The following is a 239559-nucleotide window of genomic DNA, read 5'->3' as shown; positions in this document are numbered from 1 at the left end:
ATGAAGATCCCTATTTGGATGTATGAGATTTTAAGATGTATCATAACCAGAAAGTATTATAGAATGACCATTTACTGCATGCTTACAAAGAAATGCACAATTAAAAATGCACAATTAAACAGCGCTATCTTAAAGTTCACATATGAATAAACTTATGGGAGCAAAAACTGTCTGTACATTGAATTATAGCCGTATGAAAACAGCAGTTTTCATTTAAATTATGTAATTTTAAGGTATTTCTGCAATATTTCTTAGTTTTGATAAAGATTTATACAGTTGTTTAACATTCTAGAAATGTTTTATAACAAGAATTTGTTTTAATTCTGCAATAGACTGTAAAAATACAGAAAATATTTACAGGAAATTTCTGTATTTAAAAAAAGAATTTTTCTGTAAAATAATGTAAGGTTTTTTACTGTAATTTGACGGTAAGTGTTTGGCAACTTTGCTGCCAGACTTTTTACCGTTTTTTTACGATTTTTTTTTTTACAGTGTACACCACTGGATATTGATAAGCTAAACGTTGTGATTTACGCATAACAGCGTCGGCTTTTTTGCCAGCTTTCCTTCCTGCGTTTTGCCTGTAAAACCGTGTCTGTGTTCTTCATATTTATGTAGAATTATAGTTTGCTCTTCTTATGTAAAATATGCAGCTCTGGTAGATGTTTGCGATTGGTCGTGGTGCGCAAACACCGCCTCTTTTATGTGAACGCGCGCACCGCTGGATTGGAAAAACCTGGGTTGATTGAACTAGTTGATAACCAGCGTCGTGATACAGGTTATGCGGGACCACGGTTGTTAGGTTAGGTGAAGCCGGATAACTGAAAGAAATCCAGGACATGTTGATCTTGATTCGTAGTACAGGCCTCTGCTTGTCATTCCACCATCACCTCTCCCGCCGTCCACACCTGCCAGCCATCTACAATCAAGCCCAGTATTTGAACCCCGGATCCACTCATCATCTTCCCTTGATCGTTGCTTCAGTCATCCTGGTGACACGCAATACAAGCGCTCTGAAAAGTCTTGTACTTACCTGTTGCTGACCCTCTTTGTGTTTCTCCCCTGCAGCCATTCTCTCCATACCTCTGCGTTACCTCCAGTCAGCTGGCTTCACCATTCGGTCCCCTCCTCACGGCTCCCTGCTCCACCCTGCCTCTGCTTCTGCTCCGTCCTACCTCCGCTCCTGCTTCCAGCCATCCCCTCTTCGACTCCCCTGTTCCCCGGACTCCAGTGCCTCCTCCTCGGTTCCCTCAGCCCCGGTTTCCCCGCGCGTCATCCTATCCCAGTGAGTCCCTCACCATCCTTTCCCAGTAAGCTCCCTCACCATCCTATCCCAGCCCCAGGGCCCTCACTCCTGCCCTTGGTGTCCGCCTCCCCACTCCTCCTTCCCTCTTGTCATTCTAATTCTAATAAACCTGTTTTTGCTGAGCCTGGCGTTTGGGTCCGTTCTGTCTCCCACACAACAGATTGAAGCCTTATAATATGTCAGTGCAGTGAGGGCATGAGATCGGACACGATTGCACGCTAAATCTAGGCTAGACAGGAGGGGGGTGGGGGGCGCGGTCACTTGCCAGTATACAATCAAATCAGTTATACAAATCAGCACCAGAAAAATAGAGCTTATTTATTCTTCCCTTTTCCCCATTTGCCAGTGTTGCTGCGTTTGATATCGCAAAGACTGCTGTGATCCCCCAGTTTGGCCTTGTGTCACATGAGCTGCGTGGCCTGTAGCAGGGACTTGTGAGTTGCCGCCTGGCTGGTCTGAAAATTTGTCTCATTTCACTTTCTGCCGTGCTGTGAACATTAGGTGCAGATGAGCATGTCCTTTGCCGCTCAATGGCAGAAATAGTATCAGAAGATGTTAAAATAGTTCTTAAAACTCCAATGTCTTGTTGCAAAGCGTTCGTCTCCTCTCCGTCCATGCTGATCGCGACCTGAACATGACCCTGCTCGAGTTTCTCAGCCAATCACAGCATGAGGTTGACAGCCAATCACAGTGCGAGAAATTAGCTGCCATCTGTTTCTACTATACTAATTCCATTTCTACTACTTTCTCTCACACACACACATTCTTCTCTCACATTTTCTTCACACATGCACACATTTTCTTCTTATATACATATATGATTTAAAATTTTGACTGCATGAGATCAAAAATATATGAATATGTATGTCAAATATAGAAATATGAGAGAAACATATTACTGTGTGTGAGTTAAAATATAAAAATGAGAATAAAATGTATGAATGTGTGAGTTAAAAATATATTCTTATGAGAGAAAAAATGTGAAAGCAGAATGTATGTATGTGAGAGTACCAGAATGAATAATGTCTTATACGGCCCCTCATAGATTCATAGATCCATTATCTTTATTGTGACTATTATTGCCACTGTTCATCACCCCCCCCCCACCAAGAGCCTGGATCTGTTCCAGGTTTCTTCCTAAAAGGAAGTTTTCGTCACCACTGTTACACTAAATGTTCTTGGGGGGGATTATTGGAATTGTTGGGTATTGTATTCAGGGGGTTTCCTGTTTAAAGTTTCCTTTCAATTTCACACAGGCTGTGTCACAGTTATTTTCCTCCGTTTGTTGCAGGATTTAGGTTTAGAGAATGTAAATGTATGTAAAACGATAAAACGTATGTATATAAATGCATATAAAACTAAAAATGTAATATAAAACTGTATTTATATAGCGCTTTTCTAACAACTACTCAAAGCTTTTACACAGTACAGGAACCATTCACACACATTCAGACACTGTGGCCGAGGCTGTCATACAAGGTGCCACCCGCTCATCAGATAAACATTCACACACACTTAGACTCCGATGGAGCAGCATCAGGGGCAACTCGGGGTTCAGTGTGTTGCCTAAGGACACTTTGACATGGGACTGCAGGGACAGGGATCGAACCACAAACCTTCTGATTGGCAGGAAACCACTCTACCACTGAGCCACAGCCGACCATGTTCGCATGATGATATCTATTTGAAATTCAAAAGCCATCACTAGAAAGTGGCTGAAACCAGCAGATTGACATTATTTATGATATTTTTTAGGATGGAAAGAATGACTTTTTCTATTAGAAAGGACACATTTTTGAAAAGATGGGAAAGGTGGACTGAGTACATCCCACCTGTACGACCATCATTTGTTTGAGTTGTGGTCTTTATTAATTTATTTGATTTGATTCTGTTGTGTCAGTAATTTGAGTATCTTGAAGGCACACCCCAATATTCTGGTTCCTCTAAATCTAAGTTTGATTTAATAGTTCATTTTCCATATTTAAACTTGTTTTTTATTGAAGATACTTTATTGGTCATTATATGTTTCTGTAATATTTATTATATTTGGGTTTTACTGTATTTTACAGAATGCTTGATAGAAGAGGATTACATTGTTCTGATCTTGCTTTAACTCAATAAAAAGAGAATTTCAAAAAATAAAAGATTATTTCAAATGGATTGTACAAATTCTGTCGTCGTGTAGCACAAACATAAATAAGTACAGTGTGAATATAAGTAGCAGATGATAAATACCACCTTGGTACATGTAGCTGATAAATTATTGTTGATATTATATTTGATGTGATGTATAGATACGTGCTGTGAGTCCAGGTTTGAGACTACGTGTGTAACACTCAGAGGGAGGAGTTCTATATTAAACTATATAACTGAGGCATATCACACATTTCAGCTGGCTCTGGGACTGATATGTTGATAAATGGTGATATGGTGATAAATGTGCTGTGTGTGTGTGTGTGTGTGTGTGTGTGTGTGTGTGTGTGTGTGTTTTTCCTCAGTAGGTTTTACTCACCACAGTTGCACTAAATGCTCTTGGGGAAATTGTTGGATCTTGTGTTCAGGTTGTCTCATGTTTAAAGTTTCCTTTGAATTTCACAGGTTGTGTCGCAGATTTTCCTCTGTTTGTTGGAGGATTCAGGATATGCTGCTGCTGTGTGATAGGTTTCTCTTATTATGTGATTCCAGAGAAACTACTCAGAGTTGGTACTTAAAGCTGATTGGACAGACAGACAGAGAACAGACAGAGAGAGGACAGAGGAGACTGAGAGCTCAGAGCTGCTTCACCTGCATCTCCTCTCCAACAGGTAAGAACCACTAAACCTCTTCATCACACAGAGAACATCTAATACTGCTAAATACTGTCTAATCTACAGCAGTTTACAGTGTAGTACAAGGTAGTTAAGGTAGTTGAGGTTGAAATGTTGTTTATTGATATTTTAAAGTCATATAAATCAGAATCTGATTACTTTATTAATCTCCTCAGAGAAGTTATTTAGTTACAGTTACTCACAGTCAGACTCCAGGTAACAATAAGAGACAATACGTGTATAAAATATAAAGTAACATAATTACAATAAGACATAAATAATACATGTATAAAGTATAAAGTAACAGTTACAATAAGACATAAATAATACATGTATAAAGTATAAAGTAACATAGTTACAATAAGACATAAATACAATGTGTATAAAGTATAAAGTAACATAGTTAAAATAAGACATAAATAAACGTGTATAAAGTATAAAGTAACAGTTACAATAAGACATAAATAATACATGTATAAAGCATAAAGTAACAGTTACAATAAGACATAAATAAACGTGTATAAAGTATAAAGTAACAGTTACAATAAGACATAAATAATACATGTATAAAGTATAAAGTAGCATAGTTACAATAAGACATAAATAAACGTGTATAAAGTATAAAGTAACATAGTTACAATAAGACAAATAAACGTGTATAAAGTATAAAGTAACATAGTTAAAATAAGACAAATAAAAAGTGTATAAAGTATAAAGTAACATAGTTACAATAAGACAAATAAACGTGTATAAAGTATAAAGTAACATAGTTAAAATAAGACAAATAAAAAGTGTATAAAGTATAAAGTAACATAGTTACAATAATACATAAATAATACATGTATAAAGTATAAAGTAACAGTTACAATAAGACATAAATAAAAAGTGTATAAAGTATAAAGTAACATAGTTAAAATAAGACATAAATAAATGTGTATAAAGTATAACGTAACAGTTATAATAAGACGTAAATATTACATGTATAAAGTATAAAGTAACATAGTTACAATAAGACATAAATAAAAAGTGTATCAAGTAACAGTTACAATAAGACATAAATAATACATGTATAAAGTATAAAGTATAAAGTAACATAGTTACAATAAGACATAAACGTGTATAAAGTATAAAGTAACATAGTTACAATAAGACATAAACGTGTATAAAGTATAAAGTAACATAGTTACAATAAGACATAAACGTGTATAAAGTATAAAGTAACATAGTTACAATAAGACATAAATAAACGTGTATTAAGTATAACGTAACAGTTACAATAAGACATAAATAATACATGTATAAAGTATAAAGTAACATAGTTACAATAAGACATAAATAAACGTGTATAAAGTATAAAGTAACATAGTTACAATAAGACAAATAAACGTGTATAAAGTATAAAGTAACATAGTTAAAATAAGACAAATAAAAAGTGTATAAAGTATAAAGTAACATAGTTACAATAAGACAAATAAACGTGTATAAAGTATAAAGTAACATAGTTAAAATAAGACAAATAAAAAGTGTATAAAGTATAAAGTAACATAGTTACAATAATACATAAATAATACATGTATAAAGTATAAAGTAACAGTTACAATAAGACATAAATAAAAAGTGTATAAAGTATAAAGTAACATAGTTAAAATAAGACATAAATAAATGTGTATAAAGTATAACGTAACAGTTATAATAAGACGTAAATATTACATGTATAAAGTATAAAGTAACATAGTTACAATAAGACATAAATAAAAAGTGTATCAAGTAACAGTTACAATAAGACATAAATAATACATGTATAAAGTATAAAGTATAAAGTAACATAGTTACAATAAGACATAAACGTGTATAAAGTATAAAGTAACATAGTTACAATAAGACATAAACGTGTATAAAGTATAAAGTAACATAGTTACAATAAGACATAAACGTGTATAAAGTATAAAGTAACATAGTTACAATAAGACATAAATAAACGTGTATTAAGTATAACGTAACAGTTACAATAAGACATAAATAAAACATGAAGTAGAAAGTAAGGTTAGGTTAAAAATATATCTTCATGTGTTGGACCTGACAAGCCAGATCACTGGCGAGGAGGTGCCCCTTAGCCTTAAATTATGCTTATTAAATATCTACCCAGATGGCTTTATAACCTCTAACAAAGTTAGATCTCTACTGAATATTAGTTTTTTAGAAGCCAAACGATGCATTGCTTGCTCATGGAAATCAGACACACCTTGTGGCACATCGCAATGGTTGAGTGGAATGACTTTTTACTTAGCTTTAGAAAAGATAAGTTACACAACAAACAATAGGCTTGATAAGTTCTGGAAAATTTGGAACGTTTTCTTAAATTTCCTTGGGAATAACAATATGGATGTGGATGGTTGGAGTGATAACTAGCTGGACTGAGCATTTCTTTTTTGTCCAAATAAGATAACATACTCCTAATACACTCTGAACTGACTTTGTTTCACAGTGAAAAACGTTATCTCACATCCCGTTTCCTGTTCAGGTCAATACTTCAGGCTGCGGCCAAAGTACACATAGTGGATAATTGTTCCTGAAAATCGTTATATTGTTTTTGGGAGTTGCTGTGTAAGTGTCACGCAGTATTGTGAGGTGCTTTGTTACCAGCAAAACAAGGCGTTTCCACTGTTTAAAAAAAAACGTAAGCTCCACAGGATGGTTTCTTCAATAATTTATTTAAAATCCAACCGGTTCCTTCTGCACAGCTATAAAAAAGACAATGACTAAAAAGACTAAAAAACACAGCTCTGCTCCAGCAGGTCACAGCCCCAACTTCTCTTTCTTTGTCCTCCTGTTTGTTTCACCTCCACACCTGTTTCGCGTCCACCTTTAACAACCACATCATTAGATCCTGTGGCCAATCATGAGCTGTGGGAGGGGTGTGGTCCAGGCAATCACAGCTGCTTCACATAATCCCAGTCTAACAAACAATTAGAAAAACACACAGCAAATCCACAAACTCATGCAACTAATAACTATTAAAACATGCAACACATCTACCAATAAAACCAAATGAAAAATACACACACTGCTAAAACTCAAACTGGGTAATTACAAAAACAGGTAACGTTGGGAACAAAATTAAAAAACTGCCCAAAGTCACATTCTGACATTAGCAGAGAGAAACATAAAAGAAGTATCTGATCAGAGATCAGCATAATTTAAAGACAACAGTTTGACCAACACCTTCATCACTTTCCAGTGGCTAAAATATGGAGATGGTTTGCCATGAAGAGGATCATCGATATGGAAACGTCCCTGACCCCTCAGCCAAGAGGGTTGAATCAAAGATCTGCTCTGATGAAGACAGGAACGTGGCTGCTGCAGAGCCCGGTGAGGAAGAAATTCTTATGGTTTCACCATTATAAGGTTCAGTTTTAAAATGCAACAATGTTAACAGTAATCTCAAGGATCAAAGGATCACAGATCAAAAAAAATATTATTGCGTGGCCATGCGTTATTAATGCCTGGGAGCGAGATAAATAAGTTGTGGCCACGTGTTATTAATGTTATATTAATGTTAGACTATTAAAGACGCACACAACTCATTTAATAACAACGTTAGAGCTAAAGATAGGAGCCAGCTGTTATCAGCGAAACAAGCTACAAAGTTATAGGGCAATTGTACCTTCTTTACATTCACAAAAGTGCTCGTTTTGCCATTGGGGCTCAGATTATTATTCTAAGTGTCTGACAACGTTATGGAAAGGATTTCTAAGGAGGTTGACCTTTCTGTTAAAGAGTAAGATCCTTTTATTAACATAAAAACATCCGCGGAATTGCGTCCGCTAAACCTCACAGACTCCATGTAAATAAAGAGCTGTTTCTGGTCTCTTAATGAGGTTTTACAAGTGTGGCCGGGTTAGCTCAGTTGGTAGAGCAGGCGCACATATAGGTTTACTCCTCGACGCAGAAGGTCTAGGGTTTGAGTGTGACCTGTGACAATTTCCTGCATGTCTTCCCCCTCTCTCTCACCTTTCATATCTAGCTGTCCTATCCATTAAAGGTCCCATGACATGATGCTTTTATATAGGCCTTAGTGGTCCTCTAATACTGTATCTGAAGTCTCTTTTATATAGACCTTAGTGGTCCTCTAATACTGTATCTGAAGTCTCTTTTATATAGACCTTAGTGGTCCCCTAATACTGTATCTGAAGTCTCTTTTATATAGACCTTAGAGGTCCCCTAATACTGTATCTGAAGTCTCTTTTATATAGACCTTAGTGGTCCTCTAATACTGTATCTGAAGTCTCTTTTATATAGACCTTAGAGGTCCTCTAATACTGTATCTGAAGTCTCTTTTATATAGACCTTAGAGGTCCTCTAATACTGTATCTGAAGTCTCTTTTATATAGACCTTAGAGGTCCTCTAATACTGTATCTGAAGTCTCTTTTATATAGACCTTAGTGGTCCCCTAATACTGTATCTGAAGTCTCTTTTATATAGACCTTAGTGGTCCCCTAATACTGTATCTGAAGTCTCTTTTATATAGACCTTAGTGGTCCCCTAATACTGTATCTGAAGTCTCTTTTATATAGACCTTAGTGGTCCCCTAATACTGTATCTGAAGTCTCTTTTATAAAGACCTTAGTGGTCCCCTAATACTGTATCTGAAGTCTCTTTTATATAGACCTTAGTGGTCCCCTAATACTGTATCTGAAGTCTCTTTCCCGAAATTCAGCCTTGGTGCAGAATGACAGCCACTAGAGCCAATCCCACAATGAGCTTTCCTTAGGATGTGCCAATTCTGTCTGTAGCTATTGAGGAGAGGGGGGGGGGGGGCAAGGTGGAGGGTGGGGGTGTGGCCTTGACCAACTGCCACTTTGCTCGTTTGCAAGCCCTGATGTCTCTCTCTTTCTCATGGGCGGGCTAAATTCTCTGGGTGGGCAAAGCAGAGAAAGAGGAGGTAACCTTCCTCCTTATGACGTCATAAGGAGCAAGATTCCAGATCGGCCCATCTGAGCTTTCATTTTCTCAAAGGCAGAGCAGGATACCCAGGGCTCGGTTTACACCTATCACCATTTCTAGTCACTGGGGGACCATAGGCAGGCTGGGGGAACTCATATTAATGTTAAAAAAAAAACTCATAAAGTGAAATTTTCATGCCATGGGACCTTTAAAGGCAGAAATGCCCAAAAAAATAATCTTAAAAAAAAAAGAGTTTTTGACGATGCACATTTGCCCCATAGGGTTACATTGCAGCCCGGTCTGCGGCTGCTGGTCACTGCTTTCTCGCTTCTCACTGGAACAATTTATAAGATTGTTGTTCCCATCAGTCACTTACACACAAAAACATTGGAAAAAAGGGCCAAGTAAAAAAAAAAGAAAAGGAAATTACCCTTCTAAAATATTTAGTGACCATCGTCTATGGGTTTACTCGGTTATATATATTGAATTGGCTGGAGCAAAAGTCTGTTGTGCTTTTTATATACACTTTTCTCGTTCCCACGCCTAATAACATTTGGCCACGAAATAATGAATCGAGGCCACGCAATAATATTTTTTCTATCTGTGATCCTTCCAAGGCTACCTAGTAATCTTATCTTCTACATTCAATGGTAGCAAAGCAATCTCAGGTTAAGTGCAAATGTGAAAATAGCTTTTGTCATTTTTTTTTTCAAATCTTTGCTTTTGATTAACCATTTATGCATTTTAACATCTTTTATTACCTTTTACGACCCAAATACTACCTATTTGTTTTACTTCATTTTCATAGGAGTGCGATGTTTCTATTTTAAGGTCCAGGTAAAGAAAAAATCAGTTACATTTTTCTGAACACATTCTACATTTAAGAAAATACTTGTTAAAAACGTGTGAAAAGACACAGTAAACTGCAGTACTGAACTGTATTGTGGAGTCCAGTTCAGACCAAAGATTCACGAGGAGACGAGTGAACACTTGCAGCTACTTGCAATGAGCCGTCTTCAGCGTTCTGTAGTGTACACCAATGAGACGTCTTCAGCGTTCTTAGTGTACACCAATGAGCCGTCTTCAGCGTTCTGTAGTGTACACCAATGAGACGTCTTCAGCGTTCTTAGTGTACACCAATGAGACGTCTTCAGCGTTCTGTAGTGTACACCAATGAGCCGTCTTCAGCGTTCTTAGTGTACACCAATGAGACGTCTTCAGCGTTCTGTAGTGTACACCAATAAGACGTCTTCAGCGTTCTGTAGTGTACACCAATGAGACGTCTTCAGCGTTCTGTAGTGTACACCAATGAGCCGTCTTCAGCGTTCTGTAGTGTACACCAATGAGACGTCTTCAGCATTCTGTAGTGTACACCAATGAGACGAGACGTATCATCGCCATAGTAGGGATGGGCCATACCAAACTTTTTCAATTTGATACGATACTGATCCTTTTTATTACAATCTCATCGGTATCAATACAGAGACTGATCATTTCTTAAATGGGTATGTGATGTTTTTTCATAATGGCCTTTTTAGAAAAAAAAGATTATTACAATTAATGGCAAATCAGATTACACATACTTGCTATTAAAAATAATTTAAAAAAAACAAATATGAGTACAGTTAAATAAAAATGTTTGTGCTCATAAGTGTAAACAATAGTACAGTATTTTAAAGAAATACTATGATGAAATAATAAAAAACAATAATTATAACATAGACCACAAGTTTTTCCAGAGCAACTTCTACACACAAATGACCTCATAAATACAGTACAATCTTACATTCTTCAGAAATCGAAAACAGAAAGATCTTTACATTTTTATTTGCCTAATTTTGATTGATCGTGAAGATTTTCTAATCTTCTAAGCCTACACGGTAAAAAACAAGTAAACTTTTAACATTCTCCTCATGACTTTCAAAGTGTCAAAAATAGTGCATCTTCCTGTTTTTTTTTATCTTCAGGTGAAAATTAGCACCACACTACATTATGTTTCCTTCCTGTCATTCTCCACCATTCTTTTCTCCACACTTCTTTTCTCCTCTGTTGTTTCTTTGGCATGTCTCTCTAATGTTTGATGAGGAAGTGGGTGGGTGCGCCACGGCTGATTGTCTTCCATTTGGCTGAGGCATGTGGTCAGAGGGCACATTCGAGAGGACGTGACTTTGCTGGAGCTGACTGATTGGCCCCAGGACCTACCCCCATCACCACATCTCATGTTACACAGAACAGTATATATTCACATGTTTGAACAGAAAATCCTCAGAGCGATCCTCATGTGCATGTCTAGATGTATCAAAAACCCTATGATTCAACGAGGAATGGTAGAGTTACCCTGCCTGGAGGAAGCCCGGGGCCCCCGTCTGGACGTGGGCAATGATGGAGACACATGGAGAGGCATGATTTGGAGGAACGGCCTCCCTGATATAAGCCCGAGTGGTTATTCATTGTTCACTTCTGTGCTAGTCATGGATTGTCTATAACGAACACCATGTTCGAACATAGGGATGCTCATAAGTGTACTTGGTACCAGAGTACCCTAGGCCGAAGGTCAATGATTGATTTTATAATTGTATCATCTGATCTAAAGCCATATGTTTTGGACACTCGAGTGAAGAGAGGGGCGACGCTGTCAACCGTAAGTTGGGTCAGGGGGTGGGGGCAGACTTTCAAACCTCCGGCAGAGCTTTCACGACAGAGTTTATAGTGTTAAATAACTCTAGGTTGATGGCAACTGCTAGCTATGACAGAAGAGAGATGGTGCATCTTCGCCACCTTCACAGCCTTCTGGTATTCTGCTTGACTGTCCCTTAAAGGACAATTCCGGTGCAAAATGAACCTAGGGGTTAATAACATATGTGTACCGAGTCGAACGTTCTCTGGGACAAGTTTTCATGCTAATCGATTGTGTCTCTAGCTTTAAACAAGCTACCGCAAAACCGGTGGTTAGCTGCTAACGCTAGCTTTCGGGGCACTTGGTAAATCACTATTTTATATGATGGCACCCGAAAGTAAACAAGAAAGCTACTTTCTTTATAATCTATCTTTTTAATAAACTGTCTGTACACTTACAAAGTTCTCAATGCTTTGGTTTGCATGTAGGGACCCTTATTATGCTACCATTTAAGTGTGGTGCTATTTTGAGCCTTGTTAGTGATATAAAATAGTGATTTACCAAGTGCCCCGAAAGCTAGCGTTAGCAGCTAACCACCGGTTTTGCGGTAGCTTGTTTAAAGCTAGAGACACAATCGATTAGCATGAAAACATGTCCCAGAGAACGATCGACTCGGTACACATGTTATTAACCCCTAGGTCATTTTGCGCCGAATTGTCCTTTAATAAACCCAGAAATACTTATAAATTGTCCTTCTTCCTCCTTCGTTGGATGAAACCATGTTGGTAAAAACGTTTTATTTCTCTGAATCACAGAGCGAACAACGCCGCTCCCTCTCATGCACTAGCTCACTCGACCACTCTCATGCGTTCTCTCCAACTCCATTTCGACCAGTTGACAGCTTGTAACTTGACCAGCTGAGTTGCTATGAGCTGATTGGCTGTTGAAACAGATGATGTCCCTGACGTTCTAAAACCAGCCTCTGGCAACATTACAAACTGAGTCCCAGCGACACCACCAGCTGTTTGAGTGGAGCTGAGACGGGCCGGTTCAGACTGCTGAAACTTTTCCCTGCAACAGTTTTGTCTCAAATGTGAATCTGTGGTATCAACAGTTTTTTTTCTTCCAATTTTACCATGTGCGTATGTTTCCTTATAAATACTCACACTTCATATCTTTATATATATCAGTTATACATGCTATATTAATCAGATGTTTAGAGACTTTAAGTCATATGATTATAGCAGAACCATTAGTAAAGTGGCTTGATGGGTTAGGTTATATTAGGTCTCCACAAAATGAATGTAAGGGTTAGGGTTAGGGTTAGTTATGTAACTGAAAAAGTTTTATCTGATTGTGTGTGTGTGTGTGTGTGTATGCGTGTGTGTTCTACATACAGGTATAAAACGGTACAGGCTGGCTGCTGTGATCCTTGGACTCCTGTGTGTGCTACAAGCTGCTCTCATCATTTTCCTTCTTCTTTCTCTCTGTGAGTATTCTGAATTTGTTACTAATTTAGCATCTCACTTCTGTAACAGGAAAGTTAAAACGGAAACCACCTCAGTTCCAGTAAAGTCATTCTCTTACAAATTATGGCAATCACTTGCTCTAAGAGCATTTAGAAACATATTATTATCACTGTGCAGTAGGGTTGGACAATATGACCTGAAATTGATAATCATATAATGTCATAATCATAATTTAATTTTTTATTTTAAAATAATATCCTTTACAACACTCACCGTATTCTTACAGTAAACATTGTAATCATTTTTAGTCTTGAAAGATAATTTACTATTTTTTTTCAAGAAACTCCATATTGGAAATGTTGTTTTACATTTATTGATCTCTTTAATCACATAATCCAACTGAAGAGAGACTGAGAGTCCAATATTGGGCAAATGTACCTGTAAAGTTCCTAGTTAAATACCATTGTCTTAAAGTTTCTTTCCAAGTCAGCATCATTAAGTAACAAAAGATTAAAGTTGTTTGTGACGCTGTAGAAGAAGATCAGACATTATTATTTGGAGTTCCTGATTTGTGTTCTTGGTTATTAAAATAAAATTAAACCCTTAAACACTAAAGTCTGTGGTCCCTCATATGATACAGCCAACATCCAGATGTGTCATTGACACCACCTTGGCTCTTTGTTTCTTAGAGAATACAAGAAGTTTGTCTTCCCAAAGTTAAACTAAACAAACTACTATTCTGTTGAAAGTAATGATAACCTCTCCTCTCATAATGACAGTTTCAGAGAGAGACGAGTTTAAGAGAACCAACGTTGGTAAGTACGATGATGAAACTACTCCAATAATCAGGGTTTAGATCTTAAGGGGTATACAGTAAGTCCAAGCAAGGTAAATATAGGTGTTACGTGTGTTAAATATAACGTGAAATATCCCAGTTAAATCCTGTCAGTGAGGACTGATGAGATGATTTCTCAGGCAGAACACTGAAGTGGCAAACAGGAGCAGAAAAAAGCTACAAGAAGAGTGGATAACAGGGACTTTGATTCATCATGTGGACAGATACATTACTCTACATCAATGTTAATGAAGCTCTGTGTCTGTTGCATATCTATAAAGGAAATTGTTTTGCTAACACATCAGCCAATAACAACTTCACAAAGTCATGGTTGTGTGTGTTATCATGTTCCAGAAGTCTTCCGTCCCCAAGTGGCCAGAAAATGAATAAAGAGAAATTAAAGAATTAACCAGTCACATTTGTCAGCCAGTAAACTTTGAGTCCAGCACGAAATAGGTCACAGGATGCTAGATGACAAAGGGGCATATTTGAACCAGTAAAAGGTAACTGTTAACAAGTATTAAAGCAACACTAGAGAACTTTTCCCGCTTCAGTCCCCCTACAGGTTGTCTCATTGGAACTACAGCTCTCGCTACCCAATCTGGCAAACTTGCATGATATAATGTAATGGACAATTCTGCTTCCAACCTGTAGGGGGACCGAAGCGGGAAAAGTTCTCTAGTGTTACTTTAAACTAACTACCTATAATTGATAGATGAATGGATTATGTAAATGATGTGTTAAAGTGAACTGTCTCTTTAGTCATGGACTGGGCATTTACTCTCTAACTGAGACGTTTTGGGAGTGATTATCGGGGATTTGCCACTGCTTCATGTCAACAGTTACCTTAATATATAAATGTTTCACCAAAACAAGTTCCTTCCCGAGATGATTTTGCAGAGCCACATCGCTGCCTCCAGAGTTTAGCGCCGCCCAAGGCGATTGTGATTGGTTTAAAGAAATGCAAACAACCCCTGACCGTGTTTTTTCCTATGTGTAGTGTATGTGTGGAGGGGCCAGACCTTCCTCCACAGAGCTGTAGAGATAGGTCTGGCAATGTGACACTAGGATTGATATGATCCTCCACTGTTGGTGCTTTGAATTAATCAGATCATTTTAGACTATGAAGTGCAACTGGCTACTGTGCAGATTAAAGAAGTGTATTAAGTGTAGATCAGAATCAGAATCAGAATCAGAATCAGAAAGGGCTTTATTGCCAAGTACGTTGCACATACGAGGAATTTGTCATGGTGTTGTTGGAGCATGTCACACATACAAATATAAGAAGGATAAAAAGATATAAACAATATAAGTATAAACATATACACACAGTACGTATTAATAACGATAAAATAAATTTAAATAAATAGTAAAATAAGTTAAACAGTAGTGAAAAGGGACGCTACAGCAGAGTAGGTACAGTGGCATGAGGAGCCAGAGGTGGGGTGTGGAGAGAGTCAGGATGGATTCCGAGCCTTGTTTAGAAGGCTAGTGGCGGAGGGGAAAAAACTGTTTATGTGGCGTGAGGTTTTGGTCCTGATGGACCTCATCCTCCTACCAGAGGGGAGTGGCTCAAAGAGCTTGTGTCCGGGGTGGGAGGGGTCAGCCACAATCTTACCAGCACGCTTCAGAGTCCTGGTGGTCTTGGATCTCTTAATGAATGGTAACAGAGTGCCACATCATAATCAACATTTCTTTTTTACTATGCAGTAACATTCAATGACACAGCAGTTTCAGTTCTGTGTTCTTACATCGTGGAGAGGATGAGATCCAAAAACAAATCATCTCAGGATCACTAGTGATCACTGGTGCAGTTACAAGAAAGCTAATGATACGGTATTAGATGAAGAAGAGGAAAGAAACCCCCTGTCATCTCTAGATTAATGCAACAGACATGGGAATTCTGTTTCAGATGTTGAGGCTGGTTTCAAAAACCTGACTGAGGAGAGAGATGACCTGAAGAGGAAGCTGAATAACTCAGGTAAGTATGATGATGAATTCAATAATCAGAGTTTGGAACCAAAAGGGCGGTAGTCTAATAATGGGCAAATGCAAGTTATCATTTTACATGGAAAGTGCCCGGTAAATATTATGATTGTCCTAAAGTTTCTTTTAAGTCAGCATCATTAAATCCCTAAAACATCCAGATGTGTCATTGACACCGCCTTGGCTCTTTGTTTCTTATAAAATACAAGAAGTTTGTCTTCAAAAAATGAAACTAAACAAATTACCACTACTCTGATTCTGTTGAGAAAAATGATAACCTCTCCTCTCATAATGACAGTTTCAGAGAGAGACGCCTTGAAGAGAACCAACTTGGGTAAGTACGATGATGAAACTACTTTTACCATTTACTCTCTAACTACGGACAAAGTACACACAGCGATACACTGCTAAGAGCTAATGAGGTTTAACCATGTATCCAGCTCATTTAAATAGCTCACGTTACTGCTTTGTGTGAACAGTTAACTTCATTCATGTCATAGTTGAATAACGACAGTTTAGTGGGTAACTAGGACATACATAGAACCTCAAAATCCCATTGACACCCCTTTCCTCTGCAAATCTCACAAGTTGAAACTGCGTCTCAAAAAACGGACAAATCTCAACGAACCACCGAGTTGATGTCAGCTCCTCCTTTTTTGGCTCTAGTCTCTATCTTTGTCACGCCCCAACATTTACATTGGCTACACTACTGACCTGAGATCAGGTAGTCTTCTGAATCTGGGTCGCACAAATCTCAGAAATTGTATACATTGTTCATCTGCTGCATCTGAAAATTGATGTCTAATTGCAAATTTTGTCCGACTGTGTGTCGGAGTTCAGCAGCTGGTGCTGCCTGTGTTGCTGCCTCGCCGCCCGGCCTCTCTTCCTTAACAGACCCCGGCCTGCTGTGAGGTAGATGGAGCTCAGTCACGGCTAGCAGCCCACAGCACTCCATACCCGCGCAAAGTCACCGTTTTTTGAGTTAATGGACTACCAAACGCCGCTGCCCTGACAGAGCTCCAGGGCCTGCAGCTGCTCTCTTCCTGCTAAATGGTCGGTGTGTGTGAGTGAGAGCGCGGTCAGCGAGCTTGTTACGCCAGCAATCTCTTACCGCAGGTTCCAGTTAATCTTATAATGGATATGTGTGTTGAGTTATTTAAACAAACAATCGGGGAAATAAACGCCTCTTGTCCGCGAGTCTCATTGATAAAGCCTGCGGCTGGATGGAGCTCTATCAATGAGAGCTAGCTAGCCTCCTCTTAGACCTCTGAAATTCACAAAAAATCATTAAATTGAAATCGGACACCATTGTTAGCTTTATAAGACCTTGGGGTAGATGTTATACAAGTGGCGTGACGAAATTCAAACTGTAAATATAGCTACTCTAGTTATACCGAAATTGAAGCTAACTAGCCGCGATCTGTAGCTACACATAGGATTGAAGGGACAATAGTAGCTAACGAAAGCCCTAATGTTCACAAAAATGCATTAAAATGAAATCGGGCACCATTGTTAGCTTTATAAGACCTTGGAGTAGATGTTGTATAAGTGGCGTGACGAAATTCAAACTGTAAATATACTCTAGTTATGCCGAAAGTGAAGCTAACTAGCTGCGATCTGTACCCATACGATTGAGACGGGACAGTAGCAGCTAACGAAACCACTAATGTTCACAAAAATGCATTACATTGAAATCGAACAACATTGTTAGCTTTATAAGACCTTGGGGTAGATGTTATATAAGTGGCGTGACAAAATTCAAACTGTAAATATACTCTAGTTATGCTGGCAGCTGGCAGCCGGCTAGCTCCGAGCCCCGAGCCCCCGGTAGTCCAGTAACCGATAAACGGTGACTTTCACTGGGTATGGAGGTTGCTGCTTTCTCGTCAGACTTCGTGGAGCTCCTAAAGTCTGACACGTCTTACCAAATTTGCAATTAGCCATCAATTTTCGTAAAACAGCCCATATTTGAGCTTTATATAGTTGATTTCTCGCATAAAAAAGTCTCAGAAGTGAATTTAATAACGAAATAGCAGTCAAACAATGTATAACTTTGCAGTGTCTGAAATATGAGACCTGCTGTCTAGTCTCCAATGGATGTGTATGTGATTCGCTCAAACCAATCAGCGCGCAGCTCATCTAAATATTCATGTGCATACCATATTTGGAAGAAAAGCTCTTGTTCCAAATAGGCCCATATTCACAGGGTAGTTAAGGACCCATAAAATAGCATTTGAGCAATTTTCAGCCCAACCAATGTTACATACCCTATTAGGAGACCTTAAGGAACAGTGTGAAATACCCTATATAATCATTCTATCACCCCTTTAATATTGTATGTTGCATTTTCTTTTGCTGGGTGCAAATGTTTCACCAAAACAAGTTCCTTCCCGAGATGATTTTGCAGAGCCACTTTCGCTGCCTCCAGAGCTTAGCGTCGCCCAAGACGATTGTGATTGGTTTAAAGAGGATCACTAGTGATCACTGATGAAAGTTGTAAGAAAGCTAATGATACGTATAAGATAGGGCTGGGCAATATATCAATATTTTATTGATATCATTATATGAGACTAGATATCGTCTTAGATTTTAAAATGGTAAAATGGTATAAGTGTAGTCTTTTCCTGGTTTTAAAGGCTGCATTACAGTAAAGTGATGTCCTTTTCTGAACTTACCAGACTGTTCCAGCTGTTCTGTTATTCGCCTTTATCCACTTTCTCTTTAAATCCATCTTACTGATGATTATTTATCAAAACTCTTATTGTGTAAATATTTTGTGAAAGTACCAAAATATTGCTGCAATATCGATATCGAGGTATTTGGTCAAAAATATTGTGATATTTGATTTTCTCCATATCCCCCAGCCCTAGTTTTAGATGAAGAAGAGGAAACAACAGATCATTTTAGACCATAAAGTGCAATGCAGATTAAATAATAAACTCTTTTTATAAGTGTAGATTCCTTAATGAATAGTAACAAAGTGCTACATCGTAATTCACACTTGTAGTTTCTTTACAGCAGTCACATTCAGCAGTTTCTGATACTCTGTTACCTAAAGAGAACTTGTGCTATGCTAACATTCATAGAGAATTTTGTTTCAGATGTTGAGGCTGGTTTCAAAAACCTGACTGAGGAGAGAGATGACCTGAAGAGGAAGCTGAATAACTCAGGTAAGTATGATGATGAATTCAATAATCAGAGTTTGGAACCAAAAGGGCGGTAGTCTAATAATGGGCAAATGCAAGTTATCATTTTACATGGAAAGTGCCCAGTAAATATTATGATTGTCCTAAAGTTTCTTTTAAGTCAGCATCATTAAATCCCTAAAACATCCAGATGTGTCATTGACACCGCCTTGGCTCTTTGTTTCTTATAAAATACAAGAAGTTTGTCTTCAAAAAATGAAACTAAACAAATTACCACTACTCTGATTCTGTTGAGAAAAATGATAACCTCTCCTCTCATAATGACAGTTTCAGAGAGAGACGCCTTGAAGAGAACCAACTTGGGTAAGTACGATGATGAAACTACTTTTACCATTTACTCTCTAACTACGGACAAAGTACACACAGCGATACACTGCTAAGAGCTAATGAGGTTTAACCATGTATCCAGCTCATTTAAATAGCTCACGTTACTGCTTTGTGTGAACAGTTAACTTCATTCATGTCATAGTTGAATAACGACAGTTTAGTGGGTAACTAGGACATACATAGAACCTCAAAATCCCATTGACACCCCTTTCCTCTGCAAATCTCACAAGTTGAAACTGCGTCTCAAAAAACGGACAAATCTCAACGAACCACCGAGTTGATGTCAGCTCCTCCTTTTTTGGCTCTAGTCTCTATCTTTGTCACGCCCCAACATTTACATTGGCTACACTACTGACCTGAGATCAGGTAGTCTTCTGAATCTGGGTCGCACAAATCTCAGAAATTGTATACATTGTTCATCTGCTGCATCTGAAAATTGATGTCTAATTGCAAATTTTGTCCGACTGTGTGTCGGAGTTCAGCAGCTGGTGCTGCCTGTGTTGCTGCCTCGCCGCCCGGCCTCTCTTCCTTAACAGACCCCGGCCTGCTGTGAGGTAGATGGAGCTCAGTCACGGCTAGCAGCCCACAGCACTCCATACCCGCGCAAAGTCACCGTTTTTTGAGTTAATGGACTACCAAACGCCGCTGCCCTGACAGAGCTCCAGGGCCTGCAGCTCCCCTCTTCCTGCTAAATGGTCGGTGTGTGTGAGTGAGAGCACGGTCAGCGAGCTTGTTACGCCAGCAATCTCTTACCGCAGGTTCCAGTTAATCTTATAATGGATATGTGTGTTGAGTTATTTAAACAAACAATCGGGGAAATAAACGCCTCTTGTCCGCGAGTCTCATTGATAAAGCCTGCGGCTGGATGGAGCTCTATCAATGAGAGCTAGCTAGCCTCCTCTTAGACCTCTGAAATTCACAAAAAATCATTAAATTGAAATCGGACACCATTGTTAGCTTTATAAGACCTTGGGGTAGATGTTATACAAGTGGCGTGACGAAATTCAAACTGTAAATATAGCTACTCTAGTTATACCGAAATTGAAGCTAACTAGCCGCGATCTGTAGCTACACATAGGATTGAAGGGACAATAGTAGCTAACGAAAGCCCTAATGTTCACAAAAATGCATTAAAATGAAATCGGGCACCATTGTTAGCTTTATAAGACCTTGGAGTAGATGTTGTATAAGTGGCGTGACGAAATTCAAACTGTAAATATACTCTAGTTATGCCGAAAGTGAAGCTAACTAGCTGCGATCTGTACCCATACGATTGAGACGGGACAGTAGCAGCTAACGAAACCACTAATGTTCACAAAAATGCATTACATTGAAATCGAACAACATTGTTAGCTTTATAAGACCTTGGGGTAGATGTTATATAAGTGGCGTGACAAAATTCAAACTGTAAATATACTCTAGTTATGCCAGCAGCTGGCAGCCGGCTAGCTCCGAGCCTCGAGCCCCCGGTAGTCCAGTAACCGATAAACGGTGACTTTCACTGGGTATGGAGGTTGCTGCTTTCTCGTCAGACTTCGTGGAGCTCCTAAAGTCTGACACGTCTTACCAAATTTGCAATTAGCCATCAATTTTCGTAAAACGGCCCATATTTGAGCTTTATATAGTTGATTTCTCGCATAAAAAAGTCTCAGAAGTGAATTTAATAACGAAATAGCAGTCAAACAATGTATAACTTTGCAGTGTCTGAAATATGAGACCTGCTGTCTAGTCTCCAATGGATGTGTATGTGGTTCGCTCAAACCAATCAGCGCGCAGCTCATCTAAATATTCATGTGCATACCATATTTGGAAGAAAAGCTCTTGTTCCAAATAGGCCCATATTCACAGGGTAGTTAAGGACCCATAAAATAGCATTTGAGCAATGTTCAGCCCAACCAATGTTACATACCCTATTAGGAGACCTTAAGGAACAGTGTGAAATACCCTATATAATCATTCTATCACCCTTTTAATATTGTATGTTGCATTTTCTTTTGCTGGGTGCAAATGTTTCACCAAAACAAGTTCCTTCCCGAGATGATTTTGCAGAGCCACTTTCGCTGCCTCCAGAGCTTAGCGTCGCCCAAGACGATTGTGATTGGTTTAAAGAGGATCACTAGTGATCACTGATGCAGTTGTAAGAGAGCTAATGATACGTATAAGATAGGGCTGGGCAATATATCAATATTTTATTGATATCATTATATGAGACTAGATATCGTCTTAGATTTTAAAATGGTAAAATGGTATAAGTGTAGTCTTTTCCTGGTTTTAAAGGCTGCATTACAGTAAAGTGATGTCCTTTTCTGAACTTACCAGACTGTTCCAGCTGTTCTGTTTTTCGCCTTTATCCACTTACTCTTTAAATCCATCTTACTGATGATTATTTATCAAAACTCTCATTGTGTAAATATTTTGTGAAATTACCAAAATATTGCTGCAATATTGATATCGAGGTATTTGGTCATTTTCTCCATATCCACCAAGCCTAGTTTTAGATGAAGAAGAGGAAACAACAGATCATTTTAGACCATAAAGTGCAACGCAGATTAAATAATAAACTCTTTTTATAAGTGTAGATTCCTTAATGAATAGTAACAAAGTGCTACATCGTAATCCACACTTGTAGTTTCTTTACAGCAGTCACATTCAGCAGTTTCTGATACTCTGTTACCTAAAGAGAACTTGTGCTATGCTAACATTCATAGAGAATTTTGTTTCAGATGTTGAGGCTGGTTTCAAAACCCTGACTGAGGAGAGAGATGATCTGAAGAGGAAGCTGAATAACTCAGGTAAGTGTGATGAATAATTCAATAATCAGAGTTTGGATCCAGAAGCGTGCAAGTCCAATAATGGGCAAATGTAAAGTTCCCTGTAAATATTATGATTGTCCCAAAGTTCCTTTCCAAGTTGGGAAATAAATGAGAGAGACAGATATAGGAGTGTTAATAAAGCGTTTTGGATGATTTTCTTATGAAAGCTAGCTAGGCCAACCTATGAACAGTGGATTTTTTTTTTTTTTTTTAGATATTTCCTGCTATGGACCTACTTGTGAGTCTGAAATAAATATATTATAAAAATACATTGGGAAAAAAATGGGAAAAAACGGAATACGGACTTCATCTACCTGGGCGGGTCTGAATATGTATGGGAAACACTGATATATGAAAAGATTGTTTTTTGATCACTTCTGTGGAACTCTGATGTTTTACTGGGAAGAAGACGGATATACAACATGCAAATAGAGTTCCTGTTTCGAGTGAATGAGGAACAAAATCATCATCATGCCCCTGTCTGTTCCAAATTACGATAACTCAACAGCACATTACAGAGAGTGCTTCTCAGTATCATCATGCAGTAAATGTCAAGAGATGTAGTCCGTCACAAACAATGTGCTGCATTTCAAATATGTCAACAATTTTCCTTCCTTTTTTATTCTTCCATTAGTAAGTTATTTCATAAGTCCAAAAGTAAGAAGACTATGAGCTACAAAATGAATGGTGCAATAGATTTGTCACATTTACATTTGTTGACTTTACAATCATTTTAATTTTTCCCAAAAATAATATATTGCCCTTTTGTTTTCCCAATGAAAGTCCAATGAAAAAGATTTGTTAATTTTGTTGTTCATTTGGGTTCTTTCTGTTTTCACTAAGCTCAAGGAGGATGGGAGTATTTCAACGGTAGTTTCTACTACATTTCTTCTATCGAGAAAACCTGGCAACAGAGTAGAGATGACTGTCGTCAAAAGGGTGCAGACCTTGTGATTATCAACAGCAAAGAAGAACAGGTACTTGTGTGTGTGTGTGTGTGTGTGTGTGTGTGTGTGTGTGTGTGTGTGTGTGTCAGAGATGTTCACAAGTCATTTTTTGCAAGTCCAAGTCAAGTCTCAAGTCTTTGAGCTCGAGTCCAAGTCAAGTCTCAAGTCTTTTGCCATGAGTCCAAGTCAAGTCCAAGTCAAGTCTCAAGTCCCTGGCCATCTGATCTGTCCCTAACACTGTATTGTTAAATCTTATGAATTCAAAGCATGTCCTGTAGCTGTCACATCATATGGATACAACTATAAAGATACAATGTGCCTGTTCCCAGCATTAGCACAACACTTTGCAATGGTTAGCTTGTTACCTGTGACGATATATGCTAAATGTAACGTCTCTTTCACATTAGTGTGTGAGTGACTGACCTATTTGGGTGCGTTTTGAGATGCCTGATGAAGTTCGACGTTGTTGATCCGGTGCCACACACCTTGCATTTAGCTGTTGGCTTACTGCCACTGTTTACCAAGTTATTGAAAGCAAAACTAATGACAAAAGGCATAACTCCAGGAGGACTTGGTGTTGCCATCTGCAATGCATTTTTTGATATGTGCACGCACATAGGCGCATGCGTTACGTTGCACATTATGGCAAAGGGCAGGGGACATGCAGCTCGTCATACGTTTCCCCGTATATGTGCCAATAAAAGAAAATAGAAATACATGAATACATTTAGATTTAAAAAGCAATGATTGTATGAAAACAGGTTGTTGACGAGTCTCGAAGCTCGAGTCTGAGTCAAGTCTGAAGTCTTTTGGGTCGAGTCCGAGGCAAGTCTGAAGTCAGCTGTTAGTGCGACTTAAGTGCGACTCGAGTCCGAGTCTCAGACTCGAGTCCCCATCTCTGGTGTGTGTGTGTGTGTGTGTGTGTGTGTGTGTGTGTGTGTGTGTGTGTGTGTGTGTGTGTGTGTGTGTGTGTGTCAGACGTAGTTTAGAATAAAGAATACAAATGTTGAATGAATGTAAAGATCAATGCGGCGGCTGATACATTGAAATTAGTTCAGTAGGTGTGAATGTTGTAAAGATTCTGTTATATTGTTTAAAGTTTGTGACTCTCTTTTTTAAACAAGGATTTCACAAGAAAATTTAAGAAGAGTCTGTGGATTGGCCTGACTGACTCAGAGACAGAGGGGACGTGGAAATGGGTGGATGGGACTCCACTGACCACAAGGTTCACACATTTTTATCATTCGGTCCATTCAAACTAAATCACTATCTTGTGCTTCTTGGGTTGTGTTCTCTGATAAAAGCTCTTTTTTTCAGCTACTGGATTTCCGGGGAGCCTAACGATGTGAACGATGAAGACTGTGTGGAAATACAGAATTTTTATTCAGAAAAAAGCTGGAATGATCGAAGATGTTCCCTTCCACTTAACTGGATCTGTGAAATGAAAGTCCGTCAATAACTCTGCAACCAAACCCACCAGACAGAAAACTAAGGATGATAAATATAGTGCATATAGTACAATTTAAATCTTCACATAAGCAACCTGAATATGCTCATGTGAACACATAATTTCCAAATAAAAACAGCATTTTAGGATTTGCCAGCTCAGTGTGGGATAATCTGAAGCCTGGTTATTTGCGCTGCAGTAAAGTGACCTGTTAACATATAGAAACAAATGTCAAACAAGGTTCACTGCTACAATATGTAAGACATGCTTTGATTTATTCTGCTGTGCAAAGCGAAAAGACCGTAACTCAATTTTGGTCGAAAATGAGTTATTGTCATTTTTGGAAGATTAAGGATCTACTTTATCATGTGGACAAATATCTTGAGTCAATGTTATTGTTTTGTGGAGAAAATTGTGTGTTGTCTTTGCCGTAACTCCAAAAGCCGTAGAGAAGCCAAGGCAGAATACCGTATCATCAGTTACGGTTCTTTGTCTTTGTTTCATGGCGCTTCGGAATGCTCAAATTGCCTTTGTTTTGCTGCCCATCAAAACAAAGTTACTCTTTGCCGCGCTGGAGTTACGGTGCCATATTATAGGCTGTCAGCATTAATGCGTTAATCGCGATAAGGTCCGGGCATAACGCGTTAATTTTTTTTTAATCACGTTAAATCGCATGCCGGCATTTATTCATTTATTTTACACTTCACTCGGCTTTGCGTCGTGCCTAACAGGCTACTATTTTGACCCTTTGCAGCACCGTTACTTATCGTCAAGCTGCCACTTCCTCGTAACACATCCTGCTGCTGCAGGCTGCAGGCACTATTTTGGAGAGTGCTACTTGCCGACCTGTGGATGAAACCAAATCCCAAAAAATTACTACATCTCTTGCGAAATGGGTGGCAACTAACTGCAGAGCTGTCAGCATCGTAGAGGACTCGGGTCTTAAAGACGTACTATGGTTGGCATGTTCTGACCCGTCTCATTGCCGTCGAGGGGGACAGCAGCCCCACGCACAGCCTGTATGACACGGAGAAAGCAGCCAAACTGGAACAGCTGCAAGGTGCTGCAAACGCTGTCTCATTAACCGGTGATCACTGGACGTCAGTGAGTAATCAACATTATTTAGGAGTTACTAAACACTATATTGACTCCGGTAAGGATAGAGATTTTTTGGTTTTTAGTTAGGTACTTGGAGGAATTGTGCAATAATGACAGATTCACACATTTTTCTTTTGTTTACAGTAAATAAATACTGAACAAATACAAATCTTAAAATCAAGTTCATAAAGTAACTTTCTTTGCATTCATTTGATTCCCAATCAAGATACACTGGTAAGAATTGCTTTCCATTGTTAATATGTACTTAAAAACTGTTCTGAAAATGCAAAATAATAGAATTTTAATCATGTGATAAAATATGCGATTAAAAAAAATGAATCGTTTGACAGCCCTAGTTTATATTATACCAAGCATAAATGTGCCATGATGACAAGGTTTTATGTAGATGTCTTCATTAACATTATTCTGTCCTAGCAGTTGTGTCCTAACAATGCTTAGGCAGATAGCGAACAAGGCAATGAATGAAGCTGGTTTGACGTCTTCTTAAGATGGAAATTTATTGAAGAGTTCACTCCAAGCATTGTTTTCTTTTTTTGTAAAACTAAGGAATACAAACAAAAATATAATTACTAAATAGCCAAATATTCTTTTCACATTTTCTTACACACACACGTTAGTCTGTGCATATGCACACGCGGCTAGCGCCAGCATAACTTACACGAGGAAAAAGAATGAGCTACGCTAACAGGAAATTACATCTTAATAACTATTATATTATTGCATACATATTCACATAAGTGTTAATTATGATATCTGCATACAACAACCAAAAGAACACTTACGGACGTATTGCTCCAAGGATCCGACATGTATAGAACATCCGTACAGCAGTATTTCACCATTTGACACGTGTGGGAACTAAACTCATCCACTAGTTAACAACAATGTCACAAAATACACTACCCATTTTCACCACTAGGCGGCGCACTCGCACCAACAATGATGCACAGCAGCCTAGCAAAGCAGACTCAGAACAATTAAATTCACATTTACATTTCTCAACCAGAACAAACATCATGACCTGATTTGATTTAGTGATCAGCAACCAAGTGAGTGATAAAATGGAAGTTAATGCCTTTTGCCTTTACATGACCCCTTATAATCTTGTAGATAATGCAAAGGCAGAGTACAGTAACTTCAGAATAAAGGTCAAAGGTCAAGTTTGAGTTTAAGATTTTTATGTAGATAAATAACTTAATAGAAAAACAAAGTATTGCCAAATTTCCAATATCCTGCCTACATCTCATTTGGCTGGACAACAAAATAAGTTTAAAGTCATTTTTCTCAGTTCTACACTCTGGCGAGTTAAGGTCTTTTGGCTTTGTAGGGCAGTATTGCTTGCTGAATGATTGTATAGATGTTTATGGGTGGGGGGGGGGAATGTGTGCGTCTGGCCACATCACAGGGGACACATTCACATTGACTTATGATCATTTGTTATTATTACATGTCTGATGATTTATTTTTATCCATCAAGATGTTATTTTAGTATCTTGTCACATTTCATTATCTTGTCATTAAGTGTGTCAGCAGATACTTCCATTATATTCAAAGTGCCTTCATGTGTTTGTTAGGATGTACATTTTGGTCATTGTGAAATGAAATGTTTTTGTATGTTATGTGGAGAATACAATAAATATATTTGTCCTAGTTAACATCACACACAGACTGAATTTTAATCTTTAAATGTTTAACTTGAATATTGTTTTTTCCTTCATAATTACACAATGTTTCCAAAGTCTCATAAGCTGACTTTACCTTCTTTAACTCTGTGTCAACTTGATAAGTCTTAGTTTGTAGTCTCACATTTTCCAGGATAAGAAGAAACATTTACTGAAAAATGAGGAAGAAGAGGGAGAGAGAGATTCTATGAAGCTGCAAAAAAGTAGCTCCTGAATACATCTCAAAGTTGGAGCCTGAACCTTAAAAATAATCTTAAGAAAGGACTCTCCAGGAGAGGTAACAACATTAAAGTTCATTTGTCAGGTTTTGACAGACTAGGAGGGGAGGTGCCATCCCACCACCTTCAGGAAGAGTCAGAGAGTAGTAAAGGTGTCTTTTGGTCTGAACGGGAACTTTGGATGCATGATTCAGAACGGGCCACTGCTCGGCCTGGTGTTGCTGCTCGCAGCTTTCTCCAGAACCCCTGTACCCCGAGATTACTCCCAGAAGATCCCAGAGCAACCTACCCTACCAGAGACGGAGACTCGAGTTACAGACTCTGACTGGAGTCACACTTTAACACACACACACACACACACACACACACACACAGTGACTCCAGACTTGTTACATTGATTAGTTAAACTTAAAGAAAACTGTAGGGCATATTGTTAGTTTAGTGTCTTTCTATTCTCTCTGCTGATTTCTCACGTCTGTATCAACTTCCACTTTTGTCTTTATAAAAGCTCAGTTTTTCGGGTCGGCAGCTTAAAGAAACTTAAGATAATTGTTCTCTTGTGTTTACACCTGTTATTTATGTATCTATTTATTACTTAGGCTGCTAACTTATTATGAATGTGCAATACCTTATCTGTTATCTGTTTTGTGCATTGTAATGCGCAAATCATTTTTTATTAGTTGTACATTTTTAGTGTTTGTTGGGATTGTTGCTGTGTTTTTTTAATACTCGGGGAGTACCAATGTACCTTCATTATAATACTGCCAGATAGTGGTGCAATGACAATAAAGCCTCTTACAGTATGTCTTATTTGGGGCGGCTGTGGGTCAGGTGGTGGAGCGGTCGCCTGCCAATCAGAAGGCTGGTGGTTTGATCCCTGGCCCTGCAGTCCCATGTCAAAGTGTCCTTGGGCAAGACACTGAACCCTGAATGTCTCCCGATGCTGCACCATCAGTGTGTGAATGTGTGTGAATGTTTATCAGATGAGCAGGTGGCAGCTTGTACGGCAGCCTCGGCCACCAGTGTCTGAATGTGTGTGAATGGTGAATGGTTCCTGTACTATGTACAAGTGCTTTGAGTAGTCGTTAACACTAGAAAAGCGCTATATAAATACAATCCATTTACATTTATGTATTTTACATTGTTGTTAATGAATATCACCATACAGCAGCATGTAGGCATATATATATATATATATATATATATATATATATATATATATATAGATATTAGGGCAGTCATTCGATTAAAAAATTTAATCTAATTACATACTCTGTGATTAATTAATCAAAATTAATCGCATACATAATTAACGGTGCCTGAACCAATACTTTTTAAGAAAGTAAAAAAGAAAAGAAAAAAAAAGGGTACTAAACAACAGTTGGTGACATTAAAGAACGGCTTGTTTATTGCTAAGGCCATATGGTCAAAATTAAATGATTTAATAATAATGTATAACAATAATAATAACTTATTTCACTAGTAAATTGCTGTTGAACGACAAAAACAACCACCAGATGGGAAAAGGACATTTATAATAACTTTGAATGCACCACAAGGCTGTAGTTTACCAGTTTCATTGAACGCACCGTCTGTGTTGTTCCTCCGACGGCAGCTGCAGATTGTTACATCCCGCTGTTGAATCCTCTACAGTAAAACACAGTCACACTTTACACCGTTTAGCGTTAGCTGTCAGCATTTTAACCGTGTTTAATCCAGCTACTAGCTAGCGGTAGGCTGACGTTAGCGGCTGTTGAGTATAGTGTTAACTAGCTAGCGGTTGGCTAACGTTAGCTGCTGTCAAGTATAGTGTTAACTAGCTAGCGGTAGGCTAACGTTAGCTGCTGTCAAGTATAGTGTTAACTAGCTAGCGGTTGGCTAACGTTAGCTGCTGTCAAGTATAGTGTTAACTAGCTAGCGGTTGGCTAACGTTAGCTGCTGTCAAGTATAGTGTTAACTAGCTAGCGGTTGGCTAACGTTAGCTGCTGTCAAGTATAGTGTTAACTAGCTAGCGGTAGGCTAACGTTAGCTGCTGTCAAGTATAGTGTTAACTAGCTAGCGGTAGGCTAACGTTAGCTGCTGTCAAGTATAGTGTTAACTAGCTAGCGGTAGGCTAACGTTAGCTGCTGTCGAGTATAGTGTTAACTAGCTAGCGGTAGGCTAACGTTAGCTGCTGTCGAGTATAGTGTTAACTAGCTAGCGGTTGGCTAACGTTAGCTGCTGTCGAGTATAGTGTTAACTAGCTAGCAGTAGGCTAACGTTAGCTGCTGTCGAGTATAGTGTTAACTAGCTAGCGGTAGGCTAACGTTAGCTGCTGTCGAGTATAGTGTTAACTAGCTAGCTGTAGGCTAACGTTAGCTGCTGTCAAGTATAGTGTTAACTAGCTAGTGGTAGGCTAACGTTAGCTGCTGTTGAGTATAGTGTTAACTAGCTAGCGGTAGGCTAACGTTAGCTGCTGTCGAGTATAATGTTAACTAGCTAGCGGTAGGCTAACGTTAGCTGCTGTTGAGTATAGTGTTAACTAGCTAGCGGTAGGCTAACATTAGCTGCTGTTGAGTATAGTGTTAACTAGCTAGCGGTAGGCTAACTTTAGCTGCTGTTGAGTATAGTGTTAACTAGCGTCACATGCAGCGGTGTTTGTGTTGTCTGTATCGTCTGTTTCAGAGCATCAGAGAGAAGAGCAGACATATCAGTGGCACCAGATTTCGGTAGCCAGGGTTGGCAGGAAGAAGATTTTTACAAGTAAATGTTCCAGTTAATGATCCAGGCAGCACATTCTCGTCTCCCTCCTTCATTTTACAGTCCAATGGTGGCTAGAACGGCTCCGGGTCAAAGGTCAATATGGAATGGATTAATCTGTGTTATTTTTTTTAACGAGTTATTTTTTTCTCAGATTAATTAATCGAAATTAACGCATTATTTTGACAGCCCTAATATGAAGACATTTGAGATCTCTGATTAACTCAGAAGTCGCAGCTCTGAAATACAGATTCATTGGTTCATAACTTGTTAAACTATCATCACTCATCTGACAGAAAGTTTGAGTCATCTTTCTGCTCCTTTGTGAATGTTACTGCGCGTGTTTGTTGCTGTCCTGTCCCTTTCAGGAAGTAGATCCTTTTATAATCCCAAAAACATCTTGTCTTGGTCTGAAAAACCCGAACAGCTGTAAGGCGTCGGTCTTGTGGAGTTTCATGTGACACAATAACTTTCTCCTCTCCGTATATCAGCTCCCGCAAAGCGTGCAGACGAACGGCTTGTCCTCCATGTGAGTGATCATGGGCACCTTCAGATTTGGCCTGTTGTTGAATCTTTTCCCACACTGAGAGCAGCTATATTTCATACTATCGACAGACACAGACTTGTCTTCAGTGTCTGTGGATGTGGTTGTGGTCCTCCACAGTCCTCTCCATCAGCTTCTGGTTCCGTGTCTTCAGCTGCCTCTCTGTTCTCCTCAGTTTGACTCTGACGGCCGACACACTGATGGTTCCTGAGCTGTTTGTACCAGGTGAAACTTTGGTCACAAACTCTGCAGCTGAACAGAATCTTCTTTTTGACCATGTAAGACTTAAGTGTCTTGAATCATGTTTCAGAGAGTTTAAAGCTGACTGAGATTCTCTGGTTTCCTTCCAATCAGCACTGTCACCAGTCTCAGGATCAGTGGATGTGAGTTCCTGGCTGGTTCTGGTCCTCCACAGTCCTCTCCATCAGCTTCTGTTTCCATCTGACCAACACATGTATGTGTTTTGAGTTTAGACCGCTGGGCAAATTTTCTGTTACAAACTGAGCAGCTGAAAGGTTTTTCTCCTGTGTGAGTTCTCATGTGTCTCTTCAGGGTTCCACTATCAGAGAAAACTTTACCACACTCAGAGCAGCTAAAAGGTTTTTCTCCTGTGTGAGTTAGCATGTGTCTCTTCAGATGTGTCTTGAAGCCAAATCTTTTATCACAAATTGAGCAGCTGAAAGGTTTCTCTCCTGTGTGGATTATCATGTGACTCTTCAGATGTGACTTGCGGCCAAATCTTTTCCCACACTCAGAGCAGCTGAATGTTTTCTTACATGTTGAATCATGTTTCAGAGAGTTTAAAGCTGACTGAGGTTCTCTGGTCTCCTTCCAATCAGCACTGTCATCAGTCTCAGGATCAGAAGAGTCTCCAGTCTGGTCTTCAGTCTCTGGTTGTAAAAGTGGATGTGAGTTCCTGGCTGGTTCTGGTCCTCCACAGTCCTCTCCATCAGCTTCTGTTTCCATCTGACCAACACATTTATGTGTTTTGACATCAGAACTCTGGGAAAATCTTTTGTTACAAACACTGCAGCTGAATCTTCTATCTCCTGTGTGGACTGTCATGTGTGACCGTAAACTTCCTCTCTGTGTAAAAGATTTTTTACAAACTGAGCAGCTAAAAGGTTTTTCTCCTGTGTGGACTACCATGTGTGACCGTAAACTTTCTCTCTGTGTAAAATGTTTATTACAAACTGAGCAGCTGAAAGGTTTTTCTCCTGTGTGAGTCATCATGTGTTTCTTCAGGTTTCCGCTATCAGAGAAAGCTTTATCACACTCAGAGCAGCTAAAAGGCTTTTCTCTTGTGTGAGTTCTCATGTGTGACCGTAAACTTCCTCTCTGTGTAAAAGATTTCTTACAGACTGAGCATCTAAAAGGTTTCTCTCCTGTGTGAGTTCTCATGTGTCTCTTCAGACTTCCCTTGAAGCCAAATCTTTTCCCACACTCAGAGCAGCTGAATGTTTTTCTTTCCTCTCCATCAGCTTCTGTTTCCATGTGTTGAGTTTGTCTCTGATGAAGCTGTGAGGACTGAGCTTCCTCTTCATCATCTTCACTCTTCACAGGGACAGGAGTGAATGGGAACTTGGTGATATCAGCCTCCTCCAGCCCTTGAAGCTGCTCTCCCTCCTGACTGCTCCACAGTTCCTCCTGTTCCTCTTTAATGTGTGGGGGGGGCTCTGGCTCCTGCTGGTCCACACTGGAGCTACACTCCTGCTGCTCCTCTTCACCAACAATCACTTCCAGAACGTCTGGAGGTAAAGCTGAAACACAGACAGACGTACATTAAATATCAGTCTCAACAATACTTTGCTAATTAGCTGAGATCACTCTGATGAGGACGCCGCCCCATAATGAAATCATCCGATTTATCCCAGGTCCCCAAAGATCATCATACAAAACTGAGAACCCTTAAAAAACCCTCATGCCTCCACTCGGCTCCAGCTGTAAAAGCTGTGTCGGTCTGTCTGAGAAAATCTCCGAACTGGAAGGTAAGATAACTTTGCTGCACCGGACCAGACAGCAGGGCTCCAGACTGTGGCCAAATGCAGCATTTTGCAACCAACAGCTGTCAATCAAGGTAAACTACAGAGGTCTGTGGGTTAGATCGCCTTGAAAGTGAACAATCATAGGAGGGCCAGTGCCTCCTTGGTTTCCGCAGACAAAGTGACAAAAGTCAGTTTCATTCACACGTGCAGAAATCAACTTGGAGAGCAGAGTTTACCTGTGAGAACATGTATGTCTTCCAGCGCTCGCAAAGCGGACACTCTGTGGTGCGTGGTGGCTGCTCTGTACGCGTGCTGCTTAATTTTATAAATGCGGGGGCCATTCTTTCCTCCATATGTTTTGTTTTAACGCTCGCAGCTGCCTGTTCAACTCTCGATTGTTGAATCGGTGCGTGAAGGATAACATCTGCGCGTGTGAAATGATAGAATTTGCTCGTGAGCATGTTTTATCACACTCGTGAGATATGACATAATCGTGACTTCATAGAAAACCTCCTTTTGTATGAAAACATGCAACTGATTAAGACAGACATTAAAAGAGTAGCTTCTTATTGTATAAGTGGTGCAGAGGTGCATGGAGCAAAAGTCTTTATTGCTGCTGCGCATGCTCTCTACTTATTTTACAATCCTCTGGCACCAGTCTGGTCCGATGTGCAGAATCAGGTGACTGCCGGGGCGGACTGATTATGCTCCAGATGTGGGCTGCGCACTGGATCACAGGTGTCCTCCTGTGTCACAGATGGGACAATTAATGACACTCCCTCCGCCGCACAACACTGCGGAGAATCACACAATCACTTTCTCGTGTGAATGCACACTTTTAAGATTATTTTTTGGGCATTTTTAGGCCTTTAGTGTACTGACAGGACAGCTGAAGAAATGAGAGGGGAGAGAGAGGGGGATGACATGCAGCAAAGGGCCGCAGGTCAGAGTTGAACCCAGGCCCGCTGCGTCGAGGAGTAAAGCTCTATATATGGGCGCCCGCTCTACCAACTGAGCTATCCGGGCGCCCGTGTGAATGCACACTTAAGCTGCTATGAGAGACGCAGTTACACAGGTGTTTAGGGGTGTGTACCTACTCACCACAGGAGGTGGCGGTAGTCATGGGGACAACAGAAGTGCCGGTACTCAGTACTGGTGAGTATCCAGACTGGAGCTAAGTTTGGCATATTCAACAGGTCCAAAGCTCCAAATCTGATTTATATACAAGGTCAAAGATCCGGAATGATTGGTGATAAGCAATTTACTTTTATTAAACTTGCTTATAACTTACAAGCAATACGTTTGTTAGGTCAATTCGAGTTTAAGGCAGTCAGATAAAAATTGCATTCAAGCCAAGTGGAAAAAACTGTTTGACTGCAATCTGTTGCCTAAATTAAAGAAACTCTAACATTAAAGTGTTAGAAATTTTCAAAATACATTCCAAACTAGTGCAAAAGAAATGGCACTGTCTGCCCCGAAATGGTTGCTTTTGAACCTAAGGAGCTCCAACATTTATGATAAAATGTACAGGTGTACAGTATAGTTTTAGACTTAATAATAAAAATAAGCAAACTGTTTTTGTTTTCATGCCTGAAAAAAGTGATTAAACCAACTGACCTTAAAAACAACAAGGCCCAGTAATATAAAGACTACTCAGAGAGAGACTTCACTCTCTCGCTGTGTCACAGATCTCACAGAAAACGTGGTAGTTGATTCATAGGAAGATTCTAACTGACCAAGTCTTGTTGTTCTCACCTCTGTATTCTCAGGATACTGCTGTTGGAAATACAGAGGCTTGCAAAAGTATTCATACCCCTTAAACTTTTCCACATTTTTTTCACGTTACAAATGTAAATGTATTTCATTGGGATTTCATGTGATAGACCAACACAAAGCGGCGCATAATTGTGAAGTGGAAGGAAAATCATACATGGTTTTCAATTCTTTTTACAAATGAAAAACTGAAAAGTGTGGCGTGCAAAAGTATTCAGCCCCCTTTACTCTGATATCCCTAAATAAAATCCAGTCAAAGGCTCGTGGCTGTCAACGTTGTCATGACAACAGTGGTGTAACGGACCATAGTTGAACACTCACGGTTTGAAATACATGTGAACCGCTGATCAATTGCAAAGTTTAACAGTAATAATAGGGTGAATTAAATGTTTACTGTCGCTGTTACTTAAAGTAAGCTGATGAATCTCTATGGAGGGTTGCAGTAAAAAGATACAGGCAACTAAAGTTTCTGTTCACCTGAACGGCGCATGTTAAAATGCAGCGCTAATATGGCACCGGTGCCAAACCGACCGCTATCTACCAGACGGAACAGCAACACAGATTTCGGTGCAACTTAAATGCTCTCTGATGCTCCGAAAACAGACGTTAGAGGAAACAGAAGCATCGCTGCATGTGACGCTAGTTAACACTAATAACACGTTACACTTGGCAGCAGGTAACGTGTATGTTAGACTAGCGTTAGCTAGCAGATGGATTAAACACGGTTTAAATGCTGACAGCTAAACAGTGTAAAAGTGTGACTGTATTTCACTGGAGAGGATTCTAACAGCAGGACGTCCAACAGTCTGCTGCTAAAGCTATGAGCTAAAAGACACAAACTAGCTCTATGGTCACTGCTGTTAGAAAAACAACACACACACACACACACACACACACACACACACACACACACACACACACACACACACACAGACAGACAGACAGACAGACACACACACAGATATATTTTATGTTAGTGTATAACATGTGACACCCTCCCCCCCTTTGAAGTTGATTCATTTCTTCTTCCAGCTTTGACAGCATCACAGATTAAGCCTTCAACTTTTCATAAATCTATATTTCAGCTGGTAGCTTCTTCTGTAGCCTGGCATAGTCAGACTCAGTCTGGAAGCTCCCAGTCAACAACTTCCTTAGAAAACTGGCTGGTACTGGATGTACTGGCCCTTTAAAAAGGTATTTCAACAGGTAGAAAGTTCAGCGTGGGCTACAATCTGTCAGATAAAAGCCTCATGAAGAAAATCTAGTCATTTTGAGGCAGAAACAACCTTTTTAAACACAAGGCAGAAGCTGCAATCACTTTTTGGCCAGTGGAAAAAGACTGGATGGTTATAATGTAGGCAGCGCTGGAATGTAACTAAGTACATTTACTCCAGTACTGTACTTCAGTCCAAATGTTGAGGTACTTGTACTTTACTTGAGTCTTTTCTTTTCATGCCACTGGTATTAGTACTTTAACTGCAGTAAAGGGTCTGAGTACTTCTTCCAGAACTGAATGTAGGACAGCGGATGTTGTTCTTGCAGCTGAAGGACTGTGAGGATAAAGTTAGCAGCTGATATAAAAACACGTTAGCTTCAGGAGCTAGCTGCATGCGGCTAACAGGCTAACGTTAGCTTAGCGTGATTATGAGAGCAGTTCGATTGTCAGACTAACCTTCTCCCCGCAGCTTGGTCTCCTCCGTGTGTTCCCGGTGTCGCTCCATCTCTGATCAACAAACTAAGAAACGCTGTTTGGGATTCCCTGATCTGGATTCAGCTAACGGCTTCTCTCCTCACTGCTCCCGCTGCTCAGCACGGGGAAACAACAACAAACACCACTTCCGGGGGACCGCTGTCAAAATAAAAGCCTCGTTATTCTATTTTCACTTTTTTGTTTTGATTTCTTTCATGAGGATATATTTTGTTACATTTAGAAACCCTGTTTTACTGTTGTAACTTTTTAAACAGTAAAGATTATTAGAAAAACCGATGGATTAATTTATATTTATTTAGATATGCTTATAGCCTTTAGTTTGATAATCTACATTTGATGTATTACTTGAGTTGAACACACACAAACACACACACACACATACACACAAACACACACGCACGCCACACACCTGCACACACAAACTCACACACACACATACACACACACACACACACACACACACACACACACACAAACGGGTGTCAAAATAAAAGCATACCTTTTAGTTAGGAAATGTATCGGAGTAAAAGTGAAAGTTTCCAGAAATATAAATAACAAAGTAAAGTACAGATACGTGACAATTCACCCTAAATAAAGTTGTGAGGGTGGTTTTTCCGCTCACAGGCGCTAGGGGGGAGCGAGACGACCACCATTCAACTCGAAAAAAGTCATATAACCATTCCAATGACTCCGAAGCTGTTCAGTTAAGGTAAATTAAGCAAAAAGCTGCATAGTTCCCCTTTAAACATTTATATTCCTGCATTTTTTCAGAGGAAATCTGGAACACTTTTATTTTGAAGCTCAGCAACTAATCTGCACCGGAAGCTGTAGTCTTTGTGCTTCACACTTTGAACAAGATGGCGTCTAGCAGAAAGGTGTGTTAGCAGAGTCTCTTTGTTGTGTTGAGAAAGAGGTAAAATGTGTAAAGTCCAGATGCTGAGAGCGTTGGTGGAGCAGCGACTAACTGCGGCTGCTGAAGAGATATTTGGGCTGTTTGAAAGAACGATAGCAGAGTACGAGGAGGAACTTTGTCGTTCAAAAGAGGAGAAGGAGCGACAACGGGAGCTACTGGACGCTGTTTTCAACCCTCAGCTTCGGTTCCACAGAGCAGGTTTGGTCATTAAACCTTCAGTTGATCTTTCTCTCCTTCCTGTCATCTGTTCTCTCAGCAACCATATGACGATAGGACGTATGTAAATACGCATTTATTCATAAGATCTATTGTAATCTTTGCTCTTTAACAGGGCTTCGCCAAACCCACCAGACTCCATGTAAATAATCAGTACTTTTATCATCGTAAAACACACTGCATTCAAAGTGGACAGAAACACAATAACACTATCAAAATCCGTCATGCTTCATCTTTCCACTGTTCCAACAATCACCACTCTGGTTTGGTTGAAATAAACTCTTAATTCACACATTTATATGTGGAAATATGCTGGCTCTATACACGCTAAAAGTAGTGATTATTTACATGGAGTCTGGTGGGTTTGGTGATGGTGATTTCGGGGCTGTTTTCTAGATAAACAAAGGTTCTTATTTAATAGGTATTCCCTTAGGACTGTATAGGTGATGGTTACATAGTAGTGATGTTCGCCTTGGAACACAACAGCACAGTATTGTAACCACTGAGTGTGTGTGTGTGTGTGTGTGTGTGTGTGTGTGTGTGTGTGTGTGTGTGTGTGTGTGTGTGTGTCTATAACAAGAATAAATACAAGATACAAAAACATAATGAGAATTCAAGTAACCTTATACTTAGCTTAAATGGCTTATTTCTAGCAATAGTCAATTTATCATTATCTGGAAAGAAATGTCACTGCTTTCTCCATTAAGTTGCAATAAAAATAGACATCCAAGCCATTTACACAGGAGAATGTCAACATTGTCCAAATACAACAGTCTTACTAGAACTAGAGAGGAACAGCTAAACTAGCAAGATTCAACAGGTTTACTGTCTAATGCACAGTAAAGACAACTTACACCATGCAATGACAAGTTTGATTTGCTAGTCTTCCTAACACAACGAATGAAATTAAGTTAAAAACAAACAATGAAAAAGTAATACATTGTTAGAAAAGAGATACAAAATGGAGATAAGAATATGGATAAAGTGCACTGTGTCTAGACAGCTCTGGATGTGGTGTGAGTCCAGGAGTTTAGGATGGAGGATGGAGTGTGTGTGTGTGTGGGGATATATACCTTTTTCCACAGCAGACATGTTGACATGTCATAGTAGTAAAAGCACAGCTGTATTCAAACCATTAATGATGGCTGCATTCCCCTTAGGAGAGGTCCTGGTGTTGTGGATGCTGACTCACTGAAATAGCTCACTGGGACACTTGATGAACTGAGTAGGGGTGTCACCATTCTCCAAATCCTCGATTACATTACATTTTCGATTCTCGATATATTTTTTTAAGCACATCTTGCTATGCTATTTTTAGACTAGACTTGTATGTAATATAATATCTGACCTTTGTTCACAATGTACAAAACATCTATTAACAACATAATGTGGCAATAACATACTCCTTCTCCTTCTCATACTCCTGTAGCGCTTTCCTGAGGGCAGGAGAGTGAAGAGAAATATTGTAACCACTGAGGCTTAGAGGGTGTGTGTGTATCTCTGTGTGCATGTCTCTCTGTGTGTGTGTGTGTGTGTGTGTGTGTGTGTGTGTGTGCTCGTGTGTGTGTGTGTGCGCGTGTGTGCGCGTGTGTGTGCGTGCGTGTGTGTGTGTCTCTGTGTGCATGTGTGTGTCCCTGTGTGTTTGTGTCTCTGTCTGTGTGTATGTGTGTGTCTCTGTGCATGTGTGTGTGTGTGTGTGTGTGTGTGTCTCTGTGCGTGCATGTGTGTGTGTGTGCATTTGTGTGTGTGTGTCTATAACAAGAACAAATACAAGATACAAAAACATAATGACAATTCAAGTCATCTTAACTGGTACTTAGACGTAGTCATATTTTAGCTTTAGCTAAGCTTCAGCTTTAGCTGACATTAACTTCTGTCTGTGTTTCAGCTTTGCCTCCAGATGACCAAGGCCAGATTGTTGGTGAAGAGGAGCAGCAGGAGTGTAGCTCCAGTGTGGACCAGCAGGAGCCAGAGCCCCCCCCACACATTAAAGAGGAACAGGAGGAACTGTGGAGCAGTCAGGAGGGAGAGCAGCTTCAAGGGCTGGAGGAGGCTGATATCACCAAGTTCCCATTCACTCCTGTCCCTGTGAAGAGTGAAGATGATGATGAAGAGGAAGGTAGGAACAATGTGTACGTGTTTATTTGACGTGTTTTTAGGGGAACGGGGAAACACTCAGGCTGTACCACCTAGTGTCACTGAGTGGATTAGTCGACTAATCGGTCGTTTTGGTGTCTAAACGTAACTGTCTTCGCTGCATGACTCTCACTTTTTGTTGGCTAAACTTAAATGTAACACACCTGATAATTAGGTGTCGGACAGTCTGGCGAGGTCAGTGACTCGAGTCTGTTCGGTGTGTTCCGTGCCGTCGTCTGTCGGAGGCGCCGTCTGCCTTCATTTTGGCCGATTTGACATGTTGAATCTGAGGGCGGGCAGTCGGACTCAATGACCAATCTGATTGGTGGAGTGCTAACCCGGAAATGACGAGCGGGATGAGCAGGACAAACTCCTCTCAAAATCTGATGAAAGTCTTTTAAACTGACCTTTGTCGATCTGAAATGAAGACAGATTCAGCAACTGTATGTAAAATGTTTTCAGAAACATGTTTCAGTGAACTATTTTCGTAAAACACAAGATCGTATTCCGAACGAGCCGCCATTATGGTCAGCTGGAGAAGCCAGACCCACGTGACGTGTTCGTCATTTTAGTGCAGTCTGCTGTTATGGAGACGTATTACGTCTCAGGCACACGCAGGATGTACGCTCAAGTCAGCAATTTTTGGATCTCAGGGAGCCGACTGATCAGTTCAACTGCCTTTTCTGCCGACGGTCGGCCGTCAGGTTGGTGTGTCAGAGCCTCAAGAGGACTGTCACCTCCCAGTGCTCAAATTACTTACTGTACACTGATGATACTATGACTTTTCTCTTTGACTCAAATCCTGATGTCATGAATTCCAAATTATCATCTGATCTTCAGTTCTTGACTGGTTGAAAAAGAACCACACCAATGTAAAAAAAAACTGAATGTATGGATTTTCACTCAACCAGAAAAAGTCTTTCTTTCACGATTCTATTACCTTTTGCAAACCAAGATCTTGTTGTCAAAAGACAAATATCTTGGTGTGCTACTTTCTAACTTAACTAAAAAATCTGAATCAAAAACTTTGTGTATAACAAGATTAGATCGTATCTTTCCTTTTCTGTTTCTGAAACCTACCTACATGCAATTGTGTTTTCAACAATGTCCTACTGTCTTCCAATCTGGTCTCTTACCACTAAGGAAATTACTGAACCAATAGCATGATTATACAATAGAGCTCTCAAGATCCACAGTCACTTCCAAAGTGGTCCCACCATTACATTGCACTCACATGCTCAAATGCTCTGACTTACCAGAATTATATAAACAGCCACAAAATTACATTTTATTTTCAGATTCAAAATAATACTTCACCAACACTTGCACTTCTCCCGATACACAATATGAGACCAGTTCCCCTCACTAGGTCAGTTCCACAGGCACTCATTCCAGTCCCCCCCCCATACAAAAACAACTATGGTCAGAAATCCTTTTTTCATACATACACCAACATTTGGAATGACATTCCCCATCACATAAGAACACTACCATCCATCACATATTTTAAAAAGGCATACAAACTGTTCCTTCTTAACAGTTACACTTGCACTCATTGATTACTTTAGGTAAACAATTCAGTACACAGAAAATCAAAATCAAGTTTGGGATTGTGGTTCACAGGTTCTTAGTGAGCACATTTTTATATGCTAAAGTAGGCCAAAGTTCAGCCATAGCTACATTGATAGCTTCTAGCAAAAAGTCAGGCACTGCTGGGTACTGTTAGGTAAGGACACTAGTGGTGTGTCTCAGTATAGACATCTAGTGGTAGGGGGTTTAAACACAACATTAATGGGGACCACTGTCTGACATGAATATTTTTGCACGTAAACTAAAAAAAATCAATAAAAAAATTCCAAAAGAAAACCTTTAAAAAAAAAAATAAAAAAAATCAATATTGCGTTTTTGAAAATCGTTACAGTATTGCAAAATTAAATGTCGCAATACTCAAGTGTATAGATTTTTTTCTTACACCCCTACTTCCTCCGCAGCGCGGTGGAGGAAGGTCTGGCAAAGCGAGACTAACCCCCAATTGCTTAAATTGTTTGACAATAGGAATAAGTTGGAGCAATGAGCTAGGGTCCAGTTTTGAATTTAATGGAAATAGTGCAGATTTTGTTAAGTTTTATAACAGGACAGGGAACTGAATTCTTTGTTTAAGTATAACAAAATATCAGCATTAGGGCTGGGACGATTCATCAACGTTGATTACAGAAGTACTTTGATTTGCATAACTTGCGTCGCTGCGTAGGAATAGAGGAAGATGGCAGCCCCCATAAAGGCCCTGACACACCAACGACGGCCGGGTACTAGTGGCCGACTGTGGTGTCGCCTCACGTCGGCACTTCTAACATACCGCAGAGACTACAGCCGACGGCCAAGTACGACGTACGTTCTGCACACACAGTACAGAAACAGCTTTACAAAGACAACACAAAATACAGAAAATAAGCATCTGTCAACACTAGGGGTGGAACGGTACACAGAAGTCACGGCTGCAACAGCCTTTAGTGTGTAAAGTAAGATGTAAACAGTAAACAGTAAGTACCCCACATCATCTCCAGACTCCATCTGGAACTTGTAAACAAAATAAGACAATCAGCTATGCAACTGGAAATACAGCATCTCTTATTTATGAAAGTGTAAATTACATATATAAACAATAATAATAACAACAAATATGTGGACTGGTAAGCATGTTGTAACGAGGTTCGAGTACATGCAGCAAATACTTGAAGCCCTAATTGTATTTAAAGGCTGGTTAAGCACTGTACGGAGGAGAAGTTGGACAGTTTTTTTATTGTCTAGTTCCAGTGATTGGTACAGCTGGGTGATGGCGTCAGATATGCGTTAGCATGTTAGATGTATTTCCACTTAAATACCCAACAACTGCTGAACAACGCCGACACACAGTCCTCGTCTTATCCAGACTTATCCATCGGCTAGCTTCAGAGCTACAGATTAGGTGTCCCTAGAACCTGCGTATCTAACAGTAGTTCCGCGTTACATTATTTCCGCATTACTTTAGTTAATTTGCACACAAGTTTTATTTATTTTTATACCGTGTATTCTCCGTGTAAATTCATGTACCAAACCGAGACGCCCGTACCGTTTCGGTTCAGTACGAATACATGTACCGTTCCACCCCTACTCAACACATACTCTCATGCAACCCAAAACATGTTCTCATATACATTAGACAGGTACCTATATAGTAAGCATATTAACTCCTCCTTTCAGTGGCAGTTATTAATTGAACAACCCTATCGGCTGTATTCTCCTCTAATAAGTGTAGCACAGTCCTTGCACAATGAGATTTTGCACAACTAACATATTGCCCAACCCCAATAGCCTACGTATTGCACAAATGACACAATGCAGTGACATAATGCAAAATGAACAGCCCTGACCAGCTGACAGCACATGGGAGGGGGTGAATTACTAGCCCTTCTGACTATCATTCCATCTGACCTCAGACCTCCAAATCTGGGACTGAAATAGGAGGTAGAGACAAACCAGTCTCTGCACTTCAGATAAACAGAAGAACGTAACGTTTGGCTATCAGGATCCATACGTCAATATAGGGGTAAATAGTTCATGCTGCTAAAAACTAAATAAACAAGTCAATAGTAAGATATGATAAAAGATAAATAAGTGATTTTCTAATACAGGACATAATGTGCAAAAATAGTTATTCCAATAGTTTGAACCTGTTTTTTAGAAGGAACATTTAAATGTCATTTTTTGACTAGTTTTGACAGCTCTATGTGATTGATCAGATGAGATGAAAAATGAAGGGGGCCTTGTGTGTGTGCCGGTCACAGTCATTTGAACATTAATAATAAAATATTGAAATATTAATAACAATCTTTATATTCATTTTGGGTTAATTGTTATACTTATCAAGTAATAATAAAAATGCTTTTAGAATAATATGAAAATGGGTTAGGGTTATTGATGACAAAAATAATAGTTAGGGACAGCCCTGATCAGCATACAACAATATGACATGAGTGGAGTTATTAAAAGTGACGGGGGTGATAGATACTAGTAGCCCTGTCGGTAATAGCATGATATGGTTACATTGGTTTATATTAGGGCTGTCAAAATTGGCCAAAAATGGCGTTTGAATATTCCTTCTAAAAAAACAACAGAGGTTTGAATAAATGTATATCTTCTCCGCCGTACACCTCGAGCTGAGAGCCTCTGACTGCCTTCAGATCTGCTCACGGTCTGTGTCAGTTACACTGTGAGTTATGAAAATGTCAGGGGTTGTGATTGTTCCTAAACAGAGGAAAGTTGTTGAATGGTGCAGTTGTCTTGGTTTTGTCTGACGTCCCAGTTTTCATCAATTTGTGTTTCCTGCAGATGTTCAGCAGCTGTTGGTGGTTAAAGAAGAGGTTCCTCCTGAGCAGCAGGAGTGTAGCTCCAGTGTGGACCAGGAGGAACCAGAGCCCCCCCCACACATTAAAGAGGAACAGGAGGAACTGTGGAGCAGTCAGGAGGGAGAGCAGCTTCAAGGGCTGGAGGAGGCTGATATCACCAAGTTCCCATTCACTCCTGTCCCTGTGAAGAGTGAAGATGATGAAGAGGAAGCTCAGTCCTCACAGCTTCATCAGAGACAAACTCAACACATGGAAACAGAAGCTGATGGAGAGGACTGTGGAGGACCAGAACCAGACAGGAACTCACATCCACTTTTACAACCAGAGACTGAAGACCAGACTGGAGACTCTTCTGATCCTGAGACTGATGACAGTGCTGATTGGAAGGAGACCAGAGAACCTCAGTCAGCTTTAAACTCTCTGAAACATGATTCAACATGTAAGAAAACATTCAGCTGCTCTGAGTGTGGGAAAAGATTTAGCCAAAATGGAAACCTGAAGAAACACATGAGAACTCACACAGGTGAAAAACCTTTCAGCTGTTTAGTTTGTAAGAAAACGTTTTTAATGTCTAGAAATTTACGGTTGCACATGAGAATCCACACAGGAGAAAAACCTTTCAGCTGCAGTGTTTGTTGTAAATCTTTTACACAGAGTGGAATTTTACAGAAACACATGAGAATCCACACAGGAGAAAAACCTTTCAGCTGCTCTGAGTGTGGTAAAGCTTTCTCTGATAGTGGAGCCCTGAAGACACACATAAGAACTCACACAGGAGAAAGACCTTTTAGCTGCTCAGTTTGTAATAAATCTTTTACACAGAGAGGAAGTTTACGGTCACACATGGCAGTCCACACAGGAGAGAAAAGATTCAGCTGCAGTGTTTGTAACAAAAGATTTTCCTGGTGTTCTGATGTCAAAAGACATAAATGTGTTGGTCAGATGGAAACAGAAGCTGATGGAGAGGACTGTGGAGGACCAGAACCAGACAGGAACTCACATCCACTTTTACAACCAGAGACTGAAGACCAGACTGGAGACTCTTCTGATCCTGAGACTGGTGACATGGAATAATGTTTGTGCATTGTCGAAGCAAAACAAAAAGTATCAAACAAAAATCTTCATGTATTAACATCTAGATAGAATACATTATATTGTGTGGTAAGAAAAAGTACACTCTTATTTTAAATATTTCATTATAGATTGTTTTGTCTTGTAATCTAATAAAGTAAAGAAATATACTGGTTTGATATGACCGGTGTGGTCACCAGGACATGCTGAGTACCCTCCAGATGAAATAAAGTGAAGTCATTTGAAGTAAACCATCTGTTGACTAGCATGTATGTTAGTAGTTATTGTCTGGGTCACAACGACCTAGGTGTACTTAAGAAAAGGAAGATGAGAGGACTGTTAGAAGTAAAAATATCACCAGTTCAGGTCCATCTAAAGATGTAACTAACATGAGGTAACTGTAGGCGTGAATGTGTCCAACTGACACCGCCCAAAACTCTGTATAAGAAGAGAGTCGTATGAAACTTAGATGGTGTACAGTAATGTACAGTAGGCTAACGTTACCTGGCTTGGCTAGTGATCATTAAAGATAGCAGCCAGCTAACGTTAAATGCTAACTTAACACAGCTTTACTTAGGGACTGTTCGTTGTTTATTTAAGGGGCCACCGGAGGAGTTCTGGGACCTTTAGGCTAAAAAGACTTCACCCCCCCCACCAGTAATAATTGTTCTATGACCCTCAAAATGATTTGAAAAAGAGGCATGACCCTCCCCTTATGTGCTAGTTTGCACTTAGCAAAGATGTACAAATGCCATTTGATTATTTTACAGCCATGACATTCATGAGTTAACCTCTGCATTCTCATCTTACACATCCCACTCCTCTGTTATGGTGTGGTGGCCATTTCAGTAGATTTACTCTCTAACATTGTTGTGGAAACACAATAAACATGGAAACTAAATGTACACTTCATGCATTACTGCATTACTTCAAATACTAAGTTCCTCCTCTAGTAAACTAGTATTCATATGAAATAAAACAATAAAACATTGAGACCATTCAGGGATATGGGATATAACCAATTCAACACTGGTTGCTATGGACTTGTCACTAGGCTTCCTCAGTCGTATATTTAGCACATAGGTAAAGCTGCCGAAGCTGAACATTATATTCCAAAAGATACCACCATTTAGTTGTTTTGTGTTATTTAAAATATTTATAAAATATCTGGTCATGCCAGATGTAATTATTCCAGTCATTTTTTAAACAATGCAATTACCCGTTTGAGCCACCAGAGGGCAGTGCTCCTCCTGCCCCCCCAGTAAGACCATCTGCTAGGGGGGCGAGACTGAGAGCTACATGGAGAAATATGCACCAAACAAGCCACTTTGAAATTTTGCTCTTTTCATGAATACAAATGTTGGGTGACCCCTTCCCCAGACTAAAAATGTTTGGGTGACCCTCCCCTCAACAAAGAATAAAAAGACATGACCCTCCCCTATTTTACAGAACGGTCCCTTAGGGGAAAGCTTCGAAAAAGACCCAAATATAGCCTATTCATTCTTTTTCTCAAGTGAATAAGGTAAACATTTTAACCTTTAGATATCACCATGAAAATGAGTTGATTACTTACGTCAAGACAAACAAAAAATATTTTACAAGTTTTTTGACATTGTTTGTTAACATGGGCAAATGGTGCATAATCTAATTATGTATGACCTAATTTGTATAAATACCACAACAGATCTAAACATTGGGTATAGCCAGGTGAAAATGTCTTGTTGAATCTTGTTGACATCTTACAGTAAAAGACTTAATGTTAAGGTCTGAATGGAACCCATTTAGGTTACCCATGACCATTAATACATAGAGGCAGAAGAAGTACTTTAAACCAGCCTTTATTCATTATTATTGCAGAGATGGGGTTTGGGGCTGGGTCCGTGGGACGGTTTCTGGGGGATGAGTTTAAATGAACTAAATAAAAGTAAAACATATGTATTTAGGTTATTGAACTATATTGACTAATGTTTATCTTTATTTGTATTGCCTCATTTATTCATTTCAGGATGTATTTCATAGCCATATTTATGTACAGTTATGTAAAGAGGTGCAAAAAAACCCAGCAGGATCAGTCGCTCAGGAAGTTGGGGTACAAGTTTCCCTCAATTGCAGAATCAGATGCTGCGAAGCAGAAGCTAACTTCAGCATGGTGTCAGAGGAGTCCATACAGTCTATGGTCACATCAAGTTTGAGCCATTTTCAGCGCAACATCTCACATTTCTTGCAGAAAATCCTCTTGCACCCCCACTTCCCTGTTTAAAGAGGTGATATTATGCTCATTTTCAGGTTCATAATTGTATTTAGAGGTTATATCAGAATAGGTTTACATGGTTTCATTTTCAAAAAACACCATATTTTTGTTGTACTGCACATTGCTGCAGCTCTTCTTTTAGTCTTTTTCAACAGAGAGTGTTGAGCTCTCTGTTTTAGCTACAGAGTGAGACATCTTACTGCTATACCATCTTTGTTTGGAGTCACACATGCGCAGTAGCTAGGTAAGGACAACTAGCCACTTAGATGCAGAGAAGGGCGGGCCCTGATAGCATGCTAGTGTGATCCAATACAAACCCGCCCGATCTAGCATCTATCTACCGGTAACCATGGATTCAGCTCAGCCGTCCCGAAACAGAGGTAGAACAACCCGAACCAGCTTCGCAACCTAGACTGGAGCAACAATAAAGATGTTTCAGAGTGGTAAGTTATTTAAGTCTTTTAGTTTTAATTCTGCACCGTCTCTATCACAGTAACAACAGACTATGTCCATTTATGTCCATTGACTGCCTGGAGGGTATCTAACGTTTATATATATATATATATATATATATATATGTTTTTTTTTTTAAAGTTAACACTACTTGTACATATTCAATGTGTCACTATTGATGTTACATTATTTGTTATAAAAATAAAAGTAGTTTAAAACTTACTGTATGTAGTTTTTACTGGCCTCGCAGTCACCTCCCCCTTCCTGGACTTGGGAAACACAACCCTGAATACGGGTTGTCCTGCAGATGTTGTGGCTTGCTCGCGGTCTGCATTTTCATTGTAGTGCATGGCTGCAAGGTACAACCTACAAAAATACAATTGCAAACTGAAGTGACAAAACAATTTTGATATTATATATATATTAGCCATGAGGCAGTAGCTGTGGTGTACGATTTTACTGAATGTATTCATTGTATTACCTGCAAAGCATGCCCATGAAAGGGAAAACCACATTCTTGGGTGTGAAGCGAAGGATCAAACTGTGGAAAGCCTCCAGGGATGATGTTTGGTAGTGGTGGCTCAGCTTCTCCACATCTTTGACAACCCTCTTATTGACCAGGATTTTTTCCACTTTGTAGAGCGCCACTGACCCTTAAGTAAAATTAAAAAATATTTTATTAAGATTGCAGCCCGTTAACATAGTAAATACAGCAATAATATTGCATTACAAAAGGCATTTGAGGTGATGTTTTTTGTTAATATTATAAGCAAAAAAGGTTTTGCATTTTAAATGTAGTTCTTTTAATCACATTTTCTTTACATACCTGGTTTAAACCATTTACTTGGATCCCTTGACACTCTATCAGGATGTTGGCACTTAGGGAAAAGAGGGTTTTCATCCAAGTGCACGTTCTGGATGTGGTTGACAATCGATGTCCACTTGGCTACCTTCTCTGGCCCTGATGTTGACGATGTTGCACTCCAGTAGACGTGGTTTTTAATGCTACGCAGCCACTTCTTCAGCACCCCGCAGTCCTTGTTTTGCGCAAGTTTGTCAAGTTTCTTTGACAAACCTTGCAGAAAGTACATATGCAATAAATTGATATTCAGGACATTGATGAGTAACTAAACACAAAGTATGTCAATGAGTCACACTGACATAAACAAGGATGAACACATACCTTTCTCAAAGTGCCACACATCATAGAAGTGGGTGATGCTGCGCTCCCTCAGATACTTCTGGATCTGTGGATGACGGTCGGTGACAATGTAGTCCACCTCCAAACCGTTTGAATCCAGTAGATCCAGGCAGCGTTTAAGGCCCTCCTTCTCCATGTGGTAACTACCACCTACTTCATTGCTCTGGTGGTGGGACAAAAATGCATAGATATAAATGTGAGACACTGAAAGCTATACAGAATCATCTTTCATCATGTTGCAAGGCAAAAAAAAAAAATCCCAAAACATGTGTTGTGTCTTGGTTGCAGTGCTGTGTTGCCGATGTGTGGAAGAGAGATTCGCTGGATACTGTTCTTGATTATAAAAGGTTTATTACATCAATGACTACAGCATCCATTTACAGACTCCATGGAAGGTCTGGAGAACACACCGCCAATATGCATTCAAATTCTAGCTTTACATTTCACAGCTTATATGGGATAGCTTAGGTAACATGTTAGATAACATATGGAACATTCAAGTTGACATAGCATAGGTTAGTGTCCTCTTCAGGGGCTTCCTATAGTTCGTTAACCCCTCAGCATCCAATCCCAGACCGTCTTTTGAACATCCCATCGAAATCACGCCACTAAGAGGTTAATTATTACTCCCTGTACTGCCACAGTACCCATGATGAACGTTCTTATTATGACTCAGCACATTTGAGCTTTATACAGACATTAAACCTATAAGTCCATCAGATACTACACATGGGACCCACCTGAACAAGCTGAAGGTCAATAATGTGGTTACTGTCTAGGTGCATCAGCGTGTAGCTCCCATACTTTGCTGAGTGCCCTGAAGATTACATAACAAAGACGATGTCAAGGCTTTGCAACTGAAATTTAATGTACCATGCCTTTAAGAACAGACTTTTGTCTTACCTGGGGAGTCAGCTCACATATCTCCACTGACTCCAATCTTTCCTCCATGCAGTAACTTTTGAAAAAGATGTTGCTGATCCATCTTCCATTTGTGGATTATGGCTGGCTCCAGAAAACTCCTAGCATGCCTCCTGAAGGTGTCATACTGGAAAATCTGAAGATTCATGGCCTTGCATATCTGTGAAAACATGTCAAATTGGTACGTTTGTGAAAACGGTACAGTGATTGCCATTTCATATTAAATAGTTACAGCAATACCATTTCCAGTTGGATGAAGGATGCACCGGTGAAATATGTTGCCGCTGACAGGTGTAGGTTGCCGACGGGGGTACTTCCTACAACAGGCTGACTCTGCCACTGTCTTGAATAGTTGCAGTGTGGGCAGAGCTGTGTGAATGACACATACGTTCCCATTTTCTGTCGCTGAACGTCACACTGCCTCTTGCATACAGGACAGCTTTGAAAAAGCTCCCTTAGGCAGCTTTCAAAAACAATGTACTTATCATCCTTATAAATAGACACTGGTTCAAACCTTAAAAAAACAGAAAGAATACATTCTTGCTTTAGCTTTCCTACCCAGTTTAACATTTCTGCTGATAAGTCATATTGAAATGTAATAAAAATATCGAACTTACGACATGGCAGATTCGTCCGTTAGAACAGAGTCACCAGAGATATAGGTTGAGTCTTGTGGCTCAGCTTGCAACTCTGTTGATGTGTCTCCCTCTTCCTCTTCCTCCTCCTCCTCCTCCAACTCAAGACGAGGTCTCTTGCCAGGTCTGTAATGTTGGGGTCTTATAGGTGTTGAAGACATTGGGGTGAATTCTGGGGAGCTTGAAGTGGTCTCAGTGTAAACACTAACACAGGGCACCGTTGCCTGGGTGCCTATGAAGAAACAAAAAAATTAAATAGATATTTTATAGATAGATATATACACATTTAATGAAATTAAATTATCAGGTTTATTATATATTGGTTTTTCAGCACTGTACATCATTTCCAGGTACTGCATGTGAACTAAAAAATGCAAAAACACGTGATGCTTTTGTTATTTACCTTTGCTTCTCATGGAAGCCCTCAGTACCATGGACAGCTGTGTGCTGACTGTTCTCATTTTTGGAGCTCCGGACTGTGTGCCCACAGACATATTTTGTGGTGGTTCCGTCTGGCATCCTATGTCATGGAAAGGTGTGGGGTTTCGAGGTGCTGCTGTGATGTACTCTGTAATAACACAGTAATCAGATGAAAATAGTATCTGCAATGCTAACAGCACGTGTAGCATGTAAAAAAATGAACACACCACATGACATCCTTTTGCTAGTCAAAACCCCGGTTGTTTAAATAGGGAGCAAATATCACTTTACACAACAACGTTAGCCAACACTACCAAATTAGCTGAGGCATACAGTGGTTTCGTGCCCTTACCAATCAACCTGTAACGTAGCATTAACGTTCTAAACATACCTTCACATGCACACTTGTACACTGTTCTACATGTATTGACTGAAAAGCGATAGCCAATTTTAATGCAGTTACGTAATTGTGGTCAAAAGCTTTGAACAAAACCATTTGAACACAAAACGTTAGCGCTAGCTAGCTAGCTAGAAAGTTAGCTTCTGCTAACTTTGTAACGAGGCTACATTTCACTTCCACCGTGGCACTGCAACAGCAGCTGGTATAGCTAAGTTACTCATAAATACACATCCACACAACAGCAATATTTCACATCTTGAAATACACAACCTATCACCATATTTAAAAAAATAATCTGTTAAAAATGAGCAAAACCATTTCACACCGGATATAACATTAGCTACAGCTTTAGCTGTAGGTTAGCTACAACCATGAGATTCAACTGCCCACTTGAACATGAACTTGAAAAGTTTTATAAAATATAGCGTACTTACAGGTTGTGGTTCTGAATCTCCAGGATGGCCAGACAGAGTCGGAACTGCACTGTCTTTCAGAACTAATCGGTTTGAAAATCGTGAATCGAACTGTTGCCGGTGTTATAGCCCTACTGGTTTCCACACTAACTGGTTTCCGTATGTTGTGTTTACCTAACAGCTGCCGATGTGGTCTGCCTCTGTCACCAGATTCGTCACACAACACAAACATATTACTGGTGATTTTCAAATCGTTTCCCAGATCTACTGTCGCGAAAATGTTTGTCTAAGTAAGCACCACATCACAGCCACCTACAAAAAAAAAGATCTAAAAACAATATAATAATTTTAGTTTGGGTCGAGCTGGTTTCGATCTTGTGACATAAATATAATAACTAACACCTGAAGCCGTAGCTCTACGCAGTGAGCTATCAAAGCTCTACATCAAGCTGCCTCCAGTCACATATTTATCAACTACGTCAGCAACCAGGTAACACTTTGTTTTGAGCTGATCTAAAACAACTGGTTACCTGGGCTTAGTTGAGGAAATACCCGATGATAGTTTCCACATTTCTTTCCTCGCATCTACTTCCATATGGACTACTACTACTTCATCACAGCCACCTACTAAGCTACACGTTGTGACTGATACATATTTTTTAACAGTAACGATAACTCGTGGTCTAATATTGTCGATATACACAAGTGTTACCACAGAGTCACAGAAAAGTGGTACTACACGACTCAGTTTGAATGCATGGTCTTCATGATTTACAGTCATTGTCTCTCCTTTTGTGTAGCCTATATGGTATGGGATATAGTAATATATACCTCAGAATTTGCAAAACAACGGCTTGTAATACAGTGTTAACCTACTTGAGTTTGGCTGCGAATTAACCGAGCATTGTAATGTGTCTCTAATCGAATCGTTCCATCCAAACTGATGTAAAGTTGTTCTGAAATCTAACTCCGACACAGCAAAGTAGCTATTGATATTTTTTAATGAGCTTATTCATCTTTAGTGATATGAGTTTCTCTCTGGGTTTAACCAAGTGCGCCCCTTGTGGACTAAATAAAACACCAGCATATTACAACATGAGAAACATCACATTCATAGCCTTAATTATTACAAGCCACTTCCAAAAACGCATTCATAACGAATCAGTACAATTGCAAGAAAGGTGAAAAAGAAAGTTGATCTGTATATGCCTTAATCGCCTCACAGTGATTGCTAACATCAAAGCAGCATTTTGTTTTGGGTTGATCTGAAACAATAATAGGCCTATATCATTTCGTCGCGTCGTCGGCGTATCTTAGAAAAATACCTGACATATCTGTTGTGATTTCTCTATCAACACTTTTTAAATGTAGGCTATAGCTGAATGTCCACAATCACATTATGTAGCCTATATTAGTTTTTGGAAGTGGCTTCCATGTTGTATACGCTGGTGTTTTATTTAGTCCACAAGGGGCGCACTTGGTTAAACAAGCTTGATTTGGTGGTGGTGGTGGGGGGGAGGGGAGCCTAGCAGCTAGGCGAGCATTATAACTTCTGTTACGAGCTGACGTCAGCTCATCACGGAAGAAAAGGCTTCACTACAATAGAGCTGTTTGGAGCAGTTTGTGAACAGTGTTTTCTGCTGGAGATGGAAACTCCCTTTGGGGTGGACTTTGGGCTTTTTCACTTTTTAAACCTATTACATGCCCAAAAAACATATATAACACAGTTAAGGAAAGGGAAAAAGCCAAAAAGCATAATACCACCTCTTTAAAGTACTTCTTCTTGCCTCTATGTATGTATTAATGCTCATGGGTAGCCTAAATGGGTTCCATTTATACCTTAAAATTAAAGGTCCCATGACATGGTGCTCTTTGGATGCTTTTATATAGACCTTAATGGTCCCCTAATACTGTATCTGAAGTCTCTTTTATATAGACCTTAATGGTCCCCTAATACTGTATCTGAAGTCTCTTTTATATAGGCCTTAGTGGTCCCCTAATACTGTATCTGAAGTCTCTTTTATATAGACCTTAATAGTCCCCTAATACTGTATCTGAAGTCTCTTTTATATAGGCCTTAATGGTCCCCTAATACTGTATCTGAAGTCTCTTTTATATAGGCCTTAGTGGTCCCCTAATACTGTATCTGAAGTCTCTTTTATATAGACCTTAGTGGTCCCCTAATATTGTATCTGAAGTCTCTTTTATATAGACCTTAGTGGTCCCCTAATACTGTATCTGAAGTCTCTTTTATATAGACCTTAGTGGTCCCCTAATACTGTATCTGAAGTCTCTTTTATATAGGCCTTAATGGTCCCCTAATACTGTATCTGAAGTCTCTTTTATATAGGCCTTAGTGGTCCCCTAATACTGTATCTGAAGTCTCTTTTATATAGACCTTAGTGGTCCCCTAATATTGTATCTGAAGTCTCTTTTATATAGACCTTAGTGGTCCCCTAATACTGTATCTGAAGTATCTTTTATATAGGCCTTAGTGGTCCTCTAATACTGTATCTGAAGTATCTTTTATATAGACCTTAGTGGTCCCCTAATACTGTATCTGAAGTCTCTTTTATATAGACCTTAGTGGTCCCCTAATACTGTATCTGAAGTCTCTTTTATATAGGCCTTAATGGTCCCCTAATACTGTATCTGAAGTCTCTTTTATATAGGCCTTAGTGGTCCCCTAATACTGTATCTGAAGTCTCTTTTATATAGACCTTAGTGGTCCCCTAATATTGTATCTGAAGTCTCTTTTATATTGACCTTAGTGGTCCCCTAATACTGTATCTGAAGTATCTTTTATATAGGCCTTAGTGGTCCTCTAATACTGTATCTGAAGTATCTTTTATATAGACCTTAGTGGTCCCCTAATACTGTATCTGAAGTCTCTTTTATATAGACCTTAGTGGTCCCCTAATACTGTATCTGAAGTCTCTTTTATATAGGCCTTAGTGGTCCCCTAATACTGTATCTGAAGTCTCTTTTATATAGACCTTAGTGGTCCCCTAATATTGTATCTGAAGTCTCTTTTATATAGACCTTAGTGGTCCCCTAATACTGTATCTGAAGTCTCTTTTATATAGACCTTAGTGGTCCCCTAATACTGTATCTGAAGTCTCTTTTATATAGGCCTTAATGGTCCCCTAATACTGTATCTGAAGTCTCTTTTATATAGGCCTTAGTGGTCCCCTAATACTGTATCTGAAGTCTCTTTTATATAGACCTTAGTGGTCCCCTAATATTGTATCTGAAGTCTCTTTTATATAGACCTTAGTGGTCCCCTAATACTGTATCTGAAGTCTCTTTTATATAGGCCTTAGTGGTCCTCTAATACTGTATCTGAAGTATCTTTTATATAGACCTTAGTGGTCCCCTAATACTGTATCTGAAGTCTCTTTTATATAGGCCTTAGTGGTCCCCTAATACTGTATCTGAAGTATCTTTTATATAGACCTTAGTGGTCCCCTAATACTGTATCTGAAGTATCTTTTATATAGACCTTAGTGGTCCCCTAATACTGTATCTGAAGTCTCTTTTATATAGACCTTAGTGGTCCCCTAATACTGTATCTGAAGTCTCTTTTATATAGGCCTTAATGGTCCCCTAATACTGTATCTGAAGTCTCTTTTATATAGGCCTTAGTGGTCCCCTAATACTGTATCTGAAGTCTCTTTTATATAGACCTTAGTGGTCCCCTAATATTGTATCTGAAGTCTCTTTTATATAGACCTTAGTGGTCCCCTAATACTGTATCTGAAGTATCTTTTATATAGGCCTTAGTGGTCCTCTAATACTGTATCTGAAGTATCTTTTATATAGACCTTAGTGGTCCCCTAATACTGTATCTGAAGTCTCTTTTATATAGACCTTAGTGGTCCCCTAATACTGTATCTGAAGTCTCTTTTATATAGGCCTTAATGGTCCCCTAATACTGTATCTGAAGTCTCTTTTATATAGGCCTTAGTGGTCCCCTAATACTGTATCTGAAGTCTCTTTTATATAGACCTTAGTGGTCCCCTAATATTGTATCTGAAGTCTCTTTTATATAGACCTTAGTGGTCCCCTAATACTGTATCTGAAGTATCTTTTATATAGGCCTTAGTGGTCCCCTAATACTGTATCTGAAGTCTCTTTTATATAGGCCTTAGTGGTCCTCTAATACTGTATCTGAAGTATCTTTTATATAGGCCTTAGTGGTCCCCTAATACTGTATCTGAAGTCTCTTTTATATAGGCCTTAGTGGTCCCCTAATACTGTATCTGAAGTATCTTTTATATAGACCTTAGTGGTCCCCTAATATTGTATCTGAAGTCTCTTTTATATAGACCTTAGTGGTCCCCTAATATTGTATCTGAAGTCTCTTTTATATAGGCCTTAGTGGTCCCCTAATATTGTATCTGAAGTCTCTTTTATATAGGCCTTAGTGGTCCCCTAATACTGTATCTGAAGTCTCTTTTATATAGACCTTAGTGGTCCCCTAATACTGTATCTGAAGTCTCTTTTATATAGACCTTAGTGGTCCCCTAATATTGTATCTGAAGTCTCTTTTATATAGACCTTAGTGGTCCCCTAATACTGTATCTGAAGTATCTTTTATATAGGCCTTAGTGGTCCCCTAATACTGTATCTGAAGTCTCTTTTATATAGGCCTTAGTGGTCCTCTAATACTGTATCTGAAGTATCTTTTATATAGGCCTTAGTGGTCCCCTAATACTGTATCTGAAGTCTCTTTTATATAGGCCTTAGTGGTCCCCTAATACTGTATCTGAAGTATCTTTTATATAGACCTTAGTGGTCCCCTAATACTGTAGGATGTGTCACTTCTGTGTCTGTAGCTCTTAAGGAGGAGAGGGGGGGGCAAGGTGGACAGGGGGGGAGTGGCCTTGACCAACTGCCACTTTGCTCATTTGAAATCCACGTCTCTCTCTCTCATGGGTGGGCCAAATTCTCTGGACGGGCAAAGCAGAGAAAGGGGAGGTAACCTTTCCCCTTACGACATCATAAGGAGCAGATTCCAGATCGGTCCATCTGAGCTTTCATTTCGGTTTACACCTATCACCATTTCTAGCCACTGGGGGGACCATAGGCAGTCTGGGGGAACGCATATTAATTTTAAAAAACCTCATAAAGTGAAATTTTCATTCCATGGGACCTTTAAGTATTTTACTGTAAGATGTCAACAAGATTCAACAGGACATTTTCACCTGGCTATACCCAATGTTTAGATGTGTAGTATTTATACAAATTAGCACATACGTAATTAGATTATGCACCATTTGCCCATGTTAACAAACAATGTCAAAAAAACTTGTAATACATTTTGTGTTTGTCTTGATGTAAGTAATCAACTCAGTAATTTTCCTGGTGATATCTAAAGGTTAAATATTTTACCCTATTCACGTGAGAAAAATAATGAATAAGCGTATGAATAGGCTATATTTGGGTCTTTTTCGAAACTTTCCCCTAATGGGATTCTTCGGGGCTTTTTTTTCTTACTCGGGACGTATTGAGGATACAAAATCAGTTGAGTTCGCTTCTGTTGCAATATGTTCAACCTTTTTTTTCATAAAATGACTGGACTACTATGCGAACAGCAGACTTTGAAGACTATAGTATACAGTTACTTTTTTTCAAAAATCTCAACATACTGTGGCCAGGTTGGTACAGTGGTAGAGCAGGCGCACATATCTATTAATATCTATATATCGTCTGTCTGTCTTAAAATGTTCCGCATCTTTTATTCATTAAGAATCTTTTTACAACTTGTAAATTCTTTGTACTTTTTGAAAATATTGATTCATTCAAATTAAAGCCGGCAAATCAGTTTAGCATCGGCTTTTACAAAAAATGTCATACAATGATAGTATTCATCTTTTTAAAGACTTTCATATTAATTAGAACCGTTTTCACTTTTGCACATTTTCCTACAACTTCACCTTCTTCTTACACATTGAAGCCTGCAATTCAATGTAGGGACAGCTTTTAAAAAAAACTTAAAATATACCACTTTTGAATCATACATGTTTGGTGTTATTTAACATTTTTTTTACAAATTAGTTTTTTTCCCTTCCTGTCCAATAAAAAAACATGTATCTCCAGATGTGTGTTGATGTTGAATGTTTGTGATAAACTGAAGGATTATATGGAGTCATAAGAGTGTCATAAAGTGGCTTAAACAAACGTCAACGTTAAACGCTGATGCAGTTTTAAATGTTTTATCACCACTAGTTTACAGACGTCTCTGCTGATTGAGTATCAGCTGACCTGAGCCGAGACACACCCACCAAACCAGAGAAAACAGATCTCAAACATAGATTTAATATTTACAGTCTATGCAGTCTCTCTCTCTCTCTCTCTCTCTCTCTCTCTCTCTCTCTCTCTCTCTCTCTCTCTCTCTCTCTCTCCCTCCCTCCCCGTGGGGTCGTAAATCCAGCTGTTCCACTAGTTGCTCCCTCTAGAGGTCTGGAGAACTTCCGTTGTGTAATCTGGATGCTGCGTTTTTTTGTTGCATTTGTTTTCTGGGTTTGTGTGCTTTTCTTTTTGCATCGTTTTTTATTTGCAGTGCGTTTATGTATTTGGTTGTGTTGTGGTATTTGCAGTGCGTTTATGTATTTGGTTGTGTTGTGGTATTTGCAGTGCGTTTATGTATTTGGTTGTGTTGTGGTATTTGCAGTGCGTTTGCTGAATGCTGCACATATGTTGTCAAATTAATGAAGTTGTTTTCTTAATTTGCTTGTGTTTTGTCTATTTGCGTGTGTTTTCTTAAGTTGCAGGGCGTTTGCCCCTGTCGGCCACCGTACAATACAGTAACGTGAGCTATTTAAATTAGTTGATACATGGTTAAACCTCATTGGCTCTTGTATCTCTCAGTGTATCTCCGTGTGTACTTTGTCCACAGCAATCCCACCAATCAGTCCCAAAACGTACCAGTTAGAGAGGAAATGACCTAAACATATTCTTTATAAATCTTTACAATCATTCCCTGAAAGAACCAAGCAGGCCTGCCTTGTTGCACCGTCCACATATTTTGAGCCTGTAACGCTGCTCGATGGGACTGTGTCTGCAGCATGTTCCTTATCCGATAGCTCCCCGACTCCTCGGTCCTCGTCTGAACCGGAAGTTGTTCTGTCCCTCCTCGGTGAAGGCCGTCTCAAAGCTCTTATTTCTGCCCCGAGGAGCGAGCATGGAGGAGCTATAGGCGAGGATACAGAGAGCAGCCTTCCTCGAAGCCGTGCAGCTGAAGGAGTTGCTAACTCCGCCCAAACAGCTGACATATTCATGTGACGCTTCAGAGGAAAAGACGTCTCATCTCCCTTTGCCTCTCTCCTCCCATGATGACGATGAAGGGAGACAAGTGGAGGAGTCGAAGAGGCAATTTAAGGGCTATGGGATGCACCTACAGTTTGAGGGAGACAGAGGCTAGGTCGTTTATCTAAATAAGAAAAAGATTAATGATAAAACAACTTTAGAATGTACACGTTTGACCAAAACAAGTTCCTCCCCGAGGCTATCCGGCGCTTAGCACCGCCCAAGACGATTGTGATTGGTTTAAAGAAATGCCAATAAACCAGAGCACGTTGTTCTCCCATCCAGGAATGCTGTGTGGACTAGCCAGACCCTCCTCTGCAGCGCTGTGGAGGAAGGTCTGGACATGCAAGTTTACTAGCATGGTTACTAGACGTTTGTTGTATCGTTGCGTTAAGTAAAGCTGTGTAAGCTAGCATTTAACGTTAGCTCACTGCTATCTTTAATGATAGCTAGCCAAGCCAGGTAACCTACTTGTAGCCTACTGTACGTTACTGTACACATTGTGTGACCTGCAGGACCCGAGCAGAGCTCCGATGCTGACCCAGGTAGGTCAGTATATGGTCTATTATGGAAAATGATGATCCAGCTAACGACAAATTGTTATGATCTGTTACACAATGCTAGGGTATTGGTTGAACAATGTAGAAGCTGTCAATTGTGGTGTTTTTTTCTTGTTGCCATTTCACTCTTTACTTTACTTCACTAGTTATTTAAACTGCTAGGGCCTATACACAGTAAATTCTCCAGTGTCAAATATGCTGTGTCACCAGGGACAGGGGATCATGTCCCCTTCCTAAACCCAACCGTCGCTTTCTTCTTTTACTAAACCCAACCGTCCCGTCTTCTTTTCCTAAACCCAACCGTGCCGTTGTTGTCCCGCGTCCTGTTATTGTTTTCCTAAACCCAACCCTTCCTGCTGTATACAGCTATGCAATTGTTGGTATTATAAAAAAAACGTGCTGACCATCACGAAAAGAAATTGTGCTGACCATACCATTACGAAAAAAAAACGAGATAAATGTGTTTGTGTACACGAATCAAATTATACGATACGATTGTACGATGTACGATTAAATTACGTGACCATTTCATGAACTGCTGTGAGACTGTGTTGATATATTTCTAGGGTTAATGAACACACACACACACACACACACACACACACACACACACACACACACACACACACACACAAACAAGCATGCAGAAAATAAGGACAAAGAAGGAGATCGGGGATTGGATGGGGATTAGCCACAAATGAGCATCCAGGTCAGTGAGAAAAGCTGTGGCAGTAACAGGATGCATGTCAGCCACAATGATTGAATGTAACTATAGAATATTTACTCAAGTAATGCACCTAAGTACAGGTGTATGTACTTGTACTTTGTTTGAGTATTTACATTTTTTGACAGCCGTAGATGCTGGCTACTTTACATATTTTGCAGACACATATATAGATGATTTTTTTTAAACAGCAGGCATTTTAACTTGTCATAGTAGTAGCAAAAGCACAGGTGTTACTACTTTAACGATGGCTCCACTCTCAAGTGTTCCAGTGAGCCATGATAGTGTGACAGTGAGCCAACATGCACAATTCAACTCATTAATTTAATAATTTACTCTTGTGCTTTTCCTACTGTGACATATAAAATGTCTTCTGTTAAAAATACTTTTTTACCCATCATAAAAAAGAAAAGTAAACAACACATGAAGGAATTCTGCAACATAACCTTTATTCTTTTTATTTTACGATTACATGATAGTGACTTCCAACTATCTTAATTTGGTCCAACTGTACTGTTTAACTTATAGTGAACAAATAACTACACACAGTCTAAAATATCAGTCTTATACTTTATTGTCCATACTTATGTGTCTATCAGGTGACATGACATGATTTCACAATGTGCTCCTCCAACAACAACAATTTGGGATGAAAGAAAACAAGCAAACAAAAATAATAATAACAATGGTAATAATGAATACATGTACTCCTACCAGAACAGTAGTGACATTAATATATAATCCTCAAGAACAGTACAAGTACCGGACATAATTGATGTGTGGATAACATATTGTAATGTAACACTCACAGGGGCCCTTTTTCTGCATGAGTACTTTTACTTTTGATACTTAAAGTACATTAGGCTAATGTTTTACTTTTACTTAAAATGAATACATATATATATATATGTATATATACATATATATGTATATATATGTATGTATATATATATATATATATGTATATATATATATATATATATACATATATATATATATATATATATATACATATATATATATATATATATATATATATATACATATATATATATGTATATATATATATATATATATATATATGTATATATATATATATATATATGTATATATATATATATATATATATATGTATATATATATATATATACATGTGTATATATATATATGTATATATATATATATATGTAATACATGTATATATATCTATATGTATATATATATATATATATATATATATATATGTATATATATATATATATATATATATATGTATATATATATATATATATATATCTATATATATATATATATATGTATATATATATATATATATATATATATATATATATATATATATATATATGTATATATATATGTATATATATATATATATATATATATATATATATATATATATATATATACATATATATATATATATATATTCATTTATTCATCAGCAAGAATGATAACAGATGAACATTCTATGAGAACACAGAGTTCTATGACATCACAGTTCTGTTCTGTAGACACAGCAGAGCTCTCATTTCAGAGTCCAGTGTAGATCTCCACAGTGAAACGGTCTGTACTAAACTACAAATGTTTTTAACAAGAGAAAGCACTGACTAAACCTTAAGATCTCAAGCAGAAAAACAAAACGAGTGGAAGGGACAAAACAAGTAAAGATTATTCTGATGCCTAAAGCCAGACAGGTAAGTAGGTTGAATGCACTTTACTGAAGTATTAGCAATAAATTAGTTTAGAGTTAACAGATAATGTTAACAGATAAGTTTGATTTAGTTTTCTAGTTTTCAACATGAAAATATAATCCAACAATGATTGTCTAACTGTTGTTGCACATGATTATGTACTGAGTATCCTACATTATACAGCTAATACTTTAACTTTAGTAAAATTCTGAATGCATAAACACTGTTGCACGTTCACCTTGATGTAAGAAAAGGATCTGAATATTTCGGTGACACTATACAAACTGCACACTATGAAGCATTAGTTGTGCATCAATACTTAAGTCATCATTTATAAAGCATTGTTCCTTAATTATTACACATTAGTATAGTAATCATAAACACTGTTTTACATGTTTTATTCGTAACTAATAAGTTCATCTATAATGTGTTAAATTAATGTATTTTCATACTTAATGAATAATGGATTCACCAGTTCTAAATTAAGTATTACATCAATTACAAACCAGTGATTTAGGAGTTGTCAGTGGTTCACAGGATCATTAAGAAAGTGTTTGTACATGGTTACAAAACTATTTAGACTATTTAGACATGTACTAATGGTCAGTTAGTGTGTTAATATATGTTTTATAAACACTTATTAATACTGCAATTCATGATTAATTCAGGTAGTTAGAAAGCATTTACAAGCTGTTAGTTAAGTATTTTGTGTGACCTCATCTAAAGTGAGAAACACTTATTGATACTGCAATTCATGATTAATTCAGGTAGTTACTCGTTGCTAGTTAAGTATTTTGTGTGAACTCATCTTAAGTGAGAACTATCTATGCCTCAAAGAATTTATAAATGAGCTTGAGGGCACTTTCTTAATGATCTTGTGAACCATTAACAACTTGTAAATAACTGGTTTGTAATTGATGTAATACTTAATTTAGAAATGTGAATCCATCATTCATAAAGGATGAAATTACATTAATTGAACGCATTATAGATGAGGTTATTAATAAAGAATAAAACATGTATAACAGTGTTTATGAATTACATACTAATGTTAAATAATGTAGAAACAATGCTTTATAAAATGATTAATTAAATATTTACTGATACTTAACTAATATTGTTACCAATATTTCTTTTTGGCACTGCTTACATTTTTTACAGTTTGTGTTTCTCCATCAGAATACAACTTCAAGTACCATGGACAAAGAAACAGAGAACATGGAAGAGTTCATCGACATCCTCGTCTCCAAGGTCATCGAACATTCTGCTGCGAACCTCAGCGAGCTTATGCTGTCAATCAGCCACTGGGATGCAGAGGAATGCATCACAACTGAGGATGACAAAGACAAATCCTCTGCTGGTTGTCTCACCCAACAGAAGGTGCAGCAACACCTGGATAGGTTTTTTACAAAGCGACGACTGTTTGCTGAACATTGTGGGGACATTCTAGAGGACAAAGAGGTCCCTGCCCCAGCATCTCTCCAACCAAAGAAAAATAATGACAAACTCCTCTTCTTCGACATCATGCCAAAGCTGTCCGTATCCAGAGAGCCTGGAGAAAGAGGCAAAAGCAGCCAAAATGCTCATCTCCCAATGATCGACGATCATCATAAGCAGTCCATTGAGGCACTGAGGAAACTTCATACCCACTGATTCGAATATGAAAAGACTGAGACCGGTAGAGAGACTACACAAAGTCCTCTAAATCAAAAGATCTCAGAGAAAGAGGCAGAAGATTTCAGAGAAAGCGAGGACATCTGGATCCCTGAGACAGGATCAACTTTTAGACTCTCCTCCAGGCCAGAGGAGAACAGGAGGGCAACTTCATCTGCTTTCTGTTCGTGCACAACCTCAGCCATGTTTGAGGTAGCAAACATGATTGATGGCCAAGTAATTGAGAAGGCCATTAGGACACTAGAGTCCATTGATTCTGATGGCAAAGCTGAGAGTCCAGCCAGCAAGACATTTTTCAAAAAACATAAGGACAGCATGGAAGAAACGCTTTGGTAAAAAGCAGCGTAAAAAGATTACGACCGTTTCAGACTATCATAAGGGTCAGAAAGAGCAGGATGAGGCTCCCGCTGAGCACCAAATGTCTTTTGGTCTACAGCAATTATTTGCTGAGCCCCTTGAAGTGAAACCCTTCAGAGGCGACAACGACCTGGTCATGACAATATATTTACCTCCAGAAAAATCAGAAGAGGATGGACATTCTGTATTTTCTAAGGAGGAAAATAAAGCAGCAGCAGACCAGCTGTTAGTCCTGGATTCTTCCACAATTTCAGCTATAATAAGGAGATTCTCCAGAGTCTCAGGGAAGAGTAAGTTATTCATATCCCCCTGAAACACTAGTGGCTACTTGAATACATTTATGACATGTGTATGCATTATTTCCATGTTTAACCTTTTGTTTCTGTTCTTTTGTAGGCAATGGAGGGAAGTAAGCGAAGGTGTTTACAATCAAGATGTAAAGGAGCAGCTGATTTACATGTGCACGGATGTGCTGAGGTTCATCTCAGACTCAGTCATTAAAATCGTCTTACAGTCAATGTGTCAGTTATCCGCCACATCTGGAACCTTAACTCTGAGGAGACCTTATCCTCGAAGCATTTGATGGAGTATTTCAACTACAACTTTCAGAGTAGTTTGGAAAGCTCCTTCAGTCAGGCTTTCTGTGAAATAATTGGTAGTGACATACCTGTAAGGATTTCGCACAAATTCACAGAGGCCATAGTGGGAGAGGTAATTGAAGAGGTTAATTCTGCCATATCAGTGGCCCATACAAGCCTCATTGGATGGAGATTCTCCAGTGCCACTGTTCTCGCCAGCTGCCAGATGTCAAGGACAGAGCAGCCAAGAAGAGTTTGGCAGGAGCTATTGCAACTATGAAATCCTTTCTCACAGGACGAGGCACTGCAGTCAAGAGAAGGATTCAGACAAGAGCGGTGTAGATCCTGACGTTTAAAGAGGTGTCCACCAAGGAAAAAAGAGTCACTGTGGAAGAGATTTTCAGTGGGAAGGCAGAGAAAAGTCCAGTCGGTTTGCGGTAGAAGATTTGAACGGAAGCTGCCAGGTCAGCCAGCGCTGACTTGACATCGACGTACACTCTAGAGAAACAACAGCTTTCATGGTTTCTTCGAGAGTCCTCCACATCCTCTCCCAGTGCTGCCTGAAGACAGACCTGTGGTCAACTCCGCTAGAGTTGGTAGACTACGTGGAGGTTGAGGACACACTTGATACACTAGAAGACACCAGAAATGTTATTTCATCTCTGTCTTCTATCAGCTCAATTCCACTAGATCATCAGGTGTTTGAGGTCACTAGGCCCAAATTCCTCGAGGACACACCTTTGTCCACTGATGGGCTCCAAGACGAGATGAACACTTCTTCTCAGTCTCCGTCCGATGATTCTGGTGACAAGGAAACCTTTATTCAAATCTCTGCCAGCCGGTGTCTCAGTGTCAAGGAAAACAAGGCTAAGGAGAGAAACGGCTTCTGCGGCTTTTCTGCAACATCTTCTCAAAGGTAAGGATGCATTTACATGGAATTTCATCAAAAGAAACAATAGATTTGACCAGATCCAATGAGATAAGATGTCAGATGTTCTGTCACATAGAATATACCAGCGTAGACACTATGATGAGCTGTCAAAAAACAGCTGGACTTCTTGTTTGTTCTTGAAGGTGTTTCATCCCTTGTCTAAGAGGCCTCAGTTCTTCATTTTCTTCTATTACTGATCTAAAAGCATAATCTTTGTATTTCAAGTTTGTTCTTCTTTGTACCTCTCTGCTTTGTGACTGAACTTGTTAAGCTGTTCCGGACCAAACAAGTCTAGTTGTCTTTGACTTCCTCTCACTGTCGCACTGTTGAACTGTAGCCTTTCATTTCAACTGTGTTGATGTGTTGTTTTTTTATTTTTTAAAAAATAGAAGGAAAAGAAGGAGGAGAAGAAGAAGGAGGAGGAGAAGATAAAGACTCCTCTGTGGATGCAGCTGTTTTGCTTCCAAACTTTTGAATAAACATTAAAAGGTTTACCTTTAGATAGACATACTGCAGACTGTGTTATTCAGTGGTTTTCTCTTTATACTGTACGGATATTTAAATATTGATGGTACAACTGGTTTGTTAAACACCTGAGGAACATGAACTTTTCCTGTATCAGTCTGATACATAGACATTAAAATAAATGGACACAGCAACACCATAGACTTCGACGGAGACCAGTGAAGTCAATTAGAAGCGTTCATTACAGCCACAATATGTCCAATGTTTACCTGCAGAGGAGGTAATGCTTGATAAATACTTTGTATACTCTACTTTGTATATCACATTGCACTTTTCTGCTTCTTTTGCACTTCTGGTTGCACGCAAACTGCATTTCGCTGTCTTTGTACTTGTACACTGCACAATGACAATAAAGTTGAATCTAATCTAAATGAGGTGTGTGTGACGGTTGGAGCACTTTAAAGCTTGAATGGACATAACACTCTCCTGGTTGAATCATCAGTACAAAAGATGAACAACTGTGTTAGAAAATATCTGGTTCTTTGATAAATAAATAAAAAGTCAAAGCTACAAATCTGTGGGATCCAATCCAACCTGTGGACATGACAATTGAAGCAGATAAGTCAAATATGACTCCTAAGGTGCATTTCAGTAAGAAAAGGTCTTAAACTAACACCTATTTGTTAAGAGAGATTCACAGCACTGCCTACTGGAAAGGGTCGGTAGTTCATGAGTGTCAGTTTCACCTGCCGCTGCCAGTCACCTTGTAACAAAGACTTGGTACAGATTGCTGATGCATTCAGAGTTTCTGCTTTTCATACGTACCATCTATGATTTGTTAACAAGAAAAAGGGGTGTGCCTACACTGAGCTGGGGTTTCTCCTGCTTTGATAAAAGTGATGGCCTTTCCACTATAACAAGGACTTTGGTTTAGATGAGACCTCAGAGGATAAGGCCTTTAGCATCAAAATAATCACTTCCTCAGGGTTTTCAAATCTCAAGGATTGGTATGTTAAAGGGTTTGCCTCATAAGGTTCAAACTCTTACTGAGTGCTAGTTGCCAGCTATGGCTGCATTATGGAATTGACTTCTAACCTCCAGGTATATCCAATATATACAATTACGTAAACACATATACAGTTTTTGGTACCACTTTCTAATAAGCCACCCTTTTTAGGGTTTGTAAGTTGTAACTTGTGGTTTTATTAAGGGGTAATAAATCATTCACCTGGAGACTTGTGGCTTATAAAACATAACTTGGCAACCCAAAAGTTGCTGTTATTAATACCTGATCAATAAAGCATTAGTAAATTATTTATTAACTATTAATAAAGCCATTAGTTACAACTTACCAACATTTTATAAATTGTGCCTTAAAAGAAAATTGTACTCATTTTTATTGTTTGTCTTGTTTTTCCTCAACTCCTTCAAGAAGACGACAGAAGCTTTTGGTGTATATGTATTATATATAAAAAGTATTTATTATAATAATTTACAATAATATTTTAGACTGTGTTAGAGAGATGGTTAATTGATTTAGTGTACATTGTTTTCTACTTTTCTGATTACGTTGGTGTTGTTGTGTTACTTGCATTATAATTCCAGGTATATTTATTCTCAAAAGTCAACGCAAAATCACCTTGAAGGAATATTTTCAGAACAGGTAATTGGTTACTATGAGGTGAAAGAATGAAAATGAGACGTCCTTTCATCCTTCATCCTGTTTTATTAAAACTTCAGGTTGTACAAAGATGCAGTGCAACTTTTACAATATGTGCTTTCTTCCCCTCTCCCTCTGCTTCTCCTCCTCAACCTCCTCCTCTCTGTCAATTATTGGTTGCAATCCTCCTAACCTTCATCGTGACAGATTTGATGATGTGAGGGACTCCATTCTGTCTCCAGGTGTCCCACAGGATGTGTGTCCTCTGTCCCTGGTTCTGCTCTTCATCTTCGGGAGAGCCGTTAAGGTTTGCCAGGCCGCACTGGTTGAACCACCATCCTGTCTGGTTGTGCTGAGTGCTGCAGCTCTCCACCGTGCGGTTGTCGATGGAGCAGGAAGGATTACAGCCGTCGTTGTCCACATCTGAGGCACTGAATGGAGCCGTGTCCTGGTTCTGATCCTGGTCATAGCCGCGAAATGCATCACCTGTACAAAAACACACACACAAATGCACACCGGCATACAGATGTGCACATGTTGAGTGTGAACATATACACAGTGCATGGATCATTATTTTGAGTGTGTGGAAAGAAAAAGCAACATTTGTCACTTACTTTTTGTAATTTTTAAGTCTCACCTGCGCTGCCTGCATATCTGCCCAGGTGTATACTGAAGAACTGGGTTTCACTGTCCAGGTGGAAATCATCATATGATGCATAAGAGGTGACATCATCGTGGGACACCAGAGCGATGTGAAGTTGGAACCGAGTATCTTTCTGGTTTACTATATGAAATACCTTCCTCAAACCCAACCAGTGTTCTCCTACACACACACACACACACACACACACACACATAAAAAAGAGAGAATGTGCAGTCATCATTGGCAAATGCAAAATGTATTTCTAACATTTGCAGTGTTTGCTCAAAGTAGGACAGCAGTACATTGCATCTTAAAATGTTGACATTTTTTTATAAGAATTCCCTAAATACGTTTTTTTTAGCAAGATATATAACAAGCTGGACACTTCACGGTTGAAAAATAAACTTGTTGCACTAAACAAACTATATAATTTAACGTATAATTTATATAATTTCACATTATATAAGAAGTTGAAACATGTTACTGGCATTGTAAAACTTTCTGAGGAGTTGGTCTTAACATGCAGCAAGTTCATGAAAAGTAAAACAATCAATGCACAATATATAACAATAATGAAATAACCGATCAAAGCACTGTGCTAATGGAAAAGTTAATGTTACAGCATACAGTTTGGGGAAGGCTTAATGCCCCTGTGCACAAAACCATATAAAGACACAGTTTTGGAAGAACTTGACTGGCCTGCACAGAGGTCTGACCTCAACTATATGTAAAATCTATAAACTGTCCGGAACACCAACTCTGAGCCAGAGCTTAACACCGAACATTACTAATGCTCTTGTGGATGAATGGGAACTAGTCTCTTCAATCAGGTCCCAAAATCTTGTCGAAATTCTTTTTAGAAGAAGACTGTTCAACTATCACAAATGGGTAATACTATTCGCCATGTAGTGTATGTGTTAATGTGCATCTTACAAACAGTCAGCTTGGTCTGCACTGTTAACTGATGTTCTTGAGCAGTCAGCTGGCACACCTGCTATACATTAGTTGTTGTTCCAAACACTTCAGCCTCCTCTTTATGTTGGTATTAAAGCTTTAAAACAGGAAACATGCTTCTGTCAGTTTCTAAAGTAATTTCGGTCACCTTTTCCCGCCCTTCTGAGTTTGCAGGTATGTAAGTTATATAGTGCTTTTTGGGATGTTTGCTGGAATGTTAAAAAAAAATTTCAGTGTTAAATAAATAATTTTAAATCGTAGTTTTGTAATTGAGTTTTTCTTGAAAGCAACAAAGTACTAATAAGCACATTTTGACTATTTAATTTATGCATTGTCAAAAAAATGGATACGTTAATAAGCTAACACACACTTAACAACAAAGTTTAAACAAAGTCGCTAGCAAGCTTACCAACTTGGGTTGAATTCCCCGTTGGAGCTGTCCTGGGCTCCGAGGCCGGTGTTTGCCAACTTTATGCGACGTTAAAAAATTGCAGCAGTAAGTTATCCCACCGTGGGTAGCCGTTGTACATCACTCTGACAGTCAATACTCGCGGTGACCGGACGCGCCGTGTGTGCATGAATGTTTATGTTGTCAAGGAGGTTTAATAAGCACACACTACTACACATAACTTGCAGTCAGTTAACACTGTGTAGCGGAGCCTTAACCATTAATTAAAGGTGCAATATGTAATACTGACAGCTAGTGTTTAAAATAGTTACTGCAGTACAAATTCAAAATACTGGAGAGAGTCATCTCCCCCGCCCCCTCCTCCCCAGACTCGAAGTTCACGTTGGTTGCCAGGCTGATACCAGAGCATCCACAACAATGTTGCTAGATGCTTGTCTCACATAGCCAGACATTACTCCACAGCACAGCGGAGTAGCTAACGTTAGATGCTGGCTATATTGACAGTCATAAAAGCCCGTGCTCATGTGGAGCTCTGTACCCAACTGACAGACACACTTTTTCGGCTTAGAATTACCGTAGGAACTGCTAAAAATCCCACAACCTCGCCATCCTCTCCACACGCCAGACAGACACACTTCCTCGGCTTAGAATTACGATAGGAAGCGCTAAAAAAACCACTACCTTGCCGTCCTTTTCCACCCGACTGAACACACTTTATTGGCTTAGAATTACGGCAACAATCGCTAAACACACTGCAAACTCAAGGTCCTCTCTTTCCGATTTACAGCCCCCCTCTCTTGGCTTCAAATAACTCACCGTTGTCGGCTATAGCCGCTTACACGTTGTAAACAGCCGTGGCTGCTTGCCTGGTCCTGGTAACGTTAGCAGGGTTAGCAGGGTTAGCATGGTGGCGTTAGCCAGGACCAGTCGGGATCACTTCACTGGCTGTCTCAGTTGTATTTGCGAGTAACCCACTCAGGTACTCTAGCTATGTAATTCAATGTGAGTAGCTACATAAATGTTGAAATTACATAAAATGCCCGTCCCTAGTAGCTGTGATAAATTAGCCTGAAGCTAATGCTTACCTGTTCAGGAGGAAATTAGCCAACTCTGCGTCCTTTTGGGCTCTAAGCTGTCTCCATCTTTCAAATACATCTTCAATATTTACCCAGACGGGTTTGTTACGTCTCTGGTCACGCAACTATTAGAAACATGCCGTTTTTTTTGTCGGGTAAAATCAATCTCCGTTGATCCTGTTCGTTTGTTTGCTGCTTTCATTGCTGTACTAACGTTAAAGCTGTAGCGCGCTGGGTTTACGTTTTTACAGCTTTATCTGGCAACCCGGCCAGGCTGACAAACTGGGCAATTGATAACAACACTCAGGCTAAAACACAAACAGAAATTCCATCACAGAACGGAAATTTCAAAAGGAGAAAATACTGGCATTAGCATTGTTGTCAGAAAAGATAGTATTTCAACTTAGCATGTTTCCTTAATATCTAATGACGCATTGGGGTCATTTTTGGATTTATTACAGTAAATATATTACATATTGGACCTTTAACCGTGATGTTTTAAAGCGTGATTAATAGTGAAATCGGTTAACCGCTGCATCCTTACTTGTTTGTAGTATCAATTATTTATTTGTTTTGGTATTTTCATGGGATTGTTGACAATAAGACAAATAAATATGAGTAGACTTTTCATTTTAATGGACAAGATCATCAGTCACAGGCTTGCATCTTGACTTAGTACTACTTATTGCCTTTAAGTCTTGCAATGGTCTAGCTCCTAAATATATTGCCGACATGTTTATTGACTATGAGCCTGGTAGGTCTCTCAGATCAGCAGGTACTGGTCCGTTGGTTGTGCCCAGAGTTCTTTTCAAGAGTGGTGAAATGGCCTTCAGCCATTATGTTGCCCACTGCTGGAATCAGCTTTCGCTGGATCTAAGGCAAGCACCAACTATAACCATTTTTAAATCTAAGTTAAAGACTGTTCTCTTCTCCAGAGCTTTTAATTAGTCTCGTTTGATGGTATTTTTAATTACTTTATTTGCTTTTAAACTATGTTATGCCTTTATAAAATGTCTGTCTTTTCATGTATCTCAATTGTATATTTTTGTTGTTTCTGCCTGTAAAGCACTTTGAATGACCTCTGTGTATGAGAAAGTGCTCTATAAATAAATTTGCCTTGACTTGTAAAGGTTTATTAAGACCAGAGACAGGACTTGCCCCCCAAAACTTTAAACAGCTCTTTATATTACATTTATATTTATTTATACATTTAAACTAAAACCCTGATGCTGAATGCACCCATTGACCTCTCTCCAAGTTTCTTTCAATCTGTTCACATGGAACTGAGAAAGAGTTAGGTGTGATATTTTCTGAAGAGATTCACAGTGTTCTCAACCCTATGGTTTACCTCCATGGAAATTATGTTAGAAAGTTGATGAGAAGTTTAACACAAGTAATTGTAAAAAGGAATTGCAAAAGTAATTCTGTGGAAAAATAATTCAATAAATGGCTCCCATAACAATTCCAATTGTGCCCCCTGTAAGACTTATAATAATCAATAATCTCTTCATTATATTGTCTTTAGGGATCGACCAATATGTTTTTTTAAGGGCAGATACCACTGATTAGTAATCCAGGAGACCGATAACATGAAAAGTCAAAATGTCTGCAAGGCCTATTGCAACATACATACTAATGATAATTACGAGAAAGGGCAAGAAACAACATAACATTGTAAAACTATATGATGCAGTTTAATTACCATACAGTATGTAAAATCTGCAAGAAAAATCACATTTTTTTGTTGTTGCAAAAAGACAGTTCAGCAGAGAGAATAGGGAGATTAGGTTATTGTGTTTTTACATTTATTCTTTATTTCCTTTTAATATGTTTATGTATGCACCAACCACAAGGCAAATTCCTTGTGTTACTTGGCAATAAATCCTATTTAATTCTGACCTCACTCGTTTCAACAGTTGCTTCATTATGAGGTTATCTATTCATTCTTGGACTTGAATACGGACTTCTTGGTCCTTATCAAACATCCAATGAGACATCTACAGAAAACCCAAACTAATGCGATGATCAGCAAACCAAGTCCTACAAAGACTGCCATCACATCGAGACAGTGATAGGTGTACCATGGCAACTTATATGACTCAGTGCGCAGATGTGCTGCTCCCTTGTGCCTCATGACAAACTCCATCCAGAAAATGGCACTGTCTAGGGGTTTCATTGGTTTGTCATGATGAAGCCGTGACAATTTGAGCATATTCTGTTTGTATGGCTTTTCTGGGTCTATAATATTCTTCAGGGTACTTGTCAGAGACTCAACATCCAAGGTTGTCACTTCAGCAATCTCAGCTACACCCCGTGACTTCAGACGTACCATGTTGTCGTACTGGTCAAAGATGAGAGGAATGCCCAGAACTGGGACACCGTGGTAGATGGCCTCGTAAATTCCATTAGTACCCCCATGCGTGACAAAAACCTTGGTTTTAGGGTGACCTAGTATGTCATTTTGAGGCAGCCATTCAACCAGCATGGTGTTGTTTCCCAGAGTGATAGGTCTTTTCCCAATGTGTCTCCACACGACCTTCTGAGGGAGATTGGCAAATGATGAGGCGACAATTTCCGATATTTCAGGGCCCAGGTCGCTCAGCAGGGTACCCAGAGTCATGACGATCACCCCGTGTTCACCGGAACTCTGCATAAAATCCTCTAAATCTGATGGAAGAGGCTTGGAAGGCTTACCCTGGAACCCTCCAATGTAGACGACATTGGGCATGGTTGGACGAGGGAACTCAAATGCAAAGTCAACCCGCATTAGCCATAGATCAGCTCCCTGGATTAGAGACATGACGCTGACATCGGGTCCAAAGTAATGATCACACACATCCTGGTAAGGCGGATTTGAGACATAGTGGTACATGTAAACCAACATGCCATGACGGATTATATTATGGATTCTTTGGAAAAAGTCCATCTTGTCAGAGTGGTCAGTGAACAATTCAGGGACATAGGACAGAGGAGAAGGAGCGATGGCGAAGTGGGCCTCTCCATTGAAAAGCCAGCGCACATTGAAAACCAAGGGAAGCTGGAGATAGTGTGCCAACAGTACTCCGCCTGGAAACGCAGGGTCAGTCAGAAAAAGATCATATCTAGTTTCCTTCAGCTCCTTAGTTAGTGTCTTATTCTCAAAGATGCTGACAACCATTTTTGCCACAACAATCTGGTTCTCCCCCATCATGTTGAAAAGGTTGCTATAGAAGTCCAGAAACGCCCATAGTGAGCCTTTATTCCGACGGATCTCTATTGACCTCTTCAAAAAAGAGGTCATGAAGTCTTGGCTCTCTAAGTTTTGGGACTGCTCCTGGGTGATGGTGATGGAAGTGTAATGGGGCGAGAATTCGGAAACGTACCAGCTGGTGGAGGAACGTACTACAGTGATTTGATGGCCCTGAGAATGAAGAGCTTCCACCAGGATTTTCATGTTAAGCCAGTGGCTCCCATCTATAGGGTAAACCAGTATTTTTCCACCATCACAGCTGGAGGACAGAGTAGCTGAAAACAGCAGGACGAACGCCAGGGCTGGATATGACCCCATCACTGTAGAAGAGAAACAGAACTTTACTCAACAAATATTTGCATTCACATAGTGCTCAAGCTGCAGTAGAACTCTGCATCTTATCATCTTAAAAAGTTTTTAATGTGTCGGCAAACAATTGACCATTTATACAACTAGCACACATGGAGCAACATCAGCATTCATTTGGAGTTGTTTTTGGCAACCTTACAATTAATATAATATACACTCTTAAAAAACTGCACCAGTCTCATTTAGGGTGTGAGAGGCTGGGTTTATTTCCAATAAATCTCTAAGACAAGGGAAGACACCTGTGGCATACTTCTGAGTCTTGCAGATGCCAGTTCAGTTAAAGAAATAAACAAAATACATGCCTATATTTCACTCAAGGTATCATGTGGCCAGGAATAAGGTGGAAATAAGTATAATATATAAGGGTGTAAGGGTTTTGATTTTAAAACAAAATTGACCGAAATTAAGTTGCAATTTCGAATAAAAAAATTGAATCTTCGATGCTGCCACGCCCCCATGTCACGCCCGGACGTCTTGTCAAGCGGGAAAAAACACGTGTTGAAGTGCTGCAAGTCAACCTCCTCGACAGAACTAGAACCCCCTCCTCTTTCACTGAATTATTTTGGATTTCCAGTGAGTTATGTTGACAATGTTCATGTTCACGTTGACAAAAAAGCCACTGTTTGCAAGCTCTGCTATGTGCATGTACCATATTCTGTGTTTACCATTGCACATTAGCCTAGCAGCTAGCGGAGTTTTCCTCTGTTTATAGCTTAAACCCGACAAAACCGCATGGTTGAATTTCAGCATGCATGTACGTTTTGTAGCCTAAACAGAGCAGCTTATATTGGTTATATTAGAGAGAGCAACAAGTTAGCGTACTGGCAGGTCTGCTCTCTTGTCTGCTAAGATCGCTTTGCTGGCTCAGTGGTGTTTTTGCCCCCAACCAAGCCTTCAAGGCAGCGCTGAGACCGGCGTCATCAAGGCACCTAACCATAACCATTGCCTAATCCTAGTGCCTTCCAGGCAGCGCTGCCTGGAAGACACCTGCTGTGAAGCGTCTGCCCTCAGCATTGTCGGCAAACTTTTTTTTTCCTTTTTACGATATTGACAAATTGTCAAGTTTCCAATTGACTGAAGATATACAAAGTAAGTTATTGTTACATTATGTTGTTAATAAATGTAAATGTAAATAATTAAATTTGACAATGTAGTGTGGTACATTGCGAACAAAGGTCAGATATTATATTGCATACAAGTCTAGTTTAAAAATGGCATAGCAACCTGTGCTTAAAAAAAAAAAAAAAAATCGAACGAGAATCAAACCGTGACCTTGAAAATGTAATCCATGTTTCCATGAAGAAAGAAAGCTAGAGTAGCCTAACAAAAGTAGTACAGCAGTAAAGAATGAATCTTTGAAATCAGCCCCTTAAGAGATTTGGCCGAGACCATAGCACTTTCCAACGCTGATAGCAGAATCTGTATACTTAAACAGCTTTCTCCCACTGCTGGAAACCAACCAATGAACACAAGAGAATAAAAAGCCCGGTAGAGCTGCAGAGTTGGGTTATATCTCACGTTGATTAATTGATAATATAAAAATAATTGATTAGTGGACTTTCAATAAAGGTGACAAATTAATGTAATTACATTATTGATGAAGAAGTGTTCAGTCATTGTGTTTTTGTCAAATTCATATTTTTCTTGCTTCCCTTTCCATGTTTATAAGTATGACAATAGGCTCTTTGGCAAACATTTGACAAACGTGAACTATGTGCATCTGTTTTAAACCTTACAGGGGTGAAAATCAATGTTTTTGCTTGTGCAAATGCCTGATGAGGCTCATGTTTTTTTTTGCCCTGCCAATGACTCATAGCATTCTCAAATGTTTGCAACTACTCTACATCTACAAATTTGAGTTTTAATCAATGTTTGCTGTGTTTATGTTCAGTCTTCTGCCAAACAGTATGCCTTGTCTTTTCTAAATCTGGACCATCTGCTACATGTTGCTCTTTGTCCAGTGTCTCAGTTGGTTATTTTTCCTGGAACTGTTAAGTAATGTTTTGTACCAATTAACCAAGTCAAAGTCCTTATAGAGATGGAACATGGAGCTGTCATGCATCAGTGCCCTGTTCTATCTAAGCATGAAGTTGTGTTGCAAAGTCTTTACAGTGTGCACAGCATGTTATTAAATGTAAAATATTATAATTATTACACTATAATTATTACACTAAAATAAAAGCCAACAGATGTAACATAACAAACATTGCAGTACCAGAATGTAATATGTGATTCATCTGGTCTGAAAGTCTTGTCTGTGTGATTTGTTAGCAAATAATCACCACATCTTTGAATTCTAATGTAGGGCACAACCACGCAGCATTGCAAAATGCAATACACAGGATACAGGAAAACCATAGATGCACCTGAATGACATGTACTGTAGACTCAGTTTGAGATTAAATGTCAAGTGACGTGGGGCATGAAAGCTTTGAAAACAAATTGTGGCTTTTAATCTTTCTATGCAAGTAAAGTCGTTCTTATCAGCAGTTGTTACAGTAAAGATTCTAAGTCTGCAAAAACTGAAAACCCATTCAGCCAGGGTACAAAATTAGCACCATCCACTAGCCAAATGCTGGTAAAATATGCAAGTGGCCGGTAGATTTGCTTCATGCACCAGCCAAAAAAACCAATGGTAGTCTATTGAGTGGCTGGTAAAATTTGAACAATCACTAGCTATTTGGCTGGTGGACAAAAAGTTATTTTGCACCCTGCAAGCAACACGCCGTTAGTAGTAGTAAAATAGCTTCTCACCTCTGCAGCCTCAGACTCTGTGACTTCTCCCTCAAACCAAGAGATTCCAGTGTTGGATGTTATTAATGAACAGTCCTGCTGAGCTGCTGGTGAAGTTAATGTATAACTACTACATGTCCCTGACTAAACCATTTAGCCTGTTTTTGCCTGTTAATGCAAACAAATGTAACTATGTGGAGTTCCTCTCTAAACACTCCCCCCATTTTTCCCCTGTTCCAACTTTTCTGCTATTCTGCACCAAACGCCGAATGGATATGATTTTTGGAAGTCCAAGTCGAGTCTCAAGTCTTTGAGCTTGAGTCCAAGTCAAGTCTTTGAGGGGCAAGTTCAGGTCAAGTCTCAAGTCTCTGGCCATCTGATCTGTCCCTAACACTGTATTGTTAAATCTTATGAATTCAAAGCATGTCCTGTAGCTACCATCCATACAGTACAGCATTATTTCATAACTGTATTTTTCAACATTTTGGTTTCGGACGTCGTATAGTCTAATCTTCTGCTACTTAACACATCCCTCTAGCCCTCAGACCTGGTGAAATATTAACCTAAGTCTGTCACATCATATGGATACAACTATAAAGATACAATGTGCCTGTTTCCAGCATTAGCACAACACTTTGCTATGGTTAGCTTGTTGCCTGTGACGATGATATGCTAAATTTAACATCTCTTTCGCATTAGCAAGTAACTGACCTATCTGGGTGCGTTTGCATATGACGTTGTTGATCCGGCATCATTTATCTTGCTGCCACACACCTTGCATGTAGCTGTTCGCTTACTGCCACTGTTTATGAAGTTATTGAAAGCAAAACTAATGACAAAAGGCACAACTCCAGGAGGATGTGGTGTCGCCATCGTCAATGCATTTTTTGATATGCGTTACGTTGCTCACTATGGCAAAGGGCAGGGGACATGCAGCTCGTCATACGTTTCCCCAACGTATATGCGCCAGTAAAAGAAAATAGAAATACATGAATACATTTAGATTTAAAAAGCAATAATTGCATGAAAACAGGTTGTTGATGAAGCTTGATTCCGAGTGAAGTCTGAAGTCTTTTTGGTCGAGTCGCAAGTCAAGTCTGAAGTCACTGTTTGTGCGACTTAAGTGCGACTTGATTCCGAGTCACACGGGGCGAGGGGGGGAATAGATTTGTAGGGGTGTGCAAAAAAATCAATTCACATTCGAAACGTGTTTCAAGTTTTTTTTTTATTGTATGTCTACTGCAATCACATTGGAAAAGTAACTAGATTTACATACTGTGAATCGTTTTTTGAATCGAGAATCGTTTTTCAATCGAAAATCAATTTTGAACCGAATCTTGAGTCTGAAAATCGAATCGTGACATTTTCTGAATCGTGCACTCCTAGGCTATATATTTGATTTGTTTATACTGCGGTCAGAACAATGTGTTTCTTTATCAAAGAGCACAGAGGTCTGGTAACTTAGTTTCTAAGTAATCATCCCCCCATAATGTCCCCATTCTGTATGTCTGTGGATGACCTTTGAGTCGGAGTACATTGCATTGATAACTTCACTTCAGCCAATGGCTAACATTTAGCACTGCTTTTTATTTTTTCCCCCTCTGAGTGCTTACGGTAAAACAACTCAAGATGGAGGTTAATATGCTTTGTCGACACCACTTGTATCTAGGTTACATTCTACTGTATATTGAGAAGTCAGGTGCTGCACATGTAAGCATTCAGCCTATGCTTTGTTAAGCCAATCAGGTGTTTTGTGAAAACTATTAACAATGCACTTTTTGTCTCTCTGCTCTCAGTCTAGTTAAGTAGTTATTTATTATTAAAATGATTATTGTACAATGTTATTAATCACACAATAAGTCCCAGGGAACAAACTCAAAAAGAGGAGTAGGCTAGAACTTTGAACTAGGTTATACAAAAGTCTTGATGGTTATTATTAAGGTCAAGTGAAGGAGTGATTCATTCACCGCTAAGGTGGTTTATTGAGAGTTGCTTATGAAATAAAATAACAAGTGTTAAGAATCTTATGTCCATGGCTAAAATATTTTTGAAAGAGGAACTCCACTGATCCATCATCCACATCAAAGTCTGTTTATAGGTGTTGGGGAACACTCAGTGTTTTCTCTAGCTTTGTGGAAGACTTAGGGGACCGTATTTGATGGTGGGTTTAGGCGTCCTTCCTCAAAAAGTTTTTCAATTAAAAAAAAAAAAAGAATTATTTAAATAGTATTTCCTCATACGTGTCTTCGTGGGATTTTGTCTCTGTGGGTTTTTGCGTCTTTTTGTAGCCAGTTGTGTCTCTTTTTGATCATTTTTGTTTTCTTTGGGGTTATTTTAGATCTCTGTGGTCATTTGGCGTCCCTTTTATAGTCCGTTTGTGTCCCTTTGTGGTAGTTTTGCGTCTCTTTTTCACATCACTGTGGACTGGTTTTATCACCATATGCAGTATGTGCTTATATGTTGGAAAAGCTAGAGCACATAATAAATTAATAACGCTCAAAAAGCTTAAGGATAAAACTTAAAGCTAAAGAAGTCCAACTACAATCATTAGATCTGAGAAAAGTCTTTCAGTTACATTCATTCGGCTTAGGTGCTGCCCAAAGCGGCTCGGGTGCTGCACCTAAACCTTATAATGGCAGGGGAAACCCTGGTGATGCATATGTGAAGAAAGTTCTAGAAAAGCCTATTTATGACTCCAGAGGGAGATGCTCAAAGCCTGATAAATTGCCTCAAGTGATTTCATACTTTGAAAGTGAAGTATACTTAAACCAGACAGTTTGATGCACACTCCTCTCCCACAATGCGATACAGAGTACAAAGAAATGGAGTTGTTCACAGCTGGGAAAATGTATATACATTAGGGCTGTCAAACCATTAAATTTTCTTAATCGCGATTAATCGTTGAATTTCTGTAGTTAATCGCGGTTAATCGCATGTTTTATCACATGATTAAAATTCTATTATTTTGCATTTCAGAAGTGTTTTTAAGTACATATTAACAATGGAAAGCAATTCTTACCTGTGTATCTTGATTGGGAATTAAATGAATGTAAAGGAAATTACTTTATGAACTTGATTTTAAGATTTGTATTTGTTTATTATATATTTAATCTAGTCACACATTTTAATCTAGAGTCAATATTAGGGTTGGGTATTGTTTGGTTTGGATACCGGTGCTAAAGCGGTACTTTTAAAACGGTACCGGTGCCTTAACGGTGCCTGAACTGATACTTTTTAAGAAAGTTACAAAAAAGAAGGGTACTAAACAGTTGGCGACATTAAAGAATGGCTTGTTTATTGCTAAGGCCATATCGTCAAAATTAAATGTTTAATAATAATGTAATCACTATAACAATAACGAGTGATTACATTATTATTAATTATTAAACTCCAACCCATGGGCCCACCACCTGTGGGAGGAACCGCTGGGGTCGGGTGCGCTGCCACATGGGTGGCAGTGAAGGTCAGGGGCCTCGACGGACCAGACCCGGGCAGCAGACGCTGGCTCTGGGGATGTGGAACGTCACCTCTCTGTGGGGGAAGGAACCGGAACTTGTGCGGGAGGTGGAGCGCTACCAGTTGGATCTGGTGGGGCTTACCTCTACGCACAGTCTCGGTTCTGGAACCATACTCCTGGATAGGGGTTGGACTCTTTTCTTCTCCGGAGTTGCCCAGGGTGTGAGGCGCCGGGCGGGTGTGGGGATACTCACAAGCCCCTGGCTGAGCGCCGCTACGTTGGAGTTTACCCCGGTGGACGAGAGGGTCGCCTCCCTACGCCTGCGGGTTGTGGGGGGGAAAACTCTGACTGTTGTTTGTGCGTATGCACCAAACAAGAGCTCGGAGTATTCGGCCTTCTTGGAGACCTTGAATGGAGTCCTGTATGGGGCTCCAGTAGGGGACTCCATAGTTCTGCTGGGGGACTTCAACGCGCACGTGGGCAATGATGGAGACACATGGAGAGGCGTGATTGGGAGGAACGGCCTCCCTGATCTAAACCAGAGTGGTTGTTTGTTGTTGGACTTCTGTGCTAGTCATGGATTGTCTATAACGAACACCATGTTCGAACATAGGGATGCTCATAAGTGTACTTGGTACCAGAGCACCCTAGGCCAAAGGTCAATGATCGATTTTATAATCGTTTCATCTGATCTGAGGCCGTATGTTTTGGACACTCGGGTGAAGAGAGGGGCAGAGCTGTCAACTGATCACCATCTGGTGGTGAGTTGGGTCAGAGGGTGGGGGAAGACTCTGGACAGACCTGGTAAACCCAAACGGGTAGTGCGGGTGAACTGGGAACGTCTGGAGGAGGCCCCTGTCCGACAGACTTTCAACTCACACCTCCGGCGGAGCTTTTCGTGCATCCCTGTGGAGGCTAGGGGCATTGAACCCGAGTGGACAATGTTCAAAGTTTCCATTGCTGAAGCTGCGGCGGGGAGCTGTGGTCTTAGGGTCTTAGGTGCCTCAAGGGGCGGCAACCCACGAACACCGTGGTGGACACCGGTGGTCAGGGAAGCCGTCCGACTGAAGAAGGAGTCTTTCTGGGATATGTTATCCCAGGGGACTCCGGAGGCGGTTGCAAGGTACCGAAGGGCCCGAAGGGCTGCAGCCTCTGCCGTGAAAGAGGCAAAGCAGCGGGTGTGGGAGAAGTTCGGAGAAGACATGGAGAAGGACTTTCGGTCGGCACCAAGGTGCTTCTGGAAAACCGTTCGCCACCTCAGGAGGGGGAAGCGGGGAACCATCCAAGCTGTGTACAGTAAGGATGGGACGCTGCTGACCTCAACTGAGGAGGTAATAGGGCGGTGGAAGGAGCACTTTGAGGAACTCCTAAATCCGACTAATACGCCCTCTATGGTAGAGGCAGAGCTGGAGGATGATGGGGGATTGTCGTCAATTTCCCTGGTGGAAGTTGCTGAGGTAGTTAAACAACTCCACAGTGGCAAAGCCCCAGGGATTGATGAGATCCGTCCAGAAATGCTTAAAGCTCTGGGTGTGGAGGGGTTGTCTTGGTTGACACGCCTCTTCAACATTGCGTGGAAGTCGGAGACGGTGCCTAAGGAGTGGCAGACCGGGGTGGTGGTTCCCCTTTTCAAAAAGGGGGACCAGAGGGTGTGTGCCAATTACAGGGGTATCACACTTCTCAGCCTCCCCGGTAAAGTCTACTCCAAGGTGCTGGAAAGGAGGGTTCGGTCGATAGTCGAACCTCAGGTTGAAGAGGAACAATGCGGATTCCGTCCTGGTCGTGGAACAACGGACCAGATCTTTACTCTCGCAAGGATCCTGGAGGGAGCCTGGGAGTATGCCCAACCGGTCTACATGTGCTTTGTGGATCTGGAGATGACCGGGTCCCCCAGGAGACACTGTGGGAGGTGCTGCGGGAGTATGGGGTGAGGGGGTCCCTTCTCAGGGCCATCCAATCTCTGTACGACCAAAGCGAGAGCTGTGTCTGGGTTCTCGGCAGTAAGTCGGACTCGTTTCAGGTGAGAGTTGGCCTCCTGATTATAGTGAATTGCTTCCTTTTGACACTAGGCTAAGGAGGCTTTCACACATGAAAGTCCGGACCAAGGTCTCTTTTTTGTTGTTGTATTTGATCCGGTAAGTGCTGCCGCGGCTCTTTTTGTTTTGTTGCGTTGTTGAGAAGCAAGACACGGGAACTTTACTTGGGGTTTGAGAGGCTGCTGCATTTATCCAGAGACAAACTGAAACCTACACTGTACATTTACTACCGCTTAACAAGTTAACTGCTGATTTATTCTCTGCTCTGATAGACAACAGCTGTCTGCTTTGAGCGCTAGTGTTCATTTTGCCACCTATTTTTCATTTAATCTTAGTCTTAGTGCCAAATGTCCTTGTTAGTTTTAGTCTTAGTCATATTTAGTCATTCACATATCTTTTTTTGTTAGTCAAGTTTTAGTCAACTAAAAGTGTCGTCATTTTAGTCTAGTTTTAGTCAAAAGAAAGCTGAATTTAAGTTAACTTACCTGAATGTGTGGGTGGTTAGCCTTTAGATGTCGCTTAAGGTTGGTGGTGTTTTTCCCCGATATTTTTTGTCCGCAGTGCCTACCGTCAATTATGACACATTCTGACTTTTTGTCAATATCATTGTACGTAAAATGCAAGCAAATATCAAGCCTTCTACCTAGCATGTCGTCGGAGCTCATCTCTCTGGCAGAAATCTCTGGTGTTCGCTACGGTCTATGTAGTTTCGTGTTGCAGCCACAGGCTGGCAGCAACAGCACAAACTCATTCGGAATATTTTGAAGGTGCAACAGCTGAATATTCTATCTCATGATGAAAAAGTAGAGACGATTGTAGACGAAAATGAAGAGAGATTTTCTCTTAGTTTTTATTTTATGCAAAACATTTTAGTCTTGTTTTTTTGTCGTCAACAATAATGCATGTTAATTTAGTCTTAGTCAGCGTTTTTGGACATTGGTGCAGTCTCGTCATCGTCTTGTCTTAGTCTTGGAAAAAAAGGTTGTTGACGAACATATTTAGACTTGTCTCGTCTGATGAAATTAACACTACTGAGCGCATTTAGTGTCACACTCTCTCACGTACAAAACTCCTTTAAGGAATACTTAAAGGAGCTTCCGCGGTCTTATAACAGGAAGATAGTCTGCCAGAGCCTCCTGTATTTGGTCCGAAAGTCCGAACCATCCAATAAACGCTTTCACAAAAGAAATGAACCGGACCATGGTTCAGCTTGATCCGGACCGAGACTACCTCTTTCGGTCGGACCAAATTTCAGCTGTTTGGTCCAGACCGTGGTCCTGGGGGAGGTTTCACACTTGTAATTTTGGTTCGGCTCAAACAGAAAAGTCCGAAAGTCCGGACCAAACAAGATAGGTGTGAAAGCCCCCTAAGACAAAGGCAGACGGACTTAATTAAATCAGGATACACTAACAGTTGATTAAGTCAGAAAGTTTCAACACACAGTAGAAATGTCATTAAGAACAGCAAGGACTTGATCAGTGAAACAGAATATTGAGACTTTGTAGGTAATTAATTTTCTTTTATAACAATACACTGCGACAGAATGAATGTATGAACTGTAAAGAATATGTATTATATATGTATGTATGTAGTATGGATTTAGGATATGCCATATGTCTCACACAGTCATCTATATGCTAAATTTAAGCCACCGTGATGGTTCCGTACTTTACTATAAAGAATAAATAGTGCATCATTTCAAAGTCATATCTGAAACTTTGGGTACTGATCTCAGATCACACTCTCCCTATTTGTTGAAGAGTGTATGTCATGCTAGTGACATGGCACAGCTGACAACAACACCCTCACTGCTGTTCATTAAACCAGACGATGAGTGATTGTGGTCTGTAAGCGTAAATGTTGTCTCCCTGTGCAACAACAGTCACTTTCTTAGCGACCTTTGCACTCATTACGACGCGCCCTCTGAGTGCAGCTTCTCCCTCACGGTGTGTGTACGTTGTGAACTCTGGCCCTGGCAAACATTAAAGGACAAGCCCAGTCTGCTGCTATCATATGACACATGTGGCGTGAAAAGAGAGGGATTGCAGGGGGAGGGTTAAGAACACTTTAGCAGAGGGGTTTAGTTTCTTTAAAAGAGCATCAGTTCACTTGCCACAGGCCTCATAATCCAGTGTGTCGACGGTCTTTAGCCGCTCTGCTGGTTGCTTTATTGGAGTGTAGCGCAGAATGGAGCTTCCCCAGCTGGAACATGTGAGGCTCCGCAGATGTGACAGCGCAGGTGAGCTCACTCTCTGCAGAGAGCATGCCAAAACAATACATAAAAGTCACCTTGCAGCAAGGTTTCTACTAATATGTGAGTGTGACATATGCAGGCCATATGTTCATACTGAGTGCAACACACATGATATGAGAGTAAAAATAGACTACCTTGTTGAGGGAAACAACTTCACAACTAGTAGGTACATATAAATAGTAAGAAATAGGAAGTTAAGAATAGGAAGTTAAGAGATTTGCCGGCTATTTGATGGACTTCATTGCTGCTTCTCTATATTCCTCTCATTTGCTTTGTTTACAGGTAATAAATACTTTGCACACTTACATGCATGAGTGATAACAATGTAGAGTGAATTTATGAGACCGTAAAAGAGCATTGGAACTGCAACCAGGCCCTGCAACTCGCATCAAACAAAAACAGAAATTAAGATTGGATTCTGCCAGCTGATCACCAGAGAAAGATGTCGTCTCTGAGGGGGCTGCTTGCTTTGTCATATTTGGTGGAATTTGTTCATGTAATGTTTCCTTGAAAAACGCCTAATGCTATGACATGTTATGTTTGTGTGTGCAGTCTGTACTGTTCATGAGAGAGCGGAGGTAGCTGGAAAAGTAGTAGGTGGAAGAGCTCCAACTCCAATCCCCCGTGGTTATCGTGAGAACAACGTCACACGCATGTAAAAAAAATAGTTGGGTTTAGTAAAAGAACATTGGGAAAAGCTTTAGTAACACAAAAAAATGACAAAAACATGACGGTGACCAACGTCACATGCTTAGGAAAACAATAAACCGTTGGGTTTAGAAAAAGAACATTGGGGAAGGCTTTAAAAAAAAAGAAGAAAAAAAAACGGTTAATAAACACCACACGCGGGATGCGTTCCCAGCTCTCCTGGGTGAAAGTTCTGTGTTTTACCCATCCGCAGACTTCTGTCCTTTCATACTACTCGCTACGGCGATAATTCACACGTAATGTAGGTCAATGGAGGCCAAACGGCGTTGATAAACACACTAAAATGCGATTATGCGTCTTGATAACACGCCGAAATGGCATACGGATTGGCGTGTCATACATATGCAACTTAATGAGATCAGTCTGGCCCCTTAGACTTTCAACACTGACCAAAACCAGGTACATGATGGTCCTTATTTAAAGTTAATCGAAGGACTGACATTAATGGCATTAGGGTTTAACATTATGTTTGAAGTGATCCTTTCTTTTGAGATCAAGCAGGATCAGTTTAATATCGTCGCTGTCAGGCTTTTCTTTGAAATCTTTTAATTGAGCTATATTCTCAAAGTCTGACTAAATCACCTCATCCCTCTTTAAATATTTGTAAAACCCGCAGACAGACGTAAAGGGTGACCAAAAGCATTGATTTATGGAAAAGATCCAGGTTGTTTGTCTGCTCAGACAGCTGATGTCTGGACACATCTGGTCTTCAAAAGCATTATATTACATTCACTGTGGAAAGTGATGAAATACATGTTTTCTCAAAAGCCCCAAATCTTTTGGTTTTTAAAATACCTTCAACTGTCATTTCTCACCAGTCTCTTTGACTAGACTGGGAAATCAATGGTGCAAAAGTTCTGTTACTGTACTGGGAAAATAATGCCATCTAATCAGTCCGCCCTAACATTGTCATGGGGAGTTGCACCGGCAACAGCCGTGGCCCGAGAAATTAAGCATTATGTTTTCCAATTGTCTGTCCGATTCTTGTGAACGTGACAACCCAGTTTGTTCATTAGTGTTGCAACAACAGTGTTCGTGGTCATTAGAGACACCCAAGGCCAAGTCTGAACGACCATTGTTGGCATTCTCACATGAGGCCAAATGTGAGTGTGTTTAGTTTCCTGGGGAGAGACGAAAGGACGGCATTGTAAGTGGGAGATAAGGGATGTCACAGACCTCCTCCCCAAGTGATGGTTAAGGTTAAGTGGTTTCTCTGACAGGTTATCTCTTATATTAAATCTACTGTTGGTTGAACGGTTTAAAGCCCTGAACGGTTTAGGGCCAAAATCCATTTCTGATGTGCTGCTACATTATGAGCCATCCAGACCTCTCAAGTCGTCTGGGACAGCTCTGTTTTCTGTCCCCAGAGTCCGAACTAAACATGGAGAAGCAGTATTGTGTCTTGTATTTTATACCTCTCATTCTATTTCATCTTTTTTTCTATTCTCTAATGATTTAGTTTGAGATTATTTTTTAATGTCCTTTTAATGTTTTATGTAAAGCCCTTTGAATCGCATTGTTGCTGAAATGTGCTGTATAAAGGAACTTGCCTTGCCTTGGGGAAATGGCATGACTAACGTGTTACTTTTATCAGTGCAATAACTTCTTAGAGTACCCCAGATCTTTGCTTGCTTTGCTTAAACTGCCCTCTAGTGGTAAGAAAGGAGACGCCCCACTCTACTCGTCACAGCAACAACAAACAGCTTGTGCAGCACCAACTGTGCTCTGATCTGAATTCATGAGGCGCCCACCGTTCACCACACTTGTCTCACATGTCTCTGTTGCTCTTACTTTAACTGAGAAAGGAGCTGTGTCAGCACAACCAGATGTACAGATTTGAATGCTTCTCCGCTGTCTGACATCACCACAGATTTTGGCAGCTACCCTCCTCAGGCCTTTTTAAATCATGTAACAAACAGGCTGAGAGGCAGACAAGCAGCATGGCCTCAGCACACACACCCCCCCTCCCCTCTCCTGCCTACCAAGTACTTCTCCTTAGCAACAGTCAGCTGACCTGCAGTAGGGAGTGTTCAGTGAAGCACACATACATGCACACGGATCACAGAGCTGTGTGCCTCAGTCATTCACCTGCCACTCGGGCCTCATGGCTCTCCGCATTAACGCAGAGCAGAAGAAACTCACACAGACTCCTCTGCTCAAGATCTGGGTGCCATGGATGGGCTGCAACCTGAACCGCAGGAGAGGATGTAAGTACAGCCTGACTAGGAGAAGAAGCCTGTATTCTGTCTTTAACTCATTCTTGTCTCAACAGATAAAGCTGGTGTTTGCTTTAACACTCCCAGCAGTCATAGGTGTGTTTTCATGCTGCTGAATCCTGAGTCTGGCTGGGGGATGCTGGTAGTTCAGGCAGCAGAGGAGTCAGTCATGGGACGACAGCCAGGCTGGACCAAGCCAGGTCCGTGTTGGCGCTCTGTTCAGTGTCTGACGTGGTCCTTTCAGCATTTTGCTGACGCAGTATACTCCATTCATAATCGAACGGCCTGGAGGCTCTCCCTCTCCCTGTATATGCACACACAGGCCATCCGGGTACTTTTTGGGGGTACAGCTAACTGGCAAGCAAACCTGCAGTCTGCCTTTTATAAATTACTGGCATTGTTTGAGAAAGACAAGCATGCAACAACTGGGTCATGACTTGGTAAGAAACACACAAATGCTTTACATTATGTTGGGTTTGTGTGGAAATGTCTGAGCCGGGAATGCTGATTGATATCCGAGGTCATTCTAAAGCGGTGCCTCTCTCTTCTTCACTGTAGCTTCATTGTTAAATAATTGTGAATAGTGACACAGTCTGAACCACAGCCTTAGATTGGAAGAATAATGGTGTCATATTAGGGAACATTGGTTGCGTAAAGCTGAGCTGATTTGTAACCATCTGCAAGGAAGAGACTGACATTTTAACAGACTTGGAGATTATGAGTGGTTGTTGTGATTGTTGACCATATGGCGCAGTACACTGTGCTGCTCTGGAGGAGGAGGAGAATCCTCTGGTCCGTCAAAGTTGTTATTCACATCTTTTAAGCGTGTATTCGACTAATTCCCAATGTCCTATTTTCAATTTCTTGTTTTTGTGTCTGTTTATTTGATTTAGTTTGTAGTTGGTTGGACAGATTTCTGTGTCAAAATGTGCTGCCAGAGACATGCCGATAAGCCGTGTGACTCACTACACTAGTTTGCAGACATCTGAGCTGCCCCTTGGCACTCTTATTCTCTCTGTTAATGAGGATTACCCTGGCAGCGACACACTCGACACGTCCTGCAGCATTTAACCATTTGAGCACAAGGCTAGTGCTCTTCTGCTGAATGACATCATGTTGTCATGCGTTTGTTGTCACCGCAGCCTCGGTGCCGCAGTTCTGTAACTCTCCCACGATGATTGTGATGGTGGGGTTGCCAGCCAGAGGGAAGACGTACATCTCCAAGAAGCTCACTCGCTACCTGAACTGGATCGGAGTGCCTACAAAAAGTCAGTTTTCAAAGTGAATCCCTAAATCTTGATTAGACATGGAATTGACTGTTTTAATGTTGACATTACAGTATGAGTTAATAACATAGTGAACACCATCTGTTTTTCTTGCCCTAAAAGTAGGGCTGCAACTAAAGTTGATTAATCTGTTGATTGTTTTCTAAATTAATGGATTAGTTGTTTGGTCTATAAAATGTCAGAAAATGTTTCCCAAAGCCCAAGATGGTGTCCTCAAATGTCTTTTGTCCACAACTCAAAGATATTCAGTTTACTGTCCCAGAGGAGTGAAGAAACTAGAAAATGTTCACATTTAACAAGCTGAAATCAGAGAACATTTTCTTTTTTCTCTCATAAAAAAAAACCTCAAACCGATTAATCATTATCAAAATGGTTGATGGTTAATTGAATCGATTCATTTTTGCAGCTTTACCTAAAAGGGAATGTATATTTGTGTTAACCCCTCTGTTTCTCTAATCCAACCAGTGTTCAACGTGGGCCAGTACCGCAGGGAGGCTGTCAAGATCTATAAGAACTTTGAGTTCTTTAAACCAGACAATGAGGAGGCCATGAGGATCCGCAAGTAAGAAGGGTGATAAATGTCAAAACAGACAAAAGTTAGATATCAATATTATCAGTTTTATGTTGTCTGATTTGTCTGTCACTGTCAGTTTCAAGCCACATTCCTCATTCCCTCTCAGGGCCTGTGCAGCAGCCGCCCTCAAAGACGTCGCTGCCTACTTCTCAAAGGAACAGGGACAAGTAGCCGTGAGTAAGAGGACACCTGAAACTGTCCCTTAATCACTGTGTGTGTGTGTGTGTGTGTGTGTGTGTGTGTGTGTGTGTGTGTGTGTGTGTGTGTGTGTGTGTGTGTGTGTGTGTGTGTGTGTGTGTGTGTGTGTGTGTGTGTGTGTGTGTGTGTGTACTCTCTCGGTCAGGTCTCACTGAGATTAAAAGGGAACCGATTTTACAAATAAAGATCAGCTTACTGGTCATAGAGAGTACCACTCAGCCTGTGGTCCTCATCAATCCATCATATATAGACCGAATCACCGCGACGTCGCGCTAACAGAAAAATCCCTTCCAGGTAGACAACTCGCAGTGGATTTAAATTGCGGAGATACGTGAGATATGTGTTTATAAAATAACAAGCCCTGGGTCACTCCAGAGTTAAAGCAACTCCTTAATGAGAAAAAACGTCTGTTTAAATCAGGAGGAAGTAGAGAAGAGAAAAAGATCAAAAGCAAGATCAATGACTGCAAAGCAGTATACAAACATAAGTTAGAAAGCTTTTTCAAAAATGATATTGGGAGAGCCTGGCAGGGAGTCCAATCTATCACAGGATACAAGCCCAAGAAGCACCCTATGGTAGCAGAGAACGACTTTAACGTGGCAAATCAATTAAATGATTTTTACTGTAGATTTGACACATATGATTTTAAAGCAGAACAGAATGAGGTCATTGCAGCAGTAAAAGACATGAAGGGTGTGGATATTGACATCTCTATGGATGATGTCAAATCTCATTTTAGACGTGTAAATCCCCGTAAAACTTGTGGACCTGATGGAATCAGCTGTTGGACACTAAAGGTGTGTGCTGATCAGCTGGCACAGCCCTTCCACAGGTTGTTTCAGCTGTCACTAGATACTGGCGTTGTTACCAGTTTATGGAAAAAATCCCTAATAGTGCCTGTGCCTAAAAACAATAGACCTAAGGAGCTCAATGATCTAGGCCCTGTTGCCCTTACATCTACAGTAATGAAATGTTTTGAAAAAATCATTTTAAAACAACCTCTCCATGAGGTTTCACCTCTCTTAGACCAAAATCAATTTGCTTATCGTGCAGAGAGAGGTGTTGAGGATGCGCTGCTATCTTTGATTAACAGCACTCATGAGCACCTTGAGCATGCTAAGAGCCTGGTCAAGATTGTGTTCATTGACTTCAGCAGCGCTTTTAACACAATCCAACCCCACCTGCTGGTGAGAAAATTGGTGCATTTGGGAGTAAATCCCCAATTGATCTTATGGATCTATAACTTCTTGACGGACCACAGTCAGCAAGTCAGATTTAACTCATGTATATCGTCCTTAAAAACTATAAACACAGGGGCACCACAAGGGTGCGTTCTGTCGCCTATTCTATACACATTGTACACCAATAATTGTCAAGCTTCCTCTTCAGCCCACACTTATTTTAAATATGCCTACGACACAGCACTGGTTGGCTTTTTAAAATCTGACATTTCTTCTGTGAATGAATTCCAGAGGGAATTACAGGGTTTTACTCAGTGGTGTTCTGATAATTTTCTTGAAAACAATGTGAAGAAAACAAAAGAGATGGTCATAGATTTTAGCAAAAATAGAATTATAGCCCCCACTTCTAAGATCAATGGTGAACTAGTAGAGAGAGTCTCAACCTACAAATATTTGAAATTGACTCTAAACTAACTTTTAATGAATGTGCACTGAACAAAACTAAGAAAATGCACCAGGAAACTTTTAGATTAGACAGACACATCCTCGTAATGTTTTATAAAAGTATCCTCCAGAGTGTTCTGTCTTTCGGCCTTATCTGCGTGTTTGGTAACATGCATGTTAAGGACCAAAAGAGACTGCAGCGCATGATCAAGATGGCCAGTAAGGTCATCGGACTTGACCAGGTGTCGGCAGCTCAGCTGTACAATGAGCTTATCTTAAAAAAGACTGACCAAATCCTTAATGACCCCACTTACCCTCTTCATCATAAATTTATGAGACGCAATAGGTCAACTGGTAGAATTTTACAACAGAGAATTAGAACAGAAAGGTACAATAAATAATTTGTGCCTACAGCAATCAGACTGTATAATGACCAAGCACATCGCAAGCACTTTAATCCCGCACTGGCACTTGATGGTAGATCTAAATTTTTTGACAACCACTCCTAGTTATTATTTTTTTGTTTACATTTTTAGCTACCTGATAATATTAGTCATTTTCTCTTTTTTAATGTTTCACAAACGTCAGATGTTGGGTTATCTTTGGCATTTTTGTAGTATTGTTTATTTTTTGTATTGTCATTGTCGACTTCTGTCATTGTCATTTCTGTAGTATTGTTATTCTCTTCTCTATACACGTTTATTGGTTTGTCTGTGGTGTCCATATGTTTAGAGAATATGTTGTGACAAGGGCGCGTAATGAATGACCACATGAATTTCCCCTTGTGGGATAATAAAGTTTACCTTGACCTTGAAATCGGCCAACCTGTTTATTTCTGTTATTTGACTGTAAAGTTTAAAGGTATATAGTTGAACACGGAGGTCCGACCTATCTGTCGTCTCTGCTGCGCTTATTTTCTGTACTGTGTTGCTTTGCTAGTGTCTTTGATAAACCAAATCTAGTATTACGAACAGCAACATGTCACCCCTGGTTGGACTGACTGCTAGTTTGGGCGCTGTCGTTTTCTTTAGTCTGTAGCCCACCAGGTAAATTAGTTTTCCAAGCTAACGTTAGTCAAAGTGTTGACATATGATAGCATCAAACATGCATTTTAGAAGAAGGAGATGAGAGTATATTCAGTTGTTCCTCGCCCCCGTTTGCTCATCACTGTTAAATTGTATGTATGGGACGCCGGAGTTTTCTGCCCAGAAGTTATTGTAAACGAAGTCAGAGTGATGTCATTCCCAGTTTGGATTTCTAATTAAAGGCTGCAAGTTTATTTTACAATTTTTACAACTTTACAACAGTCTGTGGGTGAAGATTTAGAAATTTACCCGGCAGGCAAGATCTAATGAAAGGCACCATCATAAGTTGCATTATGGGAATTGTAGGATTCAGTATTTTTAGAGCTTGGCCCATTCTCGGGACTAAAAGCCAGGATATCTCAGCCTCTGTGGCACAAATATCAACCATTCTTCTTTAATTATATATCTCAAGTCCCCTAAGCCCTAACTATACTGAATCCCTGGAGTGTCCCTTTAAGGTTGAGATTAAATTGTATGCTCTTTTCTCATTATTTGTTGTACAATTTAAAATAATTGTTAACAATTGTTATGAATAATGTACTTGTACTTTATTTGCCAATATTTTAAGGCTATATCAATAACAGCTGAGTCCTATCCCATCCAGGTATTCGATGCTACCAACACCACCAGGGAGAGGAGGACAGTCATTTTGAGTTATGCAAAGGAGAGAGGCTACAAAGTGAGTACATATGTGGAAGTTGGACATTTTACAAATATGCTTATACGCCTTCTTGCAGAGAGTTAGATGATGAGACTGATATTACACTTCATATGTGAAGCTAGAGCAAGCAGGCTGTTTGGATGATAAAGAATATATATGTATCGCATTCATTTAATCAATCCAACTTATGATGACTTTTTGTATGCAGGTGTTCTTTGTGGAATCAATCTGTGATGACCCAGAAATCATTGCAGAGAATATTAAGGTCAGTCAAGAGATGTGTTTTTTTTTTGTTTGTTATGTAAGTGTTTGCAGAGGCGGTACGGATGTAGTGTTCGCAATTAAATTCCCAAACGCTCTTTCCTTTACAGCAAGTAAAATTTGGGAGTCCAGATTACGTGGATCGTAACGTAGATGAGGCTATGGAAGACTTTGTCCAGCGCATTGACTGTTACAGGGCCAGCTACATGCCTATAGACGATGAGAAGGACAGGTACTGACCCATAATGCTTTTCTTCCTGTGAGATTAAAAGGGAAAGTGGGTGGTGGACAGCATAGTCTCACAAAACTTCATGTAGTTTGTTCCCCCCCTGAACGCCGACTTTGAACAGGAAGCTCTCCTACATCAAGATCTTCGACGTGGGCAGTAGATACCTGGTGAACCGGGTGCAGGACCACATTCAAAGCAGGATAGTCTACTACCTGATGAACATCCACGTCACACCGAGATCCATCTACCTGAGCCGCCACGGAGAGAGCGAACTCAACCTGTCAGGTCGCATCGGGGGAGACTCAGGCCTCTCCCCTCGAGGACAGAAGGTGAGGAGATTACACTCTACCAGTGGAGGAAGTATTGTTGGTTGTTGTTCCCTTTGTCTTACATTGCCAGACCTTCCTCCACAGCGCTGCGGAGGACGGTCTGGCTAGTTCACACAGCATTCTGGGATGGGAGAAAAATGTGGTCTGGTTTATTGGCATTTCTTTAAACCAATCACAATCGTCTTGGGCGGTGCTAAGTGCCGGACAGAGCAACGGTGCCTCTGTAAAATAGCCTCGGGAAGGAACTTGTTTTGGTGGAACGTATGCTTGTTCAAAAGTTGTTGTACAACAGAAAACTATTTAGAAACTACACACTATAGCTTTAAAACAGTTTTAAAGCAGTCAAAAATTTATTTAAAAATGTTAAAACTGTACACTTGACACTTACTTGTTTCCAGTATGCCAATGCGTTGGCGGCCTTCATCCATGGTCAGAACATCAGAGAGCTGAAGGTGTGGACGAGCCACATGAAGCGGACCATCCAGACTGCAGAGGCTCTGGGAGTCCAGTATGAACAGTGGAAGGCCCTCAACGAGATAGACGCCGTGAGTTTATTCACTACTCTGAGCTGCTTTCTTAGTAGTTTTTTATCTAGTACGGTGATGTTCATGTTCCTTTTTCTCACTAAGGGTGTATGTGAGGAGCTAACCTATGAGGAGATTCAGCAGAATTTACCACAAGAGTTTGCACTAAGAGACCAGGACAAGTATCGTTATCGTTACCCCAAGGGTGAGGTAAGTGCTCCCCTGAAGATACTGTGACTTTTATTTAACCATTGTACCAGTATCACTGGGAGTTTTTTTGGGAACCCACAGTTTCACACCGGTAAGCTGCCCAGTTCAACCACAGTCTGATGTGTTGGCCAGTGAGCACGGGTTGGTTTAAAGTAATAGTGCAACATTTTGGGGGTGAAAAAACAATTAGCATTCTTGAAGAGAGTTAGATGAGACGATTGATATGACTCTGATATCTGTCTGTTAAATATAAAGTTTCAGTGAGGAGACAGTTAGCTTAGCATAACGACTGGTAAGCCTGCGTCAGCCGTCAGAAGGTGTGGCGAAAACACAGGTCTGCCCATTCATTTTGAATGGGGGTACTGCGTTTAGGCTGCGGTGGGGAGTGCAGCATGGGGAGCCGAAAACCCCCCGAGAGCGATTCAACTTTGGGAGAAACGCAACCCAATGTCATGCTGCAGTAGCCAATCATGTAACCGGAGATCAGACTTGGCAGTACGTTTTGAGGCGGTGTGAGAATCCCGTACAGGAAACGGGAAACATCACTGCCTCTATCGCTGACACAAGAATGTTTTAAAACACTATGAGGGTAAAGAATGAAACACAAGGACAGAACTGCCCGGGAGTTTGTGAAACGACAGCTGACTGTTTCCTGCAACAAGCACCAGCACAGTGCACAGTCCCTCCCTCCCATAGAAATAAAATGGATCCTCCTCTCTTCTCTCTTTGTCCATAAAATTAGGCTGCCTTTAGATGCGTTCTGGAAATGTCGAGATCTATATATGATCTGACGGAAAACAATAATTGTAAAAAATATTCTACTTGGGCTACATTGGGGGGGGGGGGGGGAGCAAAAAAACACAACAGAAGGTCACACAAATGGGCCCTTTCACTGACACTCCCACCAAAAGTTTACTCAAGTAAAAAGGCAAAAGTATAAGAATCAAAATATACTTAAAATACCAAAAGTAAAAGTTCTCATCATGCAGAATTGCCCATTTAAGAATATTATATCATTGGATTATAATTATTATGAATGCGCTGTGAAAGCATAAACTTTTATCTCGCAGCTGTTAAAGGTGGAGCTAACTTTAATTGATGTGTATAATACTGCTGAGTAACTTAATCTATAATAATACATCATAATTAGTTTGATGACGTGTATTAATAATCTGTCTGTTATCGTTAATTAAAGATGGTAAAAAAATGTAGTGGAGTAAAAAGTGCAATGTTTGCCTCTGAAATGTAGTGGAGTGCAAGTATAAAGTGGCATAAAATAGAAATACTTAAGTAAAGTACAAGTTCCTCATAGTTGTACTTCATACCGTACTTGAGTAGGTATATTTGGATATCGTCCACGTCCAAATGAGATATAATAAATTAGGTAATTAGTGAGCTTTAGGAGTGCTGGATGGTGGATTTGTTTGTTACTTTTGGAGCCAGGCCAACTGTCTTTAAAGTTCAAAGTTTTTTTATTGTCATATGCACAGTAAGGAAACATGTTTCCCTATACAATCAAATTCTTCCTGTGTCGAGTACAGTTATGAGGCAGACCATGAGTATAAACTCCTATCCGCTGTTAAGGAGTCTGATGGCAGTAGGAAAGAAATAGTTCTTTAGTCTGGAGGTCCTGCATTTAACACTTCTGTACCTTCGGCCTGTGGGTAGAAGTGTGAACAGTCTGTGCTGGGGATGGGTGGTGTCCTTGAGGATGGACCCTGCGGTGGTAGATGCTCTGCATAGAGGGCAGTGGAGTCCTGGTGATCTTCCCTGAAGTCTTCACCACTCTCTGCAGGCGTTTGCGGTCCGTAGCAGTAGTGCCGCCGTACCACACGGTGATGCAGCTGGTCAAATGCTCTCAACAATGCAGCTGTAGAATCTATGCTAAGCTAACCGTCTTCATATTTTTTTTACCAACATTCTTTTTACTGTTTTCACAACATAACAGAGAAATACAAAGAAATGCAATTACATGTCTTAAACAAACGTGTTTAAGACACCCCCACCCTCTCAAGTGATTCCACATCTTGGTTGGGAATCAGGTCAATGAATTAGTCCATTCTGGTCCATTATACAGAAAAAAAAGAATAAAACAAACATATTTCTGTAATCTTAGGTACTGCCACTGTTTACATGTCCACAAATGTTCGTTGATATTTCCTAATCTTCAAATTATCTGGGTATAGACCCAATGTAAACAACTGTGGGGCTAAGGGTATTTGAATCTGTAAAATATTTTGAATACATAGTTTTATTTCTTGCCTGTCTTCATATTTAACAGACAGGTATGCCTAGTTCAAGGGGCACTTTTCCCACCCAAATCTATCCTGTCAGACATATTCATTATATAAAATGACTTATATAAAAGTCTGGGAGTTGTACAGTACACATGTCCGTGTCAAATGGACTGAGACGGTAAGATTGAATGAGTCTGTTTTGAATAATTGATGAACTCTTTTTTCATTTTTGTCTCTTGTCCAGTCCTATGAGGACCTTGTCCATCGTCTAGAGCCGGTGATAATGGAGCTGGAGAGGCAGGAAAACGTTCTGGTTATCTGCCACCAAGCTGTTTTTCGCTGCCTGCTGGCCTACTTCCTGGACAAACCTGCAGGTACACACATCCAGGCTTGTAAATACATTGAAACAGTATGTGATGATGTTTCAAAACCCCAAACACTCTTAATACTGTCAACTCTTACACCCCCTCAATAGTTTAATAATTAACTGTACACATTAAAAGCAGACACTTTAATAACAAATTTCATATTCTATTATACATTTTCTTATTTTTATTTCATATTATGTCTTTAAACATTTGCGCTGTTTATTGTTATGCACCAAATCATCACCAAGTTAAATTCCTTGTATGTGTACTTGGCAATAAACCGTTCCGATTCTGAATAATCTTATTCCCCCCCCTGTGAAGATGAGCTGCCTTATCTCAGATGCCCCCTCCACACAGTGCTCAAACTCACACCAATAGCTTATGGTAGGTGGTACAAGCTTGAGTGTGTGACATAATTACGTCTCTGTAAATCTCTCTCTGACGGTCTGATTCTCTCCTCAATTTCAGGCTGTAAAGTTGAGTCGTTTTTCCTCAATATTGAAGCAGTCAATACACACCGAGAGAGGCCAGTGGTGAGTTTCCACAAGCACACATTCGTCTTAATAGACACTTAGCTTTGCCAACTATTCTGTGGTACATACGTCTGATGGCAGCCAGTAATGTTTAGTAATTTGTATGTATTGAGGAAATATGTGTGGTGGTGAGGAATGAGCAAATATATAGCTGAACTGATGTTTTTTTCCTTTTGGTTTCCATATTAGGATGATTAGAAGCAAAAAACTACGTAGCTTTGGAAAAAAAAGAAATGTCAAAATCTTACTCTTACTTATTGAAGTTGAGTAAATAAGTAGCACCAATTCCACACTTTGATGTTTGCTGCCTCACTTGGTCTGGTATGACCAGTAGCTTATGGTAGCTAGTGTACGGTAAAGGGGCTGTACTCGAACAGCTGGTGAAAAGATTATTAACACTAGAACATGTGCAGCGGTGCAGTGAAAAGTAGAATAAATGTGAACACACAATGACTGCAAGTTAGACTTAAATAGAAAGCAAATTATTCTTTTTTTTTTTAAGATTGATAACTTATTTTTTGTTTTCCAAAGTCTTTCTGGAACTGTTTCCCCAGATTTATTTTCCAGTTTGCTTTTCTGCATTTTTTTTTTTCTGCATTGCATTATGGGAGAATAGTGCAAACCATACTTTGCATGGTATCTGGTTTGAGTATACTTAATTCTGTCACTTTTCCAGTGTGGACACACCAAATACTAAAAGAACTGCTTAGAATAAATATGTAGTATGGATTTGAGACATGCCAATAGTCTTTGCTGTCGTTGCAGAATGTCGACGTCAACAGAAACCCTGAGGATGCTCTGCAGACTGTTCCTGACCACATATAAATGCTGGTTTTATGAGAGAAAGGTCACAATCATGTAAAGCGGGATGTGTTGCTACTTGTTAGCTTCACTAAATGTTAGAGATGCACTCCAGTTAAAGGTTGATTGTGTGAAAGCAGAAAGACGATGGGGCTTTGAGGCAGGGGAAGACTAGATGGTAGAAATGGGACAAGGTTGTGGAAACATTACTCCAGAAGCACACGAACTCCTGCTGCACAGGACAGGACATGGCTCATACAGGAGCTTCTGTTTGCAACATGACTGTGAAATGTTGTCTTATCTGACTACAGTTTAAAAGTTGTTTACAAATGATACAGAGAGAAAAAAGAATGCATAATATTCAGGGATCCCGCGGGGTCTTAGAAGTTTAAAAAAACGTCTTGGCATTAAATTTCATCCTATGTGGTATTGAAAATGTCTTTAAAAGTCTTACATTTAACGTGGAGAACCCTGGGGGTACCCTGACATTATTTTGAGGTTAAGAGGAAATTATGTAAAAAAACAAAAGATTATGTAGGGAGGTTGTTAGTGTAACTGCTGCCCAGATAATATGTTGTTGATAATCTAAGTATAAACATGCGAACCAGTACCATGGACAGCACCCAAACAAAGAAAACATGTTGTAGATTTTGACTGTAACGTTTGAAATGTAGATAAGACGCCAAACTTTAGGTGGGTTTGAATGAAATAATGTAAATAAATAAATAAATAAAGGAAACAGAGTCCACTTCTCAAATCCTGTTTGTTTTGGCTGCCTGGCAGCTTTCTTATGTTTTTAACTCTCCCGCAGAGAAGTTAAATTGAACTAAGTACCACAGCAGACCAATGTTCTGTTCCATTCAGCCAATAATGGCTCTTTGGGAAACAGCTCTCAGAGGAAATGAAAACTCGCATTTGGGAGTAATTTAGGGAATAAAACTCAGACTGGAGCATTTTTTAGGAGCACTCCTACAGAGAGGGGGAAGGGGAGGTGTTTTGGTAGCGGTGTATTTTCCCCAAATAGCCGAGCAGGGGTTAACAATCCTTCATTTCTCTCGTGCACCTCGGTGGCAGCAGTCTGCGAAATTTCCAGTATGCAAGCATACAAGCTGGGAGCTGCTTTCTTTAAAGCCAGTGGGACTCACGCAACTTTCTGACTCAACTTCATGCTTTTTAAACTTTTTTTTCCCCCCCACAACACCAGACGGATGTTTTACTCGTATCATAACTTCTTTCATTATCACTGCGGTGGAAGTAAACTAAGCCGCGGTGAGGGAGGGGAAAGCCGGCCCCTTGCAGAAAAGAACTTGTGTAAAATGTGAGGTATGTGCACAACTGCTGAGAACCTGAGAGCACCTCATCTGAGAGCCTAAAAGCTGAATTATCATGGACATGATGAACCTGCGGATCCAGTGCATTCTAGTGTTCCTCACTTTGTATGTGCAAGAGGGATTAACAAGGGATTATGAAGCAAACCTGGGAGCAAATCTTCTTTTACAGGTATATTTTTCTTTATTTACCTTTTTTCAATGTGTCAAAAATCATTGACGGCTACAATTTATGCTACTTTGTGAAACACACCCCTCTGTTAAAGCAGGCTGAGTCAAGGCAGGAAGACAGTGTAACAATAATAACACAGAACTGTATGTTGTGTGTGAATAATATCTGTACCCTAATCGCAAATATTTGGTTAATTTTTTTATTTTAATTAAGACTTCTGCAGAATTAAAACTATTGGTAACACTGCAAAATGCTGTTAGTGACCATACCCAGAATTTAAGAGTAGTATATGTTTCCCAAAGTGAGATTTTGCAACCAATACTCACTGGGCCAGAACATAAAATATTTTTAAAAATATATATAAATTATATGATTTATACGTTTTCCTCTAAAGGTTTTCCACTCTTAAACATATTTGTTAATGTTAGATTCCCAGCAATGACCAGGATATGTGGTAATGTATTGACAGCAGTGACTTGTGTGCAAAATTAACATTTGAGAGCAAATCGTGCAACCCTCACTGGCCCTGTGTACAGTGAAAGCATTTATTTCCAGTTCCACTTCCCCTCCATTCGTGAATGGCTTAGATTCAGACTATCTCGACACAAAATCTTGACCCAACCCTCACGTAGGCAGACTGTGGAGATTTCTTCAAAAAGGCGGAGTTTTGAACAAACAGTGGTACTAATACATTGTATTATGCATCACATCACCACAGTGTGCCGTTGGCCTCTTATCTTAAAATCACATTTTACAAAACTCCCCATGCACTTGAGTGACGTGCTTGTCTTGTTTCTTTTCCAGAGAGTAAGACGTCAAAGCAAACCAACAAAAGCAGTGGTAAGTTTATCCGGTTACTGTCATTAAATGTCAAATATGAATCTGACTGTTAGTGTAAGATTGGAGCTCCTCATGAAACAACATATGAGACACAATTTCTTAGTCCCTGTTAAACATTTATTATATCTACAAATGTGAGAGAGAGGGAAAAAAAACTAAGCTCTGCTACACACATTTGTATTAAGCTTTTCTCTAATCTTTGATTTTTGATTTGATTTCTTTGGGATTCAAACATTTTTTTTAAAATAAAAACCATCTGAAGAATTTAGAGGGGAAAAGTCAACAATCTGACACAATGAGGACAAACTAGACCAGCTGGCGTTAACAAATTGTATTTTAAAAATTGTTGTTTTTTTGTATAAAACTACTTGAAAAGTAACTTTACTTTCAGTTAAATAAATGCAGTGAAGTAAAAAGTACAATAGTTCCCTGTGAAATGTAGAGTAAAAGTATAAAGGAATATAAAATGAAAATACTTAAGTCAAGTACAGGCATCACATTCAATTAACAATTAAAAATTGCACTTATGTACAGTACTTAAGTAAAATGAGTTACTTTCCACCAGTGATAGCCTACATAGTGAGTTGCAGACCAAGCTTCCATGGTGTCATCCGTAGCTCCACTGTGGTTTCCCCTCACTTTGCTTCAGTGTTAACTGTGAAGCAATCCCCTGAAAACACACAGTAATACAGTCTGTACAGCACAGACCACAGCCTTCCTAAATAGCAGTGAGTAGGAGGGCTGATGTGGCTCTCTTCCTGCTGCCTGTCGCCTCGCCCGGCCTCGTCCTGCAGTAATGTGGCCAGTGCTGACCAGATTGGCTCACGCCAGTAAACAAGAGGAGGACAGAGACGGCATGCAGGAAACTGCGTTGTGTTGTTTGGTTGACTCGTCAGAGCGACGCAGGGCCGACCGTGGTGTGGGACAAAACAAAGAACAAGTTGTGTGTGAGGTTTATGATTTGTTTTCACTAAGCATGAGGGAAGGGGGGGGGGTTAAGTAAGCATTCACGGTTGTCTGTTATACTCAGATCTGATTGGTGCTCTCCCAGCAGTGTGTCAACGTGCCATGAAGTTAGGATCTGTGGGGATGACTTTAGTATTTAATAAGTTGCAAAACTACATTATCAGCCAGTGGTGGAATGTGACTACATGTATTTAAATACTGTACTTAAGTGCAAATTCAATGTGATTGTACTCTAATTGATTACACGTTATGCAACTTTATACTTCTACTCCGCTACATTTCTCTGACAGCTTTAGTTACTTTTCAGATGACAGTTTTTCATCCCCTTCCTGATCGGTGAAAACCATGTATCTCCAGATGTTTTGATGTTGTATGTTTGTGATAAACTGAAAAACGAAGTGTTCCTTTATGTGTTGAGAAAGTTCTTCTACTTCTTAAACTAAATAAAATATTTAAAAAGCCTCCTGGATCAGCTGGAAAAGGTATCGTCACAAAGCTGAAAACAGGGCTGTTTTTCTGACACCATGAAGAGTTTAAAAACTTTTTAGAGATACGTGGTTCTCACAGGACAGCGACGCTACAAACACATGATGATCTTATAGAATATGATGCATCGCTGTAGATTAAACTACCAACAGTATATAAAGGAGTTCAAATGAGCACAACCTGAACCATCTACAGCAGTAAAATACAACATACACATGAATGCAGCAGGAATATTAATCCAGAAACATCAGATAGAAGAGGAACACACTGACAGGGAACACTTTACTGCACAGTCAGTACTTTTACTTTTCATACTTTAAGTACATGTGGCTGATAATACTTGCACACTTTTACTTGTAGTATTTTTACAGTGGGGTATTAGTACGTTCACTGAAGTAAAACATTTAAATACTTCTTCCACCTTTCTTGTATTCAGTGGATGACAATAATGTGTCTTGTCCAGTGGTGAAAGAAGTATTTAGATACTTAAGTAAAAGTACTAATACTCTGTTACAAGTAAAAGTCCTGCATTGAAAATGTTACATAAGTAAAAGTATGTAAGTATCCTCATGAAAATGTACTTTAAGTATTAAAATTAAAAGTACTCAATACAGAAAAATCCTCCCATTTTAGAGACTGGAAAGGATCCAAACAGTTGTGTGTTTAATGGTCTAATCATTTCAGCTGGACTTGTAGGCCCTTATATTGTTGGCTAGTTTACTTTATAATAAAACATCAGATTTTATAAACTACATGTGTTTTGTGTGCAAAAATCTTAATGTGTAACGTAACTAAAGCTGTCGGATGAATGTAGTGGAGTAAAAAGTACAATATTTCTCTCTGAAATGTAACGGAGTAGAAGTAGAAAGTGGCGTGAAAAGACAAGTAAAGTACAAGTACCTCAACATTTGTACTTAAGTACAGTACTTGAGTAAATGTACTTAGTTACATTTCACCACTGGTCTTGTCCCTCCATGTAATAATAATAATTCATTACATTTATATAGCACTTTATCATATATCACTTGGGGGGGGGGTGGGGGCTACTTTCTACCGCCACCTGGCTGATTCACAGCAGCCTTATGACGTCAGAGGCTCACCACACACAGAGGGAGAACGTGTTTTTAGTGGTGGGGGAAACTGGAGCACCCGGAGAAAACCCACACAGACACGGGTAGAACATGCACACTCCACACAGATGACCAGGGTTCGAACCCGGTTCCTTCTTGTTGTGAGGCCACAGTGCTTACCATTGGGCCACTGTGCTGTCTTGTAATGCCTCCTCAGCTCCAGTGCTTTCTGCTCCAGCCTCTGTAGGGATTTGTGCATGTGTTTGTGATGTCACTAGCTGAAGGTGACAGACTACCATGTGAAGTGTTCCGTGGTGTCCCGCTACGCTGTTACCAGAGTCCAGAGTTCAGTCTGGAACCAGCTGCCCATCACCAAGGAGGCTGCCTTCGAGGTGGACCTGCCCTCCTCTGCTTTCATCTCCAACTTCACCATGTAAGTCTTTTCACTTCCACAGTAGACAGCGCTTCTACATCACTACTTCCTGTATTTGTTTATAAGTGTATTATTTGAATGCTACACTACTACATTTTGATTTAAAAACAAATCTCTTTTGCTATGTTTACGCGTCCACACTACTCCAGCGTTTCCGAGCATCTAAAACGGAGACATTTGGAAACTCGGCTGCCCCAGTTTTGGTTTGAAATCTCCAGAGTTGCTTTGTAGTCTGGATGGGCACAAACGGAGACCTTTGGACACGACGCACGTCAGTCAGTCGTATCGGTTAGGTAGGATTACAGTACAGTTCCACCTCGCCGTCGCTCCAAGCTAATAAATCCCTGATCTTACTTTTCACCATTAGTGTTTTTTCTCCAAAGTATTTTCTGTTTTCAACTTATACATTTATGATTTCCAACCTGAGCAATGTCCAACAATCTGCTTCCTGTTTACACCAGCACGCACATGCCCAGTGTATGAGAATGGTCATGTGATATGTGTTGTCGGACGTGTTAATATGGACGGAGATTAGTTCTGCTACTGGAGCTAAAACTCTTGTGTGGAAGGAGATCGTTTTTGTTTTAAAACGCCGCTTCAAAATGAAAACATAGTGGTGTAGCTATAGCCTGAGTGTCTGTCCTTTCATTTCCTGTACTTCTAATCTCTAACATTGCCTTGAAAGCCAGGAAATGCAAACAATCACCGTTACATTTACTGTTTTGGATGATAATTCCTTACAACAAACCCTTTATCCAAACCCACTGAGTCAAAAGCATTAAAGTTGACAAGGAAAATAAGTCCCTGCTATATGGGTGAAAAAAATTGCAATAAATAAAAGTAATGTTCTCGTTACTGGGCAGAATCCAGAAATAAAACTTCAGAGGAATTATGTAAGGGACTGGAATTCCGGTCCGGAGGAGAGATGCATAATTTGATTACCGAGAGGGTTTGCTGACCGCTCTTCTTCAAAACTGGCTAAATATAAACAAAACAAACAAGTCAACATTGCAGGCCAAACCCCAAACTTGGAGCTGGGTTTGGGAGCGGAAGCAGGTCAGGAGGAGGGGGAACCTCAGGGCACATGAATACCAGGCTTTGTAAATGGAAGTCAGAAAGTTAATAGAGAAAATGACAGGAGTTTGCCCAGTCCCCCTTTTCTCCCCCGCACAGTTTACTGAGGCAGCCTGCCAGTTTAGATACGCTACACACACACACACACACACACACACACACACACACACACACACACACACACACACACATACATACATACATACATACACACACACACACACACACACACACACACACACACACACACACACACACACACACACACACACACACACACACACACACACGCCTAAATGTACATACAGTATGCGTGCCTACATGGAGGCGGACGTAGACTTAGATTTTTTTAAGTATGTGTGAGTCTGGAGCTTGTACAGTTTTTTTTTGGTTTTTTTTACAACCATAATCCTTGACTTCTGTCTTTCACATACTCACTTACACACATTTTCACACTCAGAACCTATACAGCCGTCAGCACATCACCAAATACCCCAGAGGAGAAAAAAAAAAGCTGTGGCAAATGTGTTACGTTAGTTCTTTGGCATTTCTGTGTCTGAAACTAAGAACTCTGTGTTCTATGTGTAAGTAACTGATGTACAGCCGTTCCTTTACCCCCTCAGCCAGCCGGCCGGCAGCCACACACATAAATACAAGCGGCTCCATTTTCCACTCTTGCCATTCTGCTCTGTTTCTCAAACAAGACCCGCTTCAAGCCTGTGGGTTTATTTTAGTAAGCCCTTGATGTTTTTTTCTCTTTGGATATATTTGTTCAAAGGGCTTGACCTTAATTTAGCACCTTGTCACGTGCCATCAGCGGTCACCGAAGTCTAGGAAGTGCACTGTGTGAATTGGATCCCACTTTGGAGCGGTGGTTTTGGTTGGGATTTTGCCGGGTGTAGCACGCAGCGTCATCGGCCTGCAGGATCTCTCTTCATTAACGCTGTTTTCAGAGGGAAATTACTCTTTTCCACTCCTCGCCCTGTTTATGACCCCCACCCCCTTTTCCCATGTTAGAAACTCCATTTGCAAACAAGCATGATGCGTGTTTGTGAAGCAGCTTTGTGATCACTCTGGAAATACATGGAGCAAAATAAAATCAATCAATGCAGGCCAGGCGTGTTTGTGACTGAAATAATCTGGCCACTGTGAGTCACACAGAGAGCTATTTCTTCTTCCTCTTTCCTCCATCCCATCAGCACCTCCAATGGCAAGGTGTATGTGGCCCAGGTGAAGGAAAGAGCTGCTGCCAGGAAGATTTACGATGCCGCTAAGAAGCAAGGAAAAACAGCCGGACTTGTTGCTACCAAGTCAGTCCCAAATTTGTTCTTATTTCTTTAGCTTCCACAAAATAACATTTTTGAATGTGAATTAGAGCTGGGAAATATACAGTATCGATATTATATCGATATATGAGGCTAGATACCGTCTAGATAAAGGCTGCATTACAGTAAAGTGATATCATTTTCTGAACTTACCAGACTGTTCTAGCTGTTCTATTATTTTACCCACTCAGTCATTATGTCCACATAATTAAAGATTATTTTCCAGAAATCTCATTGTGTAAATATTTTGTGAAAGCACCACTTGTCAACCCTACTATGTAGATATTGATGTATTTGGTCAAAATTATATTACATACTTGATTTTCTCCATATCGCCCAGCTCTAATGTGAACCTGTTCTTACAGTTTTTATAAGAGGAGACTGACAATCCAGTATTGTGAGTTTTCCTTCCCTTTTTACTGTGCGGTGTTCCAGAGAGCGGGAGATTGAGAAGTTCCGTGTGGCGGTGAGCGTGCCGTCGGGAGCTCGTATGTCCTTCTCCCTGAGCTACGAGGAGCTGCTGCCTCGGCGGCTCGGCCGCTACGAGCTCAGTCTGGGTCTGAGGCCGGGACAGCCTGTGCAGAACCTCACCTTAGACGTCAGTATAATGGAGCGGACGGGCATCAGTTTCATCAAAGCCTTTCCTCTCAGGACGAGCCGACTGCTCTCCAACACTGCTCAAGGTAAAATCTGAGTTATTACACGTCGATATACTGTATATTTTTGAGATGGGTCATTAGGATGATCAACTTTCAAAGAAGAAATCTTAAAATACTTGTACACTGTTTTAAAGTACAGGTACACCGACCATCAGGTACCACTCTCACGTCTGTACAGTAAATATTAGGGGGATACATCAGGGATACATCGATCTGCATCGATATACCGATTTAATCCTCAACGATCCAATATTATCAATACAAAGTGACAATATCGATACATACAGTGTAAGAGCCAATTAGTGCCCTTGGTATAAATAGGAACCAATCTTTGGTTCCTCGGGCGCAACCCGGAAGCACATACAGTTTTTGACCACACGCACACCAACACCACAACACTACACAGGCATACATACAAGCAGTGATTTGTCTGGAAACCAAACTAAGATCTCATGGAAATAAGTGGAACCAAAGGCTTTAACTTCAAATATGACTTGGACTTTTATTGATCAAAAAGGTATAAAGTGCATCAATTACTCTACCCGTGGAACAGCACCTCAGGGGTTAAACCTTGGGCTTTTACTATACGGTATCGTCATCTTTAAGATGCCCCTATATTTTGAAATTCCCACTTTTATATTTATTCTTTTTTTAAATTTAAATGTAAATGGAAGAGCTTAGTAATATAATTGTCAAATCATATTTTGGTTGCTTTTTGTAAATAAATGTAAACTATTGTGTTAAATGGGCTTATGTATCGTCTCGTATCAGTCGCAGGGCCCTAAAGCGAATAAATCGTGTCGTGGCAGACTGTGATATCAGTAAATAGTGTATCATTGTCCAAAGATTTGATATAATATTGTATCGTGATAAAACGTGTGAGTTACACCCCTAGTAAATATGAAGCTACAGCCAGCAGCTGGTTTAGCTCAGTTTAGCTCTATCTAAAGGTAGTCTATGTCCTCGATGTTTCCACTTCCGGGATTGCTCTGTTGCCGACGGAAATTTCGCCGGATTTCACTCATTTAGGCTGGATATACGTTGCCTTGGGCTTTCTTTGTGTTGGGATTTTAAACTCCAGTGAATTTATGAGGACTATGGTTCTGCTCCTCAGATCTCTGCAGGGTAAATCCAGACAGCTAGCTGTACTATTAGCTAGGCGCCATTGCTCCGTATGATTGTCATTGGTTTAAGGAAATGGCAATAAACCAGAGCACGTTTTCCCATCCCGGAATGCTGTGTGGACTCCCCAGACCTTCCACCGCAGCGCCACGGTGGGCCTCAAGAAACGAATTTCCTTAACTTTCGAAAGGGCCAGACTAGTCTTTATGCTAAGCTGAGCTAACTGGCTGTAGCTTCATATTTACCGTCCAGACTTGCGAGTGGCATCTATCCTCTCATCTAACTCTCGGCAAGAAAGCAAATAAGAGTATTTCTCAAAATGGAAATGTTATAGATGATTACTTTAACCATTTCAGACTACTGCTACATGGGTTTAATTCTGTCCTATGTTCCTAAAGGTGACACAGAGCCTCCTGCCTCCACTCATGTGGAGCAGAGCGCCTGCTGTGCTCGGGTTCGCTACAGTCCTACTCTACAGCAGCAGAACAGCATCTCCTCTAAAGGTCTAAACGCAGACTTCATCATCCAGTATGATGTGGATCTTAAAGACCTCATGGGTGAAGTCCAGGTCAGCAGCATTGGATTTTTACTTCTGGCCTGTCAAATACACATGAGTGTGATTGTTTGTCACAATACAAAAATACTAAAGGTTGTCTTTTTTTTCTCTCAGGTGTATGACGGCTACTTTGTGCATTACTTTGCTCCCAGAGGGCTTCCTGTGGTTCCTAAGGATGTTATTTTTGTCATTGATGTCAGTGGCTCAATGATAGGCACTAAGATGAAACAGGTAAAGTGGACATGGGGACATGGAGCCAGAGGTTGTAAACATTCAGGGCTCAGCCCAAACCTAGGGGGCGGGGTCCGGTGCTCCATTTACGGCAGCAGCTATATGCACTATTTTTCAAGCCATTTGATAATAATATGCCAACAAATCGGTACGTCATATGGGAAAAACATGATAGTTGCCAAGGCAAAGAATCATCCTGTAGAGCCTTCATCCTGTACTGTGTCTTATTGTTTTTCAACTGTCTTCATCATTCTGAAACCAGAACGCAACAAATGTTGAGTACTCCTTTTTACACCTGACACCTTAAAGGACAATTCCAGCGCAAAATGAACCTAGGTGTTAATAACACATGGGTACCGAGTCGACCGTTCTCTGGGATATGCTTTCATGCTAATCGAATGTGACCAGTTTTATTGTACTGTTCACGTATACAGACAGGCGCCATCTTGGGAAAACAGTCATGACCAGTCGAACGGCGTGCTTGAGCTACTTGAGCTATGTTACTGTTTACTTGTTACACGGCGTTCGTCGTTCGACTGGTTGTGACTGTTTTCCCAAGATGGCGCATGTATGTATACGTGAACGGTACTGTCTTTATAAACTATCTTTTTAATAAACTGTCTGTACACTTACAAAGTTCTCAATGCTTCGGTTTACGTGTAAGGACCCTCATTATGCTACTGTGGAAGTGTGGTGCTATTTTGAGCCTTGTTAGTGGTATAAAAATAGCGATTTCTTTTTACTTTACCCGTGCCCCGACGACTAGCGTTAAAAGCTAAGAAAGCTAATAAATAAACTGGTCACATTCGATTAGCATGAAAAAAAAATCCCAGAGAACGGTCGACTCGGTACCCATGTGTTATTAACCCCTAGGTTCATTTTGTGCCGGAATTGTCCTTTAAAAGGGGCAAAACTTTTCTATTTTTAAGTTCCATAATGTAGGCAGGAATATGGCGTAAACAGCATTACTAATCTTATAGTCTCGCTTTGCCAAACCTTCCTCCACCGCTGAGCTGCAAAGGAAGGTCTGGCTAGTCCACACAGCTATCAGGGATGGAAGAAAAACGTGCTCTGGTTTATTGGCATTTCTTTAAAGCAATCACAATTGTCTTGGGCGGTGCTAAGCACCAGGAAAAGCCGCGGTGCTGCTGCAAAATAGCCATCGGGAAGGAACTTGTTTTGGTGGAACGTGTGTACATTCAAAAGTTGTTTTAGTCATGCAACAGAAAACTCAGATTGGACAGATAGTCTAGCTAGCTGTCTGGATTTACCCTGCAGAGATCTGAGGAGCAGTTAACCATAGTCCTCAGAAATCCACCGGAGTTTAGAATGCCAACACAAAGGAAGCCCAAGGCAACGGATATCCGGCCTAAATGAGTGAATGATGATGATTTCCGTCGGCAACGGAGCAATCCCGGAAGTGAAACGTCGAGGATATAGACCACTAATCTTGAAACCTCTTTTTAGTAGAGTTCACAGAATGAATGGCGATATTTCCCCAGTAATAGAACTTTTGCTCCATAGATTTGAGGGGAAATGACACAAAGGTCAAGTTATTTTAAAACCCTAAAAGATTCGGGGCTTTTAAGAAAACATTCAGGGCTGGAGCCCCAGAAGCCACCCCCTCGCTCCGCCCCTGCTCATGGACTCCCTGTGGCTACAGCTGCATGAGAAAACCTGCTAAAATATAATATATGTCACGTGCAGAGAGAGACTGGTGGACCCAAATGCAGAGAGCAGGCGAGGAGTAATGAGCACGAGGATTTATTAAACACGAAAAACAGAACAAACCAAAGGCGGTCCAAAAATGGAGCAGGCAGATAAAACTGAACAGGCAATGACGTGCTGACAGAAACAAAACCAGACACAAAACACGCAACATCAAACAATGATCCGACACCAGACAAAGAACAGCACAGGAACTAAATACACCAGGTAATGAACACTAACAACGGACAGGTGATACAAACAGGTGGAACACATCAGGGCGGGGCAGAACAATCAAACAGGCGGGAAAACAGAAAACAGGAAGTAAATTAGACAAGACAAGACAGACAAGACAGACTACAAAATAAAACAGGAAACCAAATACCAAAACCCTGACAATATAATAACAATATTCAAGATTCAAAATCCTTTATCAATGCCACAATTGGTAAATTCACACTGTTGCAGCAGCAAGGGATAGGGGGGGGGGAAGTACAAGACACTCTAAAGATAAACAAACAATAAATAAATATAAGTTAAGAGAATAAATAGTAAAATATATTTACAGTATCACTTTATTACTGCACGGTTTATCTATCTTCATTCTGCAAAAAGAACATGGTATTTCTGTCAATAATTCTAAACATTTCTGTCAGTAGACCAAGCAGGCCATGGGCACCATTCTCGGGGACCTGAGAGAGGGAGACCACTTCAATATCATCACCTTCTCAGACAAAGTTCACACCTGGAAGAAAGGACGAACAGTCCGGGCGACTCGGCAGAATGTACGAGACGCCAAAGACTTTGTGAAGAGGATTATTGCAGAAGGATGTGAGTTGAAAAGTGATATTGTTTGATAGGGATACATTTAACTCCTGATTCATTACGATTTTAAGTTCACGATACTATTTTCTCACAATTCTTTTACAGAATAAGCTGCAGACAAATGACTAAAATTCCTTTAGTAATATAAATTGTGCAAAACTACATATGTGTCTTCTTATTAAAAAGTGCAACTGAGATTGTGTGTTATGTTAAATGGCAAAGGAAAAAATAATAATTAGATTTTTAAAATAAATCCCACATCAAAATAACTAAATAAATAAATCTCTGAACTAAGAACACATAGTGACGTCAAAAGTAGATTATGTCCTAGGCTGTTTAAAAATTGCATTGTGACTATTGCCTTGAAATTTGCATTCACATGAACTGGAGTAGGCGCTCCATATTCATGCGCCATCTTGAAATACGTTAGCCGGTAAGGGACATACAGGACATACTGCTCCGCCTATCGCGTTTTCTCTGTCACATGATAAACTTACAGGTTCTGCTAATGCTGCTAATGGGTATCGTCGCTTCCTGGCCCCGGCAAGTTTGAAGAAGGAAACATGGAGGACCACACGTATTAAAAATCCAAATTTCAGGAACAGGAGTCTTCTTCTTCGCCCAGAAAAAGAAAAACGATATTAAAAAGAGCAAGAGACGGGCTTTTTGAAGCGTGAAGGCTACCGTAGCTGAACTGCGTGATCTCAACGCTAGATGGGACACATTTATATGGATTTGTAACCTACTCACCATGCATTGTTACATCCCTAGTGTTGGAGCTGTGGTATTGTAGACAAAAATGTATCATTTTCTTCTTTTTAATACTTTATTTTCAATTTTTCTCATAACAGTCACACAATAAACTAGACAATACAGCAATATAAAAATAAAGCAAACACAGGCGAAAAAAAGAAAGAAACTAAAAAAAAGACATTAAAGTCTTATCAAACAATATCAAAAATGGTTTCCACAACTTCAAAAAGTATTTTTGTGAATATCTTTTGTAGAAAAAAACATTTTTTTCTTAGCCATAGAAAGCATTTGTGACCATGTCTGCGCTAATAATTGCCTTATGATGGGGAGTAAGGGCCTCTGTACTGTCAGAGCAACCAAGAATAGATGAGATGAGATTACAATCCGGCTGACTATTTGTCTGGCATTGTTTTAAAAGACAGTTGAATATGTCAATCCAGAAATTACTTAATACTGGACAGTGCCAGAATAAGTGTGACTGTCCCTCTGAGATATCACATCTGTCCAAATTTGGTTTTGGAGTAATACAGTCTGTGTAAGACTTTAAATTGAATGAATCTATATGTAGCTAATGGAGCAGCTCTGTATACCGGACAAACCTTCCTCCAATAGTTCATCTAAAGTTGATTATTTTCAACTACCTTATGTTTGGTTTGTCCTCTTCCTTTAACACTGATTGTCCCACTCTTCTCTATCAGGGACAAATATCAATGCAGCTCTGCTTTCAGCTGCCCAGCTGGTCAACCCTCCATCCTCTGCCTCTTCCAGCCACCTCTCATCCCGCCGCGTCCCTCTGGTCATTTTCCTTACGGATGGGGAGGCAACCATTGGAGTGACGGCTGGTGACACCATCCTTAACAACGCCAAGAAAGCTTTGGGCTCCTCCTCTCTGTTTGGCCTGGCCTTTGGAGACGACGCCGACTTCCTCCTCCTGAAACGCCTGGCTCTGGATAACCGCGGCGTGGCTCGGATGGTGTACGAGGATGCAGACGCAGACTTGCAGCTGAAGGGCTTCTACGACGAAGTAGCCAGCCCTTTGCTATCAGACATCCAGCTGTCGTACCTGGATGACCAGGCGTTTGACATCACCCGCTCCCTGTTCCCCAACTACTTCCAAGGCTCAGAGTTGGTGGTGGCTGGGAGAGTCAAACCAGGGGTCAAGGATTTTAAGGTGTCAATGTCCGCCACTGATTCAAAGCAACACGTCAAGTTGGAGAACGATGTGTTGATTTCCTATGCAAAGGGGAACGGGAGTGAAGATTTAGCCGGCTGCTCAGGAGACTTGGAAGGAATCTCCAGCTTTGTGCACCGTCTCTGGGCGTATTACACCATCAAGGAGCTGCTCCTGGCCAAACTGAACGCTACTGACCCTGCAACTCAAAGGCTACTGGCGGACAAGGCCACCAACCTATCCCTCAAGTATAACTTTGTAACACCAGTCACTTCTTTAGTCGTAGTTAAACCGGATGCAGATGAAGCAGCTCAAACTCCAACCACCACAAAACCCACCACGGCAGCAACTACAACCACGACAGCAATGACTACTGCCGTCACCAAAATATCTGCTGCCGGTGTGGCAAAGAAACCCAGCACACCTTCTAACGCCAGGCCTAACAAAAGAAAACCAGACCCTCCTCAGCCACCGCCAAAGCAGAATAAAAAACTCTCATCCCCAACTTCATCCCCATCCAAGAAAACCACGACAACTGCAAGTCCCAGCTCTGTCAAAACTGCCCCAGCTCCATTCTCTGGTAAAAAGCCCACTCCTTCTCAAAATGAATCCAAAGCTGCCTCTCTCCCTCCTCCCCCTCCCCCCCCTCCTCCTCCTGCGGGTAAGATACCCACTTCTGTGCTTAATGCTCTAAAAACAGCGCCACCCCCTACACCTGGAAAAGTCTCCACCCCCCAGCCCAAAGCCTTGAAAACAACCACTTCCTCAACAACCACCACAATGCTAACATTCACCACCAGCACCGCACCTCCACTCAGGTCAGTCACAACTGGCCCTGCGTCCCTGCCAGGGAGACCCCTTACCCCACAGCCCAGTACAGCGAGGCCAGCCCTGCCTCCTGTCAAAGTGATTGTGCCCTCCACAGAGGCAGAAAACAGCAGCACATCTGCTCCAGATGTGCCTGAAATCACCACCGCCCTACCCGAACTGTTGTCTCGCCTCATCTCTCCCCCCCCGGCACCGGCTCCAGCTGTGGACGACAACAACACTGACCTGAGCATCGCCACCTTTGTGTCGGCCACCTTTGCTCCCATGCCTGGTGTCACAGATGGGCCGCGGCTGTGGGAAGCAGCAGGGCTTCTGGGTAGGTTACACCTAGTTTCACCTCGCCAGACCTCTCTCCACAGCGCTTTGGAGTAAGGTCTGGCTACACCACACATACATTCTGGGATAGGAGAAAAAAACGCTCTGGGTTGTTTGTTCTTTAAACCAATCACAATCGTCTTGGGCGGCGCTAAGCTCCGGACACAGCGACGGTGGCTCTGCTAAATAGTCTCAGGAAGGAACTTGTTTAGGTGGAACATTGGCACCCCGCAAAAGAAAATGCCACATACAATATTAAATTAAGTTCACTGTTCACACAATACAGTAACGTGAGCTATTTGACTTAGCTGGATACATGGTTTAACCTCATTGTCTCTTACCAGTGTATCTCCGTGTGTACTTCGTCCACAACAGTCCCACCAATCAGTCCCAAAACATCCCAGTTAGAGAGGAAATGCCGTAAATGTATTCTTTGTAAATCTTTACAACCATTCCCTGAAAGAACCAAGCAGGCCTGCCTTGTTGCACCATCCAAAAATCTTTAAAACTTACCATTTTCAGCGTGTAGCTTGCTAGCTCGAAGTTTGTTGTTTCCCCAAGCGAACAGAGTCAGGCAACTATCCTGGAAATGTACCTTCGTTGATCCAGACTAGGTTACACCCAGTCGAGTCTATCATCAATCAAGTTACAGGCTGAATATTCAGGCTGCAGACTTTTGTATATGTATTCCTAACTGAATGTTCTTCATCTCTCCACCAGATGTCTCCACTTTCATTCAGAGGAAAGGTGAAGCTGAATTTTATTTTTTATTTTGCAGTGACAGATCACGTTCTTCTGAGCTTTCAATCGCATTTTATCTAATACAAAAATGTATTAAAATGTAACGATATACTCTGACAGGTGTTTAATTATGATATACCATGCTAATCAGCTACATGACAGCATTGGAACTGAATATAAATGTATCTTGTGTTCTATCTCCTATAGATATCGATCTTGTAAAAGGTGAGTGTATCACTATTAATGCTTCTTATCCTGTTGTTCTCTGTAAAATCTAAATGTATTTTTGAGCAGCGGGACGTGTCCTAAACTTGTGTTCTCATTGCTTGCCTCTATTTTCCCAGACTATGATGCAACCTATGACTACGACTACGATCTCAACTATGACGCCTGTGAGTTTCAAATTCTCATTAGAGGCAAGATTGTACTGCAGCTGCTTTTCAGGCATTACAAATACATTTTCTGACTTATTTCTAGGGGATGATACTGCAGACACTGGATCATTTGGTAAGTATTTAGCAGTGCTGGAATGTAACAAAATACATTTACTTAAGCATTGTACTTGAGGACAAATTTGAGGTACTCCATTTTATACTTCATACTTACTTCACAGCGTTATAGAGACAAATATTGTACTTTTACTCCACTACATTTGTATTTTGGTACTTTAAGTAGTACATTTTGCTCATAATACTTACTAGGGCAGCTCAACTATGGAAAAATCATACTCATGATTATTTTGGTCAATATTGAAATCACAACTATTTAACACGATTACTCATTGACTTTTGGAAGCAATTATCAAACTTAAAAAACAGTTTAAACAAATCAACAGTGAACACACACTGAACTGTGAAATTTTCCAAAATATTTTTCCCCATTTGAAAAAAATGTTTTCATTCAGAACAATATAAGAGTTTACTTGCAAAAAGTAACGTGCAGAAAAATCGTTTTCCTCAAATACATTGTTTTTGTGATCGTTAGGAGTCGAAATGGTAATCACGATTAAAAAATGTATTAATTGCACAGCCCTAATACTTACGTACTTGTACTTAAATAATGTTTTGAATGCATGACTTTTACTTGTAGTGGAGTGTTTTCACGCCAAGTGTGGTATTACTACTTTCACTTAAGTAAAGGGTACAAATACTTCTTCTACCACTGGTATTTAGTGGGAGTTATTTACAATGAATATGTGATTTATTGTAGAGACACTGCTTGCATATCTGTTTATAGTCCTGTCACTGGTTTCAGTGCTTGGTACTGAGAAGGGCTGTCCTTTAGTTCAGTGTTACTCAAACTTTTTACACCGCGTACCACTTCACATATGATTAGGCTCTGTAAGTACCACCATCATGGTCCACATTAAAATAGAGTAGCATAGGCCTACCCTATTCAGCAATGGACAGTTCACGCTAAAAACAATTATTACAATTTGACAGCCAGGCTGTACTTGCTCCGTCCTGCTCTAACTGAGTCCAAATTTGAGGTAACTGGGGTCATATCTCCTTACTGTTTTGCATCATTTGCTGCTACTTTTAAACCTCAGCATTTACAAATGTTTAATGGTATGTATACTTTTTAACCACAAGGGCAAGTAATTCAGATAGTATTTTAGATTTTTTTAAATGTTTTCAGTCCTTTTTAATGTTAAATAATATTCCTTTAACATTGGGAGAATTTTTTTTATATTGCGACGCCGGGGCATTTATTTTCATAATTTCATATTTTTTTTATGTTTTAATTATTTATTTTGTAATCTCTCCAGGAGAGAGGCCAGGGCAGGTGTGGAGGTGACCTTTTATTTAAAGTTGTATTCTCCCGCTGTCCGTCCTGTCCAGTGGTTCTTTTAACCTGCTTTTAATATCTGGCTTTCTTTTGAACAGCTTTTATATAACCGAACGTGTTTTTTTTAAGGAGGTTTTTAAGTTTTCTATTCACACCAGTGGTCCCCTCGCAGCGCCCATCCCGGGCATTACGTTTTAACCCAAACCTAACCCTCGTCCACTAACAAGGCTGCTCGAATTATTCCCCCCTTATCTGCACTTCTCTTCCTAATAGTTTCTATTTGGAGCCACGATTGCAGTGTTTTTGAACCATTCATTTTACCTCTGCTTACTATCTTGCCATCCCAGCTCCTAACTAATTATGTAACTGTGTAACGTTAGCAAGCTGATATCGAAACAAAAAAATATTAGTTATACAACCACTCATTTTAAATTACTTTTAAGTGATTATAGTTTAAGTATTATTGTTTTTAAATTATTTTATTTAATTTTTTTTTTAAATATATCAAAGATTCCATCCGCGTACCACTAGGGGGAGCTCGCGTACCACCAGTACCACAGTTTGAGAACCAGTGCTTTAGTTGAATGTCTTGTGCTTTTAGATGCTGCTCCGTCCAGACTGAGCACCATCCGGGTCTTCTCCTCATCAGGTCAACAACTTACTGTTCATGTTTTTTTATTACACCGTCAAATGTGTTTGAATATTTGATGTACTCTTGTTGTATTAATGCTCGATGTTGTCTGTTGTAGTTGATGGAGATCCTCATTTCGTGGTCCAGCTGCCAAAGCTGCATCAGAACCTGTGTTTCACCGTGGACGGCAGAGCTAATGATGTCCTCAGACTGGTAGAGGACCCAGAGAGAGGTATGCTCACAAATAACATTTCTCATTTCACTTAAAGGTGCCGTAGGTAGGATTGTGAAGATCCAGGACTTAGCCAAAACATTTGAACATCAACAACTTCTCAGTCCCTCCCCCCTTTCCACTAAAGCCCTAAACTGTCTCCTAAGCCCCTCCCCCCACAAGGGAGAATGAATGAAAAGTGTGTGCATGAGCAGTGATTGACATGCAGTTAGACACACACACACACACACACACACACACACACACACCACCCCGGCCCTGATTGGTGCATCTGAACAGGGAGCTGTGGATTTTTGCAAATCACACTACAGGCTGTAGGTGGTGCCAGAGGAGCCAGATATCTTTTTAAATGACCTGCTTCATGTAGTTCTACTGGAACATAGGGTCAGTTTCAGCAAATATGACAGAAAGTTAGTTTTATAAGTCTTACCTACTGCACCTTTAAGTGTTAAAATCTACTTTTTGTTTGTTTTTGTTTTTTAAAACATATTTTTATTGAGATTTTCAGATTGCTTTAAACATGAACATTTTAACAAATGAAATGAAAAAAAAAATGTTTCCCCCCCAATCTGGCAAAAAAATAAAATAAATTACAATTAAAATACAATTAAATTATTAAATTGAATTAAAATCACAGCAGTGCATAAATTACAGAAAGTTTCCAAATAATCCCCAATTCAAAATCATGAGTTTCCAATAAGCCCATGTAAGGACTCCACAAGTGAGCAACGTTCTTTTTTTTTTCAATATGTTAGTCTCTCCAAAGCCAGACAGGCCATCAGTTCCTTTGTTCACATTCCAGTAGAAGGTGTAGGCATACTTCTCCATAACAATGCGATTATACTTCTAGCTTGTAAAGTCCAAAGTTGATAAGCAGCGACAGTAGCCGAGTCACAACAAAGTCTTTAGGGTGTTTTCCCAGTATACAGAGCTTTGCTCCAAAGGAACTTCCCTTCCCATTATGAGACCTATACACTCTTACAGAATTGTTACATTTGTACACTCCCATAAACTATAAAATTAATGTGTATTTTTCCTCTCTGGACTTCACACAAATATAAGGGACATTAGGGAATATGTGATTTAACCAACAGGTATAGATAAGATGGGCATGCATTTGAATTTTATGTACAAAAATGTATTAGAAATATATTAGACATGCTTTATACATATTTGCAGAAGACCTTTTCACAGATGTGAACATAAACATTCTAAATGGCCCCAAGTTGATATCCTGTTGCAGTGTATGTATGTATAATGTAAATGACATCATCTGACAGGAAGTTAACAAGGGTTAGGCTGTTGCCTAGCAATGGAATTCCATTGAAAAGGTCTTGATTAGTTGGATTAGAACATAATCTATGAACTATTATAGACTTAAAAATTTTAATATTTGTTGAACTGTGCCTTTTGTAAAAAAAAATAAAAATGAATGTGCATTTTTACCTCTGTGCACTTCACACAAATATTAGGGAATGTGTGATTTAAAGGTGCAGTAGGTAAGACTTATAAAACTAACTTTCGGTCATGTTTGCTGAAACTGACCCTATGTTCCAGTAGAACTACATGAAGCAGGTCATTTAAAAAAAAAATCCGGCTCCTCTGGCACCACCTACAGCCTGTAGTGCGATTTGCAAAAATCCACAGCTCCCTGTTCAGATACACAAATCAGGGCCGGGGGGGGGGAAACTGAGTGTTCTCCCTTGTGGCGGGAGGGGCTTAGGAGACTGTTTTGGGCTTTAGCAGAAAGGGGGGAGGGACTGAGAAGTTGTTGATGTTGGCATTTTTTGGTTAAGTCCTGGATCTTCGCAATCCTACCTACAGCACCTTTAACATACAAGGTACACAATTCCTAAATGTGTGTCCCCTTCCTCCTCAAGGTATCATTGTTGACGGCCATCTAATGGGCGCTCCCTCCAAGCACGGTGCTGAAGAGCGCACGCGGACATACTTCGACCGGCTCACCATTTCCTCGGCCACAGGCGGCTCCGGTGACATCATGATCACCCTGTCACTGGACGCTGTGGTGGTGGAAGGGGAAGGGCAGGACCATCTTCCCATCAATCAGCAGGGGTCGGTGATAAGGCAGGGGGTGACAGTTGCCGTGGACAACCATCAGAGCTGCTGGATCGAGCTGGCCAAGGACGTGCGCTTCCTGGTTCTGTTCCACCACTACAAACAGCCCAGCTACCTACAGATGGCTCACCTGGGCTTCTACATCACAGATGGGCGGGGGCTGTCTGCTTCAAGCCAAGGCCTGCTGGGTACATATGCACACACCAGCTCAGTGACACTCTGTATAGCAGGGTTCAATATTAAAGGACAAATCCAGCGCAAAATGACCCTAGGGGTTAATAACACGTGTGCCGAGTCGACCGTTCTCTGGGATATGTTTTCATGCTAATCGAATGTGACCAGTTTTATCGCAAACCGCTAATTACCTTATAACCGTGCAACATGAGCTGAACTGAATGCATGTTGCACGGCGTTCGTCGTTCGACTGGTCGTGACTGTTTTCCCAAGATGACGCCTGCATGTATACGTGAACGGTACTGTCTTTATAATCTATCTTTTTAATAAACTGTCTGTACACTTACAAAGTTCTCAATGCTTTGGTTTACATGTAGGGACCCTCATTATGCTACCGTGGAAATGTGGTACTATTTTGAGCCTTGTTAGTGGTGTAGAAATAGTGATTTCTTTTTACTTTACCCATTCCCCGACGACTAGCGTTATAAGCTAATTAGCGGTTTGCGCTAAAACTGGTCACATTTGATTAGCATGAGAACATATCCCAGAGAACGGTCAACTCGGTACACGTGTTATTAACCCCTAGGGTCATTTTGCGCCGGATTTGTCCTTTAACTTTTTCGCCCACCAAAAAATGGCTAGTGAATGTTAAAATTTTGCCAGCCAATCAATTGATTAACAATGTTTGTTTGTTTTTTCTGGCTGGTGGGTGAAGCAAATCTACCAGCCACTTTAACATTTTACCAGCATTTGGCTGTAAATGGTGCAAATCCTGGACAGTGTACACACACACTCAGTGTCCACTCTCACTGTCCAACTCACATCCAAATTTAAGTTTAAGTTATTTTTTTATTTTTCATTTCAGATAAGTAGTCATTGGAAATCAAAAATCTCAAGTCTCAGACTCCTTACAACATTGCTAATGAAATATGTATTTAAAAAAAAAAAAAAAAAAACGAGGATCACGCAAGTGAAAACAAAATGAGAATCTGAACATGAAATAGTGCAAGTTAAAATAAGGGATCAAAAATAAAATAAATAGAATAATATAATATAAAAAGTAAAATAAATAAGATAGAAATTGCTATGAATAAACTGAATGTAAACAGCAATATAGTAAATGCATATGCATAATGATAAACACTATATACCTACAGAGCTGTAAACAGTTGTAAAACATTAAGTAAAAGTAGCCTATGTAATAGGCCTGCTCGATTATGGAATAAATTATATTCACAATTATTTTGGTCAATATTGAAATTGCGATTATTTAACATGATTACTCATTGACTTATGGAAAGATGTTGCATTTATTGAACTTGAAAAACACTTTAAACAAATAGAATAGAATTCCCCTTCAGAACACAAGACAAAATAAGTACAAGTCTGTTTTATACTTAAATAGAGGACTTGAGTAAATGCACTTAGTTACCCTCCCCTCCCCCCTTCTGTCCTTTATCTGCCAACAGGCCAGTTTCAGTACGCTGACATGCGTGTAACAGCGGTGAAGGATTATCTGGGTGGAGGTGCTCGCCATGAGGCGGTTTCAGCCAGGGGGATCCTGAGGTGGGGATCGGAGAGCATGGCGCTCACCTTGCAGGACAAGACGCTGAAAGACACGGTGCGGAAACGCCACATGGGCAAGTGTTGGGTGGTGCCCAAGGCAGAGATAGAGAGACTGCTGGGTCACCCGTACGAGAGCTACGTGGTGAATCATGGGTAATTCTAGCCGAGTCTGCTCCACCTTGTTGCCTCTCTGCTGCACAGCTCAGGTCACAGCAGTCCTCATGGCGTTGTTAATGGACAAAAGCATGAACAAGAACTGGGACTCAGTGAGGCTAAAATGACACATCACATGCCACACATTGTCTAATAATAATTATAATAATAATAATAACACAGGTATGCTTACAAAAGAGGGTGACACTTTATGAAGGACTAATGAGGAATACGGCTGCACGATATGAGGAAAATATCCAATTGCGATTATTTTGACTGATATTGCGATATGATTCAAGATATTGGAGGGAATAACCTTTTTTGTATCATTATTCTCATTTTCATTGAAAATTATTAAAATTCAAATGATTGTAGTGTGATTTTTTTTTTTAAGGGGCATTTTTAGGCCTTTATTGACAGGAAAGGGGAGAAAGAGAGGGAAGGACATGCATCAAAGGGTCGGAATTCAAGGACTGAGCCTTTGTACATGGGGCGCACTCTTAACCAGGTGAGCTATCCAGGCGCCCCTATAGTGGGCCATAGGTCCATATTGCGATTTCGATAAAATCGCGATTAATTGTGCAGCCCTAATGAAGAAGTATGGTTAGACTATTATAGTGAAGGACTGAAACAGTGCTGTTGTTCTCCGTCAGTGAGTTGGACTTGGATTCAAGCCGTGCGTTCGGTATCTGAAACAGACACGGTGTCCTGCTGTTGGCATGGCAACCACAAAACGTCCATTTGTGCTGCAGCAGTTTGCGCTTCATCCAAAATGTCTCGCACACTAACTCTGTTCACAACCTCGAAGATGTTTATCAGATTATTCTTATATTTCGTCGTGGAATGATTATTAGGCAAAAGCCAGATTCTTGTCATTGTTCAAACTGTATCGTTCTGTAAGTTGTATGTTTTTAGTACAAGTGTATATAAAACATTATTGTATGTATGTATAGACACAAAACTCACCTGGATGTTAAAGAAGAAACACAAAACAGAAATCGGGGTCTTTCCAGGTTTGCCATGTGCTTTTTATTGTTCTATCATTTCATTCATAGTTTAATTCATTTTATTTGTTACACAAGACATTAGGCATTGCTCACGTACTAGTGATCAAACAAGGACAGTAAGTTTTCTACTACTCAGCCTGACACTATTTTGAACTTTTGTCAATTTCAAGGGATATTGTCAATAGTGGTTTCCAAAAAGGCCAAACTGGATGGAAATTAAAAGAGTACAACCACACATGAGGCTTTTGTTTTCAATAAATAAATAAAAAGAAAAGGGGACAGTATCTGATGCTGAGGAAGGGCAGGGGAGGGAGGGCTTCAGATATGCTCAAAAGAGTAAACAGTATTCCAGTTTTTATCAGTTAACATGTTTCCAGGATGAAGAGCACACACAATGTCGAATGATGCACAGTGTGAAAACGTTGGTGGACACACAGCTGTATAGATTTTGATTTCCGCTCCGTGACCGACTGTTGCTGTTATCCTTCCATCAAAACCTGTCTTTGGAATGCTAATAACCGTATTAAATGGCGATGCAACACTGGAATGATCACTGAATAAGGGGGACGTAACACATGACATGACAGCAACAAAAACAAAGAATTTGGGTGTGCATCACTTTTAAAATCCATTTTATATTGTGTATCATCAGAACATAATCTAACAGCATAGCATATTCAGCATTTGACATAAATTCTTTCCACAATACGGAAGTGAAATTCAAATAAATAGAGCATAACAATAAGACACGTCAACACGCCGAACACGCCATAACTTTGTATAGAGTTGCTAAGGGATTTGTCGAGCTGGATGAAGTGAGCTGGAACTCTGTCAGTGTTTTAAAGAAAACGATCAGGGTGTCTGTTGTGTAACATCCCTTTTGCCTGATAAAGGTCTAGTACCGAAACCTTGCCAGCTATTGAATTCAAGTTAGAAAAGTGTGGGGAAGTTTCTTTGCAACTCCTCACCTACTCGTCCCCCTCCGGCGCACCTGTCTCCCATTATGTATAATGTGAGTAGATGTGCGAATGTTTTTTCTGTTGTGGATGTGTAACGTGCCACAGATCAGTCTGGCTGTGAGTGAGTGAGTGTGCACTGCAGAGATATATGAGCCTTCAGTCAGGTGTACAATAACAGCCCATCCCTTCTATAGTATTCAGTCATATCTGCAGAGCAACAAGCACTACCAAACTGCACTTTTCACATGTCTGGAACTTTTGCCAATAACAGCAACACCGTTTTTTGGCACTAGACTGACCTGCCACTAGCCGTTAGTTAAAACAAAGCAACTTTTGCAAAGGGCCCAAACATTTAAATAAGACCCCAAATTAAGGCTACGATCAAATAAAAGCATCTTGGTTCGTTCTTGTGGGGCGGCAACCTGCAACTGTGGCTCCATACCTTTTAAAGTATCCAGCTTGTTTAACAACTACTGTTTTTCATAGGAATGACTCACCTACATGACATACACAAGGGTTGAAACAACCAAGACACAATCTGGTGCTTTCACTTTGAGCCGAAATTTCAGTCTTCACCCTCTTCACTCAAAAGTGAAACTTTGCAAAATCCAAAACATTCCCCACATACATTCTTTCCCTCCGTGCCACACTCCCTCGCATCTCAACAAGTACAATTTTCCATAATCAATTTGTTTTTCATCACTCATTCCAAATCTTCCAGAATACTTCATAGAAAGCCTCGCCTTACACTAGAAGAATCCTCTCCGTGCCTCTTTTGCTCCTGACTTTCCCTTTTTTTTTTTTTTTATGTTCAACTTTTGAAGACCACAGTTTCAACCTCGGATCTGTAAACGTCATAACTTCAGCCAGTGAAATGTGCACCAAATATATAGAAATAAAACTCTTCAATAACTTAAAAATGTTAGAAAGTAAACTATTAAAATTCAAAATTGACATCACACAGAGATAAACAAAGGAACATTTTTTTTTTTTTCTTGGGGGGGGGGGAGTGGTTGACAGTTAATAGCCACTGGTTAACTTGCCTGCTAGCACAGGGAACACAACAGCATTGCAAAGTGAGCACTATCAGTTGACAGAACAGCCCATTTATATGTAATTTCTCATTACATTTGTTTTTTGTTTTTTTTTTGCCTGACCAACAGATTTAGCCAAAAGGAGCGGTGTCTTTTGACGAAACACAGGTAAAAGACCAAGTAAGAGAAAAGTGAAAGCAGGGTTGACAGGAGCGATGCGTGGAATGGTCCAGCCTTCATACCGCAGTGTCATTTTGAGTCTATGTACAATACTACTGTGTGTAAAAGATGCATGCAACTGGAGGGGACCCTTCCAGAGGATTCTACACTAAGCCATTACAGATCTCTCATGTCAGAGCTCGCAGTTCACACCTCTCAATGCCCTCAATCTTCCATCCATCCAGCCAACCTCTGATATGAGAAGAAAGATGTTACAGAAAGAATGAAATGCTTTGAAAATCGCCAACAACAAGGAATAACTTCACCTCTAATGATCATAGTTAAGACATGATTATACTGTAAAGTCTACAATGGAATGAAAGACCATATCAACCCTGCTTTTCAGTGACAGAGATAAGGAGTGTGTGTTTGTGAGCATTTATGTGTTTGAACGTGTATCAAGAGAGAGAGGGACGTAAGGAAAAGGAGGCAAACAGCTGAGGGCAGGCAGAGCCCAGAGACACCCCTCCCCTATCCGCCCCGCTCCCACCCGTCTGTTTTTAAAGGACTGCTCAGGCAGCCCCCGGCCCTCTACCTGCAGGCTCTGCCGCCTCGTTTGCTCCTTTTTCGCCCCCGCCTCATCTCCCGGCCCCGCCCCCTCTCTCTGGAGACCTTCTACCGCTCACTGCTCATCCTCCCCAAACACATCGTTCTGTTTGCGCTTCATGTTCTCAAAGTCAAAGTCGCTCCCGGTCATGCGTTTGTAGATGTCCTTGATGTCGTTGCAGGTGGTCTCGAAGTGAGTGGTGGCATCGTAGGACCTCGAGGCGAAGACCTGGGAAAGAGAAAGCAACGGGCCGACTGAGAATCTACAGCCACGCTAGAGGCTCTGGGAGACGTAGGCACAGCTGTGCCGTAAGCTAAATGCTAACATTGAGTATTCTCACCGTGACAATGCTAACATACTGATGTTAAAGGACAATTCCGGTGCAAAATTAACCTTTATAAAGACATTACCGTTCGCGTAAATAGGCAGGCGCCATCTTGAGAAAACAGTCATGGCCGGTCGAACCACGAACGCCTGCCTGTACACGCGAACGGTACTGTCTTTATAAACTATCTTTTTAATAAACTGTCTGTACACTTACGAAGTTCTCAATGCATGCAGGGACCCTCATTATGCTACTGTTGAAGTGTGGTTCTATTTTGAGCCTTTTAAGTGGTATAGAAATAGCGATTTATTTTTACTCTACCAGTGCCCCGAAGACTAGCAGTATAAGCTAATCAGCTGTTAGCGCTAGCTTATTTCAAGCTAGAGACACATTTGATTAGCATGAAAACATATCCCAGAGAACGGTCGACTTGGTACACGTGTTATTAACCCCTAGGTTCATTTTGCACCAGAATTGTCCTTCAAACGGGTTATGTTTACCACGCTCACCATCTTACTTTAGCCTGTAAGCATTCCTATATTCCACCAATTAACCCTAAACACAAAGCTGAGGCCAGTGGGAATGTTATTAGTACTGGGCAAATTGAGATTTTGGCCAGATGATCATCAAAGTCAGTAGGATTTATCCTCTGGTGACCATGAATATATGTAAAAAAACAAACAAAAAAACAATCCATGGCAATCCATCCAATAGCTGTTGTAGATATTTCAGACCGACATTGCCATCCACAAAGCCACATCATATACATTTATTTTTCAACTATTTATAGTTGCAACTTTTTTCGTCTTACCTGGCTATCAGTACCATCATCTGTGGGCTCATAAAGGTCACTAATAGCCACAAACCTGTAAAAAAGAAATAAAAAAAATAAAAAACACAACTCTATTAAATAAACCTGGTTATTAATCACAAGGCTTCTTAAATATTTTGATATCACATTGTCGTGTTTAGTTTTGTTGAACCATAGATGCATGAAGTGTTAAAATGCTGACTTTTGGTCGATGGGCTCCAGCAGCTCCAGGGCCGGCTCTATCTCCGCCTCGGGCTCGCTGGTTTCCACTGTGGTGCTGACGATGGCTATGTACTTCCCCTGCGCGGCCACATTGTGAGCATAGGAGATCATGCACACGTAGATGTCTGGAGAAGTGACGAAAAAAGAAAGGGGTTAAGAGGAGGACAAAGTCAATTCAGAGTTACCTAAAAGCTGCATACACTGTTTTTTCACCACTTAGGGGCAGTGGAAACAAGCTATAAACTAGGGCTAACGATTTTTTTTTTGGGGGGGGGGGGGGGGGGGGGATGAAATTGCGTTTTTTTTTTCTGCCAGATATTGTGATTAGGATTCGGTTTGTGATTCTAGTTTAGCTACATATTGCACCTTCTACGATCATGTTAAATAAAGTAATAAAAAATAAATAAAAAATGAAAAATCCACTGAAAATAGGACATTACTGTAAACAATCTGTGATATGTAACATTATTCCAGCATGTATCTTATGAAAAAAATCAGTAAATATAAATCAAATGTTACACCAAACATTCAACTAAATATTTCACATTGGATTAATCGCGGTCACCTTTAGCTAAACGCATACTTTCATATTCATATATGGGGGAATTACTGAAATTACTGGGTCTTTGTAAATTATAGAGTGTGGTCTAGACCTACTCTATCTGTAAAGTGTCTTGAGATAGCGCTTGTTATTATTTGATACTATAAATAAAATTGAATTGAATTAAATATCACAATTTTGATTTGAAAACGATTAATCGTTCAGCCCTACTGTAAACACAACACTAATGTACCCCTTTAAAAGCTGTTATGGTAAACTTGTTAACAAACAGTTGCTTATTTACACACCCAGCAGATAGGCAGCAACATTAGCATTTATTCCTAGTTGTGATGAATGTAAGTCCAATATCCATACTATCCCTTTAGCTCTGTCTGGCTCTTTAGCTGCTAAATGCTCCACTATGTTCACCAATGTAGTTGCAAACTCTGTCAGTCATGTGGTGCTGGGCAGAAAGCGTACAGTAGAGCTGGTTTTTAGCTGATGCTAGCTCTGAAAGTGAACCAGAATCTTAATCAATTAAGTTCTGGTTCAGGAAACCCAAACAATGAACTGAAAGATGATAAAACACTCTGTCGAGCTGAGGGGAACTGTAGAGTTATTATGAGAGCGACCCCTTTCACATACAAGTGATCCATTGTTAATATAAGAACACTGATTACAGCCACTTTCAGAGTGAGGAAAGATGCTAGTATGTCGATATCGAACATGTTTTTATAATGCTTAGAGATATGGAGATGTCCTTTATAAAGTGGCTCCTTGATATCTCCAGTTATCCCTCCAATTACATTTAACAGGAAGGCCATCTTTGTTATTGATCTTTCTGCTCCACTTCCTAAGAACCGAGCGCTCTAGCATTTAGCTGATTAGTTAAACAGTGACAAATGGTTCTTACCTGAGTTGCGGTTAACCTGATTCTGAGGAATGATGATCTGGCAGGAGTTGGCGTCGTTGGTGTTTTTGATGGGGTGGCTGAGGACGCAGATCACGCGGATCACCTGGCCAGCCTTCCGGACGCGGTCCGGGATGTAGCTGGGGTCGCAGATCAGCTGCTTACAACGGGCCACCTGCAGTGGGAAGGACACAACATGCAGCATTTTAAAGGACCTACTTTCTTATCCCCTCTGCGTGAATAAACTCAAAGTAAAATTTCAGTATTTTTCAACCTGGACCCTATTTTCCCATGTTTTTGTGCCTACGTGACAAACAGTTTTTGAAATTGGTCCAGTATTGAGCAATAGCTCTGCAGCAGATGGTGAAACGGGCTGAAATGTAATCCTTCGAGTCAATTATGCACTGGTAATTTACTTCCACTAAATTATGCATTGGTAACTTACGTCCACTAAAAGTGCTTGTTTTGCAACTGACAGACTCAGATTGTTGTTGTAAGTGTCTGACTACATTATGGAAAAGGACCCTACAGAGAAATTGTCGCTTTATCCGATTTGTCTAACCAAGTCTCGCTCAAGGAGAAGTCTCAGTCTGAAATCCCGCAAGAGGTGACTTGTTGCCGTAAGACAGTAGTGCAAACAGTGTGTGAGAGTTGGAAAGAGGAGTGACGGGAAGAGGTTGTTGTGTTTTAGTAAAGAAAGCTTAGATTAGCATTATCTAAAAGAGTTTCAATGTCATGGCTGAATATTTAGCTGGTTTCAACAATGTGGATGAGTAAAGTTACCTCCGCGAGATTTCAGAACAAGACTTTAACAGTGTGTAATTCCCCCGTAGCATCGCAGCCCGTTTTGAGGCTGCAGAGCTCCCGCTCAATACTGGACCAACCTTCTATCCAACTTGAAGTTATGCCCCCAAAGGCAAACTTTGTCAACATCTGATTCTTCCAAAAAGATACATTTCTCTGTTTGTTCATCTCACTTTAATTTTCCATCTAGTGGACTTAAAAAAAAAAAGCTATTGATGTTGTTATTCTAGTACCAAAAAGTTAAATTCTCATGTGCAATTTATATAATAAAAGATCGATACTTGGTACGTGTATGGATAGAGTATTGCCACGGAAAATATCGCGATACTATGGTGAATCGACCCCTAGAAAATAGGGTCCAGGTTGAAAAATAATGTAATAAAGTTAATGCCATTGTTAAATTTGCATAATCGTGGACAATAAATCAGCATACCTCGCCCTCAGACTTCACTCCAATAACATGGCCGCCTTCCATCACTATCTCATCCACTGGTTTGTTCAGCATGTAGGTCCCTCCGTAGATTGCACTCAATCTAAAGTGACAGTAAGAACTGTTAAATTATGGAGTGGGATTGCACTTCTGTATTTACTATTACATACAAGCTGTTAACTATCAATAAAAGTGAAATATTGACTTAGTATCTCAAAATATTGACTTAGTATAAAAGCACTATAAGATAGAAAATATGTTAACAATAACCTGGCGAATCCCTGCGGCAGCTCTCCTAGACCGTACAGCGGGTAGAGGTAGGGACTCTTCCCATACCGCGCCAGCGATTCACTGTACAGCTTGATACGATTGATCGTCTCCAAACAGGGAACATCAAGATAGCTGAAGGAGAACAGAAAACAACAAAGGAAGATAATGAATAAACTAATTCAGGGGTTTTAAATGTTTTTTTAAGCCAAGGACCCCTTAACTGAGAGAGACACACATCAGGGACCCCCTACTACAATTATTGTATAACATTAAGTTGCATATTAAACTGGGCCTACAATAACCTGTGGGTGGCCTAAAGCCTTTACAAATACATTTTTAGTGCATAGAATACTAAGCTATTCAAATAATTGGTGGCATGATTTAAAAAAAGAAATCATGTTTTAATGTTAAACATACATGTGGCACAGTGAATCCTTATATAAATAGGATTAACTGTATCTGTGGATGGCTATCTTAGTGACTACCTTACCTTACCTTTCTTCACAAATAGGCTGATTTATATTTGCCAATAATATGTTGGATTCACATTTTTTTCACATTTTAATTTTTGAAAAAACCTTCAAAAAGTTCAAACAATAATTTAGTGGACCCCCTGAGATGAAGCTCTCTATGAATATTCACAGCCAAAGGTAGTCTACATACAGTTTTGTTCCAAAGAATCTTAATACAGTAAACCTTCATTAAAGCATATATTATTTAGTTATTCCATGTTCAAATTCGAAATGCAGCTGACAATAGGTCATGTTTGCCATGATGTTGTTGTTCTTACTCGTCCGTCCTGTAGAGGGCCAGGGCGTGGCCGGTGAAGTCGATGACATCCTGGCCCAGGTCAAACTTCTTGTAAACATCCCTCATCGTTGTGGTTTTGGGGTCCACGCCCTCAAACGTTTTGGGGTCATTCTCATCAAAGTTGGCCACAAAGACCAAGAACTTCCGAAACCTTCGCTTCTCAAACATTCCCATCAGATCTGGAAAAATTCAAACAAAGAGGCGTTATTATGTAGTACATGATGACTTATATGCGATTTCAATACTCTACTCCACGCTGGAGCGGCTTACTTGAAGCTAGTGCCTCCGTCTCGGTCGATGGCACCTTGTAGATCTTTCCTCCCTTGTACACAAAGCTTCCCTCCACTACTTTAAAGTCCAGGTACCGTGTCACTTCTGTGTATAGCAGCATCTTCACCAGTTGACCTGCGAGCACACAGAACAAACACATGTCACGTCTCTTTGTTTCCTCCAACAATCAAACATTCTGCCATGATAGCATCAAGACAGAGAATGCCACTTCGCCCATCTAGTCTGAACTAGGGCTGGGCGATGTGGAGAAAATCAAATATCACAATTTTTTTTTTACCAAATACCTCGATGCCGACATTGCAACGATATCGTAGGGTTGACAGTTGATGCTTTCACAAAATATAGTATTTACACAATGAGATTTGTGATAAATAATCATCAATAATGTGGATATAATGACTAACTGGGTAAAGGCAAATAATAGAACAGTCTGAACTTACCAGTCTGGTAGGTTCAGAACATTACATCACTTTAATGTAAGGCACTTACTTACACTTATGACTAATTATGATGTTACCACATCCATATCCAAAATCCCATATCTTGATATCGATATTATATCAATATATGGCCCAGCCCTAGTCTGAATGGTTCATTCCTTATTCATTGGCCTTTTCAGGAATAGTAATAATGTATAAGTGTCCATCTATCTCCTCAGTAAATGATGAGTTTTATGGTGATATATTCATTCTTTTATGGACAAAAACCAGTGATGTGGGACTTACCGTTGGCCATGAGAAACTTGGGGATGAGGTCAACGTTCCAGTCCCTCCCTCTGCCCATGGACTCGGGCGGGCTGTCTGGAAGACTGAAGCGCTTGTACAGCTGTGGGAAACGACACGACACATAAACAACATCCTGGGAGGATGAAATCTACGACAGAAGCTACAGCATGAAGGAGGACAAAGGCGCTGAGCAAATGAAGGCAATAAAAACTGATGCACAATGGCACGGGAAAGTGCAATGAGATGTGCTGAGGGGTATCAAAGACATTGATCGCTTTCATAGATCCCAGGGGCCCTTTACCTCCTCCAGAGGGGTGATGGAGGAGCTCTCGCCGCCGTAGTAGGGGTTCCTGTCCATGTGCAGAACCTTTTTCCCGTTCACAGACATGATCCCGGACAGAATGCATTCCTGCATAAAACAAGATTTAACACCCAACATCAGCGCCAATGACATAACATCCATTTGCAAATGCAGTAAACTTAGCGAGGAAAAGGAAAGAGAGATTTAATAGAGGACATGAACGCAGGTTGGGAGGTTTTCATAGAAGGATGAAGGGAGGATAGAAGGGACGGTGTGCGCATGCGCGAGAAGATCGTTTCACCCATGTATCTGTAATAATAATAATGATTATAATAATGATGATAATAAAGGTATTAATAACAATAGTGTTTAACCTTAAGAACAATATGACATTATCCCATTATAAAATAAAATGGATTAGCCTATGTCTATGCATTTACAAAAAGGATATTTGATACAATTGCTATAAACCTAGAAAAATGTCGCCTTTTATGTACGCGAAAAGCTAGATTAATACCACATAAATGTATCGGGCATGTTTCTGCCGCATTTGGGTGTGATAAGTGACGGGAACTGCAGTGAAGAGCTCAGTCATTGAATACTCAGGCCTGCGCCAACCTCAGGATGGAGGCCTGTCTATGCAAAGAGGACCATGACACATTGGGGTTACGCCTAAAAGATGCTACTGGGTGGAACACAACACTGGGCCGGCTGGGAGAACAATACAATCACTCTGGAAGCACCGTTTGCTTCCCGTCGTGCACAAATGCTAGGTCAATGTACATTTTGATATAGGCTATATATTTTTTAATGCAAATTTTTTTTTTTATGTCACAAGCACACGTACAGGGATGCAGCAGGCTTTCACTGCTGGGCTCGGATAGAGAAGAGTATTTAAATGGATAAAATAACCATATGGAAGTTTCGCACAATCAAGAGTTTCTGTGCAAAACGCAAATTAAGCTTGACTACTTACTGTGAGTCCGGTGCCCAAAACGATCACATCATATTCCTCATCCATGTTGTATCACCGCCTCTCCCGTCTCGCCCTCTTCGTGCCTTGAGAAATGAAGGGTATCGGATGAAGGAATTACCAGTGAATCCACACAAAACGGGGATTCGGCTCCCTTTTTTTCTCTTCCCGAGTGCTTTTAAACGGCTCGTTCAAAATGAACTTTTATCAATGAATCATGAGGCATAAATGACCACTGGAATAAACTGTCCACACTGTCACCGGCGAGGACGACCAAAGATGGCCCTGATCGTGGAGCAATCTAGAACAATGTTAGTGCGCGTCGGGAAATAGTGCGCATCCTCCTTCTCTCTCTTCCCATCCTGCCACACAATGGACTCCCAACTGAAAAGCTGAGTGGAATAGGAAACCCCCACTCCGAGCTGGCTTTACCGAGCGATAAACACATGTTCAGTTTCATACTTTAACTTTTTAACATGTATTGTCATTTTAAACACATTTTGTCCAAGTCTGTGCGTTCTTTATTTCCTTTTCTATCCTTCCTTTCCAGTTGTAGGCGCAGTGCTGCGCGGACGCAGGCAGTGGTATCCCTCCGCCACCACAGCTGTGTGTGTGTGTGTGTGGATGGGAGTTGCTTCACTGACTGACCGCACGAAGGCCCCTTTCAACAGACATAACAGTTCGAAACTTTTTTTTTTTTTTTGCTTTTTTTTTCTGTTTTACAGTGCTTGTAAAAGCATCATATGTGGAGGATGGGACGTGATGACACAAGGAGTGAAATGCCCAAATTTAAGTGTGTATCAGCACCATGGACAGTTGCCAAGGTGTACCTGTCATTCATTGATAAAGCGCAGTTCAGCTGCATTGTAGACACTGTGTAGGTCGTATGTATGGCTGTTTATGGATTCATTTATTTTACTTATTTACTTATTGAACCTGTGCTGTCAGCTGTGGATGTATGTATGTGCAAGTTGTTTTTGTTTTTGATCATGTCTTTCCTGTGTCTTTAGCTGCACTGATCAGGAGAGGTGCTCCTAATTACATTGTATTCTGTACAATGACAATAAAGGCCTTCTATTCTATTCTAGAGTAAATGTACTTAGCTGCATTCCACTAACAAGCATTATCATTGACAAGCATTGCCCCTCCCCACCCCCCACCCCACTACACTTTGCACTAACCTTCATCCTGGACTATACATCTGGCCATTGCACAAAGTAGGCTATATATTTTTTGCATTCTGCACTCAACCCATTCAGTCTCCTTTTTATTATGCTAAACATCTATTTTGTAATTATTTCTGTATTTCTTGTTTATTTCTTATTAATGTTTGTTTGTCCATGTATGCACCAAATTCCATGAAAGTTAAACTTACTGTGGCAATAAACCCTTTTCTGATTCTGAGTAGCTAACAAAGCAGCAGTGACAGTTGGTTCCTGAGAGCTAATGCTAACTAGCTGTATCCAAATTAAACTATTGTTGAGTTTTTCAACAAAGTGAGCAAAGCTGCAGCCCGTTGTGGTGTTGTTGAGGACAGCAGCTGTGGGCACAGAGACTGTATATAAGAAGTGTGGGCAGGCCACGGATCCGGATCAGGATCACTTGAGGAACAAATGAAGGAAGCAGGAAGTAGTTTCCTTCAGTCTGTCTTTCGGCTGCTGCACATGACTGTCAGCTGGTTCGCGTCACGTGAGCATTAGCGTTGCGGAAAAAGGAAAGATGTCAGGCTCAAGGAGCTCGAGTAGAGTGCCAGTAATGGCTGTTATTGGCCTTTTCTTCGCCCTTTTCGCCACACGGAGCTCCGCTGCTCAAGTGCCACTTCTAATGTGGTCCAGTAACGGGTAATAAGTCATTTTATTATTATTCATTTGTCAAGTAAGACTCACTGTAACAGTCACGGCTGTTCGTCATTGCTAATGCTAACACTTGTTGCTAACTGTGTTTCTACTTGTATCCAGATGAGACAAGCTTGTCGAGCTCTGCTAGCTGAAATTCATAGTTTTAAGTCTAACAACAATGTGTTTGTTTTGACTCGTTGTTCTCAGTTAAGTTGGTACAACGAACGAAAACACGACTATCTCAAAACAATGTATACATCCATAGTTAATGTCTCACAATTGAATGCGTTTATTCGTTGCTTCCATACATATTTAAATGATCCAGTGATGCAGTAAGTTGGCCTCTGGGATCTAAATGGATTAAACTGCTTTTCTAATGGTCTGTATTGCTCTCAGACATGTTTATCAGCATGCTCATGTCACTTTGTATTGCAACTGCTGCACAGCAATTGTACGGGCTCATCCCTGTGTTTCCAGGGTCCTCCATTGTAAGAGATTTGCAAGGGCTGTATTCGCAGATCAAATCGCAAAAGCAGGAAAGGGAGATGGATGTTTCAAATACTGTTAAAGTGGTAAAAATCCAGTCAGCCACTGTGGAGATATCACTATTTGAAGTGAAGAAAACTGTCTATCTGCACATTTGAGGACATAGGTTTCCAGAAGTATAACATCAGTAGGCTATAAGCTGTAGCTGACAGACTTCAACATAACTGACCCAGGGAAACATACGTTGAACATTTGACCTAGGGGGGAAAAAAAGCATTGCTGAGAACTTAAAAACCCATTGAAAGGTCTTAATGAGTCATATTCATGGGATGTTGAGCTGGGGAACATAGGACATAGATGCACTTCTCAATTTCTCCCAGGATAAATAAAGTTTAATCTTGCACTGTAATACACTGTGACATAGTTAGTATTCTTGTAGTGTCATAAATGGAACTGAGAGCCACCTGTAAACTAAAGGGACTCAAACACATTTACACTACAGGAGCGGATATCATAGGTAGCACAGTTCCCTAATCTATGGAGCAGACAGACAACAGACAGGCTGCTCATACGGAAGGAAAATATGAAAGTATACTGCTGTATGAGGTGGTTTGGTCAGAGGAAGGAGACATCACAACTAGCTGAGGGTCTCACTATGCCAACAAATGTTCTCCATTGTAAGGGCAAATATCAGAGATGAAATAGATTAGATCTTGGTAGAAGCATGCTGCATGCTTATTGGCTCACTGACACTGGTGAGATTTGCTTCCTATGTATTGAAATGTGGTATTGAATGACAAGGCATTTGATACTAAGGAGGCAGTTCGGTTGGTGCCTGAAAAAAATGTATCGAATTCAGAACCCAGCCCTAGTTATTGTAAGTCCGATAAAGAATTAAATACAACAACTCAGTTTCAGTGTGATCTGTTATATTGACTAACTAAATATATTGACTTAAACAGAAAGTACATTTCGGAGGCAGTGCTGAACTGGTTAATGAGTGTATTTAAGTTAAATGTTATGAGTGAGTGATGGCATTTTGCAAGACAAATGAATTGATTTTGAAGTGATGGTTGTACTTTTAATGTTCTGACAACTGCATAAGATATCACAATTTGACTTCATCTTTCCTGTGTGTTCAGTTTACCACCACTGGCCTCACCTGCAGCTGGTCACATCACGTCCAATGAACAGCTGACTGCCTACCTCACCTCTGCCTTTGGCTCTGGTCCCCACACTGTGCTGCTGTTCCTGCAGGATAAGGTCAGTCACCGACCCGAGACACTCTACAGCAAACATGCTTACAGTCACTAAACAGATTGGAGCTAAGGGTGAAGAGTGTTGAGGAGAAGGACTCAGCTTGTACAGATTTGAATCAAATTATTTATTTATTTTTGCACAGAAGATGACGGGCAGAAATAATTGTACCCATCCCATTTCCCCACTCACCAGACGTTCACACTCTCACATAGCTTAGGGAAGACAGACTAAAGGCGCTGACACACGAGCTGATAATCGGCCGTCGAACAGTCTGGCGAGGTCAGTGACTCGAGTCTGTTCGGTGTGTTCCGTGCCGTCGTCTGTCCGAGGGGCTGTCGGCCTTCATTTTGGCCGATTTGACATGTATAATCGGCGGGGCGGGCTCTGCCAGCAGTCGGACTCAAATGACCCATCTGATTGGTAGAGCGCTAACCCTGAAATGGGGAGCGGAATGAGCATGACTAGAGTCTCTCAAAATCTGACAAATCTTTTAAACTGACCGTTGTTGATCTGAAATGAAGACAGATTCAGCAACTGCATGGCCTATTTCTCGCTTAAAATGTTTTCAGAAACACGTTTCGGTGAACTATTTTGGTACAATGTGAGATCGTATTCTGAACAAGCCGCCATGACAGTCTGTCTTTGAATTTCCGGAGAAACCAGACCCACGTGACGCGTTCGTCCAATCAGCTGCCGGTTTTCATTTTTGGGCGACAATACAGATTAGCGCCGCCTGCTGTTATGGAGACGTATTACGTCTCGTCGCTTTGGTGTGTTCTGAGGCACTTTTTTGACCAACTCGGAGAGAGACTGATCAGTCCAACTGCCTTTTCTGCCGAGGGTCGGCCGTCTGGTCAGTGTGTCTGCAGCTTAAGGTTCACAAGTACCTAAAACAGCAGATTTTTATAGATTTCACTTAGGGCAGCACAATTAATTGCAATTATTATTGAAACTGCATTATGGACTATTGCAATATTCAAATCGCAGGGGCAAAATATGTGTCAAAATACCATTCTGAATTAAGTATAATTGCGGTGCTGCAGAGATGTCCCGACCTTAAAGTGATTATTATACAGACTTAAGAAAAAAAATCTTTGTTAGGTACAGATCCTTGCAAAAGGATTCCCTTCCAAGTTACTCATATCCCAATTGCAATATAAGTCCAAATAATCGCAATAAGATATGTTCCTCATATCGTGCAGCCCTAATTTTTACTGTTCATCTATTAGAAAGATAGCCCTTGGATATGTACAGAGTTGTGTAAAACAGGGTAGTAATGAGTCATGTGCAGTTTGCACTGTGACTCTGTGTAACCGTCTTCTCACTCTGGTGTGACCATGAGCTTTGGCATTACTTCCCCCTTTGGCAGTTCCTCTTCAACACATTATTGGGGTCTGTTCTCTGTGGTGGATCCTCATTGTTGTGACTGATTTAATGGGACCGATTTATCTTTCAGTTGTTTAGCGTTTGCACATTTTTCCACTTCTCTGCTCGTGTACTTCAATTATGATCTTTTTATTGTCCCTGTTTGTGTTCAGTTAAGCAAAGATGACTTCACAGTCTTTGGCGGAGTGTTTGGAAACAAGCAGGACAGTGCCTTTCAAAACCTTGAGGTAGGTTTTTATGTATAACTTTATACACGGGTCCTAAATGAAGATGATTTTGTCCGATTAATAATACTGATGATTCTTTCCACTCACTCCTCTTCAGGCTGCAATGCAGTCTTCTTCCTCGTCAGTGACGCTGCCTGCTTTAGAGTGGTCGGACTCCTCTGCTATCCTGGCTCTCCTGCAAGAGAAGCTCGCAGTCTCGCCTCTGCTCATCGACGCCGACACTCTGTCACATCTCAGCATCAACACATCTGCCAGCAATCTGCTGCTCATCAATCTTCCCTATTGTACTGGGTGGGTGAGACTTGTGTTCTGCAGCATATCAGTCTGTGGAAGTATAGGTTTTTTGTGTGACAATTTTCACGAATAAAAATGTGAAAGTAAACATGTTTACTGTTTTTATAGCTTGGACAAGTCTTGCAAGAAAGTCCTACATGACAATGGTAAGTTTTTACTGTTAAGGAACTTCTTGGTGTAAAATGATCAGCATTTTAGTGTGTGTGTGTGTGTGTGTGTGTGTGTGTGTGAGATGTGTAACTCAAGTATATTTTGCTTTCAACAGATGAAATTATCGGGAAAGTTCTGAGTATCATGAAAGACAAAAATGTCCCATACACTGTGATATACACAGGACTCCAGCCATCACGAGTAAGATATTCTATTCAGCACATCATGTACCAGAATTGTACAATATATTAATGGGCAACAGGCATGTCATATGAAGACGTAAAGCATTCTATTATTCATTTTGATTCCTTATCTCTGCAGGTGATCTCAGAGACATCTTTTTCTAGCCAGCCTGTGGGGCGCTCCCTGCTCCAAGCAGTAGTTCCCGATGTCAAAGCGCCCATCATGTTTAATGGAACCGGCAGTGGCCCTTGCATAATGCTTTGGGCTCAGAATCTCAGCGTCAGCCTGTCAAGCACTTCAGAGTGGACAGACCTTGCTGCACAAACACCTTCTCTGACAGGATCCCTGTGCAACAACAGCAACTCACTGTGAGATAGCCAGCATGTTAGCCTTTTTTTCTGTTAATTCAAGAGAACGTCAGTGTTTTTTTTGGTGTTATTTAAAGGAAAACAGTCATTTTAAACGTGTTCTTCTTTTCTCACTTTAGGCTGGTCCTCAGCTATGCAAATTTTACACTAAGGTAAGGCACTCATTTAATTCAAAAGAAAAGTTGGACATTTTGGGAACTCTCTTTTATATGTTGCTACAGCAAGCAGCCGGTTAGCTTAGCTTAGCACAGACACTGGAAACTGTTATTCTATCTCTGTCCGAAGGTGACAAAATCCTCCTCCTCCTCTAAAGCTCACTAATGGACATGTTATATCTCGTTTGTTTAATCGGTTCAACAACAGAAGTGTAAAAACTGTGATTCTTGGCCGAGCACAGTGACTTCGGCACACGACCAGCAGAGACTCCCCTGTGCCTGGCCAAGAAATAGACCCACGCACATTAACCCCAATAAAAACCACTGGTTTACACTACACTTCAGAGATTGAACAAACAACATAAAACGTGTTAGCGAGTTTTAGAGGTGCTCGCAGGTAGATTTTGTTACCTTTGGACAGAGCCAGGCCAGCAGTTTTCGCTGTTTCCTGTCTTTATGCTTAGCTAAGCTAACCAATGAGAGTGGTATCGATCTTCTAATCGAAATACAGCAGATAAGTGTAATTTCTTTAAAGCTGTAGTGCGCAACTATTTTATATTAATGGATGTCAGTTACATTCAAGCCATTGCCAAATGAGTTGATACAATGCTATTCAAGCCTATCAGCTCCACAAAACTCTCTTTGTATTCCTCAGTATGGATATGTTTACTAAACGGTGTAGTCCGGCGACTTTCGCAGGCAGCAGCTCGAGTGACGCGTTTTTACGTCACCGCTGAGAAAGGACAACAGCAGCGTTAAGCTTTGGAGACAAAGAGGACAAAAAAAATACCAGATAATGACCTCTTCTGAAGAGTCCATCATGTTTTTTAATCCTCTGTGTCCTCCTTAATTTGACGGGATAAACCCTACTAACACCTGCTTGGAGGAGGGGTGGGGGGTGGTGCACGATCACTGAAGGCTTGCGTCATGTGGACGCACCGACAGTTGCCATTACTTAGAATTCCTCATGGGGGCAACAGAAACTACTCACTATAGCATATCACTTTAATCACTTGTTAAAAGCCACTGAAAACTCCACTTCAAATCTTAAGTATTTCTCTGGTATGGTAAATATTACTGATTAAAAAGCATCATCCTTAGGTAATATATATTAAGAGTTTAACACTCAAAATCTCAGCTGTTTCATCATGTTTTTAGGGCCTTTAATGTTGTGTCAGCCCCTGTAAATTGTACACCATATTCTTCAGCATAATTCACATTTAGACTACTTATTTCTTATATTAAATGTTAAATTAGTTGTGTATAAATTTGCCAGGGTTAGTGCAATGTAAAGCTGTGTGTCTCAGTCTTTTTTAATACTACGGCTTGATCAGGAATTTTTAGATCTGACGCGCAGGGGTGTAATTTATTAAACAATTAAGCCATAGATTAATTAGATTAGATATGATTGCTACGCAACAGTCTTAGCGGTTATTGTTTTGGTACAGCATGGTAGCTCACTTCCAGTGCATACAATAAAATAAAAGGATTCAAACAGGCACCATAAACCATTACAGCAACACACACAAAAAGGAAACACGTGAAAGTAAAAAACATGTGCAGTGAGAATATATCTACAGTTCAGTTCCCCTGCATATCAAGTAGCCCAACAGGCAAAAAGTGCAATGATTGATGTGCATGTGCAATGCAGTAAAATACCAATAGTAACCATTTGTCACAATTCTAGCATTTTACAGTCTTTTTCATTGACATGCTGTCCTGGAAATACTCAGCAACAATCTTCTGTTGATCTCCAGGTTTGCCATGACTCAGCGGTTCTTTCCTGTGTCTGGACGGAACTGGTTCACCCTGGACACTGTGCAGCTGCAGGCAAACGGCCTAACCGCGTCTTTCATTGGGAGCCGCAACATCTACGCCCCTGCAGAGTATTCTTTCCACTGCCAGTCCGTCACTAGCTTCCGGGATACTCTGCTAGTGCCAAACAACACAAACCAGAACACCACGCAGTGGAGGCTCAATTTTGTCGACTTCCAGGTACGACTATACCGCTGCATTTTACATCCTGCCACTCCATATTCCTGCAGTGTTTTTAATAATCACGTGCGTCTTCCTGTTCATTCCTGCATTTTCCGATACAGATTCAGGGCTTCGGTTTGTCCAACGGTACAGATTTCTCCTATGCCAGTGACTGTGCAGGCTTCTTCACCCCAGGGATTTGGATGGGACTGGTGACCTCTCTGCTCATGCTGTTAATTTTTGTGTACGGTCTGCACATGATCATGCAGCTGAACACCATGGATCGATTCGACGACCCCAAAGGTCCATCAATTTCAGTGCCTCAGTCGGAGTGAAGTGCTTCATGACACACACACACGCACGCACGCACTCCTCAGTCCTTCAGTGCCTGCTAGGAGAGTCCCTCCCTGTCTTGTAGCTTGTGTGCGTTTGGGCCTTTTTCTTTGAAGATATTTGTCCGGCAGATAGACCTTCCCTCTGATAACCTCTCCTGTAGATTTCTCTCCTAAATCCTTCCACAGCTGTCTTTGGGATACTGTTGTCTTGCAAGGCGCATTCCATTTCATCTCTCCCCATTTGCAAGTGCCAAAGTGGATGCACCTTTTTTATACGAGTTGGTTTTGAGTGCATGTGCTAAGACATGTTTTTGTGCCACTGTTGGCCGTACACAGTGGCTATTTTCACTGAAATAATTAGCAATAATTTCTCGTACCAGAGAATGTCTTCTGTGCCAACATGAATGTGATTGCTGGATGCTGTAGGACCGTTTCAGACCTCAGTTCTTACTTCTTTTTTTTCAACTCAACTGTAATTTAAAGACTACTGCTTATGAAAGATGTGCCTGTGTATAAAGAATAGATGGCTATTTGTGACTGTTTTGGAATTGCCTTAGAAAAATATGCTAATACTTAAAATGGGATTAGTTCTGTTCTCACTCTTACAGACTATCCAACTCAAGTGCCACCACTTAAATCCAATATTTTCTTGACAAGTTATTTATTCATATAAAAAAAAAGACTGCTTGCCCTTAAAGTTTACTCCTTGCTTCAGGTTCATTCATTTAATAACAGTGCCTCAGTTCTGCTTTTTAATGTGCAATTGCCATGACATGTAAATTGTCTTGTAATTGAAAATAAAGATGTCTATAAATTGTGATTAAAATTTGTGTTTAAAGTTGTTTTGAATGGTAAGACACACCACACGTCATGTGTAATCCTTAACGCAAACCAAGGAACCTTAACGCCAACAAGGAACAGCCGTACCAACTCGGTTGCCATAGTTACATCAAGTCAAAACACGACGACGTCATGGCAGGTCGAGCCTGAGCTAACTGTGTGGTTGCGAAACTCTTCTTTTTTGGTACAGTTTTCGCAAGTTTCTTGCCTACAAGTTGTTTCAGAAATGTCAGCAGCTCCTGTTCAGAGAGTATTTTTTGGCACCTCTCAGGAGAGGAAACTCTTTCCCCTCCACCATGCACCAGACCGGCTGGGAAACCAAATGGCACGACAGCCATCGCCACACATCGGCCCTGGCTGCTATGACAACCATGAGGTTCGTGTCTTTAATATCTGCGCCTGCCACACATCATTTTTTCAGAATAATTTGTCACTTATTTTGAAACGAAAGTCAATGGGTTTCACACAAAGACTATCTATATAGCTAAGGTAGTTTGCTTTATGATGATACGTGTAGCCGTTACAAGCTAGGAGTAGACTACAAGTATGAAATTGTTGCGCCCCCCCCCCACCCGTAACGTTAGAGATTCCGACTTTTTTTTTATAACATTTCCAGCGCAACGGTGAACGCAAGTTGGCTGTCTCTCAAAACTCTCCATTCGGCCCAGACATTTTTATGACATATTATGGCAAGTCATAAAACAGTCATAGGACTTTATGTCCTGTGTGGCCCTCAATCATATGCTGGCTCCCTAAAATGGCACCCAGTCATCAAAACTTTCAGTCATAAAAGTTATACAAAAATCATCGTAGTGGAAAAAAGTCATATAGTTAGCCAAAAGTCATAAAAAACTCGAAAAAGTCATAGTATAGTATGTCGAAAAAGTCATAGTATAGTTGTCAAAAAAAGTAATAGCAAAGTATGTCAAAAAAAGTCACAAAAAGCATAGTATAGTATGTCGAAAAAAGTCACAAAAAGTCATAGTATTGTATGTCGAAAAAAGATATGGTATAGCATGTAGTAAAAAGTCACAAAAAGTCATAATATAGTATATCGCAAAAAGTTGCAAATTGTCATTGTATAATATGTCAAAAAGTCATAGCACTGTACTGTATAGTATGTTGAAAAGCCATAGTATATTATGTCGAAAAAAGCCATAGTATATTATGTCGAAAAAAGCCACAGTATAGTCTGTCGAAAAAAGTGATAAAAAAGCCATAGTATAGTATGTCCTAAAAAGTCATTAAAAAGTCATAGTATAGTATTTTGAAAAAGTGCTAAAAAAAAGCCATAATATAGCATATTGAAAAGAAATTGATAAAAAGCCATAGTATAGTATGTCCAAAAAAGCCATAGTATATCCAAAAAAGTGATAAAAAAGCCATGGTAAAGTATGTCGAAAAAAGCCATAGTATAGTATGTCCAAAAAAGTCATACTATATTATGTCCGAAAAAAGTGATAAAAAGCCATAGTATAGTATGGCGAAGAAAGTCATAGTATAGTACAGTATGTCGAAAAAAGTCATACAAAAGTCATTGTATAGTATGTCGAAAAAAGTGATAAAAAAGCCATAGTATAGTATGTCCTAAAAAGTCATAGTATAGTATTTTGGAAAAAGTGATAAAAAAAAGCCATAATATAGCATGAAAAAAAAGTGATAAAAAATGCCATAGTATATTATGTCCAAAAAAAGTGATAAAAAGCCATAGTATAGTATGGCGAAGAAAGTCATAGTATAGTACAGTATGTCGAAAAAAGTCATACAAAAGTCATTGTATAGTATGTCGAAAAAAGTGATAAAAAAGCCATAGTACAGTATGTCCTAAAAAGTCATAGTATAGTATTTTGGAAAAAGTGATAAAAAAAACCATGGTATAGTATTTTGAAAAAAGTGATAAAAAAAAGCCATAATATAGCATGAAAAAAAAAGTGATAAAAAATGCCATAGTATATTATGTCCAAAAAAAGTGATAAAAAGCCATAGTATAGTATGGCGAAGAAAGTCATAGTATAGTACAGTATGTCGAAAAAAGTCATACAAAAGTCATTGTATAGTATGTCGAAAAAAGTGATAAAAAAACCATAGTATAGTATGTCCTAAAAAGTCATTAAAAAGTCATAGTATAGTATTTTAAAAAAAGTGATAAAAAAAACCATGGTATAGTATTTTGAAAAAAGTGATTAAAAAAGCCATAATATAGCATGGCAAAAAAATTATAAAAAAGCCATAATATAGCATATTGAAAAAAAATTGATAAAAAGCCATAGTATATTATGTCCGAAAAGCCATAGTATAGTATGTCCAAAAAAGTGATAAAAAAGCCATAGTATATAGTATGTCCAAAAAAGCCATAGTATAGTATGTCAAAATAAGCCATAGTATAGTATGTCCAAAAAAGTCATAGTATATTATGTCCAAAAAAGTGATAAAAAAGACATAGTATAGTATGTCCAAAAAGGTCATAATATAGTATGTCAAAAAAAGTGATAAAAAAGCCATAGTATAGTATGTCCAAAAAAGCCATAGTAAAGTATGTCCAAAAAAGTGATAAAAAAGTCATAGTATAGTATGTCCAAAAAAACCATAGTATAGTATGTCCAAAAAAGTCATAGTATAGTATGTCCAAAAAAGGAAAAGCCACGGTAAAGTATTTCGAAAAAAGCCATAGTATAGTATGTCCAAAAAAGTGATAAAAAAGCCATAGTATAATATGTCCTAAAAAGTCATTAAAAAGTCATAGTATAGTATGTTGAATAAAGTGATAAAAAAAAGCCATGGTATAGTATTTTGAAAAAAGTGATAAAAAAAACCATGGTATAGTATGTCGAAAAAAGCCATTATAGTATGTCCAAAAAAGTCATAGTATATTATGTCCAAAAAAGTGATAAAAAATGCCATAGTATATTATGTCCGAAAAAGCCATAGTATAGTATGTCCAAAAAAGTGATAAAAAAGCCATAGTATATAGTATGTTGAAAAAAGTGATAAAAAAGGCATAGCATAGTATGTCTAAAAAAAGTCATAGTATAGTATGTCGAAAAAAGTCATAATATAGTATGTCCAAAAAGGGATAAAAAAAGCCATAGTATAGTATGTCCAAAAAAGCCATAGTATAGTATGTCGAAAAAAGTGATAAAAAAGCCATAGTATAGTATGTCCAAAAAATTCATAGTAAAGTATGTCCAAAAAGGGATAAAAAAGCCATAGTATAGTATGTCCAAAAAAGCCATAGTATAGTATGTCGAAAAAATTCATAGTAAAGTATGTCCAAAAAGGGATAAAAAAGCCATAGTATATTATGTCCAAAAAAGTGATAAAAAAGCCATAGTATATTATGTCCAAAAAAGTCATAGTATAGTATGTCCAAAAAAACCATAGTATAGTATGTCCAAAAAAGTCATAGTATAGTATGTCCAAAAAAGGAAAAGCCACGGTAAAGTATTTCGAAAAAAGCCATAGTATAGTATGTCCAAAAAAGTGATAAAAAAGCCATAGTATAATATGTCCTAAAAAGTCATTAAAAAGTCATAGTATAGTATGTTGAATAAAGTGATAAAAAAAAGCCATGGTATAGTATTTTGAAAAAAGTGATAAAAAAAACCATGGTATAGTATGTCGAAAAAAGCCATTATAGTATGTCCAAAAAAGTCATAGTATATTATGTCCAAAAAAGTGATAAAAAATGCCATAGTATATTATGTCCGAAAAAGCCATAGTATAGTATGTCCAAAAAAGTGATAAAAAAGCCATAGTATATAGTATGTCGAAAAAAGTGATAAAAAAGGCATAGCATAGTATGTCTAAAAAAAGTCATAGTATAGTATGTCGAAAAAAGTCATAATATAGTATGTCCAAAAAGAGATAAAAAAAGCCATAGTATAGTATGTCCAAAAAAGCCATAGTATAGTATGTCGAAAAAAGTGATAAAAAAGCCATAGTATAGTATGTCCAAAAAAGCCATAGTATAGTATGTCGAAAAAAGTGATAAAAAAGCCATAGTATAGTATGTCGAAAAAATTCATAGTAAAGTATGTCCAAAAAGGGATAAAAAAGCCATAGTATAGTATGTCCAAAAAAGCCATAGTATAGTATGTCCAAAAAAGCCATAGTATAGTATGTCGAAAAAATTCATAGTAAAGTATGTCCAAAAAGGGATAAAAAAGCCATAGTATATTATGTCCAAAAAAGTGATAAAAAAGCCATAGTATATTATGTCCAAAAAAGTCATAGTATAGTATGTCCAAAAAAGGAAAAACCACGGTAAAGTATTAAAAAAAAGCCATAATATAGCATGGCAAATGTTTTTATAAAAAAGCCATAATATAGCATATTGAAATTTTTTTTATAAAAAGCCATAGTATAGTATGTCCAAAAAAGCCATAGTATAGTATATCCAAAAAAGTGATAAAAAAGCCATGGTAAAGTATGTCGAAAAAAGCCATAGTATAGTATGTCCAAAAAAGTGATAAAAGATGCCATAGTATAGTATGTCCAAAAAAGTGATAAAAAAGTCATAGTATAGTATGTCCAAAAAAGTCATAGTATAGTATGTCCAAAAAAACCATAGTATAGTATGTCCAAAAAAGTCATAGTATAGTATGTCCAAAAAAGGAAAAGCCACGGTAAAGTATTTCGAAAAAAGCCATAGTATAGTATGTCCAAAAAAGTGATAAAAAAGCCATAGTATAATATGTCCTAAAAAGTCATTAAAAAGTCATAGTATAGTATGTTGAATAAAGTGATAAAAAAAAGCCATGGTATAGTATTTTGAAAAAAGTGATAAAAAAAACCATGGTATAGTATGTCGAAAAAAGCCATTATAGTATGTCCAAAAAAGTCATAGTATATTATGTCCAAAAAAGTGATAAAAAATGCCATAGTATATTATGTCCGAAAAAGCCATAGTATAGTATGTCCAAAAAAGTGATAAAAAAGCCATAGTATATAGTATGTTGAAAAAAGTGATAAAAAAGGCATAGCATAGTATGTCTAAAAAAAGTCATAGTATAGTATGTCGAAAAAAGTCATAATATAGTATGTCCAAAAAGAGATAAAAAAAGCCATAGTATAGTATGTCCAAAAAAGCCATAGTATAGTATGTCGAAAAAAGTGATAAAAAAGCCATAGTATAGTATGTCCAAAAAAGCCATAGTATAGTATGTCGAAAAAAGTGATAAAAAAGCCATAGTATAGTATGTCGAAAAAATTCATAGTAAAGTATGTCCAAAAAGGGATAAAAAAGCCATAGTATAGTATGTCCAAAAAAGCCATAGTATAGTATGTCCAAAAAAGCCATAGTATAGTATGTCGAAAAAATTCATAGTAAAGTATGTCCAAAAAGGGATAAAAAAGCCATAGTATATTATGTCCAAAAAAGTGATAAAAAAGCCATAGTATATTATGTCCAAAAAAGTCATAGTATAGTATGTCCAAAAAAGGAAAAACCACGGTAAAGTATTTAGAAAAAAGCCATAGTATAGTATGTCGAAAAAAGTGATAAAAAGCCATAGTATAGTATGTCCTAAAAAGTCATTAAAAAGTCATAGTATAGTATGTTGAATAAAGTGATAAAAAAAAGCCATGGTATAGTATTTTGAAAAAAATTATTAAAAAAAAGCCATAATATAGCATGGCAAATGTTTTTATAAAAAAGCCATAATATAGCATATTGAAATTTTTTTTATAAAAAGCCATAGTATAGTATGTCCAAAAAAGCCATAGTATAGTATATCCAAAAAAGTGATAAAAAAGCCATGGTAAAGTATGTCGAAAAAAGCCATAGTATAGTATGTCCAAAAAAGTGATAAAAGATGCCATAGTATAGTATGTCCAAAAAAGTGATAAAAAAGTCATAGCATAGTATGTCTAAAAAAGCCATAGTATAGTATGTCCAAAAAATTCATAGTAAAGTATGTCCAAAAAGTCATACAAAAGTCATAGTATATGTCAAAAAAAGTTGTAATATAGTAGATTGAAAAAAGTCACAAAATTTTCATAGTATAGAATATCAAAAAAGTCATGGCCTGTATAGTATGTTGAAAAAGTGTCCAAAAAAGTCATAGTATAGTATGTCCAAAAAGTGATAAAAAAGCCATAGCATAATATGTCCAAAAAAGTGATAAAAAAAGCCATGATAAAGTATGTCGAAAAAAGTGATAAAAATGTCATAGCATTGTATGTTGAAAAAAGTCATAGCATAGTATGATGAAAAAAGTAATTAAAAAGCCATTGTATAGTATGTTGAAAAAAGTCCTAGTATATTATGGCCAAAAAAGCCATAGTACAGTATGTCGAAAAAAGTCATAGTATAGTATGTCGAAAAAAGTAATAATATAGTATGTCGAAAAAGTCATAGTATAGTGTAACCCCCTGGTTATTTTGCCTTAACCCTTGTGTTGTCTTCCTGTCGACCAAGAACTTGTTGAGTCAAAAAAAATTGTAACGCTTTTTTTTTGTACCCATTTTTTGATGCTTCTGACGCTTTTTAAAAGGTTTTTGCCGCTTTTTCCGTCACTTTTTTAAATTCATGGGCAATAAACCTAATTTATATTACATTATAACCCAATTTTTGTAGCTAAAAAAAGCAGAAATTATGAATTATTTGGACTAATAGTAAAGATCAGAGGATGTTGAGTGGATCACAGAATTTCAAAGTGTAGTTTCAGGGTACTGTTTTGAAACCATTTAAATTATTTTTTCAAATGCTAAAAATGTAATAAAACACCCAAAACTCAATGGAAGTAATCATTAATTTGTTAAAATGTTGTATGGGTTCCATACAACGTACATCCACGCATCCATTGTTATATTTGGGCAATTTGGTTGAAAGCTATATTTCTGTTATCAAAATCTTTGAAAATGAGTCAAATTTGACCCGAGGACAACATAAGGGTTAAAACCCTAGGTTATATTCCATGTTCATGTTCATGTGTGTACAGTTAATTGTGTTAATTGTAATGTTTGAATCGTATCCATTTACATTGGAGATTTCCTAAAGACTGTGAATGCAACAAGGTAATTACACGTGGTGTGTTAAAAACTGGTTAAAAACAAGGGGGTAAGCTTCGCTCCAGAGCTCGAATCTCCTATGGCGCCATTTTGATGCTACAAAGCGATCACCCGACGTTAGCATCCCATTGACTGCCATTCATTTTGGCGTCACTTTGACAGCGAATAACTTTACATCTGAAGCGTTTAAAGACTTTATTTGTCCATTGTTTATTTCTAAAGAAACACGACAATGTATAAAAGGCTCCATTACCTTGTACCTCACGTTATGGCTCCGTAGTATACGTTTTTGTAAAAATAGGCTAACGATTGTGTCATAACCACGCGACTTACTGTCGCATAGTAGAGGAATTACCGTATAGTACAGGAGAAGCTCGCAGGCAGTTTGGACTTACATTAGCTGTTTAAGTGTAATTACTAATGTTAACTAGCATTTTAGTTAGCAATAATTAGCCTGTGTCCACGTTATCTCCTTACATATACCTACGCTCTCCGTCTCTGCCATAGACTGTATATAAGAATGGACCAACAGATCCCGTTGCTCTGGACGGAGACCAGTGAAGGCCTTTAGAAGCACTTTTCCGGTGAGCGCTGAGCGTTACTGCGCAGCCTCCAACTGAGAGAAACAACGTAAATGTGACGTGAGCAACGTGTCTGAAAGTTGGAAGTCTTCTGGTAGCTGTGCCAAGAGAAATCTCAATAATTCCCAATCTTGCAGAGAAGGAGAGCGTAGGTATATGTAAGGAGATAACATGGACACAGGCTAATTATTGCTAACTAAAATGCTAGTTAACATAAGTAATTAAACTTAAACAACTAATGTAAGTCCAAACTGCCTGCGAGCTTCTCCTGTACTATATGGTAATTCCTCTACTATGCGACAGTAAGTCGCGTGGTTATGACACAATCGTTAGCCTATTTTTACAAAAACGTATATTACGGAGCCATAACGTGAGGTACAAGGTAATGGAGCCTTTTATACATTGTTGTGTTTCTTTAGAAATAAACAATGGACAATAAAGTCTTTAAACGCTTCAGATGTAAAGTTATTCGCTGTCAAAGTGACGTCAAAATGAATGGCAATCAATGGAATGCTAACGGGGGGTGATCGCTTTGTAGGATCAAAATGGCGCCATAGGAGATTCGAGCTTTGAAGCGAAGCTTACCCCCTTGGTCTCTGCAAGATTCGGAATGATTGAGATTTCTCTTGGCACAGCTACCAGAAGACTCACAACTTTCAGACACGTTGCTCACGTCACATTTACGTCGTTTCTCTCAGTTGGAGGCTTCTAAAGGCCTTCACTGGTCTCCATCCAGAGCAACGGGATCTATTGGTCCATTCTTATATACAGTCTGTCGGTACACGATCCGTTCTGCACATGCGCAAAATGTTCGCGCATGCGCGGTTGTACGAGGATTTACGACACTGCACGATCTGTTCCACGCTTCCGGTCGACAGCCAAGCTAACGTTAGTTTAGCTAACAGCTAATTCGGCTAACCGCTAGCTGATTGTAGCGGTCTGCCGTTAGCCTCCACAGGCAAGCTAACGTTAGTTTAGCTAATGGCTCATTCGGCTAACCACTAGCTGATTGTAGCGGTCTGCCGTTAGCCTCCACAGGCAAGCTAACGTTAGTTTAGCTAACAGCTAATTCGGCTAACTGCTAGCTGAGACAGCATGTAATAACTTTAAAAGACCCTCAAAATAAAACTTGAAAATAAACGTTGACATATATAACAAACACCTAACATATATAACAGCTGTTACATCAGTTCTACTTTACTTGTGCTCATTTAAAATCCAATCACTCAATACTTGTCTTTATTGTTATTACTGTGAAGTCTTAATTTAGCTGTAGCCTGCTTTTCCCATTACGTTTGAGTTAACGTTATTTTAGACTGAATCTAGTTGTCAGCTAGCGGTTAGTCGAATTAGCTGTTAGCTAAACTAACGTTAGCTTCCTGGTGGAGGCTAGCCATAGGCTAGCGTGGAACAGATCGTGCAGGTCATATCCTCGGTAAAACAGTATTATCTTGCGCATGTGCAGAACGGATCGTGCAGCCAGAACGGATCGTGTACCGACACAGTCTATGGTTAAAAACCTGACCTGATGAATTTCGCATCCTATCATGCTGTTTGTGTATCCAACCTCTAATTAGACATCATAATGTCCCTTCGCTGTTGATTGGTTGGGGGGCAGGAAAACACCTAGTGAAGGTTTGTGTGTGAGAGCAGTTCGTCGCTGCATCTCATGTCGCGACTCTCTCGTTATCCAGCCACCTTGGCTCTGGGAGGAGGAAGAGACCAGGGAGAAGACGACGAGAAAGCTAACACCAAAGCCCGTCTACGGAAAGCCGTTACACTCTCTATTAAGCCCCATTGTACCTACTTTGGTTGCAGTTCCACCAGAGTTCCACTGGGGGTGATCACGGTCCAGTGCAAAATGAATGGGACCCTATGGAGCTAGACGGCTAAATTTGTCTCTTTCGCCTGATTGTCGTTGAGAAATCTCAGATTTGATTGTAGTTTTTGCAAGTTCAACATGGATTATAGGTCAAAAGTTGAATGAACGAGTACTTATGCCCTTTTGATTTGTTACAGGTTGAGTCGTTGTTGCCCATAACACGCTAGCATTCTGCTAATGAATGCTGATTGGTCAGTGAAGGACTGATTACGATCGGAGATCCCGCTTGACGGCATCCGAAGCAGAACCAGAATGCCAGAGTGAATATTTCGGCGTCGTCTTTAAAACATTAGCAAACCTCTTTCTAGCACGTGTATTGACAGGGAGAGCCTAACCTGTCAGCTGTGTTGTCGATGCCTCGAGAGAAAAAAGGAAGCGACTCAGAGTTTGCCGTAAAGTAGTATCTCTGGCTGTATATGTGTATGACGTCATTGACATTTTAAAAGGCTTTTTAGAACAAAAAAGCCACTTTAAAAAAATCTAACTCCCAGCAGTGTGTATTTTCTTAGCCTCCCCTTTCGAATGCAACATTCAAATTACTAGACAAAAAATGATATCCTGAGAAAAGTGGATTTTGAGGGGTATAGAGTATAGAGTCCCATTCATTCTGCACTGGCCTGTGAGCACCCCCTATATGGAACTCTGGTGGAACTGCAACCAGTTCAGAAGCCGGAAGTAACGAGAGAGTGGAACTTCTTCCCATATTAGAAATTCTTTGCTAACACATAAAGCGTATATCGGAGTGGTTACGTTTTGCATAGACTTATGTAATACCCCTACTAATCGAGTGAAAGATAAAATTCCAGCCGCTGTTAATTAGGAGTTACAGTGCAGTGTGTTTACTGAAGAAGTCGTGTATTTAGCCGCCAACTTAGCCAGAAGCCACGCCGCCCCTAGTGTGCATGAACTTCAGTAACGTTAGCTCAGATGCTAATCATCGGCGAGTTTTGTAGCTTTGGAGAACCAGGTAGCGCACTGGGTGACCAGGTAAAGCCCAGCTGCATCTCTGGCGACATCGTATGAGAGAGTCTCTTTTTACCGGACTGTTCAAGGAGTGTTTACCATTGACCCGTGGTCTCCGCCGACAACGACTGAGTCTAGTAGGCTACCGAGGTAACCTGAACATCAGCGGGGTGAGTAACCCATACAATCGCGGCCACGTTCATCGGCCGACTTTTTCTGTGGCCCAACGCACGCCAGGCCTTCATCGGGGGATTCAATAAAATAAGTTTCCGGGTTTTTTTTGTTTATTTTGTTTAAAGTGTGGGCCCACTTATATCTTGTGCATTTTCATATTGTGATTGTTGACGTTTTGAGTGACATAACTGTAGGTGAGTTTGTTTAAAGTGCCGTTATTATACATTTGCTGCTAGACTTATGGGCAATAGGTTGAAAACTGCAACTGCTGCATTTGTTTTGGTGAAATTTCCCTGAGATTGGTAATTTGGCAGACTATTTTATTTTATTCCCATTGTCATTTCTGAGACCTATTTAGGTTTAATGTTTTAATTTACTAATTTTAAAGGTGCAGTAAAGTATATTTTGTAAAGGTATATTGTTTATATGGGTTTAATGGTGTAGTGCAAGTGAAATCATCCACACATTTACAGTGTTTTATCCTTATGCAAGTAGACAGTCACACACTCAACACATTTCTGACATACATTATAGAGAGCATTCACATTGAGTGTACGTAAACAAATCTGGGCGCTATTCATAAGACCTGTAGGGCAGAATTGTGTTACAATTGTATGTCGGAAAAAGTAAGGTACTGTAAAGTATGTTGAAAAAAGTCATAGTATAGTATGTTAAAAGTCACAAAAGTCATTGGATAGTATGTCGAAAAATGTCAAAGTCATAGTATAGTATTACAAAAAAAGTCATAGTATGTCGATTAAAAGTAATAGTATAGTATCTCGGATAAAGTCATAGTATTGTTTGCCGGAAGAAGTCATAAAGTCATGGTATAATATTTCGGGAAAAGTAGTAGTATAGACTTTATTGTCATTCCACAAGCTTGTGTACAATGAAAAATAAATACTCTTAACATACACTCTAACATACACGCATGCTGTCATCCCAGTCAATAAATATATGAACAAGCATTTTAAAAGCATGTAAACAGTATTGCATTGGTTGTATTATTGCAAATATAGTTCATGCCACCAAGGTAAGGAAATGTTTGATTTTGTTCAGTTCGATGATGGCTCTTGGATAAAAGCTGGCCTTCAGTCTGTAGGTGCGAGATTTGAGTGCTCTGTAGCGCCTCCCATTGGGTATCAGACAGAACAGGTGATAACGGGTGGGTCTTATCTGCCAGGATGTTGTTAGCTCTGCGGAGGCAGCGGGTCCTGAAGGTGTCCTCCAGAGAGGGCAGGGAGAGTCCAATAATTTTTCCGCAGTTTTTATGACTCTGGAGACTTTTCCGGTCGCCTTCTGTACAATTCCCATACCAGCAAGTCAGACAGTATGTTAAAATGCTTTCAGTGAAGCAGGGATAAAAGGCTCTGAGCAGCTCTGCAGACAGTGTGTCCGTAAGAAGTAGAGCCGCTGTTGAGCCTAGTATAGTATCATACTGTATATAGTATGTTAGAAAAAAGTAACAAAAGTCAGGAGTAGTGTGTTGGAAAAAGTCATTGTATAGTATGTTAGAAAAAAAGTAATAGTATATAGTATGTTGAAAAAGTCATAGTATAGTATATCGAAAAACAAAAGCCATGCTACAAAAGTCATAAAAAATTCAGTGTGTCGAAAAAAGTAAAAAAAAAAAAAAAATCATAATACTGTATAGTATGTTGAATAAAAAAGCAATAAAAAGTAATGGTATAGTATGTCGAAAAAAGTCGTATAGTATTTCTAAAGTCAAAGTATAGTATGTTAAATAAAAGTATACTGTGTCGAAAAAGCTCAGTATTTAGAAAAGTCACAAAGCCATGGTAAAGTGTGTCAAAAAATAGTCATAGATTACATTGAAACAAGTCATAAAGTCATAGTATAGATTGTCGAAAAGGTATAGTTTTAGTATTTCGAAAAAAGTCAAAGTATAGTATGTCGAAAAGGTATCTATCTTCTATCTATAAATTGCAGGAACGTCTTTCTGTCTGTGTGGATGTTAAGCGCATATCTCTCGAACCGTTAGTCCGATGGATTTCAAACTTGACAGGTGTCTTGCTACAGGCACGAGTAAGTGCAGTGCCAATTGTGACGTTGTTTGGATTAGAAATGCAAAAGATATCGTTAAATATATAGGTAAAAGAAGCACACATTGGCTTTTGGGGGGGGAGGGACTCTTTTCCTGCTATAATATTAAATTTCTGTGAGCTGACAGAACATAACGTAGCCTAATCTTGGAGATTATTCCTTCACATAGCGGTGCAATGTGAGAAAATCTCAGAGTTGAACCAGGCAGATACATCAGTTTTCATCAGACTCACCCTGGGTCGGGTTAATTAAGTCGCCAAAATAACTCCTGTTCTTTGAAAAGGTGTACCTGCATTATTATGCCGTTATCATTATATTAGATGAAAACGGTCTCTCAACGACAATGTTATCGGTTATCGCAATAATTTCTGGGACAATTTATTGTCCAGCAAAAAAAAAAAAGAAAATATATATATATATATATATATATATATATTAGGGCTGTCAAAATAACACGTTAATTTCGATTAATTAATCTGAGAAAAAATAACACGTTAAAAAAAATAACGCAGATTAATCCATTCCAGCCGTTCTAGCCACCATTTGACTGTAAAATGAAGGAGGGAGACGAGAATGTGCTGCCTGGATCATTCCTGGAACATTTACTTGTAAAAATCTTCTTCCTGCCAACCCTGGCTACCGAAATCTGGTGCCAGTGATATGTCTGCACTTCTCTCTGATGCTCTGAAACAGACGGCAACACAAACACCGCTGCACGTGACGCTAGTTAACACTATACTCGACAGCAGCTAACGTTAGCCTACCGCTAGCTAGTAGCTGGATTAAAAACGGTTAAAATGCTGACAGCTAACGCTAAACGGTGTAACGTTAGACTGTGTTTTAGCCGTCGGAAAAACAACACAGACGGTGCGTTCAATGACTCTGGTAAACTACAGCCTCGTGGTGCATTTGAAGTTATTGTAAATGTCCTTTTCCCACCTGGTGGTTGTTTTTGTCGTTCAACAGCAATTTACTAGTGAAATAAGTTATTGTTATACATTATTATTAAATCATTTAATTTTGACCATATGGCCTTAGCAATAAACCGATTTAATGTCACCAACTGTTGTTTAGTACCCTTTTTTTTCTTTTCTTTTTTTACTTTCTTAAAAGTATCGGTTCAGGCACCGTTAATTATGTATGCGATTCATTTCGATTAATTAATTACAGCGTATGTAATTAATTAGATACATTTTTTTAATCGATTGACAGCCCTTATATATATATATATATATATATATATATATATATATACATACACACACACACACACACACACACACATACATACATACATACATACATACATACATACATGTGAACAAATTAGGACACCCATGCTAAGTTGACTAAAAAGAGGAATAAAAAAATCATCTTTAGGAAATTGATCTTAATACCTTAATTAAAAAAATGAGGAAAAATCCAATCTTTAAAGACACCAGTTTTCTTTGTGAATGAATAATGTATCGTAAATAAATAAATGTTCTTCCTTAAAGTGCCCATATTATGAAAAAATCCCTTTTTCTGGGATTTGGGGTGTTCTTTTGTGTCTCTGGTGCTTCCACACACATACAAACTTTGAAAAAAATCCACCCATGCTGTTTAGAGTGAGATACGGTTTCTGAATGTGTCCTGCCTTCAGTCTCTGGGTGAGCTGGTCAAAATCAGCACGGCTTGTGACGTCACAAGCCAAATCGAGCAGGCTAACAGCAACCATTAGCTCGTAGCGTTAGCATGCTAACGCTAATGCTAACGCTAGCATGCTAACGCTAGCATGCTACCTCGTTCTCAATAGCAAAGCACTGCTACAACACACACAAGTTCACCATAATCTACAAAAGAACTACTTACATGTGTGCCCTCATTTAGAAGTCTCCCAGCTAATCCTGCCTTGTAACTGACCAAAGTTGTAGAAACAGCCTTTCTTTTACTGTCTATGGAGCTAGCTAGCTGACATGATCTACATCTGAGCTACTGCACATGTGCAAGTGCAATCAAAGATAGTACAGAAGAAGAAGAAGAAAAGAGGTCTCACTCTGTAGCTAAAACAGAGACCAGCTGAAAAGAGGATCTGCAGCAGTGAGAGAGAGAGCACTGCAGTAAAACAAAAATATGGTGTTTTTTGAAAATTAAACCATGTAAACCTATTCCGGTACAACCTTAAAATACAATATGAACCTGAAAATGAGCATAATATGGCTGCTTTAAAATACAGGGGGCATAAGTAAGTACACCTCTATGTTAAATTCCCATAGAGGCAGGCAGATTTTTATTTTTAAAGGCCAGTTATTTCATGGATCCAGGATACTATGCATCCAGATAAAGTTCCCTTGGCCTTTGGAATTAAAATAGCCCCACATCATCACATACCCTTCACCATACCTAGAGATTGGCATGGTTTGATTTCAGTTAGCCTAATAGCTGGTTTGATTTGCATTGAGAGATGATTTTATGGAAAGTACCCTACTATAGTAGTATAGTATGTTGAAAAAAGTAATGGTATAGTATATCGAAAAGTCGTATAGTATTTGTAAAGTAAAACTATAGTATGTTGAAAAAAAATAAAAGTATACTATGTCAAAAAAGGTCAGTATTTTGAAAAGTCAGTCATAGTATAATATTTCGAAAAGGTATAGTGTAGTATGTAAAAAAAAAAAAAAGAAAAAAAAAAAAGTCGTATAGTATTTCGAAAAAAGTCAAAGTATAGTATGTCGAAAAGGTATAGTATGGATTGTCCAAATGTAAAAGTATGTTGAAAAGTCATAGTACTTAGTATGTTGAAAAAAGTAATACAAAATAATAGTATAGTATGTTGAAAAAAGTTGCAAAAAATCATAGTATGTTATAGCATGTCGAAAAAGTCACAGTCATAGTATAGTAGTTCGAAAAAAGTAATAGTTATGTTGAAAAAAGTAATCGTATAGTATGTCGAAAAAGTCATAGTACTTTATAGTGTGTTGAAAAAAGTAATAGTATAATATGTCAAAGAAAGTCATGCTAGTAGACATTGAAAAGTCATAGTATACATTGAATAAAAGTCACAAAAAATCATAGTATAGTATGTCGAAAAAAAGTCATGTCATACTATAGCATGTTGAAAGAGTCAAAAAAGGTCATATTGTAGTATGTTGAAATAGTAATCGTATAATATGTTGGAAAAGTCATAGGTAAAAAAAAAAGAAAAGATAGTATAATATGTTGGAAAAATGCCATATGCCAATGACATATGCTACCTCCTAAAATGGCACTCAGTCCTCAGTTAAGTTTAAATTGAAAATGGTCTCCCCCTCAATGTTAAATTGGTGATTACAGCCCTGTATCATGTTGTGTTATGTAGTATGATTATAACTAAAAGAGCTCTTCATTTCCCTTGCAGTTTGGCACCATACTCTACGACTTACAGAGTATACCGGGGAGTAAGAAAGGATATGGTCTCTCTGCGAGGACTGCAGCACGCTTTCCACCCTGTAGCAAGGTACACCAAGCACATTCAACTTAAATGATGGGGCATTCCACTGATTTTAAATATGGAGCTCAGTTTATTTGTCTACTCGTCCTGTGAAACAGCTGTATAATATCGTCTTAAGGCAGGGTTCATATGTTTTGAAAAAAACTGGAAAAGTTATGGAATTAAAAAAATGCAAATTCCAGGCCTGGAAAGGTTTTGGAAACATAAAAAGACCCAGAAAGTTTTGGAAAAGTTGTGGAATTTTTTTTTAACACAGGATAATAGTAGTCGTCTTAACCTCAACATTCTATTCGGGGCGCAATATTACGAATCCCACTATGAACCACATAAATTGTCATTCATTTTATTGTTAAACCTCTGAGGGTAAACAAAGATTTTTATTCTTATTGTATAAATGTCGACTGACATTTTCAGGAATACAGTCATGGAAATTTGCCAAAAAGTCATGGAAAAGTATTGATTAAAATGCGTATGAACCCTATTAAGGGCACTTTCCAGAGCTTGGTTATCCCAGCTTTGACTTTTTTAATAGAATTTAAAAAAAAAAAAAAACATTACAAACTGATGGTGTGAGGTTAGGAAGTGAATATTTACCAGGTCGCAAAGTGTCTGATAAAAGATGCTATTATGTTGCATCACGGGAATTAGTTTTATTTTTGGAGCTTGACCCATGAAAGGGAATAAATCAGTGGTGGAGGAATTATTCAGATCATTTACTAACAGTACTTTAAGTTAAGTGTTACTTAAGTAAAGTATGTCAGTATTATTAGGAAAATGTATCAAAAGTAAAAGTACTCAATGCAGAAAAATGTCCCCTATTTTACTTGTATATATTGTATCATTAGATTATTAGATACACATTAATATGTAAAAGCAGGCTTTTACTGTTGTTGGTTGAGGTGGAGCTCATTTTTAAATGTTTTGTATAAAATGGTTAAATGATGATTTTCATTATAGATCAATCTTCTTTAAAGTGACGCCTTCCCAATGTTTGTTTTGACCATTCAACAGTACAAAATTCAAAATGATTACAAATAAACAATTGATTAGTCAATTAACCAATCGTTTCAGCTGTACTTGTTTCTACTGTTATAGTTTAATTGGTAACGAAGCATCATATTTTAAAAGCTCTTGATTTGTATGTACAAAAATCTTAATTTGAAGAGGGAAGATGGCGGACCACGCTGTGGAGTAGACGTGTTTGTAGGGAGCTCCACCTCAATCTAGCTTACATCTCACCCATAAGTCTTTAAATAAACTACTAACGGTCATATGCTGTGCAGCAGGAAAATGACAAAAAAGGCAAGGGGTTCAGAGCCGAAAAAGGTTCTTGTGAAGAGGATTTTGTCGAAAAAGATGCCGACGCGGAGACCACCGAACAGGCAGGTGCTATTGCAGCTGGTGCTACTGCTGGTAGCGCTGAGCTCCCGGCTACTAACGAAGACATTTTAGCAGCAATACACAAGATGAAAAGTGCCGTGGACGACAGATTCGACGAGCTTAATGGGTCCCTTTCCAGCCTTAAATCGGCTCTAACAGCCGTTAGTGAACGTGTGTCCACAACAGAGGACGCTGTTGAATCGCACGAAAAACGTCTGGACGAACTGGAGAGGCGACACGAGAGCCTAGCTTCCCAATGCATGCTACAGCAAGCTAAATTAGATGACCTGGAGTCCCGCTCTCGCAGGCAAAACATTCGTATAATCGGAATAAAAGAGAAAGCTGAGAACGGCAAGCCAACGGAGTTTGTCACCAAATTGCTACCGGAGCTACTGGGAGAGGAACACTTTGATCATCCCGTGGATGTGGACCGTGCCCACCGAAGCGCAGCGCCAGCGAAAGACGGGAAACCGAGAGCTATCATCGCCAGGCTGCACCGTTTCCAGGTAAAGGAGCTGGTACTAAGGCTCGCGAGGGAGAAGGCACCGCTACAGTATGACGGGCGTCCGGTATTCATCTTTCCTGACTTAACATCAGCAATCATGAAGAAGCGGATGGCCTTTCAACACATCAAGGAGAAGTGCAGAGCCAGGAAAATTCGGTGTGGCTTTAGGCATCCGGCGAGATTTGTGGTCACCGTTAACGACAACACGGGCACCTTCAGTACCCCGGCCGAAGCCGAAAAATTCCTGAGTCGAGAGGCTCATGACTGGGACATGGACATTTGATCGGGTCGTTATATGGACTGATTCTTGACCGACAATTGCATTATAATTTGGGTGAGGTTAAATGCCTTATTTTTTGTGAACATTTTTAGGTGGATTGCTCCACTGTAGGTAGGGAGATAAGTAGTTATATGCTAATGTGGGCCTTAACTTGGCGCCAATGTTTAGCTTTGACTTTCAGTTTGGGGATGGTAACACCGCTCGTGGTTTTTGTTTTCCCTCTGGGGTGCGTTCATATGTTCAGTTTAGGGTTCTCTTTGCTTCAGCACATCTCTTTTTTCGTTTATTGCACAATCCTCTTTGCCGTGGTCAGGTGACAAGCCATTTTACATTGTAGATACTATTTATGTTAAGAGGGCCTAGTAAGCACAGTGAAGGTGGAGTTAATCTAGTCAGCTGGAATGTAAGGGGGATGAATAGCCCATTAAAAAGAGGAAAAGTGTATGCTCATATACGTACACTCAAGGCCGATATATGTTTCCTCCAGGAAACGCATATTAAAAAAACTGCCGCTAAAGTATTATGTCCTCCATGGGCATCACATGTCTTCCAATCAAACTTTAGCACAAAAGCAAGAGGAGTGGCAATCCTTATTAAGAAAAACACTCCCTTTGTACATATGCAAACCATTTCTGATGATAGAGGTAGATATTTATTAGTTAAAGGGGAGCTAAACTCAGTACCTGTGACCTTGATAAATATATATGGCCCAAACTTTGATGATCCCATTTTCTTCCAGAACCTTTTTAACACTATATCCAATATGTCTAACACAAATATAATTTTAGGTGGAGACTTTAATTGCGTTTTGGATCCAGTCCTTGATCGGCAACACTCTCAAATTAATACATCGAGGAGCAGTATCGCTCTTAATAATCTGATACAGTCTTATAATTTGGTGGACATTTGGAGGCTCCTTAGTCCCACAGCAAGAGATTTTTCCTATTTTTCAGTCGTTCATAAATCTTACTCAAGGATTGATTATTTTATATTGGATTCCAAATTATTACCACAAGTTGTGGATTGCATTTATCATAATATTCTCATTTCAGACCATGCCCCTGTTTCCTTAAAGCTTAATCTGAATCTTAAACGGGGAGAATTTAACTGGCGGTTAAATAATACTTTACTGAAAGAGAAGGAATTTTGTTCTTATCTTTCGAGCAAAATTGATCTTTACATTGACACTAATGATAATGGTGAAGTTAGCGACTCCACACTTTGGGAGGCCATGAAGTCTGTTCTCAGGGGCCACATCATATCTTATGAAGCGATGGAAAAAAGAAAATCTAAAGCTAGGTTAACTGAAATAGATAGTCAGCTATCAGATTTGGAAGCACTATATAGAGTGGATAATCAATCTGAAGTACTGAAGAAAATCTCAGCATTAAGATATGAGTACAATTCTATATTGTCCAAAAATGTTTCACGTTTGTTGGCCCAAGTAAGGCAAAAGTATTTTGAGTTTGGTGATAAACCCCAAAGGTTACTTGCCCGCCAGTTAAGACAATCTCAGGCGTCCAAGTCCATACATTCTATCAAGGGGAATGATGGGATTCCCCTGACGGATCCTAAAAGAATTAATGAATGTTTTGCTGATTTTTATGAAAAGGTCTATCAGTCACAGGGTGGATCTGATCCAGGGGCTATGGAAAATTTTTTTGAAAATCTGGGACTGCCTAAATTATCAAAAGAATCTTCCTCCTCACTAGATGCAGACATCAATTTGAGTGAGGTAAAAGATGTGATTTCCTCTCTCCCCAACAATAAGGCAGCAGGACCAGATGGCTTTTGTATCGAATTTTTCAAGGTACTTAGCCATAAACTTTCCCCATTTATCCTACGAATGCTGAATCACTCACTGGTGAGCTCTAGGTTGCCTCCCACTTTATATAAGGCCAATATTTCACTTATACCCAAACCTGGACGTGATCCTAACCTGGTCTCTTCATATCGTCCTATCTCCCTGCTACCTATCGAAACGAAAATTCTTGGGAAAGTCTTAGCCAATAGATTAAAGGAGCACATTTGTTCTATTATTCACCCTGACCAAACAGGGTTCATGCCAGGTAGGCATATGTACTTTAATTTGCGCCGCTTGTTCCATATTTTGTATACAGAACACACTGAAGAGACGGTAATAATTTCTTTAGATGCACAGCGTGCCTTTGATCAGGTGGAATGGCCCTATATGTTGTTTACACTTAAAAAATTCGGTTTTGGGCCCTCCTTTATGAAATGGATTGAGCTTATTTATTCACATCCAACCGCCTCTGTCATAACCAACCATAATATCTCATGCCCTTTTACAATCAGTCGTGGAACTCGTCAGGGGTGTCCCCTCTCCCCTTTCCTGTTCTCAATTATTATTGAACCGCTAGCAGTCAGTATTAGACAAAGTCGTCTAATATCTCCTATCAACATTTATGGACAAGAGCATCATATTTCACTGTATGCGGACGACATCCTTTTATTCATTTCTCATCCTCAAGCTTCGATACCTCATCTTTTAACTTTAATTAGCAACTTTGGCAGATTCTCCGGATTTTCTGTTAACTGGGATAAAAGTGAGTTGATGCCAATTTCTAACGAAGTTGATATGACATTTATACAGTCTACTCCTTTTAAAAAAGCTTTTAAAGATTTTTCGTATCTTGGTATAACTGTGACTAAAGACCCTGGGGACCTTCTACAGAAGAATTGGTATAATAAGATAGAGCAACTTAAACAAAGTATACATTTTTGGAAGACTCTTCCTATTTCTCTTGTAGGTAAGATTAATGCAGTTAAGATGATTGCACTGCCACGTTTCCTGCATCTCTTTCAGTCTCTTCCATGTTACATTGCCCAGTATTACTTTAAACAATTAGATTCAATTATTGCTCCTTTTATCTGGAACTACAAAGCCATCAGGATTTCCAAAAAACATCTATGTAAACCAAAAAATGCTGGAGGCTTTGCCTTACCGAATTTTAAAATGTATTATTGGGCGGCTCATCTGTCTATACTTGCTTGGTGGAGGAAAGGCCCCCCCTCCTCTTCTTATTCCTGCCCTGCTTGGCTTCGCATAGAACGATTGCTTTGTAACAAGACCTCCTTGCTGGCTTTGCTCAACAGCCCCACCAAAGTTAGGAAGTCACATTATAGTAACAGCTTTGTAATCAATGGCACTATGCGCACATGGGAGCAGATAAAACTCCATATCAAGGCGCCAAGTGTATATACTGATACTCCAATTTGTGAAAATCACGCTTTCATACCTGGCCTAAATGATATTGCTTTCTTTGCTTGGAAACAGAAAGGCATTAAAAACATAAATGATTTGTATATTGGGGGGAATTTTGCTTCATTTAGGCAGCTGCAAGCCAAATATAGTCTATCTGCCTCAAGTTTTTTCAGATTTTTGCAGATTAGAGATTTTGCTAAAAAAAATATACCAAACTTTGAAGTTCTGAATAAACATGATACTCTTGAGGCAGTTAACAAATTTGACCCGGGCTCCCGAGGGGCAATCTCTGCTTTCTTTCAAATGCTTCATGATGGAGCTCTGATGAATACAGAGGTGTATAAACGGGCATGGGAAGATGAGTTGAATATGGAATTAAATGATGAAGTTTGGGAAGAATGTCTACGTAATGTGCAAAAGTGTTCAGTTAATACCAGACACAACCTAATACAGTTTAAAACACTCCACAGACTCTATTATTCGCGGGAAAAGTTACACAAATTTTATCCTGATATCTCACCAGTATGTAACCGATGTAAATCCCATATAGGTACTCTAGCACATTCTTTCTGGGCATGTAGTAAACTTCATTCATATTGGAAGTGTATTTTTCTGTTTTTTTCTGAGGCTTTTGGTAAGAATTTGGTACCCAGCCCCTTGGTAGCGATTCTGGGGGCCACTAGTGTCCTCTCCTCCGTCAATAAATTTGAAAGAAGAGCCATTCAATTTGGGATGGTGATTGCAAAAAAGTTGATTTTACGTGTATGGAAAATGGATTCTGTGCCTTCATATAATTTGTGGCTGGGAGAATTGTCAAATACTTTACATCTGGAAAGATTGAGATTCTATAATGAAGATAGAGGAGACAAGTTTGATAAAACATGGGACCCGATACTGAATTACCTTAAAAATGTGAGCTCCTAGGCATTGGCTATTGTATAAAACCTCACTGTGCAAATGAGTAGATGATTTTGTATATGTCAAATTCATTTATCTTCACTACTTTTAAATGTTTTTGTTTATAGTACCCATCCTAACTATGACCATGGAATATTGTTGTAATCCTGGATGTGCTGTGTTCTGTATGTTATGTGTTCTTTGTTAGGTGTTTTTTCTCCCTCTCTCTCCTTTCTTTTACTCTTTTTCTTGAAAATCAATAAACATATTTCTAAAAAAAAAAAAAAAAAAAATCTTAATTTGTAAAGTATAAATGTACTAAGTTTCACTCTAAGATCAGAACATAACCACTACTGCTTTGATTTGACCATTATTTATTTTTTTTTTTTAAATCTGCCTCTTGTGAGTTGCAGTGCTAAATGGCAGGAGTTACCACTTCATGTCAAGTTTAATTTAATTAGTTACAATTTCTATCCCCAGACAGCGACCCCTTCACCACAGCAGTACCAGCAGGATCAAAGCCGGTCCAGAGTCCCCCCTCCTGCCAAAACACCTTTCAACTCAACCACAGAGAGGTTCAGAAGCACGTCATGTACAGCGGAGGACAGCCCAGGGTGAGACAGACACACACAGCTCCAATGTAACGTAATGTGCGGAACTGAGCTGACACATGGTCATTCTGTGATACAGGCCCGGGACCTACGCTCACGATGCAGTGACGAACAGGAAAGTGAGCTGGCCGATGTGCTTCGGGAACCCAGACTGGTCCAGACTGCCTCAGACGCAGAAGAAGTCACTCAGGGTGAAGGTAAGATTTGAACTCCAAAACGTAAAACGGACTGAAAGAGGCAGTCGGTTCTTGCATGCAAACTAATTTTTTTATTTATTCATTTAGCTGAAGAAGTAGGAGAATTTTCTCAACCCATAAAGGAACCCTTTAGTTTATCTGAAACATTTGAAATTCTGAATCACCAAGTTTGTAGATATACTTCACTGGACAATGGCACAAAAGATTGTAATCTGGAAAGTAACTAAAGCTGTCAGATAAATGTAGTCGTGAATGAGTAGAAGAAAGAAGTTGCATAAAATGGGAAAAGTAAAGTACCTCAAATTTGTATTTGAGAGTGCTTGAGTTAATGTACTCCGTTTTTTATACCACTTTCTATACGGAAATAAGTGGTATCAGTCTTATGTATGTCTTGTCATGAAAGCCAATAAGTGTTTCCCAAAATGTCGAGTTATTCCGTTAAAAAAGTTAACGTGCAGATAAAAACACGTTTTGAGTATTGTTACCGATCCCAAATCCTGCACCAAACGTACACACAGCTGCTGCTAAAGAATTGCACTATTTTCCATAGGAATTGTTATGGTTGGATACATTCATAATGTAAAGCAACACATCTAATGCGCTTTTTGTTTTCCTTCAGCTAAACAAAGAAAAGGAGTTCCTGAAGCACAGAAGCAAGGTGGCCTACCTGAGTTTGTACTATTAACGCTAAAGCTGATGGATGAAATCCCAACCTGGATACTGATGTGAAAATGGTGCCTTTGTCAAATTATTTACCTCAACTTTTACAGACATTTCCCGGACTGTCAGAAGAAAAGTTAGATATCTCAAGAGTAAAAAAAAAAAAACAACTAATTTATCTTTATTCACAAAATGACTGATTTCTGTAAGGGTGGTATATTACACCATGTTTTTACCAAGTTAGTGCTTGCTGAAAAGTAACGCAACACAAAAAAAAAAAAGTTGTCTCTTCAAAAGAAGTCAGTCAATATACAAAAAAACCAACAGCGGCGCTGGTCCCGGACGCTTCAACGCCGTGCCTCTCTCCTCTCTGGAGGGAACCACTGCACTGCTGAAAGCGCCAACCACTGTGGCAAGTGTGTCTGTTGGTTCATATCGGTTTCATTTCTTCCTCCTCACTTTGGGTTTCTTGACCGGCCGAAGGTACGGGTTGTCGATCACGTTCTCCTCGCTGGCCTTTGCGGAGGGAACGCCGCTGGGCGGAAGCATGGAGTTCTCTTTGTCACCTCCTGGATCATCCTGAGTGAGGGAAACCGAATTAAAGATGCATTAAGTGACAGCAATCATTGAACACTACATACTTGCACATCACATTTAAAGTAATTTAAAATAATTTGACATGCATTTATTTGCTTTTCTTCAAGACTGATATAACTCATGTCTGTGAGTTGAGTATAGCGCGAGAGCCAGCAGGCTTAGCGTAGCATAAAAGACTGGAAATGGGGAAACAGCTAGCCTGGCTCTGAAGTAATATCTAAGTCTGCATATCAGCACCTTCCAAAGCTCACTGCGCATAAGGTTTAGCGTTTATCAGTACAGCAATGGAAGTCACTGCTCCCGACAAAGAAATAGTAACAGCATGCAACTCCCAGTAAATGTATGACTTAAATAAATTAGATATATGATGAATTAATTAGTAAGCTTCAGAGGTGCAAGTAGCGTTTTTTTTTTTTTTTTTTTTTACTTTGTCAAGAGCCAGGCTCGCTGTTTCCAGTCTGTATGCTAAGCTAAGATACTCCTGGCTCTAGCGACATTCAAACGGATAATGAAGTAGCATCAATCTTCTCATCTAACTCTCGGCAATAAAGTGAACAAGCTTATTTCACAAAATGTCTATTGCTTTAAATGGTTTTAGAAAAGGCTAATTGGATTCTTTAAACTCAGATTTACTTGGCAGTACCATGGCTTCCTGGAGCACTACTTAGTTTGGATTTGGAAACTTGCATGTTTAATATACAAAAGCCCTGTTATGAACATCTTCAGTGGTTTTGAGTTCCAGGAATATGGATCACAGTATTTCCTTGGAATTTTTACTAAAAACCCGCTCCCAGTTCCTGGGAAAATTACCCGCAGGAAGACAGGATTGATTTGTTTGTTGTTTTTTTTAGCATTTTTCGCATCTGTGTGTTCATGTACTGAAACAAAAGATGCCTTCTCCAAACCTCATGGATTCTATTGATGTTCAAACTTAAAGGAGAATTCCGGCCAATTTTTACGTTACGATATATTAATTGCATTTTGTGTCTGTTAAGAGGCACAAAGGCACTCTTAGAACTTGCCCCGACCACTGCCGTTTTAGCTCAGGGGACTCTTGTAGTCCGTAGCTGCAGCTTCTCCATGTTACCTGCACTGATTCGGGTCGGGGTTTTTTCTATCGAAAGTACTCGCGTAGCTATTGCGATCAAGATTAACGTAAAAATTGGCCGGAATTCTCCTTTAAAATGCTGTTATTAATAAAATTGGATCAACCTTCTGCTAATCCGCGAGGGATATTCTTTCTCTGCCACTTCAACCAGTAATGACCTCAGGTCAGCACTAACAGGGTCATACACTGTACATTTACAAATAAATGTCCCCATGTCTCTGGATACAAATTATTGTATGCAAGAAATCCTAGAAGTTTGAGCAAAATGGCAATTCCCAGTAATACTGACATTTAAATTCCTGGCACACAAACCTACTGAAGATCTTCATAATAGAGCTTCTGTATATTCTACGTGACATTTTCCAAATCCAACCTAAATAGAGCTCCTGGAGGCACTACATGAAATTCAAGAGGTAGGTTTGATACTTGGTACTGGTAAGTAAATCGGAGTTTAAAGAATCAAATTACTCTTTCTGAATTAATGTGCACAAATGTGTGGAAACAGTGGCCAAGCCCCAGGACGTAATCACTTTAATATCTCTGGGAACTCAGAGAGAGACCCAGACGGTAGAAAAACACACTATATCAGACACTGGGCAAGCTCCAGTAGTAAAGACTTACATTGATGAGGTTCCCGGCTGCGTTCTCACTGTCTGTCTGGTCGTCCTGCTCCGAGGAGTCTGTCTCCTCCAGAGTCTGCAATTCCAGCTCCGAGGGCAGGAGGGCACTGAGATATGGGATGCTGCTTGGTTGTGCTGCGATCACTGGAAACACACTCACAGGGATTAAAACTCATAAATAAAACATGCTTTCAGTAGTTTGATATGCATACAGGGAACAAGACAGACTTGAATGTGTAAACGACATATTATAACCGATTTTTTTAAATAAATGTCCACTTGGTGGAATCACTCACATGGGAAGGCAGTGATGTCGTCTTTGAAGAGGCTCTGAGTTTCTCCCGTCTTGGCCATGAAGCGTGTGAGCGCTCGCTCCACGTCTCTCTTCTGACTTGCTGCCTTCTCTCTCACCACTTGGTAGTCTGACACAGGCTCCCTGAACGTCTAAGGGCACAAAGGAAAACACACCTCACACACACACTTCCCTTTCTGAATTTCATATGTTACACATAATGAACGGCTTGCTGATTCATGCCAGGACTGCAGTGGTGAAACTGAAGGGTGTTTCCAGGGAGATTACATCTTATCTTGACATATAATATTACCAATTAGAACATTAGTTCAGGGTTTGTTTAAAGCAGCCATATTATGCTCATTTTCAGGTTCATAATTGTATTTTAAGGTTGTACCAGAATAGGTTTACATGGTTTAATTTTCAAAAAACACCATATTTGTGTTGTACTGCAGTGCTCTCTCTCACTGCTGCAGATCCTCTTTTCAGCTGGTCTCTGTTTTAGCTACAGAGTGAGACCTCTTTTCTTCTTCTTCTTCTGTACTATCTTTGATTGCACTGCACATGCCCAGTAGCTCAGATGTAGATCATGTCAGCTAGCTAGCTCCATAGACAGTAAAAGAAAGGCCGTTTCTACAACTTTGGTCAGTTACAAGGCAGGATTAGCTGGGAGACTTCTAAATGAGGGCGCACATGGAAGTAGTTCTTTTGTAGATTATGGTGAACTTGTGTGTGTTGTAGCAGTGCTTTGCTATTGAGAACGAGGTAGCATGCTAGCGTTAGCCATAGCGTTAGCATGCTAACGCTACGAGCTAATGGTTGCGGTTAGCCTGCTCGTTTCGGCTTGTGACGTCACAAGCCGTGCCGATTTTGAACAGCTCACCCAGAGACTGAAGGCAGGACACATTCAGAAACCGTATCTCACTCTAAACAGCATGGGTGGATTTTTTTCAAAGTTTGTATGTGTGTGGAAGCACCAGAGACACAACATAACACCCCAAATCCCAGAAAAAGTGATTTTTTCATAATATGGGCACTTTAAGGATCTCTAAAACTACCAAGAAAAGTTCGGACTCACGGGTGTTTTGATGTACGTGTGAGGGTCCGGGAACTCTGGGAAGTGGCTGGGGATGTAAGCCGGATGGGTGCGTTTCTGTCCGGCCGACAGGGCTTTGGGAGTCACAGGTGCGTTCGTCACTGGAGCTGAAATTTATAAAATCCAATCACAAAGAAAAAAAGAAGTTCACATCTATGTCAATTTTTTTCAGTTATCATATCGAATTAAACTACCATTACTAGTCTATTTCATACCAACAGTGGAAAGCAGAGTGCCTACTTACGGGCAGTTATAACCATCCTCTGTGATCTCTTGGCATACACAGGCAGGGTGTCGGCATTGAAACCTGCAGTGACACAAACAGATCAAATGATGTCCTCTGTGTTAGCCAGGCTTCATCGATATGTTGGCGTCCTCCAGTACTTACCCATTTCAATGAGTGTGACCACTGTATCTGCCAAGGTTGGGACGCTTCTGGCCGTGTGTTCACAATAAGCTTTAGCACACCGACCTATTTCGGTTATATCTGTAAAAGAGGCAAAAGAAATTTTGGGATTTAGAAAATAACGTGGAAGTTCACAGTGCTGATACACCTGAACTCAGGGCATCTACCAATCCTGTACCCGTTGTGCATGGCTCTGTCTCCTTGTCTTGATAAGATGTAATGTCAGTCCTGATTTTCTGAAACACTCTCCTTCATGCTTTCTTAAACCTATATAATAAAACTATTTTGACCCTGCAATATCTCATTCTGAATGTGTATTATTAGAAAAACTAATACTTTTTATCAACAGCTCTAGTTTCACAGTAAAGGCATACTACTGCTTTCACATTAAAATGCAATAACACATTTGACACATATGCAGGAAGTGATGTATCAGCTGCAGCTACAATGATCAAACTATATCTACCATAGGTGTTATTGGCAAAGGACAAAAAAAGCAGGAAAATATACGCCGCACCCATGACGCTGCGAAAGCACCCCCACACAGTTTGCACTGTATTTCATTAAATGTATATAAATTTCATGAAACACAGTGCACATTGAATGACAACCTATCCTTTTAGGAAGGCTACACTATATGGTCAGTTAGATGGCTTAGAGTTACTGAATGCATCTGCCAGACTGTTAACCTGCATACTCAGCACACGTTCTTTATGAGATGTGTAATAGTACCGTTGATGGGTGATTTAGCAAATACAAGCACTTTAGGTTGTAGGTTTTTAGGCAAAATGAAAACTCTTTAAACTGATTTTTATCTATCTGAATGTTTTCTTCACTCTGTCTGAACAACAACAACTAACAGTGGCTAAGACCATACATAGTTGAGAATATACAGATTTTTGTTGGTTTCTCCAAATACCTGAGGAAAAATGTCATTAGCACCACATAATAATAATAAAATTAACTGTTTTAGTTGAAAAGGAAGGTACAGAAATTGTGGCCATATCATCTGTCTTAGTCATTGTCATGTTTAACCCTTGTGTTGTCTTTCCTTGTCCTTTCGGGTCAAAATTGAAAATTCACTTTTTTAGCGCTTTTTGCAACAAACAGTAACATTTTTTTAAATGTTTTTGTCAAAAAAGCTTTCAAAGTTTTCTTTATTCATGGTCAATAAACCGATTTTATATGACATTATACCTCATTTTTTAGGTAAAAAAAAGCAGAAATTATGAATTATTTTGACAAGTAGATCACAGACTGGTGTATGTTAAAGTTTAGTCAGGATACTGTTTTAAAATCATTTAAAAAATTTTTTTTTCAAATCCTATAAAATTGAATGAATTAATTCAATTTGTGTACAGATGGTGAAATAATATAAGCAGTACCTTATGTAACAGATTTTTAAACATTTAATGTAAGTAACTGGCAAACAATGCTTACTACGTTTGTATGCTGTTACTGTCATTCTCTACAGTATGTTCTTTGTTGTCACTGTCTGTTCGATTGTCCGTGTTTCTCTCTGTTGACACTGTACATACAATATTGTCTGTCTGGTTCTCCATCTTTTCATCCGTTTTAACTAGGGATGTCCAGATCCAATCACGTGATCGGAAATCGGGCCCGATCACGTGGTTTCAGACTCGATCGGAATCGGACGTTACCTCCTGATCAGGACTCGGATATATATGTATATATATTCTCATTATTTTTTTAACACATCTATAGTTATGCGGTGGCACAGAGTTAGACCCTTTTGAATCCACACAGAAACAGCAACGTGTGCGGCATGACATCACTTTGTTGCAGAGATGCTATTGGTTAAATGCCGGCAAAGTAAAACACGGAAGCAGCTTGAAGCGGAAGGCGCGAGTATGTCTGCGGTCTGGAGGTATTATAAAGTTGATGACAAAAACATTGCCATAGTAAACTGTGAGATATGTAACAGAAGTGCTCTGTTTGTTAACAGCGTTGTTGAATGTTAAAATAAGGTGAATTAAATAAAAAATAAGGAACATCCTGGATCTGTTTTTTCGCTCTTCTTTATTCTTTTTTTATATGTTATAGAAGTATCGGATCGGGACTCGGTATCGGTAGATACTCAAAATCAAATGACTCGGACTCGGACTCGAGGGCAAAAAAACCTGATCGGGACATCCCTAATAAAAAGACCAAAGACAAAAAAAAAGTTTTGGAAAAGTCATGGAATTCTTTTTTTTAACACAGCATAATAATATGTGATTAATAAATGTATTTCACGTCGTCTTAACCTCAACGTTCTATTCGGGGCGCGATATTACGAATCCCTCTATGAACCACATAAATTGTCATTCATTTTATTGTTAAACCTCTGAGGGTAAACTTTAACACAGATTTTTATTCTTATTGTATAATGTCGACTGACATTTTCAGGAATACATAGTCATGGAAATTTGCCATAAAGTCATGGAAAAGTATTGGTTAAAATGTGTATGAACCCTGCAAGGGCGACGAGGGCCGACGTGCGCCACTGTCGGCCGTCGTCGCCATTAGTCCCCGGCTGTCAGCTTGGTGTGTCAGGGCCTTTACATGGGGACCGTATTTATGATCTATACTGCAGCCAGCCACCAGGGCGTTTTGTCTTCACTTATACAGTCATGCATCAACCCCTGACATTTCACAAAAACTACACAGAACAATTATAAAACGGCAAAAACAATAACACACTGCATCAACCATGGTATGGTTGATGCCAAGGCGCTTACGATCATGAATAAATAAATACAAAAATTGCATGCATTAAACACATTAAACCCAGGAGAGTTTTTGTGCTGCTGGTCGCTGTTAGATGTGTTAAAAAATAATGAGAATATATATACATATATATCCGAGTCCTGATCGGGAGGTAACGTCCGATTCCGATCGAGTCTGAAACCACGTGATCGGGCCCGATTTCCGATCACGTGATCGGATCTGGACATCCCTACTTTTTATGTTTCCAAAACCTTTCCAGGCCTGGAATTTGCATTTTTTAAATTCCATAACTTTTCCATGTTTTTTCAAAACGTATGAACCCTGTCTTGTCTTGGCCAAAAATTAGCACTGGAACACACCGCAAGAGATTACAGCCAACGCCCAAGTACCACATACGTTCTGCGCCTGCGTGAGAGGAAATAACTCTCCATACCAGCAAGCGGTGGTAATCTTTTTCGTCATTCAACAAGGGAAACCGGATAACATTGCTATGATACCCACAACAAACGGCGTTTGCTCGAGCAGCGGCAGAACCGAACAGAGCATAGGCTTCCTCCCCACCGAAAGACAGCGGACACCGGGAGATGGCTAACCGGACTGTCCCTCTCCGGGGCTGTAGTGTTAATTTCGTCAGACGAGACTAAATATGTTCGTCAACGACCTTTTTTTCCATGACTAAGATGAGATGATGACGAGAGTGCACCAATGTCCAAAAAACGCTGACTGAGACTAAATTAACATGCATTATTGTTGACGAAAAAAGACGAGACTAAAATGTTTTGAAGAAAATAAAAACTAAGATAAAATCTCTCTTCATTTTCGTCTACAATCGTCTCTACTTTTTCATCATGAGATAGAACTACTGCAGTGCCTGTTTGGAGCGCGTGCCTGTTCCAAACAGGCCAATCGCTGCTTGGTTCCCAGTATTTTGCGGGCAATCAGGCGCGGCTCGGCTGCGACTCATCTAGAGATTCGGCGTGTCCCCTTTTTTTCGTCTAGCCGTCACACATCCAGGTAGCGATGTGGCCCGGGCGGGGGAGGGAGGAAGCCCGGTTCAGCCTGCTGCAGAAGCCGCTACAACGCGTAGCGATGTGCCCCGGCCCCGGCTAAAGGAAGGAGACAGGCTTTAGCCCTGCTGGTGAAGCCGCTCTTAAACAGCTTGCAGAACGGCTGGAGTAATGTATGCAACCGCTGGCAACAAAACAACGTGCTGTAGAGCCCAGGAGCCCTGGCGCTTATCTAACATGTGTCTGTGTACGATTGTATTTGCATGACAGAAGAGGCTCGATATAAAACCAGACGAGTTTAACAAAGTTGCATTCAACAAAAATCATTCAACAAGTGTATTTTGTCAGGTAATTATGACATTCAACCAATATTTGAGATGTGTGAAACACTACTTGACTGAAATGGTTATCAGAAATAATAATTTATTTAAAAAAAAAAGACTAAAATGTTTTGACTAAAACTTGACTAAGATGACGAGACTTTTAGCCGACTAAAACTTAACAAAAAAAGACGTGAATGACTAAAGATGACTATGACTCATAGGTGTGATTGGCAAAGGACAAAAAAGCAGGAAAATATACGGCGCACCCATGACGCTGCGACAGCCCCCTCCCCCCCCTCATTTTTTAAAAAATAAACCATTAAATGGCACTTTCTGGAGAGTTTTGTGCAAAGAAATGGAGAAATTGAGTCTTACATGATATGTAGGTATTAGGGCATTTAGCATTTACATTACTGTTAATCAGTCATCACTTGATTACACATTGCATTACCTTGTTATAATATAAATAATAATAGTGCCACATGAAGAGACAGTGCAGCATATGACAGTAGCAACAGCTGAGAAGATTTGGGTCTGTGGTGACCAGGTCCACCTCACACGAACTTCCTTCTCCTATTCTCTCTCCTTACTACCACACCCACACCCACACCCCCACACCAGCCCACATTACCACGCCCACGGACATTTACGGTTTTTTAAACATTTAATGTAACTGGCAAACAATGCTTTCTACTTTTTAAAGAGCACACGTTTATAACAAATTTTTATTTATGCCGTTTGTATGCTGTTACTGTCATTCTCTACAGTATGTAGGTATGTAGTATGTATGTTGTCACTGTCTGTTCAATTGTCCGTGTTTCTCTCTGTTGACACTGTACATATTAAGTTATAACTCTAACTCTGCAATTTAAATGTTTTTTATGGCTGTCTGTGATTATACTTCAGGGTTTTTCCTTGCTCAGAATTTGTCTTTGCGGGAACACACAAAGCAGGGGGGGGAGGGGGTCTGGGGGTCCTCCCCCAGGAAATTCTGAGGGTAAATGACTTCAATTCCTGCATTCTGATACATTTTTAGGCACCAATTTATGGTAAAAATGTCAATATTTATTGCAAGGAAATCACAAAATTCTGGTGGCAGCTAACAATTCAAAATACAAAATATAATGGAATATTATTATATTCAGTAGTCCAGTAAGGAGGCTTTCACATCCGGGACGTGGGCCGGATACAACAACACTTGACCCTAAAGTCCAGTTGTTTGTAGGATTGACTTAGGCTACTTAATCAGTGATGTTGAATATAGCCTAGAGTGTAACGGACCACCACAGTTCATACATACATGTGAACCGCGGATTAATTGCAGAGTTTAATCTACATAGTGTAAAACTACTACGTGAATGGGGCATAGCAGAAAGACAGAGCAGAGCGACGCTGCTTGTTCAGGGTTTTCATGTGAACTCCTATTGGCCTACACTTTGCATCAGGCGTTAAAACCAACTGTACCGAATTAGACTACTATTTAACGCGAGACGTTTTTAACCGCTAATAGAACTGTCTCAATTTAATACTGATGCCGTCAGACGGCCGCGCGGACAGACAGCAGTCGGAGTTCTGGCAGAGCTCTGCGCCGGTCAGCAGCGGCTTCTCACTCACAACGTCCCAATTTAAGTAACCTCTGATCGGGTCGTAGCAAATTAAGTAGCTACACTAAGTTTAAGATTAGGTGTTGGTCATTCTCAACACCTTTCTACCCCCCCCACACTTATCAACTCCGGACTCTGTGCTGCTGCCAGCCTGTGTAACGTACGTTACTCACCATCGATCGACTGTTAGCTTCAGCTGGCTAACATTAGCTGTCAACCTCCCGACTAGCTAGTGATCTAGCGAGGATTAGCCCTTCAGACCGCAGTGGACTTCAGTGGACTCTCCATCCAATTCATTTTCAGGTCAGAAAAGCCGGATTTCCGGAATTATCCGGAAGAATCACACCCCTGATGACTAAAACCAAAGAATTTCTAATATGGGAAGAAGTTCCACTCTCTCGTTACTTCCGGCTTCTGAACTGGTTGCAGTTCCACCAGAGTTCCATATAGGGGGTGCTCACAGGCCAGTGCAGAATGAATGGGACTCTATGGAGCTATACCCCTCAAAATCCACTTTTCTCAGGATATAATTTTTTGACTAGTAATTTGAATGTTGCATTTGAAAGGGGAGGCTAAGAAAATACACACTGCTGGGTGTTAGATTTTTTTAAAGTGCCCATATTATGAAAAAATCACTTTTTCTGGGATTTGGGGTGTTATGTTGTGTCTCTGGTGCTTCCACACACATACAAATTTTGAAAAAAATCCACCCATGCTGTTTAGAGTGAGATACAGTTTCTGAATGTGTCCTGCCTTCAGTCTCTGGGTGAGCTGTTCAAAATCAGCACGGCTTGTGACATCACAAGCCGAAACGAGCAGGCTAACCGCAACCATTAGCTCGTAGCGTTAGCATGCTAACGCTATGGCTAACGCTAGCATGCTAACGCTAGCATGCTACCTCGTTCTCAATAGCAAAGCACTGCTACAACACACACAAGTTCACCATAATCTACAAAAGAACTACTTACATGTGCGCCCTCATTTAGAAGTCTCCCAGCTAATCCTGCCTTGTAACTGACCAAAGTTGTAGAAACAGCCTTTCTTTTACTGTCTATGGAGCTAGCTAGCTGACATGATCTACATCTGAGCTACTGGGCATGTGCAGTGCAATCAAAGATAGTACAGAAGAAGAAGAAGAAAAGAGGTCTCACTCTGTAGCTAAAACAGAGACCAGGTGAAAAGAGGATCTGCAGCAGTGAGAGAGAGCACTGCAGTACAACACAAATATGGTGTTTTTTGAAAATTAAACCATGTAAACCTATTCTGGTACAACCTTAAAATACAATTATGAACCTGAAAATGAGCATAATATGGCTGCTTTAAAGTGGCTTTTTTGTTCTAAAAAGCCTTTTAAAATGTCAATGACGTCATACACATATACGGCCAGAGATTCTGCTTTAGGGCAAGCTCTGAGTCGCTTCCTTTTTTCTCTCGAGGCATCGACAACACAGCTGACAGGTTAGGCTCTCCCTGTCAATACACGTGCTAGAAAGAGGTTTGCTAATGTTTTAAAGACCACGCCGAAATATTCACTCTGGCATTCTGGTTCTGCTTCGGATGCCGTCAAGCGGGATCTCCGATCGTAATCAGTCCTTCACTGACCAATCAGCATTCATTAGCAGAATGCTAGCGTGTTATGGGCAACAACGACTCAACCTGTAACAAATCGAAAGGGCATAAGTACTCGTTCATTCAACTTTTGACCTATAATCCATGTTGAACTTGCAAAAACTACAATCAAATCTGAGATTTCTCAACGACAATCAGGCGAAAGAGACAAATTTAGCCGTCTAGCTCCATAGGGTCCCATTCATTTTGCACTGGACCGTGATCACCCCCAGTGGAACTCTGGTGGAACTGCAACCAAAGTAGGTACAATGGGGCTTAATAGGGAGTGGAACGGCTTTCCGTAGACGGGCTTTGCTAAAACTAACTAAGTAACTTAAAAGTAGGTGCCAAAATTAACACTACCGGGCTGTCATCCGTTCTCTCAGCAAAGAAGTATCCCTACAGTGAGGCCTGCTGCTGGCTCATTAGCGTGCTAATTTCATTCACCCAACATGCGTTATTATTAATTCGGCCCAAATAGGACCAACGGCCGCCTAGGTGTGTCAGGGCCTTAAAGTGCTCATATTATGCTCATTTTCAGGTTCATAATTGTAGTTAGAGGTTATATCAGAATAGGTTTACATGGTTTAATTTTCAAAAAATACCATATTTTTGTTGTACTGCACATTGCTGCAGCTCCTCTTTTCACCCTGTGTGTGGAGCTCTCTGTTTTAGCTACAGAGTGAGGCATCTCACTTCTATCCATCTTTGTTGGGAGTCGCACATGCTCAGTACCTAGGTAAGGACTACTAGCCAGTCAGAAGCAGAGTATGAGGGCGTGCCACGCTAGCAGCTAAGCGAGCATTATAACGTGTGTTACAAAGTGACGCATGTTCGTCTCTGAAGTAAAGGCTGGACTACAATAGAGCTGTTTGGAGCAGTTTGTGAACAGTGTTTAAGTCCCTTTGGGGTGGACTTTGGGCTTTTTCACTTTGTAAACCTATAACGTGCACAAAAAAGATATATAACACAATAAAGGGAAAAAGAAAGGGAAAAAGCCAAAAAGCATAATATTAGCAGCACTTTTAAGCAGATGGGACATGGACCAAACTTCTGTCATTTTAGCAAGTTCTGAGTGTTCAAGTGTTCATTTTACTGATAAGTTTGGTTTGTATTAGTTATTTAATGCTCATGATTGGTCAGGCGGGTATATGAGCGGGACTTCGATACCACGGCTCCACCGCCGGATCACTACCACACAGACTCTGGATCCAAAATAACAAGATGGCGGTGCCCGTATCCGGGATATTTTGGCTTCACTTTTGTAGAGTGTGAGGAAGTGGAGATGCATAGTCCATCTTTTTTTTCTTTTTTTTTACAGTCTATGCTTTGAGGACTAAACTGATAAATTGGTTTCACGAAACCAATTGGTGAACCAAGCATGGTGCCCTTTAATTTTAAAACACAAATATTAAAGTATGCAGCTCTGAGGAAAATGAACAAGGGCACATTGATACATACAGCTCTGCATCATCTCAGTGAGTGTCTCCACTGCTGCCTTTTCTGCGCTCTCGAAGCCACACTCTGTCAGGAGGGCACTGACAACAACCTGCAGGGTGCGACGTCGAGCCAGGTGGTAGTTCTCTGCAGGGCTGGTAGCTGCTTTACCACTACTCCCACGCTGAAAAACACATGAAAAAATATAGTAGGTAAGACAAAATGCATTAGAACAGTAAACAATAATAAACAGAATGAACAGGCTCATTACAGCATGAAACACACAAACATAACATTGAGTATGAAGGTACAAAGCTCTTACAACAATCAAATGAATTGAGAATATAAAAACATTAACACAGTATTACCATTTAGGCTACGTAAAAGGCTTGGATCTCCTATTTGGCCGAGTTACGAGAAACTCTTAAAAACAAGGGGTGTGTCACCTTTTTTGGTCTAACAGTAACTCAGTATTTTATTTACGTCACGAGACCTGCTCAGAATAAGTCAAACGCTGGAGTTAATGTGCCTCCATGGCAACGTGCTGTGTTTTCGCTATAACATTCTGCGGACTGGGTCACTAGTGGGACTGCCGGGCTGTGCGTTTCTCAGCAGGCCAAACTCCCCCGACCTACCCTCTCCCCAGTCCAACGCCTTCGCAGCCAAATGTGCAACTGTACATTTATGTTATGTTATGTTGTGTTCAGCAGTGCAAATGTACTGTTTGTGTGCCTATGTGCTGAGGTGTTTTTTTCCTGTTCCCACACTGTTCTTATCTTTATGAGGATAGTCTGAGAGTTGCTTTTTTTTTTCCCTCTCCTCATGTGATGCTGTATTCTCCCTGCGAGAGTTAAGAGAGAGTTGTTTTGGCACCGCATATATGGCGACTCGGTGTGTCTGTGCGTGTTGCTTTAATGTGACATGCACCTACAGCACCAGGACAAATTCCTTGTGTGTGTAAACGTACTTGGCAATAAAGCTTTTTCTGATTCTGATTCTGATTGTGTCAGCCTTTACTAGTTGACAGTGGTGGAAGACGTACACGGATCCTTTACTTAAAGGGGCTCTAAGCGATGGGACGCGTGTTTTAGGCTACAACATTTTTTGTCACATACAGCAAACATCTCCTCACTATCCGCTAGCTGCCTGTCCCATGAACACACTGTAAAAAAAAAAACGCGGTCTCTGTAGACAGCCCAGGCTCCACAAACGGCAACAAAAACAAACTGGCCAACCTGCACCACCAAACATAAAGAGTGTTCCAGCCAATAACCGACAAGAAGGATTTGGGGGTGGGGGTTAGTGCCATGGATGTATTAGTGCGCGGAAGGGAGGGGGAGGGGACGGGATGAGGAGGGAGGGACGAGCTTGTTTGACAATACTTTGAACGTCAACAAGAAGTAACGTCACCCAACATCGCTTAGAGCACCTTTAAGTAAAAGCACTGATTTCAAATGTTGTAAGTAAAAGCACGTAAGTATTATCAGTAAAATGTACTTCAAGTATGAAAAGTAAAAGTACTGATTCTGCAGTAAAATGTTCCCTGTCAGTGTTTTCCTATTCTATCTGATGTTTGTGGATTATTATTCCTGCTGCATTCATGTGTACGTTGCATTTCACTCATTTTAACTCCTTTATATACTATTGGGTAGTAGGGCGGAAAGATTCATCTTTTTAAAAATCAAAATCGCGATTTGAAAGAATGGGATTGGCTAATCGTGAAGGCCGCAATTAATCGAATGTGAATATTTAGTTGAATGTTTGGTGCAACATTTGGTTTAAAGCTTTAGTGCGTAACTTTTTGATTTTAATGAACATCCGTTACATTCAAGCCGTTGCCAAATGAGTTGCTACAAAGCCACAAATTAAGACTATCAGCTCCACACAACTCTCTCTGTATTTCTCAGTATGGCTATGTTCAGAAGATTGTGGTGCTCGGCGACATTCGCGTGCAGAAACTCGAGTGAAGATAATTACCTCTTCATAAGAGTCCATGTTTTTTTTTTTTAATCCTCCGTGTCCTCCTTGGCTACAAGCAATTGTGTGGGGGAGGGGTGGGGGGGTGCGTGGTCACGGAAGGCTTGTATCATGTGGACGTGCCGACAGTTTTGTTGTCATTACTTAGAATTCGTCATGGGGGCGACAGAAACTACGCACTATAGCTTTAACATTTTTTATTCCTCTTTTTATTATTTTATTTACTGTTTTTGTAATGTTGCATATCACAGATTTTTTAAAGAAATGTCCTATTTTCAGCGGACTTTTTATTTTATTATTTTTAACTTTATTTAACATGATCATAAAAAGTGCAATATGTAGATGCTGCTGTTGTAATACATTTCAGTCCAAGCTTATTAAAAGAAAAACACTTATTGCTGGCAATTCATATCTATGTTCTCACCCTTGCATAATCGCAATATCTGGAAGAAAAATCGCAATTATTAACATTTTTTTCCTATAAAATCATCATATGTTTGTAGTGTTGCTGTCCTGTAAGAATCACGTATCTCTAAAAACATTTAAAACTCTTCATGGTGTCAGAAAAACAGCCTGTTTTCAGCTTTGTGGCGATACATTTTCCAGCTGATCCAGGAGGCTTTTTAAAGACTTTATTTAGGTTGAGAAGAGGGAGATTTTTCTCAACCTATAAAAGGAACACTTCATCCTTCAGTTTAATCACAAACATTCAACATTAACACATTTGGAGATACATGGTTTTCAATGGACAGGATAGGGGATGGAAAACTGCCATCTGAAAAGTAACTAAAGCGGTCAGTGGAATAAAATGTACAATATTTGCCTCTAAGATGTTGTGGAGTAGAAGTATAACGTTCCATTAAAAGGGAAATACTCATAAAAAGTACAAGCAGCTCGAATTCGATGACGGTACTTGAGTAAATGTACTTAATTACATTCCATCTTTCACAGTATTTTATTATTATAGAATATTATATTATTTGTTTTTTATCACCAACAAACCTACATGTAATGTTATAGTTGGTCAATGTTGAGCCAATTTTAGATACAGAAACAGTAGGGCTGCACAATTAACCAGTTTTATCAAAATCGCAATATGGACTATTGGAATAACCAAATCACAGGGGGCGCAATATTTGTTAATGGCAAAAATTTGTGTCAAACTATACTGAATGAAGTATTGTGGTTCTGCAGAGACAGCCCAGGCCTACAAATCATATCCTACAGAATAATAAAACATAAGAAAACATATTTGTTTGGTACAGATCCTAGCAAAAATCACACTAATCATTTTTATTTTTACATTTTACAATGGAAATGAGAATAGCGATACAAAAAGAATGATTCCCTCCAATGTCGTGAATCATATCGCAATATCAGTCAAAATAATCGCAATGAGATATTTTCCTCATATCGTGCAGCCCTAGTAAACAATAACTATAGCCAAGTGTCAAATAAATGTAGTGGAGTAAAAAGCACAATAATTCCATATGAAATTTATTGTTTTGTTTAAAGTAGCATAATATGGAAATACTCAACTACAAGTCTGTTAAAAATATACAACACTAAATGTACTTAGTTACCTTCCACCACTGCTAATTGACAGGCTGGATTTACAGCAGCACATGTAGCTAAGCATTAGCAGGTGTAACGTTAGGATTAACAAATCCAGACAAATAAAACACAAACGTACTGTACATTGCAGGCTATTCATATTGTTAGCGGGTAACTGCGGTTATAGTCTGTACAGAAATATGACCACGACATGCAAATTAAGCTAGCTAGCTAACACATACTAACATTTGTCCAGAAGGGTAAATAATCATTCAATAACGTTAGCATTTACAGACAAATTAACTAACGTTATATAAACGATGAAGTAGCTAACCTTGTCGTCTGTGATAAAGTACAGCAGGCTCATTGTGGCTTCAAGAGGAATTATTTAAATTACTCCTTGAGACACATTCAGTACAGACGAGTCTCTTCCAACTGACTGCTAACAGTTAGCTAAACACTGAGAACCTACGGATAAGTTAGCTAACGTTAGCCTACATCCTGCTAATGACGGGAGAAGAAAACCGTCTCTTAACATACCCCTCCTTCATTCAGGGAACCTCTAGATGCAACCACAGGATCCGCCATAAGTGATTATTTGTACTCTGCTCTTTGGAGTAAACTAATTTAACTCTGTAGTGAAAAAAACGTAATTTTTCCGACGGCCGTTTTAGCCGCCATTAGTAAACACGGTATGAATTTATGTCGTCGTTTCCGTCACTGGGGCGGAAGTCAAAATTAACCCGCACTATATTTATTACCGCTGTCTAGTGGTTGTATGTAGAATTACACCTGCTACATTTCCAAGAAGTCAATTAAAATATGGATTTTCATCATTTAATTTATCAATATACTTGTTGTGACAGTAATGGAAAGTACTTTTACTCCAGTACTGTACTTTTACATTTGAAGTACTTGTACTTTCCTTGAGTATTTCCATTTGATGCAACTTTATACTTCTACTCCACTACATCTTAGTTAGAGGCAAATGTTGTACTTTGTACTCCACTAAATTTGTCTGACAGCTTTATTACTATGTACTTTGCATTGCTGTAGATTAAACTATCCAATATAAAGTAGTTATAAATAGTAATATAATCAGTGCAACCTTAAACAAATGTAATGCAGTAAAATACAACATACACAATAATGCAGCAGTATTATATAGCTAATATTAATCCAAAACCATCATATATAATAGTTAAACACATACAGGGAGAATTTACTTCTGAAGAATGAGTGCTTTTAAAACATTAAGTAGCCTACATTTTTCTTATGATACTTACCTACTTTTATTTAAGTAAGGTTTTGAATGCAGGACTTTTACCTGGAGTATTTTTACTGTGTGGCATTGCTACTTTTACTTAAGTAAAGGATTTGAACACTTCTTTCCAAACCTGCTTGTCAGAGATGCCAGTGCTAAGAAACAGCATGTAATGAGAAGGGGGGGGGGATGAATATTGCACAGATATGAATGTGCAGATGCCTTTCCTCTCATTAGTAACATACGTTGGAAAACACGTGGCAATATTAGTGCACATGATTTTATTCTTATGTTGTTACTTTTCAACATCATGGGCAATATTACTTTTCTATTTTAGTTTACTTATTCGTTTCAAATATTTTTATTATTATGAAGCTTAATTTCAAAAATCGAGTTACAAAATTGTTATTATAGTGCTTCTTTTTTACAGTATAAAAACAAAAATAAGGAATGGAAATAAGAAAATAAAAACAAAAAGTTTACAAATGAGAGGCCCTAATCCCTACCCGCAATACCCCACCCCGGACTGCGATCAGGAAACTGCTTGTCCTGTAAGATAAGATTCCAAAGGTCGCCAATTGCGCTCAAAGTCTTTTAGTTTGTCCTTAAGGATGTACCGGATCCTCTCAAGGTGGAGTGTGTCCATCATCTCCGTGAGCCATATCTTCAGTGTTGGTCCCTCTTTCTTTTTCCAGAATAAGAGGATACACTTCTTTGCAGTGAGAATTCCATATGCCAAGAAACGCTGTTGCACCAGTGTCAGTCTCTTTGCTTCATTGGATATCCCTAAGATTACTAAAACTGGATCTGGGACAATTTGAATATTTAACACCTTGGAATGAAACTAAAGACATCACTCCAGTAACCTTGTATTTTGCAACAGAGAACATAACTATGAAGTAAATCACCCACATGAGTGTCACATTTTTAAATAACAGAATATCATCAGTGTACAAGGATATTTTGTTTCTATTTTAGTTTACTTATTAAACTACATTTTTACTTATTTTGTAGTTATTCTATCAGGCACTGGTGTTAGCTGTATTCATTATACACTTTACATGTATGACTCTATTGTTTTTATTTTTATGCTGTTGTAATTTTAACAACAATCTCTATCCTAAGCATAGCCTACATTTCCCACACAGAAGATCAAATGTGCCATGGTTCTCTCTAAAATTACTCTAAAATAAGACCTGAAACAGTTGCTAGCCGAAAAATAGCTTTATTAGAGTGCAAAATGAATTTAATCACACAAGTTCCATTTCTTTCCCAACACATTCATCAAGTCACATCCACAAATATCTGCTGCCCAGCAGCCAGACATTACTGTACCCTGCAGTTTTCAGTGTATCTCCTCATTTTTTTTCCAGTCAACGGGGGCAAATTGCATATTCAACCAAATCTGACATAAAAGAACGGGTACAAAGTGACCCGTTCAATGTGGTGATTTAATTTACCACCATTAGCATTAACATTGCAAGTGTCCATTTACACCAGGAGGGGAGGGTTTCTTTAAGAAGCATGTAAGCGGTTGGAGTTTCTCTGCCAAACAGTCGCATGTTTGGCTTTGATCTCTACTGTCTCCAGCACGTCCACACTTTCAGGGTGAACCAAGGTAGTGTGCTTCTCCTTCTTCATCATCATCTCCCCAATCTGCTCTGCTGACGTGTCCTCATCAACAGTCTCCTGCTCCTGCACAAATGGCAGCAAAACAGTCTCCACCAGTCCGCCAACGACTCCGAGCATGGCCAGAGTGGAGCCAAGCATGTAGATCTTCAACATGCTCCGGCCTGGCCTCTGGTTTAGCATCTCCTTAGCGAAGGGGATGATCTCGCCAATGGTTTCCATAGTGTGTGATTAGTCTGTCGAAAAAAAACACAGAAGTTTAGTTATAGAAAATTGTCAGAAAAACTCTCAATTCAATTCAATTCAATTCAATTCAATTCAATTCAATTCAATTCAATTCAATTCAATTCAATTCTAATGACATGGCTTTATTTATCCCCTGGGGGCAATTTAAAAGCATAAGGATTAGTTCTGACAAGTAGAAAATATAATAAATACACACAATGCCATATATACCATAGTAAATATACTAAAAGTGTGAAGTGCAATAGAGAAAAAGCAGCAACACATGTAACTTGCAACAACTCTTTTGATAAAGTGTTGTAAACAAAGTAGCCTACTTTGGAAATCCTAAAATAAAACTATAAACATAAAATGCTGATACTGAGAGGCAGATACTCACTTTTGCAGCAGACCCCAAGCTCTGCCTTTTTCCTCAGTGTTCCCCCAGTCAGGCGTTTGCAGGCAGAAAGACAAGGGCACGTCCTGCAATTTAAACACTAATGGAGCGAGGTTAACTCCCACAGTGATGACAGAATGCATATTCATGAGGCTACTGAAATCGCTTTTTGGAGATTAGGGCTTGTTTGGGTAAAAGGGCATGAGTTTCTAGGGCAAGAAGTGAAGCAAATATTCCCTGTAGGGGAAACTGTGCTTGTGACATCACATGAGGTCTGCATGTGTTGCCACAGATACAGATCTAGCCATCTATCTATCTACCAACTGTCTCAAAAAGAGCTCCAACCATGCTCATTCCTGATACAGAAGTGCTTTTTTCTATACAGGTATAACATTGTGGAATAATCTGCCGCTTTCCCTCAAAATTGTAAATACCAGAGGGTCTTTTGGACATCAGGTTAAGGCATTTTTATGGAATAGAGTAACCAGTCTTTTTAATTAGAGTAGACTGATTATTTTATGTGATCTGTGATTTTCTGATTTTAGAATGCTCTTGAAACTTGGATGATGTATTTTAAATGTTATTGTCTTTGTCCTGCAATAGGTCTTTGTCATGTGTTAAATGTTCTAACACCAAGGACCATGTTGGAAATAAGTGTTCACACTTTAACATGTTATCCTTTGGATTGTGTTGTCTGTCAAATCCAAAATAAATCAAATCAAATCAATCAAATCAAAACCATGCTCATTCCTGATACAGAATGAAGATAAATCAGCATCAATCAACATTCAAATATTTCCCATGTGACTGAACATTGAACAACAAGAGTGGTTGGTTGGTGTTGCGTGGCTTGTTACAATAAATATTGATCCTCACATGTGTTGGCTGGAAGGCATTGTTTGACAGCAGCACTGCTACAAATGGAATTCCCCTTATTGAACACTGGGAGATAAGGTTTACTAGAAGAAACGGCTCAATAGAATCCACCTCCAATCATGTTCGCCCCCTACCATGGCGCTGACCATGAAGCTCCAAAGTGAGAGGTTGCAGGGGTTAACGTGTGTGTGTGTGTGTGTGTGTGTGTGTATTTGTCTGAAACCCTCTGCCCTTTGACCTCGTACCCTTCACTGCCAAAGAGGAGGGAGTGAGGTCAGATGTGCAAGTTGTGAAATGTGTCTGACCTTCGTCACAGAGAGACATGTGTCATCTGCACTCAGTGAAAATGACAACAGGCGAGAAGTCTGCATGTCTGTTCAACATCTGCACGCCAGATGTTAGAGGCACTTCGTACCATAACATATAATCTAGTTTAATAACCTGTTCCCGCCGCTGCCATCAGGATGAAGCCACTCCGTACCATTTGTTTTGGAGTTGCCCTAGTCTTTTGACATTCTAGTTTTTCGAAAAAAAACTGGACCTAGTAATCGCACTTTTTGGAGTGGCACCTGGAGGGCTGGCTCTCACAGGTGCGTGATGCATTGGCTTTCTGTCATTATTGGCACGGCGTTCAGTGTTGACCCACTGGAAATCTCTGGGATTGGCAGTGTCGGTTGGTTTGTCAGTTTACCACTGTGGGCCAGACTGAAACACCTCAACAACTATCGGATGGATTGCCCTTTGGGAACAGACATTCATGGTCCCCAGACAATGTATCCCGATTACTTTGGTGATCCCCTGACTTTTCCTCAGCACCACCATGTCATTGACATTTAGTTTTTTATTGAAATATCTCAACAACCATTGAATGGATTGCTGTGGAATTTGGTGCACACATTCATGGTCCCTTCAGGACGTTTGTGGTTCTGAGTTAGTGCGTTTACATGCAGCAGTAACCAGGGTATGGTCTTACCCCGGTTAAGTGAATAACCGGGTTATGCTAGTTCTCCCCGTATACATGAGTTGGGAAGAAAGGGAAGAATGACGGAGTAACTCTACCTCCGGTACAGTAGGTGGTGCTCTGCCAACCTACAACTGGTTGAAATAAGGCTTTTCTTTTTCAGTTGACCTTTGTCATAATCACAACAACTTGGAGAGCAGGGAGAACATGGACAACTTTAGTGTCTCCTCGTCCATCCAGAAATGGGTCTTCTTGGCAGCACTTGCCAAGGCAAAGTCCTCCGTGGGTTTAAAGGTTTAAAGCTTGTGTTGTTGTTGTTGTTTTTGCCGCTGTTGCTTCCAACAGCTCTCATCTATTTCCGGGTAAAAAACCACTACGGCGCAGACGTGTAACCTGAGCTTACCCCGGTTGTGATATTACGAATCCCACTATGGCCACGCCAACACCCGCCCTTCAATAGCATTTATTGGCCAGGCATCCATGCTTACACAAGGTAACATAACCCGATTTGTTCAGGTCCTATCCCCTGACCAATCGGCTATCCTAACCTTAACCACTCAAGGTCAAATGCCTAACCCCAACCAATCGAGCTGCTTCGTGGCGTGGCCATAGTGGGATTCGTAATTTCACACCCCGGTTAAGGTGTATAGTTACTAAAGAAGTTATCTAGGTCTGTAAACCGGGAAATGAAAACTCCCATTTTAGCTGGGGTAAGGTGTTCCATGGCGTTTGAAAAAAACGGGGGTATTGCCTTAACCCGAATATAATTGTTTTGTTAAACTGCAAACGCACTGAGTGAAATGTCTGCATAACTATTGGTTGGATTGCCATGAAAGTTTGGTATAGACATCATGTTCCCGTACTATGGCATGAATTGTATACATTTTGTGATTTCCTAACTTTTTTTCTAGCACCATCATCAATAAAATGTTTGATTCCTCCAATATTTGCTATACAAATGACATTCCCATCCGCCTCAGCTTTACTTTGTGGGCCTAAATGTTAGCATGCTAACATGCTAGACTAGGGTCAACAACCTTAGCTCAACCAATGGCAAAAAAATAAAACACTGCCTTAGCGGGCTGGGTAGATGATGTCAGACTTATAGCTGATATGGCTGATTAATTTTAAAATGGCACTTCATAATAAAAAGGTTGCCGAACCCCACTAGACTAACAAGGTGAACATGGTAAGCGTTATACCCATAGACTGCATATAAAGATATTATATTATACCTGCTAACATCAACATGTTAGCATTATCACTGTCAACATGTTAGCATACTTATGTGAGCATGTAGCTCAACTTCCTCCTCACAGAGCTGCTATAGCATGGCTGTAGACTCTTAGTGTTGATCATCTGTGAGCCGTGCTGTTGTACCAACTGACAGACAATGCCTTGAAGTGAGGAGAGGGCCACAAAGGTTACAAAATAATACTAAAAGAAACAATGGTGAACATGATCATCATTTAAAATGAACAACCTATGGTGAAACTACTCTTTGAGCAACATTTGAACTCTTGCTCAGCAACGATGAAACTCCAGAACAACCTGTTAGTCAGTTTTGGAGCGCAGCCTTTCCACAAACATTGCTGGTAATACCACTTCACAATAATGCACTCTTTACAAATGAGTTTGGATTCTGGCCAATAATGTTTGCCCCTGCTGGGAAAAGGTGGAGACTGTTTGGAGACCTTTGCCCCATATTTCTGGCTTCTTTTGCCTGAATAGACAGTCTGTCTCTTGGATTTCTCCAAGTCAACAATGTCTTGGTTTTTTTTGTGTGTGTGTGTGTGTGTGTGTGTGTGTGTGTCTGTGTGTTTTAATGTTAAAGCTTAAAGAAAAAGAAGTGTACAAATCTAAAGGAATTCCACACAGTGATTTTCGGCTGTTGCTGTCATTTAAAAGCTTAATCTTAGAGTGATATAATCCGTATTTCCCCCCCAAACACTTTTTAATTAGGTTTTGCAGGGACATACAATTGGCTTTACAATTGGCATTGAAAGTGATATATGATCAGTTTTTTTAATTTAATTTTACATTATTAAAATGTAGGCTCTTCCTATTGTTTCCATGTTAGTAAATGCTGGTGACCCAAGGCCAGGGCTTACAGTAAACTGCAGGACAGGGAAAACTGAATATGACCCTAGATTATATGGCTATAAGGCAACCACATTTCAAAACATTGGTGAGGATTTCAGCTTCTGATCCAGATTCATATGTTGTGATTAAAACTGAATCTTTCAGTTTGAACTTGGTTACATGACATGTTATGTATCTGCTGGCTGACTGTAATTTACATGAACTGGTAATCCTGGCTGAGCTTTAAGGGTCGATATGCCATCTAATCTACTGAAGAAGTACAGCCTGGTAATTGGTTTGGAGGTCAGCTTAAAAAGGGACACAATTTTAGGTCACAGAATCAGGCAAAAGGTGTTATTTTTTAGCAAACATTTGTTGCAATAGTTGCAAGATAAAATAGATATATTAAAATGATAACGAGCAGATGGATTAATAATAATTTCATTGCGTCATGACTCAACATAAACATTAAACACATTACAGTTTTACTTTCTTTCAGGCCTAAGAGGACATTTGTTTTTGTCTGTGCTTTCAGTACGTACTGTACATTTTTTCTACTTCACTCGCTTCTTTTAATTCAGAGCCAATGTGCAGCTACGTTACTGTACATTTTCTTGCCGTAAGCAAAAGAATATTCAACAAATATGAACATGTACAATATTCAATATACTTCCAACTCTGCAGTCTTGGGGATTCCTTTGCAAGGAAAATCTACAAAAAAAAAGAGCTTACAAAAAGAAAAACCTCAGCCCAAAAGTTCACCAGCCAGGGACATGAAGTTTTAGTGGGGATAAAAACAAAATGTTGATCATTTTTCATTAATCTTTCAAAGTATTTGCATGCGTAATGATACATGTAAGCCCATGAACATTTGCAGCTTTTTTATAATTATTCTATTTTATGTATTAATCATATATTGTTCAACGGTTTGTGGGGAGTCATTTTTCCAAAAAGTAAAGAGAGAATCAGGACAAATAAAATGGCAGAAAAATGCTTTATTAATGAGCATACAGGGATCCCATCATAATACATGGACTAGATCAACATCTGTTGAATGCATCAACACAAAGCAACATACAGCTGGAGAGAAACAAAAAGACTGCAGCATGATCCACTTACAATAAGATGAGAAACATCTATTACAGTGAATATAAATGACAGTTTATATTCTAGCAGCTTGATGGCATGTGAGAGCTAGGAGTTGGCAAGTTATGGATATACTCGTGACATTTACACTGGTAATAATTTATCAGTTTAAACATATACTATGTTTTTTTTGTCTTATAGCTTTTTTTATCATTATCATTTAATAAAAAAGAAGAAGAAAATACTTTAGAAAAAAAACCCGAACAACAAACAAACATAACAGAATAGATTATACCAGTATGGCTTATTTGAACTAGTAAGCATGCAGGTTTTCCATACATTTCATTGCGTTTATGGAGGTTTGGTAATATTCAACACATGAAGTACAATAATTTGTCTTATTGCATTGTGTGTATTTTCTTAAACATGTAACCACAGTCCTAATAAACCTGGACACTAAGTGTGCACTGATGAATCAAACTCTCCCTGATAAAAAAAAAAACAGGAAGCGTGATAATTATAAAGCCTTGATGACATCAGAGGGCCGGGGCTGCTTCACACTGAATTAGCTGGACATTCAGCAGCAGCAATACTGGCTCATCTAGCCACTTTCACTCAAGTCTACCCTGTGCATCTGAGTTAAAGTGAGTATTGCATCTGAAAGCTGTGTGTGTGTGTGTGTGTGTGTGTGTGTGTGTGTGTGTGTGTGTGCTTCTGTGTGGTTGTCGGGAAACTTTATAGGCACTCTTTCCAAAAATAAAAAAAAGTCCCACTGACTGTATGGACCTCGCAGACCGTCTGGGCCCGTCAGAGGATTAACCACTTGTCATTCCCAGTACTGGTTGGGGGGAGGGGGGCCTGCCGACACAAAACAGCTCCACGCTGAGTCAGCACAGCTACACTGACCTGCAGAGGGCAGAAACACACTCAGAGTGAGACACGAGCTGAAACTACACAGAACATGCACAGCACCTTTCCAGTCAAACATATACAGTATATGGACATACAGTACACTGTCAAACAGCATGTCATTAAAAGGCCCTGCGCCTATTTGGGACTTATTTGACGTCACCAAACATGTCAGAGTACAAACAAGCAGAGGTGTAAATAATACATTTACTACTGGCTGAATTCCATTAAGCTGCTTCAGTTTCAGGGTCCTGGTATCATGCATGCTGGTATACTGTCACACTGTATTCTACAATATAAATAATTATATGTTCCAGGATACTTTGCAAATATAATAAATGTGAGCATCAAGAAAAACATCCAAGGCACTCACCTTTAGAAAAAAGGCATATCTGGCACATGCTAACTAGAATAAGATTAAAAACATCACTTTAACGCGTTTCGGCGTCAGCCTTCTTCAGGAAGTTACAGGAAAGGTCTGAGGTGAAAGGCCAGTCTTGAGAGGTCAGCCCTTTACTCTTGGGGATGTTGGCCCCTGCTGACCGCATTCATTATTTAGGCTAGACTAAGTGAACAGCGTTGTAGATTGGTTGCAGTGGTGTAGTCTACGTGATACGCAGGTATAAGCAGTATACCCACTAAGAAAGCTCCAGGATTTCCATATACCCACTTAAAAATGCCCAATGACACGCAACAAGATATTTTCCATTATATTTTTGATATATTTTGAATTGTCATCTGTTTTTCTTCTTCACATAGGCTAAATAAAGGTATGCATAAAAGTGTATCCGAATACAGGAAATGAAGTCATTGATGCTCCATACTTCCCTGGGGAGGACACCTAGACCCCCCACTATAATATCCCCCCCCTTATACACTTATATCTGCTTAAAGATTCATTATAGTGTGTTATAAACCAATTATTAAATGTTTAAATAGTGCTTATACATGCTTCTAAACAGCTATAATGTAAATATTTGTCTCTGTATTTATTGTTTATTTCATATTAATGTTTAATATGTTTATGTATGCACCAAACACCAAGGCAAATTCCTTGTTAGGTTTACTTCATTGGCAATAAATCATTTTTCTGATTCTACTAACTAGAGCTGGGCGATATGAAGAAAGTCATAAAATGGTTTATTAAAAAGATAGTTTATAAAGACAGTACCGTTCACGTATGCAAGCGGCGCCATCTTGGGAAAACAGTCATGACCAGTCGAACGACTAACGCCATGCTTAAGCAATGTTACTGGTTACTGGTTGCACGTTGTTTTCCCAAGATGGCACCTGCTTGTATTCGTGATAGCAACTGTCTTTATAATCTATCTTTGTAATAAACTGTCTGTACATTTACAAAGTTCTCAATGCTTCCAATGCTTGCTGTAAACCACATGTAGGGACCCTCATTATGCTACAGTGGAAGTGTGGTGCTGTTTTGAGCCTTGTTAGTGGTGTAGATATAGCGATTTCTTTTTTTTTTTTATTTCTTTACCCGTGCCCCGACGACTAGCATTATAAGCTAATCAGGAAAGCATGAAAACATATCCCAAAGAACGGTCGACTCGGTACACGTGCGCCGGAAAGGTGTTGGCATATCAAATTTCAAATGTGTAAACGTTAATAGTTAGGGCATTCAAATACAATTATAACTTGTACTACAAGGTATTTGTATGACATGCTAATGTGTTACTTGAACCTACCAAGTAAAATGTTTCCATGTAAACTTCCTGCAGCCTTCACATGACTGAGCACACTCCGGTCTGTACAGCCTTGCTGTTGCAGGTTTTACCATACCTGAAAGCAGAAGAGAAAAGTGTCAGCATGTCTCAGTCCTGCTGTGATATCCCAAAAGTGAACATTCAAACCATCAGATGAAAGTGTTACCAACCCGTTGAGGTTGGCGGGCTCTGAGTGGTAGATGTTCTTGCTCTGCTCAGCCATAGAGGGGGCGTGATGCGGGACGGCCTGACTCTGAGTGGTCTTCAGTGTGTGATAATGGCTCTTTGGGTCCAAGGGACTCGTGGGCAGGGACATGTGATGCGTCCCGCTTACTGTGCCGTTGATCCCCGGCAGCTTGGGGTCCAGTTTGTCTGGATCGAGACGTATGTGGCTTTTCTTCGGGGAGGACAAATCGACCACCTTGATGTCTGGGATACTGGGCTGCCTTGCAGCCAGCTGCAGCTTCTTCATGTGGCTGATGGCTACTGCAGCGTTATAGGCTTGCTGTGGAAGAGAACAGATAACACAGACCAGAGGTTTTAAAAAGAGATCTGAGAGCCGTACACACTACACAAAGCTTCGCTTTACAGGAACTGCATGATGATGTCTGGAGGACGGAGACTGACACTCTGCAACCCCAAATCCAGTGGTGGAATGTCATTAAGTACATTTATTCAAGTACTGTACTTAAGTACAAATTTAAGGTACTTGAGTCTTTTCTTTTGATGCCACTTTCTACTTCTACTCCACTAGATTTCAGAGAGAAATATTGTACTTTTTACTCCACTACATTCATCTGACAGCTTTAGTTACAAGTTACGTAACAAATTAAAGTGCTCATATTATGCTTTTTGGCTTTTTCCCTTTCCTTTATTGTGTTATATATCTTTTTTGTGCACGTTATAGGTTTACAAAGTGAAAAAGCCCAAAGTCCACACCAAAGGGATTTACCATCTCCAACAGAAAACTCTGTTCACAAACTGCTCCAAACAGCTCTATTGTAGTCCAGCCTTTACTTCTGTGACGACCGTGCGTCACTTTGTAACACACGTTATAATGCTCGCCTAGCTGCTAGCTTGGTACGCCCTCATACTCTGCTTCTGACTGGCTAGTAGTCCTTACCTAGCTACTGCGCATGTGCGACTCCCAACAAAGATGGAACAGAAGTGAGATGTCTCACTCTGTGGCTAAAACAGAGAGCTCAACACACAGGGTGAAAAGAGGAGCTGCAGCAATGTGCAGTACAACAAAAATATGGTGTTTTTTGAAAATTAAACCATCTAAACCTACTCTGATATAACCTCTAAATACAATTATGAACCTGAAAATGTGCATAATATGAGCACTAGGGCTGTCCTCAACTAAAGAAATTCTTAGTCGACTAACACTTATATGATTTTGTCGATTAATCGATTAGTTGATGTAATCGACAGAGCTGTGCTCTTTGAGAGGTGGTTAAGACTAGAAAAGCACAATATAAATGTAGTTAATTAACCATCTGTAAAACTGAGTTTCTCCACAATTAATCCTGCAAAAGCACCACTTTAAATCTTGTGTTTACCAGAAATGTGCCCATAAGTTTCTTGGAAATGAGTAATTAAGCATGAATAAGCATAAAAAATGACTTATCAACTAAAGAAATCTTAGTCGACTAAGACCAAAACGACCGATTAGTCGACTAATCGACTAAGAGGTGGCAGCCATAATGAGCACTTTAAGATTTTTGCACACAAAACACATGTAGTTTATCAAATCTGATGTTTTATTATAAATTAAAGTACCCAACAATATAACGGCCTACAAGTCCAGCTGAAATGATTAGACCATTAAACACACAACTGTCTGGATCCTTTACATTTTCTAAAATGTGAGGATTTTTTCTACATTGAGTACTTTTACTTTTAAAACTTTAAGTACATTTTCTTGATGATACTGACATACTTTCACTCAAGTAACAGGATCTGAATACATCTTCACCACTGCCCAAACCTGAGCATACACTAGATTTTCTGGACGATAGATTCATATTTTAGAGCCTTTTTGTTCTGCTAAACCATCAAGTGCACTTTGGTTCCCCTGACAGTAAAAGCCCAACATCAGCCATCAGTGGGTTGATTACAGAATAATATCTTATTAAACTGTCCTTAATCAGGAAGGATTTAGGTAGGCTCCTGGTTAATACTGCAGGTCCTCAATGAGCTTACCACATCAGAGCCAAGAAATCAGGACTGACCTTCCACTTGGACTTGGCAAAGTTCTTTTGGATCTGAACACTGACGGAATAGTAGATGTCCTGACTCCGGGCCGTCTCTCCGATAATCCTGGAAAACAGATGATGTAGGACAGGACATTTAAATAAATTTCGAGGTAGACGTTAGTCCTGAAGCCTACTGTGTGGCCCAACACTGTGTGCATACACTCCTGCACATCGTACCTATTTCTTTAGTGTGTAGTGTCACTAAAATGTTTACACATTGTTTTTAACTGTCCCTTGTCGGAAAAATATAACTGCTGTCTGGGATTAGAGCTGCACAATAAAATGCAAAACAAACTCACTACGAAATCTTTTAGGTTTCTATAACTTTCAAGAAATAAAAAGTATTGTTAAAAAATAAGTGTTACATGTTATTTTAACTATGGTACAGTAGCCTACAGACACTTACTAGGAAAAGAACAGCCTGCTCAAGAAATGCAACTATGTTGCAATTGTAATTATTTACTTATTATAAAATGAGTTTAAGGGTAAAAAGGTGGGACAATTGCACACTTGAAAACTATTTTTTTAATTTAATGCATCATAACCAGAGGAGGAAAGAGTACAACAGTATTCTACTTAAAGGTCCCATGGCATGAAAAATTCACTTTATGAGGTTTTTCAACATTAATATGAGTTCCCCCAGCCTGCCTATGGTCCCCCAGTGGCTAGAAATGGTGATAGGTATAAATCGAGCCCTGGGTATCCTGCTCTGCCTTTGAGAAAATGAAAGCTCAGATGGGCCAATCTAGAATCTTCCCTTTATGATGTCATAAGGGGAAAGGTTACCTCCCCTTTTTCTGCTTTGCCCGCCCAGAGAATTTGGCCCGCCCATGAGAAAGAGAGAGACATCATGGCTTGAAAACAAGCGAAGCATGGCAGTTGGTCAAGGCCACACCCCCACCCTCCACCTTGCCCCCCCTCTCTCCTCCTCAATAACATTTAAAGCTACAGACACAGAAATGGCACGTCCTAAGGAAAGCTCATTGTGGGACTGGCTCTAGTGGCTGTAATTCTGTACCAAGGCTGAATTTTGGGAAAGAGACTTCAGATACAGTATTAGGGGACCACTAAGGCCTATATAAAAGAGACTTCAGATACAGTATTAGGGGACAACTAAGGTCTATATAAAATAGACTTCAGATACAGTATTAGGGGACCACTAAGGACTATATAAAAGAGACTTCAGATACAGTATTAGGGGACCACTAAGGCCTATATAAAAGAGACTTCAGATACAGTATTAGGGGACCACTAAGGCCTATATAAAAGAGACTTCAGATACAGTATTAGGGGACCACTAAGGCCTATATAAAAGAGACTTCAGATACAGTATTAGGGGACCACTAAGGCCTATATAAAAGCATCCAAAAACCAGCATGTCATGGGACCTTTAAGGAAAGGTAATGTTACTTTGATGAAATTTTACTTAAGTGAAATAAAAATTACCGGTATGAAAATCTACTCAAGTAAAAAGGAGCTCATTTAAAATTTACTTAGAGCAAAAGTTACTTAGTTACTTTTTTAACATGCAGGGTAGTTTGCGGGGCTTTTTTGCCTTGCATTTTTTTATTTACATTTTTGTTATTTACATTACATTTTTTTACTCAGTAACGGATGCAATGTCAAATGTAGCTAAGTACAATACTTTAAAAACTACTTTAAAAAGTAGAAGTACACAAAAAAAACCAAATTGTAATTCGTTACTTTCCACCTCTGATCATAACCAATATTTATTAATATTTGTATCAGAACCCTCCCAGGCTGATGATTGACACTCACCAGGGATGTCTGAGCGCCAGGTCAGTGGAGTAGCGCATGCTGGGATTCTTCTGCATCATGTTACGAATGAAATCTTTAGCTGCAGATCAAAAGGAGACACACACACACACACACACGAACACACACACACACACACACACACACACACACACACACACACACACACACACACACACACATTTAATTGTCTCAGAAATAATTGCCATTAACAATATTATTGTGTCTTTCAGTCAACTTTAAAAGAATGTATTTATTTATTACTTTTCCAAACAAATTTAAGTTTTTGAATTTTCAAAAATTAACATAAAATTGACAATATTATAGTATTATATAGTTTTCCAGACCTTAGCTAATGTTAGCAATTAATTCCAGTTAAACAAACCAATTATGTAAAAAAACAAAAATTGCGATAAGACAATTATGTTAGAATTGTTACGGCCTAGCTGAGGCTGTACGGAGGAATAAAGCAGCTGCAGCAGGCTACACACGATGTCTGCGCTAAATGCTCAATTTAATTACCAGATTCAGAAATGTCATCCCAGAAGGGCGAGTCAAACTCGTACTGCGCCTTCATGATCTTCGAGAACAGTCTTGTTTCACTTTCTTCGTAAAAAGGGGGATATCCACAGAGTCTGAAACACAACCATTTATTATTGTAGGAAAAAGGAATGTTCCCCACATGTTTATGTACAGAAAAATCATGTATAGCAGATGCTCACTAGGTGGTGCTATGGGTCAATCACTGCAGCGTAATTCTGCATTTAGGTAACTGTGTCATGCTTAACATGCAGGACCAGCAGTGGCTTTTAATCTGAAAATCTCGCCGCTTAAGAAAAACACCTTGGGCCGATTTACAATCTTAGAAGTCTAATTTTTGCTACTACTACTGTGTGCACACATTCACCATGGCTTTATTCTTACAAGATGTAGGTGATAACTCCAATAGACCAACAGTCCACTGCCTTGCTGTAGGGCTTCTGTGCCAAAACCTCAGGGGCTGAAAGTGAGAAAAAAAGAAGGTCAAAGCTATGACAATGATTTCTCTAATCAGGCCTGTATGTGGCTATAAATATTGCATATTGTCTGTGCTGTGTGTCTTATATTTCTTATAAGCGTCCTTACATCATTCATTACAGAGACACAGATGGTCTCCTTACCTACGTATCCCGGGGTGCCACAGGCGGTCGACATGATGTCGCTCTCCACTATCTTGGAGAGCCCAAAATCACTGATCATGATCTTGGAGTTCTCATCCTGGCTGAAGTACAGGATGTTCTCTGGCTGCACAGAGGCGGACAGACAGACAGGAGAGCTGTACACACACTGATGTTCTCCATGAACAACTTCTCAAAGTGTTGTATTTCACTTTCTGTAAAAATAACACTGCTATAAATGAAGCTTTACCACTAAAAGTCTTGCAGTCTCTTGCTTTTTTGGGAAATACGCGTATTCGCTTTCTTGCTGAGAGTTAGATGAGATGAACAACAGAACTCTCATGTCTGTAAAGTAAATATGATGCTACAGAGAAATACATTATCAGGCACATAACCCCCTGTTAAATCAAAAGTTGCTGTTTTTACATTCTGTTTTTTGTATGGATTAAACCAATAAGATTTGATGAGTTAATTAGAGATTTTAGAGGTGCTGGTAAGCAAACTTTGGACAGAGCCAGGCTAGCTGGTTCCCTGCTTCCAGCCTTTATGCTAAGCTAAGAGAACGTCTGCTAGCAGTAGCGATATGAGAGTGGTATTGCTCTTCTCATGCATGCACTCTTGGCATGAAAGCAAATAAGTGTTTAAAATGTCAAACTATTTCTTCAAGCTTTAAAAGGTAGAAGTTATCATTCTGAAGAATTGTCATATTAAGAATATTTAAATGTTTCATATTATACCCCTGCGCCACTGGAAAGGATAATCAGGTATAGATGATTGATGGATGGATTAAGTGCTTTGTAGTCTGGATCAACATAAGTACATTTCCAGGATAATTGCCTGACAGCAGATGTCCCTCACCTTCCGCTCGTTGTGTGCAAGCTACACGCTGAAAACGGTAAGTTTTGAAGAAAATTTGGATGGTGCAACAAGGCAGGCCTGCTTGGTTCTTTCCGGGAATGATTGTAAAGATTTACAAAGAATATGTTTACGGCATTTCCTCTCTAACTGGGATGTTTTGGGACCCATTGGTGGGACTGCTGTGGACCAAGTACATACGACAATACCATGTAAGAACAAATGAGGTTTAACCATGTATCCAGCTAATTTAATTATCTCATGTTACTGTGTTGTGTGAACAGTTAACTTCATTTAATATTGTATGTGACATTTTCTTTTGCGGGGTGCAAATGTTCCACCAAAACAAGTTCCTTCCCTAGACTATTTTGCAGAGCCAAGACAATTGTGATTGGTTTAAAGAAATGCACACAACCCACAGCGTTTTTTTTCTCCGATCCCAGAATGCATCTTTGGTGTAGCCAGACCTTACTCCACAGCGCTGTGGAGATAGGTCTAGCAATGCGAGACTAGGTGGTTTGTAGGTGGTCAAGCTACTTCATAAATTAGAAGGTAATTTAAACCTTGCGTAAGAATGCATAAACCTTTTCTATATTTAGTACAATATTCTTACAAAGCAGCAACGTGAGCATACTATTTCAGATAGATACAAAGTAATAAAATTACATGCAACAGAGACAATAAATACAAGGTCCTAATGTGGCTTTCTCCCAAAAGTGTACTAGGAGTAAAAACACTTTCAATCTTTATGATTCATACCTTGAGATCACGGTGCACTATGCCGTTTTCGTGCAGATAGCTAACGGCCTGAAGCACCTGCTGGATCACGCTGCTGGCATCCTTCTCCGAGTACACCCCCCGGTCCAGTATACGGTCAAAGAGCTCACCGCCGGCAACTCTGGGAAGAAGACACCATCACCATCACAACGTGATCTTACATCTCAGTTCAATTAGCTCATCTGCTCATTTAAAGCGATAGTGCGCAGTTTCTGTTGAAACTGCGCAACAGACTGTTAACAGGAATTATGGACAAAAACACTGCCGGTGCATCCGCGTGACGCAAGCCTTCCGTGATCGCACCCTCTCTCCCACACACACACACACACACACACACAGTTGCTAGTAGTGTTTATCCCATAAAATTCAAAGAGGACACAGAGGATTAAATTAAACACAATGGACTTTTCAGAAGATAATTATCTTGCCATTTTTATGTCCTCTTTGTCTCCAAAGCTGAACACTGCTGTTGTCATTTCTCAGCGGTGATGTTAAACGCCTCGAATCACTCGAGTTTCTGCGGGTGAAAGTCACCAGACTACACCATTTAGTAAACATAGCCATGCTGAGAAATACAGAGAGAGTTGTGTGGAGCTGATAGTCTTAATTAGCTTTGTATCAACACATTTGGCAATGGCTTGAATGACGTTCATTAATATTAAATAGTTGCACACTATAGCTTTAAATTATAATGTAAAAATGTAAAAAAAAAAACTCACAGCTCCATGAGGAGATAGTAATGGGTCGAACTTTCATATAAATCCTCCAGCCCCACCACATTGTCGTGTTTGATTCTGTTCAGAAAAAAACAAGGTGCTTTCGTTATGACATGTCATAATCCCACAGCAGAGTTCACACATTTGCAACATAAACATTGAAAAGAGAAAGCTGATCAATGTGGTTCCTTTCCACACTTGACTACTGAGAGAATATGAAATGAAAGCTGAACTCTCAGAATGCTAATTACCGTCTCAACACGGCGATCTCATTCTCCAGATTGAGGTCTCTTTTCTGTTTCTTCTTCACGCACTTCATGGCAAACATCTTTCCCGTCTTCTTCTCCTTCACCATGTACACCTCGGAGAACGCCCCCCTGTTCATTAACGCAGCAACACAGTGAGCACGAGTTATTGACGACGCAGTCGCTGATTGCATTCAAACATCACAGAAAGAGTCTTCCCTTTTTTTTAGAATCAAGGAATTGTTAATAAAATATGGGGACCTGAACCGTGTGCCAGGGTATTGGTGCCCGGGTGGTGCACATTTGGACCCAAAGTGCAGAGAGGAAAAGAGGAGGCAGCAGAGAGTGGGAATGATTTTAATTAACAAAACTAATTTACAATCCAAGTTGCATGCCAGGCCAAAAAAATCAGAGGAAACCAGAAAACACTAAGAAAGCAGGGCACAAGGCACCGGCAGAACAACATAATATGAAACGATGAACTGACAGCAGACAAAGTGAGCACACAGATTGCATACACAAGGCAACAAGGGTGTAATGAGAGACAGGAGACATGAGGGCAAAGGAACATGTGAAACACATCAGGGAATAATCTGACTCACCAGGAAACAAAGCTAGACAGGAGCTGTGCTCGAAACCGTTCCCTATCACAGAAATAGTGTACTATATAGTGTGTTTGCCATTTAGTCCACTATTAAATACTCACAATGCACAGCTAATTTGAGTGTGCATATGATGTACCCTACATTTTACTCCCGTATACAACAATGCAACACGGTAGTGTTTTCCCCGAGGAGAAAAAGGAGCAGAAGGCCTGAAATGGAAAAATAGAGCGGGCTTTCGTTTCTAAACAGTGGAAATGTAACATGCAACATATATATACAACCTTTTATCATTCTCCTGAGTGCTCCTTTGTTTCAGGGACGTATTAGAAGTATTTTTTATTCAGTTTGTTTACATGATACTGGGCGCGCCCGCCTCCGTCACACAAATAACTGGCGCATCTACTGACTAGGGTTGCACGATATTGACAAAATGTTATATTGTGATATTGATTATGAATATTGCGATATCGATATTCATTTCGATATTTTTAAACATATGTAAAATTACAAACGTTATGGGAAAACGCATCAAAATAGATTCATAACAAATACAACACAAGGTTTATTTCAACTGACAGTCATATTGGACTGGTATAACATGAATAAATAAATAACGACCATGTCTACAGAACAGGACATGTTTTACTGGTTGTACAGTATAAAATAAATAAATAAAGAGAACAGGACACAACTTTTCTTTTGCTTCTCTGATTCGTTCCGTTTTGTTGTCTCTATCTATTTCTTCACTTACACTGTCACTCTCTTGAAATATGCACACACGTGGCACGCTCCATAGGGTTTGTCACGTAGTGGACCCGTGCGCTGACCTGGCGCTGACGTGCACTAACATGTGCTAGTGGCACGGTAACTGGCCAATGAAATGATGATCATTATAGCGTTTCAAGCGGATTCTAAGTCAAACACAACTAAGCCACACAGCCAACGGACGGGACGCAGCGCTCCACAAAATAAACTAAATATTGCATACTTATTGAGACACTTTCGATATAATATTGCGCAACGTGATATCGCGATAACAATATTGAGTCGATATATCATGCACCCCTACTACTGATGCAACGATATTTTGAGTGTCCAAAATCTTGTTTGGTCATTCCCTGTACTGTATAGTTCACTATTTAATAAACACTATATAGGGAATAGTGAGTAATGAGGGAACTGCAAAAATAAATCAGGAAGTAAAGCTAGAAAAACAAAACGAGAACAAAGAATAAAAAGGACACAGGGCAAAACCTAAGCAAAGCAAACATCAACACACAGGGAATACAAAAACAAACTAACAGGACATATCAAAACTCAATCTCTCGGAGCGCATCAGAATGAAAATAAACACAGGTCAGAAATAGCGATATCAAGGGCTTCAATTAAGAATATCTCTGTGGCTTAACTATTCACATGTCAGCAGCTTATTTTTGTGCTCTGTGTCCATGCTATCTTCAGCGTTGTCTGGGACTAGGTGTTCTACCAGGTGGATTAGGCGCTTTATCCCTGACGTAATAGAACCGTGGCAGGCTGAGAGCTCTAGGAGCAAAGGTCAGAAACTGAGCATTTGCGGCAGGGATCCTTGGGAAAAACAAGCTCCTACAGTTCTGGCTATAAGGTGATGGCACTGACCATGAAGGATGAAGAATTGTACTCTAATGAGGATTAGAGCTGCACAATGTATCGTTTTTTTTTAATCGTCATCATGATATAAACTGGCACAATAAACATATTGCGAAAGTCTACTCTGAGATTTTTTTGTGTTGAAAGAAAATATCAGCAGAAAACTGTGACCTTTTTTTTTTTAGGTAATTTGTTCAATAAAAGACACGATATAAGACTTCAAAAAGCAATTAGTTGTATTTTAGCAGAATACTGAAAGCAACAGAAATGCCGAACTGAGTACACTTTAACATCTGTTTATTTTGTGCAAGTAATATCTTTATCGCGATGGTATCCAACGTTGTCGCATATTTTCCTCATATTGTGCAGCCCTAATAAGGAACAACACACACGCGTCCTGGAGGATCTGAGTATTCATTCAACAGCACAGTGTGAGTCATAACTGTTCGAAGCTCATTGGGACTCTCAAGAGAAATCATCAATCAAGCCTTGAACACGAACGCCAGATAGCATCTTTATTTTATTTATTTTTTTTAACAAAAAGACAAAAGGGCAATCACAAATCACTGGCGTGCTAACTTGAGTTTGTACATTTGGGAGCGATAAATTCAAAAATGTTGAAGAGAATGAAATTGCTCTGTGCCTTTTGAGAGTTGTATTTAGCCGCGGAGAGACTGCGTCCTGATTGCCAGGAAACAATGAGGATGTTGTTTACACTACTAGTGTGATGAGGCCCAATGGGAAAGGCTGTATTTAGTGTTTAAAGGCAATCTCCTGTCTCATCTGGATTCTCTTCCTTTTATTGTGACGGGGGACAGGAAGACGAAAAACGGTATAACTGAGAACGGGCTAAACAGCTAGGAGAGTTCACTCTGTCACGACGTAAACGAGGGCCGCCCCCTTGATGATCTCTCGAGTATAAATAAAGGTTGAATGAATGAATGAAAAATAAAGCATCATTCTTTCTTGAAATTGATTGTTGATACTTAAGTAAGTACTGTTTACACATCTTTGCCCATATTTTCCATAAAAATCTTGCAGTTGTTTAACAAAGTGTTTGGGGAAATACAAGAAATTGCTGCACACTAATTGGGCCGCATATTATATCCTGTACTGTACTTAGGAGGCCCCCAGTACAGATCCCCTCTGTTTTCCAGAAACACGCAGACATCATACTGGCAGCCTTTATTATATATACATACATATATATATATATATATATATATAGCCTGTGATCTGCTTTTCTCCAGCCACTCACTAAATACTCCAGATTGCCAGAAGACCATCTGCTGATTATCAGTGTTGACACTATTAAAAATGTTTGTCTGTGTCTGCTTTTAAAAAGAGACTAAGACAACAGTTACTGCTAAAATATGTTAAAGCTTGAATACTCCAAACGGCTGGGGATTTCTAAACAAGTGACGCTGAAATCTTTTGATTTCATTTCTACTGTTATTCTCACTTGTTATAGGTTAATGTGTATTGCAGTTGATCTATTTAACCAGTGCTTAGACTGCATTAAATGTCTTTGGACCACTTAGGTATGGTTAGGGTAGTTTGGGTTTCTTCTTTTTATAGGTTGTAAATGATACTGTATAATACATGTTTCCTTTTTTATCCAAACAATATGATAGTATTTACAATATGTATTATTTGCTAGTGTCTGTGCCCCTTTACACAAGCTTCAGATAGCTTACCAGGATGTCCCATTTCACATAAGGTGTATTATGTTTTATGATTGTACTTGTCTATTAACTTATGTTCACAATTGCCCAAAGCAAAAGGAGATGCTATCAAATGTTATCGTTTTTTGGCGACCAGCTGACAAAAAAACCCAAAGATGTTTAGTTTATTATCACATTGAACGGAGAGAAGCAGCGAAACCCGACCAGAGGATGTTTGGCTTTTTTTTTTAAGATTATTTTTTGGGCATTTTTAATGATAGGAAAGCAACGAAAGGGGGAGAAGACATGCAGGAAATCGTCCCAGGTCAGACTCGAACCCTGGACCTTCTGCGTCGAGGCATGAACCTCGGTATATGTGCGCCCACTCTACCAACTGAGCTATCCCGGCCACGATGTTTGGCATTTTGACCTAAATGATTATTAGGTTACCAAAATAGGTGTTGATTATTTTTCTGTCAATCAACTATTTGATTAAATTAAATGATTTTTTTTCTTCTCTTTTTTGTGAGCAGAGTATCACAATTCAACGTGAACATAACTGAAAGTGGACCAAATATTCTTAGTTATGTGTTTGTGTGTGAATGAACTGCTTATGCTGAGTCACATCCAGGCACCATCAGACGCTGAGCGTCTTGTTGTCTAAGAGCTCAGTTAAAGTAGGCCTCCTCATGTCCAATCCAATCAAACCAGGAATCTGTCCTCCCACTCAAACAGCACGTGGAGAGTCAAACACCAGTTTACTGTATATTCAGTAGTTATATTCCCAGAGGTACCAAGAACTACAGGAAGAAATTCTACAGTATAAAACTGAACAAGATCTCTTAAATGAATAGGACTGCTCGAATATATAAAAAATTATAACCACAATTATTTGGGTCAATATTAAAACCACAATTATTTGATTACTCATTGACTTTTGGAAAGATGTTGCCTTTATTGAACTAAAAAAAACTAAAACAAATCAACAGTCAAAACACCTTGAATAGTGAAATTTCCCTTTATACTTTTCCCGTTGAACTTTTTGAATTACCCTTCAAAATAAAAGTTCACTTGCAAAACATAATGTGCAAAATAATCGTTTTTCTCTATTACATTGTTCTTGTGATTGTTAGGAGCCAAAATGGAAATCCCGATCAAAATTTGATTAATTGCCCAGCCCTACTTTGGGTTACACTTTACTTGAAGGTATCTACATAAGAGTGACATGACACTGTCATGAACGTGTCATATACATTATAAACAAGTCACAAACGTTTATGACGTAACGCTTCTGTCAGTAAGTGTCATTCGGTTTTTTTCATGACAAGTTATGGTTAGGGTTAGGGTTAGGGTTCATGTGTCATGACAGTGTCATGTCACTCTTATGTAGATACCTTCAAGTAAAGTGTTACCCTACTTTGTATGTAAATAAATAAATCTGATTTACATTGAATAAAATGTACTTACGATCCCAACTCCTCCATGAAGTCGAAAACCTCGTGGATGTTTTCAGTGACCTTCTTCCGCACGTGGTCGCTCTCTTGACGACCCATGTCGGCAGACGCTTCCACAGGGATTTCTTTCACAATTCGGGAGAAAGAAAAGAATCGACGTCAACACTGAGGTCTTATTAAGTTCTGATAAGGTTCATTGTCAGTGGTGGAAGAAGTATTCAGATCCTTTACTTAAGTAAAAGTACTAATACCACTCTGTAAAAATACTCTTCTTACAAGTAAAAGTCCTGCACTGAAAATGTAACTTAAATAAAAGTATGTATGTATCGTCAGGAAAATGTACTTAAAGTATTAAAAGTAAAAGTACTCAATGCAGAAAAATCCTCACATTTTAGAAAATGTAAAGGATCCAAACAGTTGTGTGTTTAATGGTGTAATCATTTCAGCTGGACTTGTAGGGCATTATATTGTTGGCTAGTTTCATTTATAATAAAACATCATATTTTATAAACTACATGTGTTTTGTGTGCAAACATCTTAATGTGTAAAGTAACTAAAGCTGTCAGATGAATGTAGTGGAGAAAAAAGTACAATATTTCTCTCTGAAATGTAGCGGAGTAGAAGTAGAAAGGGGCATGAAAAGAAAAGACTCAAGTAAAGTACAAGTACCTCAACATTTGTATTTAAGTACAATACTGGAGGAAATGTACTTAGTTACAGGTGCAGGCTCCCTCTAATCATAATCATAGGAAGAAAGTCCTTTGGAGACATACAAGCCAAAGGGTCCAATCAGGCCCACTGAATGACTTTGGAAAGTGTGAAAATTGCCCACTTTAATCTCAGAGAATATCTGAGTTCTTTTTCTGTAAATTTACATATCTTTTTTAATCTTAGAAATTCAGATTTTTTTTTTCTCTGAATATTACCCATCTCGCCCAGGTCCGTAACATTATTATTTTTCCTACAATGGCCTTAGAACCCTGTCGTAGCAGAAGCAACTTGCGTTTGCCAACATCAAGCTGACAAGACACTCTGTGGCAGATAAAGTTTCTGCTCTTTCTGGAGTAATTACGACTAAGTGGGTAAAGGCAAATAATAGAACAGCTAGTTAGTCTGGTAAGTTCAGAACATTACATCACTTTACTGTAATGCAGCCTTCAAACCAGAAAAATCACGATATTATGATATCCAAAATACTTAAGTACGATATCTAGCCTCATATTTCGATGTCGATATAATATCGCTATGTTGCTACCCAGCCCTAACCACAGCCAAATGATACTGTACTACAGTGTGTGGATAAATAATCTGTCAGAGATGTCAAACAAGGAGAAAAGTAAGAGACATCTGTTGCCTCGATTTTTTTTCTGCAGGCGAAAAATGTGTATTTGAGAATAAAATAATGCTCAAAAGCTGTTGCCAAATGATTACACAACTCTGATGATCATTTTCAGGTTTTATGTTGAGCAAAATATTTGTCTTGGCTTAAATAATGAACTTTTTCTCAGGATTAGAAGGAATGACTTATCCAATTAAACTGTATGTACTGAGAAGGATTAGGAGCAGTTTAAATGAGCAGGTTACCCAGTTTGCTTTCCTGTCCTACTTTCTGTTATATAAGGGATTAGTAGCTAACTCTTGATCTGAAGAACGGACCTTGTCACAGGTATAGGCTATAAATACCGGAGGATAGCCTTGAACAAATAACTTCAAATACAGAATAAATGTCTCGACTACCACAGGAAATATACACGTTGAACATAAACTATGGCCATATGTGAAAAAAGTATTTGAGTTCTGAGTTTAAAGTCAGAATTTGGAATTTATATTCAGAATTCTGATTTTAAAGCATAGGTTCAAAGTCAGAATTCTGAGAAGAAAAAAAAAACTCCTACATTTTTTACATGTGGCCTTAATCCTGTTGTCCAGTCCATCCATATCTACATTAATTTAATTTTTTTAATATGTTGCAGCCTAATGCATTTAAGACGTGACATTTGCACTCTAATGTATCTCTGAAAGTCTCCCCACATTGATTCAAACAATGTCTATTCTCACACACACACACACACACACACACACACACACACACACACACACACACACACACACACACACACACACACACACACACACATTAGCTCTGGGGGTCTGGGCTTTCCCGCTCACAACAGACGCTCTTGCACTTCTCCCCCTGTTGTTTAGTCTGGCTTCCCCCGCAGGAAGGATGCCTTTCACCGCGACGTTGTGTTGTTATTTAGCAGAGCAGCCGAACACTCAGCTGTATCTGACACACACACTGTAACGCAGAGAAACACGCACTGCATGCTGGAGAATTTGTTCAAAACCAGAAGCAACGATGCACAACTCATTTGCAGTCAAACCCTGCAGCAGTGATCCACATCACACGCGGTTACTGTGTTGTTGTTGTTGTGCAAAAATATTTCCACATTATCTTTATTCTGCAGATGAGTCCTACTGTTTAGGACTGTTTACAATCGACCCGCGCGTTTGTTTTTTTTACCCTGACGCGTCAATGACAGCAGGATAATAACGCAGAAAGCAAAGAGACTGTCTATCTGATGTAGTAGCGGGCAGTGGATGGTGTTCTGCAGCCCCTCTTCTCTACTCTCATGCTAAGATCACTCTGCGGCAAAAAAAAAAAAAGGCGACTGATCAGATATTCACATCAGGCTTAAACCAAACAGCTCTCACGTCTGAGCGATAGTGAAACATAGGCAAGTTTGGACTCATACATTCAATGTTACGCAGAAGACTCCAAAATACACCCCAAATTACGCACAGAATACAAATGACTAACCCTAACCCTAACACCAGCTGGCCCTCTACCTGATTCTGGGCTGAAAAACTGCAGCTGTAATGAAACAACAGATGCGAGAGATTTATTGATAAAAGTAGAGAGGGGTTGAGACTTACCCAGAGACTCTGCGCTGTGGGAGCTCTGCTCTGTCTCTCCTGCCAAAAGCTCACCCAGGTCTGGAGAGATTACTTTGTCTGAGATCTTACAAGTACCTGTTGGCAAGTCAGAGATTACATCCATGGAGAGGGGCGAGGGGAGGGCCTGTTGCCAGTGTCACAGGCGCTCATTGAGACTGGAGTTCAGGCTGCTGCTGCTGTGCTGCTGCAGTAGGTTACTCATTGCTGCATGCAGCTACAGGTTCACATAGAAAACGACGCGTCTTGCGCAGCATTTCCAAAAACCGCACGATTCATTCAAAACAGCAACATGTGCACGCGCGTGCGCAGGTATGCACAGTTACGGTCAGTTTGGAAGGCTTGACTGCCATTTTGAAATGCATGGTGATCAGTAGTATTGATTATTATTTGACAGCAGGATGCCGCTTTGTAATAAGGACCCCTTTATTAAAGGCTTTGGAGATCACTAATGGCTTATTAGTCTCGCATCGACAGACCTCTCTCCACAGCGCTGTGGAGTAAGGTCTGGATACACCTCACATACATTCTGGGATAGGAGAAAAAAAACGCTCTGGGTTGTTTGCATTTCTTTAAACCAATCACAATCGTCTTGGGCGGAGTTATGCTCCAGTGGCTCTGCAAAATAGCCTCGGGAAGGAACTTGTTTTGGTGGAACATGTGCGTTCAAAAGTTGTTTTAGTCGTGAAACAGAAAACTCAGATTGGAAAGATAGTCTAGCTAGCTGTCTGGATTTAACCATAGCAGTTAACCATAGTCCTCATAAATCCACCAGAGTTTAGAATTCCAACACAAAGAAAGAGGAAGGTGACGGACATCCGGCCGAAATGAGGGACAGTCACCTGAACAATCCCGGAAGTGGAACGTCGTGATCATGTTTTTTTCTTCTCCCAACATCATGTTGATCCCGTGTGATGAGTTTTATATCTTAAAATGCAGCCTACCTGAGTTTTAGGTAAGTGCTGAAAATAGAGAGATACATTACCGAGAGCTGGACCGGCTCATCATTATTACATTACATGTCATTTAGCTGACGCTTTTATCCAAAGCGACTTACAATTGCTATATATGTCAGAGGTTGCACGCCTCTGGAGCAACTAGGGGTTAAGTGTCTTGCTCAGGGACACATTGGTTGATGTATCGCAGTGGGAATCGAACCCAGATCTCCCACACCAAAAGCATGTGTCATATCAACTGCGCCATCACCACCCCTGGCACCATGGATACTGCATGGTGAATAGTCACCAACATGCACACCAATTGCTTGGTCTCCTCTGTGGTAAGGGGAATTAAATCCGCCGAAGATCCATTTCAAAAAGTAAGAAAATCTTAATTCCTGCACACACTTGTCACCTCTGCTTTTGGTTTTAATTGTTGACGTCCCTGGGGCCGAAAGGTCCACCAATAAAAGCAAATGCAGAGGTGAAAAGTGTGTATGCATGGGCCAACAGCAGATTGTCCTGGTCATCCTCCATCTCAGGTGTTTTTTTAAGAACCAGAACGAGTTGAAGTGTTTTTCAATCAGGGGAGAAGATCCTCGGGCCTGCAGGGAACAGCAGCTTCTATAATGACAGTGTCAGGTTTGAGGAGGAATATTAATGTGCACAAAAGCAGAGCAGTCACTGGGTCACATGTTTCACACAGGCTGCAATTAGAGAGCGTTTAAGCAGCACTAAAGGACAGTTACAAAGACCAGGGATTAGCTGCTCAGAGAAATGCACTTAGTTTGCATGATAGCGCAGATCATCAAACCTATTCCAAAATATGAAATCCAAAAACATTAAATTCTCCCTGAGATTAAAAATATAAAATCATATTCATGTAGGATGTAGTGATATAATGAACACAAGACTGACTACTGTACTGTGTATACTAACATTTCTATAAATTAATTTTGTTTTGTGTCCTCTACTCATCTCGAGTCCCTCATTGTCCATCTAACTCACTGTTTTTACTTTAAATTGACAAACTTCAACAGATTTGACGTACAACAATTATACATTTTAATGTACAATGTAATGTATAATAATGTAACTGCCCCGATCCTCCTTGGGGGCATTTCTCTGGAGGCCCATGTTTTCAAAAACTGGGTTTCCGATATCGTGCAGGAGGTCGTTTTGAGGGGGGGATGCAGGACTAAATAAAGTTGTTAGCAGTGCCTGAAATGGTATTGAAAGTATTATTAATAGGTTTTTACTGAATATTTATACCAAAGTAGGCATCATCCTTGAGGATCAATGAAGTATCTATCTATCTATCTATCAATTCAATTAAAAATCAGACATTCAGAACACTGCAGCGATTCTACCGTGATTGGTAGTTGAATCAGGCTCCTTAGATTGAATTGTTGAATAGTCGACTATTCAGGGTCACCCCTACAAGATACATCGATAGATATATGAACAAATACAAAGATATTTAGGACACATGCAATATTCATGTCATGCAACTGCTGAATTAGGATACCGGCACCTTTTTTGATCCAATTCAGGCACTGGTTGTTAGGATTCATGTTTGGAGAGGAATGCCTATAAGATTGCTGATAAAGCTGCTAAACAGCTAGCCTGGGAAAACCCTGACGGACTTCCGGCAAATTAGAGATTTGCTCTGCAAGTCATTCTGGCCAAGAGCCCATTCAAGCCCATTTCCAATTTTTCCAAATCGAGGCACCAATTACAACCGTTGAAGCAGGCTTTACACGATGACGATAGCGCAGCGACGGCAAGCAGCTTTTTGTTTACATTCAACATGACGGCCACCGAAGTGCAGCAACCCGTTGATGCCGCTGTCCCTGCTACGTCACCCGGATCGTTGGTCTGATTAGTGGTAGGTCCTGAAGGACTATCCAATTGCACCCAGAGGTATTTGAGCGGCGTCCGTTGGTGACGCCCCTTTGGAAATGAGCTGTGAATTAACCTGGTATTCATCCTGGTATTTTTTTTTGGCCTACTGCATTTGACATACTATGTATTGGGACATACTCAATCTTTTACTTGCATACTAAATAGTATGATAGTATTGGTATTGAAACAAAGGGTGTATATCTGTATAGTCTGGATCAACTGAAGTACATTTCCAGGAGGATTGCCTGACCTTCCGCTCTCTGTGTGTTGCCGTTATTAAACTATGATCTTTTCGGGAAACAACTTTCGAGCTAGTAAGCTACACACTGAAAATGTGAGTTTTGAAGAAAATTTGGGGCCTGCTTGGTTCTTTCAGGGAATGATTGTAAAGATTTACAATGAATATGTTTACGATTTCCTCTCTAACTGGGACGTTTTGGGACTGATTGGTGGGATTGCTGTGGATGAAGTACACACAGCGATACACTGATAAGAGCAAATGTTTAACCATGTCTCAAGCTAATTTAAATAGCTCACCTTACTGTATTGTTAACTTCATTTAATATTGTATGTGGCGTTTTCTTTTGCGGGGTGCAAATGTTCCACCAAAACAAGTTCCTTCCCGAGACTATTTAGCAGAGCCACTGTCGCTGTGTCCGGAGCTTAGCGCCGCCCAAGACAATTGTGATTGGTTTAAAGAAACAACCCAGAGCGTTTTTTTTTTCTCCTATCCTGGAACTTATGTGTGGTGTAGCCAGACCTTACTCCACTGTGGAGATAGATCTGACAATGCGAGACTAATATCTGTATAACCTGATCTGTACCTGAAAAGTGTAGAGAGGCAGCTCTCAGATGATGAAGAGGTATAGAAGACATTTAGACATATCACATCTACAGACCTTCAAAAACATAATTCAGCAAAGGTAATAAGGATTTAAACCCACTCAACAAAAAGGAGTTATTTAATGTAGTTATAAAATGTTACATGAGGTAATGGAATTGGTGCTAAAGCTGTTCACTGCTCACATAACCTGAGATTAGAGTGAAGTTAGTGCTCGCACGAAACTAGTGACCTGTGTGTGATACGTGCACACGATCACGGTTTTTTCTTCTTCTCTTTTCGTTAAGAAAAGTGTGTTATATAATAAACATTATTTATAATTAGGTGGGCAGTATCTCTTTAATCATCTACTTGAATTACTCACTTTCATTCCACAACATCCAGACATAGTGCTCATCCTCCACGCAGGCGTCCTCCCTAAGATCATAAGGTCTGATACATATTTAGTCAACAGACACACATTTTTAAAAAATGAGGCTATTTCTGAGGTTAAACCAATAACAACTTTTCTATATGGCTGCTTTGATAGTGTCCACACTCAACTCTTACCTTTTTATCCCTCAAATTTAAGTGATTCACTTGTTTGTTATAGACACATCTGCAAAATAATTCAAAGTAACTAGTTATTTAGCATGTTGTTCATAAGCTAATTCTGTGCTATTGAACATAAGGATTTCTTCTGTAAATGTACATCTTGGACATGAATGTGCATGACTCAGACTCTGATTTATTATTCCGCATCAATTGTGGATTCAGAAGAATGTGCGTCCAACAGCCTGATAAAGAGCAGACGGAGAAGTTGCATGACAGGCTGACATCAGTATGTTAGCTCCTCTGAACAGTCAAGTAGCATCTTGTACCGGTTATCTTTTTGAAAGATACTTTTTTTTAAATTACAGCATTTATTTTTTTTTATAAAATATATTTATTTTCAATATTATTGACTGTACGAAGAACATCAATCAAATTTCTAGGGTATAAGCAGCAGTGGTGGAATGTAACTTTATTACCTCATTCAAGTATTTACTTGTACTTGTACTCTGGTACTGCACTTTATTTCAGATGGAAATATTGTACTTCTTACTCCAGTGCATCTGACAGTTAGTAATTTTACAGGTTAAGATTTCCCATTAAAATATATCTTATTAAATATAAGATCTTTTAATAGATTAAACTACCAAACAGTATGTAAAATAGTCAAAATTAGCTCCACCTCAACAACATTCAAATGCTGCTTGCACATTAATGCATCACTAATAATACTTCAATATTATAATATACGACATAACACTGAATGGGGTTATTCTGCTTAATGATTACTTTTGCTTTTAATACTATATATATATATATATATATATATATATATATATATATATATATATATATATATATATATATATATATATATATATATATTTATTATTTACTGTTTCTAAAGTACATTTTGCTGACAATACTTCTGTACTTTGACATTTTGAAAGTGGGACTTGTAGTGGAGTATTTCTACATTGTGGTGTTGCAATTTGTAAGTTTTAATTAAAGAATCTGAAAACCTCTTCCATCTCTGATAAGCTTGTTTCTCATTAAAGTGTTGCTGTCTTATTAACCGATTAACTTAAATTAACTTGTTTACCGGCAATGTAGAGGGACAAGTGTGCACCCTAGTGGTAAGAAGTTTGAAAAGGCACGGCAGGCAAACCCTCTATATTACTACAGTATTAAAGTACTGTAGTTATTTAAAGAGCTATGGTTATGGCAATATGTCAGTAACAAACAAAACACCTGGACAGGACTGGACATGCATTACACCACCGAAAAGACCTGCAGTGTATTCTCAAAAACATGGAAACTAAAACATCAAAGTGCGTGATCTTTATTTGATATACTGTGAAGTGCCGTCCAAGCGGCATAAAATGGCAGCAGAACAATGACTGTATAAGGCTCCTTTTCACAACAACAAACTGGTCTTTGTCTCGATTTTGGCTATTCTGGCAGCACATGAATAGGAACACCTTCAAATGATAAAAGATAGCATTTTATTTTATAAATAGATGAACCAGTCCGTTAAGTCTATTTTTCAGTGAACCCCAAATCCCCGTCTTCATATAATACACCTCCACTTAAAGAGCAGCCAACCATCGAAGGCCATCGGTGAAAACCCAAACTCTGATTCAGGAGGACTGAACCACCAACCCCTGAGATGAACTATCAAACGTGCTATCGGGAAACGGACATGGTAAACAGCAGGAAGAACTAAATCCATAAATAAAAAGGAAACTAGATAATAAGAATGAATCATGAATAATAATAACGGAATTTAATAATAATATTGTAACTACCTCTTTTTTCATCATATTTCTAGAATTTATTCAGTATACAAATACTAAACATAGAATTATATGTATATTATGTCATCGTGAGCAGTAGCACTTATTCATGAAGTTACAAGTAAAATCAACATCAAAGTACGTTTAAAAAAACCCATCCATCCTGTGCTTTCAACCTCCATCTATCTCTAAGTTACTGCAGGTTCCCCACTGCTGTAATTTAATGCTACTTAGTCTCTACACCAAAACCAGGCCAAGTCCCAGGCTGGGTAATGATTATTCGCTGTGTGGTAGTTGCTCAAAAGTGCAGCAGACATTACGGGTCCTTTTTAATATGTTGTCCGTTGCTGTGACCTCACCATCGTGCCAGGCAGGGCTTAGGCGGGGAGTTATTGGAAGCATCAACTCAAAGCCTCAGATCCCCCAGGCTTATGTGTCCCTCTAGGGGGCGATTGCAACTGATTTTCAATCTGGCCCATAAGCCTCGACTCCTAGTTGTATAAAGAGGCACAGTTTGTGGTACATTACCCTCCGCAACAATTCTGTATCATCTTTGGCTTTGGAAAAGTTAAGTCTCAAGTCCGAAAGTCTCACATACAGTAGATGTGAGGGCATCTACTGCACATTACATACAGATTGTTCATGCTGAGGATGTGTGTGCATTAGAGCCTCATGCCCAGTGAACCTGAGATCCTGCCTTGGAGTGGCGTTTAGCCTCCATGATGCAGAAGGCCTCTTGCTCCTCGCTTATCTCCTTCAGCCTCTTCTCCTCCAGAAAAGACACCAGCGAGTCCCTCATGTCCACCACGTCGATCATCTGTTGAAGGACCCGGTCTTCTTCTGTCTGCTGCTCTGCTGTCTTGTCTGCCAGACAAACACACATGCACACTTTAAACGGCTACAATCAATATTTTTTATAATAATGTACGGCAATGTGAAAACCCTGTGAAAGGGGTTGCTCTTAGTGATGATCCTACAGAGAATTATCACTTGAACCTACAGCTCCTCCTTAGCTTTGTGAGCTTTATAGTGATTTCAAGCTCATTGTTTAGCGGTTTGGCACAAACTTTACTGTTTTGGTTCTTTGGTTGTCCTTTTAAGCCACGGCAGGAACATAAAAAGCTCTAAAAACCCACTGTACACTACTGCTCAGCACCAAACAAAAAATACACAGTTAGAGACTAGCTGGTGAACATAGTGAAGCATTTAGCAGCTAAAGATAATATTTATATATTATATTGATATTTTTCTTAGGAGTTAGAATGGACCACAAACAAGAGCTAAGAGAGTGAATATTGGACTAAGCAGCTGTTTGCTTACACGTTAGCCATATCAATTTAAAGGTGATAATATGGTCAAAACTTGTTTCTGCTGCCCCCAAGTGGCCAAGAAATATGTTATTGCAAGTTTAAATTAATAGATTTTCTCCCAGTAATCTCTATGAACAGATATCTGCATATGAATCTTGGCCCGGTTATCCGCTGGCTACACCGGAATCTCCAAAATTTCAGCCATCTCCCCCAGAGGCTAAACGGTCACCAGCCTTATAGTCGATGGATTCTGAGATTGATCACCCACTAATACAACACAAATGTACATTAAACACAGCCGTATTAAGTCCAAATTTCATCTGTGAGCCAATTCTGATCTGCCTCTCCTTAAAGAGGGAAGAGGTCTAACATGAGGAAGAATGTGTAATATCGTATTGTCAGAATATAAGATGACCCTTATTATAACAACGACCCGGCCTTTTTTGTTGTTGTTGCAAGACGTCTTTTTGAAAATAAATTTTTACCTCTTAGGAATTTATTCTTTCTGTGGCAGCAATACTCCTTAAAAGAAACCCCTGTAGCTTCAACTGGGCTTCGTAAACATTTTAAAGGATAGGTTCACATTTTTTGAAGTCCTCTTTCAGTGCCAAAATGCATTTCAAAGTTCAGCCAAAGCTAATAATAACTTTAACAAAGCCAATATGAGTCTTCATCAGCAGTCTGAGTTAATCAAATCAAGTTACCCCCAAAGTTACAGTTTAAAAAAAACCCATGTAATTCATTCATGGAAAATTAGTTTAGTCTATATCCACGACGTTCCACTTCCGGGACTGCTAGAGTGCCGTTACCTTTCGCAATCTTTGTGTTGGAATTTTAAACTCCCTGGATTTCTGAGGACTATGGTTAACTGCTCCTCAGATCTCTGCAGGGTAAATCCAGACAGCTAGCTAGACTATCTGTCCAATCTGAGTTTTCTGTTGCACGACTAAAACAACCTTTGAACGTACACCAAAACAAGTTCCTTCCCGAGGCTATTTTGCAGTAGCATCGTTGCTCCGTCCGGCACTTAGCGGCACCCAAACAATTGTGATTGGTTTAAAGAAATGCCAATAAACCAGATCATGTATTTCTTCCATCCCAGAATGCTGTGTGGTGTAGCCAGACCTTCCTCCCTGGCGCTGTGGAGGAAGCTCTGGCAATGCGAGACAACACAAAATGTAACCAGCGGATCTGCCGTGCTGGCCTTCAGATGGCTGTAAAGAGACCAGTGCAAAGGAAAGGCCTTCAATATAACAGCGAGACTAGCTTCAACTGAACTTTAAAGTGTATGTTTGCACAGGAGAGGGACTGTGGGTTTTGTCGCCCATCTCTTACAATGAAATAGCTTTAGAGAGAGATCTCTTTGGACAGAAGAGACAATTACAATGATGCTTTCAATGTACTTATGGGCATTTGAGTATTGTTTTAAGACAGACTTAACAAAAGTCTGTACCTGACTACAATAACCCTAAAGGCTCTGACACACCAACCGACCGTCGGCAGAGAAGGCAGTCGGACTGATCAGTCGGCTCCCGTGCTCGAGATGTAATACGTCTCCATAACAGCAGGCGGCGCTAATCTGTATTGTCGCCCCAAAAAATGAAAACCGGAAATGACGAATGTGTCACGTGGGTCTGGCTTCTCCCGAATTTCAAAGCCGACCATAATGGCATCTCGTTCGGAATACAATCTCGTATTTTACGAAAATAGTTCACCAAAACGTGTTTCTGAAAACATTTTAAGCGAGAAATAGGCCATACAGTTGCTGAATCTGTCCGTTTTGTTGATCGACAAACGTCAGTTTTAAAGATTTTCGTCAGATTTTGAGAGCCGCTCGTCATTTCCGGTAAGTGTTTTAACATAAGTGCACTGAATCGTTAGTCAAGGGCTAGCACTCCACCAATCAGATTGGTCATTGAGTCCGACTGCCCACTGGCCGATTCAACAAGTCAAATCGGCCCAAATTAAAGCCGACGGCTCCTCTGACTGACGACGGCACGCAACACACCGAACAGACTCGAGTCACCGACCTCGCCAGACTGTCCGATGGCCGATAATCGGGTTGGTGTGTCAGCGCCTTAAGAGACACACTATAAAACGGACTTGAAGAAACTTGCTAGCCTAGCACCATGAAGGGTAAGACCAACCCATAATGCAACTGGTACTATCTGCCTTCCAATCAGGCTCCCAGGAAGTGCGCCGGGCTTTGAAGCAAATTGAACAAAGCGGTCAAGATGGAATTGCAACTCCCGGGCCGTCGCGTGATGCCCTCTGGCCCAAAAATACTTTTCCCCACAGACCTACATGGTGAAAGAGATCTCTGTAAATCAGTGGATACATTTTTTTGAGCGTCACAACCCCCGCAAGATGACTCGTTTCACAATCAGAATTTGATCCGTTCAGTCTGATAACACTTGCAAAGCAAGAGCCACACGATTAAATCATTTAATCCCGATTCAAGTTAGCGGAGTGCTTAACCGGAAGTAGCCTGTTCAGCCAGTGTCGGTCTCTAGTTCACCTGATCTATCGGCCGCACGGTGCAGAAGTAATGCCGATCATCCGGGTAATTTTTGTCTCCCACGAAGGCTTTGTGCACCACTGAGCAACTCTCATAGGAATGAAGGGACCACTGTCTTATTATACATCCATGCTTCCGATAGAATATCTGATGTTGGGAATACATAAATGTCTAGTCCTCGAATATAATACAACCCCCACTGTTTCTAATGTAATTTCCATAAACAAATATCGTCTTATATTTGGGCCAATATATTACATAATTCACTGATTGTTTGCAGGATTGGGTGAACAGGACCATGGTGCTGAAGCACTGATGTTCTAATTAGAAGAGGAAACATGCAATGACTATCTCAACAGACTTGGCTTAACACAACTGGTGCTTGTTCATAAGTTGGCTTGCTCTCTCCTAACTGCTGTAAAATCAATAGGCCTATTCAAGAACCTTCGGTTACAAATGTGTTTATGTGTGCACACCAAAGTACACACCGTCCAGCTCCATGTATTTCCTGAGCTCCAACTCCAACATGCTCTGCTTGTCTTCGAGTTCCAGCTGCCGAGACCTGAGAGAAAAACAAACATCAGCTGAGTCGTGCTTTAGCTGCAGGTCATCAAAAGGCCGCATGACACATAGAGTCTGACTATAAAGAAGATCGGTTGCTACCAAACAGCAACCACAGTGTTTTGATGTGGATGTCTGCTGTTATGTGGCTACTGTGTCACTTGTACTCTGCACAAAAGCGGTGTTGTGCTCCCAGCATGACTACACAGACTTTTACTGTGCAGCACTGTTTGAATTTACAAAGTGTGCACTCACGCCACCATGAGGTCAGATTCCTCAGACACCAGCGCGTTCTTCTCGTGGACGAGTTGGATCCAATCCTCAATCATTTCAGGAGGGCCGCTGCTGCCTGGGAGGTGAAAAAACACAGTGTTTGGGTATCTGTGTGACGTTTGTTTGTAAAGTTTAAAAAAAAAAATAAAAAAAAAAAGGGGACAGGTTTTTCATGTAAATCCTAGATACAGTGGTGTGCTGTGTGTGACACAGGATCCACGTAAGTGAGTTTGTTTAAAAAGAAACTAGGAGCCCTTAGGCTAACATGCATCTCTTGTTTCTCTAAGCTGTTCCAAGTGAATTCAGCTGACTTATACAATTTAAAGTTAAACATTTTAACTAGGGCTGCAAAACACGATTGTTTTCATTGTCGGTTAATCTGTCCATTATTTCCTGGATTAATCGATAAATTGTTTGGTCTCTAAAATGTCAGAAATTGGTAAAAACAATGTGGATCAGTGTTTCCCAAAGCCCAAGATGACATTCTCAAATGTCTGGTTTTGTCCACAACTCAAAGATATTCAGTTTGCTGTCACAGAGGAGAGAAGAAACTAGAAAATATTCACATTTAACAAGCTGGAATCAGAGAATTTGTACTTTTTTCAAAAACATTACTCTAAACTAGTGCTGTCAAACCATTAAAATATTAATGCCAGAGTTAACTCGCAATTAATCGCACATTTTTATCTATTCTAAATGTCCCTTGATTTCTTTTTGTCCCATTATTTTTTTCTCATTTTAATGCTCTTATCAACATGGAAAAGTGGATCGGCTTGCTTTGTGCAAATGTGCTTCTGTCTGAAGTCATCCATTGTCGCCTGGCTTTGATGAGGGGGCGGAGAATTGGCATCAGCTGTGTGCTTGGCCATCAAGTGGTATTTCAGACTGGATGTGCTGCGATGATAGCTCAGTTCACAACAACAAAACACACAGATCACTTTGGTCTTGTTAATGGAACCATTTGGCAACTTCTTAAAAGTAAACTTCCCATTCAGAATCTTATTGGCATCCATTTCGGCGTCTCGTGCTCGCCATCCACTCAAAACGTAACGTTAGCCGACTACTCTTTGGCCGGCTCGCAAGCCCAAACAAGTGTGTGTGGCGTGCCTGTTGTTTTGTTTCCGGTCTAGCTAGATCCGGTGTGGTGTTGTAGTTTTTCTAACGTTACTAGTTGTTGCAACAGCATGTGAAAAAAAACTACAAAGTTTGCTATGCCAAAAAGAACGTTAATCTCGCGATAAAAAAATTGACGGCGTTAAAATGGGTTTGCGTTAACGCCGTTAATAATTAATCGATTATCAAAATAGTTGGCGATTAATTTAATAGCTGACAACCAATTGATGAATCAATTAATCTTTGCAGCTCTAATTTTAACACTATCAATATGCATATGTACATGTATCTTTAGCACAGTATGTTTATTGCTCATTATACTCACCCCTGGTGTTAATTTATAATAAAGTGTATTTACCATTTGCCTAGCAGCCACTCTAGTTTTGTTTTGCACTCTCTTTTAACAGGTCATTTGTGTTTTCTCTCCACTTTCTGTTACCAGACGAGAAATGACTTAATTTACTGCAGACTACAAAAGTCAGCAACTTCTTCCAGCATAAAACAAGAACTTTTGGTTACATGGGAATGTAAAATCTGTAAAATCATTTTTGAACAGTCTTCAAAACAAGAAGCCTGCTGTTAACATCTGGATCTTACCAGCCTCTCCTCGCAGAGTTCTCTCCAGCAGTACACCCTTTTCCTCCAACTCCTTGAAGGTTACCTCAATCTCCTCCAGTCTCCTCTGGATGGACTGTGAACCGCAGAAACAGGAAAGAGTAAGAAGGGTGCTTGAGCAAATTTAGACATTACAGCTGTGGTGCGTAGTTTCTGTATCCCCCATGAGGAATTCTAAGTAATGACAACAACACTGTCGGCGCATCCACATGACGCAAGCATTCAGTGATTGCGAAAAAATAGTTGGGCAACCTGGGCTGTTGGTAGCAAAAAACACCATATTTTTGTTGTACTGCACATTGCTGCGGCTCCTCTTTCACCCTGTGTGTTGAGCTCTCTGTTTTAGCTACAGAGTGAGGCCCATCTTTGTTGGGAGTCGCACATGCCTAGTCGCACAGTACCTAGGTAAGGACTACTAGCAGTAGTCAGAAGCAGAGTAGGGTGGGCCCTGACAAGCAAGCTAGTGTGATCCAAAACAAACCCGCTTTAGCCAGTAACCTATGGCTTCGGTTCAGCCGTACATGTTCGAACCCGAGTCTGATCCCAAAAACACAGGCAGAACAACCCGAACCAGCTTCACAACCTAGACTGGAACAAGACGTTCCAGAGCGATACCTTATTTAAATGTTAACAAATTAGTCTTTCAAACGTAACGTTTTAATTCTGCGTCTCTGGCAATACTACTATCTGCACTCTTTGGCCCTCCGCTCTAACTAGCTTGGTTTGAGGGCGTTCCACGCTAGCAGCTAGGCGAGCACTATAACGTTGGTTACAAAGTGATGCACGTTCGTTACGGAAGTAAAGGCTGGACTACAACAGAGCTGTTTGGAGCAGTTTGTGAACAGCGTTTTCTGTTGGAGATGGTAAGTCCCTTTGGGGTGGACTTTGGGATTTTTCATTTTGTAAACCTATAACATGCACAAAAAAGATATATAACACAATAAAGGAAAGGGAAAAAGCCAAAAAGCATAATATGAGCACTTTAAAGAAGTGCAACACTTAATTTCCTGCATTCTGGTGAATTTTCATGCATGCATTTCTAACTTTTTCTGCATCAATTTATGCTGGAAATGTCTTTATGTAAAGGAAAACACAGGGAACAATTGAAAATATAAAAACATAATTGAATATTATGCAGTAAGGCTCTCAGGCATTCTGTATTTCTTTTCAAATATTTATTCTCCTGTAGATCAACTTTTGTCATTTAATGTTTTCTTTGCGGAGTCAACACACATGTAGGCCTAAGCCTGATTTACTCCTCCCTGCTCTTTTGCGTCTTTTGTTTGGGGACGTAACCTATTTAAACGTGCATGTGGCACTTATTCGGGTGAATGATAGGCACGTTCAAAATATAACTCATCCCATCTTATTTTGAGAAAAAAAGTCATAATATTACGAGAATAAAGTCACAATATTTCAAGAAAAAAAATCCACCTGCCCTATGCTGTGCATTACGTTGTTGCTCTGCTCATGTGGCAGTATCTCATCCACACCGTTTGACAGATGGAGAGATCCCCGTTAGGGTCTCTGAATGACACAAAGTTTAGGGAAGCGGCTGAATGCTGCTTTACATAAGAGGTGGAAAACTGAAAGTACTGCACAAGCACGGACGCAGAGCGACACATCTGCAGCAGACACACACACACACACACACACACACACACACACAGAAACAGTCCATTATAATCAACTGGAGCTGCACAGCTACACTCACTGCGGAAGCCGCACTGCTCATGTTTATTTTTACAGAGAGAGTGGACACAACGCGATGGACAGGTCTGCTTCAGAGATCTGAACGACGAGAAAACGGACTGGGTACTGGTATTTACTGTCCTATTTCTTGCCATTGGCTTAACACATTTTCTTAACTTTTGATTGGGTGGGTAAGACGCACGTTTGGGTGGGCTGGGTGGCCACCCTTGCCCATTGCTGGCGCCAGACCTGCTCAGCGCTGACGTGAAACGCAACACTCGAGCTTCTGCGCGCAAATGTCACCATTTCGTAAACATAGCCATACTGAGAAATACAGAGAGAGTTTTTTGGAGCTGATATGCTTAATTAGCTTTGTATTAACTCATTTGGCAATGGCTTGAATGTAACGGATGTTCATGCTTCACATTAAAAGCGTTCAACTGGTGTTATAATTTGTGACTTAGGAAACTTATTTGTCACAGTGAACAACAAATCTGAGTCTGTGTCAACCAAACAAGACCTGATCATTGTCAGCGTTTATCAGTTTTAAATATTTGTAGGGAGTAATTTAATGAGAAGAAGTAGCCACAGAAAGCTTTTAGATTAAGAGCTGCAGTACAACAAAGTACTGTGCCCTGCTGTTGTGTGGAAAACTACTTGCAGAGTGTTCAAAAGGGTTGTACTTACTTAATTTGTCATAGGTGTGTTTTGGGCGTAACATGCAATAAAACAATCAGTGTTATCTCCCATTCCCTTTAAATGCCAGGTGCATTTGTACCTTGGCGCATTGCTATTATGATGGAGGATTTGTTAAGCAGGAAGGAGAGCTTTTCAGGAGAAGAAACTGATCTGCTCGTGCGTGAAGTGAAAGCGCGCGAGCAGATCATATGGTAATACTTTTTCACATTGTAATCTTTTTATTTTTAATCTTTTGCATGTTTGTGTGCTGCTGCGCGTCCCTGCGCGTGTGCCTAGGCTTGCGCTGTTCTAGGTGCATTTTAATAATGCGCTGTTAAAACATGCTGCGTTATTGACTTTAGACCAGGTTTTTGTTGGTCAATGGCGCGATCACTTCCCGCTGCCTCAAGATAGCAATACGCCAAGAATGCACCTGAACACACCTCCCTGTAAGACCAGCACGCCCATGGGTGCAAAGATGGGCGCAGGTGCATTTGCTATTTAAACGAAATAGGCACTGGACAGTCTTAAAATAGCAAAGACACTTGCGTCGGGCTTTGCGCCACGCTGCGCCGGGTGCAAGATAGGGACACGTGTTCTTCTGTTGCATTTCTGACAAAGTAGCTGCTTACGGAGAGTTTGCTGCACCCAGAATGCCGAGGCCTGTCGTATTAAACCACACTTGCCGTTACCAGCAGTAACCACAGGTGTCACCAAATCAACCAGGAATGAAATCTTGAGGATTACAACTTAAAGCAACACTATGTAAATTTCCCCGCTTCGGTCCCCCTACAGGTTGGAAGCGGAATTGGCCATTACATTACATTATGCAAGTTTGCCAGATCGGGTAGCGGATCTGTAGTTCGAATGAACTGGACAATGTAATGTAATGGACAATTCTGCTTCCAACCTGTAGGGGGACTGAAGCGGGAAAAGTTACATAGTGTTGCTTTAAACATACAACAAATATTCTGAAAATTGCTTCACCTAAACTCAACTGGTGGACACATTTATGAGCTATAAAAATTGTATATTGATATACAAGCTGGTTGCTTCATTGACTGAAGTTGGAGAAGCCACTGACCAATAAAACATAGATGAGCTATGAGTATTGTAAACGCTGTGAGAGACACTGACCTGGGCTTTGCGCAATCGCTGCAATTCGCTCATCTTGGCTCGCCGCTCCAGTGTCCTCATCTTCATCAACTCCATCTTCTCAGCCTCAACAGGGTCTGACGGCATTGTCTGAAACTAGAGGCAAAGTGTGTCAGTATTGGAAGTGTACTGCTGGTCAAAATGTAGCAGTTCACTATCATGTAAAATGAAAACTTCAGCTCCATAACTCTCCTTACTTTCTCATCAAATAAGTCAATATCATCTCGTTGAAACATCTCATCATCGTCATCATCGCCATCGTCATCGTCATCGTCATCTCCGTCGACACCCTCTTCTGAGGTGCTGTTGGCATGTCTCAATGTTGTTTCTGTGGCAGGAAAGATGTTTTGACAAATGTTACACGGCAATGTTTTTTCCCCCTGCAAACATTTCTCTCCGCCAAAGATCAAAGAGTAGACCAGTCCTTACTCACCCACTCTCTCTGGATGATTAATGAGGACACTGAGCCGGGTGTCTCTGCTGATCCTCGGGGAAGACAGATTCCACGGGGAAAACTTGGATCGTACCCTGACCTGCCCGCTTGGCAACTCTTTTCTCTTGAAGCAGCGTCGATTCCTCCTCTCCCGCATGTGACTCGCCGTGCTCCCGCTCCAGTAGCCCTCCTCTTCTTGCCCGTCCAGGCCCTCTGGTTTAGCCGTGCTTGGGCCTCCTGCAGTTGCAGAGGAAGAGGAGCAGGAGGAGGACCCACCGGGGGTCTCGGAGTCAGAGTCCGCACTGAGGCTCTGAAGATTCACTAGTTGGCTTTTCTCCTCATCGGTCAGCTGAAGCTTTCGGAGCGATTGCTTCGGACGGGAGTCTGGCGCTGCCTTGGAGATCTCTTTTGTAGGGGCTGGAGATGGATGTCCTTCTGGAGTCGAGGGGTTAAGAATGTGGACTGTGCGAGGTTTGGCTATTGGAGGAGAGGGCTCAGGGCTGGCCGTGGTCTGCCGAGAGTAGCGGGGCTTGGGGACAGGATAGGGCACTGTCGTCTCCTCAGTGGGTGCTGCTGCCTCAGTTTTAGATAGAGGATTGGTGGGAGTTTTTGATGTATGTGGTTCTTCGGACTCTTTGAATTCCCATATATGGTGGTCCTGTCCTTCAGGTTTATGTGACTGTGAGTGAGCAGAGGGACCGCAGTCCAGACTGTGCTCATACTCCTCATCGGATGGAGATGGTGTATAATCATCACTGGAAAGCCTGTTCCTTTCATTTGTTCCTTTGGGATTTCCTTCGCTATCCTGAACACAGAAATGGAATTGAAAAAAAAGCCTAAGAGCAAGCACACATCCCTGTTTAATATGTTTTGGTCCTCAGACTACGTATGCTTTGACACAAACATTAGTTGTGCGTAACTGCTGCGAGCCCTGCAGGCTGATGACATCGGACCAGGCAGCAGAAGGATGATATATCATGCAACAGAAGATTGTGTAACATAACAACATAACGAACACGAGGATTCACGGTTTACTGCTCTGTTCAGTGACCCACCTTACAAGATGTTTCAGCCCCATTTTCCAGCTCCAGTTCTTCTGAGTGCAGCTCGCAGTAAAATCTCCCTGAGGGGACATAACAGATAAAAACAATGAACAGAGTCGAAAAGTCAGAGACTTTGTTGAGTTGACTTGCTAAAAGAAGAAAAAAACTGCTGTTATAAATGATTAATGTCCTTTCAGTCTAAATGGAACCCCTTTAAAAAAGGGCCCCAGTGCAAATTATTAATTACATAAACAAATGAATAAGTAGGGCTTCACTTATTGTAGCAAAACCTTATCCTGGCTTTGAACGAACAAATTATACCACAGGTGCGATAGCTGTTGAAATGAGAAATACAAGTGCTTTATACTCAACAATACAGCATAAAGTGCTGAAAAGGACTAAGCTAACAAGAGGCTGCTAAAAAGGGATACAAACGAGCAGCGATTACACCAAACATGGCCCGATACTTTGGAAACTAAGAACTACAGCAATATTTTGAATGGGTGTTTGTGTCCGATTAGTAACTAGGGCTGGCTACCAAACTCAATCCTTTTTAGGTACCGGACCAATTGCCTCCTTAGTATCGAGTATCGAAAAAATGCCTCGACATTCAATACCAAACTTCAACACCTTAGGAGTAAAGCTCATCAGCGTCAGTGAGCCAATAAGCATGCAGCATGCTTCTACCAAGATCTAATAATGTTTGTGATTGGCTGTCTACCGTTACACGTCGTAGAGACACGCAGGAAAAACTCTACGTTGCACAGAGACGGGGCTCACGTAGTAGGAGCTGAAACATAAATAAAACGATTTGTGCCGTAATGTGTAATGTTGTAATTTCTTTTTGTTAAAACTGATTTTATAAAAGGTGATATAGAAAAAAGTATCGTTCAGGAACCGGTATCGAAGTCATGGTATTGGTACATTTTTCAACGATACCAAGCTATATTAGATACTGTAAAAAATGTGACAGTCTTCCTTTTTCTTCTTTTGACAAAGAGGGACAATAAGTACTCACCTGTAGTCTGGTCAAAGGTGTATCCTCCTAGTCTGAGTGTGATGCTGCACCGATGGCAGGTGAAGCAGCTCCGATGGAAGAACTTGCCCTCGGCACTGATGCGCTCCAGCACATAGACCATCCGACCGCAGAAGTAACACTCCTCGCTGTTTGTCATCGGCACACCAGTACCAGGTTCAAGCTCAGGCTCAAGAGCAGTGTAGAGCGGTGTAGGACTTGGCTCAGGGGACAGAGGAGGCGCCATCGTCTACGGGAAAAGGGCATCGAGTTAAATTCAGTAAAGCAATATTGGCAAAAAATAATTAGAACAGAGAGCTTCCAACACAACTCACACTGTCCTCATCTCCCATCATTGTTTCCCTTTCTCTTTTCTCACTTGCCAGCTTTTCCTGCAGAGAAAATAAGGCAAACTATTAACCATCATATGACCTGATTATGAGAACATTCAAATAAACATTCAAACTATTTCAATGACTAACTTCCCTTGAAATAGCATCTAACAATTTGTCTCAAAATAACAGACAGAGATAACAGTCATAGACAGCACAAGAACACAGACTGAAGGCCCAGACGTGAACTCCAGCCAACAAGCCAGTGTGTTCTACCCTTATCAAACATTTCTCTGTGCTGTGTAAACAGTGAACTCGCAGTCACAGTGGGCGTACCTTGCGTCTTTGCAGAGAGTTGTGCTTCAGCTTGTTCAGGAAAAAGACGGCTGACTGTGTCTGGGAGAGAGTCAGAGGCTTGGACGACGGCAGAAAGGCTGCAGAGTCTGTAGCCAACAGAAAATGAGAAAGACAGGGACGCACGCCAAATTCAGTTCGTCTTACTATTACACTAGGCTGCGAACCTGAAGACACCTGAGCGTTATCGTTATCGCCTACTTGCAGCTCTGCATACATCTGCTTAAAATACTCTGATTGTGCCTTTTTTTAATATCTTCAAGGTCCATCCTGTTATGTTGGATACTCTGTCAGAAATACAAATTCTGTAGCGCCACAGCAGCAGCTGAATTTAACTTGTCATGAATCCACATAAAAAAACTCTTCTGCTGCTGCTCTGTCTACCACTCCCATCCTTTCAACATTCAGATAAGGTTACCGGAGAATGACAGCTCCCTCCTGCCTGCACATCAGTCGGCGGATCCAAAGCAGAGCAGCAGAGCATCACAGACACAGAGAGCGTATATATCACACCCACTTCGGCTCATTCAGTGCCTCGAAATGCTGGGCTCACATTTACGCTGCACTAACTCCACATGCTACAAAGAACGTAAAAATACCTCTGCTACAAATAGCTGGAAGAAAATCCTCCCTTCAGTGCAGGAATCGTAGAACCCCGTCAAGAGACCCTAGACCCATCAGACCGTGATAAGCCAGGTCCACACGGTGACTGTTTGCTCCGTCTGCTGCTGCTGCTGCAGCAGCTGCTGCTGGGATGGCTTAGTGCAGGAGAGCAGCACAACCAGTAGAGGCTGGCTCTGCTCTGAGCACAGCACTAGCCACTTAAGCCAAATGAATTCTGGGTAACAGGCTCTTAAAGAGACAGCAGTGATTTGATCACTTCGCAACACCAAACACATTTCAGTGGGAAGGCACCTGATCCTTTTAGGGTGATGCTAATGCCTGTGCAGTGTCTAAGCAACTAAGTTACATAAGATTAATGCTGCTGCCACTAATAGCTATCTTCAGAAATATATCAGAACATAAATAGCATTAAATCAAACATAAATAATGAAAACATTCAACGTTGGTAAATTGCAAACGTTTTTCTGGCTTTTCAATTATGCCTTGACATTCTTGTTACCTTGGCAAATAACACATACTCAAAACGTTTACCTTTTGCTGGCATCGTGAAGGCACTTTGGACCTGGGTGAGGTAGAGGACCATGGACAACTTGTCAATCTGACCACTGTTGGCTAAGTCACTGGCAGACATGACAGGTGGGATACCCAGCTCCTTCTCCAAGATGCTGAAGGCCAGTTGGTTGTTGTGAACAACACTAGACACATCCATGGAGGACATGTCACTGTGGAGGAATTAGAAAGAAGGGATTACTCTACAGCATAGTTGCTCAAAGTGCAGGCTGCTGCGGGCCAGTGGCGGCCATCAGAAATATTTTGCGCAGCCCCCGCCCAAACGTGACATGAAATACATGCATTATATTTGAATCATCCGCGGTTTCTCTCAGTACTTTCACTTTAAATAGCCTACATTTAATACAGTACTGCGTCAAACTGTTCCCCCCCGAACGAGCGCCTGTCAGGTTAGGAATGATGATATGACTAGTGGCAACATGCGAGTGTTGCAGGAATTATGTTTCGTCATCAATGCCAGTGTTTTTAGCTAAAGTTAGCTATTTTGGTGGACAACTTGGCAGTCTAATGTGGATGTGAGATATGTGCATTTTTCCCCTCAATCATATGCTGCCTCCACGCAGTCATCAAAACTTTGATTACTACAGTAATAATTATAGAGGGTCTTTTCACAGAAAAGATGAATTTTACATATAATGTGTTCAATGTAAATACCTGATGCAAATTTCTTTAAAAAATAACTGTGTCAAATTAACATGATTAAAACAAATACAAAATAAGTTGGTCAATGTCTGCAGCCCAATACTGGCACTGTACAGGAATCTCTGCAGGATCTCTTTATAACAGTTAAATACAGTGGCACTCATAAGTTTATTAACCCATGCTAAAGTTGACTAAAAAGAGGAATAAAAAAAATCATCTTTTGGAAATTGATCTTAATGCCTTAATTAAAAAAAATAAGGAAACAATCCAACCTTTAAGGACACCAATTTTCTTTGTGAATGAATAATGTATAGTAAATAAATAAATGTTCTTCCTTAAAATACAGGGGTCATAAGTAAGTACACCCCTATGTTAAATTCCCATAGAGGCAGGCAGATTTTTATTTTTAAAAGCCAGTTATTTCATGGATCCAGGATACTATGCATCCTGATAAAGTTCCCTTGGCCTTTGGAATTAAAATAGCCCCACATCATCACATACCCTTCACCATACCTAGAGATTGGCATGGGGTACTTTCCATAAAATCATCTCTCAATGCAAATCAAACCAGCTATTAGGCTAAGTGAAATAAAACCATGCCAATCTCTAGGTATGGTGAAGGGTATGTGATGATGTGGGGCTATTTCAATGCCAAAGACCAAGGGAACTTTATCAGGATGCATAGTATCCTGGATCCATGAAATAACTGGCCTTTAAAAATAAAAATCTGCCTTCCTCTATGGGAATTTAACATAGGGGTGTACTTACTTATGCCCCCTGTATTTTAAGGAAGAACATTTATTTATTTACGATACATTATTCATTCACAAAGAACATTGGTGTCCTTAAAGGTCTTTAATTAAGGCAATAAGATCAATTTCCAAAAGATGATTTTTTTATTCCTCTTTTTAGTCAACTTTAGCATGGGTTCATAAACGTATGAGTGCCACTGTAAGAAAGCAGAATCCATCCTGTCTGATTGTTACTATTCTTTTCCATTAACCGTTTTTCTGTTTCTGCCATCTAGTACCCTCCTCAGACTTCCACTAGCCAAAACCAATAAATTCAAACACTCCCTTATACCCTCTGCCATCTCTCTCATACGCTCTTGGAGGAAACGGTAGTTAAGTGCATAATGTTTGTTATAATTGTTTTTTTCCTGTTTATTTATGGTTGTCTTTTTTTGGTCTTAGTATTATATTTATGTGCCCTGTGTTTTATGTGTGCTAAATGTATGCATCCCACTGCTGCATAACCAATGGGGACAAAATAAAGTTATGGTTTAATTGATAAATAAATATACAGCATTTTACAAATCAGATGAAAACCAAGCTAATGCCAGGAGAGCGACTCACATGAGCTGAGGTTTGAAGTGGTGGATCAGAGCACACAGAGCCAGCCCGGACCTCCATGATTGGGTAAAATCTTCTACATTCACATTCTCATAACCCAAAGTGTGTTTCTGGCACCATTTCAACAACTCTTCAAAACCACTGATTGAATCTGAGGGGAACAAACCAACACAATTCATCAGACAATGCTCCACAGCGGTGTGGTTTCACAGCCATACAAAAAACATTCCTCTGTGATATGTAAAATATGGTGTGAGTGAATTGTTGTTTTTTTTTTTTATGACGTGTCAATGTTGATCACAACGTGCTCTTCCCATTGATTCCACACAGCTGAATATAACCGTCACACAGGCCTTTAGTGCCTGCACAATGGGGAGGAGCTGACCTTGACGCATGCGAGACAACCGGTTCTTCAGTTTCTTGCTTGATGGGTTTGATTTATCAACATCATATAGGTGCTGCACCTGAATAAAGTGACAGGTAGGTTAGTCAAAACACTTAGAGATCACAGACTAAACTAACAGTTTTACTACAAATCAATTAATCACCTAATCCTGAAGAGAACAGTTTATACATAGAGCAGTTTCACATTAAACTCAGGTCAATATTTAGAATACCATTGCTTTCTTGAGACTGTGTGTACTAGACCGTAATCTGCAACCTTGAATAACCTCCATGATGATTACAGTGACTCGGATTCAAATCTCTGTTGAGTAAATAAAGGATAACAGTCCTGACCTGGTTGGTCTGGATGGAAGAGAGGTTGACTCTCTTGTAGCGCGTTTTGGGGTCGATGCTGTAACCAGCGTAGTTTTTGCTGGTGTTTTCTGGTGTGGTCTGGGACAGGAGCTGGTAGATACTCTCTCTGTACATTTGGGAAGAAAGGAAAAAAAAAACATTTAGGAGTCATTTAGAGCCAAGCACAGCCTCCAAATCAACCAACAGATGGGAAAACAGAGATGCATTGAAATGTAACAGGAACTACTGTTAACACTAATAAAGGGAAGAGTGTGATGATGTAACTGGCTGAGTTTAGAGATCACTTAACCGTACACATTTTTGACCCTGCGCTAGATGAACAGAAACAGAACTCTTCAAAAAAATAACCATAACAAGTGAAAAATGACCATTGTTTGTAGTTGAAAATAACCAGGGTTGTTCTCGACACTTTAATCTGTATTCTCATCATCACAACCGATTGCGTAGTCAGATTTCGTAACTTTAAAGTCTTAGAAATGGCACATTTAATGGACAAACAAGCCTTCTGTCAAACACAGGAAGGCTTATTGTTTTATTCTTGTCACATCAAGGAATCATGCTGAAATCATTTTTATACCTCTGCAATAAAAATAAAAAAAAACCTTAATATTGTACTAATAGTAGAATATGTTTGTTTTTTTTCACACTATGTTAAATTCGCAAACAGAAAGATATGGCATGTAGTGAAGAAACAGGAAGTAGCAGCATCATTGCTAATGACGTAAAGATCAAATGTGATTGTCTGTATTGTGTGCTGCTTAGTAGTTTTAGGAAATCGGCTCACCGCTCAGCCAGGACGTTGAGATGTGGGACCCCCATGCCCCAGCTTCTTACCATCCACGCCGTGTCAAAAGAAGCTAGAAACCCACGGGCAACACCTGTACCCAGAGGCCAGAAAGGCTGCAGAGAACAGACCACAACAACTCATTGTAGCACATTAACATCATCTTACTATTGGCGGCAAGTCACTTATTAAAACTTATGGGACTGAAAAAAAGAAACAGTTGCCAGCTTTTCATGCAAACTTTACACCAAGAGCTTATTAAACTTCCAAACATTCATCATCTTTATGTAAACAATACCAAGGGTCACAGCCAGTAGTTAGATGCAGTGATGCTTTAAAGCAGCCATATTATGCTCATTTTCAGGTTCATAATTGTATTTTAAGGTTGTACCAGAATAGGTTTACATGGTTTAATTTTCAAAAAACACCATATTTGTGTTGTACTGCAGTGCTCTCTCTCACTGCTGCAGATCCTCTTTTCACCTGGTCTCTGTTTTAGCTACAGAGAGAGACCTCTTTTCTTCTTCTTCTTCTGTACTATCTTTGATTGCACTCGCACATGTGCAGTAGCTCAGATGTAGATCATGTCAGCTAGCTAGCTCCATAGACAGTAAAAGAAAGGCTGTTTCTACAACTTTGGTCAGTTACAAGGCAGGATTAGCTGGGAGACTTCTAAATGAGGGCACACATGTAAGTAGTTCTTTTGTAGATTATGGTGAACTTGTGTGTGTTGTAGCAGTGCTTTGCTATTGAGAACGAGGTAGCATGCTAGCGTTAGCATGCTAGCGTTAGCATGCTAGCGTTAGCATTAGCGTTAGCATGCTAACGCTACGAGCTAATGGTTGCGGTTAGCCTGCTCGTTTCGGCTTGTGACGTCACAAGCCGTGTCGATTTTGAACAGCTCACCCAGAGACTGAAGGCAGGACACATTCAGAAACTGTATCTCACTCTAAACAGCATGGATGGATTTTTTTCAAAGTTTGTATGTGTGTGGAAGCACCAGAGACACAAAGAACACCCCAAATCCCAGAAAAAGTGATTTTTTCATAATATGGGCACTTTAAGCAAAGCGCTAACAACAGAATACAGACATGTTTACAATGACTTACATGCTGATGTTCAGCAAATATAATGTTTACCATCTTAGTTTAGGATAATAGCATGCTAACATTTGCTAATTAGCACTAAAAGTACAGCTGAGGCTGATGGGAATGGCATTAGTTTTGCAGGTATTTGGTCATAAAACAAAGTATTGGACAAATTAAAATCTTCGCTTAATAATATCGCCAATCAAAAACGCTATTACAATGTATCCTGAGGGGGACATGAATGGTTGTTCCAATTACCAAATTTCATGGCAATCTAGTAAAAAACTGTCAAGATATTTTACTCGAAACCACAAATGTGAACCTCATGGTCGCGCAAGAAAAGTTAGTGAATCACCCAATTTAATACATTGCCTGACAACCATGAATGTTTTCGCAACATTTTCTGCCAATCTATCATGTAGATGTTGAGATATTTCACTGGATGAAAAGTGAGGGATTCATCCTCTGGGGACCATGAATGTATGTATTCAAAGTGGTGCACTGATCAACCGATATCACCATCCCTATAGCCATGTGTGGCCAAAAAATGTGAACTAGGGGACATTTTCACCAGATTACAGAAAACATTGCCCCCTACCTCCACGAGGCAATCTCCAACCAGACACATCAACAATTTCTTCCCTCTCCTCTCCCTGACCAGAGAGGCATGCTCAGCGCGTTGCATGCAGGTGAAGTCAAACATGGCCACGTCTGGCTGGCCCGCATGGTTCTGAGCAAACTGCAGGTCAGGCAGTTTGCCACCTGTTGAAAAGTAGGCAGCATCGTGGGCATAGCGGTACAATGCCTCATGATCCACATTTGCAGGAGCCAGCAGCTCCTCTGCATTGCTGTAGTCCTGCAAAAGAGAGGGATGAGTCATGGCACCTTTTTTCTGATTTTGAGTGACATCTCTCTTATACTTGGTTTACTGCTTTAGCTAATGGGGAATGGCTGCAGAGAAAGTGCAGATGATTGGGAGTTTATCTCTTCACACTGAAGCACCTGCGTGGCCGTTTCATCCATCTGGTTTGTTTCTTTTTCTTTACTGGCCAGAGATGCAGCCGGTGCCAATAAGAGTCACATTTTTTCTTGGTAATGGATGCGTTGTTCTCACCTGTTTAATGACCCCCTTCTTCAGCAAGCTCTTCTTCTTGGCAGTCATGACAAAGTAGTGGGTGTCGTCTTTGTAGTACACAATGTTCTCCAGATCAATATCTGGAATGGAAAATGGAGCGAGAGAGAGAGAGAGCATTGTGGGCTTAGAGAGAAAGAGAGACCAGTAGGGGGAACGAGAGAATCAGGAGGGCTGACTTAACAAACATTTGTTCACATCATTATCTGACTTGCTTGTGTTTTTCTGCTGGTTTTACTAGAATGTGGAGGAGCAAATGGAGACACAGGGAGGTCAGAGTGAATTAAAAAAAGCAATACAACTGGGTGCAATCCGGGTTTTAAAGGTGACGCACGTAATTCCTGTAAGGTTTGCTCAAAATCGAGGTGCAGAGTAGGTCAGAAAGGAAGGGTGGATTTCATCACGGTTTCCGCTGTCACAGCAAATTAACTGAAGATTGGAACACAGATCAACAGCCTCACAACCTTTTTCACACTTCACATTGAACCCGACCTGACAGTGTGAACATTCATTTCATGCCTGAGGGTTGTGGTCAGCGACAGGAAAAAAATAAAATGAAAATAAGAGGGCTGATATTCTTATTAGAAATGTTATGGGTTAGTGACTCTACGTTCTCACTTAGTGCATGCTGTGGTATAAAATTAAATTCATCTGAAGCATCGGATTTCCTCTTTTCTTGCCAAAATATAAATAGCATAAATGGTTGCTTCATTGAGAGATGTCCTCTTCTGTCTAGCTGAATATGACTGTATGGATTCCTACCTGTCTCAGTGAGCAGCTCTTGGAAGAATTTCTGGTTGTAGATGCGGGCCACGCCGCTGATCTCTGCTACTTGGGCCTCTGCAGCCGTGTGTCTGTTGATGAAGTTGGTCGTGATGCCGATAGCCAGTTTGCCTCTCAGCTCCTTATGTTTAAAACCTAAAAGTTTGGAAAAGAAGAAAAGAGGAAACCCGGGCTGATGAAAGCTCACTTGTTGAACGTGGCTGCCGGAGGAAGTTTGTGACTGTGTGCAACCACCAGTCCTTGCTAAATGTCTAACTACAGCTGTTCAATCCCGATTGCAACAGTGGGAACAGAAGGGGTTCAAGAGTGGGTACATGTGCGTTTGTCTCACCATCAGGGACAAACCTGCCTCCTCCAGCAGAGATGAAGACGTCAAACTGGAAGGTCGCAGCAGGATGAGACCCAGGCTGCAGCTTGGCCATCCAACCTGTCAGAAACACATCAAACTTTGATAAGAACTGCACTGCTTTACATACTGCTGGTTAATTTAACAATGGATGATGGTGTACTGGGCAAAACTAGCAGGGAAGAGTGGTAGCTGGTTGGCAAATGTAAGTACCGTTATCTCCTGTGGGCTCAATCAAGCCCTGAAACTCCACTCCGGTGTGCACCTCTACCCCGAGGAGAAGTGACACTTTCAATAGAACCAACTGCAGCTGACGGATGCCTGAAAACACACATGTATATTTAATTGGAAATGTGTGTGTGAGATATTCAAGATATTTAATAGATAGTCATGCAAACAGAAAGTGAATAAGATTTCAATTATTTTCAATACTGATTTATTAAATAAATAACAGTATTCAAACAATTGAATTATCAACAAAATGTGGACTTTATAGTGTCAGAAAACAGAACCAAAAAAGTGAATCTCAGATTTGAGAAGCCATATTAGTTGATGATCGACTAGTATTAATCAATTATTACAAATGTTGTTGATTTTGGTAAAGTGAATCGATTTGATACAAATCCAAAAGAGTACTATTACTCCTACTCCTACTACTACTACTAATTTATCTCCCTCAGGAGCTACAAAAGGCTTGATACTAGAGATGTTCCGATATCGGCTCCGATACTGCCTAAAACGCTGGTATCGGTATCGGGAAGTACTGGAGTTTATGCACCGATCCGATACCACGTAATAAAGCCCTAAAAAAATCTACGTTAAAGTAGTTTATTTATGTTCTTTTTTCCGTTATAACGGACTGTCAAACTGCATAATAAAAGAAAGTTCTGTGGCGTTCATTGTTTGTGTTTGTTCATGTTTCACAAAGAGTTTAACCTGAGCCAGACCAACATACAAAGATAGAAATAATATCACATCCATACAGGGATAGTAGTATACAGTTGTTAAAACATAAAATATATGACACACTGGTATCGGATCGGTATTTGGTATCGGCCGCTACGCAAGTTTAGGTATCGGAATCGGTATCGGGAAGCAAAAAATGGTATCGGGCCATCTCTACTTGATACGAATTTTTATCACATATGCAGTAGTCTTGTGTTGATGTGTAAAACTGGTGAAGTTCCCCTTCAAGTGTGTCACAATTAATACAATTAATAAAAACTATTGATTCAAAAAGTATGGGAACTTTATGAGATGTAGCAAATCACATAGATCCCTGTAATGGCCCTGTTAATGCCATAAGGTTATTCAGCACATTTCATACTCTTTCATACTATTTACTTACATGCTATATATTATCTCATTCCCGTTCCTACTTTCCAATAACTGATACAGATGCACAAGACACCCAGAGGAGACCTCTGCTGTGTGCTGGTGGTCGGTGTGTCTGTTTAACTGACAAGTGTGGGTTTGTTTATTTGTGCTTTTGAACGTAAATCATACCTAACGTACCCTTTCATAAGTTAATCATTTCAGCACTAATGGGAGCATTGCAAAACACCACCAGACCTGGGCCACAGTACAGGACAGTCCATTCAGTCATTAGTCACTCACAGATGTGATCCAGAGACCCAGTGCAGAATCTGCCGTAGAACTTCTTGGCTCCGAGCCCGCAGAGGTCACAAATGGTGAAGGGCCACAGGTGGAGAACATTGTTCCTGGAGAAAGACTCTCTCTTCTCCAACACCACCACCTGAGCCCCCAGCAGGGACAGTTCGATGGCTGTTCTCAGCCCGCATGGCCCAGCACCCAACACAAGACACTTAGGGAGAGACAAACAGCCAGCATGGATGAAATGATGCCAATCAAAGAATGAGGAAATACTAACCTGCAGGGCAGTCAGTGCAAAGTTCAAAATGTGATGATCAGGTTTCCTGATTGTGGCCTTGACCAACTTGTTTACAAGCCATGATATCTCTCTCTTTCTCATGTAAGAGGTTTTCAGTGTTTTCCCCAGAATTCAGAAAAGCCTCAAAAACAGCACTCAGATCATGAATCAAAAAGTCACCTTTGCACATGTTTAGTGGAGGGTGAAATTCTATGTGGGCTAT

The 239559-nt window shown here is 39.9% G+C and overlaps 13 protein-coding genes and 3 long non-coding RNA genes across 27 annotated transcripts in view; 6 read left to right on the top strand and 10 right to left on the bottom strand.

Annotated features, from left to right (window-relative positions):
- The first annotated feature begins 7367 nt into the window (after nucleotides 1–7367).
- On the top strand, nucleotides 7368–24828 carry LOC116039967 (C-type lectin domain family 4 member F-like). The gene is made up of 10 exons (XM_036008389.1): nucleotides 7368–7482; nucleotides 13075–13164; nucleotides 13924–13959; nucleotides 15892–15960; nucleotides 16264–16299; nucleotides 19067–19135; nucleotides 19439–19474; nucleotides 22222–22290; nucleotides 23155–23288; nucleotides 24383–24828. The coding sequence occupies exons 1-10, from the start codon at nucleotides 7368–7370 to the stop codon at nucleotides 24518–24520; spliced, it is 792 nt and encodes a 263-aa protein (XP_035864282.1). The 3' UTR covers nucleotides 24521–24828.
- A 19695-nt stretch (nucleotides 24829–44523) lies between these two features.
- Nucleotides 44524–45627, top strand: LOC116039965. The gene is made up of 2 exons (XR_004102542.2): nucleotides 44524–44649; nucleotides 44818–45627. It is a non-coding gene; the product is annotated as an uncharacterized LOC116039965 (long non-coding RNA).
- LOC118496410 lies at nucleotides 45435–45668 on the bottom strand. The gene is made up of 2 exons (XR_004898978.1): nucleotides 45625–45668; nucleotides 45435–45581 (listed from the first exon to the last, which is right to left on the bottom strand). It is a non-coding gene; the product is annotated as an uncharacterized LOC118496410 (long non-coding RNA).
- A 2445-nt stretch (nucleotides 45669–48113) lies between these two features.
- On the bottom strand, nucleotides 48114–50531 carry LOC116039964. Its single transcript, XM_031285160.2, has 7 exons — nucleotides 50264–50531; nucleotides 50006–50183; nucleotides 49843–49919; nucleotides 49085–49265; nucleotides 48728–48976; nucleotides 48383–48554; nucleotides 48114–48267 (listed from the first exon to the last, which is right to left on the bottom strand). Exons 3-7 carry the CDS (start codon nucleotides 49885–49887, stop codon nucleotides 48114–48116), a joined length of 801 nt encoding a protein of 266 aa, XP_031141020.1. The 5' UTR covers nucleotides 49888–49919; nucleotides 50006–50183; nucleotides 50264–50531.
- Nucleotides 50532–67909: 17378 nt separating this feature from the next.
- Nucleotides 67910–69049, bottom strand: LOC118496421 (angiopoietin-related protein 5-like). Its single transcript, XM_036008044.1, has 2 exons — nucleotides 68501–69049; nucleotides 67910–68349 (listed from the first exon to the last, which is right to left on the bottom strand). The coding sequence occupies exons 1-2, from the start codon at nucleotides 68745–68747 to the stop codon at nucleotides 68030–68032; spliced, it is 567 nt and encodes a 188-aa protein (XP_035863937.1). The 5' UTR covers nucleotides 68748–69049; the 3' UTR covers nucleotides 67910–68029.
- Nucleotides 69050–72635: 3586 nt separating this feature from the next.
- LOC116043670 (UDP-glucuronosyltransferase 2B20-like) lies at nucleotides 72636–77402 on the bottom strand. Its single transcript, XM_031290516.2, has 2 exons — nucleotides 77298–77402; nucleotides 72636–74494 (listed from the first exon to the last, which is right to left on the bottom strand). The coding sequence occupies exon 2, from the start codon at nucleotides 74490–74492 to the stop codon at nucleotides 72882–72884; it is 1611 nt and encodes a 536-aa protein (XP_031146376.1). The 5' UTR covers nucleotides 74493–74494; nucleotides 77298–77402; the 3' UTR covers nucleotides 72636–72881.
- Nucleotides 77403–84761: 7359 nt separating this feature from the next.
- Nucleotides 84762–99611, top strand: pfkfb1 (6-phosphofructo-2-kinase/fructose-2,6-biphosphatase 1). Of its 5 annotated transcripts, none has more exons than XM_031290522.2 (14): nucleotides 84762–85008; nucleotides 89090–89215; nucleotides 89699–89795; nucleotides 89914–89980; nucleotides 93320–93394; nucleotides 93585–93641; nucleotides 93748–93869; nucleotides 93988–94195; nucleotides 94594–94740; nucleotides 94825–94929; nucleotides 97411–97540; nucleotides 97856–97918; nucleotides 98003–98067; nucleotides 98815–99611. In XM_031290522.2, exons 1-14 carry the CDS (start codon nucleotides 84957–84959, stop codon nucleotides 98890–98892), a joined length of 1392 nt encoding a protein of 463 aa, XP_031146382.1. In that variant the 5' UTR covers nucleotides 84762–84956; the 3' UTR covers nucleotides 98893–99611. The 5 variants fall into 5 exon arrangements, with proteins under 5 accessions (XP_031146382.1, XP_031146383.1, XP_031146380.1 ...); XM_031290523.2 differs by having other exon boundaries at nucleotides 84763–85008; nucleotides 98833–99611; XM_031290520.2 differs by lacking the exon at nucleotides 84762–85008 and adding an exon at nucleotides 87759–87938.
- A 26-nt stretch (nucleotides 99612–99637) lies between these two features.
- Nucleotides 99638–123697, top strand: itih6 (inter-alpha-trypsin inhibitor heavy chain family member 6). The gene is made up of 17 exons (XM_031290515.2): nucleotides 99638–100368; nucleotides 101173–101208; nucleotides 104009–104163; nucleotides 106437–106547; nucleotides 106998–107245; nucleotides 108742–108911; nucleotides 109014–109130; nucleotides 111497–111668; nucleotides 113114–114730; nucleotides 115450–115476; nucleotides 115678–115695; nucleotides 115815–115862; nucleotides 115948–115977; nucleotides 117860–117907; nucleotides 118008–118121; nucleotides 120002–120385; nucleotides 121841–123697. The coding sequence occupies exons 1-17, from the start codon at nucleotides 100255–100257 to the stop codon at nucleotides 122092–122094; spliced, it is 3663 nt and encodes a 1220-aa protein (XP_031146375.1). The 5' UTR covers nucleotides 99638–100254; the 3' UTR covers nucleotides 122095–123697.
- Nucleotides 123698–123742: 45 nt separating this feature from the next.
- On the bottom strand, nucleotides 123743–133588 carry gdi1 (GDP dissociation inhibitor 1). The gene is made up of 11 exons (XM_031290531.2): nucleotides 133273–133588; nucleotides 132297–132404; nucleotides 131996–132095; nucleotides 131250–131384; nucleotides 130960–131158; nucleotides 130170–130301; nucleotides 129903–130002; nucleotides 128669–128840; nucleotides 127195–127339; nucleotides 126993–127047; nucleotides 123743–126084 (listed from the first exon to the last, which is right to left on the bottom strand). The coding sequence occupies exons 1-11, from the start codon at nucleotides 133315–133317 to the stop codon at nucleotides 125932–125934; spliced, it is 1344 nt and encodes a 447-aa protein (XP_031146391.1). The 5' UTR covers nucleotides 133318–133588; the 3' UTR covers nucleotides 123743–125931.
- A 1260-nt stretch (nucleotides 133589–134848) lies between these two features.
- LOC116043674 (V-type proton ATPase subunit S1-like) lies at nucleotides 134849–156717 on the top strand. 2 transcript variants are annotated; one of them, XM_036008043.1, is made up of 11 exons: nucleotides 134849–135110; nucleotides 136736–136856; nucleotides 138392–138466; nucleotides 138564–138757; nucleotides 138869–138906; nucleotides 139026–139111; nucleotides 139232–139461; nucleotides 139581–139613; nucleotides 141374–141611; nucleotides 141716–141947; nucleotides 156697–156717. In XM_036008043.1, the coding sequence occupies exons 1-10, from the start codon at nucleotides 134989–134991 to the stop codon at nucleotides 141926–141928; spliced, it is 1350 nt and encodes a 449-aa protein (XP_035863936.1). In that variant the 5' UTR covers nucleotides 134849–134988; the 3' UTR covers nucleotides 141929–141947; nucleotides 156697–156717. The 2 variants fall into 2 exon arrangements, with proteins under 2 accessions (XP_035863936.1, XP_031146389.1); XM_031290529.2 differs by lacking the exon at nucleotides 156697–156717 and having other exon boundaries at nucleotides 141716–142750.
- Nucleotides 141846–156742, bottom strand: LOC118496422. The gene is made up of 2 exons (XR_004898985.1): nucleotides 156703–156742; nucleotides 141846–141965 (listed from the first exon to the last, which is right to left on the bottom strand). It is a non-coding gene; the product is annotated as an uncharacterized LOC118496422 (long non-coding RNA).
- On the top strand, nucleotides 142868–166931 carry LOC116043681 (protein pitchfork). Of its 3 annotated transcripts, none has more exons than XM_031290539.2 (5): nucleotides 142868–143144; nucleotides 158820–158918; nucleotides 165681–165814; nucleotides 165891–166008; nucleotides 166628–166931. In XM_031290539.2, exons 1-5 carry the CDS (start codon nucleotides 142995–142997, stop codon nucleotides 166691–166693), a joined length of 567 nt encoding a protein of 188 aa, XP_031146399.1. In that variant the 5' UTR covers nucleotides 142868–142994; the 3' UTR covers nucleotides 166694–166931. The 3 variants fall into 3 exon arrangements, with proteins under 3 accessions (XP_031146399.1, XP_031146402.1, XP_031146401.1); XM_031290542.2 differs by lacking the exon at nucleotides 142868–143144 and adding an exon at nucleotides 152966–153229; XM_031290541.2 differs by lacking the exon at nucleotides 142868–143144 and adding an exon at nucleotides 153236–153375.
- Nucleotides 166826–183784, bottom strand: taf8 (TAF8 RNA polymerase II, TATA box binding protein (TBP)-associated factor). Of its 2 annotated transcripts, none has more exons than XM_031290536.2 (8): nucleotides 183568–183784; nucleotides 179521–179680; nucleotides 170770–170868; nucleotides 170626–170688; nucleotides 170364–170488; nucleotides 169290–169437; nucleotides 168995–169137; nucleotides 166826–167247 (listed from the first exon to the last, which is right to left on the bottom strand). In XM_031290536.2, the coding sequence occupies exons 1-8, from the start codon at nucleotides 183613–183615 to the stop codon at nucleotides 167110–167112; spliced, it is 924 nt and encodes a 307-aa protein (XP_031146396.1). In that variant the 5' UTR covers nucleotides 183616–183784; the 3' UTR covers nucleotides 166826–167109. The 2 variants fall into 2 exon arrangements, with proteins under 2 accessions (XP_031146396.1, XP_031146397.1); XM_031290537.2 differs by having other exon boundaries at nucleotides 183362–183761.
- A 1715-nt stretch (nucleotides 183785–185499) lies between these two features.
- On the bottom strand, nucleotides 185500–186699 carry g0s2 (G0/G1 switch 2). Its single transcript, XM_031290543.2, has 2 exons — nucleotides 186543–186699; nucleotides 185500–186156 (listed from the first exon to the last, which is right to left on the bottom strand). The coding sequence occupies exon 2, from the start codon at nucleotides 186140–186142 to the stop codon at nucleotides 185807–185809; it is 336 nt and encodes a 111-aa protein (XP_031146403.1). The 5' UTR covers nucleotides 186143–186156; nucleotides 186543–186699; the 3' UTR covers nucleotides 185500–185806.
- Nucleotides 186700–191437: 4738 nt separating this feature from the next.
- On the bottom strand, nucleotides 191438–210449 carry camk1gb (calcium/calmodulin-dependent protein kinase IGb). Of its 2 annotated transcripts, none has more exons than XM_036008042.1 (13): nucleotides 210245–210449; nucleotides 207321–207438; nucleotides 201965–202090; nucleotides 201717–201791; nucleotides 200980–201118; nucleotides 199369–199492; nucleotides 199133–199208; nucleotides 198731–198843; nucleotides 198212–198290; nucleotides 196409–196496; nucleotides 194345–194679; nucleotides 194157–194250; nucleotides 191438–192450 (listed from the first exon to the last, which is right to left on the bottom strand). In XM_036008042.1, the coding sequence occupies exons 1-12, from the start codon at nucleotides 210366–210368 to the stop codon at nucleotides 194193–194195; spliced, it is 1455 nt and encodes a 484-aa protein (XP_035863935.1). In that variant the 5' UTR covers nucleotides 210369–210449; the 3' UTR covers nucleotides 191438–192450; nucleotides 194157–194192. The 2 variants fall into 2 exon arrangements, with proteins under 2 accessions (XP_035863935.1, XP_031146377.1); XM_031290517.2 differs by having other exon boundaries at nucleotides 207321–207432; nucleotides 210245–210383.
- Nucleotides 210450–215803: 5354 nt separating this feature from the next.
- mical1 (microtubule associated monooxygenase, calponin and LIM domain containing 1) overlaps nucleotides 215804–239559 on the bottom strand; it is a 30126-nt gene continuing 6370 nt past the window's right edge. For all 3 annotated transcript variants that reach the window (XM_031290564.2, XM_031290563.1, XM_031290562.2), the window contains 22 exons: nucleotides 239063–239270; nucleotides 237659–237766; nucleotides 237431–237526; nucleotides 237079–237234; nucleotides 236299–236399; nucleotides 235783–236040; nucleotides 234097–234212; nucleotides 233292–233418; nucleotides 232939–233017; nucleotides 232557–232704; nucleotides 230521–230711; nucleotides 229348–229454; nucleotides 229015–229071; nucleotides 228683–228929; nucleotides 227677–227744; nucleotides 226622–227426; nucleotides 226386–226516; nucleotides 226171–226284; nucleotides 222646–222739; nucleotides 220918–221011; nucleotides 220590–220663; nucleotides 215804–217137 (listed from right to left, as the gene is read on the bottom strand). In XM_031290564.2, coding sequence (XP_031146424.1) covers nucleotides 216944–217137; nucleotides 220590–220663; nucleotides 220918–221011; nucleotides 222646–222739; nucleotides 226171–226284; nucleotides 226386–226516; nucleotides 226622–227426; nucleotides 227677–227744; nucleotides 228683–228929; nucleotides 229015–229071; nucleotides 229348–229454; nucleotides 230521–230711; nucleotides 232557–232704; nucleotides 232939–233017; nucleotides 233292–233418; nucleotides 234097–234212; nucleotides 235783–236040; nucleotides 236299–236399; nucleotides 237079–237234; nucleotides 237431–237526; nucleotides 237659–237766; nucleotides 239063–239270 — 3573 coding nt within the window. In that variant the 3' untranslated portion in view covers nucleotides 215804–216943. The remainder of the gene's footprint in view (nucleotides 217138–220589; nucleotides 220664–220917; nucleotides 221012–222645; nucleotides 222740–226170; nucleotides 226285–226385; nucleotides 226517–226621; nucleotides 227427–227676; nucleotides 227745–228682; nucleotides 228930–229014; nucleotides 229072–229347; nucleotides 229455–230520; nucleotides 230712–232556; nucleotides 232705–232938; nucleotides 233018–233291; nucleotides 233419–234096; nucleotides 234213–235782; nucleotides 236041–236298; nucleotides 236400–237078; nucleotides 237235–237430; nucleotides 237527–237658; nucleotides 237767–239062; nucleotides 239271–239559) is intronic.

Source organism: Sander lucioperca, chromosome 12 (assembly GCF_008315115.2).
Source record: "Sander lucioperca isolate FBNREF2018 chromosome 12, SLUC_FBN_1.2, whole genome shotgun sequence".
In the NCBI taxonomy this organism is placed as follows: Eukaryota; Metazoa; Chordata; class Actinopteri; order Perciformes; family Percidae; genus Sander; species Sander lucioperca.
The sequence above is the reverse complement of the archived record's forward strand: the minus strand, read 5'-3'. Positions and strand labels throughout refer to the sequence as shown.

Bases quoted from the DNA above. Each gene is read 5' to 3' on its own strand.
- LOC118496421 (XM_036008044.1), bottom strand. From the start codon at position 68,747: ATGATGACTGCACATTCTCTCTTTTTTATGTGTGTGTGTGTGTGTGTG. The intron at 68,350-68,500 runs GTGAGACTTAAA...GTTTTTGTACAG, and splicing joins CAGATATGCAGGCAGCGCAG to GTGATGCATTTCGCGGCTAT.
- LOC116039964 (XM_031285160.2), bottom strand. From the start codon at position 49,887: ATGCACCTAGACAGTAACCACATTATTGACCTTCAGCTTGTTCAG. The intron at 48,555-48,727 runs GTATGTAAAGAA...ATTTTACTTAAG, and splicing joins AAGTAAATGGTTTAAACCAG to GGTCAGTGGCGCTCTACAAA. The intron at 48,268-48,382 runs GTAATACAATGA...GTATTTTTGTAG, and splicing joins TTCATGGGCATGCTTTGCAG to GTTGTACCTTGCAGCCATGC.
- g0s2 (XM_031290543.2), bottom strand. From the start codon at position 186,142: ATGGAAACCATTGGCGAGATCATCCCCTTCGCTAAGGAGATGCTAAAC.
- pfkfb1 (XM_031290520.2), top strand. From the start codon at position 87,836: ATGGCTCTCCGCATTAACGCAGAGCAGAAGAAACTCACACAGACTCCT. The intron at 93,870-93,987 runs GTACTGACCCAT...GACTTTGAACAG, and splicing joins ATAGACGATGAGAAGGACAG to GAAGCTCTCCTACATCAAGA. The intron at 94,930-97,410 runs GTAAGTGCTCCC...TCTCTTGTCCAG, and splicing joins ATCGTTACCCCAAGGGTGAG to TCCTATGAGGACCTTGTCCA.
- taf8 (XM_031290536.2), bottom strand. From the start codon at position 183,615: ATGGCGGATCCTGTGGTTGCATCTAGAGGTTCCCTGAATGAAGGAGGG. The intron at 170,689-170,769 runs GTAAGTACTGGA...GTGTCACTGCAG, and splicing joins GGTCACACTCATTGAAATGG to GTTTCAATGCCGACACCCTG. The intron at 169,138-169,289 runs GTGAGTGATTCC...GTGTGTTTCCAG, and splicing joins CGACATCACTGCCTTCCCAT to TGATCGCAGCACAACCAAGC.
- camk1gb (XM_036008042.1), bottom strand. From the start codon at position 210,368: ATGGATGTAATCTCTGACTTGCCAACAGGTACTTGTAAGATCTCAGAC. The intron at 199,493-200,979 runs GTATGAATCATA...GCCTCTGTGCAG, and splicing joins TAGTGCACCGTGATCTCAAG to CCAGAGAACATCCTGTACTT. The intron at 198,291-198,730 runs GTAATTAAATTG...TTTGATCTGCAG, and splicing joins GGATGACATTTCTGAATCTG to CTAAAGATTTCATTCGTAAC.
- itih6 (XM_031290515.2), top strand. From the start codon at position 100,255: ATGGACATGATGAACCTGCGGATCCAGTGCATTCTAGTGTTCCTCACT. The intron at 108,912-109,013 runs GTCAGCAGCATT...TTTTTCTCTCAG, and splicing joins ACCTCATGGGTGAAGTCCAG to GTGTATGACGGCTACTTTGT. The intron at 111,669-113,113 runs GTGAGTTGAAAA...CTTCTCTATCAG, and splicing joins GAGGATTATTGCAGAAGGAT to GGACAAATATCAATGCAGCT.
- LOC116043670 (XM_031290516.2), bottom strand. From the start codon at position 74,492: ATGGGGTCATATCCAGCCCTGGCGTTCGTCCTGCTGTTTTCAGCTACT.
- LOC116043674 (XM_036008043.1), top strand. From the start codon at position 134,989: ATGTCAGGCTCAAGGAGCTCGAGTAGAGTGCCAGTAATGGCTGTTATT. The intron at 138,907-139,025 runs GTAAGTTTTTAC...TGCTTTCAACAG, and splicing joins GAAAGTCCTACATGACAATG to ATGAAATTATCGGGAAAGTT. The intron at 139,462-139,580 runs GTGAGATAGCCA...TTCTCACTTTAG, and splicing joins TGCAACAACAGCAACTCACT to GCTGGTCCTCAGCTATGCAA.
- LOC116043681 (XM_031290539.2), top strand. From the start codon at position 142,995: ATGTCAGCAGCTCCTGTTCAGAGAGTATTTTTTGGCACCTCTCAGGAG. The intron at 158,919-165,680 runs GTACACCAAGCA...TTCTATCCCCAG, and splicing joins GCTTTCCACCCTGTAGCAAG to ACAGCGACCCCTTCACCACA. The intron at 166,009-166,627 runs GTAAGATTTGAA...GTTTTCCTTCAG, and splicing joins AGAAGTCACTCAGGGTGAAG to CTAAACAAAGAAAAGGAGTT.
- gdi1 (XM_031290531.2), bottom strand. From the start codon at position 133,317: ATGGATGAGGAATATGATGTGATCGTTTTGGGCACCGGACTCACA. The intron at 127,340-128,668 runs GTAAGAACCATT...TCACTTCTCCAG, and splicing joins TCAGGTTAACCGCAACTCAG to ACATCTACGTGTGCATGATC. The intron at 126,085-126,992 runs GTAAGACGAAAA...TCTCTTTCCCAG, and splicing joins ATGATGGTACTGATAGCCAG to GTCTTCGCCTCGAGGTCCTA.
- LOC116039967 (XM_036008389.1), top strand. From the start codon at position 7,368: ATGGTTTGCCATGAAGAGGATCATCGATATGGAAACGTCCCTGACCCC. The intron at 16,300-19,066 runs GTAAGTACGATG...ATTTTGTTTCAG, and splicing joins CTTGAAGAGAACCAACTTGG to ATGTTGAGGCTGGTTTCAAA. The intron at 19,475-22,221 runs GTAAGTACGATG...ATTTTGTTTCAG, and splicing joins CTTGAAGAGAACCAACTTGG to ATGTTGAGGCTGGTTTCAAA.